Source organism: Epinephelus lanceolatus, chromosome 9, assembly GCF_041903045.1.
Source record: "Epinephelus lanceolatus isolate andai-2023 chromosome 9, ASM4190304v1, whole genome shotgun sequence".
In the NCBI taxonomy this organism is placed as follows: domain Eukaryota; kingdom Metazoa; phylum Chordata; class Actinopteri; order Perciformes; family Serranidae; genus Epinephelus; species Epinephelus lanceolatus.
In genome coordinates this window covers 17,319,529-17,607,886 of record NC_135742.1, presented here as the reverse complement: position 1 = coordinate 17,607,886, position 288,358 = coordinate 17,319,529, and the positions used below count along the sequence as shown (strand labels likewise).

Below are 288,358 nucleotides of genomic sequence, written 5' to 3'. Positions count from 1 at the left end.
ACGGAGCAATTAACATGACTGACAGCTGTGTTAGAGACTCCTCTGCTCTGACGCACTGCTGTGTGATTCTAGCGAATACCATTAGAGGCGTAGGAGGGGAGAGGGGACATGATTTTTTTTCACAAACTATCTGTCTCATGTGCTTATTTGAGAATATAGTGACAGTTTCAGCAAATATGACACAAGAAAACAACTGTAGCTTCAAGCAGCTATAATTAGTATTTTTATAATAACAAATTGTCAAATAAGGATGAAGTGTTGTGCTGAACCTAGAGAAACTTATCACCTGAATCTGAAGCTCCCCTTGGCTTCACAGAGCTTTATAGTACAATACGATTCTATATTCTCCCTATAGGGAAATTCGTCTTGGACTCAGGAGCTGCACAGGTATTGCTGCCTTACAATAACAGTGTAGAAGAAATGAAAAGCGTACACCATAAAAACATAAAAACACATACTACACATAACGGTATTGCACATAACACCAGCACACAACAGAGCACCATAAGCAAAGCACAACACAACCCCAAAGCATCAAGAAACATTTAATTAAAATCTTAATTGAGATTGGTACAAATGAATTTTAGTGAGTTTCAGCTCATTGTTTAGCTGTCTGGCTCACAACTTTGCTGTTCTTGTTCACTCTCACCACTCCTGAAGTGTTGTTTTGGGTCGCAGCAGGCAGCTGCTTTCAGAGGAATAGTTGTAAAAACCGATCGTACACTATCTGCTCAGCGTCAAACACAGTTATTAACTACCTGGCAAACACTGTGGAGCATTTAGCAACTAAAATGCCTGATGTATCCCTCACGAGTTGGTAGAGACCAAAATCAGAGCTAAAAGACAGTAAATACTGGACTTCATTCGACTGGTAAACAGGAACATGACTCCAAATAAATGATAATGTCATACTTGCATCCATAATTGTTGGATGTTAGAAATCAGTCATTCCAGTATTCAACATGAGTTTTACACAAATTAAACAGACAAGATTTAACGATAATTTGTGAGCTTTCAAGGTGCTGGAAAGTGGACTATGTTACCTTTGGGCCGAGCCAGGCTAGCTGTTTTCAGTCTTTGTGCTAAGCTGAGCTAAGTGACTGCTGGCTGTGGCTAGATTGTTAGTATAAAACAGAGGTAGTGTGACTTCATTCTCTGCTCAGGACGCCATTCTTCTGCTATATCTTTACATAGCAAATGCTTGTTTGCTCCTATGCTCTGGATGTCACATACAGCTCCTTTAAGATAACCTTCTAAAGTCCAGATGTTTTAAAATGCAAACTTATGTATGTATATTGTTTCCATTTAGGTTTGAAAGGGGGCAGGAAGACACATTCAGTCTGGAGATAGATGACATTGCTCCTCTGAAGAAGACCAGAGTTCGAATTGATGGTTCTGGAAGTCGCCCCGACTGGTTTCTTGACAGGGTAATGTAAAGACTACCATCTAAGGGAGCACCAGTTTTGTCAACACCAATCAAAATACAGTGTGTAGTAAAGAATGAAAACAATCAAGTATTTTTACAGGTCTTGAGGAGTACTACTTCATATTTGAAAAAAAGTTATCTAAAGCCTTTTGTGGGTCCAGAGGGAGCTGTGCAAAGTCTGTGAAATTGCCTCAAGTGATGTCTTCTGAGTCAACCTTAGTTTGGTCTGAAGACTGATAGTTTGAAGATGAAAAAAAATCTGGTGGTGTGGAGTTTGACGTGTAGCCTGCTCCTCATCTCTGCTTGAGGCTAGCTGCACTGGGCCTCTGTAGCCACTACGATCAAAACACACCAGGATGTCTGACTGAAACAGTCTACAGTCGAGGTGCATTGTGGGTAAAGTAGGCACTAGGTTTTAACGAGGAAAAAGGTTCTTTTCTTGCTGTCTATTGTGAGTCTGATAGTTACAGGAGGGTAATGCTACATCAGTGTACTCTGAAGTCCGTGTCAGTCACATACGTTATAATTAAAATTGCAGCTTTTGCGATTTGAAAATTGCACACTTTCAAATCCTGATTTTGTCATTATAAAACGACTAATTGGTCAGCCCAGGCAAAATGCAAAAATTAGCTTTATTACTTCATCAGATTCTATTCATGTAGAAACAAGCTAGATTAGTGATTATGGTTGGCACAGTCATGTCTTGTAAAACACCATGTAGATCACAAATACAGGGTTTCAGTTAGATTTTGAAAAATTAAATTCAAATCATGGTATTAGCTGGAAAAATTGCAATTAGCTATTCTCCCAAAATCATTGACACTACTAATGTTGATCTATTTCTGTCCTCTGCTGCAGCCAAACACTGATATTCACCAAGAAAACATGCAATTTCAGTGGCCGATGAATGTCTCAATAAATCCTTTTAGATCCTGATGCGGAACCTGAACACAGAGGAGGTGTATGAGTTTACCTATGAGAACTGGCTGTCAAAGACAAAAGGGCCAAAAAGGACAAAGGTGTGTGAGCTGGCAGCTGTGGTGGATGAAGAGGAGATGGTGGAGAAAACAACCTACATCATCCAAGTCCAGACCAGTGATGTCACAGGTAAGTCTTGTTTGGATTCTAAAACAAAGAATAAATGAAGAAGATAATTAGTTTGCATTAAAATACTGTATTCATGACACAGTAGCATCAGTGCAGCATTATACATCTGTTTTCTGATATTTTAGGTGCCGGCACTGATGCCAATGTGTTTCTGATGGTGTTTGGGGAGTACGGGGACACGGGCACGCTGCCTCTTAAGGAGAGCACCAACAGAAACAAGTTTGAGCGTAAAATGAAAGATGTGTTCAGATTCCCTGACATGCTCAGTCTGGGCGAACTGTCTAAGGTCCGAGTGTGGCATGATAACAAAGGTGAGGAGGAGAGGATAAAGATACCCTTGAAATCTACACCTATCCTTTCATGTCTTTGATTATGATCTCAGTATGTTTAAGGTTGGTAGTACATCCAGTCCAACAATAAGTTACTTGAAGGGAAATCATTGCATTCAAAATTAATTTTGCTGCTACTGTCAGTTTTTTTTCTGTCTAATCTGAGATAATTAAATTTCACTGTGTCTACAACTTCCTTTACTTGTTTTTTCAAGTAAGGTTATTTATCAACGATGAGTCCAACATATGAGAACTCATACTACCAGCAATTTGGGTGAAATGCCAGAATCTTCCCTTTTTGTGTGCTGTTTTCTAACATGAAAAGAATATTTAGACCTTTTGGGGAAATACACTTGTTCACTTTCTTGTTCGAGACGTTGGACGAGAAGATCAATACCACTTTCATATCTGTGTGCTAAATTATTTAGCAAACAGCTTCATATTTAAAATATGAAGACGGAGCCAGCAGCTGGTTAGCTTATCTTAGCTAGCCTGGCTCTCTCCAGCCAAAAATATTCTGGTCTATAACCCCATGTTATACTGCAGTGTGTCTTTTTTATACTTTGGTTTTTATAAGGAATTAAACAAACAAGATATACCGTGTTAAGTTGTGAGCTTTAGAGATGCTGTCAGGCTGATTTTGTTGTCTTTAGACTTGAGATTTGCATGAGTAGTTGAGCACTTGATTTGGACGTCAGTATTTGCTCAACACATTGAGTAATCTCTTTCTTTTTTGCTTTGTAAAATGACGCATATATACATGCATACAGTTTATATAATAAATCTAAATATAGGATAGCTGTTTACCCTTATTTTGAGCCTTTATGCTAAGCTAAGCTAACTGGCCACTGGCTGTGGTTTCATATAAAGACTTGAGAGTGGTATCGATCTGATCTAACTCATGTTAAAGGATGCAAACAAGTGTATTTTACCAAAATGTGAGAAAAAAACTATTCCTTTCCACGAGTTACTTAGCCAGTTTGATGCATTATATGCACTATCATAGTTGATAGCTGCTGTGCACAGGGGGATATATAGTATATTTTTACCATTAGATTGTAAAAAAAAAAAAGAAGAAACAAAAGCACATTATTGCTTTGAAAACATTTTCTCATTGAAAGGATGAAAATAAAATGGACTGTGTTGTTCTTGGTAACAGGCCCGGCTCCTGGCTGGCACCTGGAGTGCATTGACGTAAAAGATGAGGCCATGGACCAGACCTTCAGGTTCCCCTGCGACCGCTGGTTGGCTAAAAATGAAGACGACAGGCAGACAATGAGGGAGCTGGCCTGTGCCAACAACGACTCTGTAGACCTCAGTGACAAAACCAGTTAGTAATAAAAATGGAAATCTGTGGGCATAATTACAAGCTCTCTAATTGTTGGAGATGAACGACTTGCAGCTAATCACAGCTATTTGCCAGATGTGAAATGATCATCGTGCGACAATCCCTGTCTCTCTGCCTTGCCTACAGAATATGAAATTGCCACAACAACCGCTAACACAGATGATGCCTCCACCACGGAAAACGCCTGGATTGTGTTGGAAGGGAGGAAAGCTCGTTCTAAGGAGTTTGTTCTGGAGAATAAGAAAAAGAAGTTCTTATGGTAGGTCTTCAAAGGGAGTCTAGGTGCCTCGGCTCACAGTAAAACCCTATTATGTGGCCTTACATAATCTCCTCTCTTTCACATGTTTTGTTTTTCTACCCTCTTTTATCTTGTAGCTTCACTTTCTGTTCTCCAAGTCTCTGCTCTCAGGAGAGCTAATCCCATGAGACGCACAAAAGAAAAACTCTCTGGCAGACTAGGGAATTTAACTGTTCAGTGCTCAGAATCAAACCCTGCACAAACTCTGCTGGTAACTTTTGTTTGCCCTTTCACAGCGGTGCCACTGACACATTTGAGTTCTCGTCAAAGCACGTGGGGGAGATCGCTGGCATCTGCATCGGCCACATAACGAAAGACGGGAAGAAGGTGAAGACTGAAGCCTTCTGGCACGTTATGGAGGTGGTGGTGACAGAAAAGGAGCTGGGAAACAAGTGAGTTGAATCTCGTATATAATCCGCAGTATGTTATATAAATTGTCACACTGACGTGACTTCAAATCTTCCCCCCCTGTTTAGGTATTTCTTCCACTGTGATGCACAGATCCCCCTGGCTGCCAAAAAGGACCAATTCCTGACATTTGAGTGCTTCAAGTCTGTGGAGAGCTTTGCCAGCAAAGTCCGCAACCTGGTCCCTGTCAAATATGAAATCATCGTCATCACCGGGGATGTGAAAGGAGCAGGCACAGACGCCAACGTTTTCATCACCATCTATGGCGTCAATGGTGACTCGGGCAAGCGTCATCTACGGCAGAAGTTCCGCAACCTTTTCGAGCGAGGGCGAACGGATCGCTTTGTTCTGGAGATGCTGGACCTGGGGGAGCTGCTGAGGGTCAAAGTGGAGCATGACAACAGCAGCTCTAACTGCGGGTGGTATTTAGAGTGTGTGGAGGTGACCAACACGGCCAACTCTGTGACAACCATCTTCCAGTGTGGAAAGTGGTTGGACACTCGCAAGGCGGACGGGCAGATTAATCGAGTGCTCTACCCCAGATATTAGGAGGAGAACGCATGAAACAAAGAGTGGGTGAGCATTCCTTTAAAGACATTATTTTTTTTTACTGTGAGTTATTAATAAACAGACCTGAATGTACCTTTATGTCAGCTTTTAAAGGAAACATCAATTTTCTTTTTTTAAGTTTGTGCCAACTGTTTAGGTTGCCCCTCTTCTAACTTCGGAAAAAGCCATTTGCCACTATCCTCTCTTGTACAATTTAAAAAATAAATGGACCTGAATATTGCCCAAAGCAGACACTCCAACACAATAAACACTTATTCTTAAAGTGTTCTCTCTTTGCTCAGCTTTTTCGGATATGTCTAGGGGAAGTGTTTTGGCTCCAGTGCATACATCATGTCACACTCCATAGGCGGAAAAGAAGGCCAGGAAACAGTCCCACAAAACTGTAACTGGATTTAGGACACTACTACACTCCAGAAAACCAGTATGAAATGAGACCAGAATTCTCCCTATAGCAGGGATGTCAAACATACTGCCTGGGGGCCAGAACTGGCCCACCAAAGGGTCCAGTCAGGCCCCCTGGATGACTTTGCACACCTAATAGTGATGCACAAACTGTTAAAAAGGCACTTATTCTTCTGAAGACATCACAGGCTGTTGGTCATCTGTTTTCTAAATGGATGAGCAATTTTAAAATGTACATCTTTAAATTAAAATTAGAAACATTTGGAGGTGTTTGTTATTCATAGGACATTACGCAGTGGTTTTACTGGTCTGGCCCACCTGCATTCAAATCAGACTGTATGTGGCCCATTAGCTAAAATGAGTTGACACCTCTGCCCTTTAAGAGTCTTTAGTTTTGACACAAATGCCGCAGTTAACATGTTACCTTAACATTAAATTACAAAGAATATTCTCATTTTATATTGTTACTTTGCAAATTTGCAAACTGTTTCTGGTTAAAATTGATCAGCCTATTAGGGATTGATTTAATAAAATATAGATGTTGGTGACTGTCCAGTATCTCGTGGCTTAAGCAAAATGACATTAATCTTCACAAATTCAAATTTTAGGCTACAGATAAAGGTTGTTTGAGGCTACACTGTACAATCATGATATATTGGCAATACTCATTTTAACATAAATATTTAATGAAGACCCTTTGGAATAGTTCATTTTTTTAAGTGGGGCTGTATGAGGTAATTAAATATAATCAGTGTATTACATACAGTAGATGGCAGTTGGCACACCCCCAGTTTGGAGGAGCAGGCTGGAGTACCAGCACAACTAAGCTAAGCAATGCACTGTGCATTATAATTTCATTGTGTTATATAATTACATTATGTATAATAATAATTTCAAGTATATGCTTTGGTGTTTTGAAGAAGAGACAGACAGCAAACTAGCCTGACGACATGGCCAAATGCAAGTATGACATTGAATGTTTTAACTGTGTGGACCTTGAACTAATGACTAAGGACAAATCTGGACCCTGTGGCTGGACCAGTTGGGAATCACTGGTCTACTGTATGTAATACACTGAGTATGGATTACTACCTCATACAACTCCACTTAAAAAAATCAGAACTATCCCTTTTAAGTTAGTCTTTAAATAATTGTAACCAAGATATGTACTGAGCAGGATAATGACTGTTTCTCAGTGACCTCAAGTACACAATTTAAATTTAAAGAGTAAAGTTAATTGTCATGTAAAATGACTGCATTTTATCCCCTTGCTCTCAAACTTGCTGCAAACTGTGCAATATTTTCTTGCAGTTTCCCCCATATCCTCTAACTCACATGCCAACACCTGTTTTCAGGATAATTGAAATATTTGCTTGCGCTTCAACTGTTAAGCTTTGTCTTTACCTGGTGCCATTCTCTTGTAAGTGTCTGATCGGTACTGTGTATGAGCAGCTCTCAACGGTGATAAGAAGGAACCTATATGGCTCACTCCTTAGCTACTTCTGTCATCAGCTCCAGAAAAAAACAATGTGTTTAATGATTTTTTCCCACTTGCTCGATCAGGCAAGTGAGTTGCTAGATTTACTAGCCCATATGGCATTTTACTTACCCCTGGCAATCCTTATTGTTGAACCCTGAATATATCAGCAATGACCTAATATTGGTCAATACATGTAATCCAAACTGTTGACTGGTGATTATTCATTTTTATATAAGTAAATGATGATAACAGGTTGCCAAATAACTCCAGAAATTAGATGAGTTCTCAGCATTTTAGGCAGTTTATTTGAAAAACACATACAAAAAGATCATATACAAGACAATAAATAAAAAAGAGACAGAACAGTTTGGGTTAAGCTATGCAACTTTTTGCATCATCATTAGTAATAAATACAGTACAAAATCCACCCAGAGTGAATCTAAAGATTTTCCACAATATTCACTGATCATGTTATTCTTCATTATGATTTAGCTATTGCTTTCATATTATTGATACATACTTTCTACTTTTCTATAAAATACTCAAGATCATAAAACATTGCGCGGTTACAGCAAAACAGCAGTGTGTTGTACAAAGATGGCCACTTCCCTTTTTCACTGGCAGGTTAATAATCAACATTTTTTCAGCAGCAAAGAAACATCTGAAATATTCAAGAAGGTACAGCATCATATTAAACACATCTACAGAGCTACTCCCACATACACATAGGAAAACCTGAGAAGGACATGCATTAAAAAGCTTGTGCTTTAAGTTCTACTGTTCATTCCGGTTCATCAGCTTGAGTTAATACTATGGCTACTGTCCAGTTCGCTCTGGAGTTATGGGGTACACTGTGGAGGACATGGGGTAAGGCCAGTGAGAGCACGAAATGAAATAATAATAGTAAGACCAGCCAGCTTCATTCCAATCCAATACATGTTATAGTAATAATTTGCAGGATTAGTAGAGTATTAATAAGAAATGCACACCGAAAACGTAGTTAGCTTATTATACCCAGGTGTAAAACACGCTATCTATATTGTATAACCACAGTACACCAGAAATTTGCTCAATAAGACCAATGGCTCAAGTTAGCATGTTAGATACTTCCCAAAATCCCACACAAAGCAATTGCCAGCAATACATAAGGACAAATAATACAGCTCATTATGTGGGTCCTGAAATAATAATAAGCACTAAATTGAGATCCAGATATGATGGAATATCATGAGCATGGTCAAAATAAAACAAATACAAGAAATTAAATCGAATATGACTGATTATGGGAAACAAAGCAGTATTGTATAACAAAAGCAAGCTAATTGTGGAGCCATACTAAGACAAAATAAAGGGGGCTGTACCCCGTCACCTGCTTTGGATCAAAGCAGGGGTGATGTTTAAAAAACGAAAAAGATTTAAAAGTAAAATCAAGCAGTGATATGAATGGAATGTAATCCAGATCAACAGCACCATGCTGGCTAGAAAATGTGTTGGGAAAACGTCCCCCCAAGTCAATTTTTCAACAGGTTTCTTTTTTTCTCCTTTGAAAAAGAAAACACAGACGGCATGCAAAAGCATCCCCACCGACCAATGCATAATGAGGTATTCTTTTTTTAATATTTTGTGTTATTTTAAATAAATATATTGATTAAATTGCAAAGTTATGAGATAGAGACATTAAATATTCCACCACGATAGCTAGCTAGCTACAGTTAGTAATAAATAATGATTGTTAAATACTTAAGGCATCTTTAATCACAGCATTCTATGTGAACTAGCAAAACCTCCATTTTCATCCATCTGTAGTTTTTTGGATGGAGGTTTCATACAAAAAATAAAAATAAAAACGCAACACAAACAGTCAAGTTACCCTCCAATAATACACAAGGAAGCATGAAAATACTTGTAACTGAATAGAAACACAAAATCTAGGACAAGAAGAACCCACACCACCAAACCAAAAAATCAGGCAACTCCATATTATAGTGCATTTACAAAACACAAGCTACATTATAACAACAATAAATATGTTTTTGCAGCATTGCAGCTTTTTCTTCACTATGGTTAAATGGACAAGGACTCGGCATATTAGTACCATGTCCAGATTGGCATGTGAGCGCAAAAAAAAAAAAAAAAATACAAGTAAGAAGAAAAAGAAAATGGCAGAAAAAGACAATTGAAAATAAAATTAAGAACAATTGTTTGGTATTTTTCAAATGGATGGCTTTTTCTCCCTTTCACCCTCCTTCAAGTGAACTACGCCAACATGGTTCATGCATGATATAGAGAAAACGGCTTCTATCACTGAACGTATCACAGTTGTTCTAGCAATACCATACACTACTACCATGGGGGAGAGGGGGGTGGGGGACAATCATACACATTCTAGCACGTTATCACAGGCAAACTAGTTTGTATTTTCCCTGTAACACCAGATACACAGTCTTTTTAATCAAACAGTGGGAGCAACTTAGATTGAAATGAAAAGGAGCCGATACACAACAGAGGCGATTCACTGTATATAGAAATCACATGTGCTTGTTTGATAGGCAATAAGGTTCTGGTAATAGGTAATACAAATGTCAGATTTTAGTCACTCTGATGGCAAGACCTCAGGCACTGCATCCTCAAGCCCATGCCGGCCTCTCATGTCATGTGATCATGCCATGAGCGAGGCAACAGAGAGGAGTTGCAGTTAGACACGGATCTGCTAGCAGCTCTTTGAATCCTGACGTCAGGAGAGAAATGCTACATGGGTCTGAGATCGGTGTCTAAGGGCAACTTTGGTCTACTCAGGATGGAGTGAGGGGGGGGTGGGGAGGTGGGGAAAGGGGTATTAGGTGCATTCTTGTCCTCCTCTATGAATGAGTGGCATCGTCAGAGTCATAGTATACGGTTCACATGCACAGACACAGTCCCTGTTTCTACTGCTCCACAATATTAACGACACAGCCCAAGCCTGCCATACAGCATGCACATCTGAGGCCTCTGCTCTAGATAATAGAGGCCCCACTACGACACTACACAGATCACTGGAAGCCATGCCTGCAGTTAGCGGGTTTAGCATCAACTCTGATGGCATCTACTAACTGTAAATCCAAAACCATGTTAGACAAGAAAGAGGGATTTTTGGCCTTTTTTTTTACACAACTAGCTCTTTCCTCATCGTTTTACGATTAATTAACACGCTGAATATTCTCCCTTATTTGAGCTGTATTCACCCTCTCTGTAGGTTTATTTTTCACAAACATATTTCTCAAAAGGCTTTGCTTGCTACACAACACTGTTACTCTGTAAATACTTATTCAGTACTATACTCCATTACACCACAAGCGTTCAGCTACGAGAGTTCACACCAAACAACCTCATGCTAATCATTTGATAATGTTCTGTACAGATGTGCTGAGGGCTTGGGCAGAGTGCAGCTTAAAGGATTTTTTCACAGGCCTGGGGAGGGGGGGGGGGGGGGGGAGGGTTTTGATGTAGTGGCAGAGAAATGGCCTTAATACGCCACACTGAGCTGGGGAGGTTGGTAGTCAGAGTGTCCTCTCTTTGATGGCGGTATGGAGAAATGTACACAGGGTACACAATCTGACAGAATCTGTGTGTGAAGCCTCAGCACATCTGTCCATACGTGTCCGCTCCTACCTGTCACATCCAGCAAGTCCATTCAAAGCAACCTTCAGTCCAGCCACATATCTATGCATCAGCCCCCATCCCTCGCTGTGTTGTAGGTGAGTGTGCTTTGTTGATCCCTCTGTCACAGCTGTCTCAGAAGGCAGGCTCGTTGAGTGATGCAGAGGGCAAGAGAGGGGTGTTTGGCAGAGCTTCCCCCCTGGACAGGGAGGCAATGGAGAATTAACAAGACCAGATCCAAAGCTGCAGGAGTCGACAGGAGCTATCAACTGTCAGGGGTCAGTTGGGTCTCAATGTCCACTCTGCAGATGGGGCACTTCCTGCTGGTGGCCAGCCACTGGTCCACACACGCCTGGTGGAAGAGGTGCATGCAGGGTAATCTCCTGCAGACACAGAAGAGACACGGTCAGGATTTTAAAACGTATGTATGTGTCTCCAAAATGTCAACTTTCATCATATCAGGAGCAAAGATAAACGGCTGTTTTCAGCTTTGTGATGGAGCATTTTTCAGATGATTCAGTAATTCAGTTATTTATCTTAAAGAAACACTTCACCCCCCAAATGACCATTTGTCAGTTACTAACCCCATGCTACATTGAATTTGTGAAGAAAACTTTTTTCTTGCATCCCTCCACGGTGAACAAAGAATCCAAAAATGGAAAAAATTCTCAATTAATTTGAGTAAAAGGGGTTTAACAACCGTAAAACTATATCAAAAGACAGTTTACAAACTCTAACACAACTTGTCCAGTATAATCCAAGTCTCATTCATCCTGTCGAATGCTCAGTACCCCACACTGACAAGACCTAACAGAAAGTGAAATCTTTGCTCTCTTCAAAAGCAGACTTCATTTACAAAAACTACCATTGCCTCAATTGGTACTTTGTGTTATTGTGTGACTTTGTGAATCCAAATGAATCCTTTAAAACACCACAGACCAGCAGCTCTCATTTTCAGCAAAGTAAGATTAGTTTTTGTAAATTAAGTCTGGCTTTGAAGAGAGCAAAGATTTCACTTTCTGTTAGGTTTTGTCAGAGTGGGGTGTCTGTTTGGGAAGTAGTCAGCATATGACTGGATAAAACAGACTTGCATTATACTGCATGACTTGTGTGAGAGTTTCTGAACAGATGTTTTGATATAGTTTTGCTGTTGTCAAATGCAGTCGCCGATCAATCAATTCATTCTTAAATTCATGAAGAATTCTCTCCATTTTTGGATTCCTTATTCACTGTGAAGGTATGCCAGAGAAAGTTTTACTCATTAATTCAATGTAACATGGTTAATTTATACACAAGTGGTCATTTGGGGGTTGAATTATTATTTTAAATGTAAGAGAGTTTTCTCAATTCTTAAGTTTATCTGAAGAAAAAAAAATCTAAATCATCAAATTTAGATACATGAGTTTCACTGAAAAGTGTTGTTTACAAAGCAGTTTCTAAGATGACAGTATGACCTTTAAGATTTTAGTCTTTCTAATCCTTTGAAATTTAAATCTTGATTTATGTCAAACTGTTGTGTTTAATGAAGCGTGTGTGTGTGTGTGTGTGTGTAATTATTTTCATCTTTTCTGCTTTAGAGCTCTACCAACTGGTTAATTATTCAAATTAGTTGATCAAAAGTAAATTAATCTGTAAATATCTTGATAATCAAGTAATCATTTCAGTCATTTTTCAAGCAAAAATGCCAAAAAATCTGTTTTTAGCATCTCCAATGTAACTGATTTAATGTTTTCCTTCTTCATATATGGATTGATAACAAACTAAATATCTTTGGGGTTTAGAGTGTTGATCAAATAACATGGGCAATGTGATTATGTTCTCTTAAGTTTCTAAAATTTCATTGACAAAACAATCTAGTAACCAAGAAAGTAATCAAAGATTAATTGTAAGTATTACTTTGCATCAAGCTTAGCCTGCTTTCTAAAGAAAAACATTGTTTGTTCTTACAAAATCAAATTCTTTTTCTTTTCCTTTTTTTAGTTACCATTTTCTAATATTTTTAATGTCAGACACTGAATGCTTATCTCTGTCTTAATTAAGGTTAATGGACTGTGTAAACACAAGTGGAAAAAAGTCCAGGATTTTAATGTTCTGTTTCTGAAAAAGCCTGATATGTTGTATTTAATCAATATAACAAGTTGTAAGTTGCCAATAAACCAAACTCAAAAGAGGGTAATAAACAGCTGTGGTTACTCTGCTTAGTTACACCAAATACCCTTTAAATACTCAATGTGCATGTGATTCACGGGTCATGACATGCTCAGTATCCAGTTGTCTGACTGTGGTGCAAATTTGACACCAGAATGTGTCTCAAGTGACTTTGTGTGATCAAATTTCACTTCACATTTGATTTTATGTACGGGGAAACTGTGAATACTGCAAAAAAAATCCACATTTGTGTGAGGAAGGATGTCTGTCTTTTCAGTGCAGTTATGTAAATTTAGCATTTTAATGCCACGGGTGAACAGAACCCAAGGCATATGCTCTTTTCGCAGCTGTCTTCTTTAACTTTAACCTTTTGACTCCAAACTAAACAAACCCTGAGATGTCACGAATGATGAATGCCTGGAAGACCAGAGAATTTTTCAGATTCCCACCACAACAGTAAACATAAACAATCAACAAGCAAACTCTCATCACTGCTCCATTTTCTTGATTTAAACAAAACCAGTTACACCCCTGACCCTAGAAAACCTGAAGCTTCCACCTACTTTGTTCTTCTCTTCCCTTTTTCTCCTTCACAGAGTAAAATCACTTCCTCTGTCACTTTGCCAGTTAGACAGATCACAACACTGGACACACATCATAAGATTGTGTGAAATGCTAATGCTGCCTTCAGGCAGTATTTTCAAGATGAGGTGCCGGAGGAAATCCTGTGATAGGATTTTCAAACCTGATGCTTTGAACTCACGTGGCAGAACCAATTTAAGGTTAGAAACTGCTTAGACTCTGTGACTGCATATCCACTCTGAAGGAAAGCTATGTGAATATAAATAAAAATTAGCAAATGTTGTCTGGTGAGACAAAAGACCTTAAGCAGCTTCCCCCTAATAACCTTAACAGTGAATTTTGGCCACATCACAATGTCTAAGTCAACTGCATTGTAGAGGCTGGGTGTAAGAACAATTACCATGGATAAGGTGTTCAAGCCAATTTTTAACTTTACAAGATAAGAAACATAAAAGAAGATTACTTATCACAACCAACTGTTTTGGAGAACAAGCTTAATGCACAAAATAAATCTGAGGTTTTCAGGAACTCCACTAGTTTTGAAAGTAATTTCCTCATTAACCAAAGTACCTAATAACCTGATGATGGCGTGGATGAAGTCAGGGGATGAACAAAGTTGTTACACTTCATCCTCGGGGGGGAATAGATGTCTCTACCAAATTTTACAACAATCCATCCCATAGTTGCCCTCACATTTCACTCGAAACCACAAATTTCAACATGCTGGTGGCGCTAGAGGAAGCCAGGGAATCACCAAAGTCAGTAGGATTTATCCTCTCAGGATCATGAATGTCTGTACAGAATTTTATGATATTCAATAGTTGTTAAGATATATCAGTGGGGACTAAATTTACAGACTGAGTCACAGTTTAGTATGCATTATGTAAACAGTATATTCAATTTGGATATTACAAATTAGGCCTTATCCCAAATGTAGCATTTTCCAATTAAGACGTGGGATAGGCCGGTATTATTTGGGCTCTAGGAGGATTCTTTTGACATGTACATAGTGCATAGGCTTGGGCGCTATCACAGTCTTCCAGGTTATTCAGAAATCCTGATAGTATGATTTTCAATTGTCAAAAATACAGACACAGTACAATACAAGACATTTTAAACTCAGGAGCTGTATTGAGGATGTTTTGTATTTAGCACACCAGATGTCAGTCTCTACTAGTGGAACAGGCAGCTAAGCTGAGAAAGATGGCAACTGTGAGTAGTGGGGATGATGTTAAAGGACTGTAAACTGCCAGCCAGCAACGACAGAGAGAGATCGTGGGGGGAAACTGATGTATTTTTACATCTACCTCAGTGAACTGAGGAGTTATTTTGACCAAACCAGAGCTGGTTGGGGGCAGGGGTAGGTTGTGCCACACACAAATACCATCATATACCCTATAACCTTGTGAAATTTCAGGAAAGTATGACGGTATGAAAAATAGATACCACCCAAGCCTAACAGCACATTCTGAAAATGCATCTCAGTCCCTCCTCATCAGCTTGCGACACACTCGTCTGACAATGCTCTGTGAGTTGTCATGGATATGTTATAAACAAACGACTAAGCTAACACTTTAGGGTAGAAATGCACGTCCAAAAGAAAAGTCCACATTCCTTGTCCAAAGAAGACACACGCCTATTTTTAAACATTATAAAAGACTTGGATATAAACCGATTTTTGGATATGTGTAAATATCGGAACACTGACCTTTTTGAGAGGGTGGTTTCGAAAGTGAAAGAGGGAGACTGTGTTTGCAAAGAATGAGTTCACCACTGGTGGAAAACTTTGAAAAATTTGACGCAAAGAAGCAAAATGGCACAAGTGACTCCACCCGGGGCAGGTGGGGCACATTAATCGGAGTACAAATTGCGGCATGTAAACAGTAATATTAGTGGAATATTCATTTTCATTAGCAGTGTCAACAGCTTCGTAGGAATATTGTCTTTTTCGTAAAAAGGCAAAGAACCAGACAGGTACACAAAAAAATGGTCCCCCAGGAGACAACACAATGTATACACAGCTTATGTTTACATCTGCATACACTGCATTTTCCTCTTTGAACAAACAAAAGAATTGTACCTGACATCCTCTCCATCCTCCAGCATTGACAGACAGATGGTGCACTTTTCATCGGTGTCCAGCTCCTCATCATCCAGACACATCTTCAGGTCCTGGGGTATTCTCTGCAGAGAGAGAAGGCAAACAGACTTTAATTATTAAAGTGTGTTGTGCAGCAGCGTGTAAGGAGCTGTTATGTTTATGCCACGGGTGTCTCTGAGTCAGCCCCGACAAGAAGAAGAAGAAGAAAAGAGTCACCTCATCATGCTTCCCGGAGAGAGAAAAAATCAGATGGAAAAGACTCAATTACTTCTTCTCACTCACAATGTACCAAATGATCTGACACTCTTTCCACAGTATTTGGGTCATATTCAGTGTAGACAGTTTTTTAAATTCATTCCACGCACATATCTGCAGACAGCTGGATGACTCATCCAGCTCGCCTTGAATTGTGCACACTGCAGACCTGTCTCACTAATCTGCAAACGGAAATTAGTTTGACCTTTGAACTGCCGCAAGAGTCGTGACCCTCTTTCCACTCTCGTCTTTACTCTTTGATCCTTTCGACCCAGCACTGCCCTTTTGAATCCCCGTCTCTCACATATAGCTCAACTTATTTCTTGCCCAATGCCTTCATCTGACTGAGACCACATCAAAAAAATCTATCACTCAGCTAGAAAGTAAAGTTGACTGGTTTTTTTTTTTTTACCTTTTTGTACTTATGGGGGAACGTGAATCTTTCTATGGTGGTTTGGACTGCTCCTCGGTTTACACTGCCCAGCCTGTCCTCCAGCTGCAGAAGCTCCTACAAAGGAAACATATGGACATGTCTTTTAATCCTTTTAGGTAGGTAGGTTTTAAGTCTGTATTTGGCTGCTGAGATAAACAAAATTAACATTTTGTGTAATCAAATATTAAAATGCAAAAGGGCTTACAAGCATGGAATACTAAAATTAAATTGTGGCTTCAATGAACAGGAAAAAGCCTCTCATAAAAACAATTGCATCTTGTTAAAATGAAAACAAATGTCATGAGATTAAAGGCAGTTGGACCATTTGAGGCATCTGGAAGCCGCAGTAATTGGAAATAAGAAAATCAGTTACACACTCAAGCCTGTCCAGAGCTTTGGTCACAGAGGAAACAATGATAAATGAGTGTAGACTGGTGTGTCTGCTGAGGAGAGGGAGAGAGGAAGCAGTGGCACGAACCTCGTAGCTCTCTCTAACAGCAGACGCGTGGCGGGAGGGGTTGAGACTCTGCAGAGCCAGCAAGTGCAGCTGGGGATATGGGTAGTTTCTGATCTCATGGACAACCTGGAAGATGACAGATAAAAGAAGCTAGAATCAGCGCTGCAGCTGGAATCAGAAAAAATACTGGAACACAGGTCATTCTCGGTTGCTTGGTATCGAGATAATTCTGAGAAACCCAGAGGAGAGTCGCTGGGAGTTCATCGAGATGAACATGATTGATTGTGCTGAGGCGGAGGGGGCTCACCACTTGTGTTGAGGCATTGTTTCTAGGGAAGTGGTGCATCCTAGGAGAGGTCAAGTAGTGCTGATAGTGCTGCGGCAGCGGATGGATGTGATACTGGTGGGGGGGCAGCCCAGCATCTACACTTAGATCCCTGCACAGAAACAGAAAAACAAGTCAGCCAGCGGCTCACAACAAGTCATTATCCCACAGTGTTTCTGTCAAACTGTCTTTTGATAACAGCGGATTTCTGCACAGCACAGTGAACCTTCATAATGACAGCATTATGTAGGCCAGTGATTCCCAACCATGGGTACCTGCACCACAGGGGCTACATCTGCAGTTGCTTGGAAAGATTGTGGAGTAACCTCAACTAATGTGAGAAAACAGAAATTCTGATTTGAATACAAAAATACATCCACATGTTGAGTCAGCTGTAACACTGTGCATTGAGAGAGCGCATGAAAATGAGCTCGCAAGAGAGATAAATTATTAAAATGAATAGTCAAAAGTAATGCATTAACAGTTTAAACTTAGCTAAAGGTAATCAAGTTTATGTACATATATTTATTTAATGAGTTATCTAACAGAGCTGTGTGGGTACCTCAGACAAAATAAAAAAGATTGGAAACCACTGACTTAGAGGAGCTCTACGCAATGTTCAGTGTATGACTTGTGTGTATGCACAATGTTTTCAACATGGAGGTGGCTGAGCATTAACAGTAGACCATGTCCACCAAAACCTTTTTATCCCAGCTAAAAACGCCAGGTACTCCTAAGGCAACGCCCAGCTAGGGGTATTTTGCGAGAGGTTTGGAGGCACTGCATTTTGCTAAGATGTTTTGGTTGCTATGAGTATATGAGTATAAGTAAAAATGTCAGCGCATGGTAGAGTACTTGCTTTGGATGAAAGGAAGCCTAAAGCATGTAGGAAAAGAAGACGGACCTAGGTTGATGAGAGAAAACATATATTAATAAATACACGGTGTATTAACATCTTTCTCCTACACTGCAGAGTTTTTAACTTTTGGCAACCAGAAAAAAACACCAAAAATGCAGCGCTCAGTGCAGAATAGACTCTCAGCACCTTGTCATGCTGCTGCCGTTTGAAGTGAACCATTAAGAATTAAAAAAATATGCTGGCCTCAAGTAAAAAACCTTTTGGTGGGCACGGACCCTTACTCCATAAGCACTAAACAACGGCAGCAGTGCTAACAGAGCTAATGCTGTTGAGTGGAAGGGAACCAGAGGGTGGGCACTACGCTTCAGCTGTGACACTGCCCGATATCAGTGGTAGCCAACATAGAGTGTGAGCCCAGTGCAAAGCAGCAGCAAGGGGCTAGCCAGTGGGAAACACACATACACTAATATGCACAAGCAGCCAGATCGGCTCACCACAACAAACCACAGAGAAGCTCAGATTATAACACCCACAGAATTCATTCTCTGCTCAGGATGCCACTATCTTACATAGCAAACAGTAGTTTTGCTGCTACATTAATGCTCTGTATGCTGCATACAGAACGTCTAAGTCATGTATGAAGTGGAACTGCGGTACATGAGTCCACTCTTGATCCCTCTTCCCTTCTGTTTGGACTGGTCTAAAAGCTCTAATGTGTAGTTTTTAAATGTTTCATCATATTTTTGTTGGCAAGAGATCTGCAACACTAATTAAAAAGCATCCATAAAACATACTGTTTGGGAAATACATTTACAGTTGTTCTGAGTCTTTAGATGTCGGTTTCCCCCTCTTTTAGTGTGCTTCTGGAAGTCTCAAGGTATGCTTAAGTTTTTCCATTGAGATTTCTTTAACAATTACAAGCCCTCAGTTCTGTGTGTGGGAGCTACTTCTCCCCAATTCCACGTAATAGCTTATTGGCTTTCTATTAATAGTATCTTAATCAAGTATCTATTGCTTCCTTGTGCAGCGTCTTTAGAGAAATTAGTGAAATAAAATACTATACAGCTCCAAGGGACATTTCCTAAATAAAGTGAAGCACAAGAAAAAACCCTGATAAAATTTGATTTGTCCAGAATTCCCTCCAAATGTATCTTCTTCATTCTAGCCAGACATGTACAATGTTTACTGCCAATTGTAGTGTCTAATGAGAGTTGGTTTTCTTTGAGCTCTTTTTCAACTTGGTCTTAAACCCCTTTCATCTGGTCTTGACCCAGATTTGATGGCAGTCTGGTGCAGTCAAACTATGGAAAGCTGACAAAAAAGGATGTCTTGTCCAACTTGTAGTATCACTGGTGCAGAAATGAGTAGTGTATGCATTCGTACAAAAACAATGTCGCTGGTATTGTTTGCCTCTGTAGCACTGCATACTGTGCAAAATAAAATGTATTAATGTTTCATTTGGTGAGATGTGCATGGTGTTTATTGCCAATTTTAGTGACTAATAAGAGTTGATTTGCTTTGGGCTCTTTTTCAACTCCAAATTAAATTATCGGTGGCATGAAAATGAGTATTATATTATTTTGTATTGCTTATTAAGACTAAGAATCTAAACTTGTGTCATAACATGTTATTTTTCTGACAAATAAAATACATCTGAGACTGTTTGCTTCTATTGTATTACATACTGTATTATATATATATATATTTATATATATGAGGTATATTGTTTACCAGTCTGTGCCCTCAGCCAGGTAGCGGGGCTGCTGCACCACAGGCTGAGGAGGGACATGAAGCGGGGGAGCAAACTCATAGCCGGGCCGCAGTCTGTGGGGCTGGTGAGGAACTCTCTCTGGGGTGCGTCTACTAAGACAAACAACCAAGCATTTGAAAACATCCTGTTAAAAAGAGTTTATAACAGAAATGGTTTATATAGTGTTGTCCCCAAAAGTCTGCTTGATCCATGAAACTGGAAACACTTTGTCTTTAAAGGGACAGCTCGGATTGTTTGAAGTTTGGTTGTAAGGGGAACTTATCCATAGTCAGTGTATTACATACAGTAGCAGCAGGTGTCTGACACAGAAGCTAAGCAATGTACTTCTGTGGAGGGGGTCAGCAATAAAAGGTATTTTAGCCACCTAAAGAAAGTCCTACCTAAAAACTTCTATATCATTGGGGCGTCGGTGGCTTAGTGGTAGAGCAGGTGCCCCATGTACAAGGCTGTTGCCGCAGCGGCCTGGGTTCGACTCCAGTCTGTGGCCCTTTGCTGCATGTCACTCCCTCTCTCTCCCCCCCCTTCATGCTTGTCTGTCCTATCCATTAAAGGCTAAATATGCCCCAAAAATATCTTTAAACAAAAACAAACTTCAAAATCATTTTAAGTGTATGCTATATTGAGAGTGTTTTTACCGCTTAACCTCTCTGTCAAACAGCCTATACTGATGGCTCCAATTATCCATCTATGCTCTCGTCAAAGCCACCAGACACCATTGACAAAAACAGTAATTTTACCTTACTGAACACGGGAGCCACTGGTCTACCACATCTCCATCAGTTAGTCAATTTGTGCTGTTGTCTGACTTTGGTAAATATGCATCAAGTCTTTAAAATGCCTAAGTTCCACAATAACACAAACAAAATAACTTTTCAAGGCAGTAGTAGACCAGCAGCTCCTGTGTTGAGCAATGTTAAATCACTGCTTTTCTCAATGGAGTCTGGCTTGTAAGGGAGTGTCACTATAGCTCCATGTTCCAGTTGGAAATCACTGTCTGATACAGTAAAGCAGTGAAGTTAAACTGATACTGATTTTATTTAGGCGACTAAAATACATTTTGTTGCTGACCCCTCCACAGCAGTACATTGCTTAGCATCCATGTCAGATTCCAGCCTGCTTCTCCAAACCAGGGGTGTGTTGGCTGCCATCTACTGTATGTGATATACTTCCTGATACACTTTCTGTGGGTAAGTACCCCATACAATCTCACTTCAAAAGATCTGAGCTATCCCTTTCATATTTCTTGTGCTTCTAAATCTCCCTGCAACCCTGTGCGGATACCTGGAGGGTGGCAGGATGTGTCGGTGCTGGGCCTCGAGGATCTGCTGCTGGAGGAGGTATTGCTGGTGTAATGCCTGAGGTAGGAAGGGAGGGGCAGGGATGTCCTGGAACTGGGGAGCGGGCAGGGGGTTGAGAGGCGGGTGGAGCGGAGGGCCATGCTGGTGGCCGGGAGGGGCCAGGTGGGGGTTAATGCCTGACTGTGGCTGCCCTGGGTGGGGCATGGGGAAGTCCATGGGCAGCGGGGCCTGAGGACCTAACTGGAAGTGCCGGCAAGAGGTAGCATGGCTGTGCTGCTGCTGTTGCTGCTGTTGCCGGTTGAAATGGGATCCTGTGGGGGGATAAGGAGAAGTTGTCAGGCACCTGAGGGGAGAGATTAGCTGGAATTAATTGTGGGTGAAATGTGGTGTCACTGTGTGTGTGATATAGCATGTTAATGAAGCCCTACCTCTTACCTAGGGTGAAAAATACTTCTGTGGGGGTGGGAAAATGATGGTTACCACAAGTACCATGAGCATGACAACCATTTTGGTGCTGCACACAAAACGCGAGCTTTTCATTTCTTTAACTGCATTTTCCGACCTCTGGATCGACTCCTGGTCTTCTGATTCAAGCGAACTGGATCAGAACAGATGAGATCTACCAGTATATGGTCTTCAACGCAGCTCGGCTCTTGTAAATTCTGCAGCTGACAGTGGGTCAGTGCACTCTGAGTAAAACCTTTTGTACCTGGCTGTCTATAAGAGATATATATAACTGTTAATGTGCCAAGTCTCTATCTATATAACCATAAAAAACACTATCTTCCTTCTTAAAACCTTAACCAGACAGTATATTCACATTACTATACATCTGTGCTTCACTCAAACCTACTATATCTTTGTGTCTTACACATGCAGTGTTGTTCTGCTCCCATATGAACATTCACGAGTTGAGAGGAAATAGCTTGAATGCTTTTTTTACTCTCTCCAACCACAGCTATTTGGCAACTGCAGTGAACAGACTGCTGTGGAAACTCGACAGGGAGAAAATACAGACTTTCTTGTGCCATGGTGCAATATGGTTTTAATACTGTGCTTATGCTTAAAAAGACTCCTCTGATTATGGAAGGACTGCGAAATTGCAGTAACAGATTTAGGTTTGATTAGAAACTTTTGAGGAAATCCTGGCTGGAGGAAGGCATGATAGGTCTGCAGTGGAGCAGGATTCAATATACTGTGCTCTGTTATGTCCATCTGGCAGGAGCTAAAGCAGTGAATTTTACATAAGTCTACCAGTACAGATATAGAGATTGTGCAGTTCTTATAGAAGGTGGAGAATTTACTCTGCTTTAACAGTGTAAAAGACATATTTTAATGTAAACAGATTTTCTTTTTATAAAAATCATGAGGAAATAGGCAAAGTCTACATTGCATTTACTAGGAGTACGCTTGAAAAACGCAGTATGATTTCAAAACACACCCTGCAAAGATGGGCAGCATGACCTTCCAGCGGTATTTTCAGGTCGTCAGTGTTGCCGGGCAGACAAGAGGTGACCTTGCTGCCGTGGGTCAAAGGCTCAAGTCTAGACTGTAAGTAAGCACACTGCGTTTTCAAGCGCCTCAGTGAAAACGATCACCATGAATGACAGCAGATAGACTCATTCAGGCCCTGTGATGGAGGAAGCGTGGAAATTGTCTATCTTTGTCACAGCGGGAGAGGAGGTGGGTGGGGAGGGGGGGTGGAGGGGGCAGGTAGGGACAAGGGAGAGGGAGGACAATAAATGGAAATCAGCAAGAAGCACACTGAAGGTTAGGAAAAACACTATATTCTTTATTGAAAAATATTAGTATATGTGGAATTTGTGTTTTTTTTCTTGTTTGTTTGTAATAATAGTATAAATCCATGCAACAAAAATAAACAACATAGACTGAAGGCAAGGCCCACCATGCTCCATATAGGGTTAAAAAGAACAAAAGCGGCATCCAATGAGCAGACGTGTTGGCTACAGCACATGATTTCAGTACAGCAGGGTACATCTTTACTACAGAAAGATTACATTGGATTTTCACTAGTCAATGTAGAAAAACAAAAACCAAAAATTATGAATCATAAATGTGACCATGCATTGAAAGTACTATTTACCAGAACAAAAGGTAAAGAGAGACCACAACCAAACAATAAAGACGTTATTACTAATAGAGGATCTCTTTAGCAGTGCAGGAAAATAGGCATCCCTGTGAAATGGATAGCATTTTGGCCTCATGTTAGTGGGGAAAATTGGGAAGTGATGAACCACCAGTGAGCATGTTTTGCTTATGAAAAATGTTTAGTTTTATTTGCCCGTAAGGGGCAAACAGCCCTGACAATTCAGTGTGATTCGAAGCTTGAAATTTGCAAAGGGAACAAAAGGATTACACAAAAATGGAGACAGTTATGGCAGGTTGTTGTGTGCAGGTGCAGTGTACCTTCGGTCATTTCAAGTGATCACATGACAGCATTTGCTGAAATGCTGAGTTTCGACAATACAAACGGCATGCATATGGTTCCAATTTGCATGCTTGTTTTCTTAAAATTTACAAGTCACTTTAATCATGTACATTGCACCTTGTGTGAAGAGAAGAAAGATGAGCCAAATTCTGGTGTTCAACGATGCAGTGCAGTATTTAAGATCATGCAAAATGTATCCACTTTACAGGAATTTACAGCATGTTGTCTATCAAGACTGGATGGGAGGTACACAATGACATTCAACTGATATCTAAAAAGGAGCTAAAATGTTTTACTCAGTGCTACAGCAATTTGACAGAAAAAAAGACAAAAAGGTGCTCTGGTCTAGGTGTTAGCTATTGTTTTAGTCTGCTTAACATGGAAAGTCTATGGCTGAATACATCTTGGGAGGGGGTGCTTTTTAATACCAATGTCGTCTTCTGATGGAAAGAGGAAATGAAGAAGGGATTCACAATACAGCTAAATGCAGAGAACAGGCAGAGGCCACGCCACACCACACAGCAGCAGATGATCATTAGCTACACAATGGGGGGGACGACAAAGATCTGATAAATGCAGAATGTAGAGCCAGCCTCCATACTATGAAACAGGGAAATAAGAACAGAAATAAAAGCACAATGAAATCATTGATGCCACTGTTATGAAATTAATGTTACACTGTAGCTTTACCATTGTTTAACTGTGACCGCGTACTCGGGTCTTTTTGCAATTCGGCAGCTCCACACAAACAGCTGCTGAATTGCCAATTAGCAAATAATAAAAAAGGCGACTGATACTTTAATGGCTCGGAAGTCCACGCTCCCTGGGCGATTGGCCATGTATCGATTAGTCCGCTGGCCAATTGACACGGATAATAATTACTGAAATCACGGTAGAAAGACGGCAAGCGCAAGCAGAAGCAGATGATCTTCAAATGACATCATCCAGGCACAGATAAGCTGACTGGCTGGAAAGGCTACGTCTATTTTGCGGTATTTTTACAGTGCAAATGCACGGTAGCGCCTTGGGGGAAATCACAATACACCGTTATGTTACTGAAATAAAAACAGCCCGAATAAAATGCTTCTCGGATTAACACTGTATCACACAAATGTCCATGCGGGAATGTGTTTTTAACCCTAGGTATTTTGGTCAGCACGCCCCGTGCGTGTGAAATCCTTTGTGAGAAATGTTTCCGTTCCAAGGCATAGCCTGAGCCAGCGAGCCAGTTAGCTTATCTTTAGCGGCGGTATTTCTGTTAAATTATGCTTAATTTCGCCCGGCAAACAACATTACTCGATGGTTCATATTCATGTGCAGAGAATACAAATTAAAGTAGTAACACGTTGCGGGCAGTTTAGCGAGTAATTTGACCGTTCGTTTTAAGAAAGCTAACCCAACAGCTAAGCTCGAGCTAGCTAGCCAACAGCTGCAGTGAATATTAAGATAAACAGGGCACATGTTTTGGATCGATATGAATATTAATACCGTACCTCTGTTTCTTACTGAGCCGAATACAGGAAGAACCAGATATCCGACATGCACTAAGACCATCCTGGGATCCTTATCTTATGATTCCGCTGGGTTATTTGGAGAGAAAGAGTAGTAGTAGCCCATGCGGATCTACATTCAGGCGGTTGGTTGTTGCTGGCTGGTTAGCACCACAGGCAAACCCAAACGACTGTCTGACTCGCTTGGTTGTCGTTGACAAAAGCAGACATGTCATTTAAGGTCCGGAGCAAAAGAGGGCGATGTTGCGGCGCTACAACCGAAGCTGGAGGTATTCCTAGGTGACCTACTCAGTCTTGGCTATAAATCTGGATGAAAATAATATTAATCGGCTATTGTTCAATGTTTAAGGCGAAAACCATAGGTACACATTAGCTACATATAGATAATTGTAGTCCTAAATTCAAACAAAGATGGAGTAGGGGGATGAACATTTGATTTTTCCACTCTATATTTCACTTCCATAAAGCTGAGGGACTTACAAGAGTGATTTAAGAAAGAATAGTCAAAAATCAAAGCAGGAGAGGCTAAGATAACCTGAGCTTTAAATACACAGGCTCCTACATTTCCCATGGTGCAACGCAATACACAATACACTGTCTTTTTTTTTATAAATATAGCTACCAAAAAAGATGACATTTTTTATTTTATTGTATTTTATTTCATTTTGTTTTATTTTGTTTTTTATTTATTTATTTTCATATTTCTGCAAAGGTAGGCTACTTAAACTGGAAATGGAGATGGAAAGAAAAAAGAAAAGGAAAAACAAAGAGGAAGTAATTATAGAGGGTTTCTGTGTATCTTACTGAGTTGTTGATCTACAGATTAACGAAACAAAATAGAAAAAAATATGGACCATTCATGTTGCATCTGGAGTCCGTCTCAAGTAGGTATTTTACAAATAGCATCAAGTGTGACCTCACACAGTTGTTCCTCATTATAAACCTGAGAAAGGCTAGAAGCTGCATCTCCATGGAGATCATGTCCAAAAATGTCTGAAGCCACAGTCCCCCTTTCAGCTGAGCTGCATCCTTACAGTTTGTTGCTGTCAATCTTTCAGCTGTCATGCATCCAGTCCAGTTGTTACAATTTGTGTATTGTGTTTTGACCAGTTTCCTCTGACAGTATAATTCAAAAGACACAATGCTGGGTCGCAATGAGCAGTGTAGCCAATAATTTTTTCCAGGGATTGTGTAACATGATCCCAGAGGGTTTTAATCTTAGGACAAGTCCATACCATAAGATCAAAAGTACCTTTATCTTGTTTGCAGTGCCAACAAAGATCATAGTTAGAAACATCCTGTGCAGTCAAACAGGTGTGAAATAAGTTCTGTGAACAATTATAATTTATTAATTTGTCCTTTACTGATTTGGATGCTTTGTTAAGTGTTTTCCAGACACGATCCCACTCTTTAGTTTCCAGGGATATACTTAGGTCTGTTTCCGAATTTTTTTGAACTGCATTTCAATTTTCTCCTGATGTTTTGTCTTTCTGTCTGACCACTGATTTTAGTTTAGTCTCAGTTTGTCATCTTGGGTATGGATACAGCTTTGCCTAAATATCTGGTCAGTTGTGATCTTTTTGTACAAGATAAGACTCTTTTCACTCACTAAACTGTTTGACCCAAACATTATTGAGGTTAGTCAGCGTCTCAGTAGACAAGCTTTTCTTTTAATTCATGAAACATTGTATGTTTCAGTTTCTTGTACACAATTTATCTCTGTTAGAAAAGCTAATTTAATTGCATTTTCTGTATTATTTTTGGATAGCCTACAACTAATGCCATTCAAATCCCCTTTATTAATCCTACTGTTGCCCAGTGGTGTCAGAAATCAAGTCCCAAATCCTTGACTTTGAGTTTTGAGTCCTAAGCAAGACATAATGCACTTTACGCCAAATGTATTACAGTTTTAACAACTGATTAATAATATATAAAAATTAGAAAAATCATGAATAATTTCTAAAGTTTGTGTTTATTTTTAAGTTTGTTAAAACAAGTGGGACTGGATCTAATCAATAAAAAAGTCTTTCATGGTAAATAGCACTCACTATTAACCAGTGCCACAAAAGAAAGAATGTTGCATGTGTCTGTCCTGTTTTGTTTTGTATAATGTAAATGTTGTAAAATAGGGTACTTTGCTATTGTATAGGACATCACCAACCTTAACATACTTTTAATCTTTGGGCTTTAGGGAAAGTATCAGTCTTCAAGTCAAAAAGCTCAAGTCCAAGTGAAGTCACAAGTCACTGGTGTTGAAGTTAAAGTTGAGATGCAAGTCTTTTTTTATTTTATCAAGTTGACTCTAATGTAATCAAATCTGTGATTCGAGTCTGACTCAAGTTGAAGTCATGTTACTCTAGTCCATACCTCTACTAATGCCTATATGAGGAAATTATGTTTTCCTGCTATGTACTCAGTGTAACTGTGTATATGCTGGAAGAAAATATAGATATCACCCCATAAATAATTGATCACAAATAAGGGAGCTTCACATACATTAAGCATTACATGACTAAGCATAAACCTGACACTGATGTAAATTGTTCACTTTGTAATTCTGAATCACTGTTACATTTTGTTTTGGCATGTTCTGGCAATTATTATTGTTGAATGATTCCTAAAAGAATGCTGTGTTTTTTCATCACTTTCACAAATCTAAACACAAACAATTCTGTATTGTGAATTTAATTATATTGTTTCTCGAATACCACACACATAGATGCACATTTGAATTGTCTTCTTAAATGAATTTGATGTTTATGTTAAAGCTGTTGAATTCTCTAGCGATTAGACTTTTAAGAATGTATCTGTATGTAACACTTAGAATGTATTCTTTTATTTTGTCTAAATCAACAATTCCCCTTGATTGCTTCTACCCTCTTCTGTATTATTGTTTACTTTTTAAAAAAAGAAAAAAAAACTCTCATTGGCCACTTTATTAGGTACGCTTGTAGTTTCTAATGCAGTCCAACAGTCCTGCCATGACTTCTGCTTTAATTAATCTTAAACATTTTCAGTTCTGGTTGGCACTGTCAGAAAGGAAGTGATAATATATATTTTGTCCACCCTTTTACATAGCCTACATAGTGATGGAAAGTAATTAAGTAGGGCTGCATTTACTCAAGTACTGGTCCTAAGTACAAATTTGAGTTACTTTTATTTTACTTATTAGTATGTCTAAATAAAGGATACTAAAGTATTTCAAAAAATGAATATTTTATGCTATTTCATATTTCCTACTTCAGTACATTTCAGAGGGAAAAAATACTTTTACTCTACTATAGCCTATATGTCTGAGACATAAAATATGATACTGTACTACAGATTAATACTATCTAACAATATATATAGATTAGTTTAAATGTGCTGAAAGGTATGGGACCTCAAGCACTTTTATTTTAATAGCATAGGTTATATTTTGCTGTTAATACTAATGTTGTAGCCTATTTCAAGTAAAATCTTGAATGTAGGAACTTTATCTGCAACAGAATATTTTACATAGTGATATGACGATTTTATATTTTGTAAAATGTATTTACTATTTTAAAAAGTTGAATATGTTTGTCCAAAATAAATACTATTGCGGTCGGTATCATCTCCGTTACGGCAGGGGGCAGAGCTGAGCAGTAAAGCAGATTTAACGTCAGTGTCACATAAATAGAAGAAGAGTCCATTCAGCCATTACATTCTCACTCACAGCCAGGTCGAAGCCGCTAGTGGTGGAGGACAGGTCATTAGCAACCCGACAAAATGTTATCCGTGAGAGTTGCAGCAGCTTTGGTCAGGACCCTGCCCAGAAGGGCCGGATTTGTAAGTATTTGATTTTAACAGTCTATATCTGATGACGATGTTGCAGCAAGTTTATCAAATATTAGCGTGAACCTTGTGGGCGTGAAGGGTAATGTTAAGGCCGCTAGCTAACATGTCATCGGCTCAGTGCGGCTGTAAACGCCGCCAATCTCTCCTGAGTAATTATTCGCGTTAAAAATCTTGAAATTGATGTATTACATGTGTCTGTGGAAGTTGCCCTTGTGAAACGACGGTATTTGTCCTGCAGCGAGCAGCGCTAAAGTTAGCACGCAAGCTAATGCTAGCTACAAGCTAACGGCTCATTGAAACCACGCTCTGAAGGTCAGGAAGCCTGACAGCGCATGTCCTCTCCGCTGCACAGCGGTACACTAGCTCAAATTTTAAAGTGCATGTTTATTTAAACTGGCGCTGCAATATGTTTATAAAGTTGTATTTGCAATTAACGATAAATCAAATCCGTCTGTCATTGAATCAGGTGTCCAAGGCAGTACCGGCCGCTTGCGTTGGGGTCAACCACCTCCACACACACAGACCATGGCTGCAGAAGACAGGTGAGACAGTCAAAAACAACATGACAGAAACTTTGTCCTGCACACTGTTGGTCAGCTCCCTAAGGTGACAAGTGAAGGTCAATTGTCCTACTATATTTGCAGAGCTTGTGTCAAATAAACAGAATAGCATTCTACAGGTTTACATGTTTATTGGAAATTATTGGACACACAAGCTCATCTTTTCTTATATGTGCCATTACAAAGAATTTTAAACATATAGCTTGTTTGAAAAATAAAAATACATTCTGCAAAAGTAAAATTTATGTAATGCTTATCTTGTCTTGCACAGGCACAGCTGAGGTTTCCTCAATCCTGGAGGAGAAGATCATGGGAGCTGACACCTCTGCAGACCTGGAGGAGACAGGACGTGTGCTGTCCATTGGTGACGGTATTGCCAGAGTGTATGGGCTCAGGAACGTCCAGGCAGAAGAGATGGTGGAATTCTCCTCTGGACTCAAGGTGTGTATTAAAAGTTATTTTTAAAATGCAGATGTTTGCTTCCAGGCTGAATTTGAAACACTGATTTAAAACAACATTAAAGACTTACTTTACTGAAATAATTATAGAAGTGTTTTTGAGACACAGTGCAGTCATCTTGAATTGATAAAACTGAAAGAACATTGTGTTCCTTTTCATTAACTGGAAGGTGAAAAGCTCGAAAACTATAAATCCCTGACAACTTCAGTTTAGCTTTGTTTTTACCTCTTGTAATATGGCAAACAACATAAATAAATAATTCTGCTAATGAGTCCTAACTGTTTTCCCCCCAGGGCATGTCTCTGAACTTGGAGCCCGACAACGTTGGTGTTGTGGTGTTCGGTAATGACAAGCTGATCAAGGAGGGTGACATCGTGAAGAGAACTGGTGCCATCGTGGATGTCCCTGTTGGTGAGGAGCTGCTTGGCCGTGTGGTGGACGCTCTGGGAAATGCCATCGATGGAAAGGTCACTTAAGCCACTATAACTTATGTTTGTTTGTTTTTTTGTTTTTTCTTTTCTCAAGAATATTCTTCATTAATTATAAAAGGTCTACATAATACGTATTCACAGCAGGTACCAAACAGCATATATACATGAGGAGGAACAAACCATGAAATCCAATCACAATCCTCCCCATTTCGCTAACTCCGAGTAACAGTCAGAATAGTGTCAATAGGACAGTTCTCCATCTCCTGAATAGTGTAAATAAAATGACAGATGAGCACATTCAGAATAATGGGGTACTGTATCAGAGTATACTCTGAACAGAAAGCAACAGGAAAGGAACACGAAATCTTCAGCTTAACTGGCAGCTCTGGAAGTATTTCAGAAAGGGGCCCCAAACCTTTTGGAATTTTGTATCTGAGTTACAAATTGAGTAGCACATCTTTTTAAGATTAAGGCAGGACATAATGTCCCTCAGGACAGCAGAGAGGCAAAAGACAGTGTACGGCATTCGATCTGAGTCGGGTATACATTGTCCTCGCGATGGCACTTTAATTTATGTTTAAGTTAAATCACTGTAGGTGATTCTTAAGTTTTGATTGTTCTAAGGTGTCCAAAAGAGTAAATTAAAACAAGACTAAATCTTAAACATTTTTCTTTCCCAATAAATTGAGTAGATGGAGCTGTAACTGTCTGAACAACACCAATAACACATAAAAATTAAAGTAGCATGTTAGAATTATTCACATGAAATGGTTATATTTTAGCACCTTTTAATATGTAAGTTCATCTCTAAAATGCAATTTTTTTTATTTTTTATTTCTTTTTTCCTAGGGTCCCCTTGGTTCCAGCACCCGTAGGCGTGTGGGTCTGAAGGCCCCTGGCATCATCCCCCGTATCTCTGTGAGGGAGCCCATGCAGACTGGCATCAAGGCTGTGGACAGCCTGGTGCCCATTGGCAGAGGCCAGCGTGAGCTGATTATTGGTGACAGGCAGACTGGGTAAATACTTAGACGGATATTTTTACAATCATTTGGACATGCTGTCATTCCATGGATTTATGTGAGCTAAAGCTAAGGTGCAGTTTTAAATGTAAAGACTGCCTTTTGAATAATTTTTTCCCCACTCTCCAGCAAAACTGCCATTGCCATCGACACAATCATCAACCAGAAGCGCTTCAACGATGGAACTGACGAGAAGAAGAAGCTGTACTGCATCTACGTCGCCATCGGACAGAAGAGGTCCACCGTGGCTCAGCTGGTGAAGAGGCTGACTGATGCTGATGCCATGAAGTACACCATCGTGGTCTCTGCCACCGCCTCTGATGCTGCTCCCCTGCAGTACCTGGCCCCATACTCTGGCTGCTCCATGGGAGAGTACTTCAGAGATAACGGCAAGCACGCCCTGATCATCTATGACGATCTGTCCAAGCAGGTAAAGGCTCGGGTTGATGTGAAGTGAAACCAAAAAAAATCAAATGTGAAATGATCACAGTTCACAAATGCTGGGGGAAAAGAATACAGACATTGAGGCAGTATTCCAAAGTGCAACTTATATTTAAGTTTAATTTAATAAGTATATACATATTTTCCCCCTTCTCTCAGGCTGTTGCCTACCGTCAGATGTCCCTGCTGCTGCGTCGTCCTCCAGGTCGTGAGGCTTACCCTGGTGATGTGTTCTACCTGCACTCCCGTCTGCTGGAGAGAGCTGCCAAGATGAACGACAACTTCGGTGGTGGCTCCCTCACCGCCCTGCCCGTCATCGAGACCCAGGCCGGTGATGTGTCTGCCTACATCCCCACCAACGTCATCTCCATCACAGATGGACAGGTTTGTCCAAATTATTGTCTATAGTTTGTACTTGGTTGTGTTTTGGCCTATTTTTTCAAACGATCCACTTTACAGTGCTGTTACATTGTGCCATCTTCATCTGTTTCCTGTAGATCTTCTTGGAGACTGAGTTGTTCTACAAGGGTATCCGCCCAGCTATCAACGTGGGTCTGTCTGTGTCCAGAGTAGGCTCTGCTGCCCAGACCAGAGCCATGAAGCAGGTGCGTTTTTTATTTTCAAACCTAGACATCGCCCGAACATTTTAGCTCCCTTATGTGTGGTTTTACAGCAAATTGTGCAACAGCTATATACAAACAAATCCTGCATTCATCAAAGGGAGGTTCCAGCATTATAAATGATCTTTTGTGCAAAACAGATTTACACATACAGGGAATTTGTTTTGGTCTTTTGATACATGGACATGAAACATAAATGTAGAATAGAAAATACAAAAAAAACCTTTTAAAGTGAAGGCGCTCGGCAGGGATGTGCAAAGGTTCACAATATTCATAAGAAAGAATGCAATGCACAGGGATTGCTGTCCAAAAAGCTTTGTAGTAATGTTGTGCATCATTTCTACCTTGCAGGTGGCCGGTACCATGAAACTGGAGCTGGCTCAGTACCGTGAGGTGGCTGCCTTCGCCCAGTTCGGCTCTGACTTGGATGCTGCCACCCAGCAGCTCCTTAACAGGGGTGTTAGGCTCACTGAACTGCTCAAGCAGGGACAGTACTGTGAGTATCAGCTTCTTTCACAATTTAAGAATTGCTAAAGATGTACATGTGTAAAATGCAAAACTAAACTGTCTCTCCCACCTTGCCCTCCTCCAGCTCCCATGGCCATTGAGGAGCAGGTAACAGTTATCTACGCTGGTGTCAGAGGTCACTTGGACAAGATGGAGCCCAGCAAGATCACAAAATTCGAGAAGGCTTTCCTGCAGCACATCCTCAGCCAGCACCAGGACCTGCTCGCAGCAATCAGGTGAGACAAATTTCTTAGCCACAACACGTTTGAACATTTTCCCCTATAGTCAGACAAGATACCATGAAAGTGTGAATTTGACTTGACCTGTTCTCCGTTTCAGGGCTGACGGCAAGATCTCAGAGGCATCAGACGCTAAACTGAAGCAGATTGTATTGACCTTCCTCTCTAGTTTTGAGTAATGGATAGCACTTCTCTTGATCTTCAGTGAGCTACCTGTCTGTGTCCCCGTTATGCTTATATATGTGAACACACTGAAGGCCAAAACCTCCATGTACAGATTTCTCCAAATAAAATTTTACAACCCTAATGAGCCGTAAAATTCTTCTGTGCGCTTAACCATAAGTTTAGTGTTAAGGTTTGTGCCCTGTGATCAGATTCACCAGTGGCAGAGGAATGAGCACACAATGCTTTCAAACACATTTAATGTGTTTATGAATTTATGTCTTTGAGTGTACCAAAATGCAAAGGTAACAATCCATAATTCACCTACAACCGTCATGAATTCTGTTCACTGTAACGAGTTGTTCATAAGAGCATTATATTTAAGAGGGCAAATGAGTGTTTAGACTTGACAAGTGTCTGTTTTCCTCACTGTTTTCTGAGGATGGAAGGACTGAACTGTACGCTCAGTTTCTAAACTGGTTGAAACGATGGGGTGAAAATGTTTGATACTATGATAATAAATTCAGTGACACTGTCACACATCAAATCCACTTTGTATTGTCCTGTGTTATATCCCATCAGCTCCTAACTGCTGCCTTTCTCAGGTGTGAGAAATATTTACATATCTGTGGTTGAAGCTTTGCCTGTCAAATTGTTATTACATTATGTAACTCAAGGAAGCTTTACTTTTATATCTAAAAAAAGAGTGAGGTCTTCTGTCACTTTAACAGTTACCTTCATTATGAATTAAAGCATGTTATTTTATCTATAAATCAAAAAATGGGGAAGAAAAGATGATTGCGTCAAATTGCCTTTTTGTGTCTGGACCAAAGAAATTAATTTTAAACTGCTATAATGCTCAAAGGCAGCAAATTACCAAGTTTGCAAAGTGGAAACAGGTGAATGTGTTGAACTGGAGAGATTATCAAAACAGTTGCAGATTAGATTTCTATATAATTAATTGCTCTATTTCTAAGCGTGTAACTTGACACCTGTGGGTAATGTGACCATGTGTGCAGCCCTTGTACCACTCGTGTCCAGCAGGTGGCCTTAGATGCCACAAAGTAGACTGTGCTACTGAGACTCAACTATAGTTTTCAACCCATATATGTTACCAAAGGTCATTTAAACATGAGTCACTGGACTGTATTTGGCCCTGTTGTTAGAACAGCCCACTGTAGTTTGTTATGCATCTCTTTTTAAATCTTTCATGAGTTTATCTTTGTCAGACTGTTATCAAATGTACCAGCATACACACAAAAAAACCCATTCTCCATGACATATCACAACATGTAAGCAGGGAATGCAGCAAAGTAATTGAGTCCCATTTTATCCACTTTCTCCCTACTTTTATATCCTGTTTATATAGAAATTAAATTATAAAATTTAAATCTATCACATTTTAAAAAGAAAGGAAAGAAAAAGAAGATGAAAAATCTACATAATCGAGTAGAACCCAAATACGTGTTTTATTTACGCTTCAATCCTGCTCCTTCTATTGTTATCAGGACTGTAGATCAGTAATCCTCAACATAGGCCTGCAGGCCAAATCTGGCCCTAGATGGGATGCCATGTGGCCCGCCATTCGTCTTTTAATTCACAGTGAAAATAAACTGATTCACTCTCTGACTTTTTTTTGCACTTTGAATGTTAGTAAGGTACCAAAGAGCATAAAAAGCATCAAAATAGAGCTTGAGTATGTAAATAAAAGTGTTAGAGGAAGATCTCCTGAACCCCCCAACAGAGGTCCAGGCTGAGCCCCGAAAGTCCTGAAATCCTAGAAGCACCCTTGTGTACATCTGACCTATGCAGGGCTGCTTATTCATTTTATCTGCTAAATATATCAGCGCTTGTTTATTAGCTGGCCTCCTGTCAATTTGCAGAAGACGCCCCCGAGCAAAGGAAGTTGAGCAAAGTTCCCTGCTGTAGATTATTCTACTAGACTTCTAGTGCGGTTTTAACACCTGATTATTATCTTATTGTCTTCGTCACTGTACCATCTGTCACAGATAAAATGGGAGACGTTTCTAACCAAACCAGCCGCCCATGTTGAAAATAAAGGCCAAAAGCGGTGACGCTGGAAAAATAGGACAATAGCTTAGTGCTGCGGTGCGGCACGTCGACGCGCGTCGAGCCGCCGCCGGTGTGTTTTGGCCTTAACAATATGACTACCACTACTGTGAATTTAATTCCTCTCGAGGGATTCACCCTGCTGTTCACACCCTTATTACCCAATGCTGTTGTACTTTGTGTTTTTGTCTCCCTTCAAACAGGAACAAGAGAAGGTCATACAGTTATTGTGTCAGTTGAGTACTTTGCTCTCTCTGCTCTCTACTGTCTTATAGGTGGAGTTCAAGACCACTTATGGAGCAATTTGCATCCATTATTCTCCCACTCTTTGAATTTTTAAACAGTCAGTACTGTTAAAAGGATCCTCTTATCATTGTTGTCTCCTCACAGTTTTCCTATTGTCTCACAGGAGCTGGAAAGATCCTAGTGTGAACTTACTTAAGTAGCCATTATCTCCAGTGGGCTGGCAAAGTGTGAGGAAAATAAGTAAGTGTAGTGTGAGGAAGATTCAATTTATAACCATTCAGTGCCAATTCTTTTAGAGCTGCCACTGCACATTCTGCACTCTGAGTTGCTTGTTTCTCCAGTGGCATCACTGCCTGGTAAGATGAAGTGAGACATGTGACATGTGAGAGTGAATGGAGCTGCTTTCAATAAAGACTATTGTCGATGTCAACGTGACAACAAGAGAGAGCTCTGTGGTGCAACAGAAAACATGATGGGTCAGATTTCAGAAGTGGGGGAGGTAGAAGTGATGCCACAGCAAGATGAGCAGTTTTTCAGTGAACAGACGTACGTGGAGTCATGATTCAGTATCTATTAAGTACACGTAATAATTATGCAATAGTCTTCACATTTTTTAGTGATATACAACACAATTGTGTGATTGATTCAGAGCCATCACCCTTCCTCACTGCCCCCTTTCATATTGTATTAATTAATTATAATTGTACAATTGTAGTGCCTTGTTTTTACTGACTAATTTTAAAAGTATTTATTCATTTATTGATGTATATTGTGTACCATGCAATTCCGTTGTATGCTTGCTCACACTGACAACGTTTTTCTTCTAATGAATGGAAACCAGCTCTTTTGTAAAATAGTTTTTTGCAATTTCCCCAGGAAATTTCACTCACGCCTATTTCTAGACCCCTGCTAAGTTCTCTTTATGCACCACATGCATCGCTTCAAATTAAAGTGCTTGGAAAGAGCAGCTATTCATATTACTCTCTGGGTAGTATACCAGCTCTACTGCTGTTTAGCCGCTTAATCAAATTTGCTCAATAGGGTCAGCAGACTTTAGTCAATAAAGAGACAATAGTGAGGAATTTCATACATCAACACATTCCTTAAAAAAATACATGTAGAGGTATGTGTGACATTATTTGTTAAATTGGCAGTTGAGAATAACTGACACTTTAACAGGAACTGAAACTGAGTTTCACGTGAGACAACAGGGTGAAACAAAGCCCGGGGATGAAATTTCATACATCCATTCATTTTCAACCGCTTATCCGAAGCCGGGTCACGGGAGCAGCAGGCTGAGTAAAGCACTTCAGACATCCCTCTCCCCAGCAACGCTTTCCAGCTCCTCCTTGGGGATCTCGAGGTGTCCCCAGCCAGATGAGATATGTAATCCCTCCAGTTTGTTTTGGGTCTACCCCGGGGCCTCCCACAGTGGAACGTGCCCAGAACACCGCAAATGGGAGGCACCCATGAGGTAACATGATCAGATGCCCGAACCACCTCAAGTGACCTCTTTTGACGAGAAGGAGCAGCGGCTCTACTCCGAGCTCCCTCCGGATGTCCGAGCTCCTTACCCTATCTCTAAGGCTGAGCCCAGCCACCCTTTGGAGGCAAGTCATTTCGGCTGCTTGTATCCGCAATCTCATTCTTTCAGTCACTACCCAGAGCTCATGACCATGGGTGAGGGTTGGGATGTAGATGAACCAAATGAACCAATAAATTGAAAGCTTCACCTTCTGACTCAGCTCTCTCTTCACCACGACAGTCCCGTACAGCTCCAGCATCAGTGCAGGTGCTGCGGCAAACCGATACTTGAATTCCCTCGCTTGGGGCTGTAACTCTCTCCAAACCTGGAGGCAAAATCCACTGGTTTCCAGAAAAAAAACACGGCCTCAGGCTTGGAGGTGCTGACTCTCATGCTGACTGCTTCACACTAGGCTGCAAACCGCCCCAGTGCTTGCTGGAGGTCACAGTGTGATGAAGCTAACAGAAACACATCATCTGCAAAACTACTTGGGATCATTTTTTGATCATGTAATTTAGTCTCCATTCTGCCAGCAGGTGGTTTCAGTTCAACATCCTGTTGCAAGTAGCAACCACTATTTAAAGAGTTTGACAGCTGTTAAAGTTGACTGACATTTGTTACAACCGCCATTTTGTCAGATTTGTGACCGGGCAAATATTGACAGGCATCTTTTATCTACTCCACAGATACCCTTGTTAGATCATTGTGTGTTGGTACTGTTTTTATTACAATATTTTGTGCATGCAGATTTGCAATTTTACTAACAAAGACCATGCTAATAAAGCTAAAGATTTAGGGTATTTTATTGCATATGATGGGTTAAGGCTCTGGAGGGAAGGATGACGTGTGAGGGATGAAGGCTGGCTCTCTGGGGCATGGACAAGTGTGATGATAAACGTGTTGGTAAAACACGGGCCGGGGAGCAGAGAAGTGTACCAGGGGAGTTGCAACTTTGATTGAGGGAGATGTCTCTTCATAAACTCGGATTCGAATGGAGCCCCCTGTGGTTTCTGTATTTAAACAAAAGAGAGAAGGAAGATATAAGAGGCAAAAGGGCGTTCAGGGGCTGGGATGTGAGAACTACTTTTGGGCAGAAATTGGATGTGATCGAGGTGTGGTCTTTGTTCCCGAACATAGTTAAAAAACTACATTTAGTAGAGTTTTATTGTCCTGCGATCAGCTGCTGACCAAGCTAGCCATTAGCTAACTGTCTGAGGTGATGTGATGCTAATACAACATTCAAAGAAACTGTTAAAATACTGTTAACTGTTATGTATTTTATCATTTTTGACTTTTACCCCTGTGTATGTTCACTAGATTAAGTTTGCTTCTTTTGATTTATGCCACATCCAGTGGATGGTAGAAATGTGAGAGATCCCCAAAGTCAGTTGTATGAAGGACAAAGAGTTGGTCGTAAAATGCAGCTTTAATGTCAATCTTTCATGGCGGACCATCGCTAAATTGGCAGCTACTAATTAACCAATATATTTCTTTATCATTATAATAGAAGTTGTTGCCCAGTACTGCTTCCACAGTTCGACGCTGCTTGCTGCAAAGACTTAATTAGCCAGTCTCTGTGTTGGAACTGTGTTTAGCCCCCTGCATGGCTACACACATAGTAAGTGCAGAAGCATCACATAAGTGGTTTTGCCGGGAGCCTGTAGACCCAAGTTGACATTGATGAGCGTGGTTCATTGCTGTCGTTGTGTGTTAAACTAAACCTAGTTCCCTTGGTCGCTGTAATAGGATTTAAACTCTTAAGGAGATCTTCAACTCGGACATTAGCAGCCAAGGATCAGCACTGTGTCTGCTGACAGTTTCCTTTGGTGAAGACAAGCTGACCTCTTCAAAACAAACATGTTTTTCAATGACATCAGAACAGTTACATTTGCATGCTTGTGGTTTCTATGGTCTGTCTACAAAGACATTGAATGACACACCCGAGGCAGTGCGTTTTGTTTTTCACGTAGGTCTGCATTCCTGAGACAATTCCTCAATGGATTCACACTCTTGGTTTCTCCTCCTTGATGCCATCCATACCTTACACAGCAGTTTCACTTTAAAAAAAAGGACAAATCAGCTAATCCACTGCAGCAAATGAGTCTGTACTTGAGTGTATCATAAGCTGTATTGTGTCCACGGCTCTGTTTACCTGCATTGTATCTGCTTTGGTTGTTTCTACAGATAAAACACACAGGAATCATTTCCCTCCTTTGTAACAAAGAAGCAATCCGGTGCTCTCTTTATTTGCCACACATTTTTTTCACATTACTGCTCTAAACAACACTGTTTAAAGCTTAACATAAACAGCTTCATACAAACTGTAAAAAAAAAAACATCAATGCATTGTATTTTTCATTCAAGAAATAACATTAGGGGAGGGACATAATGGCAGGTAGCAATATAAACAACCACACAAAATATATATTATTATTTCTGAGTTCAGTCTCCATTTAAAACTTAAGGACAGTCCAGGTTTTCTTATTCACAGGTGCCAGGCTCTCCACAAGCCTGCTTGCAGTGTGCACACAGACGCTCATTATATTCTGGGCAAAAGGAATTTCATTCATTCATAATGGCAACATCAGACCAATATACTCTGGAAACCACATTTCCAACAAGCTCATGCTGTAAAAAAGCAACTTTTCTCTGAGGTAAACACAACATGCTGTGTTTTTTTTGTCATTCCATAGTAAGCTGTATTATGTTGGAATTACCGGCACAAAGTTCTGCTTCTTTATATCCCCATAAAGTGCAAGAACCCTCTTCTGTAGTGCACTTTTCTTCCTTAAATCAAAGTTTACCAACCACACCAAAAATAGCAGCTAAATCCTGCAGCATCGGTTCTGCGGGGCAAACTGTGTTGAAGAAATGCAAGAAACACTTGCAGGTCACTGTTGTGTTTTAGGTCCTCCCTAAGGGGATAAAAGCCCTATACAGTATTGTCTCTGAGGCCTCGTAGTCACTCAGTGCTGCCGTAGTGGTTCCCATTGGAAGGGTTTTCCTGTAAACTGGTGTGTGAGGCTTCCTCCTGTGACACCACTGGGCCCACTGGCTGTTCAAAGAAATTGGACACACAGAACACCTGCAGAAATAGAAGTAACACAATTAAAACACATTCGTCTTACTGTAATTGAACACCATCGAAGACCTCTTTAATGTGTTTCTGTGCAAAATGCTTTATTTATTTTTAACTTTTACCTGTTTAATAAATTATTTATTCATCCTTGTAATAATTTAGTATTTTTATGTCTTCACTCTCAGCGACTGACTGCTATGTGAGTTGAGAGAAACTCATTGTTCAGTCCCACAGACATTTGTTTTTCAGTTCTAATGGAAATCCCAAACATATCCAACATATCTTGAATATTTCCACTTGATTTGAATGGTGCAGTCATAAAATATGAAGTTTTGGGTTTAAATATTTCATGAATAGTTGGAACAAGCAGATACAGAATGTATAGTGTACAACACTGCCAGACACATCATGTTATGAGATTATTATTTTTTTAACCTTAGAACTCCTTAAAGGAGGAAACAAAAGTAGAAAACTGCATGTGAGAAGTTTAAGAGGTGCTGACTTCCCCTTTCAATTGCATATTGTGATAATACTGCATAAAAATGTGATGTGTTTGCCACTTTCCTAACAAATAAAACTTAATCTTTAGATAAAACCTACTGTGAGAGTGGCAACTAAGCCTCCCTGCAGGAGGCCAGTGAGCACATCACTCCAGTGATGTTTGTAGTCAGACACCCGGGACAGACCCACATATATGGCAGTGGCAATCAGGAAGAATTGGATGGTGGGACGCAGAAGCCTCGACCACTCTGACTTCAGTCTGGCTTGAATGTACAGCTACAGGAGGGAGAGGACATGATTAAAAAAAGAAACAAAAAAGCTGTGGGGTCACACCTAGGCATGCGCTTTATAGCCTATTGCTCAAGCACATATTTACAGTACAGGTGTTGGCGGCTAGCGCAAATTTGCAGAAGAGAGTTATGTCATTTATGATCCCTATACTGTTTTAACAATGACATAAACAAGTCATTTACCAGTAAATGACTACAAGAGCTTGTGAAACCAGGTATGGACAGGAAAACAAATAAAGCAAAGCTATATGTTAGAATTAACATTTTTTTTTATATGTAAGCCACATTTTAGAAGTAGAATATATACTTACTACAAGGAACAGCATGCAGTACATGGAGAAGGATGAATGACCTGAGTAGAAGGACAGTCTGCAAAAGATAAAAGAGATACTGAATGAAATTAGACACCATCAGCTTCATCAAGTCAGAATGCTGTGAAAACTGTTGCATAATGTCTGCTGTGACTCTTATCTGAGAGAATAACTCTACTGAGGGTCTAACGAAAAGACACTGTTACACAGTTTATAGTTTGTGTTGTATTCAGTGTTAAATACCTTTTTTTTCGTGGTTTATTCGTAAATACCAGATGATTATAATATATGTAGTTAAGCTACTTACTTATGTGGCTGTCCTTGTACATCTGGTGCTGTGACATTTATTAAATTCCCCAGCAAAGATCAAAGTTATCTTGTCTTATTGATCTGAATTGTGGGAACAGCATGATTCAGAGTTTTAAAATTGAAAAGTCAGGACATATCTTGGCCTGTTGCATCCATTTTTACTATTGTCCTTTTAATCTGTCTCTTGCAAGTGCTACAACTATATGGAACTGCAATACTTAGAGGAGCTCTGTACCAGTGGTTCCCAACTGGTGGGCTGTGGTCCTACAGTGGGTCGTGGGTCCATTCTTAATGGCCCACAAGTGACTCGTGAATGTGTCAAGTTTGTAAAAAACACACATTACTTTACAATGAATTTGCGGCACACAGTTTTATGGTGAAGTGCCATTTCCTGTTGCAGAGTGAGTGAATGACAGATAGCTACTTTACAGGGACAGCAAACTAGCTCAACGACATTACCAAAGGCAAGTATGACACTGATTATATTAAACTTTATGGACCTTGAACTAATGACTAAGGAGAAATCTGGACCCTGTGCCCAGACCAGTTGGGAACCACTGCTCTCTACAATATTCAAAGCATATCTATGATTCAGAGGTTGTCTGCACACGGCTCTCAACATGAAGGTGGCTGAACCAGCGACCACCAGCTAACAGTGCAAACACTGCTAACAGCAATGGTGCTAACAGAGCTAACAGTGTTAACCTGATGGGGAACCAGAGGGTGAGCACTACACTTCTGCAACAACACTGTCTAATTATCAGTGGTAACCGCCATTTGAGCACAAAGCAGAGCAATGGTGATTACCTAGCCATAGGGACTGGAATGTACATGCACCACTGCAAGGAACCTCGGCATCTGATTTGACAGTAATCTTACCTTTGAATATCACACTACAAAATTAGTGCAATCATGTTTTTATCAGCTCAGAAACATTTCAAAGATCCGTTCCTTTTTAACTGTTAAAGACACTGAGACCATTTTGCATGCTTTTATTTCATCACGGCTCGATTTTTGTAACAGCCTTTTTACCTGTCTAAGTCAGAAATCCCTGGACAGACTACAAATGGTGCAGAACTCTGCTGCGAGGCTTTTAACCAGAACTAAGATACACGATCACATCACACCTACATTAGCTGCCAGTACGTTTTAGAATTGTTTTTAAGATTTTATTGCTCACTTTTAAATGTCTCAACGGTCTCGGTCCTAGTTATATCACCAACCTTTTAACACCATATGCTCCTACTTGCACTTTACGTTCCTCGGGCAAAGGCCTTTTATGCGTCCCAGAGTCCAGACTGAAAACTAAGGGGGACAGAGCATTTTCAGTCTGGGCCCCAAAACTATGGAACAAATTGCCCGAGGAAATAAGGTCGGCTGATTCAGTGATCTCTTTTAAATCTCTTCTAGGGTCACTTCAGTCTCTGCTCAGGACACCATTACTCCACTTTATCTTTACATAGCACATAGTTGTTTGCCGCTATATTAATGCTCTGAGTATCGTATAGAGCTCCTTTATTCACTGGAGAATCCCTTTAGGGCACGCCAGCTTGAAAATGAAGGAGCAATTTTGCTATATCGGACGATAGTTAACCATGTTGTCAAGTCCAGAGGGTACATGTGTCACAAAGTAATGCAAATAACTGAGCACTCTTGGACTATCATACTCCTTCCAGTGAGACTCTACTAATACACAGTGTTAACAATGTTATTATCTAGTCAAAGGTAATAAAATATGAATGAATGTTGGTTTTTCAGAGGTGGCTCTGGGGGGGTTTATTGACTTCATGTTCAGGACTATTACCTGGCCTCATCCACCAGGAACTTGTCTCCAGTGCAGGTGAAGTTCTCAATGTATCCGCCGGCTTTGCAGTTGATGGTATTCCAGACTGGATTGCACACAGCCAGGAAGTTTGGCCGCAGACGGCCGATGGAATACTTGGCTATGTCTGTCAGAGATTGGCTAGCAGCAGCTCCGAACACATAGCTCCCCACAGCTTTGTAGACACACGCCACATACTTGGTCCCCAAAGACTGGTTCTTGATGCGGGAGAAGTAAACAGAAAGGCACTCGCCGCAGACGATCTACAGCAGAAGAGATAAGTAAACTCAACAACTGACATTTAAAGGTCGGAGAGCTTGTGGAAGAAGACGACTGTTGACGTACCACGATCAGCGTGAAGGGGATCATGACTCCTCCCAACAGCTGGTAGGATATGGTGTCCTCTTTGAGGGGGTATCTGATGGACTCATCGTTACAGAAGAACCCGCGTTTGAAAGGGTTGTGTTGAGGGGTGAGGATAAAAAATGGGAGTCCAACTGTTAAAAGAAAAAAAGACGCAGATAATAAGTATAAATTCAACCTTTCTGCTTGTTTTACATCAAAATGCACATCAAATACTCATGGATGCCAGATCGCTGCTATTACATAATGCTATTATTTTATGTTTTAGTCACAGGAAACGTGACATTTTGGTATCACGCAGGCATTTCCCCTTTTGGAAAACAAGCTGGTGACTCTTGTGTGTTTCATTTAGCTCCAAAGGAAAAAAAAATACTGTTCAAGTTGCACAATAACAGAATGAAGTGCTTGAGGCCCGGAGTTACTACAGAACAGCATTGCAAAAGCCTGACACTGGAGCAAAGATGGTGTGATTATCTGAGGAGATTCATTATGGTGTTAATCTGTAACCAGAGCACATAAAACATGCTCCGACTGGCTTTGGTATTACAGAACTGTACGGAGATGAGGAAGACAGGAACTTCCCCAAACTATGATCGTTGCTTATGGTAGATTTTGGCTTTATGTGTCACCACACAGTCACAGAACCTTGTATAGACATGTTCATTTAAACTCAGTGCAGGGGAAATTACACTGACTGCTGTCTTTTAAAATTCTGGATAAACTACAACTCACAGTGACGTTAGTGAGCTATGCTGATCTGATCACATAGTTAATCATTAAAGATATGATCTACTGAAGCTAAGATCTGGCTTCCACTTACAAAGCAGTCAATTATGAACAACAAGACAGAGAGGAGCATACATATTGAGGAAGAATAACCACTTTCTCTTTGTTTCTATTTATCATTTCCTTCTTTCCTCTGTGCAGCTGTGTGTTATAAATATCTGCATTTTAGTTGACAGTTTGCTGCAACTTGAGTTTTTTATTAGATTGTATGTAGGTATTAAATCATTGAGTGTGTTTCCTCTGTGTGAATCCCCTTTATGTTGCAGTTGTTGCAAGAGAGTTATGCAGATTAACATACATCTTGCATCCAGACATGGAGATATTAAAAGGCATTATCTTATCAAACCAAGTACAGACAGTGAAGCAGAGATGTGGAGTTTGAAATGTTTGTCTGTACCTCTGCTAAATGTGTTTAAAATTTTACTCATACATATTACAACAGATATTGTGACATATCTAATGCATTAAAGAACTTTTATGTGACTTTACTCAACCTGGATGTTTGCCTTGATTTTGTTTATCTTATTTAACATTTTAATATAGCTGTAAAAGCCCAACATATCTGATTTTATCAAGGACAGAACAACAAAGTCCAGGATTAACAACCATCAGTGTCCCTGTTGGGGTTTTAAAGTCCACTGGCCTTTATCAAGACATCCATGCAATGCACTAAAGCTAGAAATTTTAATCATGCAAACAAATAACTGAACATGTTCTCAGAAAACAGGCAAAGTTCAACAATATCAAATGCACTTAAAAGAGAAATTACATCTTAAAAGACAACAGTTGTGTGACATAGTTAAAAAGGAAATAGCAATTACTCTATAAATAAAGAAAACTTATATTAACTGAGTATTTATGTGACTTTTATACAATGATAAAACGTCCTCACGTACAATTTTTTCAGGTACAATTTTTAGTTACTGTACTTGAGTATTACCATTACTAGCTATATGCTGTTTACATTACATTTTAGAGACAAATATTGTAGTGTTTACTCCACCCCATTTATTTGAGAGCTCTAGTTACTAAATACTGTGTATATTAACTTAACTTGACATAAATTAAACATCAAATTGTTTGCATATTATTGATTTAATGACAAAGGAGTCACCTATATGTAAAACAAGCTTCACCTTGACCATGTACACCACTAATACTTACATGCTTACGTAACTCTAAGTGTGCTGTAATGCTGTGAGCCCCTCGAGGTGATGCATTCAATGCTCAAACTAGATACTCAAAGAGGTGCCGTGATGCACTGTGATACTGCCAAAATCCTAAAATATGTTGTGATACAATTGTTCAATCATACTGCCAAGCAGTAACTAGGTAACTGCACCCTGGTGACCTGCTACACTTGGACCTTACTATTATTTATTCATTCATTCATTTAGTCATGTTTTTGTTTGTTAGTTAGTTAGTTTGTTTAAATGGTAGTGTTTTTTCTATCATTATTTGTCTGTTTATTTGTCCGCACGGTGCTGTTTTGTCAGTTACTAAAGAAGTGTCCTGTACGAGTGGCTTTGTATCTGATGATTTCTTGTTTTTTTAAATTTAAATAGCCTAAAAAGAAAATTACAAAAAAGCACTGCTTACACATCGATGCATCAGTAATAATGATCCAGTAGTATAATATCTGGTAATATAACATTCACAGAGAGCATTTTGGGTGCTTTTACTTTGATAATTTAAGCACATTTTACTTATTACACTTTTGTACTTGAGTACACTTTTGAATGCAGGGCTTATAATTGAGCGTGGGGGGATACTTTTCCCAGCACTGATTTTACAGGAGTGTCCTACTTATTGTATGACACAGCATTTACAAAATATAAAAGAGGGATTTATGATAAACTAGAGTCATATTTATACTTTGAACAGGTGACTGGAAATTACTGTTTACACTACCCAGTTTCCAAAACAAGATGAATCTGCTGGTGCACAGTCAGCAACACACAGCTGACCGCAAGACACTCACTAAGCAAAGTGAGTGCAGATTAATCATGTGTGTCCAACCCTGTCTGTCTTTATCAAACAGCTGTAAAACTGAGCTGTCTGCGTCTCCCCATGCAGTGCAAAGGTTCCTTTAATTGCAGTATTGTCAGTAACACTGGGCAGTGCTGCAGCTTGTCTCTGACCTGTGATTACATTACAAACACTGAGCTAAAAATATAGCTTTGCTTGGAAAAAAACACACACACAGGGTGGGACTTTGTTGCCTTCTTTTTTTTCCATCTTCCTGCCTGGATCCCTAAAACCTCAAGCCTCCCAGTGTATGCGTATATGACGTGTATGCAAATCTTTTGAATGGATTTGTTTAAACTACTGCTTCATATAATAGGCTGTGTCTGTACCAGAGGAGTTGCTGCAGGAGTTTGATGACAAAGAAAGTCAACTTTAACGAGCTCTAATGTCTTTATAAATAAACAAAACGGATTAAAAGGCTGGTTTAACACACAGGGTTGGGTCGGGTTTACATACCGAGGGTGAGGCAGATGAGGTCCAGCACGATGAGAGGGATCCCTGCAGCTTCAAACATGTTGCGTCTCTTTCTTCTGCACTCTGATGTTGTGAAAAATGTCCTGTCCCGTCTGTCCCGGCTGGTTTTAGGCGACACGAGACGCAGCCTATCTGTCGCACATGTCTCGCTATTCCAGCACAAAATTAAAACACAGTCATTGTGCAACCACCAAATTCCGGGGCTGTCCGAGAAGCTAAAACTACCAGGGGATTAAAAAATATTTATAGGCCACAGTAAATAAAAAAAACAAAACAAAACACTGGACTAAAATCTAAATCTACTCTAACACCACCACACAGTGAAGAGCCGCTCACCCTCTCAGCTGCTCACAAAACATCATAACACAGCAGGATTTCTTCAGCTCATAATACCGTCCTGTCCTTGGATAAGACTCACATTACCGGTGAGGTACGAGCGCCGCGAGCGCTCCGCTCCCGTTGTGATTAGTGCTGCCTTCACGTGCAGCTGGGAAAAACAAGGAGAGTGGTGAACGCAGCAGGCAGCCTGTAGTTTTATGTGAAAACTTGGCTCCTGAGTTGTGACGTTGAGTGGGTGGAGAAAGTTTGATAGTAAGAGTGCCATTCATCACAATGACGAGAAGTAAAAGTTAAAGCACTTTTTTTTTTTTTGTTTACTAAAACATGCAATAAAAGTGTTTCATTAATAATTAGGATCAGAGTAAGATTTATTAGCAAGCTGGTTTTCACTTACAATTTGCTTTGGGATTTGGTGCATACATTGACCTCCCGAGATCTGAACTTTTGTTTCAGTTCAGTTCAGTTCAGCCATGCTGTTGTCGATTAAATTTCTATCAGTATATTATAATCAAGGATCTGACAACTGAGTGTTTCAGTTCTATAAAAATTCCATAATGATTTAAATTAAAATTATTCTCCTCTCTGAATTCTTTTGGTTTCTGTTTTTTCTTTATGATAAAAATTATCAGTTTCTGTTATGTGTGTCAGCCAGTGGTGGAAGAAGTACTTTACTTAAGTAAAGGTAGTAACACCACAATGCAGAAATACTCTGTTACAAGTAAAACTTTACTTAAGTGAAAGTACAAAAGTATTAGTATTAAAATATAGATTATATATTAAAATATACTTAAAGTACCATTGGTAAATGTACTAATTGCAGAATGACATGGTTCAGAATAATATAAGATATATTATTGGATTATAGGCTAATTATTGATAGATTACTGTAGGTATCACTTCAGTGTTGCAGCTGGTAAAGGTGGAGCTAATTGTAATTACCTTATATACTTCTGGATATCGTAACTTATAATGATAATAATAATAATAATAATAATAATAATAATAATAATAATATATCATATTTCATTTGTTGATGATATTTTGTATTAATAGATTAAATTTGCAAACATCTAGTGACTAAGGGGAGAAATATTAAGTAGCATAAAATGGAAATACTTCAGTAAAGTAGGCCTACAAGTAGCCTACCTCAAAATTTGACTTAAGCATACAGTACATAAGTAAATGTACTTAGTTACTTTCCACCACTGATGTTAGCTGATGTAATCAGTTACTGTCTGCTGTCCGCTCCCTGGTGATCACATCTATCCTGACCGGGGCAAAGTCCTGTTTGTCAAGTTAACAGAATGATGAGTGTCCAGTGTGAAGTCATTGGGCAGAGTTTGTTTGGAATTTCCCAGGTGTATATGAATGCAGCACAGAACAGGGAAGCGGTAATAGGAGTTCCAGGCCTATCGCGTGCCGGTGTTGACGCTACGACATCCGTCGGCCGATGCACGATTGCTCCTCCCTCTGCGTCTGTAAGGTGACATCAGTACATCACTATTAATAGAGGAGAGTGCACTGTCTCCTCATCGGTGCACCATATTGATTAGATATAACTGTGGGGGAATTACAACCATGTTTGTTTCACATGTTAAGGTGGTATATGCATCATATAGCCTACCTGCACTCATACACCTAATACACACAAATATATACGCTTCAATATGTTAAATATTAGTTCAATATAGTGAGTGAAACACATTTTTTAGTGAAAATATGTGGTGATGCTTCTCAGGCTGACATGTCATTTATATTAAAAATGTTTGTAACACTTTGTAATGAGGGCACAAATCATATAGGCTACTTTATGTCTAACTAATACATGACTCATAAATGCATAAAATCCTCATGAGTCATGCATCAGTGTATCATTACATAAATAGCCTATGTGATTTGCACCCTCATTATAAAGCGTTTCCAGAAAGCTTTCTTGCGCTTGAGTTCACTGTCAGTTTGGCAAGAAAATCTTTGCTCTTTTGTGTGTCATCATTTGGCCAACATTAGCCTGTATTTTCACAATAGATATTAATGAGGAAGGAACAAGAAAATCCACATGCAGTTCAAGTTATTTATAATGTTGTGATGACACTAACTCATATTGCTCTGGGAAATGTTGGAACTGCTTTTGAATACAGTGGAAAAGGAATTAAAAGTCTGAAAGAAATGGTTTGATATCAACGAGTCATCATTAAATTTAAGTAAAACAAAGTTTGAAAACTGTCATATCATTTAAAAAAAATATGTTAAATGACACGGAAATTGAACAAGTGTAAGAAAATAAATTTTTGGGTGTGATAATTGATCATAAATTATGTTGGAATCCACCCTAACCCTAACCGACATAAACAATGTAAAACCAAAAATGTCTAAAACAATTGCAATATTATGTAAAACCTAAAGACATGTTGACCTAGAAGTCACAATATATGCTGTATTGTTCTCCTATAGTTCCACACATAATCTACTGTGTGTGGGTACCGGGAAACATGTATAAAACCAACAATTTTTTAAATTGTTTTTACATTCTTGTATAGGAACAAAAGAAAAGAAAAGAAAAGAAAAGAAAAAAAAAGGAAAGCAGTACATAGGAGAAAGAGATAAATATGGGGTCATGGGATGTTTACAAAAAAATGATGTAAAGATTCATATATGATACATACAATAATCATGTGGAGTCTGTCTCGTTGGCCTAAATAAACACACCATTTTCTCTACTTTTTTTCCTCCCAATTCTTTTTGAAGTTGTATGGAGTAGGTCATCTGTTCCAGAGGATGTAAGTGTTTAACAATATTAACAAAAAGGCTAGCAGTGGACAAGACAAAAAATATGGGCATGGCCAACCATGATTTCTCCACATTCCCTCCAGCAGCATAGCTGGGTGCCAGTTTGTTTAGACCTCTGTATGGGCATGATGAAAAAGCAAATCAGGTTTTACAAGACCAACACTTTTCCAGTTTCTATGCTACAAAAGAAAACTATAATAACTGTGAGTGGATCAAACTATTATGATGCAACCAACGCTATTTATTAACTTACATGTTTCATTTTCTGCTCTAGTTTATTTGAAAACTGCACAGATAATGTACACAAATAAAAATAAAAATGTTTTGCTTCCTAACTGTATTCAAAAACTATCTGATATGAAAGAGAGCCTGTATGAATTTAGGGGACTAAGTGTGATTAAAAAACAAGGGTGAGGACAAACATAAAGAATAGATGTGTGTCTGTCAGAGAGGATGGTTGTGATAAGGAATTAAAACCGTTTAGTTCACTCTGTAAATTAAAATGGTGTTTAAAATGTGGTGGTAAGCAAATGATTATGATCATTATTTTTTATGAAATGTTTCAGTTTTGTTGTAGATTCTGTTCTTGTTTTTTGTTTTTAATTTGTTTCTTTTGCATAACTTATACTTAGTAGTGAATGATTTATTCATGAGAGTGGGTTTGAACTTAAGCTTCAGCCTGCACCTTTTTGGTCTAAATATTTTGTTTCCCTTTTGTTTTTCTTTTTAATGTAATACCTTGATGTTATTTATTCTTTATTATGTGCATTCCTCTTGGGAAATTGAATTAAATTACCACTAACTAACTAACTAACTAACTTATTTCCCCTGTTATGGTACTCATTAGTGTAAAGTGTGCAGTGGATATTTTGTTGCTTCCAGAGGGGTCAAAACAGAATAAAGCCACATTCCCTCTTTGACTTTTCTATGGAAAAAAAAACCCACTTACAAGTAGATCATACTTTTATTCACACAAAATATATCATTCAATATTTGCACAAGTGTATGTGCCCATAATGAGAACAATAATCACAGTTAATCATCTTTTGTTTGAAGGTGAATAATGTGTGTAAACATAAATTATCATGAGAACAAGAACACACAGAGCAGTGATTAATAACACCGCCAAAGTCCTTTTACTGTCCTCATCATGTTGCGCTGGTTGTCTTCCTCTGAGAGCTCAGATGAACCTCAATCTCTCTTTTAAAGAACAGCTCCCCCAGCTGGCCGTGTGAGGCTTCGCTCATGGCTTTGGTCTGCATACACATCTTGTATTTGTCTGGAGGGAGCTCGTCTGCACAGTTCTTCTCGTGCCACAGGTGGAAGAGGCCGCGAGACGGAGAACGAATGACCATCAGCTTACTGTGAAGGTACTTCCTGTACAGGTGCACGTCCTCTAACCCCCAACCTTTGATGTTGCGGTCAAAACCACCTGTCAGGAAGTAGAGGAGTTAACTTAAGGTGTGCTTGATTAATGGCTGAGTTAAAGTTTTCAGAGATTCTTGTTTCCTTAAAGCTGGAGTAGGCAGAAATCTGGGAAGGGGCGAAAAAACCCAGACAGCATTGGAAAATACAGCCTCCCCCTACAGCTTCTCCATCTCCCCTCTCTGTCCCAAGCCTCTGACCATCAGACGACCACGTGCACCCGCTTCACACAGTAACCAAGTGTTGCCCATACACTGATTTATTTAGTCTTATTTTATTATATTCACTCAGCCCGTCTTTGCCCCCCTCTCTTTCTCTTCCTGTTCATCGGACCACAAATGAGACAAGAATTAGCGAGCCCCCCCAAAGTCTCTGCACCTCACTCCCCGCAGCTGTGGACTGCTTCTCTGGTAGAACAGTGGGCAGCAGCTCAGGAGACAGAGCTTCAGTCGATGGCTGCAACGACTCAGTTTTGGCTACTGCAAACCCCCTAACACTGTGTTTCAAAGCGGGCTGGTGGCCAGTAGCAGCACAGAGTCTAACCTGCGAAACAACAGCAACAGAGAGTTTTCCAGTAGGGAGTTGCAGCTGTCCAGTCCCCAAAAGTTGGGGTTTATGGTGGCAGGATTTGGGTTGCTGTGGCCACTGATTGGGGGTCTGTCTCCAGAGCTGCTGCCCACTCTTCTCCTGGCATGGAGTGAGGCGGAGGACACACTGTGATCTGATGCTCTAGCTCAGTGGTTCCCAACTGGTCCAGCCACTGTCCACCTGCCGTTGTGGCTAGTGGATTCCAAAATCTACCAGCTACTCATTAGATTATCATTGTTTTTTTGGTTGATGAGTGAAGTAAATTTAGCAGCCTATTTGCTTATTTTACCAACATTTGGCTGGTAGCTGGTGCTGATTTCCAACCCTGCTTGTGATCCATTCAGAATGGACCTGTGACCCACTTTTAGACCGCGACCCACCAGATGTGAATCACTGCTTTAGCTAATGTTAGCGACGTAAACGTGAACTTGAAAGCTGCAGCTGTGAGCCTTTGGCTCTGGTTACAGAAGGATTAATTATTAGCAACACTTTCTCTCCATTTCTGAAACACTTCGCTAATATTGACACATTTATTGTCTGACTCTTTTAGACCCTCTTTAGACTCTTGCCTTTCTTTTTTGTGTTATTTTGTAGTGCAGGCAGTTGTTGCCAAGGCTGAAAAATCAGCAGGATTTTTCACCATTGAATCAGGCTTTCTCCAAGGGGACATGCACGTACACCTGCATTTGTAGAACAGTCAATAAGAACACCCTCTCTCTGAAATGATCTGTGATTGACCAAGGTCTCCTATCATAGGTTGGACTTTCTAAAGCCTGAAAACCAAGCTAAGAGGAGGTGCAGAAATCCAGTTTTCTCTCAGACCACTTGAATTACAATATGCACAACTTCATTATGTGATTTTTAAGATGAAATTGCCTACCCCAGCTTTAATGTGGTGTATTTAAACTAGAAACAGGGCATAAAGCAGAGAGAGGTCATTTAAAGGTGTAAACTAACAAAAAGAGCTTTTTCACAGTCAGGGATTTTTTTTTGAACTGTTAACGTACAACTGCTTTAACTGCATTATGCAATCACTTAAAAACACAGTGTCATCTATGAAGAGAAAATAGTTGAATTTTATATAAAATGCACAGAATCATGTACTTTTATGCATCTTTTTTTCTATATACAGTGTGTGTACTGCAATATTTGATTGTATTTTGTCTTACAAAATGTGAAAGTAGGGATGACACAAGCTTTTCCATTACCTATGTTGAGGAAGTCAGACCTGTACTGGCATGTCATGCCAAACCCAAAGTCTCTCCAGAATCCAGTTTCCTTTTTTATCACCTGAAACAACAGGAACATATTAGTCTCTTACATCTTGACGACATTCAAGTTAATGTAGCTGTTTGTTTATATTGGGGTTTTTTCACCTACCAGTTGTTCTTGAATAGCAGGCAGAAGTGTCTGATTGCTATAGATTATAGATGGGTTGTACTGGCTGAAGAGCACTGGATAATACACTCTCTTACCTAAAGACAACAACAGTTAACACACAAATGTCCAGTCACATATATTTGATAATGTGTCATACAAGTACAGCCTGTAAAAAAAGCATTAGTAAAATAATCAAAAGTATAAGAACAGTGCAGAAACACCACTGAGATGACACACCTAAAGATGTGGACAGAAATCAAAGGAATCTCATGGATTATCATTTTGACTATGTGGTTAATCCTCCTGTTTTTGAGTGTTTTTTAAAGCTGACATCGACATCTGCCCTGTTAGTTTTCTTGTTCTTTTTATGGTATATCAACGCTCACCTTATCCACCATATTTCCGGCCCTATGACACCTTGTGTAGGCTCATGGTGCTATATGAATAAGGTGAGTTGGCAGAGCTCCATTTGCCCGCTCCTGCATGCTGCTTGTTACGTAGCAGCGAGGGCAGAAAAACCTGCTGGAATGTAGGTGAGAGGCAGCAGGTGTGATGATGAATCAAACAGAAGGTGTCAGAGTTCCTCTATTAAACTTTATTTATTTATTTTTTGAGATTTTGCTCGCAGAGACAGTATAGTTTGATTTAACCACAAGTCATGTGAAATATGTGCTTATTGTGCCATCATTATCTTTGTTGTTAATGAAGCTGTGGCCGGAGGCATGATGTTTTCAGATTGTTTGTCTGTCGGTCACTTTACCGTGAACGCAATATCTCAAGGATACCTTGAGGGAGCGTCTTCAAATTTGGCACAAATGTCCACTTGCACTCAAAAATGAACTGATTAGATTTTGGTGGTAAAAGGTCGCTGTGACCTCACAGAATATGTTTTTACCCATATCTCAAAAATTCATATGCTAATTATTACTAAATTATACACAAATGTCCGATAGAATAAAATGTGAAGTGAAGACATTTTATAGAACAACATGGCGGACACGCTCCCTGTGTAGGTATAAATGGTCCTTTGTAAGGTAACGAAAACACAATTCTTATTTTCAAGTTATTATACACTAAAAAAACACATGGTTATGAATATTATATACCTTTTTTGCCAATAGTTGCCCCTAAATCCTATACACTGGACCTTTAAAGCTGTATTTTTTGTCTTAATTGTCTTTAATTAAACTGTCACTATATTCCACAGACTGTAAAAATAACAGACCTAGCTACTGTGATGTCACCCATAGGTTTGTGGACTTTTTTGTGGTTTTTGAAGCCTCGTGTTTTGGCCATTTCAGCCGTCGCCATCTTGGATTTTTGGAGCCAGAGGTGACCATATTTGTGTGAGAGGCTGATGCCATGGAGAGGCAAGGGGTAGATTTGACTGAGAAGTTGAGGACACTTTCTGTAGACACTAAAAGCAGCCCACCCTTAATTATGTGTAACTTGTAGCCTCAAAACAATGAAAATGGGTGACTTATATAAAAATTTGACTGCTGTTGTCATGAAGGGGGATATATATATTTACACAGAAGTACATGAGACAGATGATCTGTGAAAAAAAAATCATATTTCTCTGCCTCCTCGCAGTCCTTTATAAAAGTTACCAGCTGTGGGTTCATAATTAATGTTATGGTTATTAGCTTTAAGCTGTTTTATTCTTGCAGACATGGATTATGAATCAAGGCTGGAAAACATCTCTGGAAGACGTGGTAAATGTTGCATGATGTTGAAAAAGCCTATGTGTAAATGTTTCATACATCTCTCTCTCACCAGGCTCTGCACTGAGACGGCAGGAAGTCAAGAAGTCAGCGGTGAAGTGGATGTCGACATCACAGAAGAAGAGCAGGACATTCTGGCTGCGCCTCCAGGCCCTGGCGCCCACGTCCAGGCCCCGACCGCGAGAAAACTCCTCATTCAGCTGGATCAAAGTGAAGCTCCTGAACCGAGTCTCTCTGAAGAGGGAGATGAAGAAAAAGAGAAGAGCGCTGTTATGGGGAAATCTGTATTTTAATTAGACAAGTACAACCCTCTGATGAAGGGATGACTGATCTACTTCCTGAGCTACAGCTGCCCCAAACAAAAAGATATAAAAAAGAAAAGAGAGCCACCCAGGACAATAAATAATTCTTAACCAAAGTGCGAAAACTTTAGCACAACTTTGCTTTATCATATTATTTAAAGAATGCACAGAATACATGTGTAGACTAGATACTTGCAGGAGCTTTTAATGGGCTCTATAAGATATTCAAAGTCCCAGTATCAGCAATAACTGTCATATTAGTGCATTGCAGAGCGGCGTCAATTAGCTAGCCAGAGGGATACACACACAGGGATACAAAAACAGGTCTGTACAGCAGAAACTGCTCCTTTTGGAGATTTTATTCGTATCACCATATGTATGTTTTGGGTGACGGCCCACAGGACTTCACACAGCTCAGCAGCAGACTCATTCACCAGCCCTTCATCTGTCTGATGAAGGGCCCTTAACTGTGTTAAGGATCTCCTCTGATTTAAGCAGTACATGTGAAAACTCTCTTTAAGATCAGAGGAGGATACTGTGAGTGACTATCATTTACTTCAACACACAGAGCCAATGTGACACTGGTTGATGATTAAACAGTAACTTGATTACATTACCTGGTGGTCTGGTCCAGCATGGCTTTGACCTGGTCAATCTGATCTCGACCGAAGTAGACCACAGTGAGATGAACCTGGCCGTCCTGCTGGATGCACACTTCTCTAAACCAAAAACACAATACAAATAATGTGTTAGGCCCACTTCTGTGCTTCTTTATCCAGAGACAAATTAGCCTTTTATTCAGATGAGGACAACAAGTACTTATCTGAAGTGGAGGGGAGTCTTTTTGGATTTGAATCAAGCTACTCTATTAAGATAAGCATTCACTCTGCACTTCTAAACGTAGCCCACTTAAGTGTGAGATCAATAATGTCCTGATACAATCATAGCTGTGTGTGTGTGTGTGTGGGTGCCAGTGTGTTGATACACTTTCCACATGATACCTGAAGTTGTTGATGAACTGCCTGAATGTGTCCGCCCTCTTGGAGAGAGGGACGATGATGTTGATGAGCGTGCTGCGCGTGTTCACGCTCTCGCTCTTCACCTTCAACACAGGACCAAACGGCCTGAAGAGTGTGAGCTGCGTGAAGTCCTGTGCGCTGTCGCCTTTAAACATCAGCTCATAGACAGTTCCTCTGTCCCGCTCTGTGCGAGTCAGTCCTGTCACAAAGACAGAGAACACTTTATTTTATTGGCACCATATTTTTTTCCATAACTGTGTGGAAAATAAGTGATAAATGACAATACTTACAGGGAAACTGCATTTACAGTTACTTATGTACAATTAATAACTTTAAGAGTCTTTAAGTCAGAGCCCAGCAGGTTAGTTGAAAATGCAAAATTGTGAATTTTGTAAGAAATACAAATCATTATATGTGGAAAAAATAAAGTTTCCCAATAATAAATGATTAATGAATGAATATATATGGGCTTCCTGCTGATAAACTCAACACAAATGTACTCTCTCATAACAATTGCTCTTTTTTTCCAATAGGATTAGTACCAAACCATATTGTCCTTTCTCTGTAAATTTCTAGGAAATTATAAGGAACTTTTGGAAATATCACGTTAATAAAGGAGCACCTGTTTCAGACAGAGGCAGAGGTGCTGCTGTGAGATTGTCCTGGTTTACCGGCAAGAGCGTGGATGTTATGACCAGCTGTTTTATGCAAATTGACAGCAAATAAAAACACTCTCAGGCACAATTTAATAGCCTAATGGCTGCCACTAAACTTCTTTATGAGCCAAAATGAGGACTTCACTATTTACAAGACACATAGCGTGTGTTTTTGAGGATATTCATTTCATATTTTCCCTCAGTTTGGATGCAAAGAATTCCTTTTACGCAGCGATACTGTAAATCTATTCTGGTTTTTGGCAGTAGTGCTAATAAGTCTCAGTTCAACGCTGTCCAAATTTGAACCTTGACCTTTGCATGTATACACTGTGGTCTCCTCTGCATGCTCTAGTTTCCTACCCTGGTTCTAGGCCAGTGGTTCTCAACTATTCCAGCCACGGGGTCCAGATTTCTCCTTAGTCGTTAGTTCAAGGTCCACACAGTTTAATTTTTTCAGCATCTCTGTCAAACAGCTGTCCCTTAGTCACTCACTCTACAGCAGGAAATGGTACTTCAAAATAAAAGCTCTGTGCCGGAAATTCACTGTACTTAAAAATTAAATTTGTTTTTCACAAACTTGACACGTTCGCGAGTCACTTGAGGTCCATTCAGAATGGATCCGCGACCCACCTCTAAATCGCTCACTGACTTATTCAGTTTCAGTTAACTCTGGTGTTGTGCTTACTGACACCTCTTTTCCTGGTTAGAAAAACAATCCACAAATCAGTGCCTGAAAAGTGGTGACAGAAAATATGCATGACGGCATGGATGGATTTCTCAATGGGCCTACTGGGCCCAGGCCCACAGGTCCCTTGGCCAGAGCCTCTGCATAAAGTAGCAGTTATTAACTTTGCATTTCATATTTCAAATTTGGGCAGCTGTGGCTCAGAGGTAGAGCGAGTCGTCCACTAATCAGAAGCTCCTCCAGTCCACATGTAGAAGTATCCCTGGGCAAGATAGCATTGAGAACTTGTTGGACTTTGATGATATCATGGATGATTCATCACAGGCATTAGTATGTAGGCTCTCTACCTGTGTTTGTCCAGCTATGAAAAGACAAACTTTTCCAGAAGTTTCACAGGTGTCCACCAAGGATGAACGTGTAAAGAAGGTGAATGAATGAACTCAGAGCTTTCTCACCCTCTAAAAAGTCTGCAGGGGAGTATGTGCGTTTCAGCCTGATGTTTTCAGTGTGTTGCTGAGGTCCATTCAGGACGTGCAGAGCTGTCTCCACTGTGCTTATCAGCTCGTCTCTGCGGTCTCTCCTCACAGGCCTCTCCTCTGGGTGCCTCGTTAGCCCCGTCTCCAGCTGGTACACCCTGAGTGACACACACACACACACACACACACACACACAAATAAAACACTTACTGAAGAGGCATGTGGTCAGACTTGACCTCAGGGGTACTCCTGTAGTACTACTGTTGTTCTTACCAATGAACGTCTGTCCCACTCACCTCCGCAGGGTGAAAGTGTCAAAAGGAATCACTGCATACTCGCTGGGCAGCTTTACACCTGAGTTCACCTCCGCCTGGCTCAGCTGGGAGCGTAAGAACTCCTGCAGGACATGAGGTAAAATTTACTACTACATATTTGATGTCACACTTCATTTGTCTCATCAGCAGATGTTACTACTACTGTATCATGTTTCCCACCTTCAGGTCAGTCTGTGTTGGGGTTTTGTGCAAACTATCCAAACCCTGTGGCAGAATCCCTCTTGTTTTAGCTTTTTCCAGGGACTCCTGAAGCTGCTGCGTCCTCTCCTGGAGAGCCTCCTTCAGCTGCGCTATCTGCTTGGTCAGGCTGTTGATGTAATGTTTGTGAGAGTCTTCCCTCTCCTGCAACAAGGCCATGTATCCCTCCTTACTGGTGGCCCCTCCGGTCCACAGCACAGACTGCTGGCTGCTGTGAGACGTCGGTTTACAGGCGAGGAGGTAGAACAGGAACAAACAGCAGCAAAGGCCCAGCACAATGAGGCCGACCCGGGTCATCAAGGCTAAAAGCCACCGTTTAAACATGGTGGACTGTCTTTTGAAAAGTTAATAAACTCTTGAGGCTTATAAAATCATGACTGTGCTTTTGTCATGTGGAGATGCACCCACCAAAGGATGAGCAGCCCATCGTCCCTAAACCAAGACGTCCTCCTGTTTTCCCATGTCGCCCATATCTGTCACATCCTCAGGCCGTGTCTTCAGTGGGTGTCCGATCATTCATTTCTCTTGATTACTGGATCAATTTGTTGGTGTGGCATGGGAATATATCGACATCACCAGAACGCTGAAACTCCCTACAGTGAAAACAATATACATTTTAAAGTAATGGTTCCCAACTATTTAGGCCTCTAAATGAGACTACTCGTGACCCATACTTACAGGTTATGGACACAAACTCTGAGCAGTTCAAACAATAAGGGATTTTCTGACTCATGAAGAGGTCAGAGTATCCAGAATTTCAGAGGAAAACAAAACATAGAGTTTGTTGAGCCCTGTGAGGCTGCACATAAGCAGTGCTTTGTACTAAATGCTAACATCAGCATGCTGATGTAATGTTTACCAAGTATAATATTTGCCATTCAAATTAGCATGCTAACATTTGCTAATAAGCACCAAACACAAAGTCAACCTGAGACAGATGGGAATGTCATTCATTTTAAAGGCGTTTTTATTAAAGCAAAGAAAGTTTTAACTTGATGATGGCGCTAGAAAAACTTAAAGGACCTCCAAAGTTATTATGGTTCATCCTCTGGAGACCATGAATGTGTCTACCAAATTTCCCAGTAATCCATCAGTAGTTAAGATATTTCAGTTTAGATCAGAGTGGTGGAGTGACACAGAGACCAGGAGTGTATCTATGATCCCCAGCTCTGTATTCTCTTATTAAGACTCACTGAGGAGACCTTTCAAAGAGTTTTATGTTCTCAGCAACCTTTTCCTCAGGTCAAATGTTCAGGCCAGTGTATGTTTCCCTGGGTCAGTGGTGAAATTGGCAATCTACAGCTTATCGCCTAATGTTGTTATACTCCAGTTTCCTTGACTTTAGACATTAATATCTCAGCAGCTGGATGGATTATTATCATTCAAACTGCATTTGAAACATCCATCTCCTTTCATTGTTTTGCAATTTGAACTGCAAAGATAGCGCTCACCAATTTCTTTCAGTTTATTTTTTTATCCATTTAAACCATATTTAACCTGTTAAGATCAACAATCTCTTTTACAAAGGAAACCTGGCCAGGACAGCAGGACACAAAAAGTTACAGTTAAAACAACCACACAATAAAAACCATAAAAGATACTAAGTATCATGTAGAAATATTCGAACACCTACGCACAATGGCAAGACCTAACTGACTCATTTATCTTTGTACTTATGAGAGCTTTAAAATCAGAAAAAATTTCAGACTGTGAGAACAGGGATGACCCTGACAGACTGACGATGGATAGAGCCATGCTGCTAGCATGACTACCAAACTTTGGTTTAAGAATTCTGGACACACACTAAATCAGGAGGTCCAGGATTCAAATCACAAAACACTGGGATTTGTATCCCATTTCCTGTATTTTTAAATACATTTAGGGACCAGAGTATGACCACAACAAAATCCGGTAAACAATTAATTCGGTCATAAGGCTAAATTCTGCCATAATAGTACTAAACATGCTTGATATACTACTCGTCTGTTCTTGGGGTGTATCAGAGCAAAATCAGCAGCCCAGAATCTGACAGATGGCTAAACATAAGTTTGTTAAGCATGATTTTGTAAGCATGTTTTTGAAGAGAGGGGGCATGTACCCCTGTCCCCAGTGAAAATTACACTGAAGATGGCCACAAATCTAAAATTTGAGTCACATAAAATGATCATAATGATGTTGTAAAGATTTTTTTATGCATCTAATGACCCCTCAGATTTATTTGGGGACTCCTTGTGGGTTCTTGACTCTCAGGTTTGTAACTACTGTTTTCTATGTATTATTAATTAGTCAGATATTGAGTTATAAACACTAAGATAGATCTAATGCTGTTGATTGTGCACGTATAATAACAGCAAAGGCAAAGGGTCTAAACATGACAAAGTCTCAAAGGAGTTAACAGAAATTATCATGAAGAAAATCTCACTTCATCTAACAAATCAAATGACAGCTGGAGAAAGTAAACCAACCAACCTGGTCAGCCTCGTCCTGATGTGCCTCAGTGTTTTGCAAGCAGATTATTGAATTCCCAGTCTGTCTCCCTCCTCTCGCTGCTGTTGGACTGCTGGTCAGGTTCAGGTTAGCTGCTATAAAATGCACAGAAAGAGAAATAACCTGACCTTACATTCACTCTGCAGTGCCACGACGCTGAAGGTGGGAAGTGACAGAAACAAGCATTTCTCTGTGTGTCTCTCCACCCCACATGCATGTGTGTGTGTGTGTGTGTGTGTGTGTGTTGCCATCATCAGTTTATTCACAGCACAGATGGCTCTTTATTGCTCAGGTAGAGGCTGATCTCATGAAAGACTTGCTTATGTTTCCAGGTCCACCCAAGCAGTGTGTGTGTGTGTGTGTGTTTATGAGAGAGAGCAAGCGTGTGTTGATGTATGTGTGCATGTGTTGACCATGCAGACCCTTTTAAAGCATTCTACCATTAAAAGTCAGGTCATTTCGATGAAAAAAAAAAAAAAAAAAAAAATCCAGCCTGTTTAGGATCCTGCACGCCAATAAAATCCTTCCACAGCATCACTAGTTTATCAGCTTAAACATCACAGTTATGGCTGCAATCTTTCATCTCTTGTGGCTCATATAAAAAAGAAGCTTTCATCTATTTAAAATGACAGCGGAGCTTTCATCATGCCATCGTCTCAGCTGAGCACCTTACAGGCGATAAATCACAGTGGGTCATCATCACATTTATGATGAAAATGACTGCAAAAAGCTGAGATGAAACATGCAGACATCATCCTTTAACACGTATTAAACACTCTACAACACTTTAATTAATAACAGCCATTTTAAAAAGAAAAGATTTTGTTATAATCACCAACTGCTGTGAGCCTCAAAGGAAAGTTGAGACGATGATGTCCATCATCCTGAAGTGTCTCCTCTTCTCTGTCTTTCCCTGGCTTTTGTTTTGTAGTCTTGCAGGAAGTCTATTTTTCGGCACAGAGAGATTTACTCATCCATTCAGTGATTAAAAGAAATTCTCAAAATTGAGTATCCCATCCTCTCAGTGTCCACCTTCTCCCAGCACCTCCCTCCCCTCTCCTCTCTCTTTTTCCATCTCTCACTTTCTATCAGACCCAGTGTTCACTTCCATCCATATGAGATCTCACACCATCTGCCTCCATCCTCAATCCCCTTTCAGGTCCCCCCCGAGGCTCCTCCTTGCCCTTAAGTCTAATTAAAAGGCAACTGGAGTAAGGAATGCCCTTCAGACTTTCGATGCTCTGCCACCTGCAATCTGCTGCGGGGAAATAGCTAGGTACTGGTCGGACCCACCAATAGGACAGGGTCTTGCACATTTAATGAGGCTGCGTACAGATGGTCCTTGTTTTCATTCAGATGTCGACTCCTGAGCTTTGACTCCTCTAAATTTTTTAGTCTGCTACTTTGTTTCCCCCCCGTTGTTCACTTGTATAAACCAGATTTTTTTGTGTCCAATGTGAATGTATTAACTGCAGTGTGATAATTTGTTGTTTTTAATGCTTTATAAAGTGTTTAGTAAGTACAGTTTGAGTGTTTTCAGGCTGTGACATGGCTTAAAAATCAAGCCATTTTTTTCAGCAAATGTAAGGTCCACTGTATCTCAAGCTGAGATTATTAGTCACACTTTTAACGCATCTTTATAACTTTTAAAAAGCACCTGCAGACCCTACTGTTTTCTATATTTTAATGTATACGCTTACTTTGTGTCTGTTTCAATACCTTGTTTTTGTATTTTACTGAAGTGTATTTAGTCAGCATCAAGGAAATAACTGATATAAACACTAAGGATGAGAAAGTGCATTATTATCTGTATCTGTATCTGTTAAACTAAATTATCTGTGTCTCTGTCTGTGAATGGGTGGAGTTTGAACTGGGACTGGGTGCAGCCTCAAGTGGAAATGGGTTGGACCAATCCAGAGGTTGTTATTTTAAAAGTGATATTGATATGTGTTGATCATAAAATTTATTTTTTATTAGAAAACTAATTACAGAACAATCTCAGGATTGAGTTTCAGATAATTTTTGATCACAGTAGACTGAACACAGCTCCACAAATGAGGATTTTTCCTTCATCAGTGTCACAGTTCAAGTTTCTTAAGTTATGTTTTTTTATTTAATTCATTCATGTTATTTCCTGTTTTACTTTAAAAATCTCACATCTCCTCTCATTTGATCATTTCACTGCTTCCCCCTGTGTGTTTTCCCTCCCTCTTGATCACCTCACCTGTGTCTCATTGTCTGTCCCGCCCTGATTAGCCTCACCTGTGTCTCGTTATCCTTCCCCTCACCAGAGTATTTAGAGTGTCTTGTTTTCTCCAGTTCATCTTAGCTCCTTGTGTGTCTTGTGTTCCAACCTTTTGTTTCCCTTGTCCTTTTCTTGTTTTTTTTGGTTTAAGCCTGTTGATTGACTCTCCCCAATCCCTACTGAATTTGTTTGCCTTCACTGTTAGTCCTTCTGTGTACTGAAGCTACCTGTTGACTAGTAAAGACTGTTATTTTACCTGAACTGTTCCAAAGTTGTGTGTTTGAGTCCACTCTTAGTGTTCACCAAGTGTTACAATCACAAGTACAGATATTGACACATTTTACTCAGATGATACTTGTACTAATAGAAAGTACATTATCTGTACCGGATACTGGTTTCATCTGAGCACTTAGCTCAACCCCAGTAAAAACTCATACTGCCATAACAGATCCATACTTATTCAGATTAACTAATGATTTTTATCACTTTAACCTTTTATAATTTGATTCTTTCTTAATGATCTTCAGTGGGTTTCGAGCCTCACAATTACTGTAGTCTAAATTGCTAAATCTCAGCGACTGATTTGTCAAACCACTGGGGAAATATAAACAACATCATAGAAGAAAAACTGTCTGCATGATACTACAACAAGCAAACAGGAACTCTAAAAAACCCTCTCTGGTTTTTAGACTGTTGGGCTGACAGAAAATACAGTTTAAAAAGTCATCTTTGGCTCCGTTGCAGTGGGCTTTTTTCACTATTTTCTGACATTTTTTAGTTTAAACAAACAGTTAAATAGTGTCAGTCAATACAGTCAACTGACAGACTGTGGAGGGAGGAGTACTCAAGTCATGTGACCTCACACCAACAATCAAAGCTAAACTCATAATTTGTATCAAAATCCAAAATGTCACACGAGTAAGATACTGGCCATGACACAAGTGTTGTTATTTTTTATGTTTACTATATTTTAAGGGGGATTTGTTTGTTTTTTTCTTTGTTTTGTTGTTTTTCTCTTTAAAGCATTGTTGGGCATCCAGAAAAGTGCTGTATAATCTAGTGTATTATTAATATTATTAGAAAATTTGCTTTTAAGGAGGATTTTATATGCTGTTATTGAACAAAAGAAAAAATTTAACAGCATTGATATTCAGGCAGAGAATGTCTTTATCCTGATCAATAAATTGCCCAGATAAGGGTGCAAAAACAGGGATAATCACTCACAGACATACATATGTTTTGAGGACTACACTCTGCAGATAATCAAAAGTGTAATGAAAATAACAGTTTCATCCCTTTAAACAAGACAGTAAAGAAGAGGACAAAACCTTACTGCTATATGACTCTTAAACTTACTTACATTAAATAATTTGATAGGGAAAATCACGTAATTGGTTAAATTATTTGTCACAGGTCTGCAGAAAAGGGTGAAAGCAGTATTGTTGGACTTTAAAGATTCCTTCTGACTTTCAGTAGTCTGGCTTGCCTGTCTTATGATTTTATCTTATTTCATTTTATTATTATTTCTTTTATTGGTTTGAACTCCCGTATTTTTTTTTTTTAAATGGTCAGCTGTTGGTTTTAATTACCATTTGATTCAATGTATTTTATTGTGCTTTTTTATGTCTTACTAATTCTCTCTGGCCAGCTGTTGATCTTAATTCTTAATTCTAATTTTTGAATTTTACCTGTGTTTACTTATGTCTAATGTTTACACTATTCATAGTGTTCGTGGCTGCAATTTCCATGGTAGCACACATATTGTGCAGCACATTGTGCTTACATCAAGTGCATAGGTTTTGTTTCAACATTGGGTGGGACCCATACGAAACTTTGAGGTTTGACACCCTTCCCCAGGAAATTGTGTAAATTAAGTGCCAAACACTTAATTTCCTGCATTCTGGTGAATTTTTACACATCAAATTTTGTCATTTCTGCATCAGTTTATGGTGGAAATGTCGTTACCCTCCAACATCTACACCAATGGCTTCCATCTGGAATGAAATGTGCTGTATAAATAAAGTTTTGCTTGCTTTAAAGGGTCCCAAGAAGATTGAGGATCAGTAATAGAATAATACATTATTTCACCTGAAGATGGCGCCAGATACACTGTATGACGACCAAGAAATGAGAGAAGCTGAACAAAACAGACAACTGTATTTATTATTGTTTCAAGTTATTTACATCTGTTTGGATAACAAAATGTGGAATGTGGCCAGAATCAGAGTGAACAAATCTCTTTGACATTTTCTTTTCTTTTCTTGGCACGCAGACTCGTGAATTCAACAGCCTCACGTGTGAGTGTTTGCCTTTTAATTACAGTGCAGGTGCCTTCTGTATCGGGACAATGTGCTTTGTGAGTTTTGTGCTCAATTTTAGGCAGTGTTTCGCTTTCTGAATTGTTGTAAATAACACACACACACACAAAAACCTACACTTGAGGAATGTAAAAATAGAACCACCAGCAATAATGCCACAGAAATGTATGAAAGTGAGATTTAGTTTCTTCCCAGATGAATTCACAGAACAACACCGAGCGTCTGTACTGCTGCCTCTCTTCTCTTCAGATGAAGCAGCATCTCGAATACTTCACAGACTTTTATAAACGATTCACCACACCTGAAAACGAAGGAACCTGCTGCGCTGCATCCAAACCTTAGTCTAACGCTTTAGAAGAACAAAGGCATGTTTTTTGTGAATTTAAAGTGCAATATCTAAAAAAAAAACATATTTCAACAAAGAACCAACAGTGAAAGGCAGGAGGTGTCAGTTCCTTCCATCTATATTAACACAATAAAAACATGTCTCAACAATAAAACAACACGCAGAACATACATGGTATCACGGGAGAGGCGGGCACCAATATGGATTTGACACATCAGGTTCAGTTGCACGTATCAGCAGGAAAATCAATCGCTTTGACTTGATGGAAATACTGATTAATTTGCTACATGTGGACAACAGCTCCAGCTGCTTCTTCTAAGTATATATGAATAATTAAGGTCCTGATGACACCTGAATCCACCTTTCACATCATTTCTTTAACCAGAGTGACTTGAATTTATAATCTTAGGTACAAATCTTCTTAAACAAGTTTTTAATTTCCTTTAGAGACGTTTTAATAAATCCTATCTATGTCTGTGTTACAGTATTATTTATTCTCGTCTGGCTACAGACAATTTTATTAAAGGTCCAGTGTGTGAGATTTAGGGTGATACAGTGGAATCTAGCAGTGAGGACGACAGATTGCAACTAGCTGAAACTTCTCTGATGCTGTTTGGTGTGTCAGAAACAAGCCGCTTTCTCAGTGTTTGCTAGTGTTTGCTCTGTTTTTCTCTCATAACTTAAGATCCAGACATTTGGGAGGTTTTTACCGAGAGCTGAATTATCCACAGAGGTCTCCTCCCCTCTAAAGCCAACAGATCCAGTGATTTAAACCAGTAAAAACACTGAAAAAAGCAGTTTTAGGTTAAAAAATCTGCAGTTTTCAGATGCTCTCGTCTAGGAGGGGCTTCTGATGATGGTAGCTGACACGAAAACGCAAAAATGCAAATGGCCTCATCTAGAGCCAGTGCTTGGTTTGTCTTTTCTGGGCTACTGTCAAAACATGGTGGTGCAACATGGCCATTTCCGTAGACGAGAACCCACTCCCTATGTAGATATAAAAGGCTAATTTTAAGTTAATGAAGCCACTTATTTCCAGGTGATTATACACTAAAGAAAACATACTTTTATATTATATCACATGGCCTTTTATTGTGACCATCCCAAGGCACACCTGTGAAGTAAAGATGGCGTTTAATCAGCATCTTGATATGCCACACCTGTCAGGGGGATGTATTTCCATGGAGAAGTGCTCACTTTTAAAGTGTTCAGTATATATCTCAATTCTGCCAGTATATCCGCCTAAATCCTGCACACTGGACCTTCACACCCTCGTTCTAGCTGTTGTTTTTATAAAGACCTTACTGTATTGTTAGCAGTGTAACTCCTGTCATCATGTTCTGTGCTACTGGCAGAGATGTTGAGCAGAAAATTTCCTCTGTGGCTTTGTGTCAAAACTTTTCGTCTGAAAGAGTTTTTAAAACCTCAGACAGTATTGATATTATTTCATATCAGTGACCACCATGACATACGACACTCAAACATGCTTGGAGGGGATCAGTGCCTCCTACCCAGTGCTGTCATCCTCAAGCACTCACTTGTCCACATCACTGTGACAAATGAGACTCTTCTTCGGTGGTGCCATTAACCTGACTCGAGGCAACAAGAGAAGATGTGATGTGACGGAGCGGGTGGAGAGGGGGGTATGTTGAAAGAAGAGTGGTGGAGTGATGTGTGGGTGGCTGGAGATAATCTCTCAGACACCACAAGGTGTCGTGTTGCCATCTCGGAGATGGTTGCTAGGCAACAGCATCCTTCAGAGTCTTTCTCTGGGTGGTAACTAGGTTACCCCAACTTACTATCCTCATGTTGATGTCTTTTCTGTGATTTTAACAGCAACAACAGTGTCCCTCCTCCTGTCGGTTGCTAACTTTATATCAGCTGGTTTGGCGTGGGCGCCTGCGTCCCGTCCAGACTTGAAGGAGACATGAGGTTACACCAGTTCATCCAGAAGAGTCCCTATGCTGTGGTGCTGCTCAGGGGGGCCGGCTATGGGTTTGTTGCACATGGGGCAGACGCAGCGCACCTCCAGCCACTTTACAAGACACCTGTGTTGGAGATCACAGATAGGAGAGAGATAAAAAGTTACTTTTTTTTTTCTTCTCACTCATTTTGACATGTTTCACTAATCAAAACAAAAGCTTAACTTGAGCAAGCCATGTTCAGTGGTGGAAGAAGTATTGAGATCTTAAAATTAGAAATATAACTATAATATACACCATTACAAGTAAGTGTCCTGCCTTCAAGATTTTCGTTTAAATAAATGTCTGTTAAGTCATTATCTATCTATCTGTCCTTGAATGAGGTAACACAAATGTGATTAAGCTTCTGGACCACTGATGAAAGCCCTTGCATTTGCAGTATTACTAACTGGGTGTTCTGGTCTGTGGCCACATTTCCGAGAAAAATCACAAGTGGCGCACAGCTGGTGACGTATTTTCCTTCATCCAGCAGTAGCTGATTTACCAGAGATGATAATGCAACAGATTTCTCTTCAAAGCACTTGTGTGAGAAGGGGCGTGCTGTTTTTTATCCGGTGTCTGCTAGCTTTGCGGGTAAACACTTACAATGGCCAAACAAACAAAGGAAAGAGTGATGTGTGAAGAGCAGCGAGATCCAAAGACACACCTGCAACCACTGCTTATTGCCACATGTGTCGCCAAAGACAAACAGAGATCTTTGAGATTGTCACTTTAAAGGGGAACTTCACCCATAGTCATGATTCATAAATGTTATTCCTGGCCTAAGACAGTGCAAACATATTAGCGAACCTGTACAACTGTCTCCCAAATCTGACAACAAGCGCTAAATCTCAAATTTGTGATGTCATAGGGTATAAAGTCTGGAGCTGCTCCATGGACAACAACTGGGAAAGATGTTCTAGATGACACTGAGAGCGCCCAGGGGAATGTTCTGAGTATATGGGAACATTTTCTGTGTCATTACGGAGAACATGAAATGGACCTGTGAGCGCTTTTTTTTACAGGTCACATTCACCCATTCACACACACATTCACACGCTTGCAGCCAAGGCTACCCTTCAAGGTCCCACCTGCTACTCAGTTTTTACCACACTCACAGCCATCAGGAGCGATTTGGAGTTTAGTATCTTGCTCAAGGATACTTCGACATGCAGACTGGAGGAGCCAGGGATTGAGCTGCTGATCTTCTGATTAGTTGACAACCTGCTCTACCTTCTGAGCCACAGATGCCCCAACAGAATAAAGCTCGTTTGGGCATAACCAAAACAAGAAAACATTGTGTGGGTCCACAAAATCAGGCTCCTATTCATGTCCACAGAGCAGCTCCAGACTTTATACCCTCACCTATCTGGTTTCTGACTTTGAGAGAGCAGCTCATGTTAGGTGCAAGACGTATAAGCGGCTGAATGTACTTAAATTTCAGCTGGTTGTCTTGTAGCCAATTTACTTCATACATTTATATTCATAGTATGCTGTTGTGTAGTTCAATCTATGACAATGCATTTCATAAGCTGATCATATGTTTTGTATGTAAAATGTCTGTTTAAAGTGGCTAAAAGTTAAGTAAGTGTAAGTGAAATGTAGTGACACTGAAGGATGAAGTAGCAGAAAATTGAAGTAAAAGACTTAAAAATTGCACTTATATAAATATACTTGGTGACATCTCAGCACTGTCCATGCAGGAGTACGTGAGAGCCCTGTATTTATATTAAATTCATACGGTGGGCTTCTCCATCGTGCTTTTTCTTTATTGCTCTATGATTTAATTTCTTCTTTCTTCCTGCTTCTACTTTTGCTTCCCCACGCTGTCAAAGTCCAACCAATGATTTTTCTGCTCATGTTCTTCCAGCAAATCTTTAAATATAACAATAATGTCTTTCAGACCTTCTACGGCACAATATACCACCTCCAGGATGTTCGGGGAGATTCAGCTGAGCGTTTCAATCAATCGCCTGCCGTCTTTAATCCACCACCACCACCAACAGTGTCTAGACTCCGGGGGGAACTTGTCCTGTCTCCTTTCCTCATACAGACCAACACTCTGTTAGGACGCTTCACATCACAAAGTCTTTCTTTATACACCTCCTATTGATTTCCTCTTAATAATGCAGTTTGAGAGTGACGGTTTAAACTGACCTCCGGGTTCTTCACCCTACTGCCAACTTAAATCAGCTGATGTAACAATTTTTTTAGTTTAATCAATCTGAGTTTGCGACGATCTCTAAGAGCTGCATATATTTCTAAACTTTCATTATTCTTTATGTCTCTCTTTCATTTAATGTCTTCTGATTGTTATAAAATTGCTCCTCACATTCAAGATGACTGCAGAGAAATCACAGTTTTAGACACGTAACAAACATCAGGAATGCTTCAGCACTAATTCTATTTGCTGCACTGTTGCCCTCACTGCTCCCTTATTCTAGACAGAAGGAAGCAGGAACAGTGAATGAACGTCAGCACTATTGAACAAGAGCTCTTATAGTGCTGCACTATAAATCAAACAGAAACTACCTGTGTAATTCCTGTCATCGCCGAGCTACGGATCAAACATGACCACCTTCATTTTAACGAGCCCGTGCGGCTGCAAAGCGGTTAACAAGAGAAACAGAAAAGACTCCACTGTGCTCTCCTGTACTCACTTCCTGTGGAAAGCATGTTGGCATGGCAACACTCCCAGCTCGTCTTTCACTTTGAAGTCCTCGAGACACACGGCGCACGTCTGCTGTGTGAGCGACAGACAAGACGGGATTGAGACACGGTGAGGACGGTCATTTGGTGAAATTATCATGCATCTTTTTTTTTTGTTTCACATCATAAAAGTCTTAAGTGTGTGTATGTAAATTACATCCTTACCCCATGAAGATTCAACTTTTTTGGATCTCCTTTTAACACCACCTGCAGGGGTAAGAAAAACAGAATATGTTTAAGAGAGATTCTTTTAAATTTAGATATTAAAGTGTGCTTAAAAATTAACATCACGTTTTACCTCTCTGTATCCAAACCGCTCACTCTGGGCTTGGTGTCGTAGTTTGCTGTGGATTAACAGAGAAACACATGATAAATAACTTTGTTTACAATTTGTTTAAGTCCTGCATTTAATGTATCTGACCAGGAGATATTGTTTAAATGGAAAGATCATATCCACCCAACAAAAATAACATATAGCCACTGAATCAGAGAGGTCATGTAAATTGAAATACTCAAGTAAAGTATCCTTAAAATGGACCTTATTTTCCCATGTTTTCCTCCTGTTCCTACTCATACCTCTGGACTAAAATTATAAATGCAGGGCTGCTGCTTGTATTTCTACATTTTGGTATCGCTTACATACCTAAGTAAAGGATCTAAGTACTTCCTTCCCCCAGTGGGAAAAGTACAGAGGACTTGTCACAAAACTATACTTGAACCTATTTTAAAGGGTAACTTCGGCATTTTTCAACCTGGACCCTATCTCCCCGTGTAAATCTCCCCATGTAAATCTCCCCGTGTAAAAGCAGCCAGCAGCAACGAAACAGACTGTAATGGAAGCATGAAGGGCAACTAAACATTGTCACTGTATGACCATTAAAAGCGATTGTTTTTGACACAGAGCAGCTCAGATTCATATCATAAGTGTCTGAAGTGCCTCTTTACCGTTCACTTGATCCTGTCTGATTGTTACTGCCCGGTTTAGCAGAAGTCTCCTTCTGAAATATCACCAGATATCACGAGATGTGTGTGAGATTTGGAGAAAGATTAATAACCAGAGCAGTTTATAGAAAAGGTATTTAAGTGTTGTCTTAAAGATTTTCAATATCATGGGTGATTATTTACCTGACTTCAAATGTGTCTCATGTATGTCTTGTGATGGAGTATAAGCATGACAAGTGGACGAGGAGAGAGAGAGAGAGAGAGAAAAGGCAGCGGAGGTTTTTATGTTACTGTTTACATATTAATTACGTCTTGCTGATGCTTTTTGTTATTAAACTATCCCCTTCCCTGCTGTATCACCACACATCTCCCCATTGTAAGAAATAACAAATCATGAACCACTCTTAACAACATAGGCATTTTTACTCTGTGGTGATGGGGTCACAGCAACTTGAGGAACTTCACGGTCTCCCTGTTTCACATCCTGCAGCGCCTCCACTGCCTTTATTTCCTCTTTCTCTCCTTGTCCACTCTTCAATGCGTATAACTGGCAGCGGTCAAATTCAAAAGCTTCATCCACATCATTGAAATCAGGTAAATAATCATCAGTGACACTGAGTATCCTTTCCGATAACTCTCAACTATTTGTACTGTAAACTACTATGATTACTATACTCTCTCCAGAACTTATATATTTTCCACCGTTGTTTTCCTGTAACAAGTGATATCTCATGATATTTCAGAAAGAGACTTCTGCTTAAGGAGGCAGTGACAAACAGACGGGATCAAGTGAAAGGTGAAGAGACACTTATAATAACAATCTGAGCCGCTCTGTGTCAAAAATAACCAATTTTAATGGACATACAGTGATGATGTTTAGTTGCCCCCGTGTGCTTCCATTGCAGCTTGTCTCGCGGCTGCTGGCTCCCTCAATACTGGAACAATTTCAAAAACTGTTCAGCCTCTTTGAACAATTTACACAGGGAAATAGGGTCCAGGTTTAAAAATGCTGAAGTTATCCTTTAACTGTGAGGAATACCTTTAACATTATACATAGTCAATTAATCTATTGTTCATATGAAAATACTGAGTAATGCAGCTTTAAGTAAATAAAGTATTATTGGCAAAAATAGCAAAACCACTCATCTTGAAGAGTGTAAACTGCATTTTGTTGCTGCTGCTGTTTGCAGTGGAGTTAATTGGTTTATGCTATACATTATTATGCATCATATTTGGTTACACTGATCATTGGTTATGTATGCTAAATCTTAATCTGCAAAGCAACTCATAACTATAGCTGACAGACACATTCAGAGGACTGAAAGCTGCGATATTTGCCTATAAAATACTGTGGCATTAGATGGAAATACTAAAGTAAATTGTACTTAAGTGTAGTACATGTGTAAATGCAGTTAGTTCCACCACTTTCCACTTGTTTATTAGGAGATGAAGACGTCTGTATTTATTCTGAGCTGAGTTAAACAGCAGGTTATTGGATTCTAGCTGAGATTTTAAGTCTGTGTGGTTAAATTATGGGACTGTGTGCAACAGAAGCTGTGTAATTGCAGGGTAAGCTCTGATAATTAACTGTCTTTTCAAGCAGCTACACATCAACAGACAAATACATGCTCCCCCTGCAAGCACACACACACACACACACACATATTGTTCACACACTGAAAATGCTATCACACACGCGCACGCACTTCCACGTACATATACACAAACACGGCTAATGAGTACGTTGCGTCTTTGAATCCCTGCACCACCCTCGTAGCCAACAATAGAGAGGAGATCTTTATCACTTGGCGAGCTGCGTCTGTTCAGGCGGTTATTTTTGGCCTCCTGTTTTTACACGACTAAACATAGACACATATGTCTGTCACTGTCTGTGATTTGAGCCTGAAACTAAATGCAGTGAAAGCATCTGAGATGAAAGATGATTGTTTATTTATGATCTGATCACTCCACTGACAAAAAAACCCCAACAAAAAAAAGTGAATCTTGCTGCTTGGAGTAAGGAAATGACAGTTTTTCACTGTGTTTGTCATTTGGTTTATTGTTTACGCTGATTGCTGCTAACAATCTTCGGTGCAGAACAATGTGAGGATACACGTTTTACATGTGTTGTGGTTTCCCATGCCTGGCGAGTGATGTGAAGTGGGTGAAAGGGACGGAGATTTCAGTGTTTCAGCTCAGCTATTGTGCCCGTTCTGCAAGAATAGAAAAATCCTCATATAGCAACTACTGACCAGCTCTTATTGTATGAAGTTACAATGACTTCAACAGGTGTGAATGATGCAATGACCAGGGTTTTTTCATAAATACTAAAAGACTTCATTCTACATTTAAGTACATTAAATACTCCATTATTAAAGGAATACTTCACCCAAAGAAATGACAATTTGTATATTAATTTCTCCTGTGTTAAGCTGAATTTGTGAATACAATTTTTGTTTTTCTCACGTGCCCCTACAGTGAACGAAGAATCCAAAAACAGAGGAAATTCTTGATGAATTAAAGTAAAGGGGTCTGCATCTAACAAGAGCAAAACTATACCAAATAATCAATTTACAAACTGTCACACAACTTGTGCAGTGTAATCCATCCGTCATTTATTCAGTCGTATGTTCGGTACTTCCCAAACAGACGTCCCTCTCTGACAAGGAACTGAACTAAAGGTGAAACTTTCATTGCTCTCTTCAAAGCCAACCTCCACTGACAAAAGCAGTAATTTTACTTAGCTGAACAAGGAAGCTGCTGGTCTAATGCTGCCTTAATCTGTAGTTTCTATGTGTTAAGGCCTTGCACAATGAGTCCGTTTTTCTCATCCAAAATTGTCGCACATCTAAAAATGAATACTACTTCACGTTGTGTCAATCACGTTCCTGATCAATCAGAAGCTGTTTGACCAAGAATCAGTGAAGAAAATGCGGTGAAGGGACACAGCCGTGTCAGGGGGCACAGAATCATTTCATGACTCAGACAGCTCACTTTCAACAGGTCAGATAGTAATATTCAGGTGGATGATGATGACAACGACGAGGATGTCGAGACAGAGAGGGAGGACAGCTCCGCCCCTTCATGTAGCTGTGGTGCCAAATTAAAGACAGGAAGAAAGTGACGACAGCCAGAAAGGTAACTCCAGTGGAGGCAGACAAAGGAGAAAGTCTTTTCATTTTGTCACATATTGCAAATTTTCACAACAAAAAGAGCAATCAAACACATCGGAATCAGTGTGCAAGGTTTGTGTGTGTAGCGATCTTTTTTGGATGGCAGATTTAAAAAAATGCACCCGAAAAAATGGACTCAGTGTGCAAAGGCCTTTAATGTGTAACTCTGGTAGATCTGTTACACCAAAGTCTTACAATAACATAAACTAAACTAACTGATTGAAGCAGTGATAGACCAGCAGCTCTTGTGTTCAGTGACATAAAATTACTGGGGTTTTTTTTTTCAGTGGAGTGGTTTGAAGAGGGCACTGATTAATTTTACTTTCAGTCCAGTTATAAACAATATGGTTTTAGCAAAAATGCATGTGTTTGGGAAGTACTGTGCATACAACTAGATAAATGACACTTGAATTATACTGCACACATCTGGCACTAAAAAAGCCTGTTTGTGTCTGGTACAGTAAAGACCATTCTAAATATCAGAGCACTAACATTTAGTCAAATCATTGATTGGCAAGAAAAAAAAAACAATAGAAAAGGTCATTAAAATTGCCAATTAATAAATCTACGCCCTTAATCTACCTTCAGATGAATAAGAATTTAATTTCATAATGAAACAGCCACATTTATTTTAAAAAAGGGTTTAAAAAGTTAAACTTTTGTTACATAGTATACTTAACGGCCTATCATACATCATCATGATCTCTTCAATTTAAAAATGTATAGGCAGTGTGCCACCTTAAAATGAATTTTTTTCCGATCATGACATAACAATCATCTCTGCAGTCACATTTATTGTTTGTGGATAAACTGTGTTTCCAGATAAACTCATTCAGCATCACAGAGACAACTAAACCCAAATTCTAGTCTTTGAAAGAAACGTTTTTCACAGATTTTACCACCTTAATAGACATCACTCTCTTTCTCTCTCACCTCTCTGTGTCTGTCTCTGTCTCCTGACAAGCTGCTGACTCTCGCTGTGTTCACATGTGACAGAAGACGACCTCCAGTCCGCCCTTTCTGCTGCTGAAGCACTTTGGAATTAACTGTCACTTTATTTTCCCAAATCTCTCTCTGCCCTTCGTTTCTCTGCAGGTATGATAGTATCTGTATGATACTTTACAGCTGCAATGTGACATGCAGGGGGATTTTTAAGCATTTCTAATTATCAGAAGTTTAAGCACAGTAAGCAGTCATGTTTCCTGTTGTTGGCTAATGAACAACTGTGTCAAGCTTTAGAGACTTTCCTCTGGGACTTGGACCTTCAGGGGATTCCACAGGTTTCAGTCTCAAGGATCTCTGATGATAAATTAAATGAGTCAGTGAATTTATTTAGGAATCTTGAGTCAGTGAATTTATTTAGGGATCTGGTGGCTTAATATGTCTTCACTCAGTGACTGTATTGTAGAGGGGGAAGAACATAAAATAAAGGTACAATTAAAAGTCCTACATTCAAGATTTCACTTAAGCAGGGCTGAGCAGTACCAATACCATTACCCTTAAAGTGATACCAACCAATGTCAAGACTACTCCTTAGTGCTTCATTTGATACCCTTTCCTTCTATGTAATTCAACACCCATCATGTGAATGGAAACATTCAGTTGTGTAAAATACCACCAGATGCCATACTCCTGAGTGTTTTGGTGGCATCTTGGCACACTGACCTGCCAACTGCATCAAATGCACCGCACTTGATTTGACCGCACTGCAGACTGTTGAAGTTGTGGTCACATTAAATCCAAGAACTCTTGCAGTGATTGTCTGCAAGCAAAAGCCCACAAATCATCCTTTTTTTCTAAATCTGGGCACAAAAAATGAACAAATGAAGGTATTGTTTGACCGGAGAGGTTTCAACACTACTTTGTACTGGTTTATTTTGGTCGATAGCCTACATTAAAGACCTACAAGTAAAAGTATTGGAAAAATGTACTTTAGTATTAAAGTAAATGCAAAATGATCCCTTTTAAAGAGTTTTATGATTATATACATCATATTAATTGATTGATTTTTTTTTTTGGTTGAGGTTCTAGCAACAATTACACATATTTCCAGTTCTGAATATGTGCAGAACCACTTTGTCACAGTTTTTGAACATTATCAAAACACAAAAACAGCAGGAGTCATGACCTTACAAACATGGTACAAAAGAAATCGAAATACACACACACCACCGGGGAAAAGGACAGTTGTTCCCAACTGGTCCAGCCATGGGGTCCAGATTTCTCCTTAGTCATTAGTTCAAGGTCCACACAACTTAAAGATATTCTCAACAAAGCAGCCCTTTTTAATATAAAATATAATATTGTGCTTTAGATTGAACTATCTAACAGTATATAAAGTAGTTAAAACGTGCTCCACCTTCACCAGCTGTAACATTGAAATGCTGCTTATCTAGAATTTATTAAGATGTAGTAAAAGTCTTCGACGGGGTGGATCCCTCTGGACTGGACTGAATTCTAGCTAATTAATAACATTAGAACGGACTACAGCTTATCCTAGTACGGTGGTTCCCGACTGGTGGGTCAGGGTCCAAAAATGGAGCACGGGTCCATTCTGAATAGACCACAAGTGACTTACAAACATGTCAAAATTGTAAAACACACTTTATCTTTAAGTAGGCTACAGTGAATTACCAGCACAGAGCTTTTATTTTGAAGTGCTGTTTCCTGCTGTAGAGTGAGTGAATAATAGACAGCTACTTGACAGAGGCAGCAAACTAGCTCAATGACATGGCCAAACGCAAGTATGACGCTGAATGTATTAAGTTTAAAGTAACTAAAGGTGTCTGATAAATGAAGTGCAGTAAAAAGTACAATATTTACCTATGAATTGTAGTGGGGTAAAAGCATAAAGTAAATACTCAAGCACCCTATAAAGTGAACTTAAAGTGTAACTTCTATTTTTTTCAGCCTGAACCCTGTGTTCCAGTGAAAATATTGGGAAAGGAGCAAAAGGGAGGTCAGTCATCAGAGAAGCAGCAGGGGAAACTGTGTACAGCCAGCATTATTTTCACATCAAACTGGGTAAATTAAGCATTTATTTCAAACAAACCAGAGTTGGTGATTGTTGGAACAGTGGAAAGAAAAACTATGGTGGTTTTTGTTTGAGTTTTATTTTGTGTCAGTCGACTGTTTGTTTAAATAGGGTCTGGTGTCTTTGCTGATAGCGATTTAAGAGCTGTTTCTGGTTAAACAAAAATGATCTCAAGGTCTGTCTCTATAGGGATTCTTTCTAAATAAATAATATTAATAAATCTTTCAGTGGGAAAAGAAGCGCTTTTAGTGGACGTAAACTGATGATGCCAATATGTTTCACCGCCGCTGGCTGCAGCACTCTCACTAAGTACTGGACCACTTTCAAAAATTGTTGTTCTCATTAGTCACAGACACAAAAAACATGTGAAATTAGGTTGGAAATACCAAAGTTACCTTTGAAGTACAGCACTTTGTAAATGTTACTTTCCATCACTGCTGAACTGACTAAAACACCTTCAGCTCCTTGTGGTTCTCATAGCATCTATCTGTAGCTGCTGTGAACCTCCTTAAACTGAAAACAGACCTGCTGCTGTTGGCGCACATTGGGGTATAATTAAAGATGGGATATTTTTGGTGTGTGCTTTTTGGCACCCTCGTGGTTTTGCAGTCATACATAGCAGGTACTGCTGTGTACACCCCCGGTTTGTGCCACTATTAGAGCAGTTTGGATATGAAGGCTGAAAAGAGTGTGTATGTGTTCGTGTGTTCGTGTGTGTGTGTGTGTGTGTGTGTGTGTGTGTGTTCTGCAAATCTTGCCCAGATCTCAAGGCTTTGTAGAAAACTCAATATAATTGCTTTGTGTGATTAAAGAAGGAGAGTCTCAAATAAACGAATAGAGACAAAATGAGATTTTTAACTCTCTGCAATGTTAAAATCAATCGTCACAAACTCCCCGACACGCAGGATTTAGAGACAGCCGGTCTGAGTGGATAATTCCAAGCCTGCCCCCAACAGAGAGTGGCATTTATCACTCACACACATTCATTCGATGAATCACCCAGTCTATAAATTAATTCACAATCACACTCCTACCCGAGACTACCTTCAGCATGTCAATGGGGCCTAAAGGAAGTGACTCACTGGTTATGATTCACAGGCAAGTGCTTTAAGAGGAACAGGAAGGATCCAAGCTTTTCTGATGGTTAATTTAGTGCCAGATTCAGGCCAAACAAAACATTCATGATTACAGAAATGTGCCCGCAAGGTTTACGTTTCTCTAGTTGATAACTGCTGTGTAAAATTATCCCAGAATTAAAAATAAACTGATGCCTGCTCTGTCTGTGTTCCCTTTAGGTCTGCCTGAGAGCTGAAACAAGGGAATTCAGTGTTTCTCAGAAAAAGACATCTCCAAATGAAGATACAGACATTTACCGCTTCACTGGGAAAAAAATCATCCTGTCACTTTCTCAAAGTGTCTTTTTAATTTAAGAAACAGGTCCATTTAGTAGCTGTTAAGTAGCTCTTGATCTTCGTCATCACATGAGGTTAGCTCTGTTTTCATTGTTGTAATTGTTGATCTGGTTTTTTTCTTTTTTTTGAGCACTTGGAAGGATTTATCAGTCATGCTGGATTAAAAGATGAGGTTCAAATGCACACGAGTTGACAAATTAATCTCACCACAAAGTTCATTCAGAGAGAAGATCCTTATCACCAGATAAAAGTTTGTTGTTTTATAAGTCAACACATCATGGGACATCATGGAAACACAGTCTGCTGATGAAGACTGTGTAATACTATCAACAGCTCCAACTCAGCCACTAAATGAACGGAGCTGGAGCTGAACATGACTTTTCTTTTCTTTCCTTTCCTTTTTTTCATAATTTAAAGTAGGTAAAATCTTATCTCACTGCAGAGCTACATGTAGTGTATTGCTTCCAGGCCCCGAGAAAGTTCACAGGCTGTGAAGTCAATTTTTGTAGTGGCCAGACAGTGGAATTACACCGTCATATGATGCTCTGTGGCCTAAAAACACCTTTTCCCTTTGACTTACATGGCAAAAGAGACATCTGTAAATCAGTGGATACTTTTTTTCAAGCATCACAACGTCTGTGATATAACTCTTTCTACTTTCTGGATTCGATCTATTTGGTCTGATAACATTTGGAAATTCTAGAGGAGCTGCACAATTAAATCATTTTATCACTATTCAAGTTAGCGGAGCATTAAACAAGAAGTAGTTTCACAGCTGGCAGAAGTCTCTAGTGCACCTGCTTAATGGGCCACACAGTGCGGAAGCAGTGCCGATCATTCTGATAATTTTATACACAGCAGTTGAACTTTTATGGCTTCATGCACCACTGAGCAACTTTCACAGGAAGATTTTCTGCCCACCTGATCTCTTGTAGCTCTGTTTTGGTCACTACCAGTTCTTGAGGAATACACTGTATTTGGTTTATAGTTGCAAAATGCTTCAGCAGCTAGTCTAAAGCCCTGCGCATACTGTACTAAATTTGTTCTTTTTCTTGAGGTGGCAATAACAAGAACAAAGTTCGTTTTGGCCAGGACATTTCATACTTCACGAGAAACTCAAGTGCAGAACTCCAGGGAAATCCTCATAGGCCCCTCCCGCTGCCGCATAAGTCACACACGCTTTTCCGCATTAACCACGCCCACTTCAAATACTGACCAATCACACAACATTTCTCGGACACCACACAAGAAAAAAGTTCTGCCCAGATGATGTGTCAGCTGCAAGAACTCCCAAACCAGGGCTCTTTACAAATTTCTCTGTTCTTGCGGAGTATTAAAGGCCTTAACTGTGTCTGTCTGCTGTTTGGTGCTGAGCAGGTAGTGTACAGTAGGATTTTAGGGCTTTTCCACTAAACAAAGCTGCCTGCTGCAGCCCGAAAAAGACGCTTTGAGGGTGGTGAGATTGAACCAAAACAGTTAAGTTGAGCGGAGGTGGGGATAAAACAGGCTGAAGCTCACTATAAAGCTCTGTGAAGCTGCAGATTATGGTGAAAATTCTCTGTAGGTGTCACATGTCAGACATTTCTATTGTAAAAAATATTGATTATAGCTGCTTTAAATACACTGATAGTAAAAATACTGTAATTTTCCTATAAAATATCCAACAAATGTTAGTTTCTAATTGTAGAAACGTGATTGAAAGCTTCAGAATAGCAACTAAAAGGACTTTGAGATTCATTTGTCAACTAATGTTTTGAGGTCAAGGATAAACAAGGTCTTAAAATCATTTAGAAGTTGATTAGATTGTCACTTATTTCGCTTGGTGCTTCTGTGGGAATTCAATTATAATATAGTAATAGAAATAGAATAAGCTACATAGGAACAAATGCCCATAATCAAGCAAAAAATGCCCCAAACCTATTGGATACCAGCTACTGGCTGTTATTAACATGCATTTGTATTCTCACTGAGCTTTATGTCTCCAGCTGACCAGTTTTTTTTTTAATTGTTGTGACAGCAATTCAAAATCATATACAGCACCAAATGAAAAACATTATGACACTTTGGTAATTTTCTAAATACAGATGTTCAGTCATCCAAAGAGGGCGCAGGATAAAAAAACAAACCCTACTGCAGGTGTTGGCATTTCCTTATGAGTTTCTGCACACTGCAGACGTTCATGTGTGATGTTGTTGTGTACTCCCACTGTGTGCTATTCAGGTCGTGTTTATTCTGAGACTCTCTGCAGTTTTCCTCGCTGCTGTCCTCACACATTGTGGCGGGCTGCTTCCTGTTGCCTCATATCCTGTCCTTCAGACACAAACGTCCCCTCGGCTCATCAGGGAGTTCACAGTCAACAGCAGGAGAGGTCAGTCTGTTCCTCTTTTTTTTTCTTTTTTTTTTAAACGTCCTTGCCTCACTCACTGTGTTTCTCTCTCTCACACACACACAAATACTCCCTACTGTAGAGGCTTTTGTGGTGACAATGTCGGTCACTATGTTCCGGACTTAAATATTTCAACAACTACAGGATGGATTGCCATTAAATTTGGTATACACACATTCATGTCCCCCAAAGGATGAATTATAACAACTTGGTGATTCCCTGACATTTCCTGTAGTGCAATCATCAGGTCAAAAATTCACTTTGGTTTATGACCAAATTCCTGCACAACTAATCACATTTCCATCAGCTGTTCTTTGTGTTTCATGCTAATAAGTGTTAGCACACTGACACACTACATTGGATGGTGAACCTGGTAAACACAAGCAGCAACCTCCAAGGCTAAAAAATGAAGCCAACGCTCAAGGGCAAAAAACTGCAGTTTTCGAATGGCCACTTGGGGCTGGCTCTAAAAGCGAGTCAATCCCCATCTGCCCCCATGTTAAAATGGCCAGACTTTACTGCAGGAATAAACATGTTTACACCCTGGTTTTGGTCTCTATGGCTAATTTCAACATTCATGACAACTGTAGGGGGGGTGAATTTTTATGTAACTCACCCGTGTACATTTTATTAAGGCTCAAAGTTATGCATGTTTAAGAGCGGCTTTGAGGGACATGCTGTCTGCAAGGCATCACTCCAGTCTGTGAGTCAGATCCAGCCCTCACTCCTCCACAGCTCCACCCAAGATTTTAACCTCTGTCTCCAAAAATTCAAAATGACGATAGCCACAACGCCAATCTCAATGATTCAAAACAGGAGTACACAAACCAATGAGTGACATCAGAGTAGTTTCATCCACTATTTTTATACAGTCTATGGATAAAAATCACACCCCTTAATCGGCATGTTAGCATGCTGACGTTATCTCAAAGCACTGCTGTGACTAAGTGCAGCCTCACAAAGCCTAGACCTGCATTGTCTAGTTTGATCAGACACTGGTTCGTTTTCCCCGCTCAGTAGGTTTTGTTTGGGCAGATCTGAACACAGCAGTTGTACTCTTTTTTGGTTTTCCATTAGTAAAGTTTGTGGATAGTACCTGGTACTTATTTTGGTACCACCTCAGTGATACAGATTCCAGGTAAGCTGAGCTGTTGCTAGAAGGTGGAGTTAAAACTCTGCAGACCACTGATTGGTCAGAAAATAATGTTGCAGACATTGCACACAGCACAACTATGGCGATCAGCTGAGAATCCTACTTACACTGAGGAGACATTATCTGCAGTGGAAAATGAAATAGAGGAAAGGACCTGGTACCAAAAAAGAGTTGAGTCGAGTCAAGTCGAGCCAAGCCATGCAGATGAAATACAAGTTTGAGCCAGGTGCATATCGGTTTGCTTTGTTTCCATGTGTGTGTGAAATTAAACCGAACTAAGGAGAAAACACATCACGTTTACCAACTCCACTCCACTTTTTTTTCAACATATGTCTGCCTCTGTCGCTCCTCACCTGATGAAGTAACAGCAGAAGATGAGGCTCAGGATGAAGACAAAGATGCCTGTCCCGAAGATGACCATGTAGATGTTGAGCGGCAGGTCCTGGAAGGTGATGGGCGGCATGGTGCACGACTTGTTGGAGTAAACCAGTCCCAGACCACAGAAGCACCCTAAACAAAGACAGAGGGGAGATTTGAAAACACATTTCCAAGAAGATGGATGCCAGAGAAGGCAGAGAAATGACAGCCTGATGTCTAAAAGCCTATTAGGGCAAATGAGGCCTTGTCATTGTTGTACTTAAACATGTAAAACACTCTTAATGCAGTATCCAGGCAACCAGAATGTGTCTCCTATAACGTGGCGGATCCACACGTCTTTATCTGATTACAGGTCAGTGTCGTTTAAAGGCATTAACAGACAAGAACAGATAGACGAAATGATTATATTGGCTCAGCCCTCTTTTGTGGAATTAAAATTAAATATTTTGTGGATGAAATCTAGTTCACCAGTCTTGAGACTTAAAGCACACACACTCTGAGAACCGGTGAGTGCATTTTGATTAAAACGGCAGCATAAAATCTCTTTTTTTAAGATTGAGATATCTGTACTCTTGTACAGGGAGGTGAATCATTCAGAAACACTAACAATGACTGTTCTCTTGTCTCGAACTGAGTGCTTCTAGGAAAAACTTCGCTGCATACTCCAACCCAAACAGATGGTATTCCCATTAAAGGTGCCCCCCTTTTGTCTCATCCGAGTTGCTTCAACGCTACACTCCTGCGTGTGTTTGTTTTACCACAAAATAGATTATCACTATAGCACTGCTGACTGCAGTCAAGGTCAGAGGTAGGGAGATGGGGGAGGGGGAGGATTGAAGAACAAATGTGGCTGTGATTGTTGCGCTGTGTGTACAGTTTACAATATTTGACAGGGTGTGGTTATTTATCTTGTATAAATAGAGTGAGAAGAACCATGAATTCCCAGATCACAAGAGAAACAGTTGTAGATTAGACGGACAAAGAGATACACAGAGCACACTTGTGTTTTGTGTGTCTGCATGAGTAATGAGAAGTCAGTATCTGCATGTGAGAGGGGGCTTTGTGAGATCGGGGTCACACTAACCCAGGGAGTGATAGTGAGTCGGCGCTAACACAGGACTCATCGCAGTCTGATATGAACCTCTCTCCGCATGATAACAGGAAGAGAAGGCCGAGAGAGTCTGCGAGTTTTCATTTTGATCAAACACTACAGCAGCTGATTGAGTGAGATCAGCCTGCGTATTGTTTAATGGAGAGATCCAGGCTCTTGAAAGCCGTGCGGCAGCTGCTTGTGTTATAGTGGAAACAAACTGTTCTGTATGAGATTTCACAGTGAAGAGCTTTGCCAGAAACAAATTCCCCAGCTTTATTCCTTTCTGTGTGAAGTTTGTGTGTCCTGTTTCTCTGCACCAGTTTCCTCCCACAGGCCAAAGACATGCAGGTCAGCTGGAGTGGAAAATCTAAATAAAGTAGGTGTGAGTGTGCCTGTCTGTCTATGTTTACTCGTCCTGAGACGAACTGGCAACCTCTCTACTTTGGGATGGATGGGTGAATAGATAGAGAGAGACAAATAGATAAATGGAAGGACAAGATGAAAGGATGGGACTACCTAAAGCCTTGGTATTTCACCTGGATGGGTGAGGTTTTGCAGGATGCAGCAGTGCACACTTTAGCGAGCTCTGTGACCGTCTCGACAGCCCAAGCTCTGAGTACATGTTCATACCCTATATCATAACCTTTGAGGCAAAGTTTGGGCTAGTTTTATCTCTAAAGCTTGAAAATTTAGGCAAACTAGACTGAATAATACACTCTACAAGTATTCCTGTATATTTGGTCTCACACCATAAACATGGACATTGATGGTCTGGCTTGTGAACCTGTTTGGGCTGGGCATCTATTGGTGAAGATATTACATCGACATCAGAATAGAGACTCCCTCATCCGAGTAGATTTTTGTTATTGGACATAATTTAGTTGTTCTAAATGTCAAAGCATTTTAACACTATTTAGTTGGACACATTTCTGGTATGATGTTATGATGCTCAATTTGAGAATTTTTTGGCAGTCAGGTTAAAGTCAGTTGAAAATCTGCAGGGAAGTCTAGTCATGGCTGCCAGCAGAACAAGGAGCAACAGTCTAGAAGTATCTTTGTAAATTCATGATCACAAAAATGACATTAAGTCATCTCTGTTTGGAGTTACAGTTAGTCATGAGGTCTTGAGCTGTAGGGAGGGTTGATGGTTCACATCCGAGGGAGGAAATATGAAACATGGGTGTGGAGTTGCAAGAAAGATGAGTATGTTTATGATGTCGTTGACTGGTTTGCAATTACGTGTATGTTCTCATGTACTGTATAGTTTTGCTGTCACCACTGAAGACTGCTTTGGAAATACGTGTTTTTAGTAATGCTTTCAAGTGCTATCTTCTGGGATTTTTTTCTGTCGTGATACTCCTGTGAGTTGTTGTACTTTTAAAGTTCCAGATAAAAATCAAATAAAATCAATTCTGTGGATTTAATCTTGAGGTAATGGGGAGACACTACAGGTGAATAGGATAAAACTCGTAACAAATATCACCATGAAACTTCCCCAGTTGATTACTTACAGTAAGACAATTAATGTTTTTGTATAGGTTTTCTAAAAATTGTATGTTTAAATACACAAATGAGGCAGTATCTACTTAAATATGCACTGATTTGCATACCTTTCCTGCACAGAAATCTGAACATTAGATTAAGCCAGGTTCGAAATTCTTGCTTCATTTTGTGTGAAATATTAGAGTTAAGGGATTTAACAGAGAGAATTTTGGATAGCTCTTTTCATCACTCCATGATTCAGAAAATACTGTCAAAATCCAGAAAAAATGTTGGGTTTTTTTGCCATGTTTTTAGGAATAAAATGTTATTTAAATCAGATTTTGAATAATATATGAACAAACCCCTTTGCAAAAACTTAAGAACTTGGACAGAAATAAAAATGGAAAGTTTCTAAGTGCTACTGAAATGGAGACTTCAAACTCAGAGTATGAGAAAAAAACTTATTTTGAGGAAATGGCCTTTAAAGATATGTATTATATGTAAGAGACAATAGGGTAAAAAATTTAAGTAACAGATATCACCATGAAACTTCCCCAGTTGATTACTTACATTTAGACAATTATTTTTTGTATTACAAGTTTACACATTATCTCAAAATTAAGCATTTTGAAAACAGAAATCTGAACAAAAAAAACCTTTCCACTAGTCTGGAAGAAGACATGTTTTGAAAGCGAAATAGCCCAAAATCTCAAAATTGACCAGCGCATGAAAAAAACTGCAGGCAAAGATTAAGTGAATAAACACCATTTTAGGTTATGGTTTTGCTATCTTATCCAAAAAGTGACAAGGTGACGTAATGTGAGCCAACACAAGTGCGCATCAGACCCACAACAGTGACGTAGGATTTAAGGCTCCCATATCAAATACTAAGTTTTTAGGGAGTCCCACGAAAGGATGTATGTATGTATGGACAGAGAGATAGATGCATGTCTGTGGAGAGAAACGGACTGGTAGATGAATGGATGTAATAATGGACGGTTGGATAGGTGGATGGATGTGGATGGACTGGCAGACAGGTGGATGATGAATAGATGGACTGCTAGATGCACAGATGAAAGTATACATGGACATATGGAGGGATGGATGGATGGACAAATAGGTGGATGGAGAAACAGGCAATTAAACGGGTGATAAAAATGGATGTATGGATGATGGACAGGTAGATGGACAAATGATATATGGACTGACAGACAGACAGATGAGGTGATGGAAAAACAGATGGATGTATGGATTAATGAACAGTTGAATGAACAGATGGATGGACGAATGGAGACCTTTACCAGCCTCATATCGCTGTGATGAGTATTGTTTTCTCGTGGCACAGCCTTCTTTTTTATAGATCCTGATATTTCGAGTCACTCCTGCAGCCAAAGTGACACGTTGACATTTCTATTTGACATTTCTGCTGCCTCACACTGCAAATTGCAGTATGAGACGATCAATACAACCCGCCTTGTAGTTCCACTCTCGCTGAATGAGCAGTGATGCTTCATTTATCGAGGCTCGTCGATGGCTACACATTCAAGTTCCACCGCCAAACGACTTCACCCAGCGAGAGGCGATCACTAACAGAGACCTGGACGTTTGCAAATTAAACACAAACTAAAGGACATGTGCTGAACACTCAGGATCTTATAAATCAAGAGGTCATGGGTCAAAACTCTTACTTTCCTCAGGACACTTTAACTAGTTTCCCATTTATTTATTCATTCACGGTTCAATTATATTTTCTGTAAATCTTACCTCACTTTATTACATCCTAAATGTTGTTTCAAAGCCTTTTCTACATTGCAAGGTATATAATTGTAGTGGGAATTACTAAATACCTTTTGATTTATTTAGTTTTTTGTCCAAAAAGAGTCCGAAAAGGTCAAAACTCAACAACACTTGTAGTATAAAGACCAGTGGTGGAAAGTAACTGAGGCCTTGTTCAGACTGCCAGGCTAAAAGGCTTTTTGGTACATCCAGATTGTATCTGATTTTAGAAAGTCTGGACAGCAAAGAACATACGAAACATAATTTTTGCAAACCAAACCACATATGGATTTCAAAGTGTCTTCTGTGTTACTCGCGACTCGACACACTAGGACAATGTCCAATCCAGAATGACAGAAGTGTTGAGCAGAATCTGTGCTGTTCCTACCACATTGCTATGGAGGACAAAAATCTGGGGACAGTCGCCAAAATAAATTCCAGTAATTCAGTCATGGCTAGTAGGTAACCCTAGCTTTCTCACAAGCTACTTGAAAATACTTGAAAATACTTGAAAATCAGTTTTATGTTGTGACAACACTGTGGTTGAAGTCTGGTTAGGTTTACACACAAAAAGCACTTGGTTAGAGTGAGGATAAGATAATGGTCAAGTTTAAAATGATCACTTGAAACATGGAACATGACATTTTCATGAATCTGTGCCAAATTTGTAAAGAACAACACTTTGTTTTAGAGTACAGTGACTTTTCAGCACAGAGCCTTTATTTTGATGTGCCATTTCTGCTGTGGAGTGAGTGACTAAAGTCAGCAAACTAGCTCAACGACACGGACAAACGCAAGTATGATGCTGAATGTATTAATCTGCAAGGCCTCGAACTAATGACTAAGTAGAATTCTGGACCTGTGGCTGGACCAGTTGGGAACCACTGCTCAAAACTATAATACATGGTTACTGGTTCCCAATCTTTTTGACTTGTCACTCCTATAATAAGTCGGTGTCTAGTCGGGTATTTTGTCACATTTCAAATGCCTATGAGGTGTTAACAGTACCACCAAAATAGATTTTTCCTCTTGTCTCAGACGGTTTCATTTCAATAAGTCTGAGGTCCACAAAGGGAAAATGAGCCAACCACAAAAATGCACAGGTCTGGGAAAAGTTAAAAAATGAAAACCAAATTTGTGTAACAGATTTTTTTCTCTTCTCTCATTTATCATCTCATAACACCTCAAATTTATCTTGCAACCCCTCAGACAGGACCAGATCCCTCAGGAAACCATAACCTGACTGACACTGAGGATTTTTAGACCAATGCTGACATTCTTACAACACTTAACCAAGAGATGTACTGGACAGGACATATTACAGTTGAAAAATAAACTTCTGACTACACACTGGTGGACAAACTATACAATAGAGACACTTCCAAAACATATCTTAGGCCTTTCTGTACTTCAGTTTCATATGCATCGATACAAATACATTTGCGATAAGCTAATATCATCCAATATATCAACTTGGCTCTACTGAAAACCAGTGTACTTAATGACTGTATATAAAATAGTTAAAACACCAGCGACCAGTACTACTTACACACTGGTGCAGAAGGAATAAATATATAATAGTGTAATATAATAATAAATCAGTCAAAGGGGGTATTTTTCTCCATAATGTGTACTTTTACTTTTGATACTTTAACCACAGCTTGCTAATAATACTGTACTTAAGGTGGATTTTGAACGAGGGACTTTCCTTCTCCGTATACTTTGGAAGTAGGTGAATTTGTGGCAGAAAGTCCCCGCCTAAAAACAAATGTTTGGATATTTGAATTAGCTTCTAAAGAAACAACATACAAGACATGTGCATCATCATATAATGTAAAACTGCTCCATATTCATGTATCACTGAGGGCCCAGTGTTGAGAGTGGTAGCTGCACACACGTGAGGATGTGACTGTTCAAACAAACAGGCTCAATTTTCTCCATCATCTATACATCGAGTGAAACAAAGATCGTCCACAGACAAAGAGACACACAAACACACAGCTTGGAGGGGGAGTATATGTTCCTGTATTCATGTCACTGCACAGCTGATGGCACAAATCACCTGTGAAGCTGCTGCAGACTCACAAACCGAATCTGGGTCATTTGTATTCAAGTCTTTGTGTGTGCTTGTCATGTCACGACTTCCCATCTGTCTGAGTGTATGGATGGATGCTCACATCTTCCTCCTCCAACCTTTGTATGCATGGCGAGCAGACAGTTATATGTGATATTTTGCTATGGGTGGAGCCCCGCATGACCACTGACCTATATATTGGCACACTAAAGAGGTGCCCCGTTGCCATGGCGCCAAGAGTAGCCAGATGCGGGAAAGAAACGATGAAGGCTAGCTATGACAAAAGTTCTCATTTTGAGAGAATCTGAGTCGGCCGTGTTGAGTTTCAGCTGTCAGACAGATTCTCCGGTTGTTGTTGAAAAAGGCAGGGAAGTCCCTCTGTGATTTGATAGAGCTGTAAAATACCTCGACTATGGCAGCTTCCCTGACAGCTCCTATGAGATGCCTGGTGGGGTTTTGTCCTATATACGCCATGTTCACACAAAGCTGCCTCTGCCGCTGCTGCTGCTCGCATTAAAGACAGAACTCGCCATCAAATATTCAACAGTTCACATGGGGGGGAACACTCAAGCCTGCCTGCATGACTGCTGCTGGAGGAGAAGAAGAAGAAGAAGAAGAAGAAGAAGAAGAAGAAAGTAGGTTGGGTCTAAAAATCCCCATCACATGCATGAAAGTGCTACATGTGTCACGCATAAACACTGTAGACATGATCACAGATACGCTGACACACAGAGCTGAGCTGTGGCTGTCTGATACTGCTTCATTTTTCAGCAGAATGTCACTCTTTGATACTGTGTGTGTGTGTGTGTGTGTGTGTGTGTGTGTGTACTATTTCCCCTATGAATAGCAGGGGAGTTGAGGCGCACAAAGGGAGTAATTGTTCTTGTCTGAACACCACCAACAGTCCACTGCTGTGGCTGCTGCACTCAGAAAGGCGAAGCCAGAGGAGGGAAAAAAAAAGGACGACTAATCCATCATCTTCACCAGGTCTCACCGTGACAATGAAGCACTGACACACCATTTCACTGCCGTGAAGGATTCATTTTGTTTAAAGCACGACTGACGCGCCTCAGCAGCTTTCAAACAAGACAGAGAAAGTTGTTCAGACTTTTTTTGGAGATAATTGGTCGAGGCCGAGGAGAGTGTAAGTGAGAGACTGCAGATAGAGTCAGTCAGTGTAAACAAGATTACCCAGAGAGGCAAAATGTCACACAGAGAGCACAAAGACTGGCTTTGTGGGGGTTTGAATTGGAGGTAATTTAGATGGAGATCAAGGATTCTGTTGATTAAACAGTCTCTTATTCTACCAGTCAATACACAAATTGATTAAACATTCAGGTAATTGATGTTTGAACATGTTCGTCACTTCAAAAAAAGTCAGATGAATAAGGACTATTATTAGAATGATACAGGAAAACTGTAGGTAACTTAAAATACAATTAAAAAGTGGGTAACAATGTACTTTAAATCCCCCTTTTTAGCAGTTATAAGCAGTAGACAATACAGGTAATAAATGGTTTAAAAATGATTTATGGTTTCACGATTTTATGATATAGGTTTTGCTGACGTTAAGCTATTCTATATACTTTATTTTCATCATATATTTTTGTATTTTAATTGTATTTAGATGTGATTTTTTTTCTTTTACTGAATTGCCTTGTTGACCTGTTTTATGTCCATGTCTATATCCATTAAAGCACCCAGTGCATGTAATTCCCTTATTGTAAAGTAGTTTGTGCTGCATTTCCTGTATGAAAGGTGATATATAAATAAAGCTTATTATTATATATTTATTATTTCTATCATCAATTAATCTGCTCAACAGCTTTTCTATTCATCATTTTGTCTATAACTGTGAAAAAAAAGTGAAAAATGCCTGTTATAATTCCCCACAGCCACAGCTGATGTATTCAAACACCTTGTTTTATTTGACCTACAGTCCAAAAATCCAAATCTGTTCAGTTTACTGTTATATATATGACAACCAAACGAGTCAAATCCTCATATATGTAAAGTATTTTTGCTTGAGAAGCGACTTCAACTATGGATCAGCTATTAAAAGAGCTGACAATTAATTTTCTTTCAATCTCTCCATCAATTTATCAACTAATCATTGCAGCTATAGTTGTCAGCAAGTGTAAGAAATGTATTTTATTGTGTTTATTACTTTGCAGTATTAGCCAGCAATCATAACTTCTTATATGAAGACATATATTTTACGAGTACAACTGTGCTTTTACTATATTGCCCTTCAAAGTCCATGTGGGCCTCAACCTATAGGTGTCAGGAGAAGTTTAAGTGGCTCACTAATACACTAATAAATTGTATACAATTTATAAAAGACGCTATACAACTAGCCTATATTATAATATGCTATAGAAACATTTATGACATATTAACGTGCTGCTTATAGGTTTTAAATAGGGGGTGTGTAGGACACTTTAAAGTCACTGCTCAGCAACAGACAAGTCTTAACGGGGGGTGATTTTGTTTGTCTTCCAGGTGCGACACATTGTCTCTTCTCACAATAGAAATGTCTAAATTTAGAAAACCCTTGTGAGATACAGAGACTGCAGACACTATGATTTCAATGGCATGAGGGATTCACTGCACAGAAATAACAGGCTGCATACAGCACATCATGTCACAGAGGCCTAACAATAAAATAAAATGACTGCTCACCGTTACACCACTGAAACGGGTGCATCAATGCACCAGAGGGAGTCCTTGCCGGCGGGATCCGATTTGTGTTTACCAACAAGCCGCAGCCGCTCGTGCAGATGGATGACCGCAATAAAGTGCCCCGAGCAGAGCCAGAGACTGTCTGCCAGCAGTGTGAGAGGTGAACCAGACAATGGCACCTGCAATAAAAAACGGATTTAAAGGTGGATAAAAAGCGTTTGTGTCGGAAGTTGCCGCGGGCTTGTGTCACATTGTTGGGTTCATCCCTGCAGATGGAAAAAAAGGAGACACGGTGATAGAGATTTTCCTTCTTCTTCTTGTCCTCGCTGTGGCTGTTTTGACTCTGTTATTATTAATAGACGGCATAACACTGACCCAGCAGCAGCATCTGTGTGAGAAACTAGAGCACTGGCTGTATCTGCCTAGTCCCGCCCCCCGCAGACGCGACTGACGTGCGGGGAGACCAATGGAGAGGCCGGCTGGAGCTGTGTGTGTTGTGACGGCCTGGCTGGGGACTGCGTGTGTTTTCTGTCATCATCTCCCATTTCCTTATGCATAATGTGTCTTACAGGCTAATTAATAGCCAAGACTTTAAAAAACACTGAGAGTCCTCTCTCCTACAGGGCCGGAATACACCTCTGGGTGGGCCCTGGGGTGAAACTTACTTGTGGGCCCCTTTTCTCCCACCGCTTTCTATGCACTCTGTAGGTGACAACGTAAAGCCGAAACATTTAGGGGCCGCACACATGCCCTGTCTTTAACCACCTGGAAAACATGAGGTTGGGCACTGGGCGCTATTTTTGTGCCTTTTTTTGAGCCAGCTTTCAAGAGCGTGGCGGCAGCTTGTGTCTGAGTTTGCAAAGCAACCTTACCAAGCATCGTACCATAGCCCATTTACCCTAAATCCTGAGTGCAGAGCTGATCTTCTTCCAGGCGCTGTTTCAAAGTGTGTGGACATATCGTACATGGGACAGGGACGTACATGGGTTCCAAAAGTCGAACTCTGCTTATCAGGGGCTAGGGAATGCATGCGTGCCTTTTTGAAAACACTGAATTTGAGGGTGCAAAAAACACGGCATGTGTATGTCTCCTTAGGGTGCTTTCACACCTGCCTTGTTTGGTTCGGTTCATTTGAACTCGAGTTCATTTGCCCCCCTAAGTACAGTTTGTTTGGGCAGGGGTGAAAACAGCAATCGCACTTGGGTGCCTCTTGTCACCTGCTCAGTGTATGAAGGATGGATTGTATTTCTTTGTCGATGAGATGAACCTGAGAGCCCCTGAAATGTAATAATTACTAATAAACTAACCCAAAAACTGACCCTTTTTTGGCTACTACTGACTCCAAGGTGAAGAATGACCTTTTAATGCTCAACTTTAAAACTTTTTTTTCCTTTAACACAAACCGATCTGCAAATATCACATTTATGCCCTTTTGATTTCAGTTCCTGTTGTGCATTAGTAGGACACAGTGTTACCAAACAAATAAGCAGACTGCAAAGTGTATTTCCCCACATGATAGTCTAAGTGCTGTTTCAAAGTCAAAGGGTAAAATTCCAGCAGAGGAACATGAATGAATGAATCCTTTATTTGAGACTGAGGGTTCTCTCTTGACCTTGGAAATACTGAATGGACAGTGTGTTGTGAGACTGTTTGGCCAGCTGCCATTTCCAAGGTCAACAAAAAACTCTCAATCTCAAGTTTTAGATGAAAGCTCCGTCCATGTAAGTCTGTTGATGAAGATCATGTGGCATGCCTGAAAGCTCCAGGACAGCTACTATGGACCTTGTAGTGAGATACTTTGGTCAAATCCTTTACTTCTTTATTGGTCTACATGTAGTCAAATTCAAATATATTGACAACCTGTAATAATCTGTAATATCCACCAAATGTTGGTCTTTAATTGCAGAATGCAAACTCCCGTGAGATTATTTATATTATTAAAACCTCTAAATATCCATAAAAAATACAGATGACATGACCCTTACTGATCTCAATGGCAGAAACACTAAAGTACTGGACAAAATGAACCCCCTAAAACACACCCACACACTACCTTTCCCTTTATCCATCCATCAGGATGCTCTTGTACAAAGGCGTTCATCTCCAAAATGAAAAATATCTGACTTTATTTAAGCAAATAAGCACTTTAAAAGAAATAACAGCATATACAAGTATTTGTTTAGAGGCCCAGCTGTTGTTAAAACCATCATAGGCCGTGTAAAGTGCTGTACATTCACAGAGGGACACACACGACGGGGAAGTTCAGAAGAAGTAGAGCTGCTCATATCCTGTGAAGTTTGCAGCATAGACAGGCGTGTCGTTGTAAATCAGTGACGAGGCCTCTTCCTCAGGATTGTCAAAGTGATGTAAACTTCTCCTTCCTAAACAAAGCAGAAGTGAGATGCATGTGATTAGAGCAGGACAGAACTGAATAGATGAATCATGTCAATGGGAAAACGGGGCAGGACGGGATGTGGAATTCCTCAATGGAATGTTTGTGGTCATATCTTTTAATCGTTGTTTTGTTTCTGTAAACCTAATGTGTTATTCGTGATCATCTTTTTTCTCTCCGTCTATCACAGCTGATTTAAGATCTCCTTGGGTTTCTTGTTGAATCCAAAATCATGGTATATGTAACTTTATATTGCATTATCAGTATATATACTGTGACACTGTAAATATTCAATAAAATCAACTAAGAAACTGACAACAGTTTAACAAAATCTCTGACAGCTGACACACTTATATTGTCTTACAGTGTGTATCCTGCATCCTCAAAAGAGGACATCCTGTTTTGGCTTTGCTGCACCGTATAATTCACTCTGCTTAACTTTGACCTGTTGTCCTTGTTTGTGGACACTTTTTTGTGCTAGTGGTAGTAAAAACATAATATACTAATACATGTAAAAACAAGATGGCAGCCTTCTCTAACAAGTCAGTCTGCAGCTGATCCTGACACAAAAGTGGACAAGGTCCAAAACCTGTTTTTGCGCAACAATGTTCAGGCATTGAAATAAACAGTTTTAAACTTTAATACACACTTGTGACAATTAAAAACAAATTGAAAGGATATCGTTTTTTATACTTATTAGATCCTACTGATCTCAAATAGCTCAGAGAGATTAAAATTTGCACACCAAACAAAAGCTGAGGGTCTTAGGAGGATATCCCACAACCATAGTAAGAATCCAATGATATGATAATTACAGATTATTACTGATAAAGTTAGTAATCTTACCTTCATTGACAAAAAATTCAGCCAGCAGAGAAGATAACTGCACAGCGTGAGCGGAGTGAGGAAAGTTCAGCTTTCTGTTCCACTGAAAACGATTCACCTCTGGGTGCCACTGGACTCCATAGAAAGGATATTTTTTACCTGGTATACACATATGTTACTGTTGTTAAAAGTTTGTCATAGAGCAATGATTATAAGTTTGTCACATGAATATAAAAATAATCTTGTAACCTTCGATAGTCGAGACAAACTGGACTCCGTTCTCAGCAACGTTTGTAGACAGCACAGAGAAGAAACTCTGCAGCTTCTCGTTTTCATGGAAGGTCTGAAAGAACATTTTACACTTATTACAAGTTGTGGTTATTATTTATGTGTTACCTTTGATTTATTTAAAGATATTTTGGTGCTTTTTGATAGGACATAGAACCAAGCAAAAGGGCCGCCGCCGCAAGGACACAGCCTTTGTACACAGGGTGCCTGCTCCAGCAGGTGAGCTAGTGGGCGCCCCTTTATTGTTATTTTAAGGCTCCATATTGTATGTAATATTCTACCTTATTAAGGTTATTTAACTATAAAAAGCATGTACTCCTGTTCTCTTTTTCATGCTGTGACAGTTGAATGAAGTTTATCTCATCTATCTGTCCTCAGTACATGGACAGATTTATGCTCTGTGGAGCCCCAGGGCAAAAACACCCATATCTCTGTGCACCGTGTACTGTCTTCCTGTGCTAGAATATTAAATAGCCCTGTTGTGCTGTGTGGTAATTTGATTGAACACAAATTAATTTAGTAATATGCACCTTACAAGCTTATTATCAGCTGAAACTTAGAAGACATAATTAATCAAATTACCGCACAGCAATTGCCACACTGTGCACCAAGGCTTTTGGAGCCCTTTGGGGAAGTAATACAACCTCAACTACAGCTTATGCAGAAGGTGAAGTAATGGTCATTTTAATGAATGCAGGTTGCTTTAATATACATTTATGTCTGCACAGCATGTCTCATTAAGGTCCTTCTGGGTCAAAAGTTTCAGTCATGTGTGACCTGGGTAGCATGATGTCTCTATTTTTATTTCTCAGCACAATAACATAAAACCCCAACAGGAAGTGAAACGTATAGTACAATGACTCTGATCACCAGAGGAATCTACTGTACCTCTGCTGCGAGGCCATAGTGGTGAAAATTGCCAGTCAGAGGCTCCCGGGTCAGAGCCCTCATCAGCTCGTCTGGGAAACCCTCAAACATCCTACTAGAGCCGGCCTCTGCAGGGAGACATATATATGTGAGGAAACCAGTCAAACTTATGAGACTTCATTAAGCAATGACATTTTAACGAGACAAACACACCCTCTGATTTGTAACTTGCTTCTACTGACACCATGTGGTATGATTCAGTACATGCAGTTCTCCAGAAAATGTTGCCAAACAATGAAATAATCCACTTTATCTAGACCGTATCATTTATCTAGAACAGATTGCTTAAACACCACAAATAGAAAATATACACATAAAGACATCAACAATAATGCAGTAAGTTCCAACCTTCTGTTAGGTTGAGGGGCAGCGCTAAGTTCTCAGCTGTGGTCTTTGTGAGCAGATTTTGACCAGCCACCAATACGGTCAGAAGCTGCATACCCATGCATGTGCCCCAGATGGGGAAGAAGTCGCCCTCATCGTTTGCCTGAAACACACAGAGTCAAAATTTTTACTTTTTTGTGTCTGAAACTCTTCTTCACATTATCAGGACAAAATCTTGTTCAGGCTGTTGCAGAAAAGTTTACATTAAAGTAAATGTCCTGCATTAAATGTTTTATTATAGGCAAGTGTATCATGATATTAAGAATGAACTACACTTTAGTATAGAATTCTTTTCATTGTCAGTGCAAAGCTTGAGTCCTTACAGATCATTTAGTCACTGATGGATAATTGATAGTAAAAATAGTTTAAAGTTAGAGCTGGTTAAATTTCACTTATTGCCAGTTAGTTTAAAATTCAGTATGTCTTATGAGCTTATTGTATGTTTTACTAGAAAACTCAAAGGATGCAAAGAAAGCACAATAGTGGTAATCGCTTAAATGCAGTGGACTAAAAAGTTTAATTAGTCACTCAATCTTAAACTTTCATGTTAAATGTGAGGTTAAAAAATTGTCTACAAAATGAAAATACTTAAGATAGGTGCAACACAGTCCCTAAAACAGTATTTAAGCACAATACTTAAGTAAATACACTTGTTTCTGTGCTTTTTAAAGATTCAAAAGACATAATAAACAGGAAAAAGATTTAAAAAGGAAGATGCAAATAAATAATCTGTTGTACAAACCTTTAGAGCAAATGTGTAGAAAATCTTCGCCACCCTGGCAAAGTCTGACGTCTCCAAATCTGCTGCTCCCCCGATTAAGAGCAAGCTAAACGGACATCACAGTTAGAGTGTAATGAGTGCATTTATTTAGGATAAATTCTCCTTTAACACATTTATAGGGCTGCAGCTCACCCATTTATCTTACTGAAGATATCCTCATATTCAGCGGTAGTTAGAGTCAATCTGTGGACAACAAACAAAATTAAAAATGCTTCCTTTACTGTGCTTTTGTACATAGTGTGGACTGCACGAATGTCAAAGGTGACAGAAAACCCACTTCTTCTTCTTCCACAAAAGCAGCACATGTCAAGAGACATACCAGCAGATAGAACCACAGGTTAACATCCAAGCAATGTCATTTACAGGTCTAAATATGCTGCTTCCTTACATAACTCAATGTTAGTCTGATGCTACTGTCTAAAATGTTCCTGTGTACATTTTTATGCTACAGATTTAAAAAATGGGCGTTAATAGGTAGAATTATCATGAATTTCATCCATTATTGGCAGTTTTTTTTGCCACCTGCTCACTCACACTGACAGATCATACAGCACAGAGCTCCAGGTAAATATATATGGTCCATCTGTACTGATACAAACGTTAGAGGACTCAACCCACCTGATGGGCATCACCCTGCTGCCCCCAGACTCAATGAATTTCACATATGAGGCAGGTATGAACGTCCTCCCAAATGGTTTCAAGATTTCATCTGTGACTATCTGAGTCAAAACACCTGAGGGACAAAATTCAACAGTGTTACAGTTCAAAAGAAACTCTCCTTTTTAAATGTTTGTATCACCTAAATTCTCTTTATCTCTCTGTTTTTTTCACTCACCGATCACAGGCCTGTCGTTCACAGCCTCCTGGTTGACTTTAGTTGGCATGGCTTTGCTGCAGCAGAAGCAGCAGGCAAAAAACAAGCACACATATGCTGAAAATCCTGTAATGGACATGTTTTCACCTCAATGTCCAGCAGCCAGTCGAGGCTCTATCAGTATTTGAGAAGGTACGAGGCTGTTTATGAAAGAAGCTGCAGCACACTTATATGTGAGTTAAAAGAAGGAAGTAAGGACTGCCCAGATTTACATGTGATTGCTCTCTACTGCACATGCCGGTCAGGCAAGTTGACTGCTGACATAACATAAATATTGTGCTGACGATACGGACTTTTTGGTAAAATTTTGATCGTTTAGAACGTGGGAAACGATCCTAGCTTCATTGTCAATGGAAGATTTTGCAATAAAGTTCATAGAAATCACATGTGAGCATGTGATAAAGCAACTCTTCGTACACTCTTCACACTAGTGTTCAAAGTGCAGTCAAACAGGTTTCAGTCTGAAAATGAAAGCAGGTTTCTATTTATAGGATTTTAAAGGAGGGGAGCTTATTGCAGACACGTGCACAAACTGTGAGGCCAAACTGAGGCCAAACTGTTTCAGAAGGGTTTGTTTCTGCTGACAACGACTGCAGGAACATCACTCCAGGGGTTTATGTCTATTTTAAATCAATGACTGAATGACACTGTTTAAAAAATCTACTTCATTCCTGGTAAGCATTGTGCACATATCTTCATAAGGGCAGCAAAGTGGCAACTCACTGATGCAATACTTAACAAAAAATGTGGTGAAACAGTCACTGTAAAAGATGTGGTTTCTACACAGTTGGGTAACAGAAGGAGGCAAACAACTGAGGACATTTAATGCAATGACTGGGACTGTGAGCAGTGTTGGAGTGTAGTGAACTACATGTAATTAAACAAGTAGTTCAACTACATTTTGAAGTAGCTTGCTGGTAGTTCAACTACATTCATGTCTCTATAATGATTCATTCATTCTTTTTCTGTAACACTTATCCTGTTGGGGGTCGGGGAGCCTATCCCCGCTGACATTGGACATGAGGCAGGGTACTCCCCGGACAGGTCACCAGACTATCACAGGGCTGACACATAGAGACAGACAACCATTCACACTCACATTCACACCTACGGGCAATTTAGAGTCACCAATTAACCTGCACGTCTTTGGACTGTGGGAGGAAGCTGGAGAACCCAGGGAAAACCCACTCTGACATGAGCAACACAAGAACACGCAAACTCTGCATGTGGGGGTTCAAATCCCTCACCTTGGATTCGAACCAGGAACCCTCTTGCTGTTAGGCAACAATCCTAACCACTGTATGCCGTACCGCCATAATGATTCTGTAGTTAACTTCTGAAAATAACCTCAAACAGTTCTGGGCCTCAGCAGACTTTTTTTTTCCATTTTGTTTCACCATTGCTTTTCTACTGTAGTTGAACTCCCTTTCACCACAATTTGTCAGAGGTATTGATTATTGCCATTTATTAACAAATGTTCAGAGTAACCTTTAGAAGTTACCTGGTTAACTGAGTAATCCCGTTTGCTGTAATACTCCCACCTGAACTCTAGTCTCTGAAGGAAGTAGTCTGACTGATGGACACTGTGTACAAAACCAAAGCTGACATTCCCTGCATTTACCCAGTAATAGTGGGGTATTTAATTTTTTGGTTCATATATGACCTGTGAACAAGTGAGCATTTTTTTAAACTGAACTGAGTGGCATTTTACACAGGCATGTGACTTTTTTGTATTATGTTTTAAATTTAATTTGAACTAGCTTTAGTAAACCAAACTAGATTTCTTCCTAGGTTTGCTTTGCTGCAGTTCATCTTCCTCCAGTGTGATATAGTTAGAACCTGTGCTTTCAAAGTAGCTTCCCAAACACTGGGTGTGAAATGGGGTTGAAAGCCAAAAAAAGAGATTGAGACATGTGGGGTTTTTTTGGGGGGTGAATGTAAGTGCACATCTAGTATTTTTAAGACTGTGTTTACAGCAAATGAGTCAAACATATATAAGCCTGAGATCCAAATAAAATACTACATTTTGGAGACAATAACTTCATAATGTAAAATTAATAATTTTGGATCCCAGGAGTTACAATGACCAGTCTGTCTGTCTCAGGTAATAAAATGCTGTTTCTACCTCCAAGTTAAATCCTGATGCATCAGTAGAATAACTTGAATCAGTACAAATGTGCATAAAGTCACCAGTGTGCTCATGGTGGTGCACCAGCGGGAAACAACACAGGCTCAACAAAACCTTCCACACAGCTGGTGGTAAAAACCTGCAGAGTAGCAGTTACTGTAGTGATTGTGCAACTTTTGTTTTTCCAGATCTCGTCTTTTTTTTCCATCAAATATAAAAATACATGCAAGTCTTTGCACCAACGCTGAATTACCAACAGGGCAAAGTGGGAAACTGCCTCAATTACAGACCTCCAGATGCCCAAGGAGTCCCAGATTAAAATGCATGTGAGCTGAGATTGACAAATTGATGAATTTATTGCACCATTAAAGACATATGAACAGGTCCTGCATTATTGGCGGATGTTTTGAGTATGCTTTGTAGAGGATGTAACACCTTTTTGTCGCCCAGTTTATATTGTGTTCACATGATGCATATTCCTTAATAAAGTTTTGTTTGATCAACACACAAAATCTGAGGCCATTAAATGTTAATTCTAATGTAGCACTGGTTGTTTTGGGTCTCTGCATAACATAAAGCTGCCAAATGTAGTCCGCTGCTGTATTTAATGGTAACTTGGAGGTGATTGAATGAACAGTGCACAGAGGGTGTTTGTCAGAGGTGGAGGGTCAATAGGGGTCATGAGTATGACTTTACATAACTTTTAACTGTTGAATTTTCTCCAGCTGCTTTCCTCCCAAATTCCTAAAACATGCGACTAGATTGGACACTCTAATTACTCGAAAATGTGACTGTTTCTGTGATGTGTCCTCATCATTTGCAGATACTGAGGTCATAGAGTACTTAAGTGGAGAATAACATGGAGTTTGTTACTTGTCTGTCACTGTCTCCAGTATGTATTAAATTGAACCACTAGGTGGAGACAAAGTGACACCAATGATACAAATCCACAGTTTTCCTCTTCGACAAATCATTTAAAACAAAAAATGATGCCCACCAAACCACAGTATGCAATGATCAGTGTTTAATATTTGCAGTATCCAAATATGACTGAGAAAGTCTTTTAAACTGAATTGAAGCAATGACGCATAGTTTATGTATTTAGTTATCTAGAGTTACATCACAAGTCAGGGTTCTTTGCACATGTATGTGTATGTTAGATAAAATCAAAATACTTCATGTGTTATTTTAAAAAAATATGCAGTAAGGGATAAAACATTGCAACATATCACAGCAGTTAACGGTACGCTGACTATTTTCAGCATCAGCCTAATAAACCCACAAATTTCCCAGAGTGCATCCTAACTTTAAAATACTGTCCATTACTGTCATCTCTCATTAAGTCATCAAGATCACTATGATTCATGCAGAGTCTGTCCAGAGTCCAGCTGAACAGCAAAATTAACTGTCTCGTGTAATACATAGAGATTAACACTTAGTTTGGTCCTCTCAGTCAAAGAAAATACTTTCCTGACATCCATGTGAGCAGCAGTCTGCATCTTCAAAAGGTTAAGCGATGAAATTCCATTTCAGTCTTTCTCTGCAAATAAAACACACAAAATACGATGAGTAGGGTTATTTTTTTCTTTTAAATACAGTATTTTAAGTAATAATCACATTAATATTCATACTTTTAAATTCACAGCTGACAAAGAAAACACAGACATCAGAAGTCAGTCTTTGGCTTCTCTCAAAAACAAAAGGTACAGAGATGGTTGATTTTCCATGTTTAACTAGAACACACACTGACATAGGCGCTCACAAATAAATAAATAATAATAATAGTGATATATATAAAAAATTCTAGCAAGTTTTAAATACGTAGTATGCCCACAATGCAAAAATTATCCATTAAAATATCATTATGCTGTATGAGTGTGCTGTGGATGCACACGTTTGTCCCACACTGCGATGTTAAAGGGAAACTGAAGCTCTAGTCGCAGCTGAAAAAATGTAAATAACTTGTGAATGCTTGTACGACACCTCAAGGTAAATCTTACAATATAAAACGCAGCACTGTAAATCTTTAGAAACTCACCTTGGAGGCTTTCTATTTCCTGAGAAACATCGTTACACACAGCAGCCAGCAGCTCTTCCTTTGGCTTCAGTCCATCCAGATAGACTGAAAAGAACCCAGATGGACGTCATTTATATCATCTTTAAACACAAATCTGCTACAGTGATATAAGTTTCACTATTTAACATCACATGTGAGGCCTCAAACACATATATATCATAACCGCTTAGAATAAATCACGGTTTTTATTCCATCAGCATCACATACTGCCGCATCTCACCAATTCCAGACACCATGCTCTCCATCTCCTGCCGGTTTCTTAGGTACATCGGCCACACGTATCCGTCAAAGTATCCTGGAGGATCAGGAGGTGTGTACACCCTTGTACTGTCAATCAGAACAACATACATCATGGAAATAAAATCAATTAAAAGGGTAAAACGAACAAAAAACAAATGGTGTATTGATTATAAAACCTGATACCTTCGTCTCATCTTGCAGACATTGTATGGTATTTCCATGAAGTACCTTTTGCAAAACAGCTCATTCAGAGGCCTGGAAAGGTAAAATAAATGACAAAAACATCACAGTTACAGCGTGATGTGCCAAAATATCACACTACAAATATTAAGACATGCGTTTTTATGTTATTAAAAAAATCCTGGGGGACAGCTAGCCCTTATAATGGAAGATGAAATTACATGAATGACATTACTGAATGATTACTTTCCAAAAACAATTTAAGTGTAAATCCCTGGAACAACATAAATACATTTAAGAGAGGAGAAAATATTGTAATGATTTTGTTTACTTATGTCTGCTATCATGTTTACAACCAATAACTCATGATATAATCCTTGGAAAGTGCATGCATCATTTTTCAGTAAAGTTTTATCTTAATTTCCAGTTAAGTTTCCTAGAAAGAACTGTGCAATTTAGCACTAATTATGAGGAAACTACAATGTTCACTTATTTTAGTTTAGTTAATTGTGTTGAGTTTGTGTTGTTGATTCCCACAAGAATCTCACTGAGAGAAATTCAAACCTTAATATGTAGCCAGTGTCTAAATATTGATGGAAACTTCGTTAGCCATATATGTTAACTCGCATTTTGTCAGAATTTATTATTTTCAAGCCCATTTTCACACTGCGCCAACTGCATTTTCTCTAAAACTAGTACCAAGTTACACACGTTCTTAGGAACTTGTAAAATAAAGAGCAGATTATAAACTGAAATAAACACAGTAACTTCACTGAAGCCTCTCTCGTGTACCTGTGGTTGAAAATGAGGAAGCCCTCCACTATCAGCACATACACCTCCTCACCCACTGATGGTGTCTCTAGCTTCAGGCCTCGCTGCCTCAGGTACGACTCAGGATCTCGTCGCCACGAGTCGATGTCGCTCATCATCGTGTCCATGTGGAGAGCATCGAGCACTGCAACATAATGCAACGAGAAGGATTTTCTTTTGCATTTTTGATGACAGATTAAACATGTTAGTAATTTATCAGCAAACATTCTTTAGTTTGAGCTAGATTTTCTGCTTTTCTCTGTTTTTATGACATTTTGATTTGAAATTGTAATGAATATTTTTCAAGAATTGATATATACAATTAAGATAATTAATAAATGTGGCCCTAAATTTCTTTATATTATTAAGATGTTTAGTTTTATTTATTCTGTTAACTATTTATTTGTTTATTATTCTATGCTTTCACAAGAAGAGGGTCTAAATACTGTTTCAAATACCCTTTTTTCAAATTTGGTGGAGAAATATTACACTTAAATATTCCTTTTTTTGCCTGAAAGTATTCAATTTCACATTGGCTTTACATTTACATACAATTTACACATTTTTACAGCCTCCCTACCAAGGACTTGACCTTAGTATGCTTAATGGTAGCTACGCCCGTGCATCCATCCATAAATCTGTACACCATTTTCAGATATCCATTTACATAACCACAATTTGCACATTTTTACAACCTCCCCAGGTAGCTACAACTCCAAAAATCACACCAAAAATACCAAGGACATGACCTCAAAGTCCTTAATGGTAGCTACACTCTTGTATCCATCCATTCATCCATAACTGTCCACTATTTTTAGATGCATGGATAGATGGACTACAGCTGCACAGAAAATGTCAAGCAAAATAACATGTCCTTACTGTCATATTGCTTAAACCCATTGCTGTCCACAGGTACCACAGAATCATCCTGCAGAAAAGAGCGTCCACTGTCGTCACACAGGCTCTCACATTTCCAGCATATTGTAACTGCGAACGTTTTAAAAAAGCAATGATATGAAATAAATAAATCTACCTTAAAATATGAATCCTGTGCAATGACACAGCTGTTGGGGATCTGTTGGTGTAGACTTGTCGCAAGAGTAGATTTTCCTCCATTGGTCATCCTGAAAGAAAAATAGCGCATATCTCTAAGTTATTATTTGAACACGAGTTACATGAGGAAATATTGCAAAGGAGAGATTATGCACACTCTCAGGACTACATGTACTCATAGACCTTTTTTCAGGCATCTCTGCAGGATGTGCCTAAGCCAACACTTAATTTGACATTAGAAAAGTTAAAAAAAAATATCTGTGTGCCACTTCTACTGAATATTTATATCAGAATATTTACCTGCATGTCTGTACAATGAACTGATGTCAAAATAAACAAAAAACTGGACTCTGTTACATGTTAAACATGTGTGACTTTTCCTCTGCAAAGAAACCAACTCTTATCAGTCTTATCTGGCACATGGCTGTCACATGCTGTATTGATCTGGTGGCTTTCCTGATGCCCCACTGCATGTATGTTAGCCAGTATTAACAATTAGTTTTATAATAGGAGGCTGATGCATTTGCTGGTGCCGTTCTGTGACTGGTTTTGTAATTTCCCACAGTTGCACAATAAACCACCAAAAAGCATTTTAGAGATTAAAGCTGATTTGTCTGATTAAACAAAATGAAAAGTTTCCATTTTATATTTTGCAGGTCTACGTGTGGTTTAAAATGTAAGCATGCAAAATGCTATCTGAGGTCCAACAGGCTACTGTATCTGGAGGCAAAATGACCCAGAGAGAACAATATCAGGCATGTCAGGAGGTCAACACAGCAACATGTGAATGTTCACAGTCCTCAGGATTTACTCACCCGCCAACTCCAACAACCACAGTCCTCATCTCAGTGTTTCATATGTGAAACTGGTAAAAGCTGAATAAATAAAATCTCATGTGCAGACTTTACTAGGACGAAGGCATGTCAGTGGCTACTGCTACAACAACTTTGTACTCTGATGTGTTTCCGCTCTTAGACGCTCGTGATTGGCTGATGTAGCCACACGTCACTCGTGTCCTCCCCATTGAGGGAAAAAAAAATTAAAGTATGATATAGGCCTGCAGATAAATTGATCGCGTTAAAACACAGATCTATTGAATAAACATGTAACAAAGTACAAGTTAAAATAAGTAATAAGTAATAACATATGTTAAATGAAGTGGAATAAAATAAAAAAAACGATTAGAAAATACACTGTGAAAAAATGAATAAATAAAAATTAATGAACAGAATTAAAATAGAACTAATATAAACATTGTTAAAGCATTAAAATATTATGTAAAATAAGTAATGCATGAAAATATAGCAGTAATAGAAATAAATAAATACAAATAAAATAAAGTAGTAAAAATATGTTAAATGCAGTGCAATATAATAAAAACTGTTATTGAATACATAGTGAAAAATAATAAATAAATAAAATTGTAGCAGAAATAAATGAACAGATATTTATAAATGTTAAGATAGAGATACAGTAGTATAAAGAATAAAATGAATTAGATTGTACAGAGTTTTAATCAAAAACATCATCAAAACATTTACAAAGGTTACGCTATGTGAGGTCAAGTCCAATATAATAAATAAAAATTGCAGTAGAAATAAATGGATAAATTTTGATAAATAATAACGTGGAAAAAGTAAAATGTACCATGCGGTGTTAATGCAGTGTTTGTAAAAAAATAAAATAAAATAAAAGATAGAATAGAAGAAGAAAGGAATGAATAAATCCAAATTAAATAAATAAATAAATAAAATAAAAATAAAATAGAATACAGTTTTCAGGATTTGCATACAAAAAAATCACCAAAACATTTTTTTAAATTATGTCAAGTAGGTAAAATATTTATTTGATCAGTTGAGCAATTAAAAATGTAACGTCAAAAAACAGAATAAAACCTAATAGAGTAGATTAGCTGTTACAGGTTTAGCGTGGCGCATGCGCAGTCGAACTTTTCCGCCTAGCCAGCAGTGCCACAGCACTTCCTCATTGGCAGTTACAGCAAAGAGTTCAGACTCCAGCGACGTTTGTGACTGAAATAACACTCAGCGCGTTTCGTTTCATTTAATCTCCGAGCCTTGCAAATGTCGAAGCCTCCTCCCAAGCCGGCCAAACCAGGTAAGACTTATGTTACGAAGATTTGTAGTTTAAATTCAGCCATAACTTCAGCTGTGTCTCTTGCGAGGACTACACACCTTGTTGGCGATGTGAGCTTAATGGGCGGGCGGTGAGCACTTCACTGAGTGACTTTTCTCTCGTTGTTTTCTGTGAAACTTTCAACCCACAGTGCAAAGAAAGCTCTTAAACTCTGATTAATACCAATATCCGTTTTAACCGCGGGGACCAGGACTACAGTGGAATTAGTAAAAATGCCTTCACTGTTGATTGACAGGGGGATCCAGCTCTCAACAGCAGGCCTCTGTGACTTCCCTATTTCCATCACTCATGCAAGGAGAGTGCCGTCATTCAGTGGCTTTAGGTCGTAGGTTAAGAGGTGATGATGAGTCTACATCCTCAGTGACATCAGTCTTACTTCCTGCAATAACAGTCTGTGCTGCTATTCTGGTAACTCCTTCCCAGAGATTAGGAAATGTGTCTGTTACTTACAAAATGTTGGGGCATGCATGCTGTTTGTGCATGCAAGGGTTTTCCCACATGCAAATAAATAACATTTACCTTGTGAAACCCATAGATTGTGTCTGTGCAACAGGTGTTGTCATAAGTAATGACAGGTGTAAAACAAAGTTAGTGTGGGAAGCAACAATAAACAAACTGAGCCACCTTTACATCTGCAGTAAAACGTACACTCGGTTGCCAGTTTATAAGGTATTCAGTGTGCAAAACATACACACACACACACACACACCTTTCTATCATGTTTGCCTCCCTAGGACTTGCAACACAGAACACTTCCTTAAAAGTAAAGTACAAAGTTTTCATTCATTTGAGCTCAAATGCAATAAAATCACATTTTAAGGGAGCACTGTACAGTGTTGTGAGGCCTTCAGAGGCAGAAATCAGTTTATTAGGTACACCTTTTTAAAGTCTAATGCAGTTTATTGCAACAGCTGTGCAATAAATCCTAAATTAAAGAAGGTTATAGTGTTCGGTCTCTGTTAAAACTGTGTTAAAGAGGTGTTTATTCAACTTAATGGCCATCTTGGCTGCACTGCTTTACATCATACTGAGGGGTGTTTAAATATTTAGTCTTCCCTCGATGCTATAGAAGAAATGAGATGGACAGAATCTGAAAAACTGAACATCATAAACTTCATGAAGATAGGATTTATTGCAGGGATGAGGTATTAGACAGCAGTAGTCTTCGATAGTTGTACTAAAGTGGCAGCTGAGTTTATTTCTCTTTGGTCATATTGTGTTCATCAGGTAAAAGAAGCAAAAAAGAACACCGAAACATCTTCACATGTCAAGAAAAAGCAATTAGCATGTCAGAAAGTAGCTTAAAGCATCGAAATAATCTATGAAAAACATTCCTTGGGATGACCACAGGCACATTTCCGCAGACATCTGTACAGTATGTCATTTTCTGCCTGCTAGCTGTGGCCCTCTGAAAACAGAGCACGATGCTCAAATGACAGACGCATCATTATCATTCATACTTTTCATGTTTATTCATGAGTCAGCGCCACGACACCTGTGTGTGACGGCAGGTGAGATCGTCTGTCTTGACAGATGGTGGATTGGGGCGCTGTGGGAGAGCCTTCAGTGTTATTAGTGGAAGCCAGTGACTCATATTGTCACAACTGATGTAGCTTTATGCAGTAATTTACACAGAGGCAATTCGTGTGAATGGCTGAGGAATCACTACCTAAATGAGTTTTACTGTGTCATGAGGAGCTTACACTAGGTATATTAATGCCCCTGGTTCAAACCTTCATGTCAGATGATTTTGCTCCTCAAGTAAGTTTGAATTAATCTGTCCCAGCTTCAGGACTGCTGGTCTGTCACTGTCCCTCTGATGGACGTTTGAAGACCAATGTAATTTTGCTACAATAATCAGTGGGTACTCGAAGAGATCTTTACACATGCTGTAATACCTTTTTTTAAAATGGTGCCCGGCCACCTACACCCTGAACAATGTGCACCGATTTAACAGGACCAGGCTTGTGAGATAACATTTTTGTGCTCCCTTCTTTTTCCTTCAAAATCAGCTCGTTATAGGAGGAACAGGTTTCAGTTTTTGTGTCAACCAGGAAGTTTGAGGGAAATACTAGAGAGCTGTGTGTATTCTCTGGTGTAAAACATTAACGTTTCTGTGCTAATGACTCGTGGTATCATATTTTGGGAGGCTTAGATGGTTAGGATTTATGGGTGGGACTTTGAACAGGAATGAAGAATCACCATCAAGATCAGACATGTTTTTTTTTCTTGCTCTTGCAATAAAACAACACAGCTGGAAGTCATCAAAAAACCCACAAGCAAATAAAATATACTGACAATGTTCTGCTCGCACTTCCTAGTACGTGCCGGAGGCTTTAAAAAGCAAGGAGAACATGGACCAGTCTGCACAGGCTTTTGTGTGTTTTAAGCGACATGACCAGGCCTGCAGAGTCGACATGCTCGCTGTGTTGAACAGAGCTGGGCTTGTGCAGCAGCTCAGCCTCTCTCATTCTGAAACACTGAGACAGTGTGTTAGCTAAATAGAAACCCCGAGTAACAGCAGAGGGGAGTCACCACCATCATACATTTAGACCTGCTGGCTGAAGACATCAGCTTCTAACAGCCTTGTGTGTCCAGAAATGCACTTTACATATATAAATAAATACATCAGCATTAGTTTTAGAGAAGCTCTGCATGGGTCAACGGCAGCTTCATTACACTTTGTCAAATTCTGGCTTGTGAGGATCAGTCATGTTTGTCTCTTAGTTTGTTGGTTTATTTGACTGGGAAACAAACTACAGGTAAACATTGTTACATAGATAGAAGTAAAAAGACGTGGTAATATTAATCTTTATTTCCACAGCACCTTAACAAGTAACAGATTGCACCATGTAAATTACACAATAAGAATACTCTGCAGCATACAAAAACATCACCAATAAAAAGCTTTATCTTGTGTCCAGCTTGCACTAATTTGCAGCCGTCATCTGTGGTTAGATTAAAAAAAAATGGAAACAACTAAACAAAAAGATAAAAGAAACTCAGGATAGAAGCGATAAAACAGACTGTGTGCATGTGTATGTAACGTGTGTGTGTGTGTTTGTTTTAGGGACTGATGGACATGTCCAATCAAGGCGTTTCCAACAAAACAAATCTTTAAATGGGAAGTGAGTAGAGTGAAGCACTGTATGATGTTAATCTACAAATCTGATGCAGATCAGAAGCATTGCATGGCCCGTGCATGCAATTAGAGTCTGGTTATCTGAAAACAAAGCTGGCACTTTGGCCTCAGTGTATCCAGCTCATTAGTCTGTTTAGTAAACTGTATGTGTATGTAGTAACCCAACATACTGAACATAACTTCAGGCATTGTTTAGTCCCAGAAATCTGCATTTGGTACAATATATGTAAAAGTGAAATATGGCGCTGCTTCTTTAAGCTCCTTTGTTGGTCTCCGTGAACTAGTTCAGCTGTGGGCTTAGGCCACAACCACGCTGGTAGCATTCCAGCAGCAGAGTTAATGCCAGGCTCGACAGCGAGCCATCACAGGCCCCGAGGGCAGCTACCTCAGGGCTGCACACACATAAGGACCAGCTATGTGTTTCTGTCCCTGCACTGCATGTAAAAATGTGTATTGTTGTTGGCTGCAGCAGAGCTGTGTTAGTGAACACAGGCACTACAGAGCAGACTTTAGGAGCTGTGTGTCTGAGTTGTGTTGCTCGGGGAGGGCAATATTCAGTTGGCTCGTGATGGATATGATGTATGATGTTGACACCTCTCTGATTTATTGCACTTGTATGAGAGTAATCTACCACAATAAAGCTGCTTTGAGCGCCGACCCACAGGCTCGTTGCAGTGAAACGAAGCTGTTATTCTGCAGGGCTGTGAAGTGGCAGCTTGTGTGGTTTCACCTCACTTTCTCTATATTCTCCAGTACAATGTGCTCTGTTTACCACTGTTATGCACACAGGGATGAGGTTAACGTGCCACAAACAGTCTGTGAAGGTTTCATCTAACATGAAACCTGTGTTTTCTCTTCACTAGGCCAAGTCAAGGTGTTCAGAGCGTTGTACACCTTTGACCCCAGAACGGTGAGTTTCTTGTTGTTTCTAATTTGTGATAATTGTGGGAGACCGCTTTCTTTTAAGTTTATTTTCATTATTGATTAATTTGACATACCTCTTCCATGGGTTTTAATGTATGAAACAGTGCAAAACAACTGCTAAATCTACTGGGGTCTTGTCTCCAATGTGCAGATTTTGTAACACTGACATAGAATATAAATCACATATTTTGGTACTGGCCTCCAGTTGCAATGCTCTGGCAAAAATAATAAATAAAACAATATAATAAATAGGCAGAATTGCACACGCAGACTGTATTCATGAGTGATTACCCCTCACAAAAATCACTTTACGGTGGAGACATTAATCGCAAAAAACAATGACGCATGTATAAGACATCTGCTGCCTGATGGAAAAATACTGAGATTAGCAAAGTGGTGTTAATAAATGGATGACATCAACCAAAATAATTGACAAATTACAATGTACGTTGGTGGAGGTGTGCCCGTATTTTCTTTATTATTACTGAGGCATCACATTTTAGTCATTTATTTTTGACTGTGGTTGTTTAGCTCTACAATTGTAGTAGTTACAGGAAGGAAAAGGTAATTTTTGAAACAATAATTGTTTGGGAGATGCAGATTGTTTTTAAAATGTTAATCACTTAGTCTATCAAATGTGATGAAAAATGTCCATCACGGTTTCTTAAAATTGCTTTTTTTGTCCAATTAATAGCCCAAAACCAAAAGATATTTAGAGGAACTATATGTGACATTCAGCACATTAATATAGCAGCAAACCATTATTTGCTATATAAAGATATAAGTGGGAGTAACCGCGCCCTGAGCAGAGAATGAAGTCATGCTCCATTTGTGTGTGTTGTAATTTGAGCTTCTCTGTTCTTCATTGTGGCAGACAATCCGGCCACAGGTGCGTGTCAGTGCCTGTGTGTGCATCCTGCTCGCTTGCTAATTATCGCCCTGCCGCTCTGCACTCTGCACTTTCCCCCCAGGTTAACATCATTAGCTCTGTCAGGACTGTTGCCATTGTTAGCACTGTTCAAGCTGTGAGTCGCAGCTCAGCTACCAGCATGTTGAGAGCCGTGTGCAGACAACCTTTGAATCATAGATATGCTCTGATTATTATACAGAGCTCCTCTTAAATAACTTTCCAATATGACTCAAAAGAAGCAAACCACACAGGGTTGAGACAATGGAAAAAATAAATAACTAAAATCATTCATTAATTATCAATGGAAAGAGTTGCAGATTAATTTTCTGTGGATTGACTCAGTAATGAATTGATTACTCATTTCAGATAAAACCACTGAAATAAAAATAAAAATTCATCACCCACTAAACAGTGTCACTAATCCGTCTTTTACGTCCTCCATAACATTTAGAGGTTAAACCACATTCTAGTGACGACTGTTTGAGTTGTTGGTGAACAGTAAAAAGGGGAAGACTTGGGGGAAGTGTAGCACAAAAGTCAGTCTTAAGATCAGAACACTGAACATCAGCCTGGAGTTACAGTTGCATTCAAAATTATTCAACCCCCATTGCATATTAGGCTTATTGGCAAAATGTACAATTTTTCAGCTGTTTGCAATAAACAAAGCAGACGAACAGTTGAAATAGTTTAATAAAACTAATATTATTATTTTAATCACTACTGCAGTCTCAAAATTATTCAGCCCCCTGTCTCAAGCACACCTGATGCAACTAATCACAATTATTCAACCCCCTGTTTCAAGCACACCTGGTGCAACTAATCAAGGGCTTCATTAGTTCAGGTGTGCTTGAGACAGAACACATAAATACCTGGACTGGCTAGGGGTTTGTTGAGAGTGACGTTTGATTGCATGTTAGAAATATGGCTAAGTCTAAAGAATTGTCCAAAAAGTTCAAAGAAGAAATCATTTCCTTGCACAAACAAGGAAAAGGATACAAAACGATAGCAAAAGCTCTGAATGTTCCTAGAGATACAGTTGGAAGCATAGTTCGCAAGTTCAAAGTTAAAGGAACAGTGGCTACACTACCTGGATGTGGCAGAAAGAGGAAACTATCAGCGGCTGCCACTAGATTCCTGAGGAGGCAAGTGGTCAAAAACCCTCGAGTGACTGCAAAACACCTGCAGCAAGACTTGGTGGCAGCAGGCACTGAGGTTTCAGTTTGTACAATAAGGCGCATACTAAACACTGAAGGGCTCCATGCCCGGACTCCAAGACGTACACCACTACTGACCCAAAAGCACAGGAAAAGTCGGCTCCATTATGCTCAAAACCATATAAATAAGCCACAGAAGTTTTGGAATTCTGTTCTGTGGAGTGATGAAACAAAACTGGAACTTTTTGGGCCTATGGAACAGCGGTATGTCTGGAGGAAGAAGAATGAAGCATATGCTGAAAAGAACACCCTGCCTACAGTGAAGCATGGCGGTGGCTCAGTGATGCTCTGGGGCTGCTTTGCTGCCTCTGGCACTGGAAACCTGCAGCGTGTGGAGGGCACGATGGATTCAGTCAAGTATCAGGAAATCTTAGGTAAAAACGTCGTGCTGTCTGTGAGGAAGCTGAAGCTTGGGCGTCATTGGACCTTCCAACAGGATAATGATGCCAAGCATACCTCAAAGTCCACCAAGGTTTGGTTTCAGAAGAAGAAATGGAAGATTCTAGAGTGGCCGTCACAGTCGCCTGACTTGAACCCCATAGAAAATCTCTAGTGGGATTTGAAGAAGGTGGTTGCAAAATGCACACCCAAGAATATTACTGAACTGGAGGCCATTGCCCATGAGGAATAGGCTAAGATTCCTCAGTAATGCTATCTGAAGCTGGTGTCTGGCTATGCATCACGTTTGCAGCAGGTCATAACAGCAAAAGGGTGCTCTACTAAGTACTGAAGATGCTTGTCATGAAGGGGTTGAATAATTTTGAGACTGCAGTAGTCATTAAAAGTAGCATTTTATGTTGAATTTGGATCAAAACCCTTGTAATATTAGTTTCATTGAACTACTTAAACAGTTCTTGTGTAATTTGTTTATTGCAAACAGCTGAGAAATTGTATATTTTGCCAATAAGCCTAATATGCAATGGGGGTTGAATAAATTTGATTGCAACTGTAACCATGTCTTATTTTTTTATTTTCCAGCCAGACGAGCTGTTCTTTGAAGAGGGAGACTTCCTTTACATCTCTGACACAGTAAGTAAAACCTCAGAGATTCAGCTGACGTTTTCCACTTCAAGTCGTCTTGTCCCGTTCAGATTGAATTTGCACTTCTTCTTCCCTTTTCTTTGGAATCTCAGTGTTGCGCTCTTTGCATTTTGTCTCCCTTTTGAGTTTCCGCCTTTTGGTTAATTTCTTTTCCCCTTTCATTTGCACTTTTCTCTCCTTTTTTATGTCACGACTACTGTCCTTGTATTAGTATTTTTTGCTCACTTTCTCCTGTTTGTCTCTTCTCATTTGCTTCAATGACTATTTTTAAATTAAATAAATATATTTTTGCTTTACTATTATCCTCAGAGTGACAGTAATTGGTGGAAAGGCACATGCCGAGGAAGGACAGGACTGATTCCAAGTAACTATGGTGAGTAGACAATACAGACAAGCAAACTTTGAATTTCATTACATGATAATAATACAAACATTTGTCCCTAGTTATTGTGAATCATAGACAATGCACTAATGATCTTGTTTTTCTTTCTTTTAGTGGCTGAGCATGCAGAGTCTATTGACAATCCAATGCACGAAGCAGCCAAACGAGGTGCAACAACTATTATTTTTTTTGTGTGATGTTTTTCTGTGAATCATTTCTTTCAATCCAAGACAGTTCTCTCTCTGTGTGGAGACAAAAAAAACAACCTTGACCTTGATAACGTCTGTTCTGTTTCTGCTGAAGAGCTGTGACACTGTTTGCATTATTAGTATTCAACTCTGTGTGTGCTTTGTGTGTGTGTATGTTTGTGTATTTTAACAGGCAATCTGAGCTGGCTGAGGGAATGTGTGGAAAACAAGGTCGCAATCAACGGGCTGGATAAGGCTGGAAACACTCCTCTCTACTGGGCGTGTCACGGAGGACACAAAGGTAACAATAGTTGTTATAAACATGTAAAGATTTACTTTACACAAAATGGCATTTATGGCATGGATTGATCAAACTCTGTACCCTGCTGACACAATGACCGAATGGAATTACATAAATCTCAAATTTTGACACACTGGCAGATTTGTTTTACATGAAAAGTGAAGTACAGAGAAATAGGAACTTGGTTGATGACAGTGCTCAAGTTCTTCCGTGTTCTTACATTGTTCCTGCATGATTGATATGTGATACATCTCATGATAACGTCACTCAATCCGTCACTCAAATTCTCTTTTTTTCTTTCTGTATCAGAGGTGGTCGAGGTGTTGCTAAGCCAGCCTAATGTGGAGCTCAACCAGCAGGTGAGATGGGTTCAAAAAAACTCATTTGGGTATGAAAGTAAATTTGCGGATGGGTCGGAAACATCCAGATGGTGGTACCTGAATTTCCAGTCAAACTCATATTGCAAGATTTGCAGAATAGGCACATCTTTCCTCACTTTGTATTGTCAAACTAGAACATTTGACAATGCAGGTATTGTTGCATTTCCATTCAAACTTCAGTGAGGTTTATTAGAAGTGAGAATGTATTAGCAAAGGGTCTAAAAACATACAGCTTCATGTGTGTAAGGACACTAATATTAGCACATGAAAGACAGTTTGTAGTGCTCGGTGTAATTTGGTATCGCTAAAAGAACAAAGGGCACAAAGGAGCAAACTGCAGGCTGGATTTATGTTCAACTATTTCAGGAGAGGTATAAGGCCAAAGAGGGTAAGTGACAGTATAGATTGATAAAGTTACAGGGACTAGAATCAGACTAGTTTCTCCAATCTTTAAGGATGACATGTTGCTGAAACGTTGTCCAACAAACAAGCTTTTAAAGTGTAGATGTGCCTTTGTGACAACATATAACAAACTTAGTACGAAAAACTGTTTAAAGGAGCGGTGTGTAAGATTTAGGGGGATTTAGTGGCATCTAGCAGTGAGGATTGTAGATTGCTTTCAGCGGAAACTTCTCCTGGATAGGATTCCCCTTAGTGTTCATTGTTCAGGGTTTTTTTTTTTTTACCAGGAGCTGAATTATCCACAGAGGTCTCTTCCTCTCCAAAACAAATGGATCAGGTGATTGAAACCAGTAAAAACTCTGACACTGTTTGGCATGTCAGAGACAAGCCGCAGCTAGCCTAGTACTTGCTAATGTGTGCTCACCTTTTTTCTCTGAAACCTAAAGATGCAGACATTCAGGAGGTTTTTAGTGGGAGCCAAATTATCCACAGAGGTCTCTTCCTCTGCAAAACAAACAGACCAGGGCCCGTATTCACAAAGACAAAAACTCAGCAAAATTAGGCCTAAATTAATTGTTACACAGCTTCAAAATGTTTGAACGTTGTTCATTCACATGCCGATTATTACATTGATTTGCTTATCGTTATGTTTACTCGCCATGCTGGTAATTTTACTACTTAATCTAGGCTATTTGATATTAATGGTGGACGCAGACTCAGCTGTCAGCAATTACTGTGATTGCTGGCCTCCTTCTAAAAAGCGGTTTGATCTGGCAGAATGACCAAAACAACGAATGAAATGGAGAAAAAAAGAACAAGAAAGCCGAACTGGACAGAAGAGCAGTGCCTGCTGCTGGCACAGCTCGTGGAGGAGAACAAAGGAGTTTTAAGAGGGAAATTCGGTCCTGGGATCAAGGCACAAGGGAAGAGGCAGACTTGGGAGCGCATTGCCCGACAAATCAATGCGTCGTTCCCTCTCCTTTTACGCACAAGCGATGAGTGTGAGAAGCACTGGTACATGCTGCAATCCAAAGCGAGCGTTATTGCGTTACTACACTGGGTGGGAAAAGTAAGCTCATCCCTGATGAGGTCAACCACAAACATTATCCTTGCACGATCAAGCCGGTAGTGTCTTATTAAATCACTGTCATTATATATGTCGTTATATATATAATATACGGAGAATATCTCTCCTTCCTCTCTGTCTTTCTGCCATCTTCTCTGTTTAAGACACTCTTAGGCTTCCTAAAAGTCCTCCTCCCTCCTCTTAACAGTTTTTCACCTTAGGAGCTCTCTTAAGGCCTAAGATGCTTTGTGAATAACTTTTATCTTACCGAGGGAAAATTCTAAGAAAAATCTTAGAATTCCTCGAATTCTAAGATTTTTCTTAGAATGACGTCACTAAGAGCTACTTTTAGTCTTAGGATTCTTTGTGAATATGGGCCCTGGTCATTTAAAACAAATAAAAGTGCAGAATAAAGCAGTTTCATGTTGGAAAAACGATCTGTTTTTCTTTACTGGCCGTCGTGAAAACATGATTGGCCCCATCTAGAGCCAGTGTTTGGTTGTCTGTTATGGGCTAATTTAGAAACATGGCAGTGCAACATGGCCATCTCCGTAGATGAGGACCCACTCCCTAAGTAGATATAAACAACTCCTTCTATGATAACGAAAAGGCAATGATTCTTATTTTCAGGTTTTTATACACTAAAGAAATCCTACTTATTATATTATATTCCATTTCTGCCATTAACTTCCCCTAAATCCTACACACTGACCTTTGAGTAATTTCTAGAGCTGTGGTTTGGGTCACACCTCTGGGGTGTGGTCACACATCTTAGTGTTATGATGTCAAAGTGAAAGCTTGTCAGAGCGTTTGTCGGTTATGGTGATGCTTTTGTGTTTCAGAATAAACTCGGGGACACTGCTCTGCACGCTGCTGCCTGGAAGGGGTATTCTGACATTGTGGAAATGTTGCTCCGCAAAAGTGAGTGTCTACCCCCCGTCTCTTATTTGGTTTTATGGAAAAGAAACTGGCCAGTAGGTCAGCGTCTTTATTTCAAAACAGAGTAGGGAAAACAGGGGAAACTCCATAAAGGTTTTATTAAAACCTAATATGAGAATTTGTGGTTTCAGATTGAGGAAACGGTAACCAGCTGACTGTCCTCACGTCACATCCACACAGTTTTATCATTGTGTCATTTCTGTGTCTTTCTGTATGTAGTTTCTAGTCTTTTAGTGTGAGTATGTTTGTTTCAGATCCAAGGACAGACATCAGGAACAATGAGAAAAAGCTGGCTCAAGAGATGGCCACTGACGCAATGTGTGCTTCACTTCTCAAAAGGAAGCAAGGAGGCAGTAAGTACAGCTGCCACTAGGGGGCAACCTTGCAGCACTCACACATCAGTATTACAAGGACAGGACACACACTCAAACATGGAACAGAACAAGAAGCTTTATTACTGAAGTGAAAAATATCCAGCAACAAGTTTAGACATCCTTGAGAAACTCTTTAAGGTATGAGCAGTAATCGGTTTAACATGCACTACGACAACCTGTAAACAGGAAGCCTTAACAGAAACCTTTATGGACAGGCTGTGGGATCCAGAAAGCTTATAGCTTGATGTATACACACAGCTCACTGTATGTGTGTGCATCACCTGGAAGTCCATTCATTCCTATGGGAACCTCCATGATCTCTGAAATGTTTTATACTCTTTCTGTTTTTATTTTTCCCCCGGTTCAAAATTTGCCTCGAGTATGTGCAATAAATTTGACCTTTTGCTGCAGTTTTGGAACAGGCTGCGGGAAGTAAGCATAAAAACAAATCTTCTAACTGACTGCTTCATTCAACTCAGTTTCTTGACGATGTTGATAGTCACATTGTGTAATTATTTAATTAAAAAGAAGCTAGTTCAGCTTGCATTGGTAGCATTCCCAGCTGTGTACCATAAGCTCATTTTACATGCCATCCCAGTGTGCGATTTTAAAAAGCATGCCAGCATCCTGGGAGCAAAAGAGACGTGACATGTAACACAACAGCACTGGCATCTACTGTGACATATAATATATGTGTCAGGCAGAGCTTTCTAAGTAATAACAATGGCATTAACATGGCAGTAACAATCATTCATTGTCCCTGTTATATGGTGGCTGATCTCGTTCTCTGCTCATAAGATAAAGAGCTCCCAGACCTTATTGTATGTCTAACATACAGGTATTTTCGGCTGCTGTTCTTCTTCATTGAGTTAGCTGCTAACTGCTTCTAGCTGCTTTTTTAATTCTCCTGTTGGTGGGTTGCACAGAAATCACATCACCCCAGTGTCACACTTATCCCGTCCTGCCAGCTCACACTTTTTACACAGATGTCAATTTGGCTCTGTTACCACCTCTGCAGCCGGCTTAAAGGCAGAACAACTTTGCCCCCCCCCCCCCCCCGTACAGACAGTGTAAAAGAGTGGTTCCAAACTTGTGGGTCGCGGTCCAAAAGTGGGTTGCGGGTACATTCTTAATGGACCACAAGTGACTCACAAACTTGTGAAGTTTGTTAAAAAACACACACTCTATTTCAAAATACAGTGACTTTTCAGCACAGAGCTTTTATTTTGAAGTGCTGTTTCCTGCTGTGGAGTGAGTAACTAACAGACAACTGCTTGTCAGAGACAGCAAACTAGTTTGACGACGTGGCCAAATGCAAGTATGATACTAAATGTATTAAGCTCATCACTGATGTAGAGAGCATAGTGATTCATACAAAACTGGCTACACATCTGGCAGGTCAGCCTCCTCACCTATTTGTCGCTATGCACTATTGGTCCTAGTTTTGTCTCAATAATGTTTCATGATCATATTCCACAAGGTAGGACGGCGAAAAACAGACTACATTAGCTCCCGTTTTGATGGTGGCTTTTCTATCCATCCGTTAATAGATGCATTTCTGTGCATAGAACATGAGAGGGCGAATTCTTTATACTATACCAAATTACGGGTACACACAAAATTGTGTGGAAACAGGCGTAAACCTCTGCACTGAGCTGCAGACCAATTTTGTTTGTTTTTTAACTTAAACAGTAGTTTATTTAATGTAATCTTTGTGCCTGAGAAATGATAGTTTAATGTGCTATTAAATAACGATTATTAAATGTCTGCCCGGTGAATACTACAAGACAAGCTATAACATATAATCCTGTGTAAAAATTTATAAATCTACAAAAATAAACAAGTATTGAGTGACACATTTTGATTTACTATAGACAATAGCTGCCTATTTATGTGACTCACTGCTTTATGCATGTCCTATTCATTGTGTAAACATTAAGAAATGAGGTATTGCATGTAATCAGGGTGATATTTCTGGGAGGTGAGCTCCATTTTGGCAAAAGGGTTCAACGCAGGGTATTGTTGTTATAGGGGTATGATGAGTAAGAGATGGGAAGGTTATTAAACTCCAGGAGACTCTCCTTAATTTTTAAAGGATGCAACAGAAATTTGGCCGCTAATATTTTATGTTTTGACTATGAATATAATCAGGGAAGTGTTGCAGTATTCCTTTTATTAAGTGTCAATTTCTCTTGTTTCAGACATCACCCGCACACTCAGCAACGCTGAAGAGTATTTGGATGACGAGGACTCAGACTGATCCGGCGCTGTTGAGACATTATCACCGTCTTCCATTTGGTTTGTGGGACCTTGGAGCTCAGAGAGTTTTATTACAGACCTAAAATGGATTTGCTGCTCTGTTTCCAACTGTAACTCCATTTTAGTTCCGTTATTTTGTGCAAACACCTCAGTTCTTGGCCCTCTGCGTCACGTCAGGGAGAATTTCAGAGCATTGAATTGATGTGTTTTATAGTTTTTCCCAGTGCATTTCCTCATGTGGGGGATTTGTCTTGGATGTTGCACACTGTGGACTGAGGGGCAGAGTATATGTTGCAGTGGAAAACGGACCAGCTCTAAGAAACACATTCCAAACATACAGATTGTGTTCAACCCATTTACACTGGGCATTAAAGTGCCAGTGCAGATTAAAAGATTGATCTGGTCTGTGTGTGTCAAATTTTAATGCTCCGTGTAAATTACTGAACTACAAACTCGCCCAAAAGGAATCATAAACACATTATCTCTTGCATCTTGGAGCTCTATCACAACTGGGAACAATTTAAATCTGTTTATCTACATCAGTCGGAGACAATGCAACGTGAATTTAACTTAAATATTTCCCTTTACCTGTTGTCTTTGTCAAATTAAGGGTGTGAGTAATGTGCTTTAACAGACCTAATAGGGGAAATGTTTCTCTAAACTGTTGCATGGCAGCAGTCTCCCTCCCCTTCCTTCATAATGTCATGAAACTCATCTGTTACTCTGCACTGCACGTATTTTTGTCTGTTATAACACCTCCACTGCTATTAAAGATCAGTTCAGTGTAATTTAAAAAAATCTGCCTTGTGTAAAACAGACTTAAAATTATTCTCATCTTTCAAGCTTTTGATGGTGTGATTTCCATCCTGGGAGCAAATTTCTGGTTTTATTGCTGCTTTCCAACAAATTTTATATATATATAAAAAAGTGCCTTAAATATCTGTAACATAGCGAGTGTGTATTTGGTTATGTGTCAATGTGAACCTGCTTTTTTCTTCAAGATTTCTATCTGCTCTTTCTTCAATCTACAATAAAAGATTTTAACTTAAAATGTCACACTGAGTAGAAACTTCTTAAAATACATAGCATACATATGGCTCAGGGAAAATCACAATATGTCAAACAGATCTTTGGATGCAAGCCTAAGAAGATTAGACAGACTTTTTGCAAATTAGAGGCCACACTCGAGATTATAATTACTCAAAGCTTCTCACAGCGAGCCAAATTCCTCTCATTACTTAGTGCAAGTGTGCAAACAAACCTGTCCTTTACATGTAAAGTAATACGCTTGTGGGCTGTACATTAATCTGTACAGGAATGCATAATAAACAACAGGGTTCCCACACGTTTTTACCAATGAGTTTCCATAGCTTTCCCTTATATTTTAGCTCACTTCTATGACTTTAAGTAGTTAAAACAGTAAGGCTTATATGGCATAGGGTGCAATAAAGGGGCTCTTCCTTCAGTGTGTTAAGACAGGCATTGTTGTAAATATCTATCATAGAATAGGTGATTAAATGCCTTTGTGTCTACACTTACAGTACACAAAGCAGTAATGTTATCTGGCCTGGCTACAGCTGGTGTGAAAAATGTGATGGTGCTTGTTGTCCGTTGAGTGGTATTTAAGTTTATTTATGCTTTTTCCCTTTTATCATGGCTGAGCAGAGCCACTTCCCTTATGTTGGCAGTGTTAAATGATGTGGTGCAGAGCCTGCATCCAGCATAGTGCAGGTCTGCCTCTCTAATTTGTTATTTGATGATAAAAAGCCATACATTATTTTACACTCACTTGCCAGGAATCTGCAAAAAAAAAAACCCTCCTAGCACTAACTTTACGCACTTGTTAGAAATTTCCGCTGCCAACTAGCTGCATATGCCAATCATGTGATACTAGTAATGTTTCAACAGTCACAGAGCGCAGCATTAGATTTTAAATTTCTGATAAAAGGAACTTATTTCACGCAATGTTTGATATGTTTTAGGATTTTTATGAACATATTGTAAATAATTGCCAAAACAATGTTAATTCAAAACTTTTCCAAAACATCTTTTTCAGGCCTGGAAAACATTTTTTTTCTACTTCCATAACTTTTCCAGGACTGTCATAAATTTGAATTTGGAGAACAGAAGCTGCCAAATAAAAATAAATAAATATAAAAAATTAAAAATGAATGAATACATTTAAAAATCAAATTGAAATTTTTTTTTTTTTTTGCATATTTTTTTAATTCATATAGAGTAAATAAATAAATAACAGGGAAAACTAAATAGAAGTATTTGCACAGTTAAATAAGAAGCAAATTAAAACAAATATATAAAGTTATGCCTTATTTTACCAATTAATTTGCCCACATTTAAAAGCCTGCATTTATTGTTAATATGATTTTAGTAGTAGTGTAGTTGTGTAGTGGTTAGCACTGCCCCCTTACAGCAAGAGGGTTCCTGGTTCGATCCCAGGAGGGAGCTCATCTGTGCAGAGTTTGCATGGGTTTTCTCTGGGTACTCTGGCTTCCTCCCAAAGGCAGGTTGGAGATAGGTTCATTGGTGACTCTAAATTGCCCGTGGGTGTGAATGGTTGTCTGTCTCTATGTGTCAGCCCTGTGACAGTCTGGCGACCTGTCCAGGGTGCACCCTGCCTCTCGCCCAATGTCAGATGGGATAGGCTCCCGCCCCCCTGCGACCCTCAAGAGGATAAGCAGTTACGAAAATGGATGGATGGATTATTTTAGTACATTTAAAGGCATATTAATATATTTATCAAGCTAGTTATATATTTTTGATTTTGACAACTTTTGTCCTCCATACAGGGAACCCAAAAATACTCAAAAATACACACCATGTTCAAAAGTCAGAGAATTCCTTTATTACAAAGTCAGCATGTTGATGATGTTCCAAAGACATAAAGGGCAGAAAAATAGATGGAAATACAGCAAGTCTTTGATGAGGGATTCAGGTACATGCTACATAACTGCCAGACCAGAGGGGAAAAAAAAGAAACAGATCGTTAAAGCAGAGAAAAGGCTCCAAACCTTGAAATGATTTCCTTTCCTCAACACTTCTTCCTCACTTACCAACATAAACAGGAATGGCTCAAAATATATAAAACCCACCTCTCCGTACTTTACGAGCACACATACAGCAGAGGAAATGGAAGCAACTGGTATTTATCAAGAGTCGTAAGTGCTGACTAAACCATTTCTGCCTTTCAGGTCATTTATAATGAGCTGGTTAAAAAAAGGACAGAGTTATTTATCCTCAGTCAGCATCCATGCAAGAAGTCTAGCTTGTTTTGCTCGTATAAAATCTGAAATCTGGTCTCTCTTCGCAGAGCAGATAAGAAACAGGAAGTGACTAGTGGAAGCTATTTAATATTTGTGAAATATGTCCAAAGCTGGGTTATCCTGAATGTCAGTCTGAGGGCATCCTGCAGCAGCAACTACTCAGTAGAAGAATGCAGGGGAGGGAGGTAGCATCTTCCAAACCAACTGCCCCTCTGGGATTTTAAGTAACACTGAGCCAGACTGAGCAGCACACAGCAGGTACATGGTGTCTGAGCATGACTGGATTCTTCCCTCAGGGGGTTTTTATTGTTAGGAGCGTCAGTATCAAGTTACATGCCTCGACTTTACAGTACAAAATGCTAATAAATACACTACCACTTCATCAGTAATGCTCACTCGGGTAGCAGAGGATATAAATTCTGTTATTTGTGGGTGGAAAGGAGATTTAAAAGGAAGGAGCTCTGATTCATTGATAGGCCTCCAGTAATACAAAGTAGGTCCAGCAAACACACTGAAACCAGACACACACACAAAAAGCGTACACAAATTAATTACACTGTCACACATCCACACAGAAAAGGTCAACATAAAAAAACAGTAGCATGAGGTTCCACTTTAAGTGAGAAGCTCTGCTGATTCTGCGTTACTGATGTACGAGCCAACATTAAACGAAAAACAAACCTGACTGCTGCGCATAAAAGCAAAAGTTCGACATTTTGGGCTACGCTTAATTTACTTTCTGGCGGACATGAGAGCGATTGATATCACTTCCATATTTGTCCGTTAATTATAAAAAGTACCAGCACTTAGAAAACTCACTAATTAATTTGTACAGAGCAAATGAGATATAACATGTTAAGTAGTGCTCATCTGTATGACTGGGAGCTGTTGCCAGGCAACCAGTGGAGACTCTAGGAACTATGCTTGGTTCATAGAGTGGTAAAGGCATGGCGCACCCTACTCTCCCTCTGATTGGGTAGTTCTTGTTGCCTTTATTGGTTGGGCTGGTTAGGTTTAGGCGTGAGGAGTGAGACTGGTTAGGTTTCGGGCGTAATATAATATCTGATTTCATGCACAGGCTCTGGTTTAGGGGACCTTGGACCTCTGGGACTGGGCTCAGTAGACCCGTTCTGTAATACACCCATGGGTTAGGGTAAGAATATTATGGTAAGCTGATCAGAGGCAGAGTACGCCTAATTAGGGTGTCTTCACCATTGTCGGAAAAGTAAACCTGCAACTGGTTCATGGATGTATTGTTAGAGCCACATTCTGGACCCAAAGATGGCACCTATTCAGTCCAATGAGACAGCTCGCCTGGTGCACATAGCAAAAAACTTTTAGGTATGTGGGCTTCTGAATGTGTGTGAGTTCCTGCATTATCCCATAAACTTAAAATTGTGGTGGCATCCAGATTTTTAAATCATTTTTCTCAGCTCAAGTTAAGTTTTACAATCGATCAAAAATTGATAACAGAATCATAACTGCCCTTGTTAGCAGTTCGAAGTGTCCCATAAACAGTTTCACAGACGTCTCTTTTAAAATAGTGGTCTGTGGGGAGAATGCTTTTTGGGGCTGCAATACTGCACGTGACCTCTGGGTGGAATTGGAAGCAAGTGGCAGAGCAATATCCAGCTCTCTAATACATCCATGGCCTTTTTACCTCATTAAATGGCGGATTGTCGATTTTACACTTTCATTTTTTTTTTGTACCGGATTAAACAAACAAGTAATAATGTGTTAATCAGTGAGCTTTAGAGGTGCTGGTAGGTGGTTCTTGTTGCAGTTGGACCAAGCCAAGCCAGCTGTGTCCAGTCTTTATGCTCAGCTAAGCTAACCAAGAAAGCTAGGCATGAAAGCAAATAAGCCTATTTCCCAAAATGGTGAAATATTCCTTTAATGTCCGCACTGAGATAAAGGGTTATCTTAAGACACAAGTCCAATTTCTTTCCCCAGAAAATATATAACTATAATACATGAATTTCAACAAAATGTTGCCAAACCAAGACGCCGCTTTGTGGAATGAGCGCCTTAATTTCGTCACATGGAAACATGAAAGCAAATCACAGCCAAAAGGACAAACATCAATCACTACTCACAATGATTCTGAGTCTCCCCTTCATCCTGTCATTCATTCTTACTGATAGGAGCAGTAAAGAATGAAGATAGCGCCCCATCAACAAGGCACATTGGAGCGTAAAACTTAGCCATGCAATAATAAGGCCTTTTCAAACACTTCTTATCATTACGATTTTAAGAATGATCTCTCAGAATCATGCTAGTAATGACTGCCTTTGCTTAAATTATAGTTTTGAAGCCAAATCTAAATCAGAAATAGTTTTCCTTCATGTTAGTTACAAATGGTGTGGAAAAAACAGCTTACACATTGTCAGTCCTGCGTCTTCAACATGTCAACTTAAATGTGAACACCTGATCCTTTAGTTCATCTCAACATTGGAGAAGAATTTTTCAATGAACAGCAACAATATATATCTTTTCATTAAGGTCAAAAGGGGTTGATGCAGTAATCCTGACATGAAAATTTGTTTTGTATAAAGCTAAGACATCATCAAAGGGGAATTTGATTATAAAAGAAAAATTACTGAAAAACTATTCAGGCACTGAACAAGAGAATTTGCACTCTGAGCCATCTTAACCCCGCTCTGTTGACTCAACGCGGCCTCGTTTAAACACCTGAACATGAATCCCTTCTTTCAACCCCACTGAAGAAATAATAACAGATATGACTGGAGCACGAGAGCAAAACGGTGCAGCGGAAATCTCACTCTGGCTGATCAATGACATTAATTACAACTAAAGGATGAGCGGAGGGAGGGAGCATTTGCTGGTATTCAGACCACTGAAACGACAGCAGTAATACTGACAGATTGATACATCTCACTACCATGTAAATGCATGCACTATGAATACTTGATTAAATTATTGCCCTATTGCACATTCAGTAGCACTGCAAGTTTTATGAAATGGACCTGTTAATGGACGCTGAATCCTTTCTACTGATCTCTCCTGTCATACAGACGTCGACTGCATTGCACCAAAAAATGCCCAGTGTTGTTGTGTTTCTGTCGGCTCAAGTAGCAAGCACTGTCACTGTAAAATGACTTAAATGTTAGCGGACTCTGGTCTGAATTCCAGTACATACAACTTTACATCAAAGCAGCTCAACCACTTTAACTGAAGACTGAATTTAAGGGACAGTTCATCTCCTTTTACCTGTAGTGCTACTCATCAGTCTAGATCAGTGGTTCCCGACTGGTCCAGCCAGGGGGTCCAGATTTCTCTTCAGTCATTAGTTCAAGGTCCACGCAGTTTAATAGATTCAGCATCACACTTGCATTTGGCGATGCTTTCTAGGTAGTTTTCTGTTTCTGTCGGTTAGTCACTCACTTTTCAGCAGGAAATAGCTCTTCAAAATGATACCCGTGACCCACTTTTGGACCGCAACCCACCATTTGGGGACCACTGATCTAGACTGTTTTGGTGTGAGTTGCTGAGTGTTGGAGATATCAGCCGCAGAGATGTCTGCCTTCTCTCGAATATAATAGAACCAAGTGGCACTCAGCACGTGGTGCTCAAAGGGCCACAACATGCTTTTGAAAAACTCAGTAGCAATGTCTCTTTCCAGAGATCATGACTCAGTTACTCAAAGTAAATCCACAGATCTTGACGTGAGCAGTTTCATGTAGGAACTATTTTTTTTTCTACAACTGACAACCACATCACCGCGCAGAAGGAAGCGTGCAACATTACAGCTCAGTTGCGGAGGATGTCATTAATGTTTAGATCTCGCGCCATCACAAGCACGAGCATCTTGTCCATCACCCTCTACGCTGTGATACAGTTGCCGGGTATACTTTGGTAGACAGAAAATAGTTCCAACATGAAACTGCTCACAACAAGGTCTGTGGATTATCTTGAGTAATCGCATTATGATTTCTGGAAAGAGACATTGCTGTTGAGTTTTTTATATTCAAGAGAAGGCAGATATCTCCAACACTCTGCAACTCTCACCAAAACAGTCTAGACTGATAAACAGCACTACAGGTAAGAGGAAAAATATGTATTTTCAACTTTGGGGTGAACTGTCCCTTTAAGACCTTTCAAAATCACATCAGAAATGAGGATAAAAAAAAGCCTTTATATAAAATAATTCACTTCATTTTACTTGACAAACACAAACATAAGGAGCTGACACACTATCATCACTTCATGTGTGTGAATTGAACTCAGCTTGCAAAACGTACATAGATCTAGTTTATCCTGAAAGTTCATTCTTGACTCAGGAAACAGTTTGACAATAAAGTCCTGAACTCAACTGGAGCTTTCAACCATCTCCGTCTTCTGTAGAAGGCCGTGAGAACGTTTAAAGTACCAAAAAGGCTAGCAAGTGGGCCATATGTCAAGATGTTTTTCACTGTTCATGCCTATTCTGTCTGCTTCGATCGATTTAGTGTTATCTCTTATAAGCTTTTTTTTTTTTTTAAAAAAGGATTGTGACAAAATGAATTTCAGGCTGCATTTGTCTTTTTTCATGACACTTTCTTTTACCTCCATGTCCATTCTGCCTCGACACAACCAAAAGTTCAAGGGAACGTTACACAAAAACAAAGATTCATATAAGTGAAACGCAGTCTGGGAATCAGAGTGTGTGGAAGAACAAAATCACACCACAGACAACTTCTCTCGGCTTTAGAGCCCACTGCCAGGCTACAAGAAAGGTATAAAATAATTTCGTTTAAATAAATAAAATTCTTAGGAGAAAGAAAATAAAACAATAAAATCAAATAACTGGGATAAAACACGTGACGCCTCGGACAAGCAGCTAATAAAAATTCCCTCCCAGAAAATAATTTCTTTAACTGATTTTTTCTCTTCTTTTCTCTTTTTTCTTTGTTTTTTTTTTGCAAAAATGAAAATATAGTTGTTTTTTTTCTCAATGTTCTTTGCAAGTGTCCATTTAAAAAAAAAATTATAGTACCAATGAGTCCTCTTTGAAATATATCTACAGCTGTACAATATTTCTTGCAAGTGAAATTCATGGAAAAAAAAAAAAAAAAAAAAAGAGAATTAGCGCATCATTTTACATAAAAAAGCCTCTTTACAGATATGGGTTAAAAAGGGTCATAATAAACAATATAAAAAGAAGATAGAAAGACAGCACTTGCTAATGAGATTCTTGGAGATTCGTCTTCTCTTCGATGGCCTGTTTCACTATTTCAGCCAACTTCAAACGGTCGACTTTATCAGAGAAGGATCGTCCTGCAAGGAAAGAGCTGGTGGTTAAGAACAACAACTTACACAGCGAAAACTTACCAATACATGTGTAAGTGATGTTTTTAACTGGTGAAGAGACCAAGACTGTACTTCTTAACTAATTCAAACTAACCTATCTTTTGTCTTTTACTTTTAATCTGTGTTTTATTAGGCTTTAACCACAGCGACTATTAGACTGTTTTGTTTTTAATAATTAGGGCTATTAAGTTATTTAAATTATTGATTGATTCTGCCATTTTTCTCATTTAAATGTTTGGTAGGGATGCAACAAGTGTGAAATTCTGGGCTGATGCTGATACCAATGTTTAAAATAAGAATTTGACCAATAGCTGGTACCAATCCCAATGTTTTTTGCTGTTATTTATTTTGTCTTGTTGATATTTATTCCTCCTTTTGTGCTGAACTATTATAAAGTCATTCAGCCCTTCATTACACTACCCTGTGAATGAGTACAAATTCCATCATCCATATTTGTGAAACAAGTATTAAGGTAACCTTTCACATGAAAAACATTTAAAAAAAAACTGCTTCAAAAGACTTTAACTATGTTTAATATCATAATTCCGTCTCTACTATCTTTTTTAGATTGCGGTGAAAACATCAACAAATTCCTCCTTCAAACGACTGTATTTATTCAAGTTTCTCGCCAAAAACTACACTTAACCTTCACCCAACACTAAATTTTACTGAATAAAGTTTGAACACATCATAAAGCAGCTCAAGGCAACCTCCGTCAGAAATAAGCTCTGGCCACCAGCTGTTAGCAGCTAACAGCTAACGCTAACTAGTCCTCCTCTTGAAAATTTCAAAATGGATTTCTGGTCCACAACGTAGCACTCCTAGGGAAACAAGAAGACGCATCCCCTAACCCAACAATAGTGAGTTCACTTTGTCTTTTCGTCCCAAAGGCCTCCCATGAAAGATCTCTGTTTCTCCCAAACATGTTTCCTATTCGCTGGGATAACGGGATGCTTTTAGTCTCGAGCTCTGCTGTTTAGCCTACACAAAATTGACGTGACACAACAGAAGAACACTCCTGGCCACCGCCACTGGTAAATATCATCTTATTTGCTGATAGGCTGATGGCTCTTAACAAGGTGAATATCAGCCAGTACTGATGTTTGGCCTATAAAATGGTGCATCCCTACTTTTTGCTCTTGAAGATATAAAAAAGGATGTAAAAAGGGTTTCACATAATACAAAGGTAACACCTTGTAATTTCTTGTTTAGTCTCAAACCTAAAAAGATTCAATTTACTATCTCATTAGTCTCGCTCACCAGACCTTTCTCAAGAAAAGAAAGGTCTGGCTGGGCTGACTCTCACTTTAAGATTGGAAAAAAAAACGCCCCGGCTGCTTGTATTTCTTTCAACCAATCACAGTCGTTCTGGGCAGTGCCACAGCAACGGTGCGCTTGCAAAAATACTGCCGGGGGAAACAGGTTTTGGTGTAACACGCCCACAAAAATATCACCTACATGACGCGAACCGAACCATGGCAGAAAAATGGCTACATCCCCGCAAGATCAAACATCACAAAAATTAGTAAAGGACGTGTTGAAAACGGTTGAAAACTGCTACACAACCGGAGGTGGTAGGGCGGGACTTCAGCGGGTGGCTCGTTCCACCCAATGAGAGGCTGATCTATGCAGTGAACTTCGCCCACTCAGACTACTATCTCATAAGATAAAGAAAAGCTGCTGATCCTCACATTTGACAGATCGCAACCAAGTAATGTTTGGCTTTTTTGCCTAAAACAATGAATCAACTGACCTGGTCGTTTCAGCTCTACTGATAATCCATCAGTCCTCAACCATTCTTATTAGTCCTCTTTAAAATAAGGACCATGCACTAAAAACATTAATCTAAAAATGAGAAGAGATGATTTATGCCGGATTTAGCTATAAACTGATGTCCATCTGCAGTTTCTATTTGAACTGCAATGTAACGTTTGGTCTTGCATATGTATTTGTTGATATGGAGAACCAAGCTGTGTCTGTAACTGAGACAATTTTTTTTGGCAGGCAGATGAAGCGAACAGGCCGGATATAAACCACAGCTTTTTCTAGGTTTTAAAAAAAGGTAAAACAACCCCTTTGCTTTCAATTGTTTGATACAAAAGAAAATTAGAACAGTATTTGCCAGATATAGATTAAAATAAAATGGCACTGACCATCCCAGCTGAGCCCCTGCAGGCCGTCTCTCAGCAGTTTACAGTCTCTGTTGAACCTCCAGGCTTCATACATCACTTCATTCAGCTTCTCGTCCTCGTTCTCTCCTGGACAAACATGAGGGACTATCTCAGCATTACAGGTGTCTTACACTGATAGCCCATTCAATTTGGGAAAAACAGAACATTTCTAATAACTGATCATTTATTTCCTGTGCACACCAGCACTTTCATTGTTTTGTTTTAATCTCTGGCAAAATACTTCTCAGTTTAATAGAAATGACTGAAAAGAAAACAATACTGTAATAGCAATGAAAATATGTTGTCTGTGGTGTGCTGTATATAGACAATATATACAGAGTACAAATTATGTGTAACTGGATCAGACACTTAAAGTTAACTTTTAAGACCTTTTCAAGATATTTTTTGACTAAATTAAAGACATTCAAATATTGCAGGTAAATGTAAGGGTAAGTATATACATGTGGTCGCATGCAGAGGTAGGTTTTATATAGGTATGTGGTTATTAAAGTGAAGTAAAGTGGTAGGTGTAAGTATAAAGACAGAGGACAGTTTAAGATTCAGTGGTAGGTTTAAAGATTTGTAACATCAGAAACGTGAACTTTCGCACAAGAGTTTGAATCATTTTGACAAAAAGAAATTAAAAGGTGGGTAAATTAAATTAGATAAGATGTTTGTGGCAATTCAAATTTAAGACTATGTCATGGCTTTTACAGCCTAATATTTATTACACTGAAAACTTAAAGGTCCTGCAGACACCCTGGTTATTTCTTTATTGAAATGCTGGTTGCACATCTGTTTAATTCATTAAAATTTAATGTCAGTGTGTGTTTCCTGACCAGCTTGTGGTAGTATACACTGTGCAATGACATCTCGTAATTTTTCCAGGGCTACGTTGGAGTCTTCTTCTCCGTTCTCTGGGTCGTGAATGAAGAAACTATCACTGGGCTTGGGGCTGCAACAGACACCAAAACACATTTCAGACCAAACTTTAATATCTTATCAAATACAAGGGCCCCAAAATACATAATAACATTATATGAACAATCAGAGATCCTATTAGAATAAAAGTAACTGAGGAGAAACAGACTTTAGTTTAGAAAGGTTGATAGGACAGACTGATGCAAGGACTTCAACAAAAGCAGTCATACCCTAGTAGTTTCCGCTTCCTGAGGATTGGGTTGTTGACAGAGTTTAAGGGCTTCAGGCTGACGTTCAGATCCTGAATTCTCATGTTGGCCAGCTGCTCAGCATGGGCCTGCTGGATACCTGCAACCACTGCCTGGAGGGGAGAGGACAGACGGTAAGAAAAGATGGAAAAGGACGCCAATATCCTATATGTTATACTAAGTAAGCTGGTCCGTTTATCCAGGAACAGCAGCAGGACTGTACAACACTGGTGCAGTGCAACCTATTGCACTTTTAACTTCTTACTCACTTTGTCCATCATCATCTGGGCGGACGGCAGCACGTTATCTAGGGCCTCGGTGCAGTTGAGCCAAGGGTGAGCCAAGACACCTTCAATTGTCAGCCTCTCCTCTGGCTTTACCTTCAGCAGCCTGCAGGGGGCAGACGAGGAGAGGAGGCAGTACAAATTATTGGACAGAAGAAGCATGAATGGAGAAGTGCGCAGAGGGATGGCAAAATGTAAGTGGGAGAAAAGGAGGCCCATAATTGAGCAGTTAGAATGGAGATGTTTGAGTTACTAAGATGAGAGCAGGGGAAAAGAAAAAGACTCACTTGCGTACGATGTCCTTGGCCATCTCAGAGATCTGGCTCCACTCATCTTCAGGGAAGTCAAAGCTGCCCGTCATGATCTTCTTCCTCATGTCCTTCGGGATGGTGCGACTGTGGTGCTTAGAGTAGAACGGAGGGTAGCCACACAGCATCACGTAGATGATCACACCGAGAGACCACAAGTCACAGCTCTAAACAAGGGTAGAAAAAGAAAAGAAACATTTATGCAAAAACATTTTCATATTATAAACAGCAGATATTCAGTTGTGGTATCCGAGGACAAATACTTGCCGTAAGAAGTCAAAATGCTTTGTTCAACAGCAATGTTAATATTGGCAGCTATTTTTGATTTAGTCTTAGTCTTTACATGAAAATGCTTATTAGATTTAGTTACATTTTAGTCAACTTTTAGTCATTAATTTTACTTAAAATGTTTTTCTCTAATTAAATTAGGCTAATACAGGTATCAACACTTTGACATCAAGGTGACAGTTTGTATCAAGTGTTGAAATCTCATTAAAATATAAAGAATTTACACATTTGCATTTGTCCAGCGGAGTTTTTGACAGATTTGAAGGATGATTTACGAGTCTACACTTACTGATCATCATTTGAAAAGCTAAAAACCTCAAACTTTGATACCATAAATAACTAATTTGAGCCAACGTGACAAGTATCTGTACCCAGGTTTACTGTAAACTCTGACTTATCGATCTCATTGTTAAAAGGCAGCTTTATTTCAGCGTGAATTCTTTCTAAATCTGTAACATGTTAAGTTGGTTTGGGTCTCACCTTGTTATAAGTATAAGGAGTGGGTGAGGTAGGTATAATTCCAGACTTTTCCTTCTGGTGTCTTCTTTGAGCCTCAAGTACCTGGACAGAAATCACAGCAGAAGGGATACAACATGGAAATATGCATCAGCTTTCAACATCATTTAACATTTAAGACTGATGTGTGTACAATTAACAAGTATTTCTGGATGACCTCTATGTTTGCTTGCTTGTTACCTGAGGTGCTACGTAGTAGGGAGTGAACTGAGGGGTCATCAAGTCTCCTTGATCAATTTTGGCAAAGCCAAAGTCACACAACTTCACAGGTGCATCCTGTGGAAAGAAACAAAGAATCACAGAGTGAGAAATGTGAACATGGAGTGAGCATAGAAACAAATTTCTGGCTGAGTTTACTTGACAAAATGTTTTAAACGGGAATATATTCAGGTTACAGAGAGATTGCTGAAGGTGCTTCAGAGTTAGGGTGGATTTTGAAATCTAGGACTGAAAATGCAAGTTGGATATTTCCAAATGCTTCACAGTATCTTGACCATTTTGTGCTAAATACAGCCAGTAATTTTTCAGTGTCTCAAAAAGTAAAGCTGCAGCCTTACAGTCCAGCAAAGTTTATTTTCCTTTGAAGCAAAAGCATTAGTATTGGTGCAATTTTAAAACTGCATATTTGAGTCTGCAACTTCAGCGACTTACCAGAGAGTTATCCTTGAAGAGCAGGTTCTCTGGCTTCAGGTCACGATGTGCAATATTTAGGGAGTGACAATGTTCCAAGGCTTGACTGATCTAGAGTGGGAAGAGACATCTGACTGAGTCACCACTCTGTGTGTGTGTGTGTGTGTGTGTGTGTGTGTGTGTGAGTGAGTTTGTCAAAACAGCCTTTAAAAAACAATTGATTTGAGCTGGTGTGTGTGTTGCTTCTTTTAACCACAAGTCTCACTTTTCAACTGCCTCATGCTGCTTTGGCCAAGCAGGGGGGCTGCTAATGACATGGGGAGGCCGTTACACACAAAGAAACACGCGGACAGACACTAGTGGACAAAGACAGACTGACTGACCAGAATTAAATATCTAGAAAATTACAGAGGACATAAAACAAACCATCCGTATTTGCATGTGTCTTCACTTACCTGTTTGGTGACCTGACTGGCCATTTTTTCAGTAAAGTGCCTGTGCTGACTGATTCTGTGGAACAGCTCGCCACCCTCCATCATCTCCATAACGATGAGGAGCCTCGCTCTGTAAGAAACAAGAGAGGTGGTGTGGATGTGTCAAAGGAAAGAGCTGAAGAGAGGAGACGGATTTAAATAACTGTAATTCTACACAAACAAATTCTCACACATTGAGCTCTTTACCTCGGGCTGGACTCATGCGGGAACTGGACACTGTTGGCGTAAACCTCCAGGATTTGCACTATGTTTGGGTGGTTGGCACACATCATATGGAGACGCACCTGCGTAGAGGAGAATCGGACACCCTGTATGTAGTAATTCATTTTAAAACCAGGCAAAATGACAACAACATAAAAGAGCACCCCACCCTGAGAAAATTAATCTTTTTGTCCTGAAGTTCTGGTGTTGAATGAGGGCCTTTCTCTGCCCACAAGTGATAAAAATAAAATAAAGATGACACAGCGGCTTGTGTCTATGAAGCTGTTTTTCATCACTGTTTCATGTCGTTCAGGATGTCTAGATGATATCTAATTGCAAATTGTGCAAACCAAGAAACAGTGGATAGCAAGAAGGGTAACGATAGACCTTTTGACATGTCACTCTGTCACTGAAAGAAAAGCACAGGTAGGTGTAAATATTAAATCAAAGATGGCTGAATTCTATTTTGCGGCTTCAGTGTGGGCATCCTAGTATTGTTCATGCTGGCTTGCTGTCACTGTCATGCCTTGTAGTGTTTGCCCTATAATTGTACAGGACTGGTGACCCACACTATGCCAAAAAATAATGCCAAAAATAATGGCAAATATCCATTCCAGTGTTTCCCCGAAATTCATTCGGTAACAATGCACTGCTCTAAGTCCATGAATAAGGCAAGTGTCTGTGGCTACTTCACATGTCTGTAATATCAGCAGGAGAGTCAAGTGTCTGTTATGTAAACTGAAGTCAGCTGAACAGGTGACATGAAGAGAACGTTGACAGAAGGCTATCAGTTACAAAGAGGCTTGGTAGTGAACGACACACAAACGTTCTGACGCATTCTCTGTTTCTGTGTTTTAGCTGAGCTGGAAAACAGTATTTGGTCTGGCGATGATGTTTTGCCCTCATTGTTCTCCGTGAAGTTTGTCTGATGTTCTTCTTCACTGTTTTGGAAAAAGTAAAAGGCAAGTCAGCTTTAAAAGTGACATATTTTCTTTTTAAATAAGTGCTGTGTGGTGGATCTAATTTATGCCATGTGGTTCATGTGGGGTTTCAAAAAGGAGCTGATAAATAATTATTTATTTTATTAAATATTCAAAGGAACTTTAAAGTGTTTAATTTGAGAATGTAATTCGGTGAATGAGTGCTTAGCTGTGTCACTAGTCCTTAGCCATTCAACCATGAAATAGGAACTTTTATATCCTGATATCAATACGTGTGGTGGCACTGTAAATTCAGTTCTAATATTACCATAACAAAGCCCTGCTATTTAACTTGACATTACCCAAAAGGGGTCGATACAACAACAGACAGTAAAGTGATGCCTCAGTAACTACAGAGAGAATCCCAGCTCATTTCTGTGGTTTCACCGTGTACTTGTTAAATCGCCAAACCCTGACACAACGTCTACACAGCCCGTGCAGTGAAAGCAGCTTCAGTTCTCTGTCTGTGTCTACACAAGACACGATCAGGCACAGTTCTGAGTGCAGGTCACCCATGTTTTGGCGTCAGATCACTGTTGTTGCACATGTAAAACAGGAAACAAATAAACTCTAAGCATGCAAAAACATCTCCTGTGTAGTCAAGCTGTACCAGAAATTCAGTTACCCACTCTCCGAGCTATGTGCATTACTCCTTGTAACATTTTATTGCTTCCTGTAAACGTGAAAGCCTTGTTTACTTTGTGTTTACCTTCATCAAGTCATGTTTGACCTGACAAAAATCTGCCTTATGAACTGTTTCCAACAGATTCTACAATTGTAACGGCAAATTATGTTGCCAAGACTTAATAAATCACAAATTGCAAGACAGGCAAAGACAGTGTTACCAAACGTGTAAACTGAGCTGATCATTATTATGCATACAAACAAAACCACTGCCTTTGAATATAGCATCCGAGGTACACCCTCATTCAAAAAATGATAGAAGTGGCTGAAGAATACTTTGTTTGGTGGTAATAATCTAATCTGCATTTGCTTCTCAGTGACAGCTTTCACACTTCAGCAGCTTGTGTGTGAAGAAAATCTGTGTTGCTTGTTTTGACTGCATGTCTCGCTGCTTAACTGCCGTAAAAGCTGCTCGATCAAAACAGAAGGCTGCTAATGACATGGAGGGGCTGCTAGACATAGTGTTCACCACAGGAAGACATTGTTACAGACAAAGACGTCTGTACAGACCGACAGAGGAGGCACAGGAGACAAATTGACGAGGAAAGAAAAACAGGAATGAATAGAGGCTGATAACAGGCAGGCAGACAGAACAAAGCATATTGATACAGCCACAGTCAACACACAACAGACATTCATCAAAAACCACAACAGTGTTTCCTCTTACCTCATTCCTGGCCTTGGGGCGATCAATGAGGATCTTCAGGGCCAAGCGTTCCTGAGATGACTTCTTCACACAAACTCTGAACAGGAAGAAAACAAGAGTAAACAAACATCCCATGATAACACGATCTGTGTCACAGATGTGAGCATGTATGCAAAGACTCAATCATGTAGTTTCGGCAATGTGGCAGGGCTTTTGTTACCAAACAGTCATTGATGTCGGACCTATCCGAGTTATGTGCTCTTTGTAAATGTTATCACTCTGTATATGAAATAGGAAACCAGGCATTTTGCCACCATTCTTGTTTGTATGATAAAGAAGTGTGATCATTATCAAGTCAAGTACATTTTATTTATATACCCACGAACCACAAATTTGTCTTAGAGGACATCAAACGTTCAATAAAATGCCAGACAGTCTGCACAAATACAAAACACAGCTGGTACCAATGTGTGGTCTAATAAAGTTTGAGAGCTTTTTTGTTACTCTCTGCTCTTTCCTCAAACAATGTGTGTTCACGATGTTTTCCAATAAAAAGGTACACTGTTCAAGACATCCATTAACCCCTTGCCACAGGTGTTCCCCTTTAGTGACAAAATCCTCTGTCTGACAGTATCATGTAGCGGTGTAATGATACATTAGTCCGGATTGATATATCAGTTTAGTCATCGGCAATCCAGTATTATCAATGCAAAAGAATTGCAGCACAGAAATGCCAAATTAGGGGGCGTCAGTAGCATAGCGGATAGTGCTGGCGCCCCAGCATTGCCTCACAGGCTCGGTTCCTGCTTGCAGCCCTTTGCTGCATGTCAGTCCCGACTCTCTCTCTGTCTCCCCATTTCAGCCCACAAAAATAATCTTTAAAAAAAAAAAGAAATGCCAAATTAGACTTCAGGTCATTTAGGAAAGTATTGGGTTCATTTTTATTTCTATTTAAAGTTTTACTTTGTAGGATTTTCTTTAAAAACAATGTATAGTCTCATACAAAGGTAATCCCTCTCAATCATCACTTACGACCCACTAGAGGTGCGTGGCTGTGTATTTATCTGCGAAGACTCTGCCCTGGATTTTCTTCTTTATTTGCTGCGGTTGGGACATGATTGGGTGTGTAGCCCCCCGGCCAGTAACAGCACACAGGTGAGTTCGGGACTTTATAAAAAGGAAGCCACCAGGTAGTAGCAGCATGCACCCAAGAGGAAGCTACGAATATCACCGACACAGCACTGAAAATTTGCAAATATAGCGTGGCAAACGCTCAGTGGACAAAGTTTCTGCAAAACTAGAGCGAATCTGGGATTGGCTTTTTCTTTCACTGGCGACCACTGAAGGAGAGGATGGGGATGAAGAGCAATGCAAAGTTGGCCCGTTTTCAGTTGGACAGGTAGGTGCTGTGATTAGCTTGGTTCACTCAATTATCGACTTTTCCATAGCAACAAACACGTTCCTATAATAGTAGTTAACAGTGTACATACAGTAGCATAAGAAGGAGGGGCAAAGTTTGATTGTGCTTACAAGCAATAATCGACAATTCCTGCATAGTATACCTTTAATTAGCTTTTAGAGTCATTGTCAGTTTCTGTGTGCTTGAATGTGGCAACACAAGTGTCAAAATCTAGGTAATGTGTGCTGTGACATTAAATTTGACAGAGTTAGGAACAGTGTTTTGTCAACATCACAGTTTGTTGTGGGTCATATTAATCTTGTCTCCTCTTTCTCATGAAAGTAATACCAAAAAAGCCATCTGAGTCTGTCATCTATTTCAAATGAAACTACATTTCAGTATTTCAGCAGCAGAACACAGATGAAATATGGACTGCACAATATACAATTCATTTTCTGAAAAGCCCATGAACTAGTTTTGCCCTCATCCGAGCAGCGAGGACTCAAATATTCACTTTAAACAGCAACCTCTGGCCCTTTAACTCAGATTACACTATTAAAGCATTACTGCAAGAAACATTCTGCTTCAGCCAAAGTTCACTTCACTGGAAAGCAATACCTGCCTAATGAATCACAGAGCTGGTAGACAGAGGGGGGGCTGGTACAATAAAATGACGTGAACATGTTGTGAGACAGAAAGGTGAGCAGAAGAATCAGAAAAAAGATTTGTATGAGCCTGAAGTCTGTATGAGTCAGAGTGAAATACAAAAGCAGAAAAACAACTGTCAGGGTGAGTAAGAGGTGCCCAAAAAGTTCCGGAGAACAGCATGAATCACAAGAGTTTAGGAGTGTGTTTACATAGAGGGCTGATGAGTCAATTTCTCAGTATTCTTGTCACTTGAGGCCAAAACTACACATGTCAGGAAATAACAGGCTGATCCAGATATGATTCCATGAAAGCTTCAAAGTGCAGAATGGGCAGGAGGAATCAGTGGCACACATTGATATATTACAGCCTGCATCTAGCTGGAATCAAAAGGGCAGCAAAGATGAAATTGCACAAAACATAAACAGACGTAGAAAGCGGTTTGAGCAGACACTGCCTCTCTGTAGTGCTTTCCAATAAATCTAAAGACAAACAGAGGCTATTCCTATGAAGAGATTATAGCAGGGTTATCTGAGGCGACGAGGGCAAAGGTCAACATGTGCACAGACAGTTTAAAAGGGTGAAAAAAATGCAGCACTGTTGGCTAAAGTCTGAGTATAACAGATACTGCAAACAAGAGACACTGACTAGCATTAACAGTTTTAAGTTGAAGGCCAATGCAGAGTGAAGTCTTCAAACATTTTCTCTCTCCTGACAGAAAAAAGTCTAGTTTCAAAGCCTAATAATGACTTAAATTTGTGCTTTAGATTCACCACAAGACATAAAAGTAATTTGTGGTACTTATTCATAGTCAGTGTATTACCTACACCTACAGTAGATGGTGGTCGGCAAGCCCCAAGTCTGGAGAGGCAGACTGGAGTCCAACACAGAAGCTAAATAATGTACTGCTGCGCACGGGTCAGCAGCAAAACATATTTCAGCTACTTAAAAAGAATCATTATTAGCTGAAGTACATACTAAATTTCTAATATTTTACCTCCCGCCAGACAATGATTTCCAACGGGGAAAGGAAATCGTTATATCGCTCTCGTCAATGCCAGACTCCATTGACAGAAACAGTAATTTAACATCGCTGAACACAGGAGCTGCCGGTTATGGTTTTGTGTGACTTTGGGGTTTAAAACGGTTAGTTTGGATTAATCAAAGCTACACAACAACACAACTAACTTATTGGGGCAATGATAGAGCAGCAGGTCTCGTGTTCAGTGAGCTAAAATTACTGTTTTTGTCAATGGAGTTTGGTGGCTTTGACGAGAGCATTGATGCGGAACTGAAGCTGTTAACATCTTCCCTGTCAGAACATGCTGTCTAAGGGAGACATAAAGAGGTGAAAATACTCTCAATATAGCGCAAACTTAAGCTGTTATAGATTTTATTTAGGGCTGCTAAAATATGTTATCCTGCTGCCCCTCATCCACAGCAGTATATTGCTTAGCTTCCGTGACCACTTCTCCAAATTTGGGGCATGCCAACAGAAATCTGCTGTATGCAATACATCAGTTATGGATAAGTACCCTATACAACCCCACTTCAAAAAAATCCAAACTATCCCTCTATTGGGTTAAATGTAAATCAGCTCAAACGTCATTGCTGCTTATTGTTAGTATTCCAGAAATGTGTGTTAGAGTGGAAAATATTGGAGAGAAGAATGCAGAGAGGAATGCAAATATAAGAAAAAACTGCTGAGTTTTATCAATGAGCCCTCGTGCAGCCACGGGAATCCACTACTGAGTGCAGCTTCTCAAAAGATTAGCTGCCATAACATGAGGACTAAAATTTGTCAAAGCCAAAGAAACAGACATAAACTCACTTAACATGTATTCATTTCCACAAAGGACTTTCAAAAACAGGTTTAGATTCTTCCACTCATGGGTGTGAGGGACAAAACTTTGGGGTTGGATTCAAGCCTTGGATGCTGCGGTTACATGTGTTACTGTGTCCGAGCCAAATGTGCCCCCACCAGCTACAACAAAAACCGGTGCCAAACATCTCCATTTTAAGCCATGAGTTGCGCTGGTGTTACACACTAATGGTCGGTCCGGTCTGTTAAAGCCCCGTCAAGTGACAAGCACCTGGCCCCTTCATACTCTCAATACGTGTTAATGTGTCAAGGATAACGTCAGACTGTGCCGGTGAAACAGTGTCACAGTGAACAAGATGTAATAAAACCCCAGAAGAAGTAACATGTCGGGAGTTTTTTGGCAGCAGTCACAAATTTTGTCCATTCGACAGCACAGCCCTGCTTTGACATTACACTTGAATTCAAAGTTTAAAGTGCCAAAATGTGGCTGCAGCAGTACCAACAGGACTCTACAGCAATATTTATAACTACAGTTCAGTCATACACTGCAATGGGCTGAGCAATATATCAATATTTATCTCTCTCGTGATCCTATCATGGGTTTTTGGAATATTCTGAGTCACGATACACAAATAAACGCTACACATATAAACATAGCTAGAAAGCAATCTCAACTGACGCTGGCTCTGCTCTCGCAGCTGGGCTTAACCCAGCATGTCAGATTTCTCCCAGTAGGATTTCTGCATTCCTAAACAATGCCAGTTGAACCCATTTCCATCAAAACCAGGAACACAATTAAACAGTTTTCCAACCACAAACAGATACCATAATGATGTCCTCTGGTTATGCAACGCTACAATTTACTCCCAGTTTCATCAATGCAACACTGGTCCAGCGGCAACAGTTAAGACATCAATCTGATGCAGCACAAGCACAGTAAAAAAAGATAACATTTGGAGACTGGAGAAAAGTACTTTTTGGCACACTCTCACTCACACTCACCTGACAGGTCCACTGATGCCAGCTCCCAGCTTCTGTGTCCAGTTGATGTTGTACTCGTCTAGAATGGACGTCTCCTGTCGGGGAGAGAAACCACATTAAGCAGAACATCAGATGTTAGAGGAAAAACAATTAACAAACTGTCCAGATGTGGAGTGTTTTCCATTTCAGTTATCAGCATAGTATTTAACATGCAGCACAATAACCAGCCCACTGCCACCCATCCCCATGACAAAGAAAAAGGAGTTATGCACCAGAAAGACCATTCCAGATCATTGTCAGTACCTAGAGTATCAACAGAGACAGCTGTTTAGCATCATAAAGACTTCTCATCTGATTTTTAAACAAAATTCATGAGACACAAAAGAGTTTGTCAGTTTCTACTGAGTAACACTGCTGTAAATTCTTCCCCATTGTGTCCGTAGCTCTGGGTTGTGTAATATCTGCCTTAACCATTATCACTTGTCTATAGTGTATAATCCTTAATGCAGATTATTCTGGAGAAAAGACAGCCTGGCTGCTATAAAACACAGATGTCTAGGCGGGTTTAGCCACTGTTGCTTGTAAAAGGATTAACAAAGAAGGATGGGATGCTGTCCCAGAAGGAGGGAGAAAACCTTGGTAATCAACTGAATTAAAAATAGTGGAATTGAGTTTTTAGGATCAGACTTGTGCTGGATTTGAATACATATTTAGTTTGTCAGTATTTGCAACTTTGTGCTGTATTTGAGTAAAGAAACTTACGGGAACCATCCTCTTATAAAATCCCAAACTTAAAATCAGACAGTTATTAAATTAGCCTGGACCTTTTCCTCCTTTGCTGAGAATATATTGGTCTTGGCCAGCACAAAGCAGTTAATTGTGCGCCACTGCCAACAGGCACCATAATTTCTCCTCCCTATCACCGTCCTGGCCAGTCCAACCTGCTCTTTGTAAACACAAAGAGTCTGATGATAATTAGGATTCATGATGATTACGTAACGCAGGACGAGGGGCGCCTCAGCTGTTATAACTACCCTTGGGTGTGTTGCACCATAAACTTTACATCTTTAAAGGACTGCACCACGCCCAACAGTGGCAGATAGTGGGTCTGGTTTGAAGTGTGCCAGGGTTTGATACCAGGGAAAGTGGTTAAGCTCAAAGTTCACTAGCTAACCCTCTAATCTTTATTCATGATAACGGCCCCAGTATGTGTTGCAGTTCTCAGTACGTTTCCCTAAGTCAACCAAGCATTGGGTACATTCTGAACCCACTGTGAAAGCAGGGGGCCACTTGAGATCACATTTTACTGCTAGCATAAATGCTCGGGCAGTGACACATTGAGGGGAGCAGGCCAGGAACAAATCCCAGAGCCAGGGTGTACGGGAATATTGCCTGTAGGACCGTCACCATTCCAGACAGAGCCAAGCTCCACAGTAATGTTTAACAAGGGTAAAGCTTGCCATAACACATTGCTCATGATTCACAGTTCTACTATTTGTAGCCTACACAAGAACTCTTGTCAGAAGATGTCATGACGTATATCAATTTATGACAGCTCATGCAAGATTCAAATGTTCTTTATAGTGCAGCCTTCACTGGAAACATAACTGCAGCAATATGCAATGGAGTTCATGTGGGCGGAAGTATCATTGAAAATCATGTTGTATGAAACAAGGAAATGACAAAACAATAAAGCAAGGAAAGTCAGTGTGCAGCTGACATTCTGCAACAATGATTTAGACATAGTAACATATCCGGCATCAGTGTAAAAGGTTGCAGCTTTACTTGTTTAGATCAAGCTTCATTAAATCAAGACCAAAGATGGTTACTACTGCAGAAGTGGAAACTGCTGCAACGTCTACTTGCATCAAGATTCACATCTGATGATCAAATTACCTTGATGAACTTGTCTGCGTTGTTATCCTCCGACATGGTGCTGCACTCTGGACAGATAAAGTCTGCCTCGCCAATCTCAGACAGTTGACAGTAGACACAAAGCGTTTTTCTCTGACCTTCGCAAAGTTTTGGTCTTGCAACCCTGGGTTGAGCCAAGGCTTGTTATATTAATACTGATGACAAGACAAGGCCATTTGGGCAAAATGATATACAGCCACCGGTTAGCCAAAGCCCAGTTTCCTTCCCTTGGAGACCTGAAGCCCACCAGCCGGTACGGTGTGACGTTAGCTCAGGCCAGCAGGACTCACAACCTCGGGGTCCGACTCGCTCTTTCAGTCGTCTTAAACTCACTGTGGTGACCATGTAGAGTGCCAAACTCCGAGCAAGCTGACCAGAACAGTCGAAGACAAGTCCAATCTGGACTAGCCTACCACTTTTGGAGGCGCACCGAGCATGGGACAAGAGGTGTATTTTTAGCCAGCGCAATGAGAGCAGAGCTCTGCTAACACCGGGGACTGCTAGCTTGCTAGCAAGTAAGCGAGTGCCACTCCATCCCGCGGTCAGGGCAGATTATTACACAGCAAACGCAACCGTAAAAGGTGATGTGGACTAACGTTAACTAAAAATCACCCATACTATCCTCGATGAGCGCTCGGTTGATCTGACACGACGAGCACACCGTGTTCCCAGAAGCACAGCAGACTATTATGTCGTCGAGCCGAGCCTGCTAACGCGCTAGCTTGTTAGCTGAGGTGGCAAGTTAGTTTTCCAGCTCTACACAAACCCACAGGTGTTAACATTCTTCCGCAAGACGACGTAATAAAAATCAGCGCTCGTGCTGACAAATAACACCATCTCACGGATGAAAAGGGTTAACAGAGAATATTTTCAGAGGTGACCAAGTAGATACACACATCTCTGGTCTATTTTGCTAATCCCATAGCTGGTTGTCAGAGGGAATACACAACCCGAGTCGGCACTACGCAATAGCAGTCCGTGCTGAACGCCTGATTAAAAATCATCGACACGTTTCGTAAATTCGGACATTATGGGGAAAAACTTTGCCTTTTAAATCATTAAATGTATATTCCTAATACGTGTAAAACGTATATTGGTCAGTACATTTTTTAGATTAATTACTTTAAATTTCGATGAAACAAGCTTGGAACGGCCAGACTCCTTTGAGTCCTTGGGTCCTTATAAGGCCCCAGTTTTCTTTTTAAAAAGAAACTTTATTGACAGTTAACGTTTTGCACAAACAGTAAGGCTCACTTGTAAGGTAGTACTGAAATATTGTTGCATAACACACACAAATTAAATTAGAAGATATAAAAAAACTAAAATAAGTTAGTTCGAGGTACTTTGTATGTTGGAAAAGTCTGCATTTTGCTATTCATAAAATTCAAAGCAGCAATTAAGGTAAGGGACTGTTCTCTACTTATCAGAGGAAGGGGGTGGCTAATGTGTGACTTATTTATTAAATCTTGACCTTCCCCGAAGCTATACATATTTTTCCTTGAGCTTCCCTGGGGGAAAAATACACGACCCTCCCTCCACCATAAGCAGTCCCTAATCAATTATTTTTATGTTCACACCAAATGTAGGTATTGGGGCAAATGCGACAGACAAACAGCACGGGAATAACAGTTATCAATAAAGTAAACAGCTAATTTCTTAAGCAAAATGCAAATCCTCCTTACAAATCATAGTGATTTTTTTAATGAAATATCACAATTTTTTAGCAAAGATTTGGTTTTGTTTCCCAACAGAATTGTCTGTTGCACATGATGTGTACAAAGATTGTTGGAAATTTGAAAATCTGACAATTACTTCAGTTTTTACAATGGTGTGATTTTGGCAATTTTTAATGAAAGCATAAAAAGTGCAAACATCATTATCAAAATTAAATTCAATATGAATAAATGAATAGCAGGGTTAAAGAGTTGATCAATTTGAAATGCACTTCTTTCACCTTAAGAAGAACAGGCCATCAAATGTGGTTTGTATGCATCCTTTTTAATTGTGGATTCAAAGAATTTTTTGAAGACTAGAATTCTGAAATAAATCTGATGTGAAACACCCAAATAACTTTGAAACTGTACTTTCCCTGAAGTTAGACTGTTGATTAAAGGAGAGGGGAGGTATGGAAAAAGTGTACCTCACCGACATCAGGAGTCTAGTTGAAATTGCTTTCAAAACAGTGGAGAATTGTTATTATTGCTGTGAAAATTATATTTCGAATTGAAGTTCTCAAAAGAGAGAACATTGTCTGTGCCATCTAAAATGTTCATAACAGACTAGACACTCTTCCCATTCCATTCAGGGATTTGTTTCTGTGCACAATTCATCTGTTGTCCCAGAAAGCTGTATATTGGGTAAAGAGGTCGTGATTAAAAAGTAATTTCCAATACATAAGCGCCTGCTGATGAAACAGTGAGAGTTTGACCTGAAGTCACAAAGCAAGACAAACACAATACCACTTAATTTCCTAAAGATCTCTCTGGACACACTGCACCAAAAACCATTGTGCCATCAAGGTTACAGTCTTCATCATCTTTGACCCTTTTGTAAATGATGAGTTTTCTTTTTCCATTTTAGTTCGAAATTATTGTGGTTATTCATCTTTTTAATCTTCTTTGACAAAGCAATAGAATAAGCAGGGTAGATCTATCTGGACAAACTGCGGTCAAAATAAGTTAAAAGCTCTTTGTAACCATAAAATACATTTTGATTTAGGCAGAACTTTTCAAGGTTGTCATTTAAACTTTTAATTTAGTTCTCATTTTTAGTTAATTGTCTACATATTTAACTTTTGATTTAAAAGGGATTACTTGGTATCTTGCTATAGGGGACAGTCATAGCAAGTTAAAAAAACGTTTGTATTTCTCTTGCAGGACTCACATATGGGGATAATACTGGTCTTCAAACTGGTCCTCTATATTTTCTTCCTAGTGTTTTCCTTTTCATGAACACCTGAAATGAACACTTACCATTTTAGGCACACCTGTAGCCTACAATGCAGTGAAACAGCCCTGCAATTATCCCATCTTTATTCATTGTATAATCTTCAGTTTTTGTTGATATTGTGTCAGAGCGGTAGCCTATTGTATTTTGTAAGATCCATCAGCGGTGGCATCATATTGGACTTCTTTATTCTGAAAGGTGTTTCTATTATTTTTTCCACCCACTTTTTTCCACATGATGGGGACAAAATCTGTGTGCAGTAATTACTCCTATTTGAATCCCATCTGCGATGTCAATTCTTCAATACAAAAACTCAAATGCAGGTAATTTCCTGCATGTCTCCTGCTGATAGAAACAATGATTGAAAGTATTAATCAATGTTTTAAGCAGAAAACAAATTGATGCAGATAGTGCTTTAAGATGTAATTAGGATATAATGGGGGAAAAAAAGCATCTGACCTGTGGACATAGTCCCCTCATGAAGTCTGTAGGTGCTAATGTGGTCCTAAGTTAGATTTACTGGATCCTGGAAATGTGAAAAAGGACGATAAAGATTAATGTGTCATGTAAAATAATTAATTTTGTTTAGACCCTAGTTGTAATTGTGATAAGGTCCTTTGTATTTTTAATTTAATATTGATTTACTGCAGGTATTCTAGGTAGGCTATTTATAAATAGAATGGAGATACACTAAGAGTATCATATAGATATACAGCAGAAAAAACACCAAATGTAATTATATATACATGTGAAAAGCAATCATATCAAAAACCTGTCATGTAATTTTTTCATGTCTTGGGAAAAATGATGCCTATTTGACATGCAGTGCGTGTGTTTAAATTACATTTAAAATGAATTCTTCACCTCTCCTCCAGCTGCACAACCTTTAATATTGTGTAGATCATGAAATCATCAATATGTATTTATATCATTAAGCTAACATGCTGTTACTTTAATTTACCTGCGCAACCACTTCCCTATGTGCAGCTATCAGCTATCGTCAGGGTCAGACCACTTATTAGTGAGATGTGCATATTTCAAGTAAAGTGTCATCTTTATCAATCAGTCATATTGTAGCGTGTAAGTGTAGCTACCATCAATGTGCACACACAGGCAGCGTGCAAATGCAGTGTTTCTATGCGTGTGCGTCTGTGTGTGTAGTTTGTTCGCCGGCTCACGTGGATGCCACAAAACAGCCAGGGAAGATTCATGGACTTCCTGAAAATAGTGCCATGTTGTATGTGTAACTGCGCACAACAAATGCGTATCTATATGTTTCTTTTAGTACTCTATGTTAAATGTGATGTTATTTGTGTTTTTAGCAGACAGATGTTTGTGAGAGAACACAGTGTAATGGATATTTGGTTATATGTTATGAGCCGTTACGCCTTTCATATATCCCTCCGCTGTTTTTTGTCCCCTTTCAGACTGTTTTGGTCTTTTCGCTGTTAGCAACGGAAAGAACCCGAGATAGCTGTAAACCCTATTTTGAGATAATTGAATATTTTTGTTAGGATTACATAACAAATTGACAAGAGGTGTAACACCCATGTTTATTTTGGAAGAGTGATTGGCGCGTGTTGTCTTTTTTAAATATTATTTTTTTCCGTTTTAATAGGAATTGTACAGATTGCTAATTTAGATAGCAACTGTTAGCGAGCTAGCGTCCTAGCATAGCATCTTCCTCAAGAGGCACGTTGACATTACCGTGCTTGCTAGCTAGCCAGACCGTAGGACTGCTAACGTTAGCGAGCTGTCACACAATCACACATCGTCAAGAAATTGCGGTGTAAAGCTGGTCGTTTTACCACGCCGTCTTTTATGGGATCACCATGTCAATGAAGGCCGGTGGAAATCGCAGCAAGCCCGGCGGTGGCAACACCGCTGGTGCCACCGCCTCCGGTGCCGGAGGAAGCGGCGGGGGAAGACAGAATCTGGGCAGGTCTGTGAAATTAAAACGTCAACTTAGCGAAATAAAAACACAGCAGCGGTGGTTACAGTGGCCAGTTTTCAGTGCTTGGACACATTCGCTTCTAACAGCGGCAGTTTTGAGAGATGACATTCCCGTTAAGTGGTCCAAAACTAGTATGCGTTTCTGAACGTTATGTGGGCCTTGCGACGTGTTGGTCACCTAGCGTAACGTTATGCAGTTTAGCTAGCGAGGCCTGTCTGCTTGCCCCAATAATGTTGCAACTTCGACGTTACGTTGCCTCCTCTTGCATGGTAAATTAAACACAGCATCTGATCTCTGATGTATTTAGACACGTTTACATGGACGAACATTTCCCCACAAGTGTGTAGCAATGATGCTGCTCGCCAAGTTGCTGGTATCAGTTTACTATCAGCTTGGAGTCCATTTAGCCACCGTTAATTAGCCGTTTGACAGCCCATGCTTGTAATTCAGTGCACTTGCCTCATTCAGTAACACAGCGGCTAGCTAACGGGACAGCCTGCCGACTTTTTCCAACCTAGGGGACTGCGATAAAACAGCTGTGTTTGTTTTCATCTGACTGTCATTTAGGTTGGTACGTTACCGCAACATTGCTGCAACGGGTTTGCCAAGAAATTGTAATCGTAAACGTGTGGGCGCACGGAAGAAAGGGGCGGGTGTGGAGACGGGGTTGAGGAGGAGAAGGGGGAATTATAGACCGACGGGCTTTCAACCTTGACGTTGCCGTAGCTGCTCGTGTGAAATAGTGTCCTTGAAGCATGACATTTCTGCACGAGTCCTCCCTAAGATAAAGCTAACACGCACTGTCAGTGCAGGAGCTGCATGCGTATTGTGAATTTTGGTGGTGATAATTTGCTCAGGCTTCTATTCACCGGTCACTAGGACAGTGCGTCCCATTCATTGCGTAGGTTTCATCCATTAAGGCCGTGCAGAGATATTGTAAAATGCGATTGGACCAGTTGGACTGATGCATACAAAACCAGCCTATTTCAGACACTTGGATTGGCTCTATTTTTATAGTGTGGTACTGCGTGCAGACGTGCATGTTACTCGTTTACTACAAGGGGCATAATGTAGGGAGAATGGCCATTGCCTACATCAAAGTGTGAATACCTGGCCATGTGCCAGCTGCTGAACAAGGTGCATTTTAGGACATGCTTAGAAAAATGTAGGCTGCTGAGAATTTGGCGAGGGGACAGCCTAAGCAAAAAATCCAGGAATTCTGTGGAAAATTTCAGCATCTCCATTGCCTTCAAATGTGTTATAAATGTGCATTTTCAACATATTTCAGTCTAGAATAAGTTGGATAATTTGTGTTGATGACTCTTGGGAATCCCCTTTAAATGTGTAACAGCAGTTTTATACCATCTGAGATTTATACCACTTAGCTGTACACTTTGTTTCAGCATACTAGCAAGAACTTCAGTGCCAGTGATGATGACGAGTTTGACAACAGTGCCATTTGTTTTCTTTCAGGGGAAGACACAGTGGTAAAGGTCCCGCAGCAGTAAGTAACTGGTTAACTCTCATAAGTCAGTGGCAAATAGCCTTAATGCCACATAAGCATGTATCACCAGAAGTTTGTTATACCTGAGTAATTTATCACAGAAGGGAAGCTGCTTTATGAAAGCCCACACACTGGATTAATGCTTCTTTTTGTTCACTCTGTGCAGTCATTTGAATATACTGTCATGTTTTTGGAAGGGATGCAATTTAGTTAAAAAGTTGCACAGAGTGAACCTCAGAGAAAGCACAAGCCAGTGGTTGGACATCTGCTTCTTATTGTTATGCATTATGAATGGTCCAATAGATATAACGTGCCTGTGAGAGCCTATTTTACTTTGCAAATGGGGAACATCAGATGTTAACTGTGTTTTTTCTTTAGGTCTTTTTCAATGGTGTATATGCAAATATGAGGATGGTCCATGTCTTGACTTCAGTTGTGGTATGTTGGCTGTGTGTCTGACCAAAGTTTTTTTTAGATGATGTTTCAGATACGTCTAGTATCTGCATAGGGAAATAAGCTCAGTTACAAAGGAAGACTTGTTTGAAAGGACCATGTGAATCGTGCTTACTGTAAATGAATTTGTAACAGCAGTATGTACTGCAGTCTGTCTTTCACCACATGCTGTTTCTGCAAAATGTCTACGCTGCCATAAACAAAGCCTGTGTGATCTGTAGAGACAGCTGGTTGCATAAACAAAGAAGAGATTGATCAATCATTTGTCTATTTCACAGCAGATGGGTTTCTGAACTTGTTTTTTGAATGTGTAAATTGACATTGGCACTTAATTGAATGAGTGTTGCATACAATGAATAATAATAGGCCTATTTATTTGTAGGGGACCAAGTGTGAGCTGAAAGTGAAAAATGGAGCCGTCTATGAAGGAGTATTTAAAACATACGGTCCAGAGGTAAGTATCACACGTAGTGGGATGTTCTTTATAGGTGCTAATATGGAGCTAGATCTGTAATTTCTTCAGTAGCAGCACTAATGATTAAGGTTAAGGAGGATAATGCCCAGCCAGCACTCAATAGCAGTTTCACCCTTGAGGTGGTTTGGGCAAAGATCGCCCTTTCCATCTTTCCTTTTATGGAGGAGAGGTATGTGGCCCTTCATCTTCCCTTTTAGGCTGAAGTATTCTCCAATCTTTCCCATGTGGGGAAAATTTCATTTTGCACAAATGAAAAGCTTAACCTGAGCAATGGTAGAGGTTTCTGTCCAGTTCACTTGGCAGAGGCTCAGCTTGGTTTTAACTTCTGATGAGATGCCAGTAACCTACATTATAACCTGTTTTCACCAAACACCAGGGTTGATATTTATGTATCTTAAATCGCACACCTCTTTTATAAGGTTGTGTGACTTAAATGTGAATAGGGCTGGCGGGATACTCCAAAATAAATTGAATTTGGTGTGCTTGCACAGGCAAACACACCACTTTGTTTTGAGACCAAAACAAAGCATCACATTTGGCTTTTATTACCACAGTGTGTGCAAGCTGAACAGTCAGACTTGCTGAAATTCACCACCCCTCCGTACAACGTCTCTTAGTCAACAATGCAGTGTTTGGTTGCAGGGCTTGTGTTTTCAATTTTCTATCACAATATTATAGTAGTTGTTGTATAACTTCTTGTTCTGAGGAAATTAGAGGTCACAAGCTCCTCCATCTGGCATGGATGACATTAAATGAACAGAACTCAATCAACTGATGTCAGTCAAACTTTTGTTTAAATATGCTGTCAGTCAAAGAATATGGAAAGGATTTTTCGTAGTTCAGCCTTAGGCAAGCATGTTGATGTGCCATGCTGGGCCAAGATTGCAGGTTTTCATTCCAATCAAACACACAACACAAGTGAGTTAATTAACTTGGTCCTATTTTCTCTGGTTGTGCTCATCAGGATTATTTTCATTATCCTTTAATTTATCACTTTTTAAAAATTAATTGGTTTAACGTTTAGTGTATAAAATGTCAAAAAATAGTGAAAGTAGTCTGCCACAATTTTCCAGAGCCCAAGGTGATCACTTCATTTTTCAGATTCCATGTTTGGTCTGATCAGCTGTCTTAAATCTAAAGATACTCATAGAGAAAAACAAGAAATCCTCCTTGAGAAGCTGGACCAGAGAATGTTTGATATTTTTGATTAATACATTTCCTGTAAAGATTAATTGATAATTAAAGTGGTTGCCAATTTATTTTCTGTCTGTCCAGCAACTGCGCTGAATGATTGGGATGAAACAATGCATCAATCAATCAGTTGAATTATTTGTCGTATGAAATCATATAAGCCACAATTCCAGTGAAATGTAATCCTCTCAGCTCCTTTCTGCAGAAAAAGAGTGTAATATTGAATATATGTGTATGATTAGGTTATGTTAGATTAATCCAATTTAACATTACTTTCTCCCTCAGTGTGACCTGGTGTTGGATGCAGCCCACAGAAAGAGCCCAGAGCCGAGCATAGCTCCCAGAAAAGAGGATATTGTGGAGAGCATCATTTTCAAGGCCTCAGATGTTGTAGTGGTGACCTTCAAAGATGTGGACCTGAATTTCGCCAGGAAAGGTACTGAGGGCATTTGTTTTGACAAATACTATCCAGGCACATGAACAGCAGTCCTTTTATACCTAGTAGTCGTGTACATGCCAATACCCATGAAGCATACACAGTGTAAATAGGTGAATTTGTCACGTTGTAATTGTTGCACATTCACAAAGAAAAACACATGCCAGATGACATCCCATCCGTGCATACACACAACATACTGGTCATTTTCAGTTTGTATTCACTGCCTCGATGTCACAGAGCCTTTGCCACGAACGAAATCTCGAGAGTCTGCCATGAGTGGCCAGCCACTGAAGACTAATGTGATCTATTGATCGGTTCGAAGGTTGCCCTGGCGCAGCAAGGACACTCAATAAAGGCTGAATGAGTCTTCATCTAATTAATCTTGACCGATAGAATTCTTCTTTGAACGATAATGGACTGTGTGGGAGGGTTTTATTTTCTGAAAATGAACAGGTGAAGAAGTGCGAGGGTCTCATTATCACATGCTTCACAGAGATGGTGCTGCAGTGGGGCCACTTGTAAAATACTATTTTTTACTGTTTAAATTGAACAGTTGTGGATTGACTTGGAATTTAACAATGTTTTGCAGAAAAGGAAAACATCTAAAGCATCATTGCTATTGTCTGTGATCTCATGTTACTAAATCAACAAGACAGTTGACTTCATTGATTTTGCAGAGATAGTTTATTGGTCAGAATTGTCATTTTTGTTTAGGAAGTATATGTGTTTTGCTTCAATTCAAAGGAACAGTGTGTAGGATTTAGTGGTATCTTGCAGTTAGGATTGCAGATTGCAACTAGCTGAAATTTCTCCTGGTTAGAATTCCTTCAGTGTTTGCGGTTAAGAAGCTTTTATCGGGAGCCGGATTATCCGCAGAGGTATTGTACTCTCCAAAACAAATGGTCCAGGTGATTTAAACTGGTATAAACACTATATAGAGAAGTTTAATGTTAGAAGTCAGTGTTTCTCTGATGCTGTTCAACTCATAGACAGGCCGCTAGCCCAGCACCTGCTAATGAGTACTCACCTTTTTTCTTATAAGCTAACATCCAGACATTCATGAGGTTTTTACTGGGAGCCAAATTATCTGCAGAGGTCTCTGTCTCTCCAAAACAAATTGACCCGGTGATTTAAACTGGTAAAACACTGAATAAAGCAGTTTATTGTTCAACAAAAACAGTGGTTTTCTGAAGCTGCTCGTTGCAAAGGGGCTGCTAACTACGGTAGCTGATGTGAAAATTTAAATAGCCCTATCTAGAGCCAGTGTTTGGATTGTCCTTTCTGGGCTACTGTAGAAACATGGCGATGCAACATGGTGGAGTCTGTGGACAAGGACCCACCCCCTATGTAGATATAAACAGCTCATTCTAAGGTAATGAAAACACAATGATCCTTATTTTCAGGTGATTACACACTAAGGAAAACAAACTCATTATATTCCATTTCTGCCAAAATCCTACACACTGTACGTTTGATAGCTGAAATAAGGGGATATGGCGAGTCTGCTAGACACGGCTTGATTAAATCTATGAAAACTACTCTAAAGTTGTTAAAGAAAATTACTCAACTGTTCGTGTGATCACCACTGAGTCATTCTATCTGTCGGTCCATCTTCTGACTCTCTGTCATCTGTCTGTCTCTCCTCTCCACTGATCTAGTCTCCTCTGACACAGGTAATATATGGCTGTTTTCTCCTCTCGCACATCTCTGTATGCACTCAAACAAATTTGTAAATCTCCGAGGCTTGGGTCTGATCTGTTGCCACCTGTTGCTTCTTTTTTAAATCCAATTTGATGATAACATTTGGGGTTCATTGCTTTCACATAACCAAAGAATGAGACTCAAATGTCTGACTCAGGTGTTACCTCTTGACTGGATGTTGCTTTCGGTGGAACAGTTGCCACTTGCTCTATCATACACTTCCTTAGTTAAGCTTTTACTTTAGATATCAGCAGATGCTTCCGGGTCATGGTCGTGGACATAATGGCTTTATGCTTACTCATGAAGAATCTGAGCATGTGTGAGAGATATATAACTAATAGTTTTAACTGTAGTAAACTTACACTTATACCACTTGTTTTAGTTGTTTTAAACTAACATTAATACTCCTTTTATTAGTTTGAACAACAGTTTTAGTTTTCAGCTGTCATTTAAAGCTATGCTTGAAAATTTGATATACAATTTTAGCTAATTATTTTAACAGCTCAAGCACAATTGGAGCCTGTATATAGCCAGCCACTAATGGCACCCTGGCAGCAATGACTCACTCTTATAAGAGAAAGGATATGGTTATTATTTTTGTCTTAACTTATCTTTCAGAGCATTGTGTTATTTGCCACATGGGGTTCTGCTGCTGCACTTGATTTCAAACCTTACTGCACCAGAGCTCAGTCCAAATCAGAGCTAGATGGACAAGGGGAAATTACAAGCATTACGACTATGATTCCATTGAAAGCAACAGATTGAAAACTCATGTCGAGCACTAGCACCCTAATTTGCTTTTTGTGAGCATTGTATTAAAAATGGAATTATGTCAGGATGTTTAATTTGGTTTGGCCCTGAAGTGCTTTGAGGTCATATAATTCACTGCAATCTAAATGCATGTTTGCTTACCCCTCACTACGCCCACATTTGATTTGTAAATGTTCCTTATTTTCTTTACGATTCCCTTGATGGACAGAATGCATAGAGCAGCATACCAACCACCTCTACTAATATAATTCAGGCCTGTTAGCCCAACTGTCTGCATGGTGCCAATCTAGTGTCTCTGAACCTGCTCTGTGCCAGAAATGCTTAAATGCTCTTTGTATTGTGAGATGAGTTGGGATGGCTGAGTTATGTAACTCCAGGTGGCTGATATGCTTAATGCATGCAGTCCATTGGTGCCAGTTCTGAGAATGTGAGCGCAGACTTGGGCTGACATGAGATCAGACTTCCTTTCAAATATAATTGGGGGTTTTCTTTGAGCATGCCTGTCCCTGGTTTTATTGTAAGTTTACTTAATCATAGTAAATGGTCCTGAAAGTATCATCATCCCCAAGTAGACTTTCATGCATTTGAATGTTGTCTTTCAAGGTGTTGCCATAGTGATGCGTAATATATTAAGTGGGGAAAAAGACAGGCTTTGTTGACACTCTAAGGGCTTTTCCGTTGGCACTTTTGACCAAGCAGAGTCAACCTACGCTGCATCGATTTACGTTTCCATGACCAGTTTAAACGTGCCAAGTCACGCCAGAGATGGACTATCTCTAGAGTTGGACCGAGCGTGTTGCCGTGACACGAGATGGTCTTTGTCATCTCAAGTTAGAGAAAATGCAAATAATGTGAATAAAGAAACCATCAGAGGAGCGATGCATTTGTCATATATACAGTTTATTGATGGTGATACACTATAGACTAGGATAGAATAATTAATTCACTGGACCACTCAGAGGCAACCACCAGCGACCAACAACTTTTTAGGTGGAATCTTTTCTTGCATGGTACTCAATGCATGAGTTGATGTCGTGAATCAATCAACACACCTTAAATGTCCATATGACAACTTTGACCATTCCATTTATTTTAATTGGCTTTCTTGCATGACATATGCTTTAGCAATGACTAGATCTTCAAGGGCCTAGAAAATGTATATGATTTCATACGGATTATACTCACTGCAAATATTCTGTTCTGATTGTTGTCACGGTACGCTTTAATGACACAATGCTTCTGAGACATTGCAAGCAAGCTGGAGAAGATGGGCCTCTGGCTGTGAGAAAATTAATAGAGTCAGACAACAGTACAAGAAAGGAACGTTTTGTTGCTTCACAAGCAAGAGACACACCTTCAAGCGGTTAGCCCTGTTGTATGGAGACGCAAATACCTGCTGCTGGGTGTGCTGAGTCAAACTGAGTCGAGCCAAGCCAGCACATGTGCATGGAGAAGGGCTTTCTGTGATACCTGAATTTAATTTTGCATGAAAGTTTGTCAGCTGAAAATATTTTATCACCTACCTTCTTGATTTAGTTGGTATATTTTATGCATTTTAAGACAGTAATTGGGGACTAAGTTCTTGCCTTTCTTTACAAGGCTGTTTACATATTCTTGCTCCTGCCGTCAGAACATTTTATCCTTGTTAGCTTTACCGAGGCCAGCTCAAGAAATAGCTCAAATTCTTTTTTGAAAGGATTTTTTTCCCAATCCAGTTGGATCCATGTCTGGTTGTGAGTGGGTGTGCCTAGTGAACCACCACTACCTCCATGTAGACCTTTGCTGTGAGAGCTTGTGGCAGAAGCTCTTGAGGCATGAGTGCTACCCTGCATAAACAGTGAGAGTGCAGCCATGTGACTATATACCATCATGAGCTTCTGAGTGTGTGTGGGTGTGTGTGTTTGAGTGTATGTGTGTGTGTGTCTTTGCTGTACATAAATATGTATTCTTTGTGTGTGCCGCAGACAACTTCACAGATGCAGCAGTGAGCGGTAAGATCAATGGCGAGCACAAAGAGAAAGATCTAGAGCCCTGGGATGGAGGAGAGACCCACAACTCTGACAGCCTCGAGTCTCTGGATACAGATGTGGTAAGAAAACAGACACAACAGACACATTGATACTTCACTTGTGAACACAGTAAAGAATCTATACAGGCCTCTATATGTTAACTTGTATATTTTGACAGATGAAGTACACAGAGGTTGTGTCATCTGATCTGCAGCGTTGATAACATGTTAATAAGCCTTCTCTCTCTTTTTTTTTTTGTATCAGTCAAACGGGTGGGACCCCAATGACATGTTCAAGTATAACGAGGAGAAGTATGGAGTCTTGTCTACATACGACAGCAGCTTGTCCACATATACGTAAGCTTCTCTATGTTCATGTGTCTCTTCCTGTACACATCACATTGTTAACAGTATTATTTTGTCAGAATATGTTCACTTTTCTTGTATTTATCTACATAGAGCTTACATACATGTCATTAAACCTATTCTTTTAATCTTGTTTGCTGTTGCCTTCAAATGTAAGTGAGCTTGTGGTTACATCATGGAAAGTTGTGTACACGACATTCTTGATGTTTGAGTGGTTTGAAGTTGTGAGAACACCGCTGCTAGGCAATGGCAACGTGGAGGCTACTGTTGGCATCTGGAAGCCACTGAAGCTAACGATTTAGCATGCTATTAACTTACCATCCACCAAAAATGAATTTCCATGACCGCCACCATTTCTGAAAATGTCAGCAAACACGTCACAACTTGTGAACTCAGAGCTCTCAGAAAATTTCCACTTACAAGGTCGTGAATACAACAAGAGGGGGGTGTTCATATGGACTCTCCTTGTGAAGACAATAAACACGACCCCATTCGAAGGCAGCATCAGTGTGACCTCATATGACAAAAGTCAGAACTTGATTTCAAGCCTTTTTTAGTCATTCCGTCACCCCGCTGCCCTTGTCTGACCTGCGCTTGTTTCCCAGGGTCCCCCTGGAGCGGGACAACTCAGAAGAGTTCCTCAAGAGGGAGGCGCGTGCTGCACAGCTTGCAGAGGAGATTGAGGCCAGTGCCACATACAAGGCCCGCGTGGCCCTCGAGAATGATGAACGCTCTGAGGAGGAGAAATATACTGCTGTGGTGCGAGGGGAAAGGGAGACTCACACACTTAGCAGGTGAGACCGGGACACACATACAAACCTAGGGCCAAAACACACTTCCTGTGCTGCTGAGAGTGTGTCAGCGCAGTCCTTGTAATTATGTAATTGCCAAATGTGTTCACAACCACCATGTGCTTATCATATTTCATTTCTTCTCATTGTTGGTAATTGGCTCTTAATGTGTGCTGCAATGCCAGCTCCTTTTAAAAATGAAGCAGCACAACAAAACACTGCAACATTTACAGTCTCGTAATAGCACTTTGGTAATACTTGTCATTATTATTATTAAATGTGCATACTGTAAAGTCATGGAGCTTTAAATCAGCGGTTTTATTGTTAATTTTTGCAAACTGTGTTGCCTGTAGGTCTGGAACATGCGTCATTTGTGTTTTATTGTTTTAAATGATTCAATAAAATATTCCTTTTATTTATTTTAAACAAGTCGCAACATGTTCATGCAGTAAAACTGACTGTGAATATCATCAGGGATGATTTATTATCAGGGAGTGCTGATTTCTCCACAGGTACTGTGTTTATTAGGGAAGACCTGCAAGAAGATGCATCCTACACACGTGTATATGCACTTGATTTCCAGTGCCTGATATTTTACAGAGGCTTTACAGAGAGTGGGATCTATGAACCAGCATGGGCTATACTATATTTCTTCTAGCATGTCATGCACCACAAATCAGAATGATCATTGAAGGACTTTGAGCTCTCACCATTAAATATCAAGGATGAAAGCACAAGCACTTACACTGTATGTACATAATGCTTGAGGACAGCATGATTCTGCAGTAGAAAGGCTCAGACTTGAGAGCCATATTTGGGCCTTAAAGGGAGACAAAGTAGTTCCAGCAAATTCACTAAGTAGACAGCAGATGTTCTCAGAACAAATACTTCCTTGGTAATTAAAGAAAACATGCTCATTTTGGCTGATGAGAAGCACTTAGTTGAATGTAATAGAGTGTAGAATTAATTCCTCCCCTTTATTATCTTGACTATTGTCTTGGATATATTTAACTGAACCATCTGCCGGCATTGTGTGTGTGTGTTTGTGTCTGTGTGTGTACAGGGAGAACAAGTACATTCCTCCAGGTCAGAGGAACAGGGAGGCGATGTCCTGGGGACCGGGACGTCAGAATTCACCTCGTCTGGCTCAGAGCTCAGGCGGACCCTCAACTCCTCGACCAGGACCTCACGACTACAGTCCCAGCTCTGGGGCCGACCAGAGGGTGGTTAACGGAGGTGTGTATTAATACATCCCACACAAACCTATGGTGTTACTTGCTACAGTCACATCTGTTGTGGAATCTATGTACAACAGATGATGTAAAGACGGTGATCACTCTCTGGGATGTTCATATTTGTTGTTGGTGTCAATTCATTCATTTACTTATCATACATTCACTCGTGTCAGATGAATAATTTTATTTCTGCCTTGCCATTCTTTCTCATATTTATTAATATCCCCCTTCTTTATATTCCTGCTATACTTTTGTTTCTCCAGCTTTAATGGGCAGTTCACTTCAAAATCAAAAATACATATTTTTATTCTTGCCTTTAGTGCTATTTATCCGTCTAGATTGTTATGGTGTCAGTTGCAGAGTGTTGGAAAGTCTGGAGTCTTTCCAGAAATCATGACCTGGTTACTCAAGATAATTCACAGACCTTGTTGTGAGCAGTTTCAAGAAGGAACTATTTTCTTTCTACCGAACCACACCCGCCAACTGTATCACTGTGCAGAGTTCCATTATACTGGAAAGAAGGCAGTCAGACTGTCGATATCTCCAACACTCAGCAACTAATACGGAAACAATTTTTTGATTGAGACATAGCTTTACAGGTAAGAGGAAAAATATGTGTTACTGATTTTGGTGTAAACTGTCCTTTTAACTGATTGTTGTCTGGCATTTGTCATCCTTGATCATTTGTCCTTCCCTCTTTTAGGTTCATCCCATTGGCCCTCACCCTGTCCATCTCCTTCCTCCCGCCCCCCCTCTCGTTACCAGTCTGGCCCTTCCTCCCTGCCTCCTCGGGCGACCACGCCCACCAGGCCACCCTCCAGACCCCCCTCTCGACCTTCCAGGCCTCCCTCTCATTCATCCCACCCCTCCTATCCCTCCTCCTCATCCTCCTTTTCTCACCATGGGCCCACGTCGCCAGCCTCCACTCTGCCCAAACGCATGTCTTCAGAAGGTACCCACATCAGTGGAGTAGACCTGGGCAAAGGCATGAGTTGAAGGTGGATGAATTGAGCTCAGTTATGGAAATGATATCCTATAATAATTGTATTGACAGATGTTAGAAGCTTCTTTAAAGTTACAATAAAGCAACTACTTTCAAAAATAAATTTGCCCAGGTCTAGTGTGGAACAACATAAATAGGTGAAGTTGCTTCTTCAGACTGATTTGGGGTCAGATTTGCAATTTCTATACAAGTGGAAATTGTGAGGATTTGGTAAGCCACTTAGCTGATCCTTTGTCAGTGCATCAGGCAGTTTCACCTTGGCATGTGGGTGCATCACGATGTGTGCTGTGCTTCTGTCTAGCAAGAGTTAAAAAAACAGTTTCTCAAAATGTTTTCTGATAGAGTAGTTCAGTGGAAGATCTGAACAGATAGAATTTTTTTTTTTTTTAAAGATATTTTTATGGGCATTTTTTGCCTTTAATTGATAGGATAGTGAAGTGTGAAAGGGGGAGAGAGAGAGGGAGCGACATGCAGCAAAGGGCCACAGGCTGGAGTTGAACCCGGGCCGCTGTGGCAACAGCCTTGTACATAGGGCGCCTGCTCTACCACTAAGCCACCGACGCCCCAATAGAATAATATTTTAACTAGTTAGAAATGTTGTAGCTACTTAGGAATTAAAACCAAATTTTATATCTCAAAGGCCTGATTATTGCATTTTATTTTGTTAAAAATACAAAGCTATGCAACAGTGTGATTGAATCATGGAAAAGATGCACATAGAAGTTTGAATTGGCCCTTTTTTTAAAAGAGGGTACACTATTTAAAACAACTTACTCAGTTGGTCCTCACATATAGTGCTTAAGAGTGACATTTTCATGTGTAGGGAATGTGTTCATACTTGTACCATGTGTTTACAGTGAAACAGCAAAATATTCAACTAGCCAAAGATCAGTTTTGCACTGGGCTGTCACCCATGAGACACACAGCTCTTATAACCGCACAAACTCTGCTAAACAGTGAATTCTTTAAATACGGGTTTCCACCTCACCTTTTTTTCCTCTGTCTCCCCATCTCTCATCTCTCACTTCACTTGGCTGTGGTTTGAAAAGTGTGGTGTGTTGTTTGATCACTTTACAGGGTCATCATTTTTCCCCACTAACATGCATGTCACTAAATAACATTACTGTGTGATGTGGCATTTAAACTTTAGGTTAAGATGTAATGTGTGCAGAGGTTTGGGTTTATTTTAAAGGTTTTATGGGACAGAGATGAGTTTTAAAGAGAAACCTTCACAGCAGGATGGTAGGAGACACAAGCTGTTCAGTGTGTTTACCTAAACTGTCTGTTAATGGAGCTCCGTCTGTTTTCATCTGTCTTTCTCCATCTGCAGGCCCACCCAGGATGTCTCCAAAATCCCAAAGGACGCCTCGTGCTCACAGAGTGCCACCCTGCCGGACCACTGGAGTCCCTCCAGGAGTGGACTTAATTTCCCACAATGCCCCAGGAGAGGTTCCAGTGACTCCACCAACCAGGAGCAGCTCCTCTGGAGGGACATGGTCTTCGGTGGTTAGTGGAGGTAGAATAGTTCCTTTTTCTTTTTATCTCTTTACTCTTTGTGTGTTTTTATTGTGATAAATTTCCAACCACATGAACATTTCTGCTTCACGGAGATATCATGCAGTGGAATGTATCTGCAAAGGAGAGAATAAATTATGGGGTAGCATGTTATGAAAGGCCTTGCATTGCATCAGTGTTCTCTGCCATGTTTTAATAAAGCGCTGTTTATAGTATGATGAGTGCAAACCTGGGTGACACCCTAAGGCCTAGATCAGACTGAGCATGTTTTAACAGCTTGAGGTCTTTGTAATGTTTTGTAATTAGGTCTGATGATTGGTAGCAGATTATGTCCAGATTTCCTTGTATCCAATCCCCAAGTGCCCTCTGCCTGTATATATATTATGCAGATTTATGGTACAGATCTGGGTCTCTATAGCAGGTAAGGTAAGGGCAGTTGATTCGGTGTTTGCCTAGCACCAATAAAAAGAAGATGCAGCAAGATGCAAGAGTGCTCTGTCTGATGGGGGCCTAACCCTTTCACTGCCTATCCAGTAATATTTGCCAGTAAATCAAGATTTGTGAATGTGGTTGTTGAACACCAAAATTTCCTCTTCCCCTCCTCAGCTCACAGACCTCGCTCCCCCCGGCAGAACAGTATGGGTGGAGCCTCCACTGGCTCTTCTGCCCTCCCAGCACCCCAGACAGGAGCAGCTCCTGTGGATACTGTTGCCACAGCAACATCAGCTTCCTCTCCTACTGCTGCTAGCCCCGCCCCCAACATGGTTGCCTCTTCTGCAGGAGACGGTAGGGTTAAAGTTAACCCTCATTTCACTGTGATTGATTGAGGGAATGAGGAATGCTAAGTTTAATATGAAATAGTAATGTCTGTGTACTTGGATTTTATGTTCTATCAGAGGAACTTTTTTACAAATCCTTGCTTTGCTTTTATGCTGGGAGACACCAGACTATTTTTCTATTTTTCTTAGCAAAAGAGTGTCGTGTCCAGGAGACAAGACAGACATCCCCCACGGCAAACAAGGAGAACATCAAGCCCTTGGACAGCTCACCTAGTATCACCAGACCAGTCTGTAAAGGTACAGTATACACTGGCAACAGTATTTGCTGAATCCGTGTGGTAATGACTAGGACACTAATCATGGATCTCTCTCTTCACTCACCTCACAGGACCCCCTTCTATGGCACCAGACCACAGAAAACAAATAGATAATTTAAAGAAATTTAGTGTCGATTTTAGGGTAAGTATCTCTTTCATTTGTACGGATAAGAAAATCTGACACAACTAGCCTGATGTTTTTGAGGCCTCCCCTAACTTTTTCATCTTCCAGTTGCAGTCTAGTTCAAACCCAGACCCTGCCTTTGACCAGATGATGACCAAGCCTCCCAGAGACACAGCAGACAAGCCGAAAGACCTTCCCCTGGACAAAGCCTCCACAGTGGGGCGGGAGGGCACTGAAGATGGCGTTGTAGTGATATCTGCTGGCACCCCCGGTGGTGCCCCTGCTTCATCGACCACCTCCACCACGAACACCAGTAAGCCTGGCAGCCCCGCTGCACTGTCCCCGTCTCCCTCAGCCCCCGACCAGAAGAGGGCAGGGCTGGATGTGACATCACAGGGAGTTCAGACGACAGCAACGTCCTCATTCAGCGGACCCAAGCATGAAGAGAAGGAGGAGAAAAAGGAGGCAGTACAAGAGTGAGTGGAAGAGACAGTATGATTGAGAGGGGAGACTGTACACGTTTTAAAAATCTGGAATTATTACTGATATATTTTATTCCATTTCAGTCAAAAACACAACAGTGTGCTACACTGTTGCACTGGGTTACATGTTTTTCACCATGAATGTGGGCACTGTAGTTTATTAAAGTCCCAGTGAAATGGAAGTTAGAGCGTCTTTAGCCTCAGCACTGTGACGTAGTTCACAGTGAAACGGAATATTTGACCAGTGTACAGTTACAAGAGGGATGAAATCAAATCCTTTGCATTTGATTGGATCACTAAAAAGACACGTGTACTAACTGTTGGCCTCAAACACACCGCCCTCACTTTGGACATGTTCAGTCTGAAAATGGTGTTCATCATTTTGCTACGGTTTCTGTGTGAAATGGTGTGTCAGTGGGCTTTGACGCATGTTTTCTCATGTGTGGTCGGTGTGTCAGAGGTGTTACCAAATAAGCAGGGACGTGTAAATAAACCCGTGTTAAAAGGCAGTGTGCTTGTGCATCACAACCGGGTGTTAAACACACCACCATTTCTGTTAAAATAAACTATTTTGTCAGGGCTGGACGCCTCCCTGCTGTTAGATCAGGAGGAGGACGAGGGAGAGATGAATGAATCAGACCTTCGCCACATTGATTTAGAGATTAAAACAAAGGTTTTGCTCACAGATATCCAAACACACATCTCTTCCTATCTCTCGCCATATTGCTCTGTTTGCTACTATGACCCACAAATGGTGAAGTGTAGTATTATATGACCGGTGTGGCTTGCTTGAAACTCAGTCTTGTTTGATTGGAGGAGAAAAGACAGAAATTGTGATGTAAAAATTCTTTGATACAGATTTTTTTTACATCTATTTGCCATATACTGAGATGAATGATCACTCAGACACAGAGATACTAAATTAAAACGGGTCAATGTATTTTTCCTTTTACTTTTGAAATCCCACATACACCACTGTCCTGCTGCTCGAAATACTCACTAGTGCATCAAATGTGTATCTGTCCACTGCTTAAAAGTCGTCCCCAACAAATGCACCATTTACTCCTCTTTTGCTTAAAACTACAGTGCCGGGCTGTTTTTAGAAACTGAGTCTTTAAAGAAACACATAATAAATATTCCAGACTGATCCTTTAAATGTTAATGTCTTCACTGTTTATTTTCCTCTTGCAGTCAAGTGAGAAAATCAACTTTAAACCCAAATGCCAATGAGTTCAAACCCAGGTTCAATACACAGGTCAGTATGCTCTGCTGCTGCCAGACTACACACTTTAAATACCACAAACTGAGACTGTTGGTAAACTCATCTTCTCTCTCTGTTTATATGCTCTGTCATCAGCCCAAACCAGCTAACACCCCAACGCCTCCCCGGCCTCAGGGCCAGCCCAGCCCCTCCATCGTGGTCCAGCAGCCCCCGACTGTCTACGGCCAGACAGTCTGCTTCCCCCAGATGTACCCGCTCACACCAGTCAGCCCCGGAGTGCAAGTGAGACACACACCTGCATGCTGAAATGTGCACAAGACAGATGTGTTTGTTTCTTTTCAGAGCAGATCACCCCGAGCGTCACATTGAATCAGTATGAAATGCAAAGTTCACTGAAACTAACAACCATCATCATGAGGTCTCCCAGCATGTCTGCTTATGTTTGTCCTCTTTTTCTTTTCCTTTTCTGGCTTTGATTAATGTCTAACACATGCCATCGTTATTTTCCCCCTCGTTCTTTCTTTAGTTCAGTTTTAATAGGCTACCTTTCACATTTTTGTGTAATTTTGTTCTTTGTACACCTTAATATACAGAACTTGTGCATCCATCATCATCACTTTTCTTTTCCCTGTCATCTTCCAACTGGTCTGAATTTTATTTGCTGAAAAATGTTTAGGTAAATATTTGGGATAACAAGCTTAGAAATGTTTAAAGAAAGGAGGAAATATATGACATTTGTGTACAATATGATGTCAAAAGAATATTTTTAAGCACTCAAAGCACTTAGCAGGTTTTTAGCATATATGTGGTGAAAGCTTTTACATTTGTAGTTGTAAATCTCTCTAATTTTTCCTGTGTTGCTTTAAGAAAAACTTGGTGATCCAACATCAGACACGTGTAAGCCATAAAATACTTGGGTGAACAACTAAAGAGTGGTTCTTTTTTCCTTTTCTCCCCCTCCTCCTCTGTCTCTCGCTCCATTAGAAAAGCATAATATGGAAGGTTTGTGAATTTTTTAAATCCTTTTGTTTTGTTTTTTTTAAAGCCCAACCAGTACTGAGATGTTTTGCTTGCTTGTTGAATTAATGCCATCAGATGTTGGTTTGCCAACTTTTTATTGCAATTCATTTTAAACTGTCATCACAGATCGACTTATAACTTCATCTTATTTCTATTGGCTTCATCGGTTTACCAAACAAATGGCTGTAAGCTAATAGGAGTTGGTTCCTCTTTGTTTTTGCTGCAGTACTGTTTGTAATAGAATTGCATGGTGTATAATGTTAGAGTAAAGAAATGGAAGATGACAACAGTGTTTGGGTCATAGTTTTAAAACACATTTTTTCTGGCCAATGATAGACAGGTATAGAAAATGCATGTGGCCCCAGGTAAGAGATAATTCCCACAATCTCACATGCGCATATGTGTTTTTCAAATGTGTTTGTATGTGTAAAAGCTGAATAATTGGGGTCCAGCCCCACAGATGGGTTGTAAGATTATTCCCACACAAGTTTGCAAAAGTTCACCTGTTTTGAGTTGAGGGCTAGTTTTCATTCTTTTAGAAATGCTGCTGAAGTTTGAGTATAAACTTGTTTTCTTCATCTGCCTCCTCACTCCAGTCTCCAGCTATGTACCAGGTTCAGATGCCTCATATGACAGTCAGCCAGTCTAAACCCTACAGACAAGGTAAAGGTGAGAATAACCACTGCTTTCTCTCATGTTCTTTCCACCTGTTTCTCTCTCCATCTCACTTTCTCTCTAAGGCTTAAGCTGGTCGTAAAAATTACAATATTGGCCCAAATATTAGACTTTTTTGGGAGGATATTATGTTTCAAATCATATTTAATTATAGGATCTTTGCGCATTCACAACAGCTGATTTTCTCTTTTGAATTGAGCAAATACCGATCCTTACGTTGCATTAAAGCTGTAGTTGGTAACTTTTATAAAAATAACTTTAATGTCATATTTGCTGAAACTGTTACTATATGCACACAGCTATACATGAGACAGATAATCTGTGAAAATTATGTTCTTCCTCCCTGTAATGCTTCTAATGGCATTTGCAAGAATTGAATGCAGCTGAAGGAAAACAAATAATTAGAGCCGAGGAGTCTCTAACACAGCTGTCAGCCACGTCAGTCACTGCTCATGAACTGCGGTCAGACTCAGCAGCACTGATCAAATTTGAATCAAGATTCTGTTACTGCATTGTCTATTTCTCTCCTCAGGTTTGTCACAAACATATTTCAGTGTACTGTTAAGCTGTCATGCTGCCATGTTTGAAAAAGTTGAGCCAAAATGAATCCATCCACCCACGAGAGCAGACCCTCTCATTTTACAGTTAAACAGGACACTGGAACAGAATCTTGATTCATATTTGATCAGCACTGCCTAGTTTGACAGGCTGACTGCAGTTCATGAGCCGTGACTGACATGATTGACAGCTGCATTATAGACTCCTTGGCTCTGATTGGTTATTTTTCCTGAGCCACGCTTGATTCTAGCAAATGCTGTTAGGGGCACTACAAGGAGGCGGACAGCATGATTTTGTTTTATTTTATAACAGTTACCAAGTGAGGCCTTGACGAAGAGTTACATTCTAGTTATTATTTGTAGCCAGACTGTTGTTCAGGTAGTGAGTTTCTTCACGTCTGTTTTGTGTTTCGTTTTAGAGTTATACGGCCCTAGAAGTGTTCAGGAACATCATTTTTTTTAATCTAGCGAACGACCTGATGGCTTGATCACCACGTCTTCTCGCCATATTAAAAAAAAACATATTCCTGATGAGTGAAAACAAGTAGAAAGCATCTCCTGATGTATTTACTGCAGAAGCAGAATTGTCTGTGAAGCAGTCAGGAATTACCATTAACTGACTCATAATGATGAGCTGAAAACTGCTGACTGCCTGAGGAAATTATTCCAGCCATTTTCTTGAGCCTGACTGCTTGATTGGTTGATTATTTGAAAAACTTTATTGTCCCAGAGGGAAATTGATTTGCAGAGTGAGCACAGCATTGAACATCCACAATAAAAACATATACAGCGTGTGTCATAAAACACAGGCGTGAGAAAGAAATACTGCACCAACAGTGGACCGACCTGCAGTGCACACACAAGTACAAGAATTTGATACAAAAAGTTTAAGTAACTGATGTTAATGTAAGTGCAAACGCTGTTAAATTAAATAAAGAAATAGTTGCATTTAGATTGGATGAGCTACGTGAATGTGTGATTTATTACATGGATCAATTAAAGAGACTCATCAGGACTCATCTGTTCAAGTGTTACTGGACTTCGAAAGGTTTTTCCAAAGATGGATTAGGAAAAAAAGAGGCCTATCCTATAACCAGTTGTCTTATATTGAGGCCAGTGCTGTAAATAATTTGCCTCAAAACCAGCAGTACCTTTTCTCACGCCTCCATTTACTGTTTTTGTCCGATTCATTTATGTTAACAAAACTTCTTCCCCATGAAATCTCTATACATGACTCTCCAGTACCCAACATGCCCCAGCAGAGGTCAGACCAGCACCACCCGCAAGGCACACCTACCATGATGCACCCAGCGACGGCAGCAGGACCCCCTATTGTAGCACCGAGCCCCGCCTACTCTGCCCAGTACTTCACCTGCAGCCCGCAGCAGTTCACCAGTCAGCCGCTGGTCCAGCAGATGACACATTACCAATCACAGGTACGACTGCATCAGAACAACACAACCTTAAGCAGCTTACTCAGCCGTGCTCGGCCCAGGTGGGTCTGCTGTTAAGAACCACATGTAACCATTACAGTTATTCTGGTACCGTCAGTTAGCGCTGGCGGTCTTTATCTCTCCCAGCTGTTCACCAGTCAGCCATTTGTCTGACAGATGCTTGCAACCCAGCAGCTTGACAGGATGCCAGTGTTTCATCGCGCCTGATTTGTGGAGTGTTGTTACCTTTTTGAAAGCAAGTTGTGACAGAACAAGTGCAGGAACAAAGAGACAGTGAGGAGGTTGGCTTCAGGGTGTTTAAGGGGAAATATAATGACCACATATTAATAAGGGATGGGAATTTAATTTAGTTTTGTTGCCGTTAACATTAATGAAAGTGACTATACAATTAAGTGAAAAAAAGATGAGATAATTAAAGAGGACGAGTGAAAGAGATTAAAATCAAGCTGAAAACAACTTAATGAGGTATTAATATCACTAGTTTGAGAAATGTATGCATGTTCATTTTTATTAAGCAAAAGAAGTCAAACTCCTTAAATGTTGTGTATGGTTTTTAACACAAACAGCCACACAGGAACTTTGCTTTAATAAAATACTGTCTAAAATTGGTTAAATTTTAATTATATTTAGGAAATATCTGATCAAAATAGGTGCCCGATGCCAGTTTTTGGTGCTTTAATGTTTTGAATATTTGATGCCTGATGCTATGATATAGTCTGTACCACTGAGGTTAGGGACATTGATAATTAATTAACCAACAGTAAGAATCTTGACCAATTAATACTCAGTTTGACAATTAAAAATATATATTAAATATAATATACTCCTCCGAGAGACGACTAAACACAGAGGAGGTGTGTCAGAGGTGTTGAGGTGCTGAGCGAAGCAATACGCTAATATTTACCCACTTTAAAATGTTAAAAAACAAAAAACAGGAAAAGTCATGCTAAGCCCAAACCTTGTGCACACACACTCAAACAAACAGTCAGTTAACGTTTACTGATGGTTAAACGAAGGTCAGCTGTCCGTCACATTAAACATTCTAATTAGCATCCCTAGTATCCAGCCACAGGCAAGGATGAAACTTCATGTAAAGACTTGTGTTACACACACGCTGGCTCTAATGCTGATGTTGTCAGTCTTCTGTCTGTCCTTGTGTGTCCTCCAGGCGCAGCATGTGTTCAGTCCGGTAATGCAGGGCAGTGCCAGGATGATGGCGCCTCCCACGCACGGCCAACCCACCCTCGTTTCTTCCTCAACTACACAGTACCCAGAGCAGACACACACCATGTATGGTACGTCAGCACACTGCTTTTGTATGTTCACATGCAGCGGAGCAGAATGTGCAGGCAGTGTTTTGTTTATTGTTTTAATACCTTTCAAGTTTACTTACACGGACTGCTGTTTCACAGTGTCTCCAGGGCCAATGCCTCAGCAGTACCCCCACCCCAGCGCCACCTTGCACCCTCACCCACAGCACCCCCAGCCTTCTGCCACGCCTACAGGCCAAGGCCAGCAGGGTGGTCCCCCACAACATGGAGGTCCTCCTAACCACCCAGCTGCCAGCCCAGTCCAGCACCAACAGCACCAACAGGCAGCAGCAGGTGAGGTTTCCTGCCTTGCTTCAAATCGAGCACGACTGTGTAACATAGTATTGTGTTTCTGTAAGTGTGTATTTGTGTGTCATAGCGGCAGCAGCAGCCCAGGCCCTCCACCTGGCCAACCAGGCCCCGCAGCAGCAGATGTATTCTGCCTTGGCCCCTACTCCCCCCTCCATGACCCCGGGGCCCAACCCTCAGTCTCCCCAGGCATCGTTCCCCTCTGCCCAGCAGACGGTCTATATCCACCCACAGCAGGTGCAGCACGGCTACAACCACAACCACATGGCACACGTGCAGCAGGTAGGTCACAACCTGCTATCAGCCTGCTGGACAACCACAGCGGCTCCAGCCAAGTATAATCAGATTGGCAGTGTTTCCTGTGGGGGATTTAACATGTGGGAGTGAGGTACCTCTGGGATCAGGTCCAGCAGGTGTTTAAGTTTTTGAATGGGTCATATTTGGGAGTCGATAACGCTCTGAGTGCAGCGGATATGTTGGCAGTGTGAACAGGTTTAGATAAGGATGTGTGTCCTTTCTTTAGTTGTTGATATAAGTGTTTTTAGCTGTAAGAGGAATACTGATGGAAAACAAGACAGTTCAACCTGTTAAATCCATTTTGAAACAGTAAAGTTACTGCTGAATTCTTGGGTGAACATGGAGGTTTGTCCCTTTTCTGTCTTAAAGAAGTTCACCATTATGGAAGACCTGTTTGGATTTGCTTTGTTAAGAGAGTTAGATGTTAAAGTTTATTGGTCTCTGTGTCTGTGTGTTAAGTTTTGGGCTTGAGTCAGGACGTGATTAGCTTGGCTCACTTCTAAGTACTAACATGTTGTATCTTTGATCCATACGCTGACAGAAATATAAAGCTGACAGTACATGGTGTAACTATTTCTTGACAGCCTTTTTGGCCACAATGCCAAATTTGTTGTGAATACAGACTTAAACCAAAAACCTGAGCGTGCCGACTGTATCTTGCAACCCATGCTACAGTCAGGGACTCTGCACAAAAACACTGGGCAAACTGATAAACTAATATAAAAGTAGCTCCAGCACTTAACGCCTTTAAAAACCACATATTGTGTTTTTTTTTTTTACATTTCCGTTTGTGTTTGTATTAAACAAATGAGATACAACTTGTTAGTGAGTCAAGTTTAGGGTGCTTTCTCACGTGTGCTGTTTGGTAAATCAAACTCAAGTTTGTTTGCCCCCTACGTTTGGACCAAGACCTTCTGGAAGAGGTGGTCTTGGTCCGGTTACAAATGATCTCTGGTACAGTTCATTTGTTGTGTGAAAGCAAATGAACCGTACAGGATTTTATGATAGGAGATAAGTGATTTTAGCATGATTCAAAAGCTAAACTATTAATAAATAGATCATCTGCTGACAATGAAATCTGTCCACAATCTTATAAGTGATCTTTTTAAGGCCTGTAATCTATGCATATGTGTAACCATGGTAACATTTATAAACATCAGCAAGGGTATTTTCCCTCCCTGGTTACAAAGCTGTTAAAACTGCCATAACTGTATCTGACTCAGTGTACTTTGTCAGTTCATTAAGTTCATTTACAAGTGTGAGAGTGATACCACAGAAATAAGCCCTGAATCATCACTGTACAATTCGACTGCTTTTCATCCTGTTTCTCTGTTAGTCATTTCCATGATATGTGATCGATTTGCGGTCTTATAATAGCCTGTTAATAATGCTAAGAATCAGTTATTTCACCGTGAGCTCATTGTAACACCAAACAACATAAATATACACATCAGAAGCATTTAAGTGCTGCTAAACGTGTCAGTCACCGCAATTTGATTTTCCCATGTGGGTCCTGATGATGCAGGATGACAGTCTGCAAGTTACCTGTCAGTTGGTATAACTTCATGTTTACCCCTCTTGGTTTGTTTGTAAAAAGTGAGTGTAAACAGAAGGCAGACCAGAACCAAAATGCAACAATGTATGATTTTTCTCCCTGGTCCGGACCAAATCATCCGAGCTACTGGTGTGAAAGCATGAGCATGTGGTAGGTGTATTTTTTAACCTTCAGGGAGAGCAAGGCTCGCTGCTCCCAAGCTAAGCTAGGTTAAGTGACGCCAGACTTTTGCTGCATACTTGAAATGCACAAACATGAAACTAATATAGGTATTATCTCACTCTGCAAAAGAAAGGGAAAAAAGTGAATTCTTCAGAACGTTTATCTATTCCTTTGTGCACTTGTTGGCAGAAAACATTTCCGACCGTATATTTATGTCATTACCTGAAGCCAGAGAGCTTTTCAGCAGCGCATCTTTTTTGTCCGTGGTTATAAATTAGCCGAATGCCTGCAAACTTGCTTTTATTGTATTTAATGGGCTGACAGAGTTTAAGGTAAGTTTTACAGTCAGTTGGTTTAAACAGGGATTATTGATTATTTGTGTTTGCCAAAGGGGGTGCTGTACTTCATGCTGTACTTCATGCTTTATTTCATCCGCCACAACCAGACATTGTCCCCCAGTCATCACCACAGAGTCTCCATTCATGCTGCTGCTGTCAGTAACACACAGGCAGGAGCTGTGAACGTTGCGGCCTTGATGCTCGTCTGTTTCATTGACTTGTCTCTTGTCCTTCTGTTGGTCTCTCGCTGTCATTCTCACTTTCTGTCACACTTTTGCTCTCGCTGTTCCACTCACACACACTTTCTCTCACACACAGGCCCATATGCAGTCTGGTATAGTGCAGTCTCACCACCCGGCGCAGACCCACCCCACAATGATGTTAATGGCTACCCAGGGTCCTCCTGGGGGTCCGCAGCCTCCCATGCCCCAGACTGCCCTCAACCCCATACCTGTTTCCTCCACCACACATTTCTCCTACCTGGCACATCCACAAGGTATGTTTGTTTTCTTGACTTTCACACTCCTGCAAGGTGGAGTCAGGCAAATATACATTATTTTTTCCCCTCTACAGTCAGAAGATCTGCATGATGAGCATGTCGTTGCACCTTCGCTAGCTGTTGTTTATACTCATGTACAGTGGGGCAAAAAAGTATTTAGTCAGCCACTGATTTTGCAAGTTCTCCTACTTACAAAGATGAGAGAGGTCTGTAATTTTCATCAGAGGTACACTTCAACTATGAGAGACAAAATGAGAAAAAAAAATCCAGGAAATCACATTGTAGGATTTTTAAAGAATTTATTTGTAAATTATGGTGGAAAATAAGTATTTGGTCACCCACAAACAAGCAAGATTTCTGGCTCTCACAGACCTGTAACTTCTTCTTTAAGAAGCTCTTCTGTCCTCCACTCGTTACCTGTATTAATGGCACCTGTTTGAACTCGTTATCTGTATAAAAGACACCTGTCCACAGCCTCAAACAGTCAGACTCCAAACTCAACCATGGCCAAGACCAAAGAGCTGTCGAAGGACACCAGGAATAAAATTGTAGACCTGCACCAGGCTGGGAAGAGTGAATCTACAATAGGCAAGCAGGTTGGTGTGAATAAATCAACTGTGGGAGCAATTGTAAGAAAATGGAAGACATACAAGACCATTGATAATCTCCCTCGATCTGGGGCCCCACGCAAGATCTCATCCCGTGGGGTCAAAATGATCATGAGAACGGTGAGCAAAAATCCCAGAACTACACGGGGGGACCTGATGAATGACCTGCAGAGAGCTGGGACCAAAGTAACAAAGGCTACCATCAGTAACACACTACGCCGAGAGGGACTCAAATCCTGCAGCGCCAGGCGTGTCCCTCTGCTTAAGCCAGTACATATCCAGGCCCGTCTGAAGTTTGCCAGAGAGCACATGGATGATCCAGAAGAGGATTGGGAGAATATCATGTGGTCAGATGAAACCAAAATAGAACTTTTTGGTAAAAACTCAACTCGTCGTGTTTGGAGGAAGAAGAATGCTGAGTTGCATCCCAAGAACACCATACCTACTGTGAAGCATGGGGGTGGAAACATCATGCTTTGGGGCTGTTTTTCTGCAAAGGGGACAGGACGACTGATCCGTGTTAAGGGAAGAATGAACAGGGCCATGTATCGTGAGATTTTAGGCCAAAACCTCCTTCCATCAGTGAGAGCATTGAAGATGGAACGTGGCTGGGTCTTCCAGCATGACAATGATCCCAAACACACCGCTCGGGCAACGAAGGAGTGGCTCCGCAAAAAGAATTTCAAGGTCCTGGAGTGGCCTAGCCAGTCTCCAGACCTCAACCCCATAGAAAATTTGTGGAGGGAGTTGAAAGTCTGTGTTGCCCAGCGACTGCCCCAAAACATCACTGCTCTAGAGGAGATCTGCATGGAGGAATGGGCCAAAATACCAGCTACAGTGTGTGCAAACCTGGTGAAGACTTACAGGAAACGTTTGACCTCTGTCATTGCCAACAAAGGTTATGTTACAAAGTATTGAGTTGAACTTTTGTTATTGACCAAATACTTATTTTCCACCATAATTTACAAATAAATTCTTTAAAAATCCTACAATGTGATTTCCTGGATTTTTTTTCTCATTTTGTCTCTCATAGTTGAAGTGTACCTCTGATGAAAATTACAGACCTCTCTCATCTTTCTAAGTAGGAGAACTTGCAAAATCAGTGGCTGACTAAATACTTTTTTGCCCCACTGTATGTGCACACTTTGGCATATGAGTAATTAACCTTTTATGGGACAGGATGACTTAATGAATTAGAATATTTGTTTTTTACTAATGTAAAAGATTGTGAAAATCGAATTATGGTGAAAATCACCTATATTGTTCAAAAAGTTTGGGACAGAATCATCCCTATACAAATGCTGTAGCAGTAGCAGTGTTAATTGTGGGTCTTTTCATAACTGATTACACACAGGAAAAAAAACATGCTCACTGAAATCGTGTCATTTTATATCAATAAAAACATGCTGCCTTCACATGCACCTCGGATGGTCCCATTTCCCAATTTTGGAAGTCGCTTTTCAGACTTTAATGTGGCTGGATGACTTAGTAGATTAAAATATTCGTTTTTGACCAATGTCAATATTTATATCGTGAAAATCGAATTACAGTGGAAACCGCTTATATGGTAAAAAAGTTTAGGGCAGAATCATCCCTACACAAATGCTGTTTGAATGATTCATTTATAGTCATTAACCGTATTGATCTAGTCTTTTCATAACTGACAACATCTGGAAAAAAAAACATGCTCATTGAAATTCTGAGGGGAAAAAGAGTCATTTTCTCTCAATAAAAACATATGCTGCATTCACGTGCTCCTCGGATGGTCCCATTTCCCAATTTTGGAAGTTGTTCTCTAGACTTGCGTGTGCTAATGAGCTTTTAAGTCGTAATGTGGAAACAACATGGAAGCTACAAAGAACATATGTTGTATTGGTATGGTGAAACAGCTTGACGTTTTATATTACAAAGTGATTTTGTCTCAGACTCATTACACCAGGAGCTTACATTCCCTGAAGCTGCTGAAGTATTTTCATTTACCTTTGTCATCAGGGGAAATGCTAATAAATAACTTTTCTAACTAATTTTGGTCACTCATGTAGACAGCCACTAAATGTGACAACCTAATACCATATTACAAATTATGTTTTATCAAATCAATATGCAGTATGTGAATTAATAAAAAGTTTCTTAACATCAACCAACATTCTGTCCACCATGTTTCTGTGTAATATGACATCAACTCGGTTTAATCCTGTAGTAAAATTTTCGCAAACTTTCCGAGTTGTTGTACCAACTTAAGGGGGCGTTCAGGTGCATTTGGGAACTCGTTTTTCCTTTTATTCCGACACCATGTAGTCTCCTCATAGCTTATGACAAACTGCCAAAACAAGCCAGCGGTGTGATGCAGCAGCAAACCTTATGTTCCTCAGGCTACTGTGTGTCGTCTGCTCACACTACGAGAAACAGTCATGGCTGCTAGTGATGGAGACAGAAAACATATGCATTAGGAAAGCACCTGTGGGTGAAACAGCCCTCATTAAGTAGGTTGTTAATACTTGGTCATGTGATACCCATCATTGCCCTTATGTTAAAGTTTTTCTTTTTAATAGTGTGCACCATTTGAGGATGACATGTTTGCAATTCTGCTATTCTTGCATTCTTGAAATGAAATAAATATACAAATGTCAATTTTGGTCATCTGCATGAAAAACTGCTTACTGTGATCAGTTTGACCTGGGCAGATATGATCACTGAGAGGTTTCCACTGTATTTCAATTTGGACACAGTTACTCAAATGTAATAAAGATAGACTGCTTCAATTAGTTAAATCGTGACAGTCCCTCTAACAAGAATATTTGTTGTCCATGCTGATCCGCCACAATTTATAAGTCTGTTGTGACTCCAGATGGCGAACTGGCTCTGATGGTGGATCTAACAATCACATCCACCACAGGAACAGACTGAAAAAAGGCTCATTTGTGCTGGAAGTATTTCTTGACAAGATATTATCTAGAGGTGAAGCCGTGGCAGAGAACCAATCAGTGGGTGGACTCTCCTCTTGCAGTCTGTCCCTACCCATAGTCCAAAGTTTGTATTTATAGTGTGAAATTCCCTCTTTGTTTCTCTAGGTGGTGTTGAAGTAACAAAAAGAGAGAATTTTGTCCTAAAATGCATCAACTTTGCCTTACAGTATATTATCTTCAAACATTAACCTTTGCATAGAACAAGGACTGTTTTGCCTGTTAGGAACAGATCTCTTAAAGACTAGTGGTAATTATAACAATAATGTTATTCATAAAGCACTTGTCAAGTGTAGAAGAAGCTTTGGTATTTTCAACCTGGACCCTATTTTCCCATATTTTTGTTTCTAAGTGACTAATGGAGACTACTGTTTTTGATATTGGTCCAGTATTGACAGAGCCACAGCAGTGAAACAGGCTGCAATATAATCTTTAGGAGCAATTGTGCCCTGTCAGTCTACGTCCAATGAAAGTTGTAAAAGCTTGTTTTTACCACCGACAGGCTCAGATTGTTATTTGTGTCTGACAACAACACAGAAAGGACCCTACAGAGACATGAAATGCTTTTCCTTACCTATTGCTGGTGTGTTTGTTATTGTGACCAAGTCTCACTCAAGGAGAAGTCTTGTTCTTGTCTGAGGCGACTTGTTGCAGGAAAACCAACTGTGGAAACGTTAGTGGAAGTTGGAGAGAGGAATGCTGGGGAGAGTTTGTTGTGTTGGAGTACAGAAAGTGTCTCTTAGTGTTGTCTAAAAGATTTTCAGTGTCATGGCTGAATATTAAGCTGATCAAGAGACTGAAAAGGTCATTGCGATTTCCTAACGAGACTTCTTGTTGGTCACAGTAACAAACAGACCAAATCAGGATAAGGTAGGGAAATATGTTTCATTTCTCTGTATCAGTCAATCAGTCAATCAGACTGTATTTATGTAGCACTTTTCATACAAACAATGCAACAAAAAGTGTTATACAATAAAAGAAGACCGTAATGGTAAAGACTAAAATCATAACAGCACTCATAAAAAACAGGAACTTAAGAGTCACGCTTAAGTGGGGAGACACCAGAGGCAGTCAATGAATAAGTAAAAAATTAAGGTAAAAAAAAAAGTAATGAAACACAAGAATATGCCAGCTAAAAAAAACAGATTAAATAAATAAATACACAATGATAGTTAATACAAAAAATAATAATAATAATAGTAATTAAAAAAAAGAAAGAATAAAAAGCCAGACTAAAAAGGTAGGTCTTCAGTTTGCTTTTAAAAGCGTCAACACTCTCTGCAGCCCTCTGGTCTTTGTTCTAACTTTGGGGATGATTAAAAGGCAAGTACTAGAAGACCTGGAGGTTCTGGAGGGTTCATACGATTGGGTCCTTTCTGTAATGTTGTCAGACACTTCTTTTATCAAACTGATCCGGTCAGTGGCAGAAACAAGCACTTTTATTGGATGTAAATTTATAATTCACAGTTGCTCACAGGAATCACATTGCAGCCTGTTTCGCCGCAGCAACCCTTTCAATACTGCACCAGTTTCAAAGTTTGTTGTCTTCATCAGTCACTTAGACACATTAACGTGAGAAAAAAGGGTCCAGGTCCAAAGTACTGACATTTCTCCTTAAGCTCAATGTGCTTTCCAGATTAAAAAATTTACCGAAAAATACACCAATGACATAAATAGAGGAAAAAGAACCCATACATAAACAAATGGAGGTGCAAGTGCAAAATAAAGAAATATATATAACGGAATTAAATGTGGATAAAAGAAATAGGCTCATGAAGCAGTGGAAATTTAAGTAAATGAAAAAAAAAAATACATAAATAAGATGCAAAAATAAGAGATGATTACAAGGTATGATCAGGAGGAATGATTACAGTAAAAAAAAAGAGAACCTGTCCCTTAAAGTGAATGGCCCCAATACTTAATTTGAGAGCTAACCCTTTACTGTGATTGTAGACATTTTCTAAATCCATGAACTTTACATTTCCCCCATTTTGTCCTGTCTCTGCAGTGCAACCTCATCATCAGCAGCAGCTGTAGATAGAGGGCGCCAGCGAGCCGAGGGACCCGCTCTGCGTCGCGCTTCTCAACCAGAGCCTTCATAACCAGGCGATGAAGAGAATGAGAGCCCTCCCTCTCCTCTCTTTCCTCATCCTCACCAGACATGCTTCACATCAGCTTTTCTCTTCCCTCCCTCCTTCCCTCCTCTCCTCCCTTCCTTTCTCCCTCCCAGACTAGGCAATAAGAGAATGTTAACAGGTTGATGCAGTGACATGTTTTAACGAGCTAGAGAGTTTTAACAGGCAAGACTGCTCCTATCCAGCCCCTGTTCACACACACACACACACACACACACACACACATATGCAAACACACACACACACACGGACACACACACAAACAAAGCACCCACACACACTTTCAGGGGTCCCAAATTGCAACTTGAGTCAGCTTGCCAAATGAAAGAGAGAATGAGAGAAACTAATCAGTGAGAGTGAAGAAGAAAATTCAACTGGAACTTGTATTTTGTCTGCACCTTGTTCTGAAGAAAAAAAAAATCTTCCAACTGTTAGACAGTATTAATCTTACTGTTTATTGCTGCTGCTATGTGCTGCGTTTGTTTCCAGACTACATGACAGGTTTCTAACCAAACTAAAAACGAAACATGACAAGAAGCTTCCTGTGAAATAAACATGTTTTTGGCAGCCAAGAGGACAGGAGAAACATTATTTATGAAATTATAATGGCTGAGGTGATCAGATCCCACTTCTCACCTGACCCTTATGTAACTTTTAAGTTAAAACTTTTACTTTGTAGATAATATAAATAATTTAAAAAATGAGCAAAAAAATTTAAAAACAATAAAAAAGTTTTAAAAACTGAATGGCTTACTGTGGTTATATTTTGGCTTTATCAACTGTTCTTCGTGACCATAAACGTGCACTGGTGTTAATTGTCCTGCTGCTTAACACATCCTACAGCTGTCGCCATCTTGTTTTTTTGGAGCCAGAAGCGACCATCTTAGCCAAGGACGAGCGAGGGGTGGATCTGACTCAGTGCTCTGCTACACCTTGCAGACAGCCTGTCACTCAAGCAGCCCCACCTTTTATAAAAAAAAAAAGAAAAAAAAAAAGCATAACTTCGGGCCTTAATAAGATGTAAATGGGTGAGTTGTATAAAAATTGAAAAGTGCTATAGAGACCCAAACCATTTTTTGTCCCAGGCTGTAAACACGTTTATTTCTGCCGTTAAGTTGGGCATTTTAACATGGAGGTCTATGGGGATTGACTGTTTTGGAGCCAGCCCCAAGTGGCCATTAGAGGAACTGCAGTTTTTGACACTTCGCATTGGCTCCACTTTTCAGCCTTGGAGGTTGCCGCTTGATCCAAACCTTTCCTGGTCATGATTCTACATCAGCTTTTGTCCTTCCGGAGAGCATAACTGTGGCTTTATTTATTTAGGAAGTCTCAACATTTCTTTTACTAGAGAATAAGGCCATGTCCACACAGAGATGAGATTAGGTGTATCCGCAAAGGTTTTTTATTGTATAGACCTTTAGTAAACACGGAACCCAAATACGCCAACTTTTGAAAACCAGGTCCCAGAGTGAAAAAATCTTAAGATAACCACCTTCGCGTTTCCCTATTTACAACACAGGACGCCTCTTTTCTGAAGCGATGATAATAATCCCACCTCTTCCTTAACCCGCATGCACTAGGCGTAAAGGCGCCACAACAACAATGGCTGACTGCAGTGTTGTAGTTTTGTAATCAAGCGTGACCCTAAGTAGCAGCTCTACCTCGTTGTCAGTCCATACAAAGCGGGCTCCTCTGGCATTTGTATTTTCCGCCATCTTCTCCTTCGTGTTTGTTTACATCACACGAGTTTTATGTGCATGCTCCATTTCTTATTCTGTTTTTGGTGTACTTTGTGGCAGCGTTGCAGCGCCACTTACAGGTCTTGTATTTATACTACAGCATTTCCAGCAGCTTCATGTTTACGTACACATATCTTGAGAGATTCTGTGTTTATGGAAAACTTTTAAAAAACAAAATCGGTTCCGTCTTCGTGTGGATGTGGTCTAAATTGCATGTAGAGAGTTTCATCACACTAATGCAAAGTGGGCTAACTTTAATTGATCTTGCAGTTCATCACAGTAGAGAGGTGTGTGCTTGATTTATTTCTGTTTAAATTGTGTGTATGTGTTAAAAACTATAGTGCCCAGCTGTTTTAAAAAAAATGGCTTTGTCTTTTTAAAAACAATCAAAACTGTAAATTTGTGACTTGCTTTTAAGTATTTGCTATATGTAAATAGATGCACGCTTCCTTTTGATACGGTTGGCCAGTGTAGTTCGGTAGAAAGAAAATAGTTCCTACATGAAACTGCTCACAACAAGGTCTGTGGATTATCTTTAGTAACCAGCTCATGATTCCTGGAAAGAGGCATTGTTGTTGAGTTTTTTTAAATGTATTTCTATATGCTTTGAGCACCACAAGTCAAGAGGCATCTAGTTTCATTTAATTCAAGAGAAGGCATACATCTCTATGTCTGATAACACTCGGCAACTCCTACCAAGACAATCTAGACTGATAAACAGGGCTACAGGTAAGAGCAAACATATATGCATATTTGGGTGAACTGCCCTTAAAAGTGGCACCGTTTATCTGTAATCTCTCTTGCTCAGCAGGTATTTGGAGAATGAGGCGACACAGACGTCACTGAAAGTGCAAACAAAAATCACAAGCAGATCACGTGAGTCACTTTTTTTTTGGTTAGGTTTATTTTACAAAAAGTCAAATATACAGTTGATATATATTTAATATAATTTAGATGCTTATAACTGAAAGGGATGCAAACACAATGACAGATTTTAAAAAGCTGTGTTTTTTTCATTTTTTGGGTTGAACTGGAATGTTTACAGTGCTAAGTTAAACAGATGAACAGTATTGAGAACACATTACATTCACCAACTGGACATTATTTTAAAAATAAACATATAGGGGAGGAGACCAAAGGTGTTGGTGGAGCGGATGTTGAGGATTAGAGACACCTGAGGTGTTAAGCGATAACTCGATTCTTGCAAACTGGATTGAACCATGACACAAAATTAAAAGCCATGAAGCAGGAGGAAAATGTGGTAGCTCTGGTTTTAAATATAGCATGTTTTTCTAGAAAATTTAGGCATTTATCAAACTATACTTATCTACCTAGAAGCCTCCGATCACTTCTTTCGTACATATAAATGGTATGAAGCAGGGGGCATCTCTCAGATATTGCACTACACAAGTTCTGCACCACATCACACCCTGAGCTTTCAAAAAGGGGAAAAGCAACAGCAGCTTTCTGGCAAAGGCACAGTCATTCTCCCTAAAAATAAAAATATATATAAATCAGCAAAGAGAGGAGACTGATAGTCATAATAGTTGTTACCGTTGCATTCCTTTAGCAGAAATAAAACAGAATTGATGAGGAATTTGTTTAGACTCGGGCATATAGAAACAGGAAGACGAACCGTACTTTTGCCAAAAACGTCCTTGTTTTTGTTCCCCTTATAAACACTTTAAAGATGTCAGTCTTGATTGTGATCAAAAAGAACTACAAAACCATTGTGAAAATGTTCCTTTGGTAGAAAAAGCTGACAACAAAAGTCGTCATATCACAGCGGACTCGCTCTGGTCGTGTTCAGGAGGAAATTAAGTTGCATGTCTCTTATTAAAAAACAAACATAAAAACAAACAGGTTGAGGAAGCAGGCAGAGAGAATCAGGTCTAAACCAAACGTTAAGCGCAGGGTTGCTGAAGGTAATCAACTGCTAAAGTTAGTGTTAAAGCAAGGTTAGAAGACAGACAAGTCCTAGCACACAATTTCCCAAACGCATCCCGTTGCTAATGGAAGCGAAACTTCAGTTATTGGAACAAAATTACAGAATGTGGTGTGTGTCAAATACACTGCTTTTATGTGGAGAAGTGGTCACTGTTTATGGGATGTTCTGTGAGGAGAGGTTCACAAGTCAAACATGGAACATATATGGTGTGGCCACAAGATGGAAACACTTTAGGCTTCAGATCAGCTCTTCAGATGCTTTTGAGGAAACTCAGACCAGGTGCCAGATGCATGAAAGATGTGTACGCACAGAAACCATGCACCAAGCATTTTCCAACGTATACTCTGGTATTCATAAAGGAGGAATGTATGCACCTCATGCATTCTTTACACCAGGCGTACACATGGTTTTAGCTGAGATGGCTGTATGTAATATGACAAGGATGAGATTCATTTTTAAGTTTTGCTAACATTAATCTCCCTGTTAGTGATCGTTTTATCCTGTGAAGTACTTTGTAAAGTCTGTTTAAACATCAGGATTATGAATTAATCATTGATAATCCCTCTGATGTTCAATAGTAATGATGATTAAGATTTTAATACGATAATGGTTTGTAGAAACACGATGAATCATTGTTACAGACGCTACAAATATCCACAGCTGTGCGTAGTTGGTGACATTGCTGTATTTCTCATTGGCAGATCTAGTGAGTGGCGCAGTGGGCACAAATATCTGTACACAAATGCATGTTTAAAGCTGTTTATCAGCCATCTTGAGCCAACTTGAGGTATGGAAATAAGGCTTGTGCGCTACACTCCACCATAATCAAGATTTCTAAAACAGAATCAGGCGTGCACACAGTTTTATGAATCTGGCCCCTGGTGGTCGACGAGATAAAACACCACAAACAAACTGATCACTTAATTAAACTTTTACTGCTCTGGTAGAGGCTTATTTTTTGGATGTCGTCTTATACATTACCTCCAATTAAAATGTCAGCTCATTCACAAAATCCACACCTGAGTTGAATGATCTACACCTCTTATCATCAGTGCCGCTTTAAACTGGTGGGTTAAACCTTTAAAGGTATACTACGCAGGAAATGTCAGGCTCTGATGGTGAAAGCGAGAGCTGACCCTGGCTTTGTATGCTTGGCATTTCGCTCTATTTGCATTTTCTTTGGGCACTGTGTCTACAAGTTCGTAGCTTCCTGGTTGCTACCTTTTCATTAACTCCTGACTGCATTTGAGGCAGAGGGCCGAGTGTCTGTAGATCAATACACAGCTACACACTTCTAGGGTCATAAGTGATGACTGAAAGGGATTACTAATGTATGAGTCCTGCGTAGTATACATTTAAAGATATAATGACAACCTCGGAAGGCACCTCAAGTTTTTGATTGGTCATGAAATTAAAGGACACAAAGAAATGAAGCTGGAGGACAAAGACTGTTTGATCATTGGTGCGTAATATCTCACAGCACATTTGAACACTTTGCTGACTGAAACCTTCCCCACAAAGTCTCTCATTACAAAATAAGGACGTTCTATTATACATAGTGTAAAAATATATTATTTTCACAGTCCCTCTTGTTTTTTCTTTTGGCTGCTGTTTTGAACTTGTGCAGGAAATACTAAGAAAAACAATTAATGCTATGAGTGTAAAAAGTAGAGCTGGAGACATGATGCCACTCCCAGATTCAAGATTTGCCTGAAGAAGTTGTAAGAAAATAAATGTGAGTATCTACAGAGGCACTTGTGTGACTTCAGTGTCACTCTGTCTCGCAGGAGTTGCATCAAGTCACCTTCTATTTTTTAAGAGCCCTTTAAACCTGGACTGAAGTTTCCAGCGCTTTGACCCTCAAGTCGATTTGATCCCTCCTTGTTTTGGTGTGTAAATGGAGTGTTTCCCCCTCTCAAGCTCTTGGGAGTGAAGCCTTTCAAGTTTATGTTTTCTATTGGGCAAATTTTTCTTCTTTGTGTGTACAAAATTCACTTCAGTGGTGCTCATTTTGTTGTTACTTTTTATGCCACAAAATCTGGGGAAAATTATTATAGTATAATTGATGTGTCATCGCTAATTTGTAATACTCAGAATTATAAGAATTTCAAGTACTCGTGTAAAGTGTGTTGTGCCACATTTTGGCCACATCGAGTTGCCATCAGGAGAAAAGAAGAGAGAAGCACGGAGAAGCTTAAAGCAGGGGTAGGCAGTTTAATTTTGGCTTCATTAGGCAAAAAATCCCACAATAAGATGTAAGCATATTGTCATTCAAGTGTTGTGAAAGAACACTAAACTTCTGCACCTACTCTTAGCTTTGTTTTCAGGCTTTAGAAAATCTAACCCATGATGGGGGGTCATCTAGAGAGAGGGCGATCCTACTGGCTGTTCTAAATCAAGATGTTGATTCAGAGGCACAAAACCCTACAGAGAAAGTTGCTATTCCAGAGCTGGCAATGACTGCCTGCACTGCACAGCAACACACAAAGGAACATGGACTTATCTACAAGAGAGTCTGACAGTAAACAGAACAAAACATGTCTGTATGCGAAGTGTTTCAGAGATGGACAGAAAGTGTTGCTAATAGTTTAGCCTTCTGCTAACCGGCACTAAAGCCTCACAACTGAGGCTAATTTAACTTTGCATTTATGTTGCTAACGTTACCTAGAGTGTCAGTGTGTCCTCTGCATCACTGCCTGCTACTACAGACCAGTTTGCCAGGAGGTGAGCAGCCAGCAGATCTGGAGATGAACCCTAGTAAGCAGGGCTCTGGGAGCCCAAACCGCCCCAACTTCCTGCCGGATGAGCAAACTTTATGTTGCTGCTGTTACACAGGTTAGACCTGGTGCTGTTGCTGGCCACCAGCCTGCTGTGACACCTGGCATTGGGGGGTTTGTACAGGCTGACTCCTCCCGCAAACTGAGTGAATGCACAATATGCAACTCTACAATGAAATAACATTAAATAAATCAATGTGTCCAAAACGCTGGGTTACTGTATGAAGGAGATGCCCGTGGTTGTCTGGTGGGAGGGTATTTACACAGAGTGAGGAGCACTACAGGAGGAGGATGTTTTTTCAAAGTATGCATTTTTTTTCTAGATTTCTGCCTCCCTCAGGTTAAAGTTGTCTTTTTTCCTGATGGTGGCTCTTCTTCTGTGACTTTGCATCAACAAATTAATATAGTAATAATAACAACCATTGATTAATTTCCTAAACCATTGTTCAGGGTATTTAAATTATATTATTGTCATCATATAATTCAATTTTATTTGATTTTGGTGGCAGAAATTATAAATAATTATTTCTGTGCTCACTCCAAAGTTAATTTTGCACACGAGGCCTTTGGTGCTTGAAATGTAATATGTGACACTACAAAGGAACTTGATGCTGATTTTGGAAAACCCAGCAGTGTGCACTGGGACACAAATCCCGTCACATGGACTTAAGGGTGAGTATTAGCACACTTTCACTCATCTCACATACACCATAACAGACACACACACACAATCACAAACAGAGACAGGTTGGTGAGAGCAGTGCTGATGAAAGCCGATTTTGAATAATACCTGTGGTTCTCTGTATTTGCTGCAGCGCAGGTTTGAAGGTTTGAAGTGGTGGAAGCAGATCACTTTCTGGTGACAGCTTCCCTGACTGACTTTAACCAAGTTTTCCCCTTTTTACTTACTTTTTTATTTTTCTACAAAAGAATCTGTGTATAGAAAAAATACACGTTGTTTTCCAAAGTGCACTGAAAGCGTTGTGCACTTCAATATATAATAAAGCGCAAGAGGAGGAATATCTAATAGAGTGTGTCGACACTTTCTCGTTTGTGTGTTTGTAGAAAAAGGTGGGAGTTTACTCCACACACACCTCTGTGTGTGAAATGTAAATGTCTTAAATATTTTTCCTAAAGGAGCACTTGATTTAACCAGTTTCGGAGGCAGTGCCTTCCCATCACTTCAGGTGACGTGCCAAAGAAGTTAAATCAAGCGCTTCTACACACTTGGCTCTCCCTCTCTCACACAGAACCTCAACATCAATAAAACGAGAATAATCATCATACTCAACACTGTTATAAAACTCCCAAAAATACATTCACTGTGGACACTCAGAGTGGATGTTGTGAGGATCTGTTGCTGGTAAACACACTCCCAGCACAGACATGGTGAGTGTGTGTATGTCAAAATGCTTGTTCACTCAACTTTATGAGTCTACTATAATCATGTTAGCATCATGCACTCTTTGAGAGTCTCACACACACACACACACACACATACACGTGAAGCCGAATGTGGGTAACAAAATGTGTCTGTATGATGTGTGCACAATGGTGTGTGTGTGTGTGTGAACATGTCACAGGTGATTGCTGTTTGTCAGAGGTGATGGAGGTGTTTGACTCGGCGGGTCAGAGCAACATGTACTGGTTGTCTATCGCCCGCTTGCGACTTCGGTCAGGCTCCAGCTCATAGTCTGAGTCCCGCTGAGGGATGTGGGGGTTGGGGTGGCGCAGCAGCGGTCTTCTCCCCACTGATTCACTGCGCCGAAGAGGAGTGGGGGCTGACGCAGGAGGGTCAGGGGCGGGGTTGGTGCGAGTGAATGGGCGGCTCCCCGACTGGGAAATGGAGCTGGGGCTCGAAGTGGTGCTGGTGGTGGTGGTGCTGGTGGAGCAGGAGGATCGGGGCTGACTAGAGCTGCGGGCCAGACTGCAGTGAGCCAAGCTGGGCTCCGAGCTCCACCGATGGAGGGAGAAAGGGACGAGAAGAGCGCCTGAGAGCTGACCTGGGGGGGGGGGGGGGGGGTAAAGTAGAGTTTTGGCAACTTTATCAATCAACAACTTCCTTGGCATCTCAGCTGCACTGATGTCATGAAAGGATAATTCTCAATCTTATTTTTTTTGTAACTAAAGACTGCACTCACTAAGTCAATTGCTGACATCTGAGAACATGGCAACATCTCTAAAAGTTCATTGAAAGATGGAACAAAGGTTTGTTATTACCCAAAATGTCAAAGACACAAACATCCACACCAACAATCCAACTTCCTGGTTCAAATTTGACCATCTGTAGTTTTTCTGTGTGACTATAACCAACATTTTGTGTGTTTTCACTTCGTGTTTTACTGCCTTGTGACCCTTTCAAAAACAAAGCTATGTCTACTTGTTATCCATGTGAACGGTTCCAAGAAGACTTTTAAATTACGTAATTTTGCATTTTGTTTCGGAAACTGGCCAATATTTCACAATGAATAACAAGAATTAGAAGTCGGAAAAAAACACTACATTCATATGTCACAAAACTGTGTTTTCAGTTCCCTACTTCACAAGTGTTTTGCAACCTCACAGATTTATCCTGTGACCCAGTAGAGGGGTCCCGACCCTCATGCATTAACCCAAAAAAACACAAAATGTTCTGAAATACAAGAGGTCTTTCCTTTTAGTCTGGCACTTTTCTGACTTGGTGAGCTTTAGCTCCGCATTTCAAAGCATTATCCATTTAGAGGTGGTGAAATTTTAATGTTTTGTGATGTAAATGTATTTTCTTTTATTCTGTTTTTCTGTTGGCTTTGCTGACAGCAGGCGGGCTGGGTTAACATGCTTAAACGTGCCCATTGCTCACCCTCCGGTCTCCACTGGTTAGCTAATGTTAGCCTTAGCTGCTCTTCAATGCTAGTGGCACCGCTCATTCAGCAATTACTGCTGGTAACGCCATCCCAGTGGGACAGCATTACAGTGAGTAAGCTGCTTCATTTTGAGCCGCAAAATCCCTTTAGCATTGTTAACTCTGTTAGCACCACTAGCTGTGCTGACACTGCTAACAGTGCTAACTGTAATCGTTAACAATACTAAATGGGGTTTGTGGTTCAAAATTGAGCTGCTTACTCACCAGGGTGACCAGGGTGGAGACCAAATGGTGGGCACCAGAATGCGGTCCTGCCACCATGGACCCAAACTGGCTGATGCAGCCAATTTTTCCCAGTTTCCACTTGTGGTATTGAAGCGAAAAAATCCCCTGCTGCCCATAAAGCATTTCCCTTTTGACCACCATTATAAAAGAGACGTCTGTAAAACTGTTAAAAGGACGCCTCGAACTGCAGAGAAGGTCAGTTATGACTCTTTTTATGATTAATTTTTGATCCATATAGACTTATCACAAGTCAAAAAAAGCAATTTAAAAATCTGTGGCATCATCACAATGCGAAGTCCATGAGCTGAGCAAGAACTCATGGGTGGGACCAGCGGGAGAAACACTACTGCGCATATTCAGTGGGCTGCATACCGCGAAAGTAAACCCTGAGGCTAGAAACTTTTTTTGGCATATGTGCCAGGCGAGCCATACCATTGGAATTAAAGCTGCCATCTTGGCATCTGGTACCTATGCATAATTTTAAGAATATGGTCAGCCAACCTGGGTGTTGGTGCACTGTACAGTTTAGTGAAGAGTAGCAGAATTAATCTACAGATGTCTCGGTGGTTAACTGCTCAATGGTTAACCACTGACATTCCTAATGACTGGTTTAGATAATCTGGCTAAACTGTCTGACTTCTTGTGGTTTGTGCCTCATTAAACTTGGTTCTTGTAATGCTGCAGTGCTCCCAGATCTCAGCAATTACCTTTGTTCGTGCAGTGTTACCATAACCACTAAAATGGTGGTGAAGACTAAATATGATCCAAATAAAAGTCTCAAGTAATCATTGCTACAAACACTCAGATATCAACAATGTTTAAGTCTGATATGGAGATATGACTGAGAGGTTGATGGTAGAGTCTCACCCTGTGATGGAGGGCTGGAGCCCGCCACTACGAAGCTGGACAGAGTGACGGCACCAGCGGCTCCACACTCTAGCGGGATGGGGAAGAGGCGGAAGTGACTGAGCATGTCCATAACAGAGGGGAAGCGCAGGTGCTGTACCCTGCACTGACCCCATTCTGTTAGCGAGAGGCGCAGGTGCTGCAGAGACAAAGACAGACACAGAGAGACAGAGACGTGAGTAAAGACAAACATCAAGACAGACAGACTCAGTGTTTGAGTTTGAGCAAGAACTCAAGTGTTCCCCATTCCTTTTCTTCAACCCGCTGGTCAGTGGTCACGCTTGTTTGCATGTTTGCATAAGGCTTCCTCATTTCAGCATTTACCAACATCAGGAAACGAAGTTGTCACCAGTTTTACGTATGCGGGCGAAAATAAGAACATTGTGGGTTCATGTTACTTAATTTTTTGCTAAACCACTTCTGATGAGAGACAAGTGCTGGTGTGACCACTGAGGGGAGACGTACTTTTGCTTTCCCCTGGTAGTTAAATGTGAGGACGTAGTCTCCTCTTCGTGTCTCACTCTGTCGGACCAGAAACACTCCGTGTCCCTCCGGTCCAGAGCTCTGGACCAGGTGGGCAGCCTTGACGCGGGAAATGGGCCCGTGGAACCACGGGTAGGAGAACAGGAAGTGATCGGTCTTCTGGACAGAAAGCTCGGGCAGGGTGAAGGTGACAGGACCTGGAGGGACAAAAAGAGAAACAAAGTGGTTAATTCTTGTAAATCATTAAGATGGACTAACAAATACTTTTATATTAAAGGGTAACTTTGGTATTTTACAGCCCCAAAACCGCCATGGCCAAAGCACTAAAAATAACTAACAATCCCGCCTTGCACAGGTTATCTGAGAGCACAACTACGGAAAAGTACAACACTTTCAAGTTGCACCAGGACATTAGTCTACAAACTGTGATGAATGGTTAGAAATGTCAGTTTAGGTAATTATTTACTATTCGCCTTTGTTTTCTATTCAAAGTGTTGTTTTCTGTTCAAACTGGTTTGTTTAAAAACCTGTCTGATTGTCTGAATGCTTGTGTTTCTCGCCCCGCTGTCTGAAATACTCCTTGTATTTACCTAAAGCAGACAGGCTGTTTGAGACCAGAAGGGGCACATGAGGACATTCATGAAATATTAGTACATCTGTAGGTTGATCTGCACATAAAAACCTCGGTCAGCGCGTTGGTTTGTCATTTTACTTGTTCAGAGAACAGCGTTTTCCAGTTTTGTATTAAGAGGATTTAAATAACTCATTCATAAGAACCCTAATCTGAAGCTTAAATCTGCTAAATGCTGACTAATTTAGCTAAATGTGTCACACTTCTAATCTCTCTTCATGTTTAAGTTACTCGTTTCAGAGGCATCTGTGTATCGTGAACACAACAGAGCACAATAGGAAGGAAAACTGTAATTTCTAATAATGACAAGCAGCATTTATGTGCCATATCTTAATTACACAAGCACTACGAGCGTTCAGAGGCAGGCAGGTGTTTGTTAGTACTGACGAAAAGATTGGCGCTACTAACATATTGATGAATGCCGGAATACACATACATTTCGTTCTGCAAACAGTTTACACACACACACACGAGTGAGATCCCTTATCTCTGGACACCAGGGTGACAACATTTAGACCCAGAACTGCAGACCTGAACCTCTTTTAGGCTGAAGACGACTAATTTCCAGTGTCGGAATAAAATCTGAAGATTATTGCTTATTACTGTCTTTAGTCTGTCTTTTTCTTGTCTTGACATTGTCATAGAATCAGACACCTTTATTATTATCATAAGTATTTAGTTTTGACTCATGCAGACAGTGAAGAACAGGTGCACTCCCGTGATCTTGATCCTTTGGTGTAAATTGGTCATAAAGTCAGTCCGAGCTGTCTTAAGTCAATCTTACATTACACCAAATCAAACATGATTAATATTATCGTTAAGTTTTCAGTCTTGGCTCATGCAAATACTGAAGTTCAATGACGTGAACACTGTCAACAACAAACGGAGAAACAAAAAGCAGAAAACTGGGTAGACAGTAAACTTGTAGGGGAGTCTGGGGAGGTGCAAGAACATGAACAAATCTCTTGTACTGTAGGAAAGGTGGAGAAACTGGTGGAGTTGTGGAGTGAGGAAAAGGCAGTTTTTAAGTCGGTGTGTATTTTATCCACCAACCAGCACTTATGTTAGTGAGAAATCTTCATTTTAAAATGGTTCACCTCTCATTCCCACAGTGTCCTCCCACTAAAATACTGCAGCTAACCAACAGAGGCTGGTAGTTTGTACACAAACACAGTTTACCTTTATGGATCTTTAAGTAATGTGTTTTTGCAGACACATAAGGAGTCGTTATTACGTCATATTTCTTAAAGGGAGTTTGGCGTAATACAACAGGAGCAGAATGCCAAATAATCTAAAGAGGAATTTAGTTGTAGTCTTGCAAATAGTGAACCTGCAAGATCCCTAGTCTTTGCAAAATCATTTCAAAGTCTTTTCAGAATCTCCTAATGCAGGGTCTCGTCATCTCACCACTCACTTTGACTTCCCAACTCCGAGCTTCCTCTCTGGTTGGCTGGAGCAGAGCTGTCAGCTGAGGAGGGGAGAGGCTCCAGATCCACACTGACTGACCTGAGGGACAAAAACCGATTCAGATTACACACTCTGTATCATCTACATACAGCAAGTTTATGTTATTCTCATTGTGGAACACCTGGGGAGGAAAATAGGTCAAATTCATGATTATTTCACTTCATTTTAAGTCATTTGGGTTTCACCATCTGTCTTCAGCAACAGATATGGGTAGAAAATGAAAGAGTGAGAGGTGTGTGTGTGTGTGTGTGCGTGTGTTTGTGGGGTAAGTCAAGTGAGCATGGAGGAAACAGCAGGCTGAGGGAACACAAAGACACCGAGCACAGACAGGAAGTGAGTCCAGTTCACCAGTTCACATCTGAACTAAGACTTACTGTTCTTCTGTTTCACTGCTCACACACACACACACACAGCCACACAAACAGGCACACACAGACAGTATGCGGTATGTGTGTGTACATACACAAACGAGAACGGGAAGGTTAAAGAGGGAAGCCTGAGCAAATCCTGCTAAAATGCTGACTTGAGTTTGCAGTGCTTTGAATAACAGGAAGACAAGTCTCCTTTCTCCTCCTCACTGTGTATGTGTGTGTTTGTGTGTGTGCTTGTTCTTCTATCTTTGTGAGAATCAGTTCATGTTTTATTGTGGCAAAGTGAGGACATTTTGCAAAGTATGGCCATTTCAGCCACTCAACAAAGCTACATCTCCCACATCCGACCACATCTGAAAAGGAAAAGTGTTTATTCTCGTTCCAAATGAGCCCCCACTCGAAAAGCATCACCGCATCACTCTGCCTCCCTCATCTCTCTTTTGATGAATCACACAAACTGGGACGATGACGCACACTTTCGGACAATGGGTCTTTTTCAAAGCGCACATTTATAGAAGGAAAAGCGCAGGTGTTACTAATAACGGCTCTGTTCTATTCAAGTGTCCCAGTGAGCCATGACAGTGGGATGGTGAGCCAACATGCACGATATCAGGAGCACAAAACTGAAACACCTGTGCTTTTCCTGCTGCCACATATTAGCCTTCTTTTCTCAAGGGGCATTCACGGTGTTGCATTCAAGATGTACAAATAAAAAGTGGAAGAGATAGTTGTGTAAAGGATGAAAAAGTAGCACGAGTGAGAAGTTCAAACCCTGCCTGCTTTTATACCTCTGCACACCTGGCAAATCCCTGCGTTAAGCGGTCATGATTGTCGGATTGTTGTTCTGGAAAGTACTGACAGACTGGGGCTGATGAAATGAATGAGAGGGCTGTGTGTTTTAATGCAGGGCTAAAGTCTGTGTCTAAACGCAGCCTTAAACTATCTGACTGTCTGAAGCATCCTGTGGCATGTGAGGTCAGAATCAGGATTAGGTTAAGAGCCGGCGTGTAGTCGTGATGTTAGCAGTTCGGATTTGGAGACAGGATGCATTATGTTAACCCTATGAGACGTGCGGGACTGCCAGTGATCTTGGGCGGACATTACTGTCTTTCAGAGGCTGTAGTGAGCTGAGCTTTGAAGCTTGAGTGAAGACACTGGTAACTTGAAGACCAAAGGAATCCATTAGTCACTAACCAAGTCATCCAAGCTTGCTCAGGAGGATGCTCCGAAGTTAAGCTTAATTTGACGAGAGAAAAACTGGCAGGGCCATTTTCACAGGGGTCCCTTGACCTCACACGTCAAGATACCTGAATGAAAATGGTCTTTATGGGTACCCTTGAGTCTCTCCTTTACAGACACACCCACTTTATGCTAGTCCCATGCAGTTTTGGACAAAAATCATGCAGCTTTTTGCATGTAGTGCAAAAGTTTTCTTTTTGCCTATAGTACTTGAATATTTCTGCATACTGGTATCTCTGAACAAAACATTTATTACACATTTATGACCAGAAAAACTTGACACATGGTGATCAGCTGCATCTTAAATTAAATTTAAGGTTCTCTGCTTTCAGATAATCCATACCACTTCTATGGGGCATGAACTGTTGTTGCTGCTATCCCCCCTGAAGATCCCCTGTACCCCCCCATAAAAAAGACACTAGGTCTATGGTTGGTCTCAGAGGGTTAAAGACGGTCCTCCCTCTAACTTCAGTACAAATGTGGTTTTTGTGTGTCAGGAAAAAAAAGAGTGACAGAGTTTTGAAGCTCAAATTTCTTCTCCTCATTCACAGTCACATCAGCCTCACATCACCTATGTGCAGTAGGCCATTATTTGGAACGATATCAGCTTACCGGTGTGCACGCGGTAGTAAAGAAGTATAACAGAAATGCCAAACAAATAACTGTGTTAGTTACACACAGTTAGCTCTTACACACTGTGTAAGTGTTTCCATTACACACTCTGTCCACCAGAACACACTGATGAGTTGATTTTTTAACTGTTGAATGTCTCAATCAGTTTGTATCCTGGTCACAACCCATATCAACACCCTTTATATATGCATTTATGTTAAAAAATAAATGGCAGCTATATCATTATCAGATTTTTTAAGCTCTAAAATATCAATATATCTGTATTAGCCTCAAAAATTAAGTGTTGGTCAGGATATAGTGTGCACACACACACAGACGCACTCTTTTTAAAAATATTAGTACATGCACTTTAACAAGTGTCTGCACATGTATGGATGACAAATATAACACTTTGTGAGATATCTGAATAAACACCGAATTCAAGAGTGAACTCTGACCTCGTTTCCGCAGTGGATGAGTGTTCGATGTTCTGCTGACTGTGTTTGTGTGTGTGTGTGTAAGCAAGAGCATTACAGACATCTGCAGAAATGAGAAAGGTCCTGAGATTCTCCCCAGTGTCAGACCTCCTCCACACTTCCTTTTACAGAGCAACACGCACACAAAGACACAGATATGTATGCTCTGAAACATAAGGTCAAATTTATACTAGCTTTTTGGTCCGATCCTAATGTCTACTGATAAAGATACTCCTCGTCACACAGAAAGGAAAGACAGTATAATCTGTATTACTCTGAATGTTACTTAATATAAAGTATTGCCCTGAATGCTAAACGTAGCAGAGCTCACACTGCAGCTCCGTTTAAGAAACAATATTTTTTTGCTACATTTTTACTTCTGTCATGACTTCGAATGTGCTTGTTTGCCCATTTTGTTTTTAGATTAAAATTTTCTTAAACTATTATTTGCTTCCTCAGTAATATGTGTCCTTTTAGAGTCAATTTCATCGTACACTTAAGCCACTATTTTAGTGGACCACCAAGACATTACTAGTAATATTTTACCAATATATTTTATACCTATGTTTCTTTTTCTGTTTCTCCCAGCACTCAAATGTTCCAGTATTCTTGTGACCTTATTTGCTTTTATTCAAAGGTGGAGAGGTGACAGAAAATCAAGCAAGAGAGAGGGGAGTTATGTAGTTAAGCATAAAGTAACCACTACACTAACAGGACTCCCACACAGCTCTCCAACTTAAATAAAATTATCTTGAAAAATTACATACAAAAAAAGTCCAGCTCGCTCAATAACATAACAACATTTATTACAGAGCTTCTCAAGCCACAACAGAAAACTCTCCCCTCCAGATGTGTTACATCTCAGAGTTTAAGTGTAAATATTAAGTTGACTGATGAGTTTGACGAATGATCATTTCCAGAAATATTCCAAATATAACAAGACTCTAACCTGCTCACGTCAGTAGAGCCCGAATGCAAATTAATGCATGGACAAACTCTCATATACACACACACACACCCTGCAAAATATTCTCACTTGCATTTGCAAACACATACCTCAGCACAAGTAAACATCCAGCACGCCCACAAACACTAAAAACAGCCAAAGTCCAAGTGTTAAATATTTCCACTCAGAATCTCGAAGGAAAAAGAAGTTGCATTAGGAGAGATGGATGAGGACGACGTAGGCTCCTGTTACATGCTGTGTGTGTGTGTGTGTGTGTGTGTGTGTGTGTGTGGGACACAGCTGGCTTCATCAGGTTGAACTAAATTATGGATTTCATGACTAAGTTTTGAGTTGCATTCAGAATTCAAATATGTAATGGAAAAAACCTCTAAATCTAAATGAGTTCAGGCTTCAGTTCTGTTTGTGCTCACAAGAAGAGTTGGATTAAATGTTTCAAACAGACTATCAAGGTGTCACATAACAAATTATCCATTGAGTGTTTCTCACCTGTTGCTGATACATTCTTTTAGCTCTGTGGTCCAGGAGCTGACCTGCTGGTCGTTGTCCGTCTCAAATATCAGACTACCTCGATTAACCTGCAGGGACAGAGATGCTTTAAATATACCATCCACATTATACAGACGCTGAGCTGCACTACATTGTGCAAATATGAGAAATGACCTGCACACATTAAATGTACAGTTTCTCTCAAGCCCAGTTTAGACCAAAGATTCGGGACGAGACCAAACTGTTTTAGAACACTGCAGAGAGAAGTTGCAGCGGTGTGAACTGGCTGTCTGAGCTCGACTCAAGCCGGCTCATGGTGTCACCTGAAACTCAGCAGGTCAAATCGCCAGCGGCTGGTTTATAGAATGTAAAGCATTTCACTTGTCAAGTCAAAATGACCACAGACAGCATGTTCGCTTGCTGCAGCAGATGCTCTACAAATGCAGCTGTAGCGGGTATCTCACTATCACTGTTCTCATTCATATTTTGAGAAGATACAAATGTTAATTCAGCCACAAAAAGCTGAAAATCACAACGAAGGTACAGAGAGTTGTTGCATAGAGATGATACACTGTCTCATCTAGTTGCATTGGTGTGAACTGGCAGGTTTTTAGAACGTTGCAGAACGCCGCATTGCAAGTCGTTGTTTGTTTCAACTCATCTCGTCACGAATCTTTGGTCTGAACTGGACTTAATGCTATCAATACACTGACAGCATATGTCGGGCTTAATATTTCCATTTAGGTCGTGACTCACTTTTTTTTTCTCTGTAAATTTTGTGACTTATTATAATGATCAAAACAGGTTTAAATGATACACCGCCTTAAAAAAAAGCCTCAGGAAATACACTTTTTTTGAGCCAGACATACATGAGTAGTTCTTTAAAATTCAATTTGCATGTGGCCTCAGAATCTCTGCTTTCAGTGTTGAAGAGTAGATGGGGAAAATTAAGTTTTGTTGGCTTGTGATGTCAGAGTGCGGACTTTTTATATGTTTACACATACATGTACAGTTGCTCTTCCACTATATTGAGGAACAGAGGTATCAGAACGAGCTACAGAGGTCACTGCTCCACGTAGCCTTTTGTTAATAGCTTGTTTTCAGGCTCCTGACTGGCTGACATCATCTTCTTCTTTGAGTGATGGGTTATACTACAGCCTGTTGGTGTGGCATGCTCTTGACTGTACTTCAGTTGTGTTTTTGTTTGGGGTTTTTTAAACAGTATTTGTGTTGACAGGTTATTTTTTAAGAATGTAGGAGGCAAAAACCCCATCTTCAAAAATAACTGTGTACATGTGGTTTACGCCTCGGATTTAAAATAAGGTTGTCTTTACCCCCTACAGCCGGGCGTTGCCTCGAACAGGAGAGGTGCTAACAATATTCAGAAGCTTTCAGTGAAGCAGAAGTAGCCAGACATGTTTTTTTACTTTACCTCCTTTCTCTAATTTAAAAAATATTTTATTTCATAGTAGTGGGCAGACTAAGAAAACTGTGATAGAGACAGAAAGTTTGCACACTTTCCACAACTGCTGTGTAAAACTGCTCTTAAATGCTCAATGCTGTGGCTGTAAAAATCGTAGCTTACTTCTTTGCTGTGAACAAAGGTAGTAATCAATTCATCTTTTTTCTTTTTTTGGGCTGTGCAAAGTGTTGTAAACCAGTGTAACAAACAGCAGAGAGGTAACTGGTGACATGAGAAAACTGTGGAAGTGTTTCTCTCGTGCAAACGTATGTTATGACAGCCATCTTTCCACCCTACAGGTGGTGAGTGTTTGATACTCAAGAGACAAAGTTTGGGTGGAGTATCTTTCAAGTATAAACCATCGAGGTCGAAATGAAAACTGTTTGTTGAGTTTTGTTATGAAATGATATGACACGATAATTGTTCTGTTTCCTCTTCATGTTGGGTTGAATGTTGAAGATCTGAGCACATGTGGATGTAAACAGCACAGTGGGCAGAGTCTGCAGACTAAAACTGTACCCAGAAAGAGTTTTATCTTATCTTATTTCCATGTAGTCTAAACCATGTACGTACCTTTAAAACAAATGTGTTTAAGTTGTCAGGCATCTCAAGCCGGTTGCAACGACGTACTTCTTGGATATCTGAGCAGTGAGTCGTCAGCTTGGGACTGGATGCCTGAGACACACAATAAAGACATGATGACAGTCAGATCAGATGATTCTCTCATGAAAGAAAAAAGTTGCAGAGACAGAAAGAAGAAAGTGAAACAAAAGAAGTGTGACTGAAGAGTGTTAACTTTCTTGATTACAACTATAGTTTCTTTAATAGTTAAATGTCTTTATAAAAACTTGTTTGTGAAATGAGGAACTGAGTCTTCAGCCGCAGTCTGATGTGGCTGACCATGTGATGTTGCTAAATTCCCTGAATGGTTCAACAGCACATTGAACAACATGCCACAGGCTATTTGCTGGTAGTCTGTGAGGAAGCACAGCTTGGTTGGGTGTCAAGAGTTTGGGGCTGTGAAAGGAATGATTCATGGACCTGATGTCTTTGATTCTGGGCCTACTGAGAAAAGTATAACTGCTTCAACTAGCACAAGGTTATACGGTATTTTTACTTTTGCTGCAGAAAGAAACAAACCACTACAGTGGACTTGTGATAAGCACCTTCTGTTAAGGGTTGGTGTAAGGTTATATTTGAGCTGATTCCTTTGAAATATCTTACAGATGTTCTACATACCAAAGCAGATCAGTTTTTAAAAGTTTGGATACCTTATCTGAATTATCTTGGAGTTTTTCAGAGTTTCCTGAACATGAACTCTTGTGACCTGTGATTTACCTGAAACACAGACTATTTCCTGTAACCTCCTGCATGTGTTTGTTGATCTCAACTGGTGTTGCTTGTTTCTGTAGCTAGATTTTATGTTTGTCTTATATAGTTATTGTGGAAAATAAGAAAACTCAATACATATTTTGTTTAAAAAAGAAAAAAGGATTCAGAAAAAAGGGTAATTATCCTGAGAAATGGGGACTTTGTTTCTGGGAAGACAAAAAAAAACAAAACAATCCATTCATCTCCATTGTTTGGGGTGGCAGAGGATGTCTGGATGACAGATATTCCCATAACTGTAGCAAATAAAAAACAAATTATTGGGTGATTTGGGTGAATCAGCCTTTTAAACCTGCAAATAATTTGTGGACTTCTGACATACAAGCCTCTGCTATACTAATCAAGCTCAGCTTACAGCTTTGCAGCAGTCCAACTCACACACTTTGTTCCTCAGCGGCACATTAATGCAGCAAGGTTTGTAAATTTCTACTCTGATCTCTACTCGTACCTCTTTTTTTTAGCTTTCATTTAAATATCTAGCATATCAACGAAGTGGCTTTCACTTGGAACTGAATGGACTTGACTTCTGAGTAAGGTGCTGCTGCAATACGTCTTATTTTAAGATTGATGAGCGAAGCTACAGCTATCACACCACACCACAGGATGTTCATGTGTACAGTATGTTCATATGTGCATGTTTCTAAATATGCATGCATGTGTGAGTGTGAAGCCTCTGTGCTGCTGAAACTGAAGCCTCTCTCAGTGACAGAAGATGCAGTGAGTCATAGGAAAAGAAGAGCATGATGGGAGCTCTCACGGCAGAGCTCCAAGGTCGACGCCACCAGGACAAACTGTGATTTAAAAACGAGACATGAGGGGCTTCCTGGTGGCTGTTTGACCCGCGGCGCACAGCGTGAACTCTTGATACTGTGACTTTGAGTCAAGCTTGTGACCATTTTCTGTTTTCCTGACTTTCATGCACTTATAAAACAGACATATGGAGATGCAGATGGGCGAGAAATTTAAGGAAAAACCAACGTAAAAGTGTTTTAGTAAAGTGTAGAGCCATCACGTGCCGCCAGAGCAGCTTCAATGTGCCTTGGCATTGATTCTGTAAAGGCCAGGACACACTTAACTGACAACAAAGAACTAGTGGGGACCAAGGCCGACTGTTGCGTCGCCTCACATCGTCTGTGTCTCAGCCAAAAAGTCGCACATGAACACACCGCAAAGACTACAGCCGACGGCCAACCAGTTCATACATTCTGCACCTGCATGAGGAGAAGTAACTCTCCATACCAGCAGGCGGCAGTAGTCTGTATTTGCAAAGGTCACAGCATCCGATTCACATCATTTTCAAACTCATCGTGCCCTCTGGATGCTGGCACTGTCATCCTTGAAGACACTGCTCTTTTATTCAGGTTTTTCCTTTAATTTATCACCAATCTGTCCTTCCTACAGATGTAAGACCTGTTTAAAGTCCTGACCCATGCAGGTAAACCTGAAACCAGCTGGACAGACGACGAATGGCGTGTGTGTGCACATCCACGTGCTCAAACTTATCATACTTCACTAATAATGCGATGTGGACCCTTGGAGCCCCCGAGATGCAAACGAGCGCTAACAGAGCCAGCGGCATAAACACACACACACACATGGATGAATGACCCAGTCAGCCGTGTGTGCAGGCCTGTGGCATGTTGGGTCAAAGGTCACCTCTGAAATGAAGCCTGGGTGACAGCTGATAGAAACACGTGGAGACAAGAAAGTCAGCAACTCTTAACGAGAGTCAAAACTAGTGTGTATGGGTCATGAGTCAGCTATAGATGTAGGTCGACTAACCACTTAACCGACTAATTGTTGCAGTATGTTAACATGGTAACGATATCTTTACTTTATTGCTATATAATTATTAGGGCTGCAACCAATAATTATTTTCACTGTTGATTAATCTGTGGATTATTTTCTCAATTATTTGATAGTTATTTGGTCTCAAAAATGTCAGAAAATGGTGAAAAATGACGATAAGTGTTTCTCAAAACCCAAGATGACGTCCTCAAATGTCTTGTTTTGTCAGCAGCACAAACATATTCAGGTAAATGTTAGAGAGGTGTAAAGAAACCAGAGAATATTCACATTAAAGTGGCCGGAATCAGAGATTAGCTGGCCATTAATTTAATACTTAGCAGTTAATCGATTAATCGCTGCAGCTGTAATAATCACGTCGAGAGATAATCCTGCAGCACACAGCGGAAGCTAACAAGCTACAGTTGGATCAGCATTAAACCCTTTGGGGACAAACATATGCAATAGAGCAGAACAAAAAAAATGGAAGGGGGGCAGAGTTGCGTGAGAGAGCAGAAGCAGCAAAAGGAAACAGACGAGACGGTGAAAGACACGGCGTTGTTGGGTGGGAGAAGAGGGAGGGATGAAAGGCAGAAGAAAGAGCAGGGAGGACGGATTCCAGGGCTTTGTGCACCGGATAAGTTTGAGTCCATGTGACAGTGTGTGAGCCTGAGGAATGTCTATGATAATCCTACACACACACACACACACACAGACACACACACACACACACATCAAAAGAATAGATTAACCCACCCCCCACACATACACATACACACGCACTCGCCCAATTTCCTCAGCTTGCCGGTGATTCGAACAACCCTGTAACTCCAAGCACTTTTTGTTTTAACCGCAGTGTCTAATACTATCAATAAAACGCAGTGTGACGCAGAGATGAGAGGGATGTGACTCATTCAGAGAGTTCTGAGTCAGTGAATAAGGAACTGACTGAAAGTTGCACTTGTAACCAAATTGCTGCTACAGCTGAATTTTAGCCCAGGATGTTCACAGAAATTCTGTTTCTTCAGATTCAGGTTAAAACTTTCAGGATTTCCTATGACTGGAGTGAGAACGATGCAATCAATGTATTCTCAGAAGAGGCGTGTTCACACTTGCAGGAAAGACCAGAGGTACATACAAAGTACAAAAAAGAGTTGTCATTGTACAAGATACTATGAGTGAACAATCCTTGTTGATTGGTGAGACACTCGCAACATTCAGTCTCACTACAGAGGCTGAAAAGTGATTTAAACAATAAACAATAAAAGTGACAAAAAAGGGGGTTTATATTTCATATTTGGACTTGGAAACAGTCAGTGACAAAACAATCTCACTCCAAGCCTGATAGAGTAGCTGTTCTTGAGCTTTCGATTATATTATGTGGTCTTCATCTGCAGATTGTTTTTGAGATTGTTCTGAGGTTGAAGTTCACACTGCTGTTTTAATATAAATAAATACTAGGGCTGGGTATCGTTAAAAAATTATGAAGCTTTACCCCATAAAGTGGGAGAGCATATGAGCAAAAGCACCTCACCCAGCTTCTTTTTTTTTGCCTTTAATGCACAGCGTCTCCTGCTTTTTGCAGACGATGTGGTTCTGTTTGTTTCATCACACTGTGACCTCCAGCCTACACTGGGGCGGTTTGCAGCCAAGTGTGAAGCAGTCGGAATGATAGTCAGGACCTCCAAATTTGAGGCCATGTTTCTCTGTTGGAAAATGGCGGTCTTCCCCCTCGAGCAACAATTTACTCTATCGCAGCTACACATATAAATAAAACTGACTAAAAATCAAATTTTTGCAGTTGAGCACTCGGCTGTTCGAAATGATTTGGATTCTTCGTCGTTGGTTCGGAAACACAAACAGACCCTGAAGAGTTTATTGGAGGCACTGGATCAATCACACGAGAGAGAAAACCCTCAGCAAGACATCTGGAGGCACTGGAGCTAATGACCCAAAGAATGAGATCGCGGATACAAGTGACCAAAATGAGTTTCCTCTGCACTTGAATTTTTAAAAAAGCGATGGGAGCTCTTTTTTATGAAACACTGGGAAAACGCTATGTGGACACAGGTCATGACTGATAATGAAAGTAACTGTTAGTCATAGGCCTACTTTGAAATCTAGATGATTTAAAAACGCTTAACTCGAGCACAAACAAGTTTACTTTTATGTGGACATTGTTGATTAATGAACATGTATTTACTTCATGCTTAACGAGACGACAATAAAGACTTCAAGCTTCACCATTAACACCATAACTACACAGGAAGTGCGACAGCTAATGAGATGTGATACTTCGAGTGTGTGTATGTGTGTGCATAAGAGCCGAGTGTGACTCATTGAGAGGAATTTATTGAGATTGTGAATGGGTTTCTGACTAAGAGCATCTTTGAGGAACCATATGTGTCTGTGGAGGGAAAAAAAAGAAAAAAAGAAAAACAGGCAGCAGATGTCTGACTGGTTGAGCAACAACATAACAGGCCTGATTTCTGTGAATCAACTTCATCAGGGGAGCAAGTTCAAGCTAGCACATTTCCTATTACTGCAAACTGTAGTCTGTAATGCTCCCTTGAGACAAAACACACACACACACACACACACACACACACACACACACAGAGGAACAGACTAACGCACACACAGAGCAGGCCTTTGCCCTTTTTTCTTCCTTTTTTTCCTAATCTGCATGTAACCCCTTCAAGATTATTTCCTTAAACACCACCACCAAACAATGTGGGAACACTGTGCGAGCATTCATGAGCTGTGTGAGCGTGTTTATCTTTAAAAGCATTATGCAGAACAACCACAAAGAGAGAAAACAGACTACAAAGAAAACGCAGAAAGAACACAGAGACACAAAACGACCACAAAGAAGAAACAAAAAGTCACACAAAACGAATAAGGGATGAAAAACAAGTAAAAAGAGTGAGAAAGTTGGGCTACAAAGGGGGGTAAGTATTGGCACAATTTCAATACCAGTACCAACAGTGCACTTCATTCAGTACCTTTTTCTTTTCCTACTTTATTCAGTATCCATCATGTTGTGGTATCTCTACAGGCTGAACTGCCATTAAACACACAGTGCTCGACTTCATCACATCACAGACTGTAAGGGCTATAGCTGCTGCAGTAGTGGGACAATCACACGTTGCATTTAATCAAAGAACGTTTGCGGTAATTGGCTGCGAGCAAAACCACACAAATAGTCTTTTCTTTGTAAAAAAGGATCAAATGCAGGTATCAATTGACTAGAGAAGTTGCGATACTTCTTTTGGCCGATACTTTAAAGGTATCAATTGACAATACCAAGCTCTAGCTGCAACTTATGATTATTTTCATTATGTATTGATCAGCACATTATTTTCACCATTCATCATTTTGTCAATAAAATGTCAGAAAGTAGTGACAATTTTCCAGAGCCCAAAGTGATGTCTTCAACCCAGCAGTCCAAAAATCCAAAGCTACTTAGTTTATTATCATGCAAGACCAAGAAAACCATTACATTTTCACATTTAAAAAGCATGTAACCAGCAAACAGTTGGCTGTTGGCGATGACTTGATTATCAAAATAGTTGCTAATTAATTTTTGGCGATTGACTAATCAATAAATCGCTGTAGCTCTTCAAGAAAGAAGCACAAAGACACAAAAATCTATCACAAAAAAGTTCCAAAACAACCACAAAGAGACTAAAACAGCATTGGTTTTAGTCGCTTGCAGTCTGGGGGTTTTGCTGCAATGCAGGAGGAGTGGCGGGGCCTTTTATGTGTCTGTACCCAGGGGCCCAATGTCCCATGATCTGTCCTTGGCTGTAGGCTATTTTGAGTCACAAGCATAGCAGCTATTCACTGATATTATTTCATATTAGAATATTCAAACTTGTTTATTTGGCATTAATCTATTACGCTGAACAAACAATGTGCCCATGAATAAAAGACACAGTTTCACTGCCAGTAACTGGGGCTTTAAATGCGAGTTGAAACACATTTTATTACTCATTTTACAAACGTGCCCCCCGCCTTCAAAGCTGTGCCTCTGGTGTTCAGGTGTGTGAGTGACAGGTTTTTGGAATAACTAGACTGCAGACTTAATCCTTTGCTATAGAGACTGCCAAAAACAAAAACTGATGTAACACAACACAGTCCCTACCAGCTGTTACCTGGCATCAACCAGATCTGCGTACAAACACTCTACAGGAGGCTGAGAGAGAAACGGATAAAACAGACAGACTCTGTCATAGAGAGTGAGCATAATGAGTCTGTGAATATACTGTAAAACCTTTAGGGAAGCTTTTTATTAACGTCTTAAATCGCTGCTCTTTGTCACAAACAGTATTGCTTGCCAGCTGACTTCAAATCCAAGACTGTTCCTCATCTTGCAACTGTGAAAGCACTGAAGTCGTACCACATCTCTAACAAATGTTACTGCATGCTCATAGCCTCGGTGTTTGTATTATGGGCAACATTTGATGTCTCCTTCAGGGGATAAAAAAGGCAAGGACATCATGACAAAATGTCTCGGTACATTAGTGATGGTTTAAAGCTTCCAGTGTCAGTGTAAATGGATTTTAAGATGGATTTTTTTCCACTCGAGAGAACAAGACACTGGAGTTTATCAACATTACAGTATGAAGCAGGCATAATGTACTTACAGTGCTCTGTGTGTTACAGTGTGTTCTTTTGGTTTCATGACTGTTGGGAGTTTGCATTTAACAATTTCAGGTTTTATCCACCACAGTAACAACATGCTACTGTGTGATGATGACTTGTTTCCACAATTTACACATGACATGCTGAAAACTGCAGCATTTATATTAGATACACTCATTGATCCATTGTTAAACTATTTAAAGGGCACATATTAAGCTCTTCCTCATTTTCTGTCAAAGCAGTAATCAGAGCAAAGGGTGGCTATTTTGAAGAAACTAGAATATAAAACATGTTTTCAGTTATTTCACCTTTTTTTGTTAAGTACATAACTCCACATGTGTTCATTCATAGTTTTGATGCCTTCAGTGAGAATCTACAATGTAAATAGTCATGAAAATAAAGAAAACGCACTGAATGAGAACTTTTGGCCTGTACTGTATATAATATTAGAAAGTTGGGCCTTAAAACCTCAGGCATCAGACTGCTCTGAATACTCTATTTCCGACATATTTTTCTACTCCAGAAACAAACTGATGTCAGACTGTGACAGATTTCTTTATATGGTCATCTGCTCCAGGCACACTACTGCAAGTTTTTACATCACATAGCCCACACTGCTACATATTAACGTTGGGGAAATCTGTAATCTTGGTTGCTAATGCTGTACATTTCTCCCTGATTTTGGATCATATTCCTGCTGCAACATGTTTGGTTGTGTTTAGAAGCTTTTAAGGGTGATTTCTGACAGAAATAAGTGTGACTTTGTTACCGTCATTTCCCAGCTGCAATGATGATGCAGAGATGCCGAAACATGGAAGGCCTGGAGACGTGGACCAGTCAGAGCAGACTGGGCTTTTTCACAGGAGAGGCTTGACAATACAGAAGCTAAAATTATGTTCCAGCACAGACAGTATGAGGCAAATTAAGTGTTTGTTTTTAACACTGTAACATGCTAGTAGAGACCCAAAATACAAGTATGAACATGGAAATGAGCATAATAGGTCTCCTTTAAACTCCAGCTACCTCTATTTTCCCCTTTGAACAGCTTTGAAGCTGGAAAGTAGTCTTCCTGTCTCATATACTTTTTTATCAGCCTGCTGAAGCGCTGCATTGAATCTATATTCAAACCTAAGATTGTAGTTGGGGGTTTTTGCCTTCAAAAAAGTATTCAACAGATCAACTCATCCTGAAAGTGTTAGGTGTAGCTAGCTCTATACTACTATTACTTGACTGTATTGCTGTTTGTTGACACATCTGAGCTGATAGGTTTCGTTCTTTGGTTGGTAATCTGTGTACAGTAACATGTTACCCTGCTGGGGATCTGTCACTGTAATATTGTGACCCCACGACGACTTTTCAGTTTTCACTCCTGGTTCTTCTCAGATTGACTCAACTTTCACTACTATGTTTCAGCTTCACACACAGGGGACTGATATTGTGAATATGAGACGCAGATATGCAACAGAAAGAATATGGCTCACATATCTTTGCTTTTTCAATTATATTTACTGTACATGTCTCGTCTGTCTTTGTCAGTCCTCTGTTATTCCTGTCCTTGCATGTTTTTAGCATGGATTGTAGATGGTTACCATGTGTTTAGGGTGTATTTTAACACCTGCAATAAAGCTGTCTATATACTACAGGTGTTGCTGGAGATTGACCTCTTTATTTTTAACACCCGGCCAGGGTCAACAGTTCAAAGTGAGCATTTTAGGCTTCTGTTTTATGTTTAACACATACATAGAAATTTCCGCAGCTCTTGTTTAGCAATTCAACTACAATTCAAAATAAAGTTTTGTGAGTTGTAATAATTTTTGGATGCACAGCTGTGAGAATTTGCTGCATTTCTCTGTGTTATATCACCATAAATGAATGCGGTTTGTATTTTTTAGGGACTGTGGTGGAAAGTTTTCATAATGTTTTGACATTTTACAGGCAAAACAATTAATAACCTTAATAAGGATGATGTTTGTGTTGTTTATGTTTACCTTTCTTAGCTGTGCTGTCCTTGTTTTTTAGCTGATATGTCTATTTCTGTGCAAGTACACTGAAATAGCAAAGTCAAATTGCTTGTATGTGTCCACACCTATCCCACCAATGAAGGTAATTCTGATGAAATCAATAAAACTTAACATTTTTGGTTGCAGCTCTATATTAGATACTAAAATTATTATCATAATTTTTTGGTTGGGGGGTCAAGTGGCTCAGTTAGGGGTGTAAATAGCTCAGTTTGTCGGGACTTGACCTGGGAACTGGAGGTTTGCCAGTTCAAGTTCCTTACAGCCTGAGGATGGAGTGTGGACTGGCAGCTTGAGAGGTGCCAGTCTGCCTGCTTGGTAAGGCTGAGGTGCCCTTGAGCAAAGCACCAAACGTCCAAACTGCTCCAGAGTCGCCATACTATGGCCGACCCTGCGCTAGCCCCCTTATTCCATGTCTGTCTTGTGCACAAAGAGGGATATGGAGAAGCTACATATTAACTGCCAATTGCATTATGTCAAATGAACATAAAATAAAAAATACTAAAAGACATCATATGACCAACCAACAACTAAAACAGGCAGTAACACTGACTGTTCAACCAAACGACGTAACACACAGGTTTACACACACACACACACACACACACACACACACACACACACACACAGGAGGCATAAACAGTTGATGAAAGTAGCTCACAAATGCAGCCCTGCAACCTCTCACCCACACAGTCACAAACACGTCTACAGTTTGAGCGCACACGCCCACACACACACGGGTGACACACAGGATGTTTGGAGTCCAAAACGATCTTCCCAGGGTCCCTTTCTCAAGGCCGTCGCCGTGGCAACTGACTGACACTCCACATTCCACTATCCCTCCGAGGGTCAGCTTGGCCAACGCTGTCCGGGGCGCCTGCATGTGTGTGTGCGTGCATGTGTGTGTGCTGGACTGGCCTTAAACTCTGCAGGGTTACCAAACTGGTCTCAGGAGAGATTTTGCAAAGTGTGTGTGCACAATTATCCTACACACAAGCGCACACACACACATTTTTAAAGCACCACCCATCAGGGCCTCATCAGGGAGAGGAGACCTTGACCAACACATCTGTCTGTGCTTCCCCTGGTTTCGGGTTTGGATCATTGATGCGTTTCTTTTTCCTTGCTGCATACTTACAGGATGTGTCTGGTCTATATTTTTCACTGTCAACCAAACCCATGAAAAGACCCAAATCAACAAAAAGAAAAATCCTACTATCAAGTCTTTTTTGTGCAGCCAGAGCCTTTTATATCTTATTCTTCAGAACCACAGAGGCTCTACTGTTATCCAAAAACCAATAAACACGTCAATGAACCACACTGGTCAAGTTTCCGTTCAACTTTAGCACAAAGTTTCACTGAATTTCAAGGAAATTTGCAAAAAAAACCCGAAATGGTGTCCACTGGCAGCAGAATGGTTGCACTGCATACCACATAACCGCAATGTCGCCAGTTTAGTTCTGGCTGGAGTCATAAACTGTTTGTCAAGATACAGCCAGTGGCGTCAATTGTCCAATTGGGTGATATATAAAACCACTGCAGAAGAAGAGGACGCAACGAGATGATGTAATTAGATGAGCGCTGCTACAACTATTAGTCTCTTCAGTGACCAGTAAGTCACAGTTTTCTTTAACGTCATGATAAAGCTGCCAAGTCACTACTGCAGACGTCAGTGTGGGGCTGTGACGATGACTGCGTTACAGCGCAATATCATGGCCATGTGACACTACTGCGGTGATGAGGTCATCGCTGTCATCACCACTTTTTTGAGCTGATATAATTGTAGCCCCTCTGTTTACAGTCACCACTTTGTAGCGTCACTCAATGTCCGGCCAACAGCACTATCTGATAACTGGTAACATGTCACAAGTAATAACCAATCAACACTGAAGGCTGCTGTGCCACAGGCCGCAAAGACAGAGACTGGAGCTGCTCCGGTGCATGAGTGGACACAAAACTGTGTGTCGGACATAACACAGCAGTTATTACTTAAGTTGCAAAAACCAGTGTTGTTCTGCTGTTAGTAACAGATACTGGATGTAGCATCAGTTGTGTCAGTACGAGAACTGCAAGGAGAGGAAGGGGTGATACAGTGCCTTGACATGGCGAGAGAAGCAACCAGAATGTAGTAGTTTAGTTTATAATGACAATGCAATCCCAGCCTTTCATACACCAGATGTAACCTATATATCGTGGACCTGCCGATACACATTCAGCTTGTGTTCGACCCATTCATGTCTCTGTTAGTAGAGACTTCAGTCTGCAGGGTAGTTCATACACTTCACTGCTTAACAAGAGATTTATACAGTAACATTCACAATGTACGTGCACATAAGCATTTTTAACCAGCTTGTGTTACATGATGATTTTTATGATCAGCTCGTCGCTCTGCCTGGATCGTGGCTACTGTACACGCATTCTTTGTACGCTTGTAAAGAAAACTGTGTCTAAAGTGTTTAAACAACAGCTATAGCTGCAGCTAAAACTATAGTGATCCGTAGCAGCTGCTATTGTTTTTACCCGTCAGCTCCACCACCTGTTGTTTGAGTTACACAGATAAACACTCCTGAGGTCTTCCTCCATAGATGGTGGGACAGGAATAGACTCTCTGATCCCAGCTCACTCCTGGTTTCTTCCACGACAGGGTGGCTAAACTGTTCTTCCTGTATCGCAGCAGTTAATACGATCTAAAGCCGAGTAAGTGGCAAACATTAGGAGCAAACATATGCAAACAATACACAATGAACATGCTGTCCTACAGTTAGTAAAATAATAGTAACATCAACAGTAATACTGCACCGAAATCCTGTATGAATCTTGCAGTTTCTGTCCTTAAAGGTCGGGTTAGAGCAGTGGTTTGTGTGCTGATTTTGAAAGCAGTTTGAATTTGACTCAAAAAAACAGATCCAAAACATGATAGCATTAAAAAAAAAAGTTAAAGGCCCTGCCAAGGGATATTTCACCAATTCTCTCTGGCCTTTAAATTATTCAAATTATTGTTGGCTCAGTATTATGGCCACAGAGAGCAGCTGGATTCACATAAAACCATAATACAAATGCATGAAAATGGCAGCATCTTTAAAATCTATTGTTTTCTTTATTTTTCAAGCCAGAAACAATCATGCATTTTGGGGCCTGGACAATATCATTCATTTACAATAACTGTAAAATCACTTTATACAAATTTTTTTAAAGGTTTATTTTATACATTCAGCTGTTCGCGTAGAGTTGTCTTTCAGGTGAGGGCTTTCACGGATCAAAAAAATATTTTTCAAAACGTGCCTGCACTGAGAAAAGCTCTGACGCCACCTTTGTACACACTGGTTTCTGGTACGTGTACAGAGGTGGAGTACAGGCAGCCAGGAGATCAGATCACATTCACATTCAGCTCTATCTGTGGCATCATGGAGGATGTGGGAAACACACACACACATACACTGAGCACTAGTTGTGGGGTTACCAACACTGATAGAGATGAGTGTGTTCTAGGAAACCTGTCAGAGGCTGTCAGCCTTCAGTGATGAATAAATGTGTCACTTCATTGTGCTGCCCTCCTTGCATACTTCTCAGAAACACTGATATATAAGCCAAATATGCAGAAGTTAAGACAGCACACTCACAATTCACAGAACTGAGTGCAGTTCCTTGTAAATGAATTAGCTGCGGCTTCGCACCCGAGAAAAGACCAATTAGCAAACCTGACAGAGCAGAAAAAAGAAGAAGAGAAAGTGTTAACATCTTTCAGCATGATGATAACAACAATGTTGTGACACTTAACTTTTAGACTGCAAAGTTAAACCTAATTCATCAGAATTTCTGCTTAATGCTGAAAAACTTTAGTCCAGTGGGGAAAGTCAAGAGCTTTGAGATCGTGACAATATATTCTCATTGTCACCAACAACGATAAAATCATCTAACAAAATCAGGACAGTGTGTGCGGCCAAGAAGACTAGCTTGTTCAGATAGCAAATGTCATTTACATCAGCGAGTGTCCGCTATATAACAGAAACACCTTTCTGTATAATGAAACACATTTCAACAGCAACACAAACTACAGCATCAAAAATCATTATATTTATGCTTTCTTTGATAGTAAGAGAGAGTGATAGACAGGAAAGAGACAGATGAAGACATGCTGCACAGGGCCCGGGTCGGATTCTAACCTGGGTCGCTGCTTTAAGGACTTGACTTTGAGGGTACACGCTCTACCCAGTGAGCTACCAGGGTGCCCCAAAATATAGAGAGAGCACAACCTGTCGCACTCCGAAAACTACGCCCACCAGAGGAGACAACAATCAGTACCATAATCAAGGGCTGAAATACTAACAAAAAGCCTTTATAAACAGCCGATTTCAGCATGTCAAAGGATTATTTTAGCACCCCACGTCTACCAGAGAGGAAAAGTTTTATTAACAAACTCAATATTGTCGGTCTGACTTTGAGTCCCCTCTCCATACATTGCTTATGTGGGAGACATGATCCCACTGAATGGCCAGAAGTGAAACAACTATTTCATGAAACCACCAAGTAAAATCATTTAAGCTCAAAAAAGATCAAAACCAGGCTTTGCTTAGCTTAGTTAGTCTCAATCTCTACAGTCTATCCGGCCAAATTAGTAATTGTAATTTATATAATAATCAAGGCACACGGCCTCAGCTTTATGAAAGTTACATCCACAATGTAATATCCACTTTTGTTTTCTTCAAGATGTATTTCACTGCTGGAAAGATGATCTGCAGTATGCAGTAGAAAGCCGCAAATACTTCTGAAATTGTTGCTACATGACCGGAGATAACTTGGCTTTGGACAAGAGGTAGAAAACCTACAACTACCAGAAATGCTCCCACTGGTGGGTGATATGATGCAAACTCGTCTTTATGACACAATGGCAGCCAGCTGGTGACAAACAACCTCGTATCACAGTTAAACATTAAGCTAAAACATGTGTCTAATCAGTTTAGACGAGAAATAGGCAACACAGTTACAGAATCTTGGTTTATATTTGATCAGCACTGCCTAGTTTTACTGTTCAAGCTCCGTTTTTTCAGCTTCTGTTGCAGGAAACGATACGGAGCCCACTTCCGGTTCACAACTCTCGCTAGAACAGCTAAACAAGGCACTAAAATATGTTTCTACAGATCATTTTAGATAAGAAATAGGCAATAAAGTAACATAATGGCTTATATTTGATCAGCACTGTCTAGTTTCACTGTTCCATCAGAGTTTGGTCTGAGTTTGAGAGAAAGAGAGAAGCGGTGAGCCACTTCTGTGCTCTGTGTCCGTGGTGGAAGCATGGGTGACGGGCAATGCAAAAATGCCGATGTACAGCCTGTAGTCTGAGCAACAGCCCTGAGAGCCAGTAAACCCAAGTTTTGCTGGGAGGGGTGCAGGGAGCTCTAGACACTGGTGTGATGGAGAGAAGTTTCCAAAATTCATTTATACATACTATCCATATTGTTATGATACAGAGCTGGTTGAAAATCAACAAAGTATCATTTAAAAGTGTGTACTGATACTACTGAAAGAATCAGCTCATGCAAGTCACAAAGACAAATATTTCCCACCTAACCCTCTTGACATCTCCTTATTTTCTTCACAGATTGGAGATATTCACCACTGAGACTTCTGTCACTGCTCAAATATTTAATTTGCGGCACCCAGAGCACTGCAAAGTGACATTTAAAAACTCCACAGTAATATCTCCTTCCAGAAAACATGTATCAGTTACTCGAGTTAATCTACGGACTAACTGTGAACAGTTTTCATTGGATCTACTCTCTGTTGAAAGTATGAACTGTTTTTATTGGGACTGCTTTCTAGTGAAGAAACAGTCCCAATGGAAACGACTGGCAACGAGGTCTGTGAACTGTCTTGAGTAACCGGCAAATTGTTTTTGGAGGGTCAACCACAAACAACACTGCATTCACTATATCACCAGATCACTATATGGTCGTATAGCATGAGCATGAGATTTTCAAGGTGTCCTGGCAGTCTGACCGTCTGGGACTGGAGTCCGGCTGGGAGCTCCCTCCCTCTACCCTCTCATTTCCTGCCATCTCTTGACTGTCACGATTAAATAAAAAGACAAAAACAGCCCCAAAAAGTGTTTTAAAAAAGATATATCACTTTCTAAACTCTCTTAGACAGTGTACATTTCTGTAGAGAAATGTCTGCTGATCCAGATGATAAGATGTTACAGGGTCAGTGTGATAAACTATTTGCTTTTTGGTCCCAACGACTGCTCCAGAGTGATTATTTATCAATTTCAATCTTGATCTTTGACTCATAACATCCGTCCAAGATAAATGATCATGGTTCGTGATGAGTCTAACACCTTCCTCTACCCAAACAAAAGCTAATCGTAGCACAGCTGAAATATCATGGAAAACAACCAGATCAGCTTACTGAGAAACAGAAAATAGATTGTGTGATTGTGTGTAGTGGCGAGCAGAGCGTGGATGTTCGCGCACGCACACATGTGCACTGTTTGCTTGTGTGCAGTAGAGTTTCTGAGTATTTTACCTATCAAAATCGGCTACATGGGAATCTCAGTTTGATTTTGTGAAAACATTTTCACAGTTGCATGAGAAGGTTTTGATAATGTAATAATAATGTAATGACAGGCAAAATGTTGCATCACCATTAGTGTGTGCATCTGAAAAGTATGAACTGTATGTCATTTAGAAAACAGACATCAGTTTGAGAAGAAGAACAACATCTCAAAAGTTTGCACAAATTTCACTCAGCAGTGGATGAAAGATTGCTTGCATGTGTGTGTCTGTGTTTATGCATCTAAAAGATTTCACCCGTGTACTGCTTGTCCACATGTATAAGAGCTGCCATGTGTCGGTTATGGGTGTGTGTGTATGTGTGATGGTCAGTTAAGGGCGTGTTGTATGTCCAGTAACTGTGCACATGGGAAAAAGACATTTCACAGTTCTAGTATTCTACATTTTTCCCCCCTTGAAATCCCCCTGAACTAATATAGATGACAGTGACAGACATTTTGAACAGCAAACCTCTCTGGAAATTAAATAATTACAGATAAAATGAAGAATACAACAAAAAGGGTAATAAGGGGTTAGGGCTGGTTATTGGGGCAAAAGAAGTCCCAGAACTCTGAAGCTATCCAATGATAGAGGCGGCATGTGTCTTCCAAAACGAAGGGGTACTTTTATGTTGCTAAATTGAGACATTTATATTGTTGGTGTAAGTCCGAATATAAAGCAAATTGAAAAAGATACAGAAAAAGAAACAGACTAAATTCCAATTCAAAATATGAGTGGAGATAATAAACTATACAAGGAGCTAAAATTTAATATGGATCCAATGACACTGCACACATTAGCTCTGTGGTTTAAAGTACTGAAAAAGTATAAGATTCAAAAGAAGGCAGATATATTAAAATGGGTAGCTTATGATAGAAATTTCAAACCTTCAAAATACAATCAAGGATTTAAGCAATGGGGAGCGAAAGGAATAACAGCTTGGCGTATTTTGGAAAAGGATGGGGTGCTGAAGGGTGGAAAGAAAATGGGAAAAATTCACTCTACAAGACTCAAAAAGACGACACTGGACTGGAATGATAATCAATAGATACACTAATCATTAAGGCTGTAGAAAAGTGCATTTGCCCAAGCAGTTTTTGTTTAGTTAGCTCTTATTATTTTTCAATTATTTTATTATATCATTATGCTGTTGTAAATGACATGTCAATGACAACTGATATAAGCCAGTAGCAACTACCATTGAAACTTCTCCAGTCGTACACCACCTGCATTCTATCATTTTTGAGCCAGGGGTCTGATCTGGACCTCTGCTGTAAAACTCATTAATGACCGTTGAGTAATATTAATCATGTAATGCTAACAGTTAGCCCCATCACTGTGTACATGTGGCTCTTGTCCCTGGTGTGGAGGTCTTTGTAATGTGGTGATGTGGAGCATGGTGTATTGGTAATGTTGGCAGTTTGGCATGCCGAGATGCCACTACAATTTGACTATACTGCACACCTGTGGCATCTGGTGCTATTTTACACAACTGAATGCTTCCATTCACATGAGGGGTAAAGAATAAAGTACTCTATTGGATTTAGTATCACTTAAGGGTACTAGTATTGGGCTGTCTTTTTATAATACCAATACACAGCTCTACAGGGGGTCCAAAGAAAAGTGGTAATATCAGCCTGCCTACAAAGGCATGAAAATGAAACTCTGCTGTGACTGATTTTTTTTTTACAACTACAAAAACCAACTTCTGACAGAGAATCATGCCCAGAAGTTGGGAAAGAAAAACATTCTCGTCCTTCCTTTCCCTCCTGCCCCCGGTGCCACACCATTGTGTCTGAATAAACCTTACTGTGCAGTTTTGCCCCTTACAACTACAGCTCCTGGCACCACTGAGCCAGAACCAGGTTTACATAGGGAAGGAGATCTAGCCATGATAACATTTTCCACACGAGAGTGGGAGCCAAGTGGGACGTGCCAGGGCCAGAGCAAACTCTAAATGTTTATAGCGCAGTATCAAAAGCCACGGTCTGCTTAGTGAGGAGCTACAGCTCCAATTGACAAATCATATCCGCTGGCAACAGGATAAAAAAAAATGAGTCATTTTTCTGAGGGGAAACTGAGAGGCACAGATAATGAGAAAATGCTAGTTGTGTTTGGCTCTGTAATAGAAACCAGGCTAAAGAGTTGCCTGGAGAGAATCCAGGGAGGGGGCTTAGCAGAGCTGGAGATGTGACTCAGAATAAAGCTGAGGAGAAGTGAGTGGAAAAGCATGGAGTGGAGAGGAGAGGGTGGAGGAGAGCACTGAAGATATACAGACTGCTGAGGGCCTTTTTAATTCCACAAGGCATTCAATTTAATACCTTTACCATGGTTGTACTGGTCAAAGTACAGTGTGACAGGACAACCAGTATGGACACCAAGACCTATAATTATTTATTACATTATGGCTGCAACAGCAATTATTTTCGTTATCATTTTCTGATTAACTGGTTGTTTGTTTAATCGTTAAAAAAAAAAAAAAAATGCCACAGCGATGCCTTTAATTTGCTTGTTCCGTCTGTCTAACAGACACAAGATATTAAATTTACTTTCATATACTGTGACAAAGAAACAGCAATACTTAACCGTTTTGCATGAAAAATGAAAACAATTATTTGATAAATATGGTTGCTGATAATCTCTCGGTCAATCAGCTACTTGACTAATCATTGCCGCTCTGAAGTAAATGAATTCATCTACATTTTTGTCAGTGCTGCCCTGCTGTATGTCAAAATAATTCTCATTAATATAATCAATTAATTGATGTGACCTGATTTGGATAAGCGTTATGTTTACATGCACATAATAATCAATTCGTTGACAATAATCAAATGGCAATATTACAATGTTTGCCACCATTAGATTAATCTCTATTAATCTCTATAAACAGATATGTTTAAGTGGCAGGGAAACAGTTTGTGTGGAGGGCACACTGGCCAAACTGCAACCTCAGAACCCATCGGCTGTCGTCTGATGACTTTAGCTTTGTTTATTTATGTATCTGAATTCTGTTTATAGAGATCAGCCGAATTGACCGGCACACGGAAGAGGAAGTCTTGGCCCGGATATAAACAGCTACACTGGAATCACATAAATACTGGCCGTTGCCCCGAGAGGCTTACTGTCATCAGTCCGAATATGCCACTAGATTAATATTCCTGTTTCCGACCACATTACATCACGTCAGTTCCCTCCAGTATTAAACCTTGAACTTGATCTTTATGTTATGATGATACTGTGGTTTACTCTTGTGGTCATCGTTAAGCAAATACTGCAATTAAAGTATGACTATGAGTGGTTCTTTTTACTGCAGCAACAACATGGGAGCATGTGCAGAGTTGAATTTGCACAGACAAAGAAAAACCAAACAAATAAAAGAACATTTTTTAGAGCAGAAGCAAGCTGAAGTAAATGAAGACCCCCCACAGCTACCACAGGGAAAGCAGACAGGCAAATTATTTTAAAAAAAAATGTATTTGTTCATTTTTATGTCATCTAAACCTGGTATATGTACAGGTGTAATAACTATAACGTCTGCTTAGAGCTACAGAGAGTTTGATTCTGAGACAAGACAAGATGAGAGTGAAGCATAGATAGGAAATACACTAATTTTCCAGTTTATTAGGTAACTTTCTGGATATTATCTAAAACAGATGTAACAGAGTGGTGCAGGGATGATGACTTAGAGGTTAACATCGCCCTGGTTCCCTTGACAAAAGTCAGTGGGATTTTTCCATTGAATTTGGATTTTGGATTATTGCAGAAAACAAGCTCCTACAAATTCTGTTTAGAAAGATGATCTTCACTAATTAACACCACTTTTAGGATCTTTTTAAGCGTAAATGCAATTGCCACAAGCAAAAAGCTAACGTAAGGCTATAAACAAGCTGCACCACAGTCCCATGACTTAACCTCACCACCACAACGAGGCTGTGAAGCTTCTCATTGTTACTTATTCGCAACCGTCTTCAAGACATGTAAAAGCTTTAAAATTCACAAGTTGGTTATTTACTGATATATTTTCATGATGAAAATCTAACCACAAACCCACTCAAAAAACCCACTGACTTCAAGACAAGGGAATCAGATGTACAAAAATGCTCCTGGGTTTTAGGACTCATTCCTGCAGCACTCTATACATCAGCCATGTGAAAAATCTTACCGTCATGAGAGATGTAAAGTTTATAATAAACTGGCAACTGAATGTAGACACCATCTTGTTAATCGATGGAGAGACTTACAGTAGAAACCTTACACAAGCACTGACAAGCAGAGTCCCATGCTTTGAAAAATATAATCCTAACTGAAGAGTCACAAGTTTAGAGGTGTTTACAAGACAAACATCATTTGATAATGCTAATAAAAAAGAGGAGCACTTCACGTACTTGTCAACTTCTTACCGTAAATGCACTTACTCAAACTATGACGTAATGGTGCTTGGTAACATTATAGTGTTCGCAGGTCTGAGTGTGTAGGTGTATGTATGGGCAATGATGAATAAGAAGAACAGAGGCCAAGAGAAGACTGTTGGGTGAGGGTGTTAAACAGCTTTGGGGGCTTTCCACATGCAACTCAGCAAGGTCATGTGCACTGGCACTGTGGTTGCAGGTCTCACACAGACACACACAAACACACACGCAACAGAGTCCAACAAAGAGGTTGTGACGAGGGGGAAAAGCAAACATTTCCCATGCATAAACAGATAAATATTATTAAGCCACTAAATTTCACTGAAGCGAAAGCTATGTATCAAAACAGTGTTCAATAATGCAGGCAGAGACACACACAGAGACAACACGACAACCTCTTCTGCAAAAAGACACAGAACTAGAAAGAGACAGAGCGAGAGATCTGACAAACATCTTGACCACATGACTCTAACCACTCTACTTCCTTTAGATGTTTCTATAGATTTTTGTCACGCTGAAACACACACACATGCAAACAAATAAAAAAAAACACACACACACACAACACTCCTCCCACATTCATGCATTTTCCACACTGAGATGTTTTCCACTTTGCATGAGAAGACAGTTTTTATGCCTCCTTTAGATGGAATACAAATAAATATCAACAAAAGCAACACTGTTGTGAGCTACGCTGTGAGCTTTGTGAACCACATCTTAGCTCAACTTCCTCTCCTCCTCTTAATTTGTCAGTTTTTTATATAAGCAAGCAGTAGCAATGTGCATAAAATACAATGTAATGGTCCAGCCATAAAGTGCACGACATGTTTCATCTATCTATCTCATCACAATCTAGTTTTCTCCCAGCCACGTCCTCCAGCTCTTTCTGGGGGATCCCGAGGCGTTCCCAGGCCAAGTGTGATGTGCTTTCCCTCCAGCGTGTTCTGGACCTGCCCCAGGGTCTTTTACAAGTTGGACTTGCACAGATTACTCCCACAGGGAATGGGGCATCTGGTTTGGATGCCTGAACCACTTCAACTGGTATTTTAAGTAAAAGGCAGAAATTTTACTCTGAACTCTTTCCAGATGCCCCGACAATCTGCAAAAGAAGCTCATTTCTGCCACATAAACTGAGTGCTTCACATGTATGCTTGTTAATTTCCTGCTTCACCTGACCCTTACTTATGAATGAGACATTTAAACACGCTTTCCTCAGACAGGAACTCAGAGGGAGGAGAGCATCATGGGTTCAGACTTACTGTAAAGTGATTGAATCCCATCAAATTGCTGCTTCACACTCGGCTATAAACCTCTCCAGTTTGCACTGGACGCCACAGAATGCATGAATCTTGAGTTCCAGCCCAGTTGCGAGAAGAAAATTGCGACATTGTAGACTTTTGCAAACCATGCATGCGTTACATTTGTACGTTTTATACGTATCACATGAACGTTTTTAAAGTGGCATAGTTCTGATTACATGTATATGAGCTGATTTTGTCATCACCAAGTGAGGAGGATGGTGGATGGCGTGACACCCAGGCCAGATGGCTGCCAAGCTGCAGACCTCTGTTTGAGACTGCAAGGCAGATAAAGTGGGTGTTTTTTTAACAAGACACTGGCGGCAACTGTGCCACCAAAATGGTGTTTTTAGCCCGACATCGACAGCATTTCCAGCAGAAACAATGGCACCATTTCCAGCAGCAATTCTCCCACTAAAACTTGGTGTTTTCAGTGCAACAATGGTGGCACTTCCAGCAGCTACTGTGCCATCAAAATGCTGTATTTAGTGAGAAAATAGTGGCATTTCCAGCTGCAACTGTGCCACCAAATCTGGCTGTTTTTTAGCAAGACTTCAGCAGCATTTTCAGTGACGACTGTGCCGCCAAAACCAGGTGTTTTTTAGCAAGACATCAACGGCTTTTCCAGCTGTGATGGCGCCACCAAATCAGAGTGTTTTAAGCCAAAGCATGATCTTTCCCTGGCCATAAACCATTGGTTTTCGTGCTTAGCATAACCACGTTAACCACAGCGTTGTCCATCCACTACATAAAAACGTAAAAATATTACATATCTGTGGTCTGCAAAAACGTACAATCCCAACATTTACTCTGGCGACAGGATTGTGAGTTCACCATGGGGTACACATGAAATTTGCGGTACACCACAAGCTGGAGCCTCCTCTCGGGCATCTTGATTGGGAACAGCTTCACGTGAAAGGCTGAACAGTGTCATACTGACAATTGTTCCCCTTTCTCTGACAAATAAGACTGAGAAAAAAAAGGGGGCAACACCCACCTCTTCAAGCCTAGAGTCACTGCACTCAAACCTGACACAAAACCGAAGAGGTCTGTCAATGAAGACCAACAATATTTAGACCTTTCAGCTCATTCAACTCCACCACTTCAGAGCTTTATGACTAACACAGTGACCTCCAAAAGCAGAGGGCATGTCAGTCGGGATCATTTCTTCAAAGTGTTCTGGTATCCGCAGTCAAGGTCAGCAGAGAAGTGCTGAGAAAAGCGTGGGCAAGCTCCTGGTTCATGTAAACATACTGAAAGGGATGTGGACTATAAATGTGTGGATTCTGCCCACAGCATGAAATCACAAATCTGCACATGAATCATATCAAACTATATCTTGTATTATATCGAAAGGACATAAAACCAATAATCAAGACTTTTATTTAAAAAGGGTGAGAAGTGTCTTTGTTTTGTCTGCCCGTGCCCTTCATAGTTAGAGAAGTTGAGAAAAAGACTATCATCTAGTGATCTACTGTACGTCGTTTGCAACATCTGAGCGGCTGCAGTTCTTTGAAGCCTCTGGTTATATTTACACCAAGTGCTTTCCTTGGAAATGTGTGGGTTTAAACTTGGTAGGATCCCTCTATGACTCACTGTATTCCTGACAAGAGTCATTACTGCTGACTTTGGCTAAACACTGGTTCTGTACGCAGTCTTAATCCCTCAAGACGACGTCAACGCAAGTGTGGTGTGTGAGGACTTTTAATTAAGAAGCAAAATGTTGAATTATACACTAAACAGGACTGGATGTAGCTTGAAACTCCATGGACAGTGGCCAGTGTTCAATCCACCACCAACTAAAAGATTAATCATCTCTTAAGAGCACTCATATTTTCCAATACTGTAACTTTACCACAACGTAAAATGACACATTTTGGTGAAAAATCCTCCATTTTGTTGTGGTTACAGAGACTAGCATTAACACTTATCCTGTTTTTTAGAAACCTAACCACATTTATACTGAAAGGAGTGGGATACTGCGGCATGATCCACAATTCTGATCACCAAGACTACATTTCTTTTAAGTTTAACTGACCCAGACTCTGCTCTTTGACTCATGTTTCTGTCATATGATTCCCTGCTTTTCAGCACTATAAATGCAGCTGCCAACACCTCTCGGAAACAGCTTCAATAAAAACTGAAAATTCTAACTTAATGTTAGAATTTGTTGCAGGACTGTTGCATTAATACAGCCAACTTTCTATTCAAAATGTTATTAAATCAACCTGCACCTTCAGTGAAAACATCTTTTCAGTGGTCTCTCTCTTTTTTTTGATAGGTTACATTTGGGTATCATCTGTCGAATAGTAGTGAAACAATTAGTCGACGAGGCAAGAAAAAGCTAACCATTTGCTTTCTGCTAAGAATTTGGTGCTTTAATCTGTTTGACATCATTGTAATGAATATCATTTGGGTATTGAACCACTGCCTGGACAATACAAGTATATGAAAAACTCACTTTGGGTTCTGGAAAATTGTGATGAGTGTTTTTAGTTAACAATATGAAAAAGGGCTCTGCGGAGGGTGGGCACAATGTTTCCACAGCAACACTGTTGACATTACTAGCGATAATCGCAGAATGAGTAGAGCCACTAGCTTGCTCACAACAGACCCGATGGTGCACAGTGATAAACATGCATAACCATTCAAAATGTTCTTTGTGGTTAACTGATTAAGAGTTAACCACTGACATCCCTAATCAAATGCTACCCTAATCTGTTCATAAACCAACCCCTCAAAAGACCTCCATGGTGGTGCCAAACACAGCTGTTGGGAAATCAAGACTCTCATGCAACCCTGCAGGCCTCTGTTTCATCAGGACAAATTTCAGCAAAGGACCGAGTCACAGTGAGTCGTCATTACATTTCAAAAACCAACATTATGCCAACCAACCAGAGATATTGTTTCCAGAGGTATTTCCAAACTCAGAGCCAAGTGGATGGCTGCCTGAGGATTTCCAGAGGCATCGTTCTCCCAATTTTTCTCCAAAAACTACCTCAGATCTCTGTGGGCTGCACAAGATAAAGATCTGGTGATTCAAAATTAGAAGGAGCAGGGAGGACAAGTTCAGGCAAGTCAGCAGAGAAACACTAAAAAGCAGAACCTTCAAGTAATCTAGTTCACTGAAGACAAACAGGAAAACATCTACTCTCATGCTTTTCCATTTATCAGACTTTTACAATCTGGTTAGAACAAATTGATTTGTAACATGATATTCACACCATATATACATGCGGTGAACACACAACACAAGCATGCATGTGCACCCACGCACATATCTACACCCATTACATGACTCAGTCAAGTCACCTCGAGGCATAACTTCTAGGTTTCATGAAACTCGATCCCTGGAAAGAGGAGAAAATTTGACTTTGTGGGTGAGATACAAAGACTGTTATGATGTAAAATGAAACTCAAGTCAGGTCTCTCTCAGTAGAGATAATCTCCGCTCTAAATGCGGATATCAGTCGAGGCTGACGAGCCACTTGGAAGTTCTGCACAACTTCACAAGAGCTAGCTACTTTCAGGATTACCGGCCGTCCAAATAATCAGCAATTTATTTTCTTGAGTGATCAATAAAGCATTTGGTCTCTAGAGAGTCAGGCAATAGTGAAACATCTCAGATTCTCACAATTATAGTTTTCTAAAGCCCAACATAACGTCTTAAAATGTCTTGTTTAGGTCAACCAACACTCAAAACCCTAAAGATATTCAGTTTACTATCACGTAAGAGAAAGAGAAGCAGCAAATTCTCACATTTGAGAAGCAGGAATCTGAAAATATTTGCTTTTAAAATTACTTCAAATGTTTAACCTACTATTAAAATACTTCTCAATCATGTGGCTAATTGTTTCAGCCCTTAACTTTATTGCCAAGATTGTTCGTGCAAAATTTAAACCAAAGTTTCTACCCAAGTAACTCACATTTATGTCCTTTAATTTATTCATGTGGTGCATGTTTTATTAGTGTTCAGTTGATAGAGGCCCCTGGGTTGCCATAAAAATAAAAATACAGCAAAATCACCCATGACTAGTCTGGAACGATAATTTTTCAGGGAAACAGTCCAAATTAAATCTCTGCAGTGACGTTTGCAAATTATCCAGACGTTCTGGAATTTTAAAATGTCATTTTTTTTTCAATGCTTTAAGCAGCACAGATGAAATTTAATACACCACAATGATGCTGGCTTCGCAGCAGAAACCACCGAGGCAACACGTTTCAAAATCCACGGTTTGATGTGAGCAAATGTGTATTTTGATTGAATTAATTCGGGTTAGCGGAGCCTAAAATAACAACCTGAAGAGCTAAAACAGTAGAGTATCTTTGATGAGAAACAGCTATAGTGTAGAGCTTTATCTCGGGCAGAATTTAGCCAGTTACATTCAGGTTCATTAGCTTTAGCTGTAGAAACAGGCAGGTTTCCTGGTCTTCTGAAAGGCTTTGCTTGTTAAGTGAGTCAGATGAGCATAAAGACAAAGTTAATTCCATGTTTTATTGCTCATTATATGATGATTAAGGGGCTATTCTTTAAGTCGGATGTCCTTCATTTCTGACAAGTATCAAGGGAAGCTTTTGGGTGATGGACTGTCAGCATTTAATTGGTGTCCATGTGGACTCGGGACACAATAAATAAATCCACTGTATCTGCAAACAGGGAGTCTTCTCACAAGGAAAATGTGCATTTGAATGTACCTCTCGCTTGCTTTGGAAGAATTCTGCACATCTCAAGTTAATCAAAAACTTGCCATAGACCTACAGTCACCTTGATCTCACTCTGTCTGTCCTCCTTGTTGCTGGCTTGTCTACCTTACTTTCAGTCTGTCTTTGTTATATCTCCTTCTGCTGCGTTTCCTGTGTCTCTCTTGGTTGATTTAATTCTGTTTCTGCTTCAGCTGACTGGGGCCCATATGCTCAGAGCTTTAGTTGTGGTATGCAACAAGAGCCAAATTAACGCTGCATGTTGCCATATGAGAGACTGAAGTACAACAAGTAACACAGAACAGATGGACACCAGAGTCTGGTTGTTGGAAAAGTATTTTCCACTGATGTTGCAAACTCCTCTCTTACTGTCAGTGAGAGAAAAAAAGAAAAACACAGCAGGGAGAGGAACGTGCAGAAATAAATGCAAATATCAGAATGCATAGGAACATGTATTTAAACGTATTTTGACTTCAGCTAACTCCAATTCTGTTTAATGATGCACAGTGTTGAAATTGACTTCATCAGAAGGCCTACTACTGGAAATTATTCTACTTTCTTTTCAATGAAGGCTTGAGATAAAGTGCCACGTGACCCTAGTGGGCAGGAAAGGCGAAGACAAAGCTTTTACGATATACAGATATGTGTGAGCACAAACACATACAGACGGAGAAGGACAAACTCCAAGAGCAACATGATACATAGTTGTAGGCACACTTACGCACAAGCATGAAATGAAACCATGTGGGAAAGATTAAGGCTCGAGGAGCTGGAACAAACACATGCAAAGGCACAAACACACACATGCACACACACAGCTGAGATGAGATGAGAGGGGTGTGATTAAGATGAAGTCTACAGGAGGTCTGAGGAAACTTATCCACCATCAGAGTGCAGCAGTCTGTGGGAACTGACTCTGGGAGACAGAATACCACGATTTTCCTGGCAAGACGCTAACCTTGTCTGTAACCTTGACTACCGTACGTCAGATGAAAGGAAAAGAAGGGCTCGGTGTTGTAGAAATGACTACCTCGGTTAAGAGAAAGTCAAAGCTGAGGTAGGTCACAAGATAATTTCAAAACTGCACATTAAGATAACTGAAAAGTATACCAAAACCAATGTCGCTTTCTTCTCAGCTTCTTGGGATGTGGGCTATATAATCTAAAACAAGAAAACACTTATGGGTCATGGTGCCACTTTGTCCTCATTGAGATTCTTGAGGCCAAACTTTAAAGCAAAGACTTTAAAGTTAAAGCCTCAGACGGCACTGAGGACATTATGGAGACATCTGCTTCTTTCAGCTGACATGACAAGATTCACTTCTGCAATACAGCAAGTGTGACATCGGTTTGGCTTAGCTATCTTGTTATTCCATCTGCAAAACAAAAAATGACAAAATACAGTCCTAAAACCTGCTGATATAAGTTCCAGTTTAAGAAGCATGTACAATAAGTTGTCATTAATAAGCAGAGTGGTGCAGCAGAAGCATGCTGGGCCTACAACCCAGATGATAATAGATCGAAATCACCTTCTACTAGTGGAAAGGTTTAAGGGCCCTATTTAAATGATCTATAGTGAATGGTTTAAAGTGCACAGCATGAGTGCATTTGGGCCGTGTCCATCTCCACGTTTTGCCAGTCCGATCTGTGGGCAAAGTAAGGCACAAGGGGCATCTGTTTCCTTTAAAAGTCAGGTACACCTGTTCCTGGCGTACTGCATGGTGGATTTGGCAAATTGGAGCAGTAAAGGTTTTTCTGCAGAAACAGGAGGAATGTCACTGCAGTAAATATCATGGGACAGTTAAGCAGCAAAACTAAAAACTGGGGTTATAAACTAGACAGAAGGAACAGGACAAACATTTAGCTTCTGAAATAATTAATGAAGTTACACTGCTCCTTGTTCGTGAATGTGCTTAGCGTCTCTCTTAGTGGGTAGTCTACATTATAGAGATTGTAATTAATGTTTTCCGCATTAATAATGTATTATTTTACACAGCTGCAGCCCATCCGTGCATCTCTGTGTGTGTAACAAGCAGAATGTATGCGTGTTGTGAACCGCCTATGTAGCCGCATCTTACTATCTGAATAATGCGCCCTTTAAATAGAAGGAGAATACTGTACAACTGACTTAAGAACAGGACTTTGTTGGTCAATGGCACAGTCGCTTTCTGGCAATGCACCAACAATGTGTCTGACCGCACCTCATTTTGAGACCTACGCACCCATGGGCACAGTTAGGTGCAAGCACTTTTGCATCTTACACAGCATGGGTGCTGGCCATGAAAATGACAACTGTGTCACTCTGAATCAAGCAATGACAGTTACGTAGCTTTGTGCTGCGTGTAAGGTAGGGCCCTAAATCTCTCATTTCTACTCTGGGGATCAATAAAGGCTTTCAATTTTATCATATCAATTTTTCCAACAGAACAAATGCATCATATGCACAAATGCAACAAGAACGCTTAGATGGTGAGGAACTGAAGCGGAATATTTCAATCAGTTAGGAAAAAATACAATTTAACATATTCATTAACTTTTTTGGTGCAAAACACTTGAATCACTGAGTTCACCATGTCAAAACTTAAAGCTTGGATGTGATAGTTTAACACTATAAAGTGTGTCTGCATAGTATTAATATTTTCACTACTGATACAGAAGCATGAAAGACATAGTGTCCTTATAAAGGCAATCTTTAGCCTTTTTACAGTTTGATTTCATATTTCTATCCATTCAAATCAGTTCAGACCACGACATCTTTACAGTCGTTTGTCAGAAGGGTTCATTTGCAAAAGCAGATCTTTCCATTTTCATTTATTTTACTAAACCATGATTTTTCTGTGTGTGTGTGCAAGCCAGGATGATATCAGTCAAACTGGTGTGGGTTGTTTTGATAAAGTATCTCAAAGTTTTTATTTTTCATTTTTGTACACTCTTTTGTGAATTTCAAGAACATCTTTTATCTGTTTTTCAAAAAAAAAAAAAAAAAACTTATCCCCTCTACTCTTTTACAGTGAGCAAACTGACTACACTACACAGGTATGATCATTTTAGTGGTCCGTTGGCAGAATAAGATCTTGGACAAGACAAACACAGTCCTTCACAACTAGACTAGAAAGCTTTAAAAAAATAAATTACTACATGTGAGCAGTTTGACAGTCATCACTGGTCATTTTCCACATTTTTCCCTGAATGTGTTTCTCCTCTGTCCTCGGGAGTAGAGAGTTGTTGTTTGGTGCATTCCTAAAGTAACTGGCAAGCTTTCACCTGCCCAGGTTATCAGAATGAAGCAGGTTAAACCTGTGTTTAGACTGACATTAGTACTGCATCAAAAACCTGGCTCAACTTTAGCCCTGACAGGGCGCTTCGCCTTAACTGGAGCTTTCTCACGCGAATACATTATCAGTTTCCATGCAGCTTCCTCTTTTGTGCAAAGTGAGCTCACTGATATTACTGATGTTTCTTACACAGAAAGACACAGACACAGAGATGTGAATAAAAATACATATATGAGCACTGCCCTGGGATGATTATCTTCTGTGTAGCGAGATATGTGTGCAGCGTGCAGGCATGCATGCTCACACACCTACACGCAGAGTCACAGAAAGAGCCCACAGAAGTGTGAAATCTCAATTTACATCCACAAAAAAGAAACTGTACCGACAGAGCATAGAGCTGAGCAACCCCAAGCATGTGTGTTTAAATGACTTCTTCTAGGATGTGAACCCATGTGCTTTTTCTTGTGTATGTTAAAAAATGTGTGCATGCAAGTCCACAGCTCTCCTTCCTTTTAAGGCCATTCTCAGGGCCTTAACTCTCTGCCCTGCCAAGATTACACACACACATACACACACACACACACAAGTGAGAGGGGGAGCACTCAGAGCAGCGCTGCAGTTGGTTAACTAAAGCAGCATTGCAATCAGCCAGGAAAATCCTGCCAATGCCTTCCCATTCTGATCAAATATGCATGCATGTACACACACACACACACACACACACACACACACACACACACACACAGCTCTGGCTCTATCATCAACTGAATTACCTCACGCACATGGTTAGGGCTGTAGCTGGCTGAAGAGTCGAGGGCTGCTAAATATAAAACGCTACGAGCACACATACACACTGAGATACACACACAGGCATGCAATGTCTATCTCATTGACCCCTGTTTGTGCCAGAATACACACATGCACACACCCTGAAGAGACTTGAACTCTGTTGCCTTATACTGTATATGGCGGTGGCTGGGACGGCAGTCAACTTGGCCGCTCTGATTACTGGTTTGGGGATCTTGGGGATCGAGGACTGGGTGTGCAAGCACATGCAGCCTTGCAGCTGGCCCCATCTGGAAATACTGCAGGGTTTTATGCCATGAGGTCTCATGTGGGGAGCCAAGCATGCATATTAGAAAAAAAGAAAGACATCCTGCTGTGCTGTGAGGAGCTGTCAAGCAGGGGCAAGGGGAAGGCATGCTGATCGTTCTTGCTTCTAACTTAAAAATGCAAGATGCTCAAACAAATATATGATAAAGAGGGAAAATTAATAAATTCTGATAGTTCAGTTGAGGCATTAATCCTAAAGTAATAAGTAGAAAAATTGTGACTGGCTGAACCAAACCCCAAACAAACAGGAAATAGTGTAGGAGGCATATTGACTCACCAAAGAGTAAAAGAAGACATGAATGTTGCAGATTCTTTGAGGTAACTGAGGACAAAAACGCCACACTGGGCAAATGCTGAGCTGCATGAATGCATGAAAATTACTATATTATAAAGAAATGTGTGACAGTAATTGGCGAGGAACAGGCAGATTAAAGGCGCTGTATGTAAAAATGTGGCCAAAACGGTTAGTGCACTCAAATGCAAAATACTGCTGTGAGTCGTGTCCGCCCCCCCCTCCCCTACAGATTCGAGGTTGCTGGACAGCGGCACGCTGGAGACTGATTTGTTTGCCCATGGACGGGTGCCGTGGCAGGGCCGCGTCGCCGCGTCCTTGATCTTCGGTTTTCCAGCGGACCGTTCGAGCAAGTCCGGCTTCTCTGCTGCTAACACTGCTGCCGGGATACAGCTGAGGAGACTGCTAATGCTATGTACCAGGACACTGCTAATGCTGCTTGCCGTACTGCTGTAGCTCAGTCATAACTGTAACTGATGCTGAGACTCTACTGACTGCGTGACTGGTAGACGGCGGTGGGTGGCACAACAGGCCAAAACACAAATTCAAAACATAAACATGATTTGCATGATTTTTTAAATGCGAATATTCTGGCTGTACTATTGTTGTCGGTGACATCAGTATGTTATATGAACATTATTCCTTAGTCTCTGTGACATATTAGGATGATTTTACGCCTATTTGCTTTAGATTTCTTACATATAGCTCCTTTAAATCTAAACGAACAGTAACTCCATTTTCTCAAGCTTCTTTAACTAGTTTAAAGGGCAAACTATCTCTTATCCTATCTTTAAAGGTTATCAGTATGAAATAAATGATGGAGTTTTAACAGCAACAGTGCCACTCTGCACACAAGGCAAGAACAGGCGTGATGCTCTGATTAGTTTTCATTAATCTAAGCTGTGACCAGACATGTAATACCACTCTTTGGCTTTTTCAGCTTGTTTAACACAGACGCCCGCTCAACATCACAGCACACTCTGTAGCTGCAGTTAAAAAGACAAACCGGAGGCAAAGATGTGATGAAAACAACCAATAAAACACATCGTTTTATGAGACAAAGCTAAATGTCATCACAGCCTTGGTCTTGTTTTGTCATATGGCAAACTGTGCAGCAAAAGGAGCTTCTCAGATGCGGCAAAATATCATTTATGAAAACAAAACAAACACAGAGAAGATCTGAAAAAGGAGGGGGGGAAACCCCTCAGACTAAAACAGCTGGAAACAGGAAATGACTTTGTGCTTGTGTGTGTGTTAATTCAGAGTATGTGCATGCATTTGTGAAACAGCCTGGCAAACTGACATTAGCCATCGCTTAAAAAGGCCTCTGTGGCTTTCTATCTTATTGATGAACACAAACAGATCTAGAGAAATTATCCGTCTTGTACAGATATGAAAGACGAACTGAGAAACCTGCCAGCTGTTGAGTGTTTCAGTGGTGTGCAGATTTCTGAGAAGACGCTCAACAAACATTTGCAAGAACTGCAGACACACAAACACAGTCCTTTGAAAGCAGGCATCTGCTGTACCAAGAACAGTAACCGAGGAATTTTCAGCCATCAATGACATGCTTTATACCTGTAGCTGAATACATCTGCTTGTTACAGATGTCGTAAATATGGCATATTAGGGATGTTAATAATTAATTGTTTAACTGTTAACTGACACTAAGAATTTTGATCAAATTAAAAATATATATTAAATATAATATACAGGGACTACAGAGAAAGATGATGAGACAGCGGAGTCTGCTGCTGCCCAGACTAGAGTTGAATGTCGTGTGTATTTTAGAGTGTTGTGAATCATTAATATACTGCACGACCATGATTACACCCATGATGTGTACACGTATGCAATAACTGCTTGTTTTATGTAAATACAGTACAGGCCAAAAGTTTGGACACACCTTCTCATTCAATGCGTTTTCTTTATTTTCATGACTATTTACATTGTAGATTCTCACTGAAGGCATCAAAACTATGAATAAACACATGTGGAGTTATGTACTTAACAAAAAAAGGTGAAATAACTGAAAACATGTTTTATATTCTAGTTTCTTCAAAATAGCCACCCTTTGCTCTGATTACTGCTTTGCACACTCTTGGCATTCTCTCCATGAGCTTCAAGAGGTAGTCACCTGAAATGGTTTCCACTTCACAGGTGTGCCTTATCAGGGTTAATTAGTGGAATTTCTTGCTTTATCAATGGGGTTGGGACCATCAGTTGTGTTGTGCAGAAGTCAGGTTAATACACAGCCGACAGCCCTATTGGACAACTGTTAAAATTCATATTATGGCAAGAACCAATCAGCTAACTAAAGAAAAACCAGTGGCCATCATTACTTTAAGAAATGAAGGTCAGTCAGTCCGGAAAATTGCAAAAACTTTAAATGTGTCCCCAAGTGGAGTCGCAAAAACCATCAAGCGCTACAACGAAACTGGCACACATGAGGACCGACCCAGGAAAGGAAGACCAAGAGTCACCTCTGCTTCTGAGGATAAGTTCATCCGAGTCACCAGCCTCAGAAATCGCAAGTTAACAGCAGCTCAGATCAGAGACCAGATGAATGCCACACAGAGTTCTAGCAGCAGACCCATCTCTAGAACAACTGTTAAGAGGAGACTGCGCCAATCAGGCCTTCATGGTCAAATAGCTGCTAGGAAACCACTGCTAAGGAGAGGCAACAAGCAGAAGAGATTTGTTTGGGCCAAGAAACACAAGGAATGGACATTAGACCAGAGGAAATCTGTGCTTTGGTCTGATGAGTCCAAATTTGAGATCTTTGGTTCCAACCGCCATGTCTTTGTGAGACGCAGAAAAGGTGAACGGATGGATTCCACATGCCTGGTTCCCACTGTGAAGCATGGAGGAGGAGGTGTGATGGTGTGGGGGTGTTTTGTTGGTGACACTGTTGGGGATTTATTCAAAATTGAAGGCACACTGAACCAGCATGGCTACCACAGCATCCTGCAGCGACATGCCATCCCATCCGGTTTGCGTTTAGTTGGACGATCATTTATTTTTCAACAGGACAATGACCCCAAACACACCTCCAGGCTGTGTAAGGGCTATTTGACCAAGAAGGAGAGTGATGGAGTGCTGCGGCAGATGACCTGGCCTCCACAGTCACCGGACCTGAACCCAATCGAGATGGTTTGGGGTGAGCTGGACCGCAGAGTGAAGGCAAAAGGGCCAACAAGTGCTAAACACCTCTGGGAACTCCTTCAAGACTGTTGGAAAACCATTTCAGGTGACTACCTCTTGAAGCTCATGGAGAGAATGCCAAGAGTGTGCAAAGCAGTAATCAGAGCAAAGGGTGGCTATTTTGAAGAAACTAGAATATAAAACATGTTTTCAGTTATTTCACCTTTTTTTGTTAAGTACATAACTCCACATGTGTTCATTCATAGTTTTGATGCCTTCAGTGAGAATCTACAATGTAAATAGTCATGAAAATAAAGAAAACGCATTGAATGAGAAGGTGTGTCCAAACTTTTGGCCTGTACTGTATGTGTGTATGAATGTAAGCATGAGCAATTGTTTCTACCTTTGGAGGATCATAGAGCTCCAACTGGTACCTCTCCCCTCCTCCTCTTCCTCTGCCTCCTCCTCCAACTTGAGCGTCCCTGATCCTCCTGACCAGCAGGCGGCAGCGTTGCCAGCGGGGCTGAGAGTCTGAGATAGTGTCATCCACCAGCAAGTACCTCAGTTGGCCCTCTTTACAGCAGCCGCTTGCCTCTGACCTCCTCTGCCTCATGCTTCCGCCGCGTAACCGACGGAAGCGATCCAGGAAGTGAGAGGCTACTCCAGCCATGGACATGTGTGAGGATGCTGGGGGTGTGGCTTCCGAGTTCAGACAAGAGGAAGAGTGGGAGGAAGAGGAGGAGGATGACACTTCCTCATTTGTGGAAGAAATCCCGCCCACTCTGTCACCATTATTTGGGGGACTGCTGTTGTTGTTGGTGGGGTTGGGGTTGCTAGGAGACAGGTCCTGGGATGAGGAGGGGCTGGGCCGTTTCTTGAGAAGCCGCCTTACGGTGTGCCGAATTTGGCTGACAGAGAAATGTGTGACGTCAGCGCGTGCAGGGTTGGAGGTTGAGGAGTCAGAGGAGTACCGTTCAGATACCTGACGACGATCAGTGCCAGAGATCTCCTCATTGCTACGGCTACGAATCAGCAGCGACCCGCTGCCAATGCTACGAGTCGACCCTCTGAGCACTACGGGGTTTCCTGATAAAGAGTTCCCCGCAGCACATCGCAGCGGCTGCTCCTGCTCCCGACTCACCACCACTGGCTCCACTTTTGGTGACACCACAGTAAACAGAGCAGCCCCTCCACTTGGCCGGCCCGCCTCCCGATAGTCCTGCACCCCAGACAAAGACGTGATTCGCAACCTCCCAATCACAGCCTGTGATGGGAGGGGAGGAGCCGCTGGGGTGGTGGAGGAAGCACTACCGCTAGCGATGGAGCATGTGTTCTGGCTGAGCGGGGTGCCATCTTTGTCAACCTCGCAGCAGAAGTGCTGCTGAAAGAGGTCTGTGAACTGCTTGGAGAAGGTCTCTGGAGGGAGCACGTCATGTTGTGGCCGCTCTCTGGCGAAGCTCCGGTAGTGTCCGGCCAGCTGCCGGGCTGTGGCGATGGCATGCAGCTCGCAGAATTCCCTCCAGCCTCTTGGGGGCGCTGTCACACCTGGGCCTCCTCCTGCTGTTGTGGTGGTGTTGGCTGGATGGATAGTGTTACCATTCATTGCAGTAACCAGACCGGCTGAGAATCACTGCTGTGAGACAAAGAAGGTTGAAAAGGGAAAGAAAAGGAAAAGAGAAATGGACGGATGGTTGGAGAGGAGGTCGGGGTCAAGGGGTTGATTTGGAGACAAGAGTGGAGGGATGGATGGTATGGAAAAGAAGGAGAGAAAAAAGATGATTGAGGGACAAACAAAGGAGAGATATGGAATTGTAATTAGAGGCAAATCAAGATAATGCGGAGTGTTGTGCAAGAACTGGAGCACTACAGACGGAACTGGCAAAACAGTTGGAGCATTTGTTTGAACTACTTGAAAGTTCGAAACTGTTCAAACATTGAGAAAGGATGGCCAAAAGTCTGATTTTATCTGCGCTCAATCTTAAACAGTCCAAATTGGATTACATGGGCCTGCAAAGAATCTCTGGCAATCAACCAGTCATAGCGTATTTTAATAGATAACGACGGCCGCAGTTCACTCAAAGGACAATTGATAACCATTCAATTTGTAGAAAAACAGTCAACTGAATCAGGGGCAAAAACACTGTAAGTGCATATACTTGAAGAAAAATTTCTGGTCAGAGTCTGGACGTGAAGAGAAAAAAATGACAAGAGTGAAATGGAGTCCATAAAAATGACTAAATCACTTCCAAATTATGCTGATATGGATGACAGAGACTGGAGTGTTTGAAATGAATGAAAACAGCAATAAGTCATTAGGACAGATGCTGAATGAGGCCCTGACTTGAGGAAGTATGGTTAGAAAATTTCTCAATCAACCACACTGCCTGCTCAGCCTTCTGTGTGTTTGTGTGTTTACATGTGACCTGTTTCAATGTTTCTTCTGCTTTTTTTTCCTGCTGTTTTTTTTATGTCTAATGTCAGGGCCATTACACAGACCGTGGTCACTTGACTCTACACCCCATTTTCTCAATCAATTTGGCTTTTTCTCTGCACCCAAGAGCAACAACTTCGACAATACAGCTTATGAAATGGTTTCCGAACTCAACTTAAGACTGTTTTCACACCTACCCTGATTTGAACCAGTATTTTTTTACAAATTAAGTCTTCTCTCCAAATTCTGTTTGCTTAGGGTGTATAAAAATAAACCTCACGTCACAGTGAGTTCTGTGCATGAGATGTCGTTATGGTCGGCTCATGTTCTCGCTCCATAAGCAACAGATGATGACCCAACATGTTTGTTTATCCCTATAAAATAAAATCTGCTGCTCCTTACATAGCTGACTTGTGATGGGTACAACTGCTTACAAATGGTTCTGATGATAATTTAGAATAGGTCACTGTCCAATAAGCAGTTTGGTCTTACTGCGTGCGGTTAGGCTGCCAAAATGTCTTCATTTTTACTGGCTACTAGTTTTTTTGGCCACTTTTGCCTCCTCTTTGAGAGCAGACTGTTAAAATGTGACAGGAAATGAAGGGAGACAAAAGTTCCTGGCCTCCAGGACTCAAAATATGGATGCAAATACAGTTATATATTGAGCATCTATTTTTCTGGTGATTCTTGAAGAGATTCTTCCTGCATATATTCAGGTGGCGGTGCTTGGCTGACAGTTTGTCTCTGCTACTTGTTATTCTCTTTTCTTTCCTTTGTTTCACGTCTCTGCTTCTGTTCCTGCTTGAGTTACATTTGAGCCAATACTGGTTCTGGTGCCCAACTGTACCTTTTTTTGGTACTTTACTTTCTCTGCGATAACAACAATTAAATGTTTTAAAGCTGCGGGGGAGACGTAGTAGACTGAAAAGCAATTCTTCTCCTCTGCTCTTTTGTAATCACACATAAAGCTAATCTTCTGTCTCTGTCTGGTTGTACGTGTGTGCGTGTGTCTGCTCGTCTAGCAGTGATACTAGGCTTTTAGTAAAATAATATAGAAAAGAAAACAGACCAGACGCCGAAACTATTGCAGCAGATCAGCACTGCAGCATTAGCTCTGGCCAACAGAGAGGCCGCCGGAGAGGCTAAACCCAGTTATCTCACCCAGATGTACTCTCAGGTACATTTGGCACCAATGGATTTAACGTGAATCTACACTTGATAGTACTGATGTAATTCAGTCAGTAATCTTAAAAGTACCCAACCATAGTTGCTGCATACTGATACACTATCTGCTGATTAGTTTCATGTCAACAAGCTTTTCTTTCTTTGTAAATAACCTGTAGATGTTGCTTATTATTATACGGACATACTTCCTCATTGGCTGCAAAAACACATCATCATCAAGTGTCAAAGCATAACTTCTCCGTCACCATTCTGTGCAGAAAGATGACAACAACATTCAACACTGCAGGCGCTCTTACCTATTCACCATAGTGAACTCTGCTACTTTTGTAATTAGAAAGAAATGAGGCAGTGGTTTAGGAGGTGACCACAAAGTCCCACAGAAAAGAGGAAACAGGATGCATTCCTATTGATTCAATGAGAGCCCTACCCCGTCCTTAATCGGGTGTGTACATGATGACCCTGAGTGTGCTCAACTTATCGTTATCGACAATTAGAAGGAGGGGGACATAGTTCCAAAAAAACAAGAGGTCTTAGCTGATGCAACAGTGGAGCTTCTTGGTTTGCGCAGACAGCCCATGGATGATACAATGTTGTATAATCAACCGCAGAGTTGCTTGATGTTCACATGGCATGTAGCACAACAATGACCTTCATACATACTTTTTTATTAACTAAAACAGTGTTGGAAATTTACTTTTCTGCCCCAAATCTACCACTCACTCAGCAGAATTATTTTTTGGCCGGTGAGTGAAACAAATCTAGCAGCCATTTGCATATTTTACCCGTATCTGTCTGCTGCTAATTTCCAACCATGACTAAAGCATGAAAGGATTTTGCAGTTGTATTTGTTACACAGGGTGGTAAAAGCTGATGGGAGAAAATGTAACCGTGAAACACTTACAGGCAGGAAAACATTGATCTTTAAAGTAGCTGAAGATGTTTTTAAAAGATCCCAACATGCATTACATAACAACTGCAGCTAATTTCTGCATGGCTGCTTTTACCGATGCTTCCCATAAATGAGCAACAGTTGAGTAAACTCACAGCAAGACATCAGCTACAGTCGCACTTACAAGGGCTTATCATTCTCAAACTACAACAGGTGGCATATGTACATTTACATACCATCTTCCTCCAGTGCAGCGCAGAAGGGTGTATTCTAAATACAGGAAGTATGAGTTCGTGTGTGCATATGGGTGTATGTCTGTGTGTGTCTGGTGTGTGTGTGTGTGTGGGGGGGGGTCATAGGCTGTGGTCCAACAGATCACAGAAAACCACAAGAAATAAAAGGAGGGGGGGGGGGTCACTGTGGTCAGGCCAAACATGGAGCAACATGTGTCGTTATCTCTCGGCTAGCATCTCTCTCCCTCTCCGTGTCCTACACGGCTACACTCATAGACAAAGAGACATGAATTCTTGAGATGGTGTCATGATGCAAAAAACCCGCAAATATCTTCATTAGTATCATCAAACATACCAGGGGGACACGTGCGTCAGTGAGGGACTGAAAATTTGGCACCATGAAATATTGCGTCACTAAAGTTCCTGGATACGTCCTGTCACAACAACTAATTCCCTTCCTGTAGTTTTCAGAGCATGCTCAGTGCGTGTCCCCTTGTGCCCCTCCAGCTGGCCCCCCCAGAAGCTTGTTTCTATCTGCATGGCCAGCCCAGCGATGACTCAGCACTGACTGACTGCCTACAGAACACACACACACACACACACACACACACACACATACACACACACGCAGACGCACACTTCCTCTCGCCGTATCCCTCTGGGGGCTTGGTCGTCTCTGTTCCCATGGTTTTCCCTTTCTTTTCATCCTCTCTGTCCTCTGCTATGAGGATCTCCAGATGTGTTTGGATTCATGCTTCCTTTACTGTTACCTTGACTGAGGGCCTGACAGGGTTGCGTACAAGTTGCGAGGGAAAACAGAAAGACTAATACACGTGTGTCCTCTTTCTCTGTTCTTATCCAGGACCTCTAACCTCAACTTGGCGCTTTGTTATCGTATTATTGTTTTGCTAGACAACGTTCAGCGGGGGACGACAGAAGAAAATAGGCCAATTCAAACACACCAAATTTCACTGGAAAACATTTCTGCACAATAGAGTCCAAGTTCTTTTTTTTTTTCTTTCTCCCTCACCTTACTCATCACTCCCTCCTCCTCTTCCTCAATGCCTACATTCTCCACTGTGACACAAACACCAGCACACTGATCGCTTTCTTCGTCTCCCTCATGTGCTTTACAGGAATCTGGCACAGCTCATCCCGCAGCGTCGAGCAGCCTGAGAAACTTCTGTCCTGAGCAGCTAAGTGGCTAATGTTGACATCAGTAACAGGTTTGTTGGCAAGAAAAAATATAATCAAATAAATGCTACTGTTCATATGTCCCACCTATGACTGTGAAAGTACAGAGGCTGCAGCTCGACCGCCGTTGTTTAAAATAGCAAACAGAGACAGTGACATCTACAACACTTCGAAGTCATTTCCCATTATTGGACAGATGCACGCGTCAAACAGGTGCTAGAAAAAAATAGTCTTCCAGGAAAGCAGCTTGTGGCTGACTGACATTTACAGAGATATAATATAATCCATTTATCTGAACCTCTGACATGAGGGCTACCAAATAAGAATAATTAGTCGATTAATTAAGTGGTCAACAGATAATTCATCAGCAACTAGTTTTTCAAGCAGAAAAACAAAACATTCTCTGCTTCCAGCTTTTAAATGTGAGGATTTGAAGCTTTTCTATTTTTACTCTCATTTAATTTAATTAAAAAGTTGCCACTTTGGGCTCCAGGAGTCTATGATGTACATTTTTCAGTTTCCTAACACTTAATCAGAAACTAATTAGCAGATGAATCTACATATATGATCTATAACAATGATGCACTGTGATGTTAGGGAGGTTGTCTTCTCTGCAGCTTCAAAATGTGAGACTTTGATCTGAGCTGTTTAAAGAGTCAGTTTGAAGACATTATACAGCACAGTTCTTATCTCCCCTCATAACTTAAGGGACAGCCTAAAGCTGATTTTAATCAAGCAGGAAGGAAACAGGATGTGTGAAAGTCACACGTGAATTTATCTTGTCAGCATGAGTAACCTCATGACTCGTGTCAGCTCTCTGAGTTGATCCTTAACACAACCTTGGATCAACGACTGGACACACTGGAAAATGAACGTGTGATGCAGTGGTATGTCCCACTGAATACCAAAAATGGAAGAATTAGCAACATGCCTGTGGCGGCCGGTAAACAATATCCTGGCTATGGCCTACTGGGAGCAGAGCCAAGATGCAATTTCCTTGAAACCAGCTTTGTCTCTGATATACACACACTGCCAAGCTCCAAGGGTACCTTCTGTATTTTTTCAACCTGGACTCCATGTTTTTGTGTCTGAGTGACTAATGGGAACAACAAGTTTTTAACGGCTGTGAGACTGGATGCATGGTAACCACTGGGGGCGTGTACACCCTTAATTTGCCTCCACTTAAAGTGCTTGTTTTTGCCACTGATAGGCTCCAGTTGTTATTAGTGTCTGACAACATTATGGAAAAGATCCCTACAGAAACAGTCCTTTTTATTAAAGAGTAAGATCCTTTCCATCGAAACAGAAACAGCCCCAAAATCACCATCAAACCCACCAGACTGCATTTAAATAAACTGTAATCTAAGTGTATACAGAGCCAGCATAACTTACACCTAACTGGGTGAATTAAAGGTTTATTTCAACCAAACCAAAGTTGGTAATTGTTTAAACGGTGAGTATGTTTCTGTTCACTTTAATTCAATGGAGTCCTGTTGGTTTCTATGCTATTTTTGGTGGAACAGAAAGGATCTTACTCTTTAACAAAAAGTCCTCTCTCTGTTGGGATGCTTTACATAATGCTATCAGACACTTATACTAACAATCTGAGCCTGTCAGTGGCAAAAACAAGCACATCTAGAGGAAGTAAATTGATGGTGTGAGAATGCTCAGAGTGGTTACATAGCAGCCCAATATGCGGCTGCCGACTGCAACGGCCCCGACAATACTGGACCAATTTAAACAATTACACAAACACAAACACTACACCATTAAGATTCCTAAAAATAGAAGATATGGTATTAATTTCTGTGCGAAGACAAAAAAAAAATCTACAAAAAACGGCAACGACAAAAGCCAACAAAACACGTAGAGAATTATCAGTGCTGTTGGTGGAAGCCTTGTTGCAGGGGAGGTCCTATTTATATCTCAAGAGCTTGGTATCAGCTCTCACACACCACTGTGTGCTCCCTGTTGTCCCCAGTTGGGAGCAGCTCTTGTTTGATGCAATGGACTCATACACACACACACAAAAGAGGTCTCCGAGCTTCAGGTCATGTATTCATAGCAGGCAGCAACTGCCATAGCTACATGCTGAAGCCTGTGCAAAAGTGGCTTCAGATGCAGTACTGGTCGTAAAGAAAGACTAAGACAGGGTGGGAATCAATGAAGAGAACCCCCAATTATCAAGTGATATATACGTGAATGCTTTTCACCGCATAACAAGGTTCTAAGTTGCCGGTGAGGCTTCAGGAGGATATGCGAGTGTGTGCACAGCCATCTAGAGTCAACTGATAAAAGGCTTATCAGCAACTACTTTAATTATCAATCATTTAAGTTGTATTTTTTCTTTGGATGAAATGCGAAACTTCATGGTGATAGCTTCTCAAATGTGGGATTTTACTTCTTTTCCTTGTGTTAAAGTAAATCATCACTAGTCAGGGGGGAAAAAAGCAGTTTGAAGACAGGCTCTGGTAATCTGTGACGGACATTATTCACAGTTGTAAGACAGTTACAACAAGTAATCAGCAGATTAACTGATAATGAAAATTTTAAAAATATTAGTTATAGCCCTAATGCACTCTCACTTTAGATGTTAAGGCCCAGACACATCAAACCAACTTCAAAGAACTTGTGGTGACGAAGGCCTACTGTTGCGTTTTCTCACTTTGTACATGTCTCCGCTAAAAAGTTGCACTTGAACACACCGCAAAGACAACAGCCAACGGCCAACTCGACATTCTGCACCTATGTGAGAGGAAATAACACCTCATAGCAACAGGCAGCGGTAGCCTGTATTCATCATTAAAAAAGGGAAACTGGGAGAGCGACAAGACGTATTCAAGATGCTAGTTCACCAGTTAGCACATTACCAACACAAGTTACGAACTGTTTCTGATAAAGAGCTCAGAGGCTACAAAAATAATCCTAACTAATTTATCAAGTTTGTGTCAAACTCACACCCTCTTCACTTCAATCATTTGTTTGCTTTCTCTTCTTATGCACTGAGCTGAACTGCCAATCAGAGTAATTTCACTCACCAGTGGGCTCCACTGCGGATTCAACATGGTGAATCAGCCAAAAAGCTATCGACAAGGGCCAACTAGTGCCGACAGCATGGGGCACACTGCAAAACCTAGGGCCACAGACGCTCACCAATGGCCAGCCATTATCCTGGTGTGTCAGGGCCCTCAGGGAGGATGTGTCTTCTCTAATTTAACAGTTCACACTGTAATCCTATTCAGTAAAAGAAAAAGAAAATCAATTTTATGATGTGGGAATGTGTCGCTCCTAAAGCGGGATTGAAATCCTTTTTAAAAGCACATGAAGATGCTACGTTATATTTCCCTGTTTTGTGGTGTTTTATAGACCAAAACATAAATTAATAAACTTGTAATAAAATAATCATTGTTGTCCTGCTCCTATCCTGAGATGCACTCCTGCACTGTGCTCAAATGTGGATTTCCTGGATACAGAAACGAACATGAAGCCAGCGAGCAGTAAACCCGACATCAAGTCTAAAAGGCGTCCCATGCAGAAAATGCATACACATCTTTTTCGTGTTCTAACACACACACACACACACACACACACACACACAGACATGTAGGTGTGAGCATATTGTCTAAGAATGTGCGCACATGTGCACCTCCACATGGCGTTTGATTGTTCATTGCTGCAAAAATAGGATGTCCTCCTAATTGTCATAGTCATTATATAAAATGCAATTTACAGCAAGCCACATCCTTCTGACCTTTATATAGCCCTGGCCTTATTACCGAGATCAGCCGGATCCAATCTATTGCTTACAACTCAATTAGTCTGCATGGCATCAAGGCTCTCCGAGACATCAAACACTCCAGTTTTTACGGGAAAAAACTGGAGTGGAAAATATAAATAAATTGAAAAAAGAAATGTGGCAACATGTGCATCATAAGGTCTGGGATGAAAAACAGATTTTGTTACCACCTTTGAATTTTCATTCTCTGAATCACTGAATGAATCACAGAGCTGGGGATAAATTTACAAAGCAGCGAGAGTGAGTGTGTGAGAGCGAGAGTTAGGGGGCTTACTAAAAAGGCAGAGAGGAGGGAGGAGGCTGTAAGGAGAGAGGGAGCCAAACATGAAAAGGAAGAGGAGGAGACAGAAAAAACAAGGGTCACAGGGAACAGACAGAGAGGGAGAGATGAGGGGATAATGAGAAGGCAGGCAGGAAGTGAGGAAAACGGAGCAGGAGAAAGGCGAGAGGAGAGGAGGCGGTGCCAGGTTTGTGGGTGAAGGTCCAGGTGGCAAAGCCAAAGAGGAACAGAGACCAAAGGATCTGTGCTCCGCTCTGCCTGGGCAGCAATCACAGCAACAGGAAGCCCTGCCCTGCCCTGGCAAGCAGCGACCACTGCACACATGCAAAGACACTGTACACACACACACACACAGACACACAGAGCACACCAAAATACACTCCTACGTCAGGGGTGGGACAAGTATACTGCAGTACAAGAGCTGTTACCTAAAATACAATGTGATTACAGCTCATTTGTGTTGAAAGCTACAAGTCTAGCAAACAAAAATACTCCTCTGACAATGTGGAGAATACACACATGAAGGAGACAGGATGAAGGATGATAATTATGGGTGCTATTCATGGATATTCACAGAAGTAATTTATTAATAGACTAATTAAAGACAACGGCATTTCTTGAAATTGCAGATAGCAGCGATATCTACCAAAGTGGTGATCACTTTAACTTTATAGCAACAAGAAGGGATTTAAAGGATTAGTTTGACATGTTGGGAAATACACCTATTTGCTTTGTTATGTGGAGTTAAATGACAACTGCCTGACATCACACTCGTGCCTTTAAAGTAAGTATGTAGCTGGAGGAAGCAGCGGGTTAGCTTAGCTTAGCATAAAGACTGAGAACAGGGGGGGAAAGCTAACCTGACTCTATCCAAAGTAGGGCTGCAACTAGAACTGGGCGATTAAATCGGTTTTATCAGTTAATTAGAATTTATGATTTAGGACGATGTTTAAAAATCAAAATTGATTTTCAGTTTAACTTCACAATTTTTCACTAATAACCTTACGGATTCGCCACCATGCTACCAAAAGTGAGGAATTTGTTCCCCAGAAAGGCACTGTCTCCTCACTCGTTTGAAAGTGGCTTGGTCTCACACTGTCCGACCTCGAGCCAACCACTGTCAACTATTAAGTTTGTCTAAAGTCTGCAGCAACTGAAAGCCGCAGCACACTTATTCATTCCAGCATTTCAAACAGCAGCACGCAGCTGAGTGGGTGAAGTGTGTGGCACTGCAAGCTGTACCAGACGGCCACAGCCCTAAAACACCTGCAAAAAAACAGGTATCACTGACAGAGTAATTTTCCTGTAGTACCCATATGAGAGGAAGGGGGCCCGATGCAGAGACATTACAGATGTGTGTGTAGCGTGAAAAAATCTTATTTTTGGGTCATATCGCCCAGCCTAGCTGCAACTAATTTTCGCTATCAAGTTACATCCTGTTTTAAAGATGAATCATTTAGTTAAAAAAGTATCAGAAAATATTTTAAAAAAACAATTTCTAACAACCACGATTACTAAGGCTTAACATGATATCTAAGAAAAGTTTTGTTTTGCTTGACCACCAGTCTAATACCCCAAAGGTATTCAGTTTACGATTACATAAGATCACAAAAAGCGGCAAACTCTCACATTTATGAAGCTGGAGTAGTGTTTCCAAATGGTATTATTGTTGGTGCTGCTGTTGTGAAGACAATCATATCGCACATTGATACTCTTTTCTAACTGGGGAAAGCTACCAGGATTTGTGCAGTGGTTGACGCACATCATTTGCGCATTAACGCCAGCCATCATTTTGACCCCCAAAGGCACAGAATTGCGTAGTAAGAGCGAGGTTTATGGAATGCTGCAGGGATGCTTTTTTGTAGGCTAACCTGGGCGTTAATATCACCCTGGTTCCCTCGACAAAAAGCCTATGGGATTTTTCCACTGGATTTTGGATTATTGCATTAAACAAAAGTTTCTGATACTTAAATGGTTTGTTCAGCAAGATAATCTTCACTAATGAACACCACGTTTGGAATTTTTGAAGCGTAAAAGCATTCACCAGAAGTAAAAAGCCAACATTAGGCTATAGACAAACTACACCACTGTCGCAGGACTTCAACATCACCACCATGACAAAGCTGGAAAGCTATGTTGGGCGTGATGACCTTATATAGTCTCATTGAGCCACTTGTTTGTGACTGCCTATTGTACGACACAGGAGTGAGGTATTTATTGATGTATTTTATGTTGAGAACAAAACATGAAAGTCTCTTAAGCTTGTGTTTACCGCAGACCTTATTTCAGACATCTGACCAAAAACCCATTCAAAAAACCCAGTGACTCTGAGATGAGGGAACTGGAAGTGCAAAAATGCGAACTCATTTCCGGATTTTAGGACTCATTCCTGCACCAATCTTTAGGGAACTAATCTAAACGCAGATGGTGTCATTATTCTAAAGCCATGACGTTGTGCAATCAGCACTTACTTCCTAATGATAAGTTAAAGTGACAAACTTGTCTATTTCCACAAGGAACGATTAATAATTGGCTATAAAAATAATTGCCAGGTAACTTTCTGTTGATTTACTAATCGATTAATTGACAAACTGTTACAGCTCTAGTCCAAAGGCAATGCAATCTGCAAAACCAGCAGCTCTAAGGCTCACTAATGAACACATTATGTTTTGTGTGTTTAATACATACAAGGTAGGGCACTAAAAACCTGCTTAAGTGACTGTGTTGACTAGAGATATATCCATCTATATTCCATCCATCTTTAACCAAACACAGGAAGGGACATCCATGAGTACAAGCAACTACTGTGCAAGTCTGTTGTTAACCGAAGAAGAAGGTCAGGGATTCCCACCAAAAACAGCCACCACTCAATATTGTTATGACAGGCAAAAACAGCTTGTTCCACTGTTAGCCAACACACCAGTTAATGTGAACTGACACCGAGTAACCTTTGCTCATCCCTTTCACTTCATGTTCTACACTTGGGTGCAACAAGCTGCTGCGGATCAACCTGACTGCGGCTACATGCAGCTAAAAATGCTTTTAAAAAATGTATTGCTTGATTGATCACCTACGGAAAAGAAGAAGCATGCACGAGGAAGATGTTCTGTTGCAGGGATGGGATCGGCTGAGCCTCAGTGTTCCTGTTTGTGTGAAGCGAGATGTGAAAGGGCTTTGATAATGAACAGAGCAGAAAGCGAGACGCACACAGCTTACATAATTGAAGAACATATTGTAAAGGAGGAAGTAGCGCTGAAACATGAGATAACCCTCGGCCTTAACTTCCCATAGCCTGAGGAGAGCATCAGCTGATTCACGGGCAGCCTGCAGCTACATCGCAACTAGAGTCCACTGCAGATATAAAGCCATCAGTAAAGGATGAAATGTTTGTTTTACAGGCATACAGCAAATATCACACAGACATGGACATGTTTACTTGTCTACAGCCTCGTCTAAAAGCTTAAGTACTTTGTATTCTTGCATTAAACTAGCAAGAAATATTTTGTCTTACACCTTATCTAAAAAGAAAAGACACTGACACATCTACACAAAGCTACAGGGCGAGAACAACCTTTAATCGTCAATGTTTGGCATTTACTTCAGCTGATGCTTTTACCCAGAGTGACTTTGAAAAACATGTTTTTCCATGTAACTATCGCATCAAAATATGTATCTTTTATACCAACTAAATAAAAGAAAACAAGACGCAGTAACAGCTGTGACCCAGAGAAGACTTATCTTTTGTGTTGCATATGTGTAGGCTAAATACTACTGGGCACATAGGCTTTTTGTTTTGGTTAGAGTATTCTCTAGCCCTACTTTCCCACAACAATGCAGGCTCCAACGCAACACAATGCTGCTATTCTTGAGACACACAGAAATAAAGCCTGGCCGCTTTCTGGTCATTTCCTGTGGTCTGGGAATGGAGAGAGAGGGAGGCAGGCTGGAAAAGGAACAAAACTAAAAGCCTGGATCTGCGATAAGAAAAGAAATCGCACAGTTGTCGCGAGGATCAAAGTAGGAAATTAACTGTGTGCTCGAGTATCAAGAGCACTTTCCCATCAATGCCACAACGGAAAACAAATCTACCTTAAATGAAAACAGTATATGCGGTGATTATGTGTCCGGTAGTACAATTTTCACTAACAAGCATCCTTCCAGCTGTCCGGCATCCCACCGATGACTAATACAAAACGTCTCTGCGCAGTCTGCAGTCTATCATTATGCTGCAGAGACAGACCCTGGCATGTCAAGGAAATACTAAAATACAGGGCTCCCAGAGACATAATGACAGGCAAAAAAATAAAAAGAGAAGTGAAGTTTTGGCTTTGGCTGCGTGGAGAGATGGGATCTGTGAGGAGGGGAGACTAAAGGAATGAGGTCAGTAGTAGGGTCAGGCGTCACAAACAACCTGTCAGTTAATGCCTGTCTTCTTCCTGCGTTTTGTTCATTCATTACGCCCTGCTGCCATCTGTGAAGACTGATGTTTAGGGCTGATAATGGACGATAAGCACAACATTTATATTGTGAAAACTGCCATAACGCTCAATAATGATATAGCATTAAAGCTCCTGCATTGATAGAGCAGCAAACCAGTTTGCTTTGTAAAGATATGCTGGAGTGATGGCGTCCTGGGCAGAGAATGAAGTTGCGCTACCTCCGTGTGTTGTAATCTGAACCTCTCTGTGGTTCGTTGTGTTAAAGTGGTCCAGCTGCACGTGCATGTTAGTGCATGTGTGTATCCCACTAGCTAGCTCATCACTGCCACTTTGCACTGCAGCAGGTATCGGGATGTCTTTGTTGCAGAAGCGCAGCGCCCACCCTCCACTTCCCCCCTTGTTAGCACCGTTAGCTCTGTCAGCACTGTTGCCATTGTTAAATGCTGTTTCTGGAGTGCTAGCTGCCAGCTAAGCCACCCCCATGATAAGAGCCATGTCCAGACAACTCATGCGCTCTGAATTTCGCATCGTGCCCCTTTATCAATTTATGACTATTTCATATGGTGGAACTGTTTATCAGTGTTTTACTGGAACAAAATCTTAAAATATTCAAAAAGTGTTACGTTTAAAGACGATTTCAAGATCTAAAACTTGTCATTAATTCAGATGGAAGAATGTGAACCACGATATCAATACACACAGTATAATGAAATGTAATCACAACACAATTACATAAAAGGTATGACTAATGATGATACAGAATTGCCTACCGACCCCAGCAAATATTAAGTCTGAGTCATAGTTTATGGACAGCCCTACGACAATTAGCGCTGCAATTAAAGATTATTTTTATTATTACTGATTAGTCCGTGCACTACTCTCTGGATTCATCGATTATTTGGTCTGTCAAAAAAATACTGAAAATTATCCATCACAATTTTCAAGAGAACAAGGTGACATCTTTAGATGTTTGACCAATAGTCCAAAAACCACGGACATTACATTTACAATAATATAAAAGAGAAAAGAGCAGCAAATACGAACACTGGGGGAGCTCCAACCAGAAGATTAATTTTCTGCTGACAGGCAAATTGACACACTAATTCATAATTTTTGTTTTTTGCCTTTCAGTACAATCATTACAGGGTAAAAAAGAAGAAACAAAGTCATATTATATTATTTTCCCCTAAACTTCCCTAAACCCTAAAAAAAGGCATGAATTGATTCCTAAAATCTATCTGTGAGTCTGTTAGTATTTCTGCTATGCAATTACACAAACCTGAATCCAAATATTGATTGAAATATGCATGCACATACACATGATCCTGCAGGGGAGTCCACTGCACAGCTCTTATTATTCAATGTACTGTGTGTACTGTTAAGATGGGGAAAAACTGGATACATGCACAGAAACTTTTCCCCGCACACACTCTGAGCCCTGGCAAAATAAACACCGACTGCCTGCGCATATTACAGAACATTAAATAGGCATACACTGAATAACTAAACAGTTTAAGTGAGTTTCTCGGCTACAAAGCCACCAAACGCTGACCTCAACTTCTTACTGGAACCCTTAAACACAGGCTTAGTCTCCGAAAAGCTGAAAACAACAATCCATCATTTACAACTCAGCCGAGGCAAATCAATACAATTCAGCCAATTCAAGCATTCAAGACTCAAATGTTCCAGCCGGGGAGAGTACGACAGAAATCTCTGGCTGAGATCCACAAGCACTTTATGAATGAGTCATCCATCCTCGAGATGTGTTTCTGATTCATTGTGAATTATGAAGACACATGATAGTATTTAAGACGTGAGATGCTATTTATTATGTATGTGTGTGTGACTGTGTGGGGTTGTTCACGGGGGGGAGGTGGGTGTGAAGCAACTCACGCCTTCAGTCACTGTGATCGGCTGTGAATCATCCGCAGGCATCTGACTTCCTGGAAGGCTAATTCAGGAGTTATAAACTTTTCCACATTGGGACTCATGAACAACCCAATTGAGTTTTAATGTTTGTTCCCACTTTTCCTGACACGCAGAAACATCACCCAGGAATCCTGTTGTGGGATGTATCTCTGCGGTGACTGCAGACTCCAGGCTCGTGTTGGGAATTAAGCTATGTGACATGATGCAAATTGTGTATTTTGCGTGAGAATGTGTTCCTACTTTCACTTCAGCTTGGACGTGACTCCTATTTCTGCTAAACACAGAGGAACTTAACATTTGATTTGTATCTGTATATAGGGCAGAGATGTTAGGATATCACTTTTTAACTTCCTGATACCAATTCCTGTACCTGAATTTGCATCTCCACCAACACCAAATACTGATAAATACCACTGCATTTAAAGAAATATATATATATTTAACGGCTGTACAGTAAGGGTGGGGAAAAATCGATACAGCACAGTATAGAGATATTTTGTGTGGCAATGTGTGGTCATATGTGGTTTTTAATTATATAAACTGTTAATATGACAAATACAAATTAAACTTTTGGGACCCTACTAGATTTACATAATCCAATGCTTTTTCAGTCCGCTAGATAAATTTTGCTGCTACAAAAAATGGCTGAATTGAGATTAACAGACTGAAAACTTTATTTTATAAGATAAAACAGACAGGACAAAGTTTTCCTTTGGGGACATAATTTACTGTTGAAAAAAGGTCATACTCAGCATACCGCAACATATTTAAAATCGCAATAATATGGTATCGTAACTTAAGTATCATGATAATATCGTATCGTGGATCCTCTGGTGATTCCCCACCCCTACTGTACAGTCTGCTGCTAACCTTTTATGGATGTGGACGGCTCAGTGTAACCTTGGTAATACATTAACAAACAAATACAGAGAATGAATTCCGGAGAACTTTTTTTTTTATCCAGGGTAAAATATTACCAAATTGCGGACACTTTGCTGACGGCAAATGTTCTGCTATTTACTGTAAATCAATTCTTCTTCACTGCTCTAAAACAGAAGTTGTCATTGGTTTCACAGCAAAACTTGCCGTGTCGGCTGCTGTTTTAGAGCGGCAAAGAAGAATTGATCTCTGGAAAAAGTGCCGTTTTATCCGTGTGTGAAACTACTTTAAAGTTTTTAATAAATGATGTGGTGTCAGATCGGTGCACAGACTACACAATCCAGCATTTTAGACTATTAGAGGTGTTTCAGGTACAGGTATCACTATCAGAACAGCTCTGATGTAGAGCTGCACTATTATCAATCAATCCCATTATGTTTCTTCTCAATTAACTGATTATTTGCTCTATGAAATATCACAAAACTTTACATAAAATAGCATTCACAATGGCCCACAGTGCTGTTTTCAGTTAGCTTATGTTCAAGAGCAAAATATTTTTGATTTACTGCAACGTTTAACAAAGAAAAGCAACAAATCCTCACATTCGAGAAGCTGAGACCAAAGAATATTTGGCATTTTTGTATGAAATATGGGTGAAATCAATTGTTTCTATCTTTTTCTTTTTAACATATTATCATTGTTTTTTAATAGGGGACTTATCTTCATAACTTCTCCTGCACGATGTTTGTACTTCTCGAATTCTTACTGTCTTTTCTACAAATGTATGTGCAAATAAATTAACTAAACTTAACTAAATAATTAATCTATTATCAATATAGTTGCCGATCAGTGAATCCATGACATTGACTGATTGTTTGCAGCTCTACGTGTATGCACTCGCAAACCCTGGAGAAACTGGTCTTGACTAAAAAGCAAACATTCAGGGTGTGCTTCTTTTCTAAAGTTTGACAAAAGCAAAACCATTGACCCAATCCTACGTCCTTACTGTGTACACACAAACACATTGCACACCCACACACAAACACGCGCGCACACACGCTACTCATTCCATTAATATACTGCAACTTCAGAGCCTAAAAGCTCACACGTTTAAAGCGGCATCCTCACTCTGCTGCAGCTAAATCGGGCCTATAATCAACATTCTTCCAGCAACAAGAAGCAGGGCGCATTGGGGTAAACACACGCAAAAACACACACAGTCTCTAATTAATGCTGCTTTGGAAAAAACACATAGGCACGCATGTGTGTGTGTGTGTTTCCCCCCAAGCGCTTGCACAAACGTGTTCACACACACACGCAAGAACTTAACCCTACTGTATGCCTTGTGTTTGTGTGTGTTTGTGGTCCACACAGTTAAGTTGAAGATTCTTAAGCTTGGCTGTTTGGGTGGCCAAGTGGTGTGCGGGTCAAATCACACATACACACAAACTGTAAGAAAACGTGTGTGTGTGTTGCATTGTACGAGGCCTCTACTAGCACCAGAAAAGTGTTTTCTTTTTCTTCTATTTTCTGCACTAATTTGTCTTCTGTCTTTTTTCTTTTGCAGATTCCTTCTCCTGTCTGTCAGCCAATGTATCTCCCACGGCTCCCTTCTTCCTCCTTCTTGTTTCCTCTCTTTCTCCTTTCCCTCCTTCTCCCTCCCCTCTCCTCCTCTCCCCACAGGGCTGCTGTGGGTCAGACCTCTCTCGTGGTCTCATCAGTGGATTTCTTAGAACCCCTGAGGGGAGCAGCAGAGCTGGCCTCCATTATCATCTCAGCTGAATACATTGAACCGTGACATTGTCTGGTCCACGGCCGATAGCCAACTGCAGAGTCCACCACTTTTCTACACTTCTGCGTCTGCACCAACACGTGCACGCATAACATGTACATCTGCTATGCAATCAGATTTCTGAGAAACGATGGCCTTTTCTTTCAAGGAAAGATGTCTCAGACAGCAACCAAGACAATATTGTGTTGTGGTGCATAAAATCCCCAACCAAGTAATCATGTCATATTGCAGAAAATCTCATTATAATCATGCTGAACAAGCATCATCCCCCTCTCCGGGGAGGGGCCAAGACTTTTCAGTGCTGAGTTACTAAACTACTTTATATCATTACCATCATAACTCATGATATTCACATGGTCATCAGATCTGAAGAAATTCTCATTATTGCGTGGTTGGAGTTACCACATTTTTAGGTTTTACTGCAGTCATGTAAAGCTGCGCATGGGCCCAGAACAGAACCTCTCTTGTCCATACCACCCTGAACAAAAGAGAAGTGAAGACGGCACCAAAATATCCAACTGTCAGAAACCGAGGAAGTCTGTAGGGAAGTAAACACTTTTCTGAAATTCATCAGAAACATTTGCGACTGTACATGCTAATTTAGAGAGCTGGAGCTGCACTGAACCTTTAAATTACAGCCAACCTCGTGTCTGGGGTCGACAGAGTTAAACTGTCTGCCGTGGAAGATGTGTGTACAGTCTAGCTGGCATACTTCCCCACCCTGGGGGCATGTTTTTCTGTCTTTTGTGCTTCAATGACTCAAGGTGTGATAACTGTCACATCTAAATGACTGAATCGACAAAGAATGCCAACCTCAGCAGGCTGCTGGGATTAGTGCGGAAAATAAATATGCACCCTACAAATGTGTTTTCATACGTCTTGGATGATACATTTTTGAAGAGGGTTTGGCAGAACGACACAGCTCATACACTGATAGTAATTTAGAAAGCAAACATCCACTCTTGTGCATTTAAAGAGAAGACAGCCAGATGTGACAGTCAAACAGTACATTATATGTAACGGCAAAACACCTTGTGGCAGCAGAGAGGTGGCTTTGTTGTCAGCTGCCTTATAGCCATGTTAGTCAGTCAGCTAACGTTGGAATTATTATATCTGACAATGCTTTGGCTCTCTCTGAGTTCAACTGAGGCCTGCTGTATTATTGTGATGGAAACAAGCTGGCAGATGGAGGAAGCCCTTCCAAGTATATTTCTGACCTTTGGAAGACACTGTGGATAGATATTGTGATATAAGGGCAGTGGAAGAAGTACACAAATCCTTTACTTAAGTAAAAGTAGTAAAACAAAAGTTCTAGTAAAAGTCCTGCATTCAAAATTTTCCTTTGAGAAATATTATGTTGATCTGTTCTGTACACACAACATATTTTGCACGTCTGCCCGTCCTGGAAGAGGGATCCCTCCTCAGTTGCGCCTCCTGAGGTTTGAACTATTTTGTCTCTGTTTAAGGGGGTTTTCTGGGGAGTTTTTCCTTTTCCGCTGTGAGGGTCCAAGGACGGAGTGATGTTGTATGCTGTAAAGCCCTCTGAGGCAAATTGTGATCTGTAATATTGGGCTTTATAAATAAATTTGAATTGAAAAACTGCAATTGAATAATTTAGAATAGCCCATTATATTCTTAAATATGTTGCATTATTGGAATATTATTATTGATGCTTTAAAATGTGAGTAGATTTTACATGTTAGTCGAAGTGGAACCAAGTTGAACAACTGTATATACTGTGGGATAGTTTAGGCATTATATTGTATTTGTCTTTTGGATGTAAAATCTTAATCTGAGAGGTCACTGTCAAATAAACACCGTGGAATAATACGTACAATATTGCCCTCTGAAATCTTCGGCAACAGAAACAGAAAGTTATGTTAAGTACATAACAATTGTATTTAAAAGAGCAGTGTCTCGGATTTAGTGGCATCTAGTAGTGAGGATTGCAGACTGGAACCAGCTGAAACATCTCCTGTAAGCCAAGTGTGAACTCCCAGTTAGGATTCCTTCAGTGTTAATTGCTCAGGAGGTTTTTACCAGGAGCCGAATTGTCCTCAGAGGTCTCTTCCTCTCCAAAAGCAAATGGGCCAAGTGATTAAAATCAGTAAAAAAAAAAACATGAATTAAGCAGTGTCAAGTTAAAAAAATCTGTGTTTCTCCAGCTCGTTGCAAACAAGCTACTGGCACAACACCTGCTAATGTGCGTTCACCTTTTTTTCTGTGACAAATTAAGATCCAGACCTTCAGTTTATAAAACAGTGCATAGGATCCATACTAAAAAGGTACATACAGACAAAAGCCAACACTTGCGTGCACCAAAAATCTACGATCAGGCTTCCACCTCACTGTCTGCAACACCAATTTTCCTTCTCCAAAATGTTCGTAAGCATGGGTCAAAGTTTCTCCCATCAAGTCTATAGATCACAACTTTTGCGTGGGAAGTGCTGTACACCTCTTTCAGGCCTCGTTTTGTGCGTACACTCAATAAAGCAGTTTTTTGGATGTTGCTCAGCTTGACGCAGAGGGGCTGCTAACTACAGTGGCCAATGCTAAAATGCAAATCTTGAGCCAGTGTTTGGTTTGTCACTTCTGGGCTACTGTAGAAACATGGCAGTGCAACACAAAGGACTCTATGGACGAGGACCTGCTCCCTATGTAGATATAATCAGCTCATTCTAGGTCACGAAAACACAACAATTCTTATTTTCAGGTGATAATACACTGAAGAAAACACACTTATTACACTATATTCCATTTCTGCCAATACATCCCCCTAAATCCTGCACACTGGACCTTTAAGTGCAATACTTCAAAGGATTTACAGGAGTTATCCATTTTGGGAATCACCACAACTTCACACCTGCTGCCTCAGAATGTCTCAGCAAACACAGAGAGAGAGAGGGCACCTTTTAGTTGGAGGGAATATCCTCCTGCGCACGCATTCATCCACACACACACACTCACACAGCTATGAATAGAAGTGAATCCCCTCCAACACACACACAGATACACACACTGAAATTACTGTTGTGATTTACAGCTACACAACAGTGGATTGTGAAACCAAGTGGCTGCTCCCCACTTGTTCCTGTTCTCCATCCTGCAGTCATGAGGGGTGACCACTGACCTGAGCACGCGCACACTCACGCTGCAGCAACACACAGTGACGCCTGCCACATACAACAATTAAGTTCACATCTCAAGTGCACACTGTGGATGTGTTGCTTATTTAAAAGGGGAGGGGGATGATGGACAGTTAGGTGACTTTTAAAATATGGTTGGCCTCTAAACATGCATCACAAATAAGCCGCAGTGGGTCTCAGATTGTGTCATCACCATGGAGAAAGAATAATATTGAAAATGTCAGACATTTTCACACCTTTAAGATACTTCTAAGTTACAAAAAGCACGTGTTGTGTGCATCTTTTGTGCAAACTATCCCTGCTGATGTGGTGCAAAGCAGCTCAAAGACAGTAAACCCTGCGTGGCGGTGTGACAGGACTCTGTTTTAATAGCAAACTTTACTTTTTTGGCTAAAAAATCTGCGCCAGCACCACCGGCCCCGAGCCGGAGTGAGGCAGAGCCCTTTAAATTTCACACGAACTCATTTTTTCGACGATTATCATTGGAGAGAAAAATGTAATTTTGGACGGAAGCTCTAAATGTCCACATTACTGGTGCGGTTCGTCATTTTTGGGATTATCCGCCATGTGGTGAAGAGTTTGGTGATGTTAAAATCAGTTAAAGAGGAGAAGGTAGTGCAGGCTGTCAGCCCTCACAACATACTCACGTTCTCCGTTATCTCGGATGGGCATCCACCGCAGCAAGACGACTAACCAACAAGTTGGACTTCGCATAACGGAAATGTGTTGAGAAGCATCTAAAGTAACTCAAAACCACGTCGGTGAGGAGCAACAGGAAACTGGACATCGGAGGAAAAGCTGCATGTTGAAAAGTACGTCGCTTTCTCTCTCATTGTGAGTGCACGCGACGGTTCCTCCGCAACAAACAAAAACAATTAGGAAAGAAAAACTTTCAGCCACGAACTTGACGCGGAAAAAAAGTGGCGACTCGCATTTCCGCTGTCAAAAAAAAATGTGCCGCGGTCCAGCTGTGTCAAATCGGAGGGATTTCAGGGCGACGCTTCCGGCTCTTCCCTTTCAAAATAAGAGACGTATACCTGTTTGCGCTAAAAGACACTAGTAACTAAGGCAGGATTCAGCCACGAGGGGGCCCCCGTGCACAAATGTCACCTGAGTCTTGTTCACACTGGTGGAGGAACACTGTTACATGTAAAAGCCATGAATTCAGCACTTTAATTAGGTAATAGTGCATATATATTTACATCAAAATACACTTAAAGCACTAAAAATAAGAGTGTGTATTTTTCTTCACATCATCACATCACTGAATTATAAATACTAATGCATTAATGTATAAGCATTGTGTTGCAGCTGGTAAATGTAGGGCTAATTTATATATATATGTTTTATTCTGCCAGGAAGCTTAATCCATCATTTATTTTATTTATTTATTTATTGACACAATGGCTTCAGCAATAACAGCAGCAACAACAATACAACTACAACATTAAGATATAACAAGATGTCATAGTGTTAGATCAAGTGTTTGAGTTCCTAATAATACACCATAATTTATTATTTGATTTATTTTGTGCTAATAATCTGAATCTGCAACGTAGTAGCAACTAATTAAACTTGTCAAATATATGTAATTATGTAAAAAGTAAAGTTTGCTTCCAAAATGTAGTAATGTGAAAGTGTAAAGTAGCATAAAATGGAAATACTCAACCACAAATATCTCAAAACTGTATTAAAGTGCAGTCCTTGAGTTAATGTAGGAGCATACATCTGTAATTGTAGCTGATGCAATTAATTTGTGTCAATATTGGCATCCATGGAGCATTAAAAAGTCAAATAGCCTTTCTGCAATGTCATAGGGTGGTTATTATTTTACAGACTATTCATAAATGTTGCATTTTGCTTCTTTACTCTCAGTGTATTTGTTAATGCCCTGCAGCTTTAAGGAGTTCAGCAATTGCAAATTCTTTCCCCATATATTTGTTTGGTTTTATAGATTGGCACATATTTGTTTTGGCAACCTAATGTGTGTTTAATCACATATGTTATCTTGGAAGTATTTCAGTGTTATGTAAACCCAACTATACAGAGGTCTCTGAATACTCTAAGTAAATTGCTAGAAGCCTATTTACCTAAGTTGTATGAATATAGAGGCTGAGAAGTGTGTGCAAAACAAGGATTCACACGTCACATTGAGTTGCCAGTTTATTAGGTACACCAAGCTAAATCTAATGCAGTCTGATGCATTCATTTATCTTTTTAATTTATATGTTTATTGTTTATTTTAGAGCACAGAAAAAACATAGGACAAACAAAGCAGACAGGCATAGCACATCATATATGACAGTGGCCACAGTCAGTGATTAGCACAAAGTAGAAGCAGTAAAAATTACGTATATAGAAAAGGAAAAATAAATACAGAAAGGTGTTTCATCTAAGAAATGTTATTACATTAGCCTTCACCCCAAAAGAATTTCAGTACAGGGTCCCAAATCTTATCAAACACAACACGTCTACCCTTGTTATAGAGTCTCAGTCTCTCCAGATGTAATTTCATTTAACCATAAATCACATGTAGGACCAGAGTTCGCCTTCCACACTCATAAAATCAACTTCTTTGCGATCACATTTCCAAATAAAACAGCTATTTTTGGATATTTGCTAACAGAAGATAAGGAGCTAGTCACTCCAAGGATAACAGTCCTGAGATTATTGATATCTTCATGAAGTATATAACTCCCAGCTTCTGTTTGAACTGCTTTAGAGAGTTGTATTTCATTATACTGGCAGGTAATCAATTGTTTAGTCCACCCTGTTTATATCAGCAACACAAGCTACATCCTCCAGGATGAATGAGAGACTTTTAATTCTCTCTCTGAATGACTGGTCAGTATTTAAACATGTATTTTATGCTGAAGTTACCAGACAGGAAGTAGCTTCTGCTCTGTGAAGTGTAGCTGTCTGCAGCCTTTCAGTGGCCCTCTGGTCAAGAATAGTAAAATATGTGCAGGATGCATGAACGGTCCAGGCTCCATCATGAGTCCAGATACTGTACAACTGGTGTATAATCTGTGGATCCCTGTCGCTGCTGTAACAGCTATTTCTACAGTGTTATATCCTGCATTACTCATATAATGCAGCTTAAACTACTTATAATAACTCCTTAAACCGGTGGGTCATACCAGAACACATCTCAGGAGGTGGGACACTGTTTGCAGCGAGTGCGACTAGCCTATAGTGCAAGGAGACGACCTTAAACGCCTCATTAATCATCTGTGTGTCTGTATGTGTGGTCTTTAAGTTGCTTACCATATTTAAAGAACGGGGAGAATCCAAGCACACAGTCTGTCTCTAAGAAAATGTTTTCTCTCCATCACTGGTGACTCAAAGTCCTGCTGGTTTCTGTCACCACACGGTTTTTTACATGCACTTGTCCCGCCGGGTTTAAGCACTCATTGATTTCCTTTAAGTCAAAGGTTTAATGATACAGTTTAAAATTGTTGCACAGCGCCACCTGGTGATAAGACGCCTAATGGCACCAAGAATGTGTGTGTGTGGTTTCATGAGTTCAGCCCAGGTCCTGAGGAATTCGGTGGGGGTGGGGGGGGGGCTGCACCTTTACCAGCTGTAACATTAAAGGAACAGTTCACCCAAAAAAAAATATATAAACATAAAAATATAACAAAAAACATATATATATACAGTACAGGCCAAAAGTTTGGACACACCTTCTCATTCAATGCGTTTTCTTTATTTTCATGACTATTTACATTGTAGATTCTCACTGAAGGCATCAAAACTATGAATGAGCACGTGGAGTTATGTACTTAACAAAAAAAGGTGAAATAACTGAAAACATGTTTTATATTCTAGTTTCTTCAAAATAGCCACCTTTTGCTCTGATTACTGCTTTGCACACTCTTGGCATTCTCTCGATGAGCTTCAAGAGGTAGTCACCTGAAATGGTTTTCCAACAGTCTTGAAGGAGTTCCCAGAGGTGTTTAGCACTTGTTGGCCCCTTTGCCTTCACTCTGCGGTCCAGCTCACCCCAAACCATCTCGATTGGGTTCAGGTCCGGTGACTGTGGAGGCCAGGTCATCTGCCGCAGCACTCCATCACTCTCCTTCTTGGTCAAATAGCCCTTACACAGCCTGGAGGTGTGTTTGGGGTCATTGTCCTGTTGAAAAATAAATGATCGTCCAACTAAACGCAAACCGGATGGGATGGCATGTCGCTGCAGGATGCTGTGGTAGCCATGCTGGTTCAGTGTGCCTTCAATTTTGAATAAATCCCCAACAGTGTCACCAGCAAAACAGCCCCACACCATCACACCTCCTCCTCCATGCTTCACAGTGGGAACCAGGCACGTGGAATCCATCCGTTCACCTTTTCTGCGTCTCACAAAGACACGGCGGTTGGAACCAAAGATCTCAAATTTGGACTCATCAGACCAAAGCACAGATTTCCACTGGTCTAATGTCCATTCCTTGTGTTTCTTGGCCCAAACAAATCTCTTCTGCTTGTTGCCTCTCCTTAGCAGTGGTTTCCTAGCAGCTATTTGACCATGAAGGCCTGATTTGCGCAGTCTCCTCTTAACAGTTGTTCTAGAGATGGGTCTGCTGCTAGAACTCTGTGTGGCATTCATCTGGTCTCTGATCTGAGCTGCTGTTAACTTGCGATTTCTGAGGCTGGTGACTCGGATGAACTTATCCTCAGAAGCAGAGGTGACTCTTGGTCTTCCTTTCCTGGGTCGGTCCTCATGTGTGCCAGTTTCGTTGTAGCGCTTGATGGTTTTTGCAACTCCACTTGGGGACACATTTAAAGTTTTTGCAATTTTCCGGACTGACTGACCTTCATTTCTTAAAGTAATGATGGCCACTGGTTTTTCTTTAGTTAGCTGATTGGTTCTTGCCATAATATGAATTTTAACAGTTGTCCAATAGGGCTGTCGGCTGTGTATTAACCTGACTTCTGCACAACACAACTGATGGTCCCAACCCCATTGATAAAGCAAGAAATTCCACTAATTAACCCTGATAAGGCACACCTGTGAAGTGGAAACCATTTCAGGTGACTACCTCTTGAAGCTCATGGAGAGAATGCCAAGAGTGTGCAAAGCAGTAATCAGAGCAAAGGGTGGCTATTTTGAAGAAACTAGAATATAAAACATGTTTTCAGTTATTTCACCTTTTTTTGTTAAGTACATAACTCCACATGTGTTCATTCATAGTTTTGATGCCTTCAGTGAGAATCTACAATGTAAATAGTCATGAAAATAAAGAAAACACATTGAATGAGAAGGTGTGTCCAAACTTTTGGCCTGTACTGTATATATATATATATATATTATTTATATATATATATATTTATTTATTTATTTAATTTTTCCCTCTTACCTGTAATGCTATTTATCAGTCTACATCAGCTGTAGAGATGTCTGCCTTCTCTCTAATATAATTGAACTAGATGGCACTCAGCTTGTGGTGCTCAAACGCAAAAAAACAAAAACATCTGACAACCTCAGCAGCAATGTCTCTTTCCAGAAATCATGACCTGGTTACTCAAGATAATCCACAGACCTTTTTGCATGTTGCATATCTCTGGTGAGAGAGTTTTTCTACACTGTAGTATAGCCACTTCAGTAAAAGATCAGAATACTTATTCTACCACTGCTCAGTATACTTTACATTTCTTTTAAAAGCACAGTATAATGAAAGGAGAGAACATCTAATGCCTAAACCTTTAATGACTTAAAAATTCATTGTTGTTATTATACCCAGGCATACAGATCAGCAGATATCCTCATAAATGCAAAATAAACAACATCATTTTTATTACTAACACTGTTTATTGATGGTTTACAGCAAATGATTAACATCTTTTCAGGGTACCATATCAGGACAATGTGTTAGATATTATCGTTTACTTGAAATAATACTCACATTGTGTGCTATAACATTGAAAATGTTTACTACAATCATGGAAGTCAATCAAGGAGAAAAACACCCTGACAATTTGATAATTGTGCATTTAGGTTGCGTTCCTCATTTGGCACTGCTGCATAAAGATTATTATTATTATATGGTTAATTTGACACATTCACAAATTCCTTTAATTATTGTTAAAAAACAGACTTTTGTCATCTGTAATTACAGTAATGCTCTTCTGGAGTTAATAAAATTGGCACAACAGTCATTTTAGTTAATACGTGTCTAAAGCATACCGCCTTGATGCTGCCGTTAAAAAAAAACAAAAAAACAGTGCACACTGTACCACCCCCTCCCACATTGTCATTTCTGTACAAGCCAAGTGTATAACACTAATGATAGTGCTGTGCAATGATGCAGACTGAGAGAACAGAGCCATTGTCAAAAACTGATTGCAACGAGATGAGCCTTCGCCAAAACAGAAAGAAAGAAAGACAGAACAACAGCCGAGCAGTACCCGCCTCATCACTGTTGTCATGTGGTAATGGTTATAAGTGCAATAACAGAGTTATAAAGATAACATAAGGCCCGTATAAAACCAAACATGTAAACGGCTATGTGATTGGATATAGAAAAACAGAAAAGGTAAAGCAATACAGTTTGAGCAATCATTTTAAAAGGCCCATTTTACAGACTGCTGGTGTTAATTTCCAACATGGAAGAGTAAAATATTTATATACAAACCAAGAGGTTAGATGCTCACATAGAGTATAGGTCTCTAACAGTTACACTCATTCAGTAACACTCACGTTAATCAGCTGTAACAAACAAACAGTATGATGAAATTAAGACATTTCGATTGTTTTATTATCAGATAATTACAATGACAAGTGTTAAAGTCCTGTAAATGCAACGATAAACGACCTTCTTTTACTAAACACAAGAGTCAAAAAGAGAGAACTAAGTGACAAGCTCTCCTATGACATAGCATCATCTGGCCGCCGGTTAACAAGGGCTAAAAATACCACTGTGTTGCTCTGAGCGAGACATCCAGCTCCCACCACAGTCCCCAGTGACTGTCAAGAGAATGCTCCGACCTTAGTGACCACAAGGTCTCTGGGGTGAGGTGTGCCCCGCTGGGAGTATGGAGGAGAATCTGGACTAGTTTTGTCCAACACCACCTCTTATCCAGAGTTTACAGGAGATTACAGGAAGCTCGGAATGCTGAATTGTGAATTTCCTCTTTCCTGTAGAGCTTTATCAATCTATATTGTTTTATGCGAGATGCTGAGTGTTGGAGATATTGGCCATAATGGAACTAGATGGCACTCAGCTTGTGGTGCTCAAAGCGCCACAAAAATAAATTTTTTAAGACTCAACAGCAATGTCTCTTTCTGGAAATGTTTCTGTTTTCCAAATATATTTTTGTGGCGCTTTGAGCACCACAAGCTGAGTGCCATCTAGTAGCATTATATTGGAGAGAAGGCAGACACCTGATAACTCCAACACTCACACCAACAATGTAGGAGTGTGTTCCTAAATCCAATTTGAAGCACAACACAATGAGAGTGCTGTCGTTCGAAAAAACAAAGCCTTATATTTCTTCGTGAACTAAAAAACCATGTAGTTAATGAAACAGTCACTCCACATGATGCTCTGCTGCTCTGAGAGTGTGGTGTTCTGAATATCTGAATAGTACATTTTAACAGCACTCCAAATTTACAAATGGTCCATTTTGTGCCACAGTGCACTCCAGTACTCGGAGTGACTATTTCCGAATGCATCATTGATTGATAAATAGCACTACAGGTAAGGGGAAAATGTATTTTGATTTTGGGGTGAACTGTCCCTTTAAATGCTGTTAACTGTCCTGGTGCCCCTGCCATTAGATTATAAAAACTGTACAAGCAGCTGCCCTGCTGTTCATTATCAATCGTACAGCTGCAGGATTCCCTGTTACCTTCATCCATGGATTACGTGTCACCATAGCAACCCGATCCATGTGGATTTGTTTTGTGCAATGTCTGTAGATCGTTATTTACGTGGCCTTCTTTATTTCATTTGCATATAACAAAAACACCCCAACCATCCTGGGCTGGGATCAGAAGAAGTGATCTTAGCAGTTATTTGTTGTTGGGTTATTTTTGGTATTTTTTTTTTTTTAGATGCATAGCACTGTAGTTTGCATGTGTAACTATAGAAACGCTGTTACAGCTAAACGGGCAGAATAAATCTTGAACATTGGCAATATAATAACAGAACAGCACTGTTTTCTGAATTGTATGTGCTACACGGATAATCAAGGCCAAGCTGTTCAGCGTCTTGACGGAGAAAAATGATGCTGCTAATGAGTGATTACCATTTTAAATACTGTATTCTTAACGTTTTTCATTGTCCTTGGCAAATGACACTAAAAACTGTGGAAAAGAGCATATTTGTGTCTTCAGTTTCTTGGATTGTACAATGGATAGTGTTAATGTTTAAGACAGATTGATTCCCCTGTGCCAGACAAGATCTGGAATCAATCTCAGATTTCTGTTTCTTTTTTTGATTGGTGATAAGGCTGCAATTTGCAAATAAGTCTCAGTTTTGTCGCCCTTCTGTTGAGTTCAGAGGGGTGAAACATTTCAGAATGATCAGGAAGGAATGATATCACTGTGGAAAAAGAGATAATCCATCTCTGTTACTTCACTGGCTCTGCAGCCACTGCACTCTCAGTTCCTCCACCTCTTTGCCGTACCAGTCATGGAGTTTGGAGAAGCAGCCAGTGCCCGGGGAGACGGGGCTTTCCAGAGATGCTCCTCTTCTCCTGGGTGGCACTGGTGGAGCCCTCACTCCATCACCCCCGTAACAAATCATAGTGTTATTCCCAGAGTCTGCACAGGCTTCCCAGGCCACACAGGACGACGCTCCTTCAACAAAGCCATTAGCCAAGGCAACTGGTGGTTTACTCCACGCAACTCCATTCTCCTTGGAACCATCAGAGATGAGCTGCACCTCATCCTGGAGGCTCTTCTGGGTAGAGAAGGGGCCTGACATGGGAGGAGCACTTGATGATGATGATGACAAGGAAGATGACGATGATGAAGAAGAGGATGCTCCAGACCTGGGCCGAGCCACCTGGTTTCGCTTAGAGTGCTTAGGCCTGCCCTGCAGGCTTCCCACTCCGGCCCCGACACCGCCGCCTCCCGCAGCCTCCTGGATCTCCTCCAGCTGCCTCTCCAGCTCCTTCACCACCAGCCTCATGTAGTCAAAGCTTGCCCTTGACAAAGCCTTCACCCACGACTCCATGGCTGCTTGGTTCTCAGCAGCCATCTTGTACACCCGTGCTTTGGCACAGTCAAACTTGATGGCGAAGGCGAACTCCTCGGCTGACTCACAGAGCTCCACGGTGCATCCTTCAAGGACGATGACACCGATGGGCTCTCGGCTGTCACGCTCCTCAAAATAGAAGAGCATGTTACCCTTTAGGACAAACCAGCGCCGGTGATACGCTGTGTTACGCTCGCCCTTTTTAAACAGGAAGCCAGTTTTGTCTGGTGGTGAGTCACAGGTGGCGTAGTGCGCCACGCTGCGTTCATTTAGCTTCATCTTCACCCCTCCTCCTTTTCCTCAGCAGCTTCTTTATTTACCTAAAAAACACTGTAAAGACAGAAGTTGTCCGCAAGGTTAAACAGATTAGTCTTTAATTAAGGATGTCACGAGAGACTGCAGTTTCTCCTTCCAGCAGATTTTGCTTTGATTCCACTTGTGCTAATCTTTGTTTGCTCAGAGAAAATCCTGCAGACTCTGCTTTCAGTGCTACATGACTACTTGTATGCTTGTTGTTTACTGACATGGTAATATAACAATAAGGATGAGAAGTTTTATATTCAGTAGGCAAACGGTCTATTTGCTCTTGTCTTGTTAGAAGGAGGTCAGAACACAGGGTCAAGTACAAAACAAAAAGAAATTGATTCAGTGTTTTACTCCTGGGAACATTAGAGGGGCAAATGTTTGCCAAACAGATTTCAACCTACATTGTTTGTTCTCCTCCTACTGCGGCATTGTGCCAGCCCTCATGGCCGAGCAGACAATATCCTTTCACTTTAATTTTACCTGTCTCACTACGAGTGCACCGACATAACCTCAGACAAAGTGCTGCCATAGTAAAACTATAGTGTAGTATGGAAGAAATACTAACCTAGACTAAACTTGGCCCTGCTGTAAATGTATGCTGACTTATACAACAGGGTGGAATTGTTGGCTTATACACATCACACATCACATGTTCAACTGTAAACTAGGGCTCAGACCTTCCCTCTGTGTAAACAACAGCTAATCCAATTTTAATCTGTTAAGAAGTTAAAGTAAAGCCGGACACTGGTGTGACCTCATATATCACCTTGTTTAGACTAATTTGTGTTGTAGCTTTCACATTCGGTGCCAAGCACAATTTGTAAATGCTGCCAGTAAACTACACATTTGAAGTGTGTTTTTACTTACGTGTTTATCTCATATCCAGCAGACATCCACCACTGTCCTCCCATCACATCTGGAGCTAATAACTTAACATGTCTGCATCTTCTCTGTCGTTTTCTCTCTGTCCAAATGAAGACAAAAAAGCTTTACACACTTATAGTTTCACTCCACAGCTGTAAGTAAAGAGTAAGGTCCTGTTTGTATCAGACACGAGAGGCTATGTTTCACACATCAGCTTGTTTTTCCATAGACACACACGCAGGGTTTTTCCACCTCTGCTAGCATAATCGTGTATTGGAGGAATGATTCAGTCTCAAGCGGTGCTGTTGTTGGTTTTTGGGGTTGGTCACAAGCTTTTGACACATCAGCACTTTACGGGAATTCATCTCCACATCATACATTTAACAGTTCCAGTAACACAGGGACACAAATATAAATCAACACTGCCTGAAATACAGAAACTCTCCCTCTGTGCCCACTAGCTTAAACGCATTTAGCCTCGTTACTGAATACAAATGAGCATCTAGCGTCAGCATTTTCAGCTGAGCACTCACAGTTTGTACGCTAGCGGTTATTTAAACTTAAACTTTATGACAGTATTTTGTTAACTATCTATTTATTACCTGCTGATAAAGACGCCTCCTCCTGTCACGCAGATAGTCTCACCGTTGTTTATCTTGTCCCCATTATCTTTCTTCCTTCTTTCTTTCCCTTTTTTCTTCCCGGTCACGTGATTGGCAGGGAGGGCACATATGTGGTACGCGCGCAGCTCGCATGGGCGGAGTCAGCATTGCCGTTCTAGTGAAATGCTCGTCATCTGGATAAGCGGTGACTGAAAGCACGCGCACCCCATCTATGCCCTTGGAGAGGTGGCATTTGGAGAGCTGCTATCAGCTGCTGCTACACCTGCATGGATGGACCATGGATGCTTCGTGTGGCAAAGCATGCATTATATATTTATAATTACAATTTAGTAGAATATTATAGATGTTGTATAAATAATTCTGCCTCAATTTTCTGTCTCATTCTGACATTTTTAACATCTGTTCAGGGGTGTAAATATAGTCAGTGCAGGCAGTGCGATTGCCCCTGGGTGGAGGGGCCCATAGAGAGAGCGGGCCCTTGCAAGTGATTCAAATTGCCACCTTGGAAATAAACCTGTGCTCAAAGATAAATGATAAAAAAAGAATATCATTAATTCAAAAACATTGCCATTTGCTATATATAGGCAAAAACCCATCAGCGTCAAGGTTTTTGCGTGAAGAGTTTGCATGTTCTTACCGTGTCAGCGTAGGTTTTCTCCAGGTACTCCAGCTTCCTCCCACAGTCCAAAGACATGCAGGTTAACTGGTGACTCTAAATTGTCCGTAGGTGTGAATGTGAGTGTGATGGTTGTCTGTCTCTATGTGTCAGCCCTGTGATAATCGACCTGTCCAGGGTGTACCCCGCCTCTCACCCAATGTCAGCTGGGATAGGCTCCAGCCCCCCCACGACTTCACGATGCTGTTGTTGCTGTTTGAAATAGTCAGTAGCTAGTTGTACCCCAGGTTTTAACAGATCCAGAGAAAACTGCATTCTCCTACTCTGTTATCCTGGGACATGGAACACTCTTCAAAAAGATCTAAAATTAGAAACACTTATATCCACTGATGAATGGGCATCATAAAGAATGTGGTGGTAGAGACATGTGCTTGTTTTTTTCTTGAGAGGCCACTATGTTTGAATACTAGTGGATTTTTTTTATTACATGTTGTATTTTTTGCATTTTAAATGTGCTTTAGTGGCTGCTACCTCGGCCAGGTCTCTCTTGTAAAAGAGGTTTTCAATCTCAGTGGGACTTCCTAGTTAAATAAATAAAAATACATAAATAATTAAAACTAAATTATATTTCTTTTCTATACAAGCTAAAAAAAACTATAAATATACTATAAAAGCTATTCAATAAAATGATTCATTTATTACTTTCTTTGATATTTTTGTCAGATGTGCAATGATGATTGCTGGGTAACAGGCCTATTTATGTTGATGTTGTCCAATGTCTCTATTTGTGTCAAGACAACACATGCATGACAGCATGCACTAGGGCCCACTGTGACTTCTTTATGCCACTGCATCTGTTCAACATTTATTCTCTTACCTTTTTTTTGTTTTCTGTATCCACCCTACATTTGAACTGATTTCCAACTGATTTAAACCCAATTACATATCACTTAATACTGATAAGGACTTATTGTAACACAGCACAACTTGCAGCAAAAAAAATATGCAGCAGTGGAAGGAGCACTAAAATGTTTCACTTGAATAAAAGCTGAAGAGCTGTAATGATCAATTGATTAATCAATTAACAGGAAATTAATCGGCAGCTATTTTGATGTATCGGCCATTTACCATATTCAGCAAAAAATGCCAAATATTCTCTGGTTCCAGGCTCTTAAATGTGCTTTATTTGTCCTATGAGATTGCAAATATCGTAAAAAATGTTATTATTTTTGGGAATAATGGGGATGATTTATGATGATGATTTATCAGTTAATCAAATAAATAGTCAATAAATATAACTGTTAGCTGCATCCCTGAAAAGCAGCAATACTTCAATGTAAAAATACTCAGTTACATCCATGATTTTACTCACTGTACAGAAGAAATAAATAAAATGTACTGTTAGACAGCAGAATTGCCCCTTTTATTGTTTATCATCCCCAAGGGGACATTTGTCTCGCTGCTAGGTGAAATACACACAGACATAAGCATAAAACATACATAAAACAAGTGCAGTTGTAAGGTATACCACTCAAGTAGTCTATTATTACTGATGTAAAATGCAAGCTGCATTTACATGTTGTACAGTAGCTATGTTAAGAAAGGCTAATTAAAATTATATATAAGGGGCCTCCTGTTTGGCAGTTTAACCTCTAATGGTGCATTACATGTTTTGAATACAAGGTTTTGATCTTTAAAGTAACTTACACTATAACTATTGAAAATAATTAAAGGAGTACAATGTGCAAGTAAAATTACCTAAAACTGTACTTGAGTACAGTACTTGAATTACATTTCTGCTATTGTATGTATGCTATTGTTTGGAGTCTCTGTGATATTTTATCATGGATACAGTTTTGAATAGACCTATACCCAGCACAGACCCAGGGGCCCAAAGAGTCAGGGGGCCCTAAGTCTGTTGTGATGTGATCCATTTTCATCTGCTTATCCGGGGCCGGGTCACAGGGCAGCAGGCCAAGCAAAGCACCCCAGCCTTTCTAGCTTTCCAGCTCCTCCTGGGGGACCCCAAGGCGTTCCCAGGTCAGATGAGATATGTAATCTCTCCAGTGTGTTCTGGGTCTGCCCCGGGACCTCCTATCAGTGGGACATGCCCAGAACACCTCTAACAGGAGGTGCCCGGGAGCATCCTGATCAGACGCCTGAACCACCTCAACTGACCTCTTTTGACATGAAGGAGCAGTGGCTCTACTCCAAGCTCCCTCCGGATTCTGTTTTCTCCCTAATAAAACTGCAATGTGTCTGTGCCCAGTGGTCCACTGGCTCACAATTTGTCAATGTAGTTTATTTAGATTATTACTACTACATCGCTAATACATTCATTATATTACAAAGAAAAGCTTCACTGAGTAGCCTAAGTTAGGACACACACTGACCATAATGCCACCTATGGTGAAATGGTGAAAAACATCAAGCTTTCTTTCTTCAAAAAGGATGTTTCCCATTCACAATTCTACAAACACCTGCCCAGTACACAGTCTACCTCTGCTATTTTACTCTCTTTGGTGCTTTGCTCAAGGGGTTTTAACATGTACTTTCCTAGGCACATTTTAATGATGTTCCAGTCTCATACTGCCTCTCTGTTCTCTTGAGCATCACCGCTGCCCTGCTGCTGTGACCCTGCCCTTTATTCTTAAGACATCAAGCTGCTGGCTCTGGCCCGTGTTATACTGCGTACGACCATGACAAGCCACTATGAATTCATTAGAATATCATCTGGAGACGGCCGATGGCCTTTAGCACTGCCAGCTATCTCATCACACTAATCTTCAATTAACTGATGCAGCTGCTGGTGCCATTTAATGTATTTCTCTCTCTGAAAGGTTTGCTCGCACTGCTTTTTTGGTAACTTTGATTAAGGGTGATGCCCTTGCAGCCGGTTTAATTTCCTCTATTTGACTCCTAGTTCACAGTCTCGACACTCTAAACTATTCATTTACAAGAGCTCAGCCTATAATAAAGCATACAGACATAAAATCAACCCTCTCTCATTGTTCAGTCTATAAAATACACACACACACCGACACACCGGCATTAAGTGTAAAGTGTTTACTTCTCACAAGTTATTTTCCAACAGTTTGTGGACACACACAACAAAACATCACTGACAGCTTTTGGAGACGTTCCAATCATCTTTATAACGGATTCTTGATTGATCCAAAGTTTGGTCATGAATTCAGTCTCTGTGTCCAGTGAGAACAAAGAGGTGGAGTCTACAAGTGTGGCGCCTCCACTCTGAATATGGAGAGAGGCTGTGTTGTTGCTCTCCGGCGTAGGATTCCCACAATTTTATTGATCCAAAATGACCTATGAAAATGTGTTCACTTATGCTTCCCTTTATTCTGTTTCTTCTTTTTTAGTTCCTCCTTGTAAAGCATTTTATAATCTCACTTTTGACAAGTGCTATACGGATGATCTTCATGATCATCATTATTTAATAACCAATTAATTATTAGCCTGTGATAAACAGGGAATTGTCAGGTTTATGGAGGCTGCAGAAATAACCTGATGGACGTCATGTGAGGAAATGAGAGTGAATACTTCAAAACTCTGTATCATGGAGAGCAGAGCACCCTGCTTGTTGGACCCACCAACATACAGCCTCTCCACAGAAATGCATAGAAAAACACAGTGATGGCAGGACAAGGTGAAGAGCCAGTCATGCATTCATTCAGCCCCATGCCTCCCATCTAATAAAGCACAACTAGGTATTTGGTTTACGCCATTAATCTCCTCCACCTTACATTTTCTTTCTCCCAACAGAGCCCATCCTGTAAAGTCTCTCGAAGCGATATTACTGAAGCACTTGTTTTTCATCCGTACAAACACTGTCCTGTTGCTATATATAAATAACTCATCCTGCTATGGCCTGCTGAAAAACGCGTACCTTGAGGGAATGTCAGCTTTCGTCAAAATACCTCTCAGTCACCCAACACAATATCAAAAATATCATCTCTTTAAATGTTAAAGTCTCTGTAGAAAAATGCCTGAAATATATAGATATCAAACATGTACATGTATATTTGTACACAAAGAAAATTTGATGCAAATTATTACTTCTTCAAGGATCCTTTAAAGCTGTAACTATGGCACTATACTGAACCTCTGTGAGAAAAAAAAGTAGCTTGCGTGGCACCAGTCGAGCACACAGATGTACAATGAACATAATGTCTGGACACAGATCGGTAACTACATTTTCCATTCATGTTAAACCTTTCCAAAAATACACTATGATTGAGCATATGGCACATACTGACATTATATTGTTTTCTCCCTTATCTGCAGCCCAGCAGTGTATTGCTCACAGGCAGATCTGTCAGGCTCTCCAGACACAAACAATTATAATTCTTAAAAGGCAAATTCCATCGGTTGAGTGGAGCTATTGATTTCCATCTGAGTATGCACAGAGCAAAAGTCTGTGTAGACATCAATCAAACACTGGCTGACATCATTTCACCCCATGTTGTACCTCTTCATCTAAACTCGCCTCTTTACTTTTGAAGAGAGGGTGTTCAGCAGCATTCTAATCTTTAATTCAACTATTTCTATGTAACAAAAATATCACCTCCACATCTATAAATGCATCTGTCTGTATACACTTACAGTGACTGCCCTTCCTAATTCCCCAGTTTCACAGTAGCATAGCTCTGACTGTGCCTGGAGGTTGTTCAGTGCTCAGAAGCAAAATAATAATTTGTCTTCTGGTGATTAAGAGCCATTATAGATTTATGTAAAAAAAAAAAAGAAAAAAAGGTTGATGCTCGGCTTCCGCTCTGGTTCCTCCCGCCCTGATCATCCAGGGTCGATTAGTGTAGGCATCTCTTCCACTTGTGCCTCAAGTATCTCAATGGGCCCTGCAGAGGAAAAAGAGGAAACACATTAGTGTGAATATCTGACTGCACAGAGGAGAGCCACTTGACAGAGCAGACACAACACCAACAGTCGCTTTTCATAGAGCAAAATGAAAAGAATAACAAGGTATCATTGCCCACACACGAGCACCCAAACACACACACAAGTCATCAAAGTTAATGTGACTGAAGCGTCTGGCACATTTTCACGTGTGGATTAAAAAGCCTTCCCTTCTGTGAAAAAACAATTGCTGAGCCTCGTGCCTCTCCTTAAATAGCTGGCATTTTTTTAGTGTTTCTGACTCAAGTCTGGAGTGGTTCAATGAGCAGAGGACCCCATCTGGATCATTGTGGCTCTTACAAATCAGATCCTGCTGTTGAGATGTTGTGTACCTTCCCTGAGTAAGGTGCAGCTGATGCCTCTAACTTTTAACAGTCTCCAAAGCAGCGTGAAATCCTCAAATTAAGTTTGCTTCACCCCCAAAGCTTTCTAAGTTGCACTGAACCAACTGGAGCCCTTTGACTCCTTCTCACACACATGGCTGCATGTGCTCATGCATGCTTTTTTGCACTCTCATACAAATTTAAACACACACTCAAGTATCTCTTTAACATTAAAATATATGCATATCAGTGTGCACACACATTTTGACAAGGACACACACACACATGCCCACTCACTTTCCCACATCATGACTTTGCCTGAGTCACAGATAAAGAGGCACCAAGACGAGCCAGTATCCATGCCCAATGTGCACCAGATTTACTTTTGAATGCTCTCGTGTTTTGCAATGTAGGTCATGTCTATTTTGTATTCCAATGAACTTTAGCATATAATATCTCCATTACAGATGTTACGCCTCTGGCACGCACCACTACAAGTATTTAGCTTTCATTTTGTTTAATGTTTTTCCTGTGACATTTTCATTTTCAGTGATCATAATTAAATGTAATCTATTGAGGGAAACAAAAATCAAAGTAAATGATGCATGCAGAATGGGGATGAGCAAATAGACAACTGTGTGTCTTGGCAGACTATCACCACTAACAATCAGACAGAGAAACAACAGCTAATTAATATTCACTGGTAAAATGTGTCTCACTCTGACACATTTATTGAGTTTTATTGCACGCTGTGCACTTGCCAGGTTGGAAAATGTGATGAAGACGGTGCAGTTACTAGGAGCGCTACAAGCACACATATGACTGTTGTGCTATAAGACAACAAATCAGAGTAACAGGTTTACATTTATAAATATAACTGTAAAAATTTAGCCATTTACGGCCATGAGATCTTACATTATTATGGAAGCAGCGGGTAATTCTATTGTAGCTTGTATTTGTTTTCCATTTGCCCTTTAATGACCGCTTTTAATTGTATTTAAATGTCCTTGTATAATGTTTTTCCTTTGCACTTTAATACAGAGTGACATTTCGAGCCTACAGCTCTTCCTCAGACTTCTGATAAATGACACAGTCTCCATCTTAAATCCCCAGCCACACCTGTTACCCATACTCATAACAAAAATAAACAAAGAAAATATATATATATGTACATGTGTACCCTAAAATCCTTCTAAACTGGAGCTGCTTGGTGTGTGAACTTATTTGTTTTCTAATTTGCCAGATGTGTTTTTGGTCCAGCACCCACTCCATTGGACATTGGGATGTACGTGTCTCTTATACTGTTTTCCTTTGCACTTTGTCTCGATGAATTGCCTTGTTGCTGGAATGTGCTATAAAAATAAACCTGCCTTGCCTTGCACTGGTGACGTCAGCAGGACGTGGGGTTGAAAACACAAAAACCTTTCAATGGAGGAGCTGCCGCACACAGTAATTTATTAGCAGATGCATAACAACCAGGAGAAGATTTTTTTTCATTCCTAGAAGGTCATTTGTTATTCAGAGGTACGAAGCAAAGGATGCAGAGGCTGCTGTAGCTTCGGAGAGAAAAAGTCTGTGGACTTTTTATTAAAAATGGAAATGTTGCCAAAGGTGTTTGCTGTACAAAGTGTCAGATATGTTTCCATAATGGATACCCCACCTACATCGCATGTATATAGAGATACATGTGTGCAGGGAGATTATGCATACAGCTGCTGCCGAGTGGGAGTAAGACATCATCCGAGGGGAGAGGAAGAAAGAAATGAAGAAAGAGTACGAGAGAGAGAGAGACAAGGAGAGAGAGAGGTAGGCTATGAACTGGAGCTGTAAGCTGTGAGCTGTAGGGAGTAGGTCAGTGCAGTTGAGTCAGTCCTGACTCATGATGGAGGCGGTGAAGATCCACCTCCTCCCTGCCCATTACAACTTCATCCTCAAGCCTGGAGCACTGGAGCTCAGATAGCCATTACAAAAAACAGTAAAAACTCCTACACCCATGGTCGAAGGAGCGCTGCTTTCTGTGTTACAGGAGCAATCTGATAACAAGTAATGGATGTATTAAACACTGAACCATGAATCCAAACATGAGGGGACCATTTGTGCAACAAGAGCTGGTTAGTGTGCGCAAATGTCAAAATAGTTTCTCCCACTTCCTGCTGTGGCTGCCATTAATACATGCACATTAGTGTCTTTCCACCACCACCACAAATATGCAGGCTGGTAAATGTTCAAACTGATTTATGTAAAATAATTACCATAATATATAATTCAAGTTAGTGGTGGTACAGTGGTTAGCACTGTCACCTCACAATAAGGGGGGAGCCCCTCTGTGTGGAGCATGTTCTCCCCATGTCAGCGTGGGTTTTTCCCCAGGTACTCTGGCTTCCCCCCACAGTCCACAGACATGCAGGTTAATTGGTGATTCGAAATTGCCCATAGGTGTGAATGTGAGTGTGAATCACTGTCTGTCTCTATGTGTCAGCCCTGTGATAGTCTGGCTACATGTCCTGGCTGTACCCCGCCTCTTGCCCAGTGTCAGCTGGTCTAAGGCTTCCCCGACCCCTGACAGGATAAGCGGTCACAGAAAATGAATAATTAATTCAAAATACGTGTATGTTTTGTAGCATATTGTAAGAATATTGAGGAGATTAAATGTGGGGTATGACTTCCATTTATTTTATTTAGAGGTTAAGTTCCTGTACAGCTGCTTGTGTTTGGACAATATTAAACAATTCAAGAACTGTGGCTTCTTTCATTACATAAGAAAAAGTGTTCTCAGATTGCCTTGGTGGTCGAATGGTCACAACACATGCCACATAACCACAATGTGTCAGGGGTGATACCCAGCCCTTGTGAACATTGCAACATTCTCTACCAATGTCAATGGTCAGAGGTAACATCGTGCTGCAGGAATGAGTCCTTAAACCTGGAAATAAGTTAGCATTTTAGCACTTTGGTTCCCTCGTCTCGAAGTCAATTGGTTTTCGAATGGGTTCTGGTTAGATGTCTGAAATAAGGTATGTTTGCATATATGCTTCAAAAATCATAAACCATAATCCAAAATCCAATAGAAGAATTTTTTTTTTTTGTTGAGGACACCAGGGTGGGTTAACTTCTGTGATGGCCTACGAATAAACATCCTCGCAGCACTCCATAAACATCACTATAGTTGGAAAAGGGACATTTGGACAGTCGATATAATAGTTTCGAAACTACATAAACATTATCATTTGTTGTCAAAGCCTTTCAAACAACTTTTCATCTCTAAATTGCAGCCTATGCACATTAGCAAGGTGATTTTGATTTTAATGTTGTGGTGACTGGTCAACAAAATTACATACAATTAATCTCACAGACATCAGATCTAGCTCAGTGGAAAAACCAAGAAGGGAGCAAATGCGTTTGATTTCAAAACTTAAATGAAAACTCAGACACGTCTGAGTTGGGAGGAGGAAAACGTAAGATGAGGACTATTTGTTCAATTTAAATTTTCCAAACACAGCAAGGCCTGAGACAATTATAAGAAAAAGGAATATGCACAGGGAAAAGAAAAGAAGTGCAGATGCATTTACTTATTCAGCGTGATCCCTTAATCATATGACGCCAAGGCCACGGTGTCAGTTGAATAGTGCATTAGTTAGTGAGGCAGTGCTACAGCAGCAAAAGCCCTTGTGAGCTGCATCTATTGACGATACTGGCTGCACTCACATTCTGTAGCACACGGCTGTTTAGCCAGAATGTGTGTGTGTGTCTGCTGTATGTGTCTGTGTGTGTGAGCATGCTGTTGCCAGCCTCATTAAGATCCATTAATACAAGGTAAATAGAGTGAATGTTGTACACTGAGAGCTATCATCTTGAGGAGAAACATGCATCCACACAGACTCTTACACAGTCACAAACACAATACAGCCAAACAGCATCAGCTTCCACCGCATTACAGTTTCTCTTTCACCATCTCCCCCTCTGCCTCTCTCCATTACACATGCTCTCTTTTCCCTTCCTTTCTCCCTCTCCCACACTTTCTCTCTTCCTCTGTCTCCTAACCCCCCTACTCTCTCACTCTTTCTCATTTTTCTCGTGGCTGAATATCCACTGATCCCTAATCCAGACGCCGATTTTAGATTTGTAAGGCCAGCGAGGTCGTGCATTGGATTTACTCATCAGTGTGCACTATTTCATACCCAGATTTTCTCAGCCTCTTTCTCAAGGCTTCCTACGATCATAAACACACACGTTATTATATATATATATATATATATATATATATATATATATATATATATATATATATGTCAAATGTACTGTTCATATAACATCCTGCCCCCTGAGCACACATGACTGCCCCCACACCTCTTTACCTCAGTGTCCCTTGCCTTAATTTCTTTGCCCTCTCTGTGTGTGTTTATCATAAAAATATGTGCAGCAGCAGTTCAGACCTTTGTCAAGGCTAATGTCGGTACAAAGGCTGTCTGAGGCAGTACTGTTATCTCCTGTAGTCTATCCTCCTGCTAATTAAGGGCATCGCTAGGAGGAAGGTGCTACTATTCTCATACAACTCCAGGCTATGCTGTCTCACCAAGTCTGCCAAGCTGACGTGCTTTCACATACACCTGTGCACACACAAAGACGTGTGTACAGATGTAGATTCCTTGACAGTCGGATCTGAAAAATTTGAAATTTATCACATGCAAACTTGGTTTGCAGACAAACAGAGAACACAGGCTTCATTCAATATGCTGCTTAATAAAAGCTAATAAAGTGGAGAACACCAACTGCTCATATAGACGGTGATATTAACTGCTGATTTATAATCCCTTGAGGGAATAAAGTCCAGCATTTTTCTGCCTGATTCTCTCCACTCAAGAGCAGAACTGATTAGCTTACCGTCCACGTAGTCTCATAGATATCACAGTGAGTGATAGTGGGGGTCTACACAAATGGGAGCTGAGTTGCTAAACATGATTTTAAAGACAATTTTTCAATTAAAATTTGCTATAAAGCTATCAGCAGACACAACTCAAAATGGCAGTTTTGTCATCTAACACTTCTCTCTCTTCACCGGCCCACTGTGCCACTCTCTTGTCATTCACTCCCACAGTCTGACACGTCAGCAAAATGGGACTCGTAGAGACAAGAGGTGATGAAGGAAACAAACTCACTTGTCTATTTCTCAACCCTAACTGTTCATCTTCACGGGCTTGTGTGTGTGGAGGTATGGATGCCACTATCTGTCTGCAGCGACTTTAATGTAATGGTGCATCCTACAACAGCCTTTATTTATGTATATGTGTGTGTAGTGGAGAGTTACTTGTGTACTGTATATGCAGGTGTATGGGAAGGTCTTTAGGGCTGTGGATGAAATGTGAGGGAAGCGGGTTTTCTTGTTTCATCCAGAAGGACATGAATTAATTAGAGCCCCTCTCTGAAAGAACTTCCTGAGTTTGAGACTCGTTAGTACCGAGAGCTTCCAGAAGGACGTAGATACAATTTAGTTTTAGTGTTGTCAGCAGTCCTTTGTGAAATGTTTAAAGTCCCTGTACATTTTACTGTCATTGCTCACTGCCTGCAAACATCACTCTGCACACATACACCTATGCATGCACCCATAAATATATATACTCACACATGAATATACAGGACACAAACAAATACACTTGTATGCAAACAGGCTCACAGATATGTGTCAGTGCATGCGTGCAATTGCTCTATTTCTTCCTCCCTTTCTCTTCCTGACAAACACACTAATGCATGCACAAACACTCACCGCTTCTTCCTGATCTCTCTGTGTTCGTCTCAGTGCCCATGGCGATGCCTTTCTCTCTGTTTCACTCACTTTATCCATCCTTTCCCCAACTGTCTCCTCTCTCTGTTTGGATAATCCAAAGTTCAGTTGGAGTAGAACGCGCTCATAAAGTAGAAAACACTATGAATGATTCAAGAACGTTTAAGTTAGATAGAACAGGGGGGTTCCGGTGTCAAACCGTGGTAGTGGTTGATTTGCGTAGGATTGTTTTCTGGGGCTTTAGGGAAGGCGGGTGAGGAGGCACACAAGGTGGAGGTGTGTTTCCTGTCGGCGGGAAACTGTGGCTGACCGAGAGGCCGCCGTTTTCCAACATTAGTTCATGAGGAAGAGCATGAGGGGGAGGAGGGGAGGCGGAAGAGCAGCAATGCACTGGGCTGAGCCTAAGGTCGTTCAGCTCAGCCTGTATGTGTAGTTCTGTGTCGTCTACATCATATTGAAGGTCACAGTCCGGGCAGTAGCCATGGTACTGGACCTTCTCACTGAAACGAACACGCTCCCTCTCACGAGATTCCCTTCCAGGGGCCTTGGGGCATTTGTTCTTTTCATGGCGGAGAAGAGGCATGGGCCTGGGTAATGTAGGAACAAGACCCGACTCAGGGATTCCGGTGTCATTAGCAATGAAACACGGAGTTGAGGAGAATAAATCCCTGTTTGGTTTCAATGTAAAAACCCCGCCATTCCTCATTAGAGGCCCGGTAGCCTTGGATATATTCCCTGATAACACTAATGTGGGATGAGGCAGATTCTTAATGTTGTGATCCTCGGCTCTCAGCGGGGTAAGTCTGGGTGGCGGCAGGGGAGGGTGGGGTTTCTTGAGTACAGTCAGGACTGCAAGAGGGTTGACGGGGACTGGGTCGATGAGCGCAGGCGGTTTGAAGATGCAGTCATCAGGGAAGAGCTTCATCTTCTCCAGGCTGGAAGCGGTGGTAGTGGTGGTGGTGGAACTCGAGCTGGAGTTGAGCGTGTCCGTCTTAGAGCTGTCTGTCAGTCCGTCCTCCTCCAGTTGCAGGTCACAGGTCAGGGTGTCAATGTCATGAACAACCTGGTGACAAGAAGAGGAAGTATCACAGAGACAGCTGAGGTCAGGAGCAATAAAAACGCTGATGTCTTTAACTCATCAAGTCCTTAATGAATCAATTGAAAATCTCATGGTATTAATTTAAAGATGATACATTTTGATTTAAGAGACTGATTAATGAGATTTAAGAGTGATTTAGATATCTCTATGACAACCACGCTGGGGAGAGAAGAAATATTACTGCGATTTATGAGAACAGCCATGAGCCTGCCAAACATTGACTTAAGTGATATACTACAACGATCCTAGAGAAGTAACAATACCAACCTTATCCTGTAAGCCAAGACACAAAAAAAATCATTCATAATACGAAACTAGTGTTAGGAATGAATAAAAAAAAACATCCTCTGCATACAGCAAAAAGGTGCAGAGGACCAGACAAACACAGGGATACAATGACAATGGAGAAAGACATAGAAAATCAATAGACTGTCAGTCTCCCATTGGGAAGAATCTGCACAATGTAATATTCTGCTGCAAGTGAGCAACTCAGAGAAGGATAAGAATCTTTACATTATTGCAAAGAACGAGCATAACTCAACCAAAAAGAGAATGAATAAATATCACGGTGAATAAAATGCTCTGAGAGGGAAGATCCATTTCTACCAACAAAAGTGTCATTTTTCCTTAACAACAGCACAGGAAACAGTCCATCATGGCATGAATTAATTCCAAGAAAGCAACTTCAGTATGTTAGAGAGAAGAAGAAATAGATATTTTACATCAAGCAGAAAATATGCACCTAAAATTCACTCTGTGAGCAACACAACAAGAAAGCAAACAGTCTATCTGTTGTGGTGCAATAATGTACACAGTGTGCCAGGGTGGGAAAGGAGACATAGGAAATGCACGGTGGCATAATCCAGTGAATACTTCTCTGGGAAAGGAGTGGGACCAAACAGAAAAGTGTTTAAATATTTGAATGAATGTGCAGTATTGAACTGTACACTGCAGAATATGATTATAAAGGATGGACAATAAACAAAACTGTAATAAACAGAAAATGCTCAGAACAGTAGAAATGAAAGGAAAATGTTGTCTCAGGATCCTGTGCATACAGCAGATATTCAGATCCAAAGGTGCTTCTTTTGTCCTCCAAGAGGAAATTTGTTTTCAGGAGCTGCATAGGGACATATTAAAGAACTACTGGAGCAAAAATTTGGATAGTTGGCGCTGTAAAGCAATACTGAAATAGCTGTAAGGATGCAGAGGCACAAGATGAGATAATACATAAAACATTTACAAATACTATAGGCATGCATACATTTTAGCCACACATACAATCCATGCTAAACAAGTTTGAGGTCATAATTAATTGAATTTGATGCAATATTCATCAATCAATATGCACCAGTCTAAGGCCTCCCACAACTGATCACCTTTTGCCTACTTAAAGAAAGCATTTGCAGTGTGGACGTAGTTACTCTCCCTTTTGTCTGCAGTGCTAAAACAATATCTAGAAGGAGTAAAACTGCATGCACACATTATAAACACTGCCCAAGGAGCCATTAGCATAGTGGATTACATTTTCAAAAGACAGTTTTAACAAACAGAACAGACATGGTGCTCAAGTCTGCTGGGAACAAATAACTGATTTTAATAATAAAATGTCTCTATTCTTATCTTTAGAAGTCTATCGAAACACATTCCCTTTGGAGAAGAGTTTCATCCTGGTTCTCTTCCCTTGGTGGATTTTTTATTGCTTCCATGCCCAGAACTGAAGAGCAGTGTTGGACATTTTATTACTGACTGCCTCACTATTGGGGATCCAGCACTCAGTGAGTCCAAAGACAGCCTCATATAAGTTGAGACGAACACGTCTGAGGTCATTGCATCACAGCCGAAATAACCCACAAGAAAAACTTACCAGAAAAGAAAAGTACTGTATTTTCCTTTACAGCGTTCATAAAATAAACACGATAATGACAATGTTCTTTTGTTCATTTTCTGAATTAGTAATGCTTATCTCAGAGTACCCAGTACATTAGCCCGCTGTAAGACACCAGTGCTATCATCTGAGGGTTTGAAATGCATGTCCAAACAGTGGCTTGGGAAAAGGCTGAGAGAGAAATGAAGAGAAAGTGGTGGGGAGAGAAACACAGAGCAAGAAAGGGTGACTGAGAGGGAGAGATTAAGAGAAAGATAGAAGGCTAGGGCAGAGAGGGCAATGGAGCTAAACTCTCCATGCAGTCTTTAAATGGATAATTTGTTGGGACACACACACGAGGTAATACCAGTATCCCAGTGCGCAGCCCGTGCTGTAGGCCAGGCAGCTTCTGTGGCTGAGCCAAGCATCTGGGCAGGGTCCCTCCTCAGAGCCAGGCTCGGCTCCAGCCCTGTCTGTGAGTTACAACAGATAACTGCATTTCAAATGGATTATACCCCAAACACTGGCTTTGATAGTAACATCCCCTCGAGGTATGTGTTTAGTGTGTGTGGTGTCAGAATAACTGATCCTCTACACAATTTCCTGCAAGCAAAAAAATAAAAACGAATGAAAGAAAAAAAGAAAGAGGGCAAATCATACAAAAAAAATCACAGTGGACAGATTAGGATGCCTTCTTGTTCTCATTTAGCTCTGGCGCCTGCTCCGAGACCCTGTAAACTGCCGAAAAACACATAAGTGGTCTAATTCTGCACAAGTTAGGAAAACAGAGTAAGGGGAGCAGAGAGGCAGAAGGAGACAGATGCTGTGTCGACTACCCATCCATAATGTAGGAAGCAGGGGCCGTACGCAATGGGGTTTTATTAGAATGACAGGCTGTCATGTTAGGGTGAGAGGTTCAGCACAGCAGGCCGCATGCCTGGTAGAGGAATACAAACATGAAAGCAGGTAAGACAGCAGGTTATCGTGACTGAGGTAGCAGCATGCGATGCAGTGATTGGCAGTGGAGGAAAGATTTGTAGAGGAGGGCTGATTTGAAGCAAGCACTGGAACACGTGACTGAAATTAAACAAAATATGCCTCTATCCTCAAATAATCCTTCAGTGTCTGCATCACTGATATTTGAATGTCCATTCAGCCAGCTGAGAGTTTGATCTTTACCAAAGATTATGTAGAAAAGAAGGAGAGATCGCAGACAACAAGAGATAAAGAAAGGATGGAGATGAGTGCCTGCGATAAACACAGACATGCGATGAGAGATAACAGAGGACAAAGAGAAATGAAGAGCCACCACGAGAGATTGAGAGAGATGAAAAGTGAAAAGATAAGACAACAGCTCTATTATTGGGAGGAGATCATTCAGCAGCAAACAACAGTCAGCATTAAGATGATGAAATGCAATGCAAAAGCGCCTTCCTGGTTGAACCAACTTGTCCATTAAATATTAATTGTGATTAAATTTTTCTCACTTTCATTAAAAGCCTGTGAGTCAGGGCGAAAAAAGCTGTCCTGTCATTTCACACCCCACGTCCTCCTGTGCCAGATGTCTTTCATGTTGGAGATAATGATCACACACATTAGTGGGCAGGGGAGAGGAGCATGTCTGATGTTTGTGAGTGTGTGCGTGTCTATGTGTGTGTGTGTGTGTGTGGCCATAGCCTTTTCCAGGCCCTAGTGATGTGGACGTCAACCTCCTGTCCTCACAGACAAGGATGCTTAGAAAGAGCATCCTCTCAAGGCAAGCCTGCAGAAATAACACAACACATGGTGGGCTGCTGATAAGAAAGGCATGGTGTTCCCTGTTCATTTACCTCTTTGAGCTCTTTGGCTACATCCTTGAGGTCTCCCAGGATGGTTTCCAAATTCTCCACGATTGTCTTGATCTCCTTTTTCACTTTCACTTTGGAGACTACTCCTTCAGCCTCTGCATTAGGTGCCCCTGACATTCTTCAGTTTATGGCACAATCTATTTCGCGAAGGATCTAATGTCAAATCCTTTGGTCGCCACGCTGCCACTTTGCCAACGCATTTTCATTTTAGTCCTCCGCTCCCTTCACTTTTGCTCCTACATAACAGCCAGGACGGAGCGAAGTGGCGTCGGGCAGTGTTCTATATCTACCACTAGGCATGCGCAATAGAGCGTAACACAAAAAAATAACCCTTATGTCAAAATATTGTATCATACTGTCTGCCAAAAAAAGGCGGCTGTCCACAGGTTTCTTTGCCTCACACCTTCATGTCCAGCAGCGAAAAAAGACGTGCCACGAATATCCTTCACGTCGAGAGAGCGCTAAATTCAACATTTTGGGAGAAAACGTCCAACACGACCGCGTTGAAAATGTCTCAGCTGGAGTAGAGAGAGAGAAGGACATGAAGAAGAAGAAAGAGTACACAGGCAGTCATCCTAACCGTTACACCGCCGGTCGTTATTGTAACGGTCCATAATCCTCAGGCATCGACAGAATGGTGATACACTCCTGCTTTTTCCTCAAATAGACGCTTCTGGTAATGACACGACCCGGAGAGCCGCCGGGTAACGACACCCCAGAGGCACTTTCCTCCGAAAAACACCCCGTCAGTTTCATCCTGTCTCCATCGCAGCCTCCTTGGAGAGTCTGAGCAACAACGTCCGGGCGCAGAGGATGCTCTCGCGCTCCTCTCTCTCTCTCTCTCTCTCTCTCTCTCGCTCTCTCTCTCTCCCTCACCCCCTCGCACGCGCTCTCTCTCTCTCTCTCTCTCTCTCTCTCTCTCTGTTCTTTCCAGTCTTCTTCTGTGGTGCTGTTAGTTGGGTTGAGGAGGTCTCCCAGTTATTACTTTTACGACGTGAACGGTTGTGCTTGTCGTGTTAAATTAACTTAATTAGATCCCCAGTAGCTTCCAATAATATTGTACAGTCTTAGCTGCTGATGCTTGGCAAGTTTCTTTTGACTAACGTTAGGTTCTTCTTCTTCTTCTTCTTCTTCTTCTTCTGTGCAATACCAGTATACCCTCATGAAACTCTGTATCCTCATATGAGGACATCACATGGGTTTGGGTTTACTTGACCTTATCCTTGATTCTTCTTAACTTAGACCTGTTGTCCTCTCAGTCTATTATCTTATTTTATTTTATTTATTATATTTTATTATCTTTATTAATATTTTTTGCTTTTATTTCTCACTGCTCACAATCATCTCTCAGGTGCAATATCAGTATACCCTCCTGAAACTCTGCATTCTCATATGAGGACATTACATTTTGGGTTTACTCGACCTTATACTTCATTGTACTTAACTTACACCTGTTGTCCTCATTTGTGGACGCTTTTTTTGTGCCATGCAGTGGAAGTAAGCGCACAATACACCAATCTATGTAAAAAACAAGATGGCAGCCATCTTTTATGGTTGAAAGTTGTTTATTCATGATTATGTCTGTAGTTTGATATGGCAACAAATCTGACCAATTTTAGCAACAGTCACAAGCTAAGACACTATTAATTAGGAAGTACTCATTTGAAGACACTGGGATTTTATTGTCATCTTGTTTAAGGACGTTGGGACTTAATTATTGGTAATAATGTTTAGTTTTTGATACTTAATGGGTCCTACTGATCCCAAATAACTAGGAGAAATTAAAAATGCATGCCAAACAAAAGTTAGGGTCTCAGGAAGATAGGCTAAACTGTACATTATCTATACTATCCCAGCAGTAAATAAAGTCAAATCAACCATTCAGTCTGTCGCTTAATTATATTTTCCTTCTCTTATATTGCTTTTTGTTTTTTATACTGTTTGCTTATTGTATTGCTCTTTGTTTTGTACTGTTTACTTATTAAACTGACCTGTGTTTTTCTTTTTACCTATATGTACGTATATAGTGCTTTGTGTTCTTTTCCACTGTTTCCTCTTTGCACTATCCCTCTGTTGTAATGGTGCAAATTTCCCCATTGTGAGACAAATAAAGAATTATCTCAGCTTATCTTATTGAAAGTTTAAACAACAAAACAAAGATCTGTCACAAATAAGCATCATATATGCATTCACAATCCTAAATACATACCAGAGATGAAAAAAGGAACAGAGCAAAAATAAAAACAACAAAATAATAACACTGACACATAAACTCACACACTGACAACCTCTCCAAGGTTAAACCTAGCCATCTTTCAGTTGCAGTTGATTATTGCATTGACCCCTAAGTTGCATGCAGCCAGCCAGTGAAAGGGCCCCTATGTAGACATATACTGATCAAGTATATTCAATAAAGAGTATGTCACCCTCTCAAAAGCAGCCAGTTGAGCCATTATCATAGTCCATTCCTCATATGGAGGTAGGTGGGTGTTTTTTTCCACTAGAGCCTCTGTAGTATCCGTTTAGCTGTTGTAAAAGCCAAGTAAATCCATCTCTTCTAAAAATATGACAAGACAGAGTCCTGAAGATCCATGGTTGAACCTAAAAGAGACAGTTTTGCAGAGACATGGAGTATTTTTTTTTCTTCTCAGGACATCAAAGATAACCCGCTGGATGTTTTTCTCCAGTCTTCAAGTGATGGACACGTCCAAAGAATTTGTAAGATAGAAATTCACTTCTCCAGCATGACTCTACAGGTATCAGTTTCCACTTAAATAGATGCTGTGGAGTCGGATGCCACATCAGTTGGCTGTAAAAATGGGATTGTTGTAACAGCACCAGTTTCACCAAGAGGGGATGACCTATGAGTCATAATACATTTTTATTGGATGACCACTAACCTTGTATCTGAAATTTCATAGTGGTGTGCTCAGATTTTACAGCCAAAGCACTGATTTTCAGGTGTGAAATTAATTTCTGGGACCAAGTTTATATTTTGATTGGTACTGATGCTTTCCAAATTAGAATTATGTAACTTGTATTTGATTAGATAGTAGTGTCTTGGGTAAAATGTGAGGTATTTCATCTTTGCTCATTTTAAACCACCATGCTGATACAGCTCGCTAAACGCTAGATGACAGGGGTGGAGATGGTTGTAACACCTTTTATAAAAGTGTTACAACTAACCCCAGTGACAGCTAAACACAATTTATCTATCTACCTATCTTACTCCTTTTTTTTCAGCAGGCCAGCAGAGTTGGTGAGAAACACTAGTAGAGGTGTGATTGCACATGTGTTAAAATCAACATATGATGAGGTGAGGCAGGGTAACACAGAGAGGTCCGTCCCCAAATAGTACTTGCTCTGCCATGTGACACTGAGCAGATACAAGAAATTACAAAACTTCAGAGAAACAGGATCTGGACAGCTGCCCTGTGTGGGGGATCACAGCAGTCAAAATTCAATGCACATCAAAAGGATGTCTTACTGGTTACTGAACTGAGGCAGCAGACTTGTATTTTGGACTCACTCTGTGTGAGGTAATAAGCATCTGACAGGTACAGGTTAGAGAGTTAGACTTTACTGGTTAAGTTTTCACACTGCCCCAGGTTGTATTAAACTTACCCTGATAGTTGGGGAGGTTGTAACAGTTGAACTCCTTGTATTATCAATTAATGAATTCCTTGATATAGTAGGAGAAGTTGGAAACAGTAAATAAGGGTACTTTGTGTCAAAATTTGAGAGCTCTAACACAAAACTTCAGCAAGTTATAGGTCCTGAGACAAAAACCATTCCCAGTCTCCTCTATTTAAGCACAATACTAGTGTAAAAATCAATGAAGACTTTTAAAACAAGTGTCATTGTCCTAATGGGTGCCTATTCCAAACAGGGCTACTCGAATAAATTATTCATTTACTTTTCAAACAGAGGCTAAAAAGTGATTTAGAATACGACCTGAATTAAAAAAGGGACAACCACAAAAGAACAACAAAATACAAGTGACATAAAAGTGAAAAATATGCCCATTTTTAAAAATCATTTGTTATTGCTGTGGTTTAGGACAGTCAAAAAAATTGACTTAATATGCATGGCTCTCCAAAATCTGAAAACTAAAGTGCTAAAACTCAAATTTGTGATTTCATGAAGTATAAAATCTGGAGCTGCTCTGTGGACAATGAATAGGGAAAGATGTTGGATGACAGGTGGCACTAACAGCACTATACCAAGTGTGTCTTGGATATATGACTACATATCTGTTCCAGAACTGACAATATTTCAATAAAATAAAGCTTATGTAGGTGTAAAAACATTTAGTGGACTCCCATTCATATGGAGCAGGTCCAGACTTCATACCCTATGACATCACAAGTCTAGAAAGACTAGCACATGTGAACAAATAGGCTATTGATTAAACTAGGGAAATAACATGCCAAAATTTTTAATTTCCCCCTTCAAAGGGAGTTTAAAACAGCTGGGTAAGACTGCTCAATTAGGAGCTGTACACAAGCAAGACAAAACCAAATGGAGGGCAAGCAAACAAACGGTACTACTGCCAAATGCATTTGCAATATGAGGGGAAAGAGTGCAAATACATAAAGTGCAAATATGAAAAGTCCAAGATAATACATATTTATTATTAGCTCAACAAGTTAACTGAAGCTAGTCAAACACTTTACATGTATACATGTACTGAAGTCCACATTTATCTATCATGTCAAAGTGACATAGCCAGAAGGTCATATTAAAGCACTCAAAAGCAGTTTTTATTTTCATTTTATTTTATTTATTTAAACAGGGACAGTACATATTGATGAACATTAAATGTAAATATGTAGGATTGTAGCCAATGGCTAATTCCACCCTCAGTCCCTTGGTAGGTTGATGTTTAACCAATCAAAAAAAAAAAAAAAAAAAAACATAACAAAAAAACCTAAAACAAAACAATGACAAATAAACAAATGTATAGCGAACAGTAATACAGACACGATAGACCAAGAATTGGGGGACCAGTTTAAAGTGCAAAATTGCTTGAGCGCTAAATTAAAGTTTCAAGTTGACTAGAATTTCTATA

The 288,358-nt window shown here is 40.4% G+C and overlaps 14 protein-coding genes across 28 annotated transcripts in view; 4 read left to right on the top strand and 10 right to left on the bottom strand.

The window, feature by feature from the left end:
- Positions 1-5,717, top strand: part of loxhd1b (lipoxygenase homology PLAT domains 1b) — a 33,159-nt gene extending 27,442 nt beyond the window's left edge. The window contains exons 36-42 of the mRNA XM_078171089.1: positions 1,310-1,427; positions 2,356-2,533; positions 2,659-2,844; positions 4,022-4,192; positions 4,337-4,469; positions 4,745-4,900; positions 4,985-5,717. Coding sequence (XP_078027215.1) covers positions 1,310-1,427; positions 2,356-2,533; positions 2,659-2,844; positions 4,022-4,192; positions 4,337-4,469; positions 4,745-4,900; positions 4,985-5,465 — 1,423 coding nt within the window. The 3' untranslated portion in view covers positions 5,466-5,717. The remainder of the gene's footprint in view (positions 1-1,309; positions 1,428-2,355; positions 2,534-2,658; positions 2,845-4,021; positions 4,193-4,336; positions 4,470-4,744; positions 4,901-4,984) is intronic.
- Positions 5,718-7,653: 1,936 nt separating this feature from the next.
- ark2cb (arkadia (RNF111) C-terminal like ring finger ubiquitin ligase 2Cb) lies at positions 7,654-25,403 on the bottom strand. Of its 2 annotated transcripts, none has more exons than XM_033620242.2 (8): positions 25,176-25,403; positions 21,217-21,544; positions 19,896-20,027; positions 17,288-17,417; positions 17,002-17,106; positions 16,503-16,598; positions 15,815-15,918; positions 7,654-11,387 (listed from the first exon to the last, which is right to left on the bottom strand). In XM_033620242.2, the coding sequence occupies exons 1-8, from the start codon at positions 25,234-25,236 to the stop codon at positions 11,270-11,272; spliced, it is 1,074 nt and encodes a 357-aa protein (XP_033476133.1). In that variant the 5' UTR covers positions 25,237-25,403; the 3' UTR covers positions 7,654-11,269. The 2 variants fall into 2 exon arrangements, with proteins under 2 accessions (XP_033476133.1, XP_033476134.1); XM_033620243.2 differs by having other exon boundaries at positions 19,896-20,024.
- A 3,442-nt stretch (positions 25,404-28,845) lies between these two features.
- LOC117253136 (ATP synthase F(1) complex subunit alpha, mitochondrial-like) lies at positions 28,846-33,997 on the top strand. Its single transcript, XM_033620499.2, has 11 exons — positions 28,846-29,003; positions 29,479-29,554; positions 29,844-30,013; positions 30,325-30,498; positions 31,312-31,478; positions 31,611-31,911; positions 32,082-32,306; positions 32,420-32,527; positions 32,894-33,038; positions 33,135-33,285; positions 33,389-33,997. Exons 1-11 carry the CDS (start codon positions 28,944-28,946, stop codon positions 33,465-33,467), a joined length of 1,656 nt encoding a protein of 551 aa, XP_033476390.1. The 5' UTR covers positions 28,846-28,943; the 3' UTR covers positions 33,468-33,997.
- A 5,503-nt stretch (positions 33,998-39,500) lies between these two features.
- On the bottom strand, positions 39,501-47,764 carry LOC117251873 (phospholipid phosphatase 1-like). Its single transcript, XM_033618414.2, has 6 exons — positions 47,237-47,764; positions 43,949-44,100; positions 43,586-43,866; positions 41,473-41,530; positions 40,971-41,147; positions 39,501-40,376 (listed from the first exon to the last, which is right to left on the bottom strand). The coding sequence occupies exons 1-6, from the start codon at positions 47,292-47,294 to the stop codon at positions 40,254-40,256; spliced, it is 849 nt and encodes a 282-aa protein (XP_033474305.1). The 5' UTR covers positions 47,295-47,764; the 3' UTR covers positions 39,501-40,253.
- A 3,613-nt stretch (positions 47,765-51,377) lies between these two features.
- LOC117251871 (chondroitin sulfate N-acetylgalactosaminyltransferase 1-like) lies at positions 51,378-62,747 on the bottom strand. The gene is made up of 11 exons (XM_033618413.2): positions 62,491-62,747; positions 61,638-61,750; positions 59,130-59,761; positions 58,932-59,032; positions 58,615-58,793; positions 56,801-57,017; positions 56,417-56,518; positions 55,550-55,731; positions 53,774-53,868; positions 53,602-53,683; positions 51,378-51,812 (listed from the first exon to the last, which is right to left on the bottom strand). The coding sequence occupies exons 3-11, from the start codon at positions 59,490-59,492 to the stop codon at positions 51,529-51,531; spliced, it is 1,605 nt and encodes a 534-aa protein (XP_033474304.1). The 5' UTR covers positions 59,493-59,761; positions 61,638-61,750; positions 62,491-62,747; the 3' UTR covers positions 51,378-51,528.
- A 3,294-nt stretch (positions 62,748-66,041) lies between these two features.
- rnf122 (ring finger protein 122) lies at positions 66,042-93,191 on the bottom strand. Of its 2 annotated transcripts, none has more exons than XM_033618647.2 (6): positions 92,820-93,191; positions 83,688-83,844; positions 71,533-71,578; positions 71,400-71,441; positions 71,186-71,265; positions 66,042-68,612 (listed from the first exon to the last, which is right to left on the bottom strand). In XM_033618647.2, the coding sequence occupies exons 1-6, from the start codon at positions 92,842-92,844 to the stop codon at positions 68,498-68,500; spliced, it is 465 nt and encodes a 154-aa protein (XP_033474538.1). In that variant the 5' UTR covers positions 92,845-93,191; the 3' UTR covers positions 66,042-68,497. The 2 variants fall into 2 exon arrangements, with proteins under 2 accessions (XP_033474538.1, XP_033474537.1); XM_033618646.2 differs by having other exon boundaries at positions 68,355-68,612; positions 71,186-71,268; positions 92,820-92,988.
- Positions 93,192-94,928: 1,737 nt separating this feature from the next.
- On the bottom strand, positions 94,929-99,481 carry LOC117252006 (gamma-glutamyl hydrolase). Its single transcript, XM_033618626.2, has 9 exons — positions 99,252-99,481; positions 99,035-99,149; positions 98,549-98,599; positions 98,378-98,462; positions 97,600-97,738; positions 97,213-97,319; positions 96,286-96,379; positions 96,058-96,195; positions 94,929-95,200 (listed from the first exon to the last, which is right to left on the bottom strand). Exons 1-9 carry the CDS (start codon positions 99,367-99,369, stop codon positions 95,082-95,084), a joined length of 966 nt encoding a protein of 321 aa, XP_033474517.1. The 5' UTR covers positions 99,370-99,481; the 3' UTR covers positions 94,929-95,081.
- Positions 99,482-102,427: 2,946 nt separating this feature from the next.
- nmrk1 (nicotinamide riboside kinase 1) lies at positions 102,428-106,759 on the bottom strand. The gene is made up of 8 exons (XM_033618627.2): positions 106,594-106,759; positions 105,759-105,849; positions 105,605-105,653; positions 104,708-104,870; positions 103,919-103,990; positions 103,716-103,822; positions 103,457-103,540; positions 102,428-102,958 (listed from the first exon to the last, which is right to left on the bottom strand). The coding sequence occupies exons 1-8, from the start codon at positions 106,620-106,622 to the stop codon at positions 102,948-102,950; spliced, it is 606 nt and encodes a 201-aa protein (XP_033474518.1). The 5' UTR covers positions 106,623-106,759; the 3' UTR covers positions 102,428-102,947.
- Positions 106,760-107,733: 974 nt separating this feature from the next.
- ostf1 (osteoclast stimulating factor 1) lies at positions 107,734-122,510 on the top strand. Its single transcript, XM_033618606.2, has 10 exons — positions 107,734-107,893; positions 111,938-111,984; positions 115,101-115,151; positions 115,473-115,536; positions 115,660-115,713; positions 115,927-116,034; positions 116,344-116,393; positions 118,725-118,803; positions 119,076-119,174; positions 121,397-122,510. The coding sequence occupies exons 1-10, from the start codon at positions 107,860-107,862 to the stop codon at positions 121,453-121,455; spliced, it is 645 nt and encodes a 214-aa protein (XP_033474497.1). The 5' UTR covers positions 107,734-107,859; the 3' UTR covers positions 121,456-122,510.
- A 1,784-nt stretch (positions 122,511-124,294) lies between these two features.
- mapkapk5 (MAPK activated protein kinase 5) lies at positions 124,295-146,114 on the bottom strand. Its single transcript, XM_033618651.2, has 14 exons — positions 145,160-146,114; positions 143,285-143,358; positions 138,438-138,513; positions 136,092-136,189; positions 135,867-135,975; positions 135,433-135,522; positions 134,962-135,057; positions 134,746-134,826; positions 133,957-134,144; positions 133,655-133,775; positions 133,368-133,498; positions 133,056-133,171; positions 132,199-132,303; positions 124,295-130,012 (listed from the first exon to the last, which is right to left on the bottom strand). The coding sequence occupies exons 1-14, from the start codon at positions 145,193-145,195 to the stop codon at positions 129,918-129,920; spliced, it is 1,416 nt and encodes a 471-aa protein (XP_033474542.2). The 5' UTR covers positions 145,196-146,114; the 3' UTR covers positions 124,295-129,917.
- Positions 146,115-149,548: 3,434 nt separating this feature from the next.
- Positions 149,549-181,081, top strand: atxn2 (ataxin 2). Of its 10 annotated transcripts, none has more exons than XM_033619397.2 (26): positions 149,549-150,065; positions 151,551-151,581; positions 151,960-152,019; positions 152,417-152,488; positions 153,986-154,136; positions 155,798-155,812; positions 158,576-158,700; positions 158,885-158,976; positions 159,591-159,779; positions 160,840-161,012; positions 161,715-161,963; positions 163,345-163,530; positions 164,136-164,315; positions 164,498-164,605; positions 164,697-164,767; positions 164,858-165,225; positions 166,423-166,486; positions 166,589-166,735; positions 167,438-167,455; positions 168,070-168,136; positions 169,948-170,141; positions 171,328-171,454; positions 171,572-171,763; positions 171,849-172,060; positions 174,449-174,626; positions 180,209-181,081. In XM_033619397.2, the coding sequence occupies exons 1-26, from the start codon at positions 149,956-149,958 to the stop codon at positions 180,235-180,237; spliced, it is 3,408 nt and encodes a 1,135-aa protein (XP_033475288.1). In that variant the 5' UTR covers positions 149,549-149,955; the 3' UTR covers positions 180,238-181,081. The 10 variants fall into 10 exon arrangements, with proteins under 10 accessions (XP_033475288.1, XP_033475287.1, XP_033475290.1 ...); XM_033619396.2 differs by having other exon boundaries at positions 168,070-168,142; XM_033619399.2 differs by lacking the exon at positions 155,798-155,812 and having other exon boundaries at positions 168,070-168,142.
- A 6,027-nt stretch (positions 181,082-187,108) lies between these two features.
- On the bottom strand, positions 187,109-256,790 carry sh2b3 (SH2B adaptor protein 3). Of its 3 annotated transcripts, none has more exons than XM_033619685.2 (8): positions 256,485-256,790; positions 234,048-235,277; positions 199,600-199,701; positions 197,565-197,653; positions 193,361-193,452; positions 191,298-191,512; positions 190,794-190,971; positions 187,109-188,802 (listed from the first exon to the last, which is right to left on the bottom strand). In XM_033619685.2, the coding sequence occupies exons 2-8, from the start codon at positions 235,245-235,247 to the stop codon at positions 188,429-188,431; spliced, it is 2,250 nt and encodes a 749-aa protein (XP_033475576.1). In that variant the 5' UTR covers positions 235,248-235,277; positions 256,485-256,790; the 3' UTR covers positions 187,109-188,428. The 3 variants fall into 3 exon arrangements, with proteins under 3 accessions (XP_033475576.1, XP_033475575.1, XP_033475577.1); XM_033619684.2 differs by having other exon boundaries at positions 234,048-235,274; XM_033619686.2 differs by lacking the exon at positions 256,485-256,790 and adding an exon at positions 238,386-238,477.
- A 7,470-nt stretch (positions 256,791-264,260) lies between these two features.
- LOC117253181 (sesquipedalian-1) lies at positions 264,261-266,965 on the bottom strand. 2 transcript variants are annotated; one of them, XM_033620560.2, is made up of 3 exons: positions 266,807-266,965; positions 266,208-266,304; positions 264,261-265,364 (listed from the first exon to the last, which is right to left on the bottom strand). In XM_033620560.2, exon 3 carries the CDS (start codon positions 265,311-265,313, stop codon positions 264,411-264,413), a length of 903 nt encoding a protein of 300 aa, XP_033476451.1. In that variant the 5' UTR covers positions 265,314-265,364; positions 266,208-266,304; positions 266,807-266,965; the 3' UTR covers positions 264,261-264,410. The 2 variants fall into 2 exon arrangements, with proteins under 2 accessions (XP_033476451.1, XP_078026746.1); XM_078170620.1 differs by having other exon boundaries at positions 264,261-265,354.
- Positions 266,966-270,497: 3,532 nt separating this feature from the next.
- On the bottom strand, positions 270,498-284,115 carry prr16 (proline rich 16). The gene is made up of 3 exons (XM_033618969.2): positions 283,270-284,115; positions 278,457-279,537; positions 270,498-272,314 (listed from the first exon to the last, which is right to left on the bottom strand). The coding sequence occupies exons 1-2, from the start codon at positions 283,402-283,404 to the stop codon at positions 278,668-278,670; spliced, it is 1,005 nt and encodes a 334-aa protein (XP_033474860.1). The 5' UTR covers positions 283,405-284,115; the 3' UTR covers positions 270,498-272,314; positions 278,457-278,667.
- Between the last annotated feature and the right edge of the window lie 4,243 nt (positions 284,116-288,358).

What these genes read in the sequence shown, in the direction of transcription:
- ark2cb (XM_033620242.2), bottom strand. Translation starts at nt 25,236, where the DNA reads ATGGTCTTAGTGCATGTCGGATATCTGGTTCTTCCTGTATTCGGCTCA. An exon ending in CACATCCTGCCACCCTCCAG is followed by an intron (nt 20,028 to 21,216) that starts GTATCCGCACAG and finishes TGTTTGTCTTAG; the next exon opens with TAGACGCACCCCAGAGAGAG. An exon ending in GAGGATGGAGAGGATGTCAG is followed by an intron (nt 11,388 to 15,814) that starts GTACAATTCTTT and finishes CTGTGTCTGCAG; the next exon opens with GAGATTACCCTGCATGCACC.
- LOC117253136 (XM_033620499.2), top strand. Translation starts at nt 28,944, where the DNA reads ATGTTATCCGTGAGAGTTGCAGCAGCTTTGGTCAGGACCCTGCCCAGA. An exon ending in ATTGGTGACAGGCAGACTGG is followed by an intron (nt 31,479 to 31,610) that starts GTAAATACTTAG and finishes CCCACTCTCCAG; the next exon opens with CAAAACTGCCATTGCCATCG. An exon ending in AGACCAGAGCCATGAAGCAG is followed by an intron (nt 32,528 to 32,893) that starts GTGCGTTTTTTA and finishes TCTACCTTGCAG; the next exon opens with GTGGCCGGTACCATGAAACT.
- LOC117251873 (XM_033618414.2), bottom strand. Translation starts at nt 47,294, where the DNA reads ATGTTTGAAGCTGCAGGGATCCCTCTCATCGTGCTGGACCTCATCTGC. An exon ending in CCTCATCTGCCTCACCCTCG is followed by an intron (nt 44,101 to 47,236) that starts GTATGTAAACCC and finishes TTCTTTTAACAG; the next exon opens with TTGGACTCCCATTTTTTATC. An exon ending in TCCCCTTCACGCTGATCGTG is followed by an intron (nt 43,867 to 43,948) that starts GTACGTCAACAG and finishes CTTCTGCTGTAG; the next exon opens with ATCGTCTGCGGCGAGTGCCT.
- LOC117251871 (XM_033618413.2), bottom strand. Translation starts at nt 59,492, where the DNA reads ATGTTTAAACGGTGGCTTTTAGCCTTGATGACCCGGGTCGGCCTCATT. An exon ending in GACACTTTCACCCTGCGGAG is followed by an intron (nt 58,794 to 58,931) that starts GTGAGTGGGACA and finishes TGTGTCACTCAG; the next exon opens with GGTGTACCAGCTGGAGACGG. An exon ending in CCGTCTCAGTGCAGAGCCTG is followed by an intron (nt 53,869 to 55,549) that starts GTGAGAGAGAGA and finishes TGTTGTCTTTAG; the next exon opens with GTAAGAGAGTGTATTATCCA.
- rnf122 (XM_033618646.2), bottom strand. Translation starts at nt 92,844, where the DNA reads ATGCACCCGTTTCAGTGGTGTAACG. An exon ending in TTCTGCTGTTACTTCATCAG is followed by an intron (nt 71,579 to 83,687) that starts GTGAGGAGCGAC and finishes GTTAATCCACAG; the next exon opens with CAAACTACGACACCAAGCCC. An exon ending in AAAAGTTGAATCTTCATGGG is followed by an intron (nt 71,269 to 71,399) that starts GTAAGGATGTAA and finishes TCGCTCACACAG; the next exon opens with CAGACGTGCGCCGTGTGTCT.
- LOC117252006 (XM_033618626.2), bottom strand. Translation starts at nt 99,369, where the DNA reads ATGTCCATTACAGGATTTTCAGCATATGTGTGCTTGTTTTTTGCCTGC. An exon ending in ATCTTCAGTAAGATAAATGG is followed by an intron (nt 98,463 to 98,548) that starts GTGAGCTGCAGC and finishes ATGTCCGTTTAG; the next exon opens with CTTGCTCTTAATCGGGGGAG. An exon ending in GCCCCTCAACCTAACAGAAG is followed by an intron (nt 97,320 to 97,599) that starts GTTGGAACTTAC and finishes GTCTCCCTGCAG; the next exon opens with AGGCCGGCTCTAGTAGGATG.
- nmrk1 (XM_033618627.2), bottom strand. Translation starts at nt 106,622, where the DNA reads ATGAGGACTGTGGTTGTTGGAGTTGGCGG. An exon ending in GTCTGCAAGATGAGACGAAG is followed by an intron (nt 103,823 to 103,918) that starts GTATCAGGTTTT and finishes TCTGATTGACAG; the next exon opens with TACAAGGGTGTACACACCTC. An exon ending in GAGCATGGTGTCTGGAATTG is followed by an intron (nt 103,541 to 103,715) that starts GTGAGATGCGGC and finishes GGTTCTTTTCAG; the next exon opens with TCTATCTGGATGGACTGAAG.
- ostf1 (XM_033618606.2), top strand. Translation starts at nt 107,860, where the DNA reads ATGTCGAAGCCTCCTCCCAAGCCGGCCAAACCAG. An exon ending in ATGTGGAGCTCAACCAGCAG is followed by an intron (nt 116,394 to 118,724) that starts GTGAGATGGGTT and finishes TTTGTGTTTCAG; the next exon opens with AATAAACTCGGGGACACTGC. An exon ending in CAAAAGGAAGCAAGGAGGCA is followed by an intron (nt 119,175 to 121,396) that starts GTAAGTACAGCT and finishes CTCTTGTTTCAG; the next exon opens with ACATCACCCGCACACTCAGC.
- mapkapk5 (XM_033618651.2), bottom strand. Translation starts at nt 145,195, where the DNA reads ATGTCGGAGGATAACAACGCAGACAAGTTCATCAAG. An exon ending in CCTACTACGTAGCACCTCAG is followed by an intron (nt 134,827 to 134,961) that starts GTAACAAGCAAG and finishes ATTTCTGTCCAG; the next exon opens with GTACTTGAGGCTCAAAGAAG. An exon ending in GCCAAGGACATCGTACGCAA is followed by an intron (nt 133,776 to 133,956) that starts GTGAGTCTTTTT and finishes TGCCCCCTGCAG; the next exon opens with GCTGCTGAAGGTAAAGCCAG.
- atxn2 (XM_033619396.2), top strand. Translation starts at nt 149,956, where the DNA reads ATGTCAATGAAGGCCGGTGGAAATCGCAGCAAGCCCGGCGGTGGCAAC. An exon ending in CACCAGACCAGTCTGTAAAG is followed by an intron (nt 164,606 to 164,696) that starts GTACAGTATACA and finishes CTCACCTCACAG; the next exon opens with GACCCCCTTCTATGGCACCA. An exon ending in AAAAAGGAGGCAGTACAAGA is followed by an intron (nt 165,226 to 166,422) that starts GTGAGTGGAAGA and finishes TTCCTCTTGCAG; the next exon opens with TCAAGTGAGAAAATCAACTT.
- sh2b3 (XM_033619685.2), bottom strand. Translation starts at nt 235,247, where the DNA reads ATGAATGGTAACACTATCCATCCAGCCAACACCACCACAACAGCAGGA. An exon ending in TAAACACATTTGTTTTAAAG is followed by an intron (nt 197,654 to 199,599) that starts GTACGTACATGG and finishes CTGTCCCTGCAG; the next exon opens with GTTAATCGAGGTAGTCTGAT. An exon ending in ACTACCAGGGGAAAGCAAAA is followed by an intron (nt 190,972 to 191,297) that starts GTACGTCTCCCC and finishes TTGTCTCTGCAG; the next exon opens with CACCTGCGCCTCTCGCTAAC.
- LOC117253181 (XM_033620560.2), bottom strand. Translation starts at nt 265,313, where the DNA reads ATGAAGCTAAATGAACGCAGCGTGGCGCACTACGCCACCTGTGACTCA.
- prr16 (XM_033618969.2), bottom strand. Translation starts at nt 283,404, where the DNA reads ATGTCAGGGGCACCTAATGCAGAGGCTGAAGGAGTAGTCTCCAAAGTG. An exon ending in TAGCCAAAGAGCTCAAAGAG is followed by an intron (nt 279,538 to 283,269) that starts GTAAATGAACAG and finishes TCTTGTCACCAG; the next exon opens with GTTGTTCATGACATTGACAC.